Genomic DNA, 239,218 nt, shown 5'->3' with positions numbered 1-239,218 from the left:
TCCTTATATCCTCAGATGGACAGCATACACAACACTCTAACGCGAGCACAATAATTGAGGCGATGAATGTAGAAAGGGCATTTCTTGGTTGCAGTGTCCCAAAATCTTCACTGCCAATTCATATAGTTTAGAGAGGAAACTATTCGGTGAATTTTCTGACATTTTTCGTTTTCAGCATTGTAAAATTATGAAGAAAATTCAGTAAAAGTTTAATCAAAATCTATTCATTTGCATTAATTACTGTGGATGAAGCATTGGCGGAGATTCTGAGACACGGCAATTAAGAAATGCCCTTTCTGCACCTGGCGCTTCAATTGTACCATGCAATTACAATTTGTGCTGCTTGAGTACTATAGTGCTATAGATTTAACTTGAAACTGCATGGGGAAACTTAGGTTAGGAAGAAGTATTTTCGGACCTATTTTTCTGACAAAACTGAGGAAAATTTACATGAACTAAAAAGAAAATAATAATCAGTGTTTTATTACAATGAATTAAATAAAAAGAAAATCATTTAAAAAAATGAAAAATAACTTTAATGGTAACAATAGAGAAAGAAGTTCCTCTTTTACATGAATTAAGAATTTATGCTTATTTTTTACGCTTGAAATGTCTAGTCTTCAACTACATAGACATTATATTTTTGATCATCACAATTTTGGGTTAATCCTGCCATGAGTACTATAATGAAAAATCTTACAAAGGAGGCAGAAAATACAAAATCGAATGCAGCAAATAAGTTTAATTAAATTGAGAACTAGTTAGTTTCACATTACAGAAATTCTGTAAAAATAAATGAATTATAATTATACTTAATTCTTGCTTGCTGATCTACTAGTTACCTTGCTTAAATCAATCATAGAAATCAAGATTGTTTTGAGGAGAGATTGAGGGGGTTATTTTCATAATAAACAAAAACCAGGAGAAAATTAAATTAGCACGGGAAGACTTAAGATCGAAAATCAAATTTATGAATGCTTCCTCACAGGGATGAGTGATCAGCAAGAAATAAATATATGTACTGATGAATGCAAGATTTTATAAAAAAGCATCTTCAGTAAAATAGATCAGTGATAACAATTCCCATCTAGAAGTTATGAGGAAATACAGCCTCTGAAAAAGCTGGTACATGGAAAATGGAATCAATGTTTTTCCCATACATACTTTAATAATTACAGCAAGCGGATATAATTTATGGGTGGACTTGAGTTCTGAAGCAGTTTTTCTTATTCTCTTTGTTGTTGCTCTCTCTGTCTCTGTCTTTTTCAAACACCTGAAACTAATACAGTGTAAATAGAGCTGTACCTCCTTAAATTAAAATTATTCTAATTCTGAGCAGTTTTAGTAATACTCTTGAGTTTTCTAAATACATCATCAGTGGTTCAATTAATTCCTGACAGATACAGCAGATAATGTCGTATTTTTTAAATTTAGTTTTACATGTCAGGGAATAATTAAAACCAACGAAAAATGGTTGAAACCAAGTTTGACTGCTGCAAAGATAATCCTTTGGATATTCATCAACATCTCTGTATATTTTGAGCTGATTCACTTCTAATTACCATCGAGGACTGAAAAAAAAAAGGAAGAAAAAGAAAAACAGAAAAGAATTTACGCTAAATGATTGCATTCATTCTGAAAATGAAATAAAAATGATTCCAAATCTGGAAATTGAATATTGCAATAGGGGCAATGAGAATCTGGAGAATTTAATTTGGGAACCAGAACTTTTTTTTTAAGCATGCTTCCCTGAATATCTTTGGATCGCTGCTGCCGCTTTTTTATTCCACTATTGCATGCAGTGAGGCTCTTTTGATGCCTTTGCAACGACCATTTGAATGGAAAAGTCTGTAAACATTTCTCACACACAAAGGAGGCTGAAGTTGCTTTTGATGGGATTTCACCTGTGGTTTTCAACTTCACTTGCAGTTGTTTCTTGATTTCAAGGTTGCAAGCTAATAGACTCTTTTGATGTCTCAAAAATGACCCTCTGACAGAGAAGCTTTTCAGGCATCGTTCACACTTAAAAGGAAACTCTTCAGAGTTTTTCGGACTGTTAAGGATGAACTGTACTGTTGAAGCGTTTGGCAGTCTGCAAGCTTTCAAATCGACTTCTCTTTTTGAATACCTGGAAAGTACAATTTTGAAATTTTCTGATTCATTCATGTTTTCATCAACTGATGATCTCCAGCCTTTATCTACTCGGTTCACGACTGAATCATTGCTTTCTACAGAGTCACATGCCGAAACATAGCCACTGCTACCTTCTGAATTTTCATTAGTTAATTGATTGTGGTCTCCGTTGCTGTCATTGGCTGTTGAAGAACTGCGATCAGTGCATGATTCCCAGTTGAAGCTTCTTAAAGTTAAATCAGTCTCAGATGTGTCATTAGGCTTTGAACCATTATCATTTGGTTTTAATTCAAAGCTTCTACTACATATAGTGGCCGATGAATGGTTGAACTCAGTTACTAGCAAATTTTTATTACTTTTTGTGTTCAAATCCTTAGATGGGTGATTGATACCGCCTTCGGCTGATGAGGTGCTGCCACTTTCAGTGCTGCATTTTGAATTGCAAGCCGGTGACATTTTACTTTCTTCAGCCACTACACTGGACAGCAAATTCTGTTCCAATGGTATACATGAAGTAGAGATAAAGTCTGAGGAGTTTGAGCAGCCACTAATGCGACAATGCTTTCTGAGAGAAGATAAGTGTCGGAATGTTTGACCACAAATGCATTTGACAGGAAATGAAGAGGCATGATACTTCTTGTGGATCCAGTAGGATCCATGGCTGGAAAATTGACGGTTACATAGCTCACAAGTGTAGGGTTTCTGATTAGAAAGGAGACTCAAGTGTTCATTAAGTTTCAATTTTGAGACAAATCTCAAGCCACAGTGTTCACACAAAAGCCTTTGAGATGGATCATGTATTCTTAAATGATTCTTGAGACTAGTTGGTAGGAATTCTTTGAGGCAAAATTCACACTTCTTTTTACGATGATGTCTGATGTGATTAAGGTACTTCGTATAGACAGAAAATGTTTCATCGCATTCCTGACACTTAAATTTCCTCTCTCTTGTTTTAACGTCTTCGTGACATCGTTTATGTTGTAGAAAGTCATTCTTTGATAAAAAGAATAACCTTGGCTGACAGAATTCACAGGCAAATTCAGTTAACTGAGGTAAAAGAGGTCGTGGGGTCCGTTTCTGCACCTGAGATGTTGGACTATCCTTTCCAACTTGCTGGCAAACGGCAACGTCTTTGCTCTTGAAAAACACATCTAAATTGGTAGCAGAATGATTTTTTTTCAAAATCTGTGAATCTGACTCAGAAATTGATCCTAGCGAGAAGTTTGCATGGGGTGAAAGATGAGAATCATGATCAAAAAATTTTTCCTTCAGAATCGTATTACTATGGAAGGCAGTGGTTTGTGATGATGAATTAGCAAAAGATTTAAGGCTAATTCCCTCTCTAGAGGACTGTAATTCTGAAAATACATTTGCAGCCTCATTTTTTGGAAGGTCTGAAAGATCTGTGTTGAAATTAATTTCATCATTAGGGGAAGTTTCATCGACCAGGGTGGCCAATAGATCCACTATTTTGTGAATGCAGGAATCTCCATTTTCCACATGTTTTACTGTTTCAGACAATGCTGAGCCTTCACACGGTTTGCTCCCGATAAAATGACTACAAATTTCGGTTGAGCTATCATTCTTTCCAGAGGATTCAGCGGTGGAACTTCTGGTTTGGTCGTTGAAGAGACCTTTAGGGAGTTCTGTACCTAACACATCCAGATCTAATAATGAACAGTAATTAGAGGTCTCCTTGAAACAAGAATCTCCAATTAAGTCAAAGATTTCTTGATTTTGATATTCCGCTTCATCAGTACTTACGAATTCGACAGTGTCAGGTCCAATCTTTGTGGTGTCAGATTGTGAGGCAGAGAGAGGACGTTCAGTTCTAAAAATTTCTAGAAGGACATCATTTGTGTGATTTGAGTAGCTGCCCATGTTGACGAGATTTTCGCTTGGAAAATATTCTGCTAATTCATCAAAGGAATTCATGGATCTGTTGCAGAAGTTTCATAAAAAGGGTTGAACTTGCTTTTCTTCAGTGATGACATGAGTGTGTAAATGACGCCGGTAATGATATGTTTTAAGCAGTTGCACGATCACTATGAAACTGTGTCGATTAAATCGGTTTTAAAAATGCATAACTTGGGACTCACGACTGAACACAGGAGGAATTGCAGTTTCTCGGGAAAATTAATTGATAAGAAGTACTTACACGAATTCACTCGTACACAGACGGATCGGCGATTATGAATGAAAACAAACAAATCAACATAACCTCCTCAACTCGGTCAACCCAAAAGCTGCACTAACCAATGAGAGGAGAGTTCGACGCGACGCGGGAGTGGCGGCAGACTTAAAACCTCGCTATTACGACATTAGAACGCGCGATGTTCCAACTAGATCCAACTTCACTAATTAAAGTTATTCTTACAAAGCCCTTTGGCGTGGCAAGCATTAAGAAAAATTTTTAGAAGCCATGGAGAATTTTCATAAGGCTACGACTGGAAGAAAATGAGAGTATAAAGTAAAAAAAATATCATTCGTTCTCATCTACACACGAATTTTGATATTCCAAAAAGAAAAAAACATACTAGCCTTCCTTTCTCCTTCAAAACCAGGGTTTCCGTAATTTCCTATGTCTTGACTCCAAAATTTCCGAATGCCTAAAATTTCTCTGACCTTCGATTAAAACCGTCACTTAGATTTTTGTCCCTTTGAAATACGCTGACTTTTGCTGGACCGAATGTTTTTCAAATAGGTAACTCGCATTCCTACATTGCCATTGACCCACTGACATGAAAGCACTTTGAAGAGGTTCGACTGACCATATTCATGACTATATTTAGCAATCGAATTTAAAATTGAAAACTCAGCCTCCCAACACTTCAGGATATCAATGGTGGCAAAAAGTGCGAGTCTTCATTTTAAAAACCTTTGATTGTGTTTTATTTTCTTCAGGGAAACTACTCAAAATTTTTCCATGTAAATTGTGTGTACTTTTGGAATGAGTAAAGGAAATTCACAGAAAATATCAGCAGATAAATTGACGACTTGTTTATTATAGTGAAATAAAACAGGAGTCAAAAACGAAAAATTACAAACTTACAAAATTGCAATATGAGATGCGCATTTTTCAACTTTAGCAATCAATATTTAGACATATTAAACATTCCAACTGAGAGCAAATATGGCACACTTAGATGATTTATGCATAAATATTTTAATCACACATTTTCATGGTTAATTTTGAACTTTCTTGGAGATATTTTTGACATATTCGAATACACTTTGTTCATTTTTCAGAATTTAAGTGCTTTAGGGTTGAGTAAAAGGTTGAGAAAAAATCACGTATGTGAAAGTATTTTTCTAGGTACATATTGACGGTGAAACTGCAAAAATGCGTATCTTGGTGGCGGCGTTTCGAATTCTCCAATTCTATTTTATTTTTTAAAAGGAATCTGAGGTAACATCATGGCTTGAAATTTTCACAGGACATTCCTCACATGAAAAACAAATTGTGAACGTTTTCTAGAAAAGATGTTCAGTGGTTTGTCAAGCGGAAAATAAAGTATGACAAGAAGTCTGCAATGCCGCAAACCAAGATACGTGTTTCAGCAGTTTCACCATCAATACCTACATAAAACCATGCAGATGCTCAGTTTTTCATTGCAAGAGGATGATTTTTCATTTTATCTTCAAACGAAAGTTATTACTGAACCTGCAGTTCAAAAAATGAAATTTCAAAATGTGTACATTTTTTAAAGTGGGTACAGTGACAGATGGTCCCACCAGCAAATCTACGCAGAGCCGCAATACCTTCCTCTTTATTGTGTGCTGGTACTACATGAGCAGGGTCATTAATTACTCTCAATCTAAGAGACATACAGGGTTATTCAAAAGTTACGCACCACTGGCCATAACTTTAGTTCTAATTATGATATCGATTTGCGGTTTGTGGCGTCCTTCCTCATATCGAGGGGGAAACTTTTTGAGGTACTTTTCAGTTCTTCACCCCCCCAGGGGGAGGGGGGGCGGGGGGCAACTCAAAAATTTCAAATGGCAACCCCCATCATGTGATACATCGTTAGAAAGAGCATGAAAAAAGAAAATTTTTGGCGCAAACCGGAAGTCGATCTGACCCCCCTGTCAAAAGTTAGGGGGGTCCAAAGGTTATTTAGGGGGTCCGTACCTTCATTTTTTAGAGTAGCTTTGGCAGCTCTTGGACATACCGTTTCTCTTTTCAAAGAGTCCTCGAATACTCCAAATCTGATACCGAAGTCTTCATATTGCCCCCGGGCCACCACAGCCCCCCGTAGGGGGGGATGGGCCTGTTACAATGAAACATTGCATTAAAATGCGAAAAGTCACAGAAGAGCTTCAAACTTAGCATCAAATCCGAGTGGAACTTCTTGCCGATGTTAACGCAAACGCAGCCTGCGACTTTAAAGTGAGTTTTCAAAACTCTTAGCCCCCTGCCCCCCTCATTTTTGGTTGCAGAGCGGGTAAAAACCGGGAAATTCACTACAAATAATGCCCGAAACTAATGTCCTACTTGAGGAGGACCCTTGAAACGTTGCGATCAGTCGGAGCATTGGGATACAAGGACTGCCACCCCCTTAAAGTACGGAAACATCCAAAACACCCCCGCTGCCCCCCTCATTTTTCGTTGCGGAGCGGGTAAAAACCGGGAAAATCGCCAGAAATGATGCCCGAAACCACTGCAGAACTTGACGAGAACCCTTGAAACGTTGCGCTCAGTCGGAGAACTGCAACACAGGAACTGCCGCCCACTTTAAGGACGGAAACATCCATAAAACCCACGCTGCCCCCCTCTTTTTTCGTTGCAGAGCTGGTAAGAACCGGTCCATCATTTCTGGCGATTTTCCCGGTTTTTACCCGCTCTGCAACGAAAAATGAGGGGGGCAGCGGGGGTGTTTTGGATGTTTCCGCACTTCAAGGGGGTGGCAGTCCTTGTATTTCAATGCTCCGACTGATCGCAACGTTTCAAGGGTCCTCCTCAAGTTGGACATTAGTTTTGGGCATTATTTGTAGTGAATTTCCCGGTTTTTACCCGCTCTGCAACCAAAAATGAGGGGGGCAGGGGGCTAAGAGTTTTGAAAACTCACTTTAAAGTCGCAGGCTGCGTTTGCGTTAACATCGGCAAGAAGTTCCACTCGGATTTGATGCTAAGTTTGAAGCTCTTCTGTGACTTTTCGCATTTTAATGCAATGTTTCATTGTAACAGGCCCATCCCCCTGACTTCTAAGAGAAAAAGGGGAGGAGAAATTTTTGAGAGAGCCTTAAAATACCTCCTCATTAAAACGAAAAAAGAAGAAAAAAAGGAGAAATATTTTTCAAAGCCGTCCAGTAAAGGGCCTTGCCTAAATTAAACTTACGTAAGCAAACGTCCAAACTACTTCGTAAAATTGGAATGATGCCACTCAGGGGACATTGATTTAATCTTGAACTATTAAAAATGGTTGTGAAAAAATACAGGTTTTGCTTTTGCCCTGAGTCATAAATTTAAAGAGGAATAAGTTGTTCCAAAGCAAAAAAGAGAAAATTCAAGGATTGAAAATTTACAGATAAAGTTTATTATAGTCCGGATGTTATAGGAAATTTACAATGCAAATTATAAAGAGATTTACATGAGAGGTAATGCCTACAGAGTCGGAGCTTTGGCTTACATTCATAAACAGGAAAAAATGAACCCACTGACTCGATTAGGTTTTAAGTAAAATTGATGTTTTCTGTTACATCATACTGATGGTAAAAACAGGAAAGCTAAAGCCTCCATTACTATGTCTCATTAATTCTAATCACACCTTTATTTCTAAAAGTGACTGAGAAACTGATATTATCGCATGCAATATTTTAAGACTGGTTAAAAAGAAAAAAGAAAAAAATCACAGTCAACTTGTAAAACATTTGTGGGTTGCTTTCTTTAGTAAAAATCATTTAAGGCACGAATTTCACTGTCACAAATTGAGATACATAGTTTTCTAGCTTATCCTAGATATGTAAAAAAAATAATCTCACGGAAAAGAACAATGAAATTCCAAAAGTGTTTTCACTCTCTTTTGTAAAAAACACTTTTTTTTTTAAAAAAAAAAAAAAAAAAAAAAAAACAGATGACTGAACAACTAATTGTGACATGGGTGCAAGTTCATTTCAGAGGCAAAATATTGTGAAAGTTTTGATCAAAAGAATAACTTTTATGGACGTGAAAAATTAATTTTACTATTATTCATAATATTAATAGATGTCCGCTTTTTAAAAAATACCTTAGGGGGAAAAACGAATCAATCAAAAGTTGGCGACAGGCTGATTATTGAAATTGATAGACAAAGAAGACGCAGAGAAAATAGAGCAATCTTATCGGTGAAAACGGGAGGTTACAGTGGAAAAAGGAAAATAGAAAAAGACTAACTGGTCCATTATTTTCACCCGTAGTCTATAACAACCATCTGTCTCAACAAATAAGATTGCTCTTCTTTCTCCTTGTCCACTCTGTCTATTACTTGGTCAATCAATTTCAATAGCCAGCCTGCAGGCTGGAGAAGTCACTCAAGAACAGAAAGTCTAAAAAGAAATTCTAAGATCTGTCACAACTTGACTAAACTTCATTTCAAGTTTCATCTTGAAACATTAAAAAATATTTAAAAGTTTAAAAAAAAGGCTTAAATAGTAACAGGTAATTCACTTAATACTTCTTAATTTGAATTTACAGCATATAAATACGAATTTAGTTACACAAATAGAAAGTTTGGATACATTTTGAAATGGGGTAAAAGGACAGAAACGAAAAGTGGCAGCCGAAAGTAATAATGTAAGCAGTGCTATAAAATTGTACAATTGCACTCATTGATCTCAGAAATTTTGCGGCCACTTTCTAAAATTTATAGAATTAATAAAATCTTTGAGTACAAGGGAGAAAGAAAAAGAAGAGAATAAGTGAGAGGGATCCTTGTAGCGAGTAAGAAGATGAAAATTCTGAAAAAGTTTTGTGCAAGTACACTGATTTGGCCTTATTTTCGACTTCGTGTGACGCGCCGGCCTAAAGAGACTCTAACTTTCTTCTCTTCAGAAACTCTTTTGGAAGGCACGGCTGGTTTCTTCCCTCTGGTTTTTCTTTGAGGAGGTGCTGTATTCTCATCGTTTTCTTTATCACAAACTTCTACTTTAGACCTCACCTTTCGCTGCGCAGGTGATGGGGACTGCACATTCTTCAAGGCCTCCCGCTTTGTTCCTTTAGAGGTGGGTTTTTTTGAAGGAGGCATTTCTTGTTTTGCTAACGGCTTGGTATCCGTTTTTCCCTTGGTGTTTTTGACAGGCACAGTTTTTGTGGAAGATTTTTTGGTTGCAGGTTCTATTATGATTAGCTCCAAATTAGGCTCTTCAACTTTTGAAGAGTTTTCCTCTTTTTTGGTGCGAATTCTTTTAGTAGGCAGGGTACCTTCCTCCTGTAACAGTTCAGCTTCACCTAGAGCTGCGGCCTTGGTTTTTCGAGTAGATTTTTGTCCGCTTTCTTGGGCAGCTTTGTTTACTGGTTCCATGAGCTCTACTGCAGCTCTTGTTTGTCTTCTTGGGAGGACGGTAATTCTCTCATCAGACTCTTCGGGTTCTTGTACGACTTTGACCACAGTTCTCCGAGAGTTCTTTCGTTTGATTTCTCCAACAGCCTTATTAGCAGGATTTGAAGATTCTAATGTAGCTCTCGTACGTCTTTTTGGAGGGACTGTAACGCTCTCTTCAGACTCTTCAGGTTCATGTACAACTTTGGCCATAGCTCTCCGAACAGTTTTTGGTTCATTTTCTCCAACAGCCTTGTCTGTAGATTTTGAGGGTTCTGTTGCGGCTCTTGTGCTTCTTTTTGGGCGTACAGTTACTTCCTCTTCAGACACATCAGGTTCAGGTACAACTTGCGCTGTGGTTTTTTTAGTTGACTTTTGTTTATCTTTTCCAGGAGCCTTGATATGAATGGGCTCTGCTGCAGCTCTTGTGCGCCTCCTGGAACCGTCAGATATAGTTTGAGCCTTCTTATTAACTTTTAGCGTTGAACTGGTAGTCTGAGTTTTTCCGGTTTCAAACAAAATAGATCGCGTTTTACGTCTGCTAGTTGCAGGCTCTTCAGCTGGATTTTGTGGTGAGTTTATCGATACTCTTTTGCGATTTTTTACTCTATCGAACATGGAGGGCATCACCACATCACCCTCTTCGTTTTCAACAAGAGGGCTTTGGATTTCAGAAATTATAGACGTTGCCTTCCGCTGACTCACTGATGATCCTTTTTTCAGTGGTTTTGTGGTTACTTTCTTGAGGGGAGAGGGAATTTCGTCTTCAAGCTTCAATTTAGAAGCGGCTACTTTTCCTCTGGTCTTCTTTTGTGGTGCGGAAAGTACTAACTCTTCTGTTTCTTCTCTAGTTTTCCTTCGTTTTCCACCAACGTTTGCTGGAACTTGAGTCTGAGGAGACTTGCGCTTCTTTGCGACAGGTGATGTTTTTTCCTCGTCCACATCAAACGTCACTTTAGATCTTAAGGCTCTACATGACTGTGATTTTGCAACCGTACCTTTCTGCTTTTTGACAGGAGCAGCAGATAAAACTTCAGCCGACTCTAAATCAGAGCTTTTGCTTTTTGACGACTTGTTCGCTACTTTGGAGTTAGACTGAGCTGCTTTAGGGGCCTTTTTGGAGGGTGCAGAAATTTCTCCCTTATGCGTTTTGCCCCTCGTGCTGCGTCTGGCTGAAGCCACTGAATTTGAGTTTCTTGTGCTCCTCACAGACATAGTTACTTCCACCTCATTTGAAACTTGGTTCTCCGATTCAGAATCAGGTGAGCTCAAAACATCTGCATGGAATCTCAGTTTTCGTTTAGGCACTTTAGGAGTTGATACTCTCTTTTTTCGTGCAGTAAAACTACTTCGTTTGGATGAACCACTCTGGCGATTGGTTGCACTTCCAGGGTGTCTGGACAAGCTTCTGATGGACGATCTTGATGAACTGGAGGCTCGATTGAGCTTTTTCTTTTTGGTGCTGCTTCTACCAGAGCCAACAACTTTCAAATTTTCTTCCACATAATTCGCTAGTTCTGATTTTGAGTTGAACATAGTGTTTGATGCACAGTTTTTCAAACTTCCTCTGGCGGATTTAAGATTAGATTCTCCGTCAGAGCTATCGGAGGTCTTATCACTTGCACGCAATGGTGACACGAACATATCTTTTGGGACGTTTGGAGTTTTTACTGCATTGAAGTCGAACATGGTTGTATTAGGGCTCAATACTGTTTCGTTACAAGGTTCACCCGTTTTCCAGTCTAAAACAGCACTCAAATATGAACTAACCGTACCTGATTGTGAGTTTTTAAAGGATGGGGTTTGCAGTTTGCTTCTGGATTCTTCAAAAAGCTTGTCCAGTAACAAGGGACTCTCAGCATTGGATTTTGAAACCTTATCCTTCAGCTTACCGCCACTTGCAGATAGTGCTTCTAATTCTACTCTCAAAGAACTTTCAGGTGTTGAAGGGCAGCAACTTTTTCTGGCACTTCTGGGAGTCTTTTTCAAGGATGAAGGCTTTGTCAGGTGTGATGAGGGGGAGCTTTTGAGTTCGGAGGTGTTGGCTAGATTTCCACAAAAACTTTCCAGCTGAGCTGTATTTACAGGGCTATTGATGGCTGAATTATTTGACAAACATTGAGGGTCAAAATTGCCTTTGCTCAATAAACTTTTGTTTAATGTTAAAGGTGTTTTAGTGATGGAATCATTGAGTGGGTAACAAATGCTAGTTTCAGTCAGTGGAGAACCTGTTGGTTTTACTGCTGAGTTCCGAATGCCTGTCTTAGAGGCAGATTTTGCCAATGGCGTGAGACTAACATTTTCGACAGCATTGGCCGTGTTAAGAGCAGAAGAAAGAAGTTTACCAAATTCGAATCCAGATGTACTAGGGGTTTCAGGCTGATACGGACCATTGCTCATTGGCGTTCTTGAGCCCTGCGCTGAGGCGAATTTTTCAGGTGTAGCAAAAATGTCATAAAGATTTAACTCAATGGTGTTGTCCAAATTTGATGATGTATCTTCTGTGATACTATTCACTTGCTGTGAAAGATTTTGAAACAGTCGCTTTTTGTTGACTGAAAGCGAATTTGACTCTTCGCTAGCTTTTTCAATTTTTTGAGAGCCATTTGGAGTTTTTGTAGCTTTTTCAAGATTGCAGATGGCTAAGGAATTGCGTGTGAATCTAGGAGTGGCAGCTGAGATGCGATTAACCTCTGTGGATGACTGAGTGGACTCAACACAATCTGATATTTTATTTGAGGTTTCAGGTATAGAAGTCATGTCTCTGACTGGATGAGCCTTCTGTTTGTCGTTAACTAATGACATTCTCTCCCTCAGTTTGGCAGGTGTTTTTAGCTCAGAGCCAGAGGATGCAGAAGAGTATTCATAGTTCAGTACACTTTCATCGGGTATTTCTCCAAAATTGGTATTCTCATAAGAGCCCCCAATGGACGTCATAACTGTCTCGGTAGGTTCAAATGACCGTGACTCAGGATGAATCATTTTCAGAGGAGTCTTAGCAGGTGTTAGATTAGTAGCAACAGAGTGGCGAGACACTTTACCAGGTGTTTTGAATGTCTCAGCGAGATCAAGCATGGGCGATTCTGGTTCTCTCGCTTTGAGAGGAGTCTTGGTAGGTGTGCACCTACAAGCCACCGAATGGCGAGTCGCTTTACCAGGTGTTTTGAATGTCTCAGCGAGATCAAGCATGGGCGATTCTGGTTCCCTCGCTTTGAGGGGAGTCTTGGTAGGCGTACACCTATGAGCCACCGAATGGTGAGTCGCTTTACCAGGTGTTTTGAATGTCTCAGCGAGATCAAGCATGGGCGATTCTGGTTCCCTCGCTTTGAGGGGAGTCTTGGTAGGCGTGCACCTATGAGCCACCAAATGGTGAGTCGCTTTACCAGGTGTTTTGAATGTCTCAGCAAGATCAAGCATGGGCGATTCTGGTTCTCTCACTTTGAGGGGAGTCTTGGTAGAAGTATAACTTTTAGCGACAGAAAGGCGAGTCACTTTACCGGGTGTTTTGAATGTCTCAGCAAGATCAAGCAGGGGCGATTCTGGTTCTCTCACTTTGAGGGGAGTCTCGGTAGAAGCGCAACTTTTAGCGACAGAAAGGCGAGTCACTTTACCGGGTGTTTTGAATGTCTCAGCAAGATCAAGCATGGGCGATTCTGGTTCTCTCACAGTCCGAGGAGTCTTGGTGGGTGAGCAGCTGTTGGCAACAAAATGGCGAGTCACTTTACACGGTGTTTTACCTGTTGCTTCAAGTTTTTCAGCAAGATCAAACGATCGAGATTCCGATTCATTCACATTGAGCGGAGTCTTGACAAAAGTTCCATCAAGGATTCTACTGCCATTGGTTGAATCTTGCAACATCTTTGCCGAGTATTGAGATCTCATCATGTCTGCAACAAAATTCTGCTTTTCTGGGGAGTAGGTTTCGTTTAATTTTCTGACAGGGTTTTGATTTGTTGCATCACAGTTTTCTTTGTCTTGAGAGAAGGTTCCATTGGAAATTTTGCCCTCTGTTGCTACTTCAGGTGACATATCATAGTTAGATGTTGATGACACTGACGTATCACTAATGCAAGAGGATGGCAGCATTTTCGAATTTGATTTGAAGGGAGACTTCAGAATGCCTTCGGGCGAAGATGTTGAGGAAACCGATTTTTCAATTATTTCATTTTCTGACCTTTCAGGAGGAGCAACAGAAACAGGAGTTTTAGACTTTCGTAATTTAGAGGCTTTGATGGGAGTCTCATAAACTTCATCATTGATTTTGATTATTGGGACTATCCTTGCTTTCTTAGAGCACACATCTTTGTTTGCTCCTATTAGATTTTCAGGAGTGCTAGAGGGAATATTAACTTTTGAGCCACTAAAGGTGGAGTTACGGGTTACTCTGTTAGGGGTTTCAAAAAGAGAATCAGAAAATCCACTGGATTCAACACTTAACGACAAGACAACTTCGTCCGATCCTGAACTGGTGAGAGCTATAGATGCATTTGTCTTTGAGTTACAAGGCATTCCGAGATTGGAGTATGTGGCTGTTTTACTTTGACTGACTTCTGAAGATAAGTTGGCCCTGTCTATTTCTCCTTCATTAACTGATCTGATATTTGGAGATAGCACTTCAAAAGTTGCATCTGCTTCTAGCGAGGTGGTTGCTTTCTTGTGGCTGCTCTTGAGTGCCAATGTTGAGGGTTCAGCTGATTTTGATAATGTGAGTGTTTCTTCGCAATCCACATCAGGCATTGTGACAGTCGCATCATTGATGAGTGTTGATTTACTAGGGGTCTCAGTTGAAGATTGCTGGGTTACATCTGAGCCAAGGGCTATTGTACTCTGCGTTGATTTTCTAGGAGTCTTTGCAGGAGACTCAAAGACATCACTAATTCCACTGACAGATAGACCTTCTACTATGGAGAAATTAGGAGTACTCTGAGCTGCAGCTTTGACCCTGCTTTTTCTGACAGAGTTCAATGGTGTTTTTGTGTTCGCTCTTTCCTCACTAACCAAATTGTTCTTCTTTGCTGCAGATGCACGCGTGCTTCTTGCTGGTGTCTTCAAAGGTGTTTTTAGAGGTGTCTTAAAAACACTGCTAAGATCGCAAGGTGAAGATTTCAGGGATGATACACCGGGACTTTTTTCAACTAGAGGTGAATTCAGCCTATCATTGACCTCAGTGGGTAAATCCGAAGACTTAGCCTGTGCTTGGGTTTGCAAATGACTTTGACCTTCCGCGATAACATTTAGATTTTCCCCATTGATTGCTGCCCTTGGACAGGCTGAAACTCTCTTCTTACTAGCATTAATAGTATTTGTATCTGCTGGGATGATTACTATTTCTGCCAGAGACGCATTCTGAATAGATTTCCTGCAAAGTTCTGGAGAATTAGTTGCGGGTTCATGAATTCTGTCCATTTCTGGTTTGACAACAACTACTTCAGCGAGAGAGGAGATTCGGGATCTTTTTGAAGGAGTTTCCACTGACAATCCAATGTTCCCCTTAGAAAGAGCTTCAGATTGTGATGGCATTTTGCCAGATTTAGAACTAGATTTACGTATATCACTTGCTTCGCATGGAACAACAACAATATCAGTCAGAGAAGAAAGCCTTCGTGTGCTTTCAGTTTTCGCACTCAACTGTCTGTCATTCTTCAATGGAGTTTCAAATTGCTTTGGACTATGAGAGCTAAGAATTTCTACGGAGTTATCAAGTTCAATCACTTTTGAATCATCTGGATATACATTTGTATCTTTGACAGTCTCCGGAGAAACTTTTCTCTCTGAATCAACATTCACCCTATGAAGGGTTGTGAACTTAAACCTTGGTGCAGGTTGCGATGGTGTTTTGGCTTTAACTTTCGGTGTGCCTTTGCTGTAGTCGATAGCAAAAAATGTTGTGCCCCTGGTTTTACCAATCGGCATCCCCTTCTGGATACTGGACCTGATTGAGCGTGGAATTCCACTTTTCATGTTAGAGCCCTCTCTGGATGTTGATGATTTGAGGGTGGAACTCACTCTGGACGAAGCCCCAATAGCAGGTGTTCGGATACCTGTTGCAGGAGTTCTTGTCCTAAGGTTCAAGCTCCCTTTGGGTGTTGACAATCTGAGATCAGACGAGGACCCAGCCATAGGTGTTTGGATGCTTGCCACAGGAGTTTTTGCTTGAGTTCCAAGCTTACTGCTAACGGGAGTTTTTGCTTGAGTTCCGAGCTTACTGCTAACAGGAGTCTTTACCTCTCGTCTTCCAGGAGTTTTGAACACTTCTGCAAGCTCCAGGAGTGGTGTCTTTGGAGCTGCTTTCTTCTTCAAAGGAATCAATTTTGTTTTCAGAACTGGTGTTTGGTCTTTGACTTTGGGTTTTGGTTTGGCTTGAGCTCTGTCAAATTTAAACTTAGGAGATGCCAATAATTTGGGAGTGTTCGCCTGGCTGGGTGTAGGCCTTGAAGCACTTTTTACCGATAAGGATGGTTTCATCAATGACCCAGCTTTGAAAGGCGTCTGTTTTCTAAGTGATAAGATTTTCTCATTTGACACAGACTTGGTTTCAGCAGGAGTATCAAAAGATATTAATGACTTATCTGCCATCTGCACAGGGGCTGGAGTATCAAATGAGATCAGCGATTTGGCAACTGATTTCAAATGAGAGTTGGGTGTTTCAAAAGAAATTAATGATTTTGAGGCTGATCTTGTGTACGGAGTTGCGGGCTGTCTAGATTTTCCAGAGTTAAATGGACTAAGCATAGTGCTCAATGAGGAGTCACCACAAGTGGCAATGGTTACATCTTCCACCTCAGAGACCTCACTTTTCATGGATTTTGCTGGCGTAGAGAGATACTCGAATATTTCAGAGTCGGCTTGTGACCCGGAGTCGATGTCGGTGCAATTTGTGAGATCAATAATTGATGCTGAGTCGCTATCAGATGACAATGCAGATGCATTGAAAGATGTATTGGCAGGCGTTCGTGGAACTTTCCAAATAGTGTGCTCTGGAGTGCCTTCTATCATTCGACTGAATCTCACTGACTTCCTGGTTCGCGGTGTAGCTGTAGAGCGAAGAATTGACTTGCGGTGGATACTTACTCGTAGACTGCGCCGGGGGGACAAGCTCTGCTTTGGTGACTTCGGTGAAACTTGCATGTTGCCTCTGCGTCGCACAGTTATGTTTTGACTTAAACTTTCTGTCACACCTGGAATTTCTTCCGATGTTTCGGCACCTAAGCTTTTGCTCGATCTGGTCGTACCAGGGGCTAAATTTGGAGCCTGAAAAATAAATGATTAACATGATTTATGTGCAAAGAAAAATAATTCAGTTTAGAGGTCAAGAGCTCCGCACTGTTAGAGTCTTACAGGAAGGCACGTAAGGAACGCAATGAATGCTGTTGAATTGTTGACCATAGTCAGCCCTTACAATCGATCTAGAGGAGATGAAAGAGCCTGGCAATTAAAGCATGAAAGTTGGCGCTACAAGCCCCAAACCAGGAGTCTGATATAATTTGTTAACTTGCTGATCGACTTGCAAGGCGCTGTCCAATGTGCACATGAAGTGCTGTGCCTTAAACCTAGTCGCTTAATTATCTTAGTCTACTTTGCATTATACACTTTAGCAGGAGGAATTGTAAGTTCTAGTGAGAGGAAATGAAGGAGACATTACTGATAGAAATAATCAATGTCACTCAAGAGGATTTGCCAACTGACTCTACCAAGGCTAAATTAAGAACCATCATAAAAAGATGAATTTGTTTTTTAACTATAGAGAGGTACATGACAAATTTCCTAAAAGAGGACCTCAATAACATTTTGAAGAATACATAAAGTAGGCTGATAAGTATTCGTGGCTAATTAAAAATAGGGAGCGGGCAGTTGCGTTCACATTTTTAACTGCCTGATTATAAGTTTTTCCTAGGTGTAGAAAAATTCCATTTATGTTGCAATTGATGTAAATCAAAACAAATGTTTTGCGAGTCTTCAAAAAAGAATAAAGCGTATCATTCAGGTTTGAGCCTTTAAGTTCTCTAGAAAAAATGATGTTTATGGGCCATTTAAAAATTCTTACCTCTATACTGATCCATTCTGATGAAACAAAACTCTTGAGCGGTGTCCTACGTCCCGGCTCAGATTTGCGTACATTGTTCTTCTTTGGTCTGACAGGACTGTTGACACATGTTGCAATCGATTTACGGGATGTTTTGTCCGCCCTGTAGAGGTAAAACAAATAAACACAATACAGTAGCAATAAGAGAGAGCTTACAGATAATCACATGAGACTCTTATCAAATCATTTTAATACTCAATTAACCGACTAACATAAGCTTTAATTTTATATTATCAGTGAATAAATGATACGCATGGCTTTTAAGATAGGTACTTGATGAATGCTGCTAACTGCAAAGAAGGTTGATGATGCTGCCACCTTCATGTTGATCAACCTCTTTCAGAATTTTTAACAAAATCAAAAGGTTCAATTATGGATTATAGCAATCAAAACATTAAAATTAGCACCAGAAAAATATTTTGAGTCTGGCCCATTATTGTTGCACATGTCTGAAATTAAAGCTCTTTTTTCAAGCTTTCCAACGACACCAGAGTAGTTAATTTCGGATGAGCCGTCCCAGAGCTAGACATTGATAAAGTGGTGACATCCATCGAAAGAACAGTGGCGTGCGGTCCGGATAAGCAAGGCAAGCACTGCTTGCCCAAAGATTTCAAAAGAAAGAAGAAAATTACACCTGTTATATGCATGTTTTACATTTTAGCAAATATAATTTATAAAAGGTGTTCAGTATGTAAATTGCATTAAAAACAGAAAGAGAGAGAGACAGAAATACGTATAGTGCCACTAAAGTATATGAAAGCAGCAGATGGAGGTGGCGCAGCGCGGCCTGAACACAGGACGACTCATGCGCTGGAGAATCGCTTGCGATCAGCTGAGCGGAGCGCCACTGCTCGGCGGCGGAATCAAGGCGGGCGGGTAGAGCGGTACGTTCCGAGTCCGAGCCCTTCGCTGCGCGATCGCAGCTCGCTTCTCTTGGCCATCTCTTGGCCCGTCACCGCAGCGCGCTGCTTCTGCCTCCGATGCGCTATCTTGCTCCCTCTTTCCGTCGCGGTTGTAATTGCTCCTTCGGTGCAAATGCCCTTAAATTCTACGAAATTTCCCTCACTTGGTCTGATTAGTGATGAATTAGAAAATTCTCAATCATGTTTAAAACGCAGAAAATTCTAATTTTCTAACTTATTTTTCTAATTTCTAATTTTAAACTCAAAAAATTCTAAATAATGTAGAATAAAGACTACAATACCTCAAATAAGTGGCAAAATTAGGAGTCAAGAGCACGGAGCCGTTCTCTAATGCTCAATGACTTTCAAAACAAGTTGAGTAAACGAAATCATAAGTAAAAGAGAAAGTAATAAAACCACAGTTTTTCAAGACGTTCCATCAGATTTTATCCGAAAAATAGAGCAAATACCGTAAAATTTTAACAATTTTCTAGGGAGGCTCTCTGAGGAGGGGAAAGAGACTACGTTACCCCCCCCCCCCCCCCCCCCCGGATGGCGAACGCTAGAGCTTGCCCTGTCACTAAACCCACCGCACGCCACTGCGAAAGAAGCTAACTTTCGCAAGTCTCAATCAACTCATGTGTTGGATTTTGACTACGCTATGCATGGACACTATGTACTTATGCCAAATTATATCAAATTGACACCAGTTGGCATTCCATGCCAACTGGACTCATGTCATTTCCGGTTAGTAGATCGTAGCACTGACTTTTGTCACTGACTTCAGCAGTACCTATTGATAAGGTACCTTTGTATCCTTACTCCTTTGGTGTTTTGAATGGATTCACCTTCATAATGTGTACCTAGAACTTGTAAAATCCAAAGCCTAGATTATTCAAAAACCTTTCATCGCCCCGAAAAAGAGCGAGCCAAGGGGAGAGGTCAAACATGAAATTTTATGTTAAAACAGCAGATTTTGATGCTTAATTTGTCACACTTTATACTTGCATGGGTGCTTACAAGAAAATCAATTTGAACACTACTGAACCTCTACGTTTCTTATGAACAAAGATAAATGCTTTTCAAGTTTCCACATCATGTCCCATTTTTCTCATTGACTCGATCCGCCAAGCGGCCAGTCAGTTCAGTATTATTTTGACTCATTTGAAAAGTGGAAAAATAATAGTGACTGATGATGAACTTACTTTGAAAAACTACTGTGCCACATGAAAGTTCTGTCAAGGATTGTGATCCTGTCGCCTTCTTGAAGTAGTTCATTCTTCAAAATTGGTTTCTTGTTCACAAGAACTGGGTTTTTGGCAGAAAAATTTCTTAGTAAAGCCTAATAAACAGAAGAATAGAATGATTGAAGGATTAATGCCTGTATTGAAACAAAAAAATTAGAAACGAGGAAATTTCATTTCTGAATAATTTACAGGAATAATTTAGAGTGCCCTAAAACTTCAAATTGACTAACACAGAAGAGCTCCATCTGAAAGCAATGAGGTGAAGTCTCTTTTACGGGCAACATTGGGCGTGGGTAAAATTGTTGAGTCAGAAATAGATGGGACTTCAAGTTCCCCCAAGTAGTACAAAAAAAAAAAAAAAAAAAAAAAACAACAACAGAAGACAGTTTTCTTTGCATTTCAGATAAAAGGACACAGACCGACACATCACACAATATAGAGCTCTCAAAGTGGCACAAATTCTTTAGTTTCTCAGCCAGTTCTCCATGAAATTCCTTTATGATTTCAAGATGTGATCAATGATATGTTTTGAACACATCGGTTACCTTCAAAGATTGTCCGGCCAATGAACTGTCAGAGGCTAACAGTCAAGAATGCCATCGATGAGCTTTTTTGAAGGCTCTACTTTGATTGTGTGATCCGAGCTTTACACATGATTGACTGATCACCAACAGTGCAGGCGACCTGACAAACTAACATTAAGGTGCAGTCCTTGATCATGACCAATACTATATTTCCCAACACAGACCATTCAGCATCGAGTGATTCTGTTTTTAAATGGTCCCGAACAGTTTACTTTGATACTGCATCTGCCTGATATGAATAAAGGGTCGATGTAAGAATTTACAAATAAAATTTGAGGAGTATGAAGATGACTTACAGAGCTATTTGGGTGGACAAGGAGTGTGCAGTGAGTCTCTTCAATGCCTGGAACTTTCAAGCGTACATCACACGACAGAAGTGACCCAAATGTAATTTCATTTTTGGTGACAGGGAATTCCGCACCGGTGGAACCATCCTTCCGAATATTGATGAGTAGTCCATAGCATGCCATTGTTTCAGTTTCCTTATGTACTTACCTATAAAAGATTGAGACAGGTAAAGAAACGGAAGGAAGGGACAATAAAGACAGGAATATTGTATATTCCAGGTAACCATGCAGATCAAAGGCACCCAGAAATATTCAGTTCTTGACTTTTGGTGCACTACTTGTATTGGATAGTTCCTTCCCCAGATGAACTGTCAGAATTTTTCTCCACTGAAAATCCGATTTGTGAGCATGAGAAATCAGCCCAGTCAGAGGAAAAAATTGGTACCATTAATGAATCAAAGATATGGGTAAGACTCAAGATAGATAGAGCTCGCGCATCGTATGTTGAGACAAATGTCAATCTCCGATTAGCTCTGAATTCGTACCACTCAACAGCTTAATACATGTAGTCAGGTGGCACCACCGGTGAATTGTGACATGAACAATACTTTGACATTCGTCTCCGCATACTATGCGCGAGCTCTAGGACAGTCCCAATACACAGGTTTCTGTGCGGATATTGGAGAGTTTTGTCGGAGCTGATGAAATGTTTGTCCCATGTTAAGTCTTGAAACACAGTTAATGACTAAGTCAAATGGTAGTCTTCAATGTTTTGGGAATAATATTTCTACCTAAGTACACTATAATATTATTAAATACTACTTAGAAAAGACAAGTTTTGTCAACTCTACATGCTTGCAAATGGTATTATTTTTTCGATTCAGTGTGAATGTGTCTTTAGTTTTCTGCTTTAATCCGATAAACCTGGCTTTGTAAAGTCCGATTCACACTATCAAACTTTTCATTCAACTCTTAGACGCAACTTGTCGAATATAAGTTGGATAGTGTGATACTGACGAGAGAAAACGGCTATTAGATGAAAAATAGAACGAAAACTCGAATGTAACGTCAACATTTAACTTTCCCCATTCAACATCATAAAAGTTGGAAGGAAATCTTCCAACTGACATGACCCAAAGCTGTATCTTTGCGAACCTCAAGCTGATGACAATATCACACTGTAACGGTAATTGAATCAAATTTGTTTGCGTCAAACTTCCCGTTCAATTAAGTCGGATGAAAAGTTTGATAGTGTGAATTGAGCTTAAAGAAAAGTTCTTGCCTACAATTGCTCTGATGAAACTGAGATCGGTGGACTTACGCATTGAAGTTCTTGGTCATGTTTCACGCCTAGCACATTGTAAGCAGAGAAGGCTTAAGTAACAAAGAAGAAATTGAGATGAAGAGTGAAAGCATTATTCTATGAGCTTTTACCTGTCGAAATGGAGACATACAACTACATGAAAGGGCTGAACAGTAACATGTTTGTGCGAATCATTCAGAGCAAATACAATGATAGAAGACACTGAGAACTTTATCCCATTAGACTAGTCATAACAGGCAACTATGATGGATGGAGCAAGAAATTATTGATTCACAATAGCATATATCAATATATTGATTAAGATTAGATTTGACAGTGATTAAGGAGCGAAATTCTTGGAAAACCAGTGGAAAAATCTTATCTGAAATCTAGTATCTACAATCTGAAACACGCGCTGTATGTAACGAAAGTTCAACGGTATTTTTTGTTTTTGACTTTGAAATTTAAAACGAGGGTACTTAGCCAACAGAAGCAATCCAATTATTCTGTCCTCAGATAATATTGACATCTTGTGACTATGTTATACTGGTCAATTAAATTTTAAGGAGTAAGATTTTGAAGTAAATTAAAGGTTTTTAAAAATATAAACGTTCATTTACTCTGTATATTCTTGATTTTTCTCATAATTGTGACAATCGAAACTATTGGTAATCTAGTTGATTTTCTTAGGGTTGGTAAAAAGGGGTAACAGAGGAATGCGGGAAGATTTGAAAAGTCGTTCAAATTAATTGTCTCGAGATTGATTCGGGACTCTTGCTCTTCTAATTGATATCGGCTTTTAATCTGGTTTTAAAAAGGTGTAATGAAATCGAAATATTTTGAAAATATTAAAAACTCTCACTCGTTTACGCGATAATGACGAATTCAACTTTCCATTATTTAGGAGCTTTTTACCCGCCAACGATAATTTTGGACCAATCAGGGGACAAGGACTTGAACTTGCCTCCGATTGGCCGGCTTTATGCTCTATTTTTTTGAGGTTAGTTTTGTCTAAGTTCTCATGAATTTTTTGTTTACACTTTTATAGACAAGTATTCATTCACAGAAGTTTTAGTTACAGAGTTTCTAATGATATTTCCGATTTTATATATAATTTCTACGCAATCAGCACTGGATATGAAGTGACCATGTAACTTCAAAGTTCACTTTTGTTGCCACTAATTACTGTGTCATGTAAGTCATGCTGTCGTAATAAACTTATTCGTTTCTGTTCCTAAAGCTCCCCAAGAAGTTGGACCTTGCTTATCTCCTCTTTGACACAGAGAACAGGTGTTTCGAAATTATTTCACATGGCAGATAGTTACAGTTTGCTCCTTTTTTCTTATTTATTGCCCAGAGACATTGCCTAAAATAACAAAGTGTTAGGGCGACTGACAAGGGGAGCTTTCCAAGTGTAACCGGAATTTCGAGTTGAAATTTCGCATGAAGATACTAGAGATGATTTTAGGGATGCCGTATTTTTTCGTTTTTTCGAATGGGGTCGGGAAAGCCCTCAAAAAAAGGGCTAAAGATGCGGAAAAAACGCGTGCGCTAGCGGCACAAGGTAAACGTAGGTGATAGAGGCTCGTCTTCCTTATCAGTACCGCTCGGCCAAACGGTAGCGTGCTCGCCTCGCAGACGGGAGGTCGTAGGTTCGGATCCTGACTACAGCCCATAATTTTATTTTACTTTATGCTTGTTTATTTTTCACTTACTTTATTTTGCACCATTCTCTCCGCAAACCGACTTACGAGGTAGAACACGTAGTGACTGAAGATTTCTTACAAATGCTGATAAAAACTCGAAATTTCCTCGGATTGAAACGTTATATATAATTGAATAAACAAACACTCTAAAACTCACCAAATTTCGTCGCCAAGCTGAATTTTCGAAGTATCAGTCGAATCTGTATCTATATCTGACTGATACTCCGGAAATTCAGCTTGGCAACGAAATTTGGTGAGTTTTAGAGTGTTTGTTTATTCAATTATATATAACGTTTCAATCCGAGGAAATTTCGAGTTTTTATCAGCATTTGTAAGAAATCTTCAGTCACTACGTGTTCTACCTCGTAAGTCGGTTTGCGGAGAGAATGGTGCAAAATAAAGTAAGTGAAAAATAAACAAGCATAAAGTAAAATAAAATTATGGGCTGTAGTCAGGATCCGAACCTACGACCTCCCGTCTGCGAGGCGAGCACGCTACCGTTTGGCCGAGCGGTACTGATAAGGAAGACGAGCCTCTATCACCTACGTTTACCTTGTGCCGCTAGCGCACGCGTTTTTTTCGCATCTTTAGCCCTTTTTTTGAGGGCTTTCCCGACCCCATTCGAAAAAACGAAAAAATACGGCATCCCTAAAATCATCTCTAGTATCTTCATGCGAAATTTCAACTCGAAATTCCGGTTACACTTGGGAAGCTCCCCTTGTGAGAGGTATAGTTTAGAGTACCTGTATAACGAGAGTGTAGACAGATTTGAAACTCCAAAAATCCATCAGGCCTTCACCGATGCCTCCGTGAATAAAGTTAGGGCCCAGAAATGCAGCCAACCTATGAATTACAACCATCCAGAGCGATTTACTAATACAATTGTCACAAACCATCGTTTATAAAGCAAGTATTTGACTTAGTTATTACATAAATTTACTCACTTTTGCGGAAGAAAGCTCATTTATGCACATTCTTAGCCATCTTGGTTAGAATTGGAATCTGCAGACTGGCAGTGAAATTTTTTGCCTTAGAAGCTGGTTGGAAGGGTGGTTGCACTTTTGGGCCCTAAGCCCTCCATGAAGCGATCTGTCCATACTCTCGCCATATTGGTACTCTAGTATCAAGGCGGATAAAGAATGGTGGTCGCATTTCGATTTTGGCTGCCATCTTGAAGCGCTGTGATGTCAAGAGGGTACGGTTTTTGCCATGCAATTCGAGGTTGAGCCGGCTCCCCCGGCCTCGGCCGGCCCATGTACCCGATACCGTGTGACGTCCAGAGGGTACGAAATGCGACCACCATTCTTTATCCGCCTTGCTCTAGTATAGTTGAGCCAAGGGCCCAATACAATAATGTCCATTGTCCTGGTCTCTGAATACTTATCAAGAGACATGCAAGGTTATAGATTATTATGAAGGCATCTAAACTAACCAATTCTTGAACTTCAGGGTTTTCCTTTGCAAGCAGAATATCTCGTAAAAGAAGCAGGAATGGAGTGGTGTCAGTTTTCACGAGACACTGGTTAGGCAGCTTTGTCTTTGGTGCCATCGTTGCCACGTTATTTTTCTATGCCGTTTTCCTCAGCTATAACTGTGAGTATATTTTGCATCCCAATTTAGAGTTTTTACTAAAATATTTCTGTTTTGAATAAAATTTGTCGGGATCAACCATCTGTAAGAGGAGGAAGAAAAAATTACCTTTGTTGCTCAACCCCTTCTGGTCGGATGATTATGAAGTAACAAGGTGACCAGGCCACTCATCAACTTGTATCATGAAAAAAGTCCAAGTACTTAATACTACCAAGGGCAGTTTCAACTTGCCAACACAGGCAACTCTCACCAATTTAAACGGAATCAAAGCAAGTATACATGTAGCGTCCATGCCAAATAAGTCACGCTCTTTTAAACTTCTTACATTTACTTCCCTTGCTATAGTAACATCAGACAATCTGCTATCGCAGCGTCAAAGTGTGTACATGTACCTGGCGGGGACTCAGATTGGATGCCATTACTACAGCTGTAGCGCACCAAAATGGAGATGTTGCATGCGTGAGGAATTTGTGATTTGACTGTTGATTCTTTTGTAAAATTTTGCAAGAAACACGATGGTGCCACTGGTTTTCTCTGAAATAATCTCCCAAGCTCAAAAAAAGCTCTCAAGTTGAGGCAAAATTGGAGGGGATATCCCACGCTATCCTGAGAGTCCACCTTTACATCAAGACAAACTCTCTATGCAAAGATAAGGAGAAATAAACATTAGCAGTGATGCCGTTTTTTCAGTTTTAGAGTCCCCAAATAAAGTGGCAGCCCTGTCAATGTATTTGCTCCCTATCTTTGCATGGAGAGTTTGTCTTAATGTAGACATGGACTCTCAGGATAGCGTGGGATATCCCCTCCATTTTTGCCTCAACTTGAGAGCTTTTTTTGGGCTTGGGAGCTCTCTTCGTCGATGCTCAAAAACGCTGTCTCTTATTCAAAAGTTAGTTTTGTTCTCATTCATGTTTAAAGTTGGATCATAGTGCTGCGACCAGTTAATGAGTTATCATTTATGGAATTGAAGTTAGTTTTAAATAACACAAGTCAAACGAGCTCATCTAGAATTTTCATTTTCAGTGGAATGGGCTTCAAATATTGACAGACACAGCAGAGACGCTAGATTGCATGAGTTGGAAGAACAGCTGAAAGCTCTTCAAGAACAACTGGCACTACCAGAGCGCACTGCTTCGCCACTTTCAAATGTTGCTTGTACTGGAAAACCAGTATGTATAACTTTTTTTTGCTGTGATTTGCATTCTGTAAAGGATGTTCATGCATGATGAGCTGCCTTTCTTCTGTTGACAAGATTTTTGTAGTTTTTAAGACCCTGATTCTCTCCTTAATTTTATCTGTACTAGGGTTTATTTACGGTCAAACTGTAATTCAATACACCCTCAGCGATTACGTATGATATCTAGCTTAGGTATTTTAGCAAAAATGAAAAACAAGTAGCAGGTACCAACACACTGTGTTACACGTGCTTGCTCCCATTTTTACAACCATAGAATAAATCTGTAACAAGGGGTGGTAGAACCAGGTAGAAATGAAAAATCCCATGAAAATTTGCATGAAATTTTATTAAATTTGTTTTAAACTTTTGAAGATGTCAGTGAAGAAACAAGGGTACAAATGCCTAAAAACAGTGATACCTCCATTTCGGCATTTGCCGTCTGTTTTTTTCTGTCAGTTATTTATTTCAACCGAGTTGTCACAAGGCAGTGCACTTAGGCTTTTTAACTGTAATATCTACCTCTTAGATACACAGAGAAAGAAAAAAGTATTAAAAAAGGAGAACTCTTACTCATAAATGAATCATGACTTGTAGATGTTTCAGGTGGTTTGAAGGTTAGGACGGGGCTTAATTTCTCGCTTCTATCCCTTATGTGCCCCCCTCCCCTTTGTTCACAGCTCCGCATCAGTGTAGCTTACTGCTGTATCAGTAAAAAAGTCATCTGAAACATTTGAGGTTTACATAAACATGAATCGGTTTTAAAAGTGTTTTGATATACTAGCAAGTGCTATACGACAGTAGCCTGCCTGCCATATGAAAGTAGACAAAAAAATTATGTTATTCAAAGAATTAAAAATAGAATTTGTCTACAACTAAAGAATTGCTCCCTATATCGCAATTCATTTCTATGACCAACTGTATACCTCTTCTGCATACAAATTTTTCCCCCTTCTTTCTATTTTTTCCTCTGTATCTGTTCCTAGGCTTTTTCTTTATTGATACCTACGGTAATTTTCACCTCCAATAGAATGATATTTTCTGTTTTTGCAGGATCCAGAAATTCCCAAGTGTGAAGTAATCCATGTTGCCATAGTATGTGCTGGATACAACTCAAGTAGATCTGTTGTGACTCTCATCAAAAGCATTCTCTTTTATCGTAAAAATCCGCTGAACTTTCACATTATCTCTGATCCAGTCGCTCATTTGATTTTGAATGCTCTTTTTGAGTCATGGAGTGTCCCACAAGGTACTTGTCTCTTTTTTTGTCATCCTCTTATTGTTTTTTTTTTGGGGGGGGGGGGGCAGAAGAGGGTTTATTGTAGAATCTCACATTTGTCAAATTCTCCAATGTAGACTAAAAAAAAAATCCTAATAAGAACTGTGCCCACTGTATATAAGGGGTTCACTAATCAGTAGTGAGTCTTGGGCATAACAAATTTTCAGAAGCAATCAGCCCAATTTTTTTTTTTTTTTTTTTACCACTCCCATCATTTTTAGAGGGTTAAAATCTTGAGCCTGAACGGAATAATGGTACTGTTCATTCAGATTCCACTTGCTGGGGCTTGTTCTCAAAGTTTCAATGGGTATCTATTTGAATTTTTCCTTTTTTTATTGTCTCCAAAAATTGCGGTCATCTGAATAATATTGAGAAAGCTTTTACTTTGAATGGAACCAAATCTCCTGTCCTGAACCTGATGTCCATTATAAGTGATGAAAAAAAGAAAAAGAACCCTGCACAGACCTTATGGGAAATGGTTCTCTCCACAATCTAATGGAACTTGGATATGTTGCTCAGCCAGTCATTCTGATCAAAAGTCCTCATAGGCCGCAAGAGATCCCACAAGCGGTTTTCGAGATATTCGCCGTTTTATTTGTGTAAATTGAGGTTTCGCTGGACGCACTATGGTCCGGCCAGCGACACCTCAGTTTACGCACATAAAACGGCGAATATCTCGAAAACCGCTCGTGGGATCTCTTGCTGCCTATGAGGACTTTTGATCAGAATGACCAGCTGTGCAACAAATCCAAGTTCCACTAGATTGTAGTGAGAGCCATTTCCCATAAGGTCTGTGCAGGGTTCTTTGTGGTATAAAAAAATTGATCATTCTTCAAGGCTTATTTAATGTTGTCTAATGTTGACAAGGCTTAATGTGTATCATTGCTAAATAAAATAATAGTGCAGCTATTTCGCCTTTTAACCACCAATTTTAATATTTCTTTCCCATCAAAAATAGTCGAGATGAACTTCTATCCTGCTGACAGCGTTGTGGGAGATGTATCATGGATCCCTAATAAACACTACTCTGGTGTGTATGGTTTGCTGAAACTAACTCTTCCGAAAATTCTGCCTCGTAGTCTGGAAAAGGTTATTGTCCTGGACACAGATGTTACCTTTGCGACGGACATTGCTGAACTGTGGCGAATGTTTGCCAACCTAAAACATAAGCAGGTATTTTGTTCGGATAATATTTACTTACCATCCATTTAAGGAACCAAGTACATGAGGTATTTTTGATACAAAAAGTATCAAGTTCTTGAGTGGTCTGACTGAGGGGGTTCTGGTAGCTTGTTTTATGCTTTCTGTATTTTCTAAGGAGCTGTAATGAAGCCTCTTCAAGTTTTAGAGAACTTTTCTTTTCTCTTCTTTTTCAATTTAACTTCGCATGGATATCACAGGTTTTAAGTAACCATCTTGCTCCAAATGACAACGAACTAAATGACAAAATATTCCGTCCAAACAGAAGCATGGCAAAAATAGAAATTCTTTATAAAATCTCAGAGATTTGGAATCAGTTGAGTTGTTGGTTGCAGGAAGAGCACTTTTTAGTTACAATGTTAGAGAATCTTCACTGCTAATTTAAATTTTACAGAGGAAATTAATGGGTGATTTTTCTGGAATTAATCAACAAATCATGAAGAATGTTCAGTAAACGGTTCATCAAAATATATGCATTTGCTTTTCTCGTGATGAATGAACTGCTAGCGGAGGCTCTGAGACACTGAAAGTGAAAAGTGCCCTTCGTACACACAGCGCTTTACTTATAAGCAACTTGGTCTTAAAGTTACACCGAGAAAGGATAGCTAGACAAACAAAATTACGAAATTGGATTTTTTAGTATATTACAAAGTAAAATTACAAAAGGTTAATTGAAAAGATGAAGAAAACGAAGTGGAAAAATGACATTTTGACTCCCGAGGTATTTGAGCAAATACAATTCTTAACGCATCATATCTTTAAATTCTTGAAAGCATGCCATATGCAATAGGGCTGTTGAATGATCCTCAAATGGACTTGAAATTCGGTATCTCTGAAGAAAATTTCAGCAAGAAATGCGTTTCTGAGCATTGAGAAGCTCGGAACTGCTCTTTTGGCTGAAAAAGAAGAGACTTGATGTTGAAGTTTCAACAAGAGCGTTATGCATCTGTCTGAAGCTTGTGTCATCATACGAAGCGATCACCCTTAGTTTCAGCCAACTTAAATTCTGTGCAGTATGGCAACCATAAGATTCAAATCCCGAACAAATTATTTTATTTAAAAAAAAAAAACAACAGAATTATTCTCTTTGAGCGACAATAAAATTGCAAGCATGGTCATGATACAAAGCTTCTCATTACAACTGCTACCAAAGAGTGAAAAAATGAGTGCAGGGTAAAAAAAGAATACACAGCCATTAATTCCTCCTGTGATGTCAAGAAATCTGTTGGCGCAATATCTTTTCGTTTGAAGCGGGGTTCGATTTTTGGCTATTTCAAAAGTCTTTTCCTTGGCTAAAATTTGATTAAATGAAAAACAGTAAAATGCAGGCACTCTGATTTTGTATGTACTCTCTGAAAATGAATTTGAAAAAAATTGAGCAACAGTCCCATTTGACCGAGTTTTGGAGCATTTTGAAGTTTCGAGGAATAGCAGGCATGACCAAAAACCTCTCTAGGGGAAAAAAATTATCATACTTTTTTTCTTTTTTCTGGTGGAGGAAAAAAAATTCAGTTTTCTCTCAAGATGTAGAAAAATCTCAAAGTTTTACTTTCCTGTGCCCCTTCCCCTTTGTTTGATTTTCAAATCCCCCATGGTTCTTGATCAAATGTTTTAATGCTTTATACATGTTGCAGGCCTTAGGTCTTGTTGAAAATCAAAGTGACTGGTACTTGGGTAAACTTTGGAAAAAACACCGACCATGGCCAGCATTAAGCAGAGGTTTCAATACAGGAGTCATTCTCCTCCATTTGGATAAACTTCGGTCCTTAAACTGGGCTCAGCTGTGGCGAAGCATTGCAGAAAGAGACCTTATCACGCATTACTTAACTAGTCTAGGTAATTTAAATTTCATGTTTAGACATTCAGTAAAAAAAGGTTAACCCATTCAATCATTATTTAAATGTGTCTTCATTGCAGCTGCCATAATGAGATGATTGTAACATCAACAGCATTATCCTCAGTAAAAAATTTAGTCAAACCAAACATCCAACCCTTTACCTGCCACATTAGGATCACATTTAGCAAAGGGAGCCAACATGATTACAGTGTTTCAAAATCGTGTTACTTCTTTGCTTTTATAAATTATAAATATTTGTGTAATCATGAAATCACTATTATTTTATTCCTTCAAAATTGACAATATTTTGGTAGACTGACAAAAACTATTTGCTATTTTAGACTTTCTTTAAAATTGAGGTGAAGGTACAAGATTTATACAGCTCTGTAATCACGTTGGCTCCCTTTTGCTATATGCAATCCATTTATGTCTCTGTTTTTATGGGTGCTTTTTTACCTCTAACCTCGTTATGGTATTAATTGAACAAGTATCCAGCAACCGCTACCTATGGGTTATTCTATCTTTAGAACAGAGTTGCTGCAGATTTAGAAAACAAAATTCCCTGATGTTCCCACGATTTTGCTGTCATATTCTGTTAAAATTCTTTGACACTTGAGAATATGCCAGATGGTTAAAAAGACATAATTTGAAATCGTTTTCATGCAAGATCTGTCGTTCAAAACGTCAAATGCATTTCTCAAAGCAAGTAAAGGTGACTCAAGACTTTTTCCTTTACACTCTCATCATTTTCCTTCTCATTACCAAGTCTTTCCTGACTTCAGAACATTTTCTGACATTTCCTGGTTATTCCTTTCCTAGTACTTCCTCACTGTGGCAAACCTATTATAAATAACCTCTATGAAAAATTCAAATGAATTCACTGAAAATCAGATGATTGCCGTTCTGCCGCAGTCTAAGAATAGGAGGAATTCATTTATAAATTCATTGTAGAATCCCTTAAAGCAAGAACCTTTCTGGGAAACATGTTTCATTGCTTCATAATTTTGATGCCTTAAGATATTTAATTCGTTTCTTTCCCAACAGCTGATCAGGATATATTCAATGCAATCATAAAGCAGCATCCATATTTAGTTTTTACGCTCCCATGCCAGTGGAACGTTCAACTAAGTGATAACACACGTAGTGAACTGTGCTATACAGAAGTGACACACATCAAGATCATCCACTGGAATTCACCAAAGAAGCTGAAGGTCAAGAACAAGCATATTGAGTTCTTCCGCAACCTCTATTTGACGTTCCTTGAATACGATGGTTTGTGCCTTTACAGTTTCTGAATTTTATACAAGTAATCTAGACGTATTAAGAGTAAAACTGCCAAGAAATCCATTTTAATGTGAGAAATTTTTCAATCTCTTACCTAGAAATTTTAATGAGCTTAATCAATAATATAATCAATTCAAAATTTTCTCGAGGAAAAGGGGTTTAAAATGAGAGGGCCATGTTTTTTCTGCATCTCTGGTCGCTTGTCGACTTATTGTTAGACCAATTCTACTCATGTTTTATCCATCTAATCTACAGTCCATGCAATCCAAATTATTTTCAATTTTAATTTTGTCGACAGCTTGGAAAAATAAGATAGACATGAAAATTTAAGTTTGTGCCTCGTATTCCTATTTCAGGTAACCTGCTTCGTCAAGAATTATTTGGATGTAATCTCACAAAAACAACGCGCAAAGATGAAGAACTGAGCAAACTGAACGAAGAGGATGTTTGTTACGAATTTCGACGTGCATGCATCAACAACTACAGGACTCATTTGTATTTATTGGACTATGATTATGAGCCGACTCCAGATGGTTATGATGTTACTCTAGTTGCGCAGCTATCCATGGACCGACTCCAGATGCTTGAGACTCTCTGCAAGCATTGGGATGGACCAATTAGCCTCACATTCTATATGTCTGATGCTGAAGCGCAGCAGTTTTTGAGCTATGCCCTAAATTCGGAGTTTTTAAACCGCAGAAAAAATATTGGCTACCACATTGTCTATAAAGAGGGTGTAAGTGAATTACATTTTGATGATTATATGTTTAAATCTACTGGACAGTGTCCTTAATCGTACTTGAACAGTACACATAAATTCAAGAATTCTAACTTAGGGCAACCTAGCATAAGGTGTAGATATTTTCCTTTTTCTTTTCTTCTTCTTTTTCTCCGTGACTATTTCCTCTGGAAACTAAAATTTATAAACGATTTATGGGACCAGGAAAATATCTGTATCAATGAAAATGGGTCTTCGGACATGGTACCTACGAATTAAACCACCACGCAGCTTCAGCAGCTTGTTTTCTCCTCCAAATTTCACACGGAAAGCGAATTACTCAGCGGGAAATCTGGAAAGCAACTCCTTAACAAGACATAAGAGTTTATAATTAACATTTGTTAAATGGCAAAAATATAAATGACATCATAATCGTAATCGAACTTTCATTTGATCGGAGTTGAAAACACTGGTTAATATCTTGTTCAGAAGTTGGTTTCCTAAGTTCCTGCATTGAGAATTTTTCTTTGCATAAGATTTTAAAGAGAAAACTTGCGGCAATCTTTTCTAGTTCAGACCTTGTCTAGTGGTCCATTTTATGTTCTATCAGTTAATCTTTAAATTTACTGGTTAAATACCCAACCTAAAAGCAATTATTGGTAAAAACCCTTTTTTTTTTAAACAGAAAAAAATCAGGATTTAAAAAGATTTAAATGGATTAACTACCTTGTTTGTTTCTTTTCTCTCAGAATTTCTATCCTGTGAATTTCTTACGGAACGTTGCTTTACGTCAAGTTAACACTCCTTATGTATTCTTGACGGACATTGATTTCCTGCCTATGTTCAATCTGTACTCATACATCCGAAGATCTCTGCAAGTTTTAGATGTTAATGGAGGCAAAAAGGTAAATATCATCCAGATTTCATGGACAAACACATCAGCTTTTACAAAATTCTATTTTGGAGTGAAAATTTTGCACTGAGGAAATCGTGCCTGAGAATGGGAGGAGAAATCTTTACGCTTCTAACAAATAAAATCTTGCCTATGGATTGTGATTCCAATGAATAATCTATTTTTTACTGACTGAGAACATTTACATTGTAGAACTATTATTTAGCACAGAATTCAAAAATTAAACAAATTAAACCAGAGTCAGCAATTCTTGTTGCCTAATTCCTACCCATGTTTATTTGTACAGTAATACCAGGCAATATATCGTCACCTTCCAGGCAAAGTATCACAAGCGCCATGCGACGTTTAAAAATTTCCGCCGCCATTTTATTTTTTTACTGAGAAATTGTTGGTTGAATCTGTTCGAAAATTTCACTAAATTTTATCGGCAGCACAAAGAAAATTCGGTGTAATTTTCGGACAGGTTCGTTGAACAATTTCTCTGTAAAAAAATATAATGGCGGCGGAAATTTTTAAACGTCGCATGGCGCTTGTGATACTTTGCCTGGAAGGTGACGATATCACCTCGAAACTTTTTGTGAATTTTCCATTGCATGGAGATAATTTATTTACGAAATTCTGAGACAGATCATCAGTCAGGTAAATCTTTCATGAAAAAATAAAAATACGAAGAAATTAGGCAACATCCAATGTAGTCAGATTGATTCTTGTTAATGCTGTTCAATTGTATTTCACACCAAGTTACTGGTAAAGTCATCTCCTAATATCAATGCTCTAATGAATGAAATTCTGTGCAGCTGTTTTTTACTTATCGGAGCAATTCCCTATCCCTGTTTATATCATTAAGTTTTCAACCTCTAAAATCTGTCTCACAGGCTTTAGTTGTTCCTGCGTTTGAAACTCAGAGGTACCGAATCACGTTTCCACAGAGCAAAGCAGAACTTTTGAGCATGCTGGATATGGGATCCCTCTTCACATTCCGTTACCATGTATGGACTAAAGGCCATGCGCCTACAAATTATGCCAAATGGAAAATAGCGACTACACCATACAAGGTAAGTTCTAAGACTAAAGTTGGTATATCTCACTCTCCGCTTCAGTTTTATTTGTGATGTAGCTTTTGCCAACTGCACAAGAAATCACCTAACATTAAGCAAGAGAACTCCTGAATCTTGCAAAGCCCATAACGCAAGAGAGGGCAGTAATTATTTTATAAATTTAAATGCAGAGAATAAAACTGAAGGCAGTGGCCATCTTAGTTCTAACGATCATGCTGTCTGAAGTTAATATTTGTTTTTTTTTAAAAATTGAAATCGTTAGTTTGTGATTTAAAATGCACAGCGTCCATCATGTTGCATTAGATTTGAAGTGGTTTATATCATGGGTCATTCCTTCTCACAACACTGTAAGCTTCAGAAACACGAAAAACAGTTTTTTTACAACTTCAAATTGAAGCCTCTTCAGACATTTGCCTTTTCAGTGAGAAAAGTCATGCAAAAATTTTTTAAGCTTGGAAAGGTATTTCTCTCTAAAATTGAGCCATTGGGTCACAGTAATGAATTTTAACTCCTTCATCCATCCATGACCTATCTGTGATTAAGCAAACTTTTCAAATTACTCCTTCTTCTTTCAGTCTTACATGGTTTGGCATAGCAAGGCTCTTTATGAATATATGTGTAGCTGATATATGTGTGTAAATATTTTTTTCACAAAATAAAAGAAAATGTCGCTGAAAATTTTATTGCAAAATGATGATAACTAACATCAATTAAATTTTTCAGGTACAATGGGAGCCAGATTATGAGCCATACATAGTGGTTCGCAAAGACATTCCAGAATATGACACACGTTTTGTTGGATTTGGCTGGAACAAAGTATCGCACATCATGGAGCTTGAAGCACAAGGATTTGAGTTTATTGTTCTCCCTAATGCATTTATCATTCACATGCCCCATGCACCCAGCTTTGACATCGCCAAGTTCCGAAGCTCAGCTCACTATAGGAACTGTTTAAAAATTCTCAAAAATGAATTTGTGAAAGATCTGGAGAAGCGCTATGCTAAATTTTACCAAACAGTAGTGGTAAGGTGATTAAATTTACCCGAGCCTATTGTTTTTCATCAGGAGTCATCAACATATGAGGCTCTCTTTGCTTTAAAAAAATATTGTACTCAACACCACTTTGGTGTTAAATGTTACATGATATCAGTATTGCGAAGTTGCTCACAATTAGCTCTTAGATGAGAGATTAAGACTGTTAACTTTCATTCTGTCAGAAACTATATTCAGGTAAGATGTATGATCTCTTTCCTACCTCTAAGTCAAAGCATTATTGTAGAGCTCCTCATCTCACTACATTAATAGTAGGGGATGCAATTTTCTGAAAAACAAAGGGAGAAATCATGTCACGAATATTGGCCCTATAGTTTGAAACTGAAACCAAATGAAGAATGAAAGTTTTGAAGTTGTGTCCCCAGAATAATTGAGTCGTATTCATTTTTAGAGCAAGCTTGAAGAGATGCTCACAGGACTGCCAATTGGTAGTTGGTGCCATACACAAGATTTTTATCGTTTTACTCCTATTTTTTTGATTCCTTTGATTTTAGGTAAACTAAGTTAATCTTGCTGACAATTTTATGAAGTTACGTTTATGTAACGCTCTATCTAAGTTTAATTAACACTTAGGTAACAGCTGCTATCAAGAATCCAATTGATTTGTAACGATATTTTAATTTTGGTATCTTGTTGGACCTCAGTACTTAAAAGTAATTATGTAGGTTGTAACTTTGTTAATCAAATTTTTATCTTTGTGCGTACAGAGATGTTACTCTTCTTTTTTGTTTTTAATATTTGTTTTTACTTACATCTGAAAAATAAATGTTTGATGGATGTCAATTTTGAGTTTCTATGTCATTAGTCTTGTGGAGACATTAAGTTGGTAGAAGTTCTATACCTTGCACATCATTTTCACATTTCAAGTTAGAAGGTACAATTTTTATATCGTAAATGTTTGAGAAATTGTGCATTTTGTTGAAGAGACTTGAAAGTGTGCAGTGTGCTTAAATTCAATTTTCTACCAAGAGTATCTGAGAAAAAGTGACGATGTACCAAACACTAGCAGCGGATGGGATGCCAAGAAATTAAACATTGGCAAAACCTTGGTAGTATTTGTTATGATGATTCTTATGACCTCCTGAATATGATGAGGTTTTAAAGTCTCAATTTTTTATGTGTCAATGTTTAAAAATGCTAAACTGAAAAGTCCAGCATTCCTACACGCATGTTCTGATAAGGATGGGGAGCTGTTCTATTTCTGTGTGGACACTATAATCATTTGAAGGAGTTTTATTCCTTCTGTCTCTCTAATCTTCCTGGCCTGCAAGGGAAAAGAACATCTTCTCGATTGCTAATCAAATTTTGCACAGCCTTGACTATAAATGGCATATAAAGATGCAGAAATATTTACTTCTCAACTCCTCTCCTACCAGATTGACAAATAAAGGATTAGATTTTGAAAGCTGATTGTGCTTAGGAGGCCAAGAGGGACATCGTACCAAATAATTTCAAAATTTAGCCTGCGCCGTATTTCTTTGTATTCTGCTTCCAGTCTTTCTCATGTGTACCTGATGACGTCTCTGGATACAAATTCTTAAGACGTGTTTTGGACGACTTTGGAGTGCAAAACAGGTCTTAAGCAAACAAAATGAAACAAACGGAAAGAAGTGAAGTCTTTCAAATTAACTGTAAGTGTTAACCCAATCTTTCCCTGTTTTTAAAGAAGTTCCTGACAAGTCATCAACTTATAATCACTTTGTGCTTTAACTCAACGCTTTTAGTGAGCAGTGATCTTGTTATAAATCAATCCAAGTGGATGCACAAACCCTTTATAATACCTACATATACGCTGCCGCTCTTTTAGTTTTAAAACACTCCAGAACCTTTTTCTAGTTTTTTTTTCTTGATTCGCTGATGCTCCTTTACAATCCAATGGCATTACTGTTCATGCAAATAAATGCTACATTTGAAAATGTTGCACATGCTCCTGATATTTCATGAGAGGGAGGAGATACACAGGCAGGCCTTTCTGTCGAGTAGCTGTTTGCTTTGTCTTCCTTGTCAGCACTTGCAAGGCGTTAACCTCTTCTTTTCTTTTACTCATCTTGGTGATCAGAAAGTGAATGAGGAAAATCAGAAAGCAAGGAAAGAAAAACTAATTTAAAGAACAAAACATGTACAAAAAGTAATGGGATGGTAAAATTTTCATAATTAAAAATCGAATTATTTTAACTTAAAAGCTGTGGGATCACAATTTAACCGACAGGTTTCTTCAGACAAGATAACAATGTCAACAAAAAGATGCTCAATCGTACGTATAGTCAAGAACTGGAATTACTTTGCCCCTACTCATGGCTGAAACAACCAGCTGTAACAAGTTATCATCATGATGGTGAATACATAATTTACAATAAAGGCAAAATAAGGAAATTTAACGGGGGGAGGGTTCCCCTAAAAAAGTTAAACTTTTCTTCGGAAAATAACTTTTCTTTGTCTTTAATATGGAAAATTCGATATTCAGTCAAGCTTAATAGATTGAAGACAGTAAAAATCAGTTTGAGCCAATGTAAGATGACATTTCTTCATTTTCCGTAATGTAAAATGATAATTTTTCACTTTTTCAGTGAGCTGATAATGGAGGGAGGGGGAGAATTTAAAGGATTAAGACCAATCCACACAGGTCAGTCATTCCCGGGGGACAAGTTTTGGGACCCTATTACACAATGCAGCAGAAAGATTAAATGCAATGCACTTTTAATGGATGCAACCACTGAGGGCCAGGCTAGGGAGTGGATTTCAAAAAGATGTGCAGTAGGTAACTGACCTGTCTGGATTGGTCTTAGAAAAAACACCCGAAAGTTGCACTTTCCATGAGGTTTCTGACTCTCAGCGGAATGGCTTGAACTATGACATGCTAAGTACCCGAGTACTTACTGAGCATTCTTACTTCGTAGTTTTTAACACTTAAGTGAGAGAAAACACTTAGAATGGTTAGGGGTTCAACTAATATGAATGACTTTTTAAGAAAGCATGTTCTTTCACATTTTCAAAATACCTTTAGTTGAACTTTTTACATTTAAGAATTTCATCTGAGCAGATAAGCTGTTCGTAATCAGATCAGGCTCTTGGCAAAATTTCAAGATTAGCTGTTCGAGAAAAATGGAAGAACCGCATTCTGACCTGAAGTCATTTTGGAAGCAGTAATATTACTCATAGTCCATTTCTACTCCCGAGAGACAGCGGAAGTTCCAGTTAAAAAGAACAACAGAAAATAAAATTCAGTTACAACTTCACAGAGGAAATTAAACTTCTTCCTTGTTCGCTTTAAATCCAGTGTCTTAGAACCCAAAATTTCTCAAGAAAAGCGTATGCAAAACTGCTCCAGTCTTAGAATCCAATGGTCACTTTAATTCGGTCTCAAGCTGACTGTTTGGCAAGGCTTTTTCTCTTCTTCTTCTTCTCTTTTGGACTGTCGTTATTTGCAGCGGTAAAAGAATTGTTAGCTGCTTCACCATCGGAGGATGGTTCCAACTTGACACTGACTCTTTCAGTCTTAATTTTTTTCTTCTTAGCACTCTCAACTGACCCTATAACAGCACTTGTTTCGCTGACTTCGTTAATTTTACGCTTTTCTGGTCTTTCTGGAGTAGTAATAGCTGCTGCAGGAGAATCACCCGATTTTACATTTTCTTTCTTTGAACCTGTAATGCCGGCTGCTTCTTTCAGTTTCTGTTTCCTCTTCAGGCGTTTTTCCTTCTTCTTTTGCGAAGCAGTTTTTGGAGGTTGACCATTAGCTGGAAGCGGTAGAACTTTCATGTCCTTGATCAGTTTGAACACCTCTTCGATGACAGGAAGGAATTTAATTTTGTATTTGACATCATGCACCAACCAGTACTAGATTTGAGGACAAACAAGGAATATTACTCAACAGGATGCATTCAAGAAAGGCTGCATATGCGATGAAAAGTGGCAAGAAGGAAGCAGAGTCAATGACTCGTTCAGAGAATGATAAAGTGGTTGAAATGTAGATTCATGGGCGTATTCAAATGACCCCGATTCCCTACAGCCTGCCAACTATAAAAAATAGACTAGGCCGTTCACGTGACTCCACACTTTACGCACCACTTCCCAAAACTTGGACTATGGAACATTAATTACCAAGAAGAACCATTTCGCCAAACAAATTCACTCAGTATGCACAATTCTGAAATGCTGGCCATTACACTATCTTTCACAGAGGTTTTAGCATGATCCTGTCTTATATTGGATATTTTATGCAGAATATTTGATGAGAGATTTTTTACCTACCTAGTTCAAGAAAGCTCAGAAAATACTATTTTCCTTAATGAATTTATTGAGAGTTAGAGTGAAGATAGTTTTTCTATTTGTAGATACACTTTTTAAACACATGGCAAAAACAGGGGCATTACTTTCATGCTACAACACAGCAGATAATTTTGAGAAACAAAATGCTGCAGAGAATGAAAAAAGCAAAATACTTACAACAAATCTTTTTCCTCCAAGCGGCAGCCGAGCGGTGCATTTTTCTAACTTTTTCAAAAACATTGGCGATAAATGTTCTTTCACAGCCTCCTCTTTGACCATCTTCCCAAAAACATCATCCTTGGATTTCATCTCATTTCTTTTGCCGTATTTTCCAAATTCTTTTCCTTTATTAATATTCTTTTTCTTTGACGGTGAGGCGCTTCCATCGTTAGCTGACTTGGTCGGAGAGGCAAGGGCGCTCTCTTTACTTTTCTGGGGCTTTACAGCTGATGAAACGGAGTTCTTTTGGAGGCCTTCACCATTGGCAGCTTTTACAACCTTTGGTGTTGAGTCATTTCCCACTAGTTTCAACTTCCTAAAGGACAAGAAAAAACAAGCACACATTTTTAGCTGAAGCCTACTTTTCAAACAAATTAGAACTTACATGAGCTACTTACTTCTCAATAAAACAAGTAATTCTTGTGAATTTTGATTGTTCTAAATTATTAAATTCAGGAAACATACATGGTTCATCCAAAAAAAAAAAAACTGCACTCAATTTAACTAGGTACCAGTGAACAGATGGATCTAATGAGCTACTACTTGTAGTCTCATAGAGTAACTCATTAGCTTTCAAAAAAGCCCTGATTAAGCTTAACTTGTTGGAAATGAAGCAAGTTTTGACAATTTTGAGAGCGTTTTTTGAGAGGCATCTTCATCTACTTCTGGAGACTTTTTCAAGGGGGAAAAACAACTTTAAAATCAAGATTCAAAATGAGCATTACCTTAAGAAATTTTTTTTCATGAAACACTTACTTGTCTTTCTTTTTTGGAGTAGGAGTCATGTCTGCATGATTTTTTTCAACCTTCAACATAACCATTGCACGTCAACTGCAATCATGAAAAAAATAGGAGCTGTTAGTTAAGACAACTGAAGTAAAATTAAGTTGACTAAAATGGAGTGGTGATCTAAGACCATCCACTGTCCATTGTCCTTTAAAATTTTTGGTATTGATCGTTATGCACTTTTACTAGTACCACTTGTGCCTTCATACTCAAATGGATGTGTCGATTGTGTCTCTACTTCACTCACATGAGGCGTATTTTTACATTATTCCTTTATCTGAGGTACTTGAAGAATAAAATGGCAGCTGCTGGACTTACAAGAATCACTCATGCTATACGTTAAAGTGGCAACAACATGGTCATACTGCTGATATCAGTTCTTGGCAAGTAGTCCCCAGGTCTCGTATGCATCAAGACCTAAAACAGCAGCCGCCTCCCGGCTTCAATGCCAGTTGTTACAAACTAGTCTCAGGAGGTCTGTGCAAGAAGACAGCTAAGAAGTGATTTTGATGCCATGCCAGAATTCCTTTGAATATAATGTGTTCTGAGGAGTAATTTTTGCCAACTCACCAACGCAGCCTTAGTAACTTCCGGAGACAGAGCATTTGCGACTATGAGTGAAGATGCACTTCCAATTGATTGAAGGCACCACACAGTAACGCAATAAGCAAAAATGATTGTGTGGCTTTCACTAATGTTAGGTCTTAAAATTTATCATGTATTGGCATCAACAGTCACTACGGAACCACTATGAATTCACTTCATTCCCAGGCTTCGATACTCTCGACTTCATCTAGAAATTCTACATGTCACTGGGCGGAAGTTGAAATATCAGTAAAGTCACCACCTCACAACAACTGGCATTAGAGCTAGACCAAGACAAGAAGCAGATTACAACAAAGCAGACCACTACAAATCAAATTATTGAATGTTAAAATGAATTCTTCGGTTCATTCAAGCCACGACAAAAGTGCAGAGGAGTTCCAAATGACGTCTCTGGTGGCTCCACAGGATAAATTTTAGAGGTTAAAATCTTACACGTATTTTGAGGCGTTCGCCAGTTAAGCAATCAAATCTTCGGCTTGTTTCACAACTGCAGATGCTATGAGGATCATTCCTGCCTTTATTAACCCTTCTTTAAAGACTTGTTGATTATCCACAATGAGATTTCATATAGGCTCATCGTACTCTGCCGTAACCTAGCATTCAGTTTCAAATTCTCTGTTCTCTCTAATGGGGTCTTGGGGCATGAAGAATTTATCGTTAAAATGATGCGGGAGGTTTTGGGTGCCTCTAAAAAACGCTGAAGGAACAGATTCCTTAAAAATGGGGTGTTTATACAGGAACAAGAGGTTCGGACGGTGATGTTTGTGTTGTTCTGCACCATGCGAGTTCCAAGGGAATTAAAGGAATAAATATGATATAACGGATAAAACTTACAAGAAATTGCTGGCTTATGGAAAGGATCCAATTTGGAAATGGAGGAAAGTAGAATCAAATAACACGAATAATTATTCTGAATTTACAGCCGAAAACACGTGGTTTCGATTCCGTGGGACAGTGAATTGTGAAAGAACGGCAACGCCGAGAATTAACAAAACGACAACAATAATAACAATGCGGAAAGTAAGCAGATGTACAGTGTGACGTCATCAACGCAAAAAAAATTATTCCCCTTTGCCTTTCTGCATTGCAACGTTAACCGGAAAAAAGGTAAAAGTTACATTTTACGGCGGAAATGTCTGTAGAATACTTTCTCCCAGCATTTGACCGAGATATTTCCCAAAATTTTCTCAGAAAATCCTTCTTGTTTACTATCTTATCACCCGATTTTCTGTGATAACGCATAGTTAAGATGGCGGAACCAATCAGCGTTAGATCTCGACACTACCGCTCTTCCCAGAGGCTACTCAACCGCGAATGGAGTCAAGATTCGCGTCCTATTGGCGATGGAACTCCAACCAATCATTGAATTAGTGTACCCGTCAAATTATCCAATGTAAGTCCACAAAATTAATTCGTCTCTACCAGTGGTCATCTCTCTATTTTTAACCCGCAAAATTCGATTGATTTTGGAATTTTCGTCCACCGGGATTCTGTGACTTGTGTTTATTTCTCAGAAGACAATTTTAATGCCCTTGACGGCGCTGCTTGGCGTCTAAAGGCAATTTCGTGGAAGCCATTTTTCCGTTGTGTCCGCCGTCTGGAGTAAAGTTGCAGTTGCAAGATTCTCTCGTTCACTGTGCGGAAAACAACGTTGTTATCATTGAATGTGTTGTGATAAAAACCTCTAGAAAATTACAGTTTTCCTCTACTAAGTCTCTCGTAAACTTATAGAGCTAAGTTTGTATTCCCTTCCGCGAACTGCACGGAAGCGTTACGTGGTCAAAGTCAAACACTCTACAGTTCTATACACATTCACCCTACAAGACGAACTTTCAAGATGCCTCTTTATTCGTTCGTTATTCACCCTATCCGCACAAATATATCGCTTCATGATCTCGAATCTCCCCTTGATGATCTGCTGTGAATTCCTTTCATCATCCAGACCAATTGTCAGTCATCACTTCAGGATCGGTAAAATCTGATAACAGATTTCCAGGTAAATAACTTGCTCAATTCGTACTCGAACTTCATTTTCATCATTTTCCGTAATGCATCGCAATGCATCCTAAAGAATGTAGAAAAGAAGTATCCACAAGGTTTCAATACAAAATTGCAAACAGAGAAAGTACCCAAAAAGTTGGAGAAGTACCCAGGCGCAGTATCTCATTTCGGTAACCAATATTGTTTGGTCGAAAAGAGAGAAATACAGCATCAGCGTCTCAGTTGGTATATCATGTTACTCATTCTTAGCCACCAGTAGCCTGAGCTGCGTTGTAGAAGTAAACTGTTGGGGACCGTTGGGCAACGGAATTACCCGATTCCAAACGCTCGGCGTTGTTCGACTCCGTTTGGATTGCCCGATGTCCTCGACTGTTTACCTAACGGAAGTCAACAAGTCATCGGTCTCAGGAGGTAGTTAAGAGCGTTGAGCTAGCCTCTAAATATAATTGTGCATGCAGTGTCACACTCAAAACATAACAGTTTTTAGTCAACAGAGACGACTGACAACGCGTTTCCCAACGGGTAAGTCAAAAGACACGTGATATCCGTTAGCGTTGAGCAGCTGAACGCAAACGGAAAGTTTACTTCGACAACGCACCTATCATTTACTTTGAATTCATCAGATACAGTGGGTCCCTGTTTTAAAGGTTCTTAACATTAAAATTTTAGTTAGTTTTATACTTTCATTTACAATCCGCAACTCTTGATGGATGTTACAGAATGCAGATTTAAGACACATTGCAAAAAGAAATTTTGTGCAATCCCTTGAGTCCTATAAATACTTTTCCTTTTCTAGTAGAATCTGAATTTCTAAGAGTATGCATTCATACAACTCCTGGTTTGAAGGGGATCTCCCAGTCCAAGTTCCAAGGAAATTGCTGCTTGGGAGAGGCAGAGGAGAGTACATTCATATCATATCAGTGTTAGAACTTACGTACTTAAGTGGTGCAAGATGGCAACTGTTCACTTTTGGTTACCAAAAAACAACACTGCCTCCCTACGTTAGTACATGACAAAAGCAGATCTGAAATGGCATTTTTCGAAGATTTGATACATGCTATTTCACATCTGGCACTGTCGCTGAATGGAAGATTTGGAGCCTTTTGTTTTGAACTGAGTTGACGTGCCGCTCCATCTTCCTGGTTGACGATGAGAAAGGAGGAGCTTACCCCTGAATCACCCACTTTTTCCCACTTGGAAATTGCAAGTAAATCTGCTGCATCATGCGTGTCTCTGACGCGGTTTTCTTGTGATTGGCACTCAGGAAGTTCTATTCTGAAAGCTCACTTTACTCAGGAGATTGTAAGAAACATCATATTAAAATATTTTGAAATCAACCCGGATGCACAATTTTTTTTCATTTTCTGTTCTTAGTATTTTATTAAACCTTCGGTAAGTAAGTTAATCGATGATTGGCTCCTAAGTACATTCAAATGATCTGGCACAGACTGCCTGAAAATTTAAATCACCAGTTTTAAAAAGAGACTATGTTCTCAAATTTTTCAGGAAAGTTTGAGAAACTGTAATAAAAGCAATACCTATCTCATTTTGGACACTTTACTCAACTGATGAAGGTTCATTAAGTAATTGATGGCAAAGAGGAAAATCAGAGCCTTCAACAGATGCATACAAATGAATTTTTCTTCTTCACAAACTCTCTATTAATTCTGCTCTTCTAATATTTTTTCAGACTTTAAAAATGACAGATAATCAAATGGTCATGCAGGCAATATCAGCCAATGTGGGACAACAAGTTCAGGTACATTTTTTACTCACATTTTCTTTCACCTCCTACTTTTGCAATTTGAATTCTCAAATAATAACCATATATTCAATCTAATCTTTGCTAGATAGGCACATTTTATCAATGTAAGAAAGAACACCTATGTCTTGAATAAAAACCTCATTCAGTATTCTACAACACAAAAAGTTACGGATGCGAGGTGGAGTTAGCAACTGGCTCATGATACTGTTCAACGGTTGACACAGAGGTGCTGGCACTTTCAAAGAAACGGAGCTCATGGAAGCCAATCTTCTCTTAGACATTATTTAGATCTAGCCGCTCACCTGATACTGCCCCTCAGGAGCCACTTTCCATGTCGTAGACTAGGTATAAGAACATTATTTTGAGTTATTTTTATGTATTTTAAGTATTCACATTATTAATCTATTGATCTTAATGTTTAATTTTTTGATGTAGGTTGTTCAAGGCGGCCAAATAATTCAAGGACCAAATGGTCAGCAATTACTCTTACAGAATATTCCCCAGGCAAATCAAGGTGTGCAGCTTGGCGCACAGCTACAGGTTCTACCTGTCCCAGCCTTGCAGGTATGGAATTTTTTAATTCAGTTAAAAAAATGTATTTAATCAATACCTCATTATACTGTCTTTTTTCATTAAGAAGGAAAAAAGTAATCAGGCCAGGATTCATGTGATAGTGTTTTTTCAAAAAATCAGGGTTGTACTGGAGCCCAAACAGAGAGAGATTGAATAGACAAATTTTGTGCGAATCATGACCATGTCTGTTATGTGGCCAGAGTTACATGCAATGGGTCAGTTTAGTCTTTCTTCTATTAGTTCATTTGAAAGTAGGTAAAGTGGGAAAAAAAATAGGGAGCCAAGTTTTTTAGCAAACTTGGCTCCCTATTTTTTTCCCCGCTTTATTTATTCAAAAAAGTTCACTCGAAAGAGCAAAAAATTAGGGTTGCTGAAAGCGGGGTTTGAACCGTGCGCTGATTGCTTTTGAATTCACGCGTCTTGATCAATACGGCGGTGGAATCCGTTGTGAAGAATACATGGCAGCACCACTGAGTTCTGTTGATCAGCAGCAGGATATCAGCTAGACTTTCCAAAATGGACAAGTTCAGCTGCCAGGTTTCCCCATTCCGGCACTCACCGAGATCCTTTCTTTCAAAATGTGTTAACATTATCTCAACACCACAGAAAAAACCTCTCAACAAGATGTCACAATTCAAATGACAGTTTGGTGGTAGTTTCCAGGGTAGCGCCACTGCCGTCACTTCTAAATTCATGATGCTTAAAAAGGGTAATTTTATGTACAGTTGCTCATCACACCTAAATTCTGATACTCCAATGATGATGAACTGCTCTGTGAGGAGTTTTTAACTCAAGGAATCACTTTGCTCTGTAATTATTGGCCACCAATTGTCCGGTGGTTAATCAGTAGCAATAATTTGTCCTCAATTCAAATTTTTTTCTATTATCAAACTTAAATGCTTAACTTGTAACATTTTTAAAAATGATTCTTTTTACATCATTCATCTATTTTTTCTGTCCCAACAAATTAGCTACGAAAGTTTACAGCAATTCTTGGGAGCGCACCTCATAATTTTTGAAGAAATATTTAAAACTAGCCTATCAAGCATACTCATCTGTATTGAAGGACATTTTTAAATTCTATAATGAAATCTAAAAGTCACTTTAAGATTTTATAAATTCTTTGTTTTCTCGACACAGAGCACTGGTGGTCAAATAGTGATCCAGCAGCCAGCTCAAGCACAGTTAATTCAAACGCCAGATGGCCAAACTTTTATCTACCAGCCAGCAGTTCAAGTGGCAGACAACACCGCCACTGTCCAAAGCCAAGTTCAGCCAACCTGTAAGTTTCAAAATTCTCAAACGTAACATATTTTGACGAACATACACTTAACTGCTTCACTTGGGGGAAGGGGGAGTAATCCATCACATCCAGTCAGTTGAATGGGTCTGTTGCATGAAAGAGATAGAGCTTAGCGAAGAAACTGTAAAGGTAAAATCACATAAAAATCATGATGCACATAAAAAAAGTCCGAGTTTTCTCTCCGTAGTGCGCAAGCTGTGTATTTTGTAACACACTCTCTCAAATCTCCTGCGTCCAGAGGCAGTTTTTCTCTGTTGCTGGCAACTAGATTTGCACAGTCAAAGGAGTAAGAAAGTCTAACCTGAATGAAGAAGAAGTTTCTCCAACTTTAAAGAGGACATGAACTCTTGAATTGTTGAGAATCTGCATCTTATGTTTTATCTTGTTCTCAAAGCAATCATCAATCAATCCTTAAAAATCTTTGGATGGATTCTAATTCATTCTTATCATCATTACTAATTGGTTTTTATTTTTCGTGTAGTATTGAACATAAATGGAAACATTGTTCAAGTTGCTCCTGCAGCAACTGCCACGCAAGCTGCAGCCCCCAGTACGTCGACAGCAACTGCTACAGCAGCCAATGCACAGCAAAATATAGTCATGGTAATACAGTGTAATTTTTTTTCAGCCTACCTTTAAACATGAACCTAAATCCGCAAGATGACAAGAGTGTTGTTGCATAACCCTGACAGTAAAATGCAGTAGATTATTAGTACAAAGCAAGTATCTTTTGGATATTACAAATAAGAACTACTTGTTCTCATGCAAAAGAGCAGATATCTGTTAAGAGACAGTCAAAGGGGAAGTTTATTTTGCACATTTATGCAAGAAAGGATAGAGTATTTTTTTGGTTTCTTTTAATATGTCGTTTTTATAAGGAAAAAAAAATGGAAACCGATATATCAGAAGAAAGCAGTCTTTTGGTGATCAGCAATACTCTCTCTTCTATTGCCCTTTGCGAGTTTAAGATGTTTTATTTTAGGTCCCCGTAGTTTTATTAATACCATGGCCCTACTCAGCCTTTTTTTTAACTCTACTCAAATTTAAATGCTCTTTTTTATAAGGCCGGTTTTCTTAGTAGGGTAGTAGAATTGAACATATCAAAAACTGATCAAGATCAAGGCACTGATCTCTAATTTTTGGGGGGTCCAAACAACCTATTTAATAAATGTCACAAATAAATGTTCTATTATTTCTGTTATTTTTTGTATTTATAAGAAAATAATGTCAGGTATTATTGAAAAATTACGGACAATAGTGGATCACTTCATGTATACGTGCAAGCTGGGGTTCATGCGTCAGAGAATTTTTTGTACCCCTGTGGATGGAAAGACTACAAATGTGTCAATTCATCCTCTTCAACACTACTTGAAGTTAAGATTTAGGTAACATAGGGTACCTATGATGCCTTCAAGGAGTTTTTTAATATGCCCATTATGACCTTTGAAAGTAGGACAACTTTATCCGGGCTTTTTCCTCTTACGAAATTCAAACCTTTCTGTTGAGTTTCTCTCTACTTACGTCAGTGGAAAAAATATTCTCCTTTTTTTTATATTTAATCTATACTTTCTGAATATTCTCATTCTTTTACTCGTGCATTCTCATTTAAAATCTAACTTATTTTATTCAGATGGTAAACCCAAATGCTGCAACCAATGTACCTCAGTTCCAAAGAGTGCCCATGCCGGGCGCAGAATTTTTAGAAGAAGAACCTTTGTATGTCAATGCTAAGCAGTACAAACGAATTTTGAAGAGGAGGCAAGCTCGCGCTAAACTGGAAGCTGAAGGGAAAATCCCTAAAAGTAGACAGGTAAGTTTCCTTAAATGTCCCTTGATTCCTAATGCATACGCAACTCATTTACACTTAACATTAAACCCCTATACCCCGCAATGACTTTTCTCTTTGATTTAGTTTGGATTTTGACAATGGATCTACAGAATGTTGGAATTACTCTCCATACAATACCCTCCATAGTTAAAAAAATCTTTTTTTCAAAACGTATTGTCGAGGCTACTTGCCTCCTTTTACTATGACTCCTGACACGCATGGCTCTGATCATCTTATCTTTTATGAACAACCTTTCCTGTAATAATAAAAATAAAGGTAATGAAAGAAGTAGATCTCTAACCATTATGCTGCCATTTTTGGCACTGGCACTGGTTGCGCTGTAATCATGTATCTACTTGGCTTATTTGTTTGTCTCTTTGTAGTTGGTGTGTTTGCAGATAGTTGTGGTACCTGATTAACTTATTTAGTGTTTAATGTGAACCCTCTGATGATGGCATAAGCTGTAAGGCCTCAGAGATGCAATAAATAAAAAAATGACAACATAATGATTAAAGATCTACTTCTTTTAATTACCTTTATTTTTATTTTTATATTTGCTGCTTTGCCAGGCATGGTTAAGTGTTTCTTCTAACAGGAACATTGAGATAATGTAACTCACAATAACCATTTTGAAGTCCAGTGCGCTGCATAAAAAGGTCAGCGGATCAATTGGGCAAGTCAAATCCAGCTAGAATTCTATAAAAAGTCAGAATCTTGAGGAATATTTCTAAGATGAGACCAAACGTTGAGAAATCTTCTGCAGAAAAATGCTCATTAAAACAAAAACCAAACTGATAAAAAGACCAGCATATTTGTATGATATTATGTAATTGGTTTTGTAATTTTGGTATTTTTCTGTTGGTATTCTATTTTTTTTATCATCTGTAATTACTGATTACGCATACAAATTGGCGTGGCCCCGATACATATGTATAATCTGAAGACTGTAGTAATTGCAAAAGTGTCTGTTCAGTAACTGTTAGAATTTAAACCAATCGATTCTGACCAAGACTGACATATACCTGGTTTCTTGTCTTTAGAAAATTTCAATTTCCACAAAATCCTCCTAAGATGACGAAAAGCAATAAATGACAATTCTTGACTGATACCGTTGGCAGCCTAGTCAAAGAATGAGCAGTTATTTGATAGAGATTCTGAGGATTTTGCTGGGAGGAGTAGGGGGGACAAATTTACCCTACCCTATTGCCCAAAGTCAATTTCTAAGGAATACGAGCTAAGAAAAGCCAAGAATTTTTATCCGGAAAGGAATAAAGTTTCACAAAACCATAAAAAGTTTGGAATTGTCATTTTGATGAAATGTTTGAAATCAATGGTCCAGCGAGAATCTATGTGTCATGACATTTACTAGTCACTTTTAAAAATCGCAACTGCTCCTTTTCAGAAATATCTGCACGAATCCAGGCACAAGCATGCAATGAACAGGATTCGTGGTGAGGGTGGCAGATTTCATTCAGGCTCTGTCAAACGACAAATGCAGCAGCAGCAACAACAACTTCAACAGCAACAAAACCAACAGCAACAGCAGCATCAGCTCAGCATCAGATGAAACCCCTGAAAATCGAACCTCATCCACCTAACCACAATAATCAAAATAATACGGGTGTAGAAGTTAAAGCGGAGTAAGTGAATTGTCACCATTCCTCTCATTAACTTTGCATCAGCAGGCAAGAATTGATGAAGAAATTTATCCTGCCTACCATTTCAAACATCAAAATAGATATAATGATTCATCGCTCCCAAGACCAAAGCATGAAAATCTACAAATTTGCACGGTTGCAAATTTGACTAAAAAATTTAATTTTGACAAGCTTACGCCGGTGATTGCCTGTTAAAGTTTTTTTTATTTTTGCACGTTGTCAGGAAGAAAATCAGCAAAAGACTTAGTTTAAAATAGCCCTCTGTTTCTTAGTAAAAATGTAATTTTCGAGTGGAGATGCTGTATGGTTAGGATGGTGTTATTATGGAGTTCTTTCGTCTGAGAGACAAAATTTTAGGGGTAGAATTCAGTTCAAGACTTCCCTTTTACACTGAAGTATGTGTCAAGAAGGATCTCTTTATCAAAATACAAGATGATTTCAATAATTTTTTGAGAGATGCCATATTTTTTTTCAACTAGGTTCTTAAAGATGTCTTGACCTTTCCTTCTCCTGAGGTCTTTTAGGTGGCTGAGAACCCTGCACAAAGGTGAAAATTCAGTTTAAAAGATACATTGTAGGAGAAGCAGTTATCTCCATTGCTTGTGAGTTATTTTTGAGCAAAGGCAAAATAAAGTGTTTGAAGCTCCTCAAAAATTGCTGAGAGTGTTATTGTTAATCATTTGGAGTTACTCCTGTTGCTTGTTTCATAGATACACTCTGAAATTGGTGCCAGTGCTGAAAGCAACACTTCTTTCCGATTGAAACCCAAATGAAATGTTCCTATTTTATTCCTCTCCGTGGCAACCTTGCACTCTGGCGAGTTAAGAAAAATGATATTAGAATAATTAGAAGTTGCTGAATTTTCTGCGATAAAATATTTTTTAATTTTTGTCGGAAGTTTTGGATATGTCTCCTCAAAATTTTCAAATATTTTTGATCCAATGGCGAATGAAATTCTTTAAAAAATTGTTGGACAATTATTTACAAGTGTCCCAGAATATTTATGTTTTAACAAATGAAATTGGGCCACATTTCGAGCCTCTCCTAGCATTCTTTATTAAACGTATTTTCGTTGATGATCGGTCGAATCAAAATGGGTGGATCAAGCGGTTTCGTATTTTGTTTTGACACTATCATAATTTTTCGGAACGACATCGGGACTCACCAGATAGATAGGAGGTGGAATCCTTGCAAACGTTGGAGCCAAAATATAATCCTACGAAAAGTAGGGTTTAGAAATGACCTGATGAAGATGATGACACCCGACTAGCATCAATTTCGAAAGTCTGTTTACAAATCCGATTATGATCTCGGCGCCATTGTCGCGGCTTTTTGGCTCGACCGATCATCAACGGAAATACGCTCACGATCACAGCAGCATTGTAATGACAACATTGGCTTCATACAGCAAGTTTCCGCTCTTTGCCATGATATCATGATGACCACTATGGTTCCTCGAGATTTCTCAATTTGCTCATGCATTCATTCTATGCTTTCAATATTTTTCAGAAAATTGATGGATAATCACCACCTCCTTCAAGGGATTGCAGTGAGCACATCAGGGATGGAGAATTTTCCCTCATCTCTGATCATTGAAACATCGTCCTCGTTACCTGAAATGATTGCCAAAGCAGCTCAATGACAGTAGCTGGGAGGAACTAACCTCTGGACAAACAAAGAGGCGGTTAATGTTCCTGTTTTTAATTGTTAAGACTATACGGGACCTCCAAAGTTGTCTTACCCTACAAACTAGGGCTTTCCATTGCTTTTGCGTATGCTATGTCACACCATATCTCTTTTATATTAGAATTTTTAACTGTCCATAACCCAATGCCATGCCTCAACCAGCAAGCTTGTCCATAGTAGTCAGTAGTAGGAGCCTGGGCAATTATATAACATGGGCATCAATATAACAGCTCTACTGTTGTGTGCAGAGACAGGAGAAGCTATTAATCTCACTCAGCTTCTCCAAAGTGGTGCCATCAACCAAAAAAAGGTTTTGTGCCATATAGTGTTGTTTGGTAGGACATGTTGGAAGGTTTACTCTGGGATAGACATGCGAAATTCTGTTCTTTTTCTATTATCTCATATTTTCCAACTATTAGACTTTGCAAACTGCAGTTGATTCAATCACTCTTTTTAGATTTTACCAGCAGTTTTTCCCCCTTTTTTTCCCTAAATATTCTACTCATATCCTTTTAGAATGTCATGGGAGTTCGCTAGTTTTGAATCCCAGCATTCTAAGTATTGTAAAGTTGTGGGTTTTGGCAAAACAGAATTGAGGAGGGTTCTGAAAGGAAACCCCATAATGGTCCAAGTGTGATTGTTTCTCCAAGCTGTGGCTGTCAGGACAAACGTCAGTATAACTGATACTATTGCTACCTGCTTGTCCATGTAAGACAGATGGGTGAAATGAACTTGCTCTTGTTTTATGTGCCCTTCTCCAAGAACCCTCCTCAATTTTATCACAGGTAAAAGGTAAAAATGGCGTGGCACTGGGTTAATTTCATTTTGAACTGTTAATTCACAGTTACTTACCTACCTTAAGGAATCTAATGATAATTTTTTTCATCTCCCTGAGCGGTTCTTACGTTAAGTTTATGACCTCAGCAATACCTTAAGTTTTAAGTTGTCATCATCTATCTTTTACGTTCTTGACCTGCTGGCTGATTGTTCAAATGTATAGGTAAACAACAGGTTATAATAGAGCTGAAGAGAAATCTAATAATGTTATCATTAGTTTGGATTAAGTGATTTTCAGCCCAATGGAGTTTTTGCATATGTCAAGGATTTTCGAATTAAGTACTTTCTCTTTTCTAAAATTTTGCAAAAAAACATGATGGTACCACTGCTCATCTTTGAAATGAACTACCGAGCTCAAAAGAAGCTTTAAGCTGAAGCCATAATGGAGGGGCTCTCCAAGCTACTCAGAGAGTCTACCTCCACGTCCAGTCAAACTCTTCATGAACAGATTGGGAGGATTAATATCAGCAGGGTTGCCTTATTGCTCGGGGACAAGGCTGGAACCACAGCAACCCTGCTAATGTAGGTATTTGTTTCCTATCTGTGCATGGAGAGTTTTACCAGACATTGAAGTGTACTCTTAGCGAAGTGTGGGGGACTCCCTGCCACCCCGGTCTCAACTTAGAATGCTTTTATGGAGTTCGTTTTAAAGAAAATCAGTGACACTATTGCTTCTAGCAATATTTCTTACAAGAAATAGTACTTAGTGCCGAAGTCGCGAATCTCTGACTAACGAAGGAGTTCCATTAAGAAGATAATGTGATCCAACCGGTTAATGAAGGAAATGAATCCTAGAAAGAACCCTGCTCACATAATGGGGGCTCAACAGCCCCCAGTACTTTTTGATAAACCTTTAATAAGTTGACGTTAAGTTCATAATTAGCTTAAAGCCAAAAAATTAGGAGATTCAAGAGCAGGAGCCGAGATATTCGCGATTGAACATATTGACTATTTTCTAACATGTCAGGAGACATATGAGTTGGTGTGTTCAATCGCGAATAGCTCAGCTCCTACTCGGTGGAATTGCCTAATTTTTTGGCTTTATGCTAGTGATGAACTTTTTGTCAACCTTGAAACATTTCATCAAAATGTACCGGGAGCCTTTGAGCCCTCATAATGCGTGCAAGGTTCTATTTTTGACTTGTGGATCTGCTAATAAAGAAACATTTTTCTCTGCAACAGTAGTGTAACTGTTGCTCTATAATGAATAATTGAGATCTTCTCTCAATTTAACAGTGATGACTGATTAGTGATCGGAATGATGAGGAGCAATAAGTGATAATGCTGCTTTCGATTTTGATGAAAGAGACAGTTGTCCGCTCAGTAACTTAAGCCTGAAAGATTTTGAATGAGCAATGTTAAATCAGTGACTAGTGGACCAAAGTCAGGTTTTTAAATTAGCTCTTACAATATTTGGGCGATTGAGAAATTTTTTGCTCAAGCTCTAGATATTTTATTTCTCTGTAAACTATTTTTCTGTGTTCCAAAAATATCTTGTCTTTAAATAAATGCTACTTTTATTTACCTTGCGAACACAGATTTTGTGTACGCTGTTCCGTTTCTAAGAACATACATTATTCTTTGTTAGATCTCCTATATACATTGCTGTGCATCAACCAATGGAACCTGTCAATTTCTGTGTTGTTGGATGTAGGAAAACTTTTCCTGCTTTGAAGTTGGAACAGGAAGTTGTTGTTAGACTGAGAACTTTCTCATTACAAATGTACCGCCACAAATCACAAATTATTGACCAGTCATTTTGGGAGACAAAATCTGTGTTTTTATTGGTAAAATTTTCTTTAATAAGGTGGTATTTACCCTTCTATTAGCTATTGATCAATTAATAACTAAAATTAAGTTTCGTTTAGACTAACTCCCAAAAAGAAGAGATATTATCAGTACTCATGAATTTGACATTCTGTTGTGTCTTCTTGTGAAGATTGAGGTTCTTAAACTTTAAGATGTAGGAAAAATGTGCTGGGGAGAATAGTTCATGCTCCATTCGATTCATTGGGGATGGATGCATCTCCCACACATACTTTTCCCCTTATTTTAAGGCTTACTTACGTACTTTTTTATATGAAATCACTGCAGAGTAGGCACTTCACACTGGCATCAACATTTTAATGAAATAACCACAGCAATGTGTTGATCAACACATTAATCAATAGCCAATTCAAGGGCCCCACTGGTAGCAAAAATGTTCTGTAAATAAGTTTCTCTAATTTTCATTGTTGTTTAAAGTTTGAAAAAAAAATTAAATTATTGGAAAGATTTATCTATTGTTCTTTCTTCTTTCCATCTCAGATTTTTGACTGTATATCTTCAAAGCTTAAGTATTTTCAAGAACCTAAAGAAGGTTGGGGAAAAGTTTCAGCACAAACAATGATAAATCATGTAGAAGTTTAAGTCAGGATTTCTCTGCTCCAAAAAATATTCACTGCTACTTTTCCGCTAAAATACTGAAGACTCGAGGCTGTTTAACTAATGTGCACTGAACCATTTTCATTTAGTACATTGGTCTTACATTACAGTATCACAAGTGTGAAGAGTAAAATATCTAATGTATGTAGGATGTAAAAAACAGAAAACCTCTATCAGTTTTTTTCTCAGTAGTTTTTTATTTTCAAAACTAAATTCCAACAAAAAAACATCTTCTAATGAAACAAAATTAAATGAACAAGGTTTTTTTTCTTAATTCACAATGACTTACTAAAATTTAAACATTTTTTTGTTGTTGTTTTTCATGAAATTGCTTGTACATGATGTGGATTTTACGGTGGCCGTGTTGCATTGAATTTAAGGTGGTTGAAACCAAGAGTGGTTTCCTCATACAGGGTTATTCAAAAGTCACGCACCACTGGCCATATTTTAAGTTCTAATTATGATATCGACTTGCAGTTTATGACGTTTTTCCTCATATCAAGGGGGAGACTTTTTTACGTACTTTTCAGTTTTTGATCCCCTCGGGGGAAGGGGGGAAACTCAAAAATTTCAAAAGGCCACCCCCCTCATGGCCAGTGGTGCGTGACTTTTGAATAACCCTGTATAATGTTGCAAGCTTTAGGCAAATAGAAACCTTTCTTTTTACAAATGAAACTTTAAATCTCCACTTTTCAGTCAAAAAAAGCTATTTGAGCTCTTGAAGGCCTTGTCCACACGAGCACATTAGCGGAACTATGGGCGAATTTGTTCCGGAAACTTACTATAATTCAGCCAAAACTTTTTTACTTGAGCTCCCCAGTTCATGGAACTAATTCGTCCAAACTGCGCTCTTGTGGACTGTCTGAAATCCTATACATATGTCTCCAGATCCAGGGAGAGAGAAAGGGCTTAAAAAGCTACCTCAACTGGTAGAAGATTTTCTGGTTCATTCCACAACTTAAGCTGAGAGCAGGTCCATTGAAAGTGAGGTGGAGGAGGTGCATGTATTGTAAGATGTTTTGGTTCTTTTCTAGAAAAATGATATAACGTTACAGACGACAAATGAAGGTGATTCGGAATTAGCAGGCTATCAGTTTCATCAACCTCCAACCTCTTACAAATGTCTTCCGGCAATTTCTGAAATAAGAAAATGGGAAATAGAATTATAAGTGTGACACCATTTTGGACATGATAGTACTTGATCAAAGTACTGAGATAGTAAAACTGCCTTTAAATATCAATATGTAAATACAAAATTATCAATAAATTTTAAGTAAAAGAAACATTGTTTTGGGGCAAAGAATTAGAAATCGTCAGTTTTCTTGACAATGAAAAATCATCTTTGTCTTACGGAAAAATGATCTGAGTAATAGTTGCCACTATTAAATAGATTAATTTTGAGCAGAGTACCACCATGACCTGAAGTATCAAAAAACTGATGACAAAAGAGGAATTGAAAGTTTGGAGACAGAAAATGGTTACTTTAGGATAACATGTTTTGACTTCATGTGACACTGACTTTTCTTCATAGTCAAGTCTCCAGAAAAACCACTTTAAACACACTCCGAAATTAAAATATTGGACTGCAATAATATCATATAAATAACAGTGTGTGGGTGATATTCACTGGTTATAGAGTAAAAAAGGAGGTGTTGGCGATTTCTGATTTTTCTATGGTATCAATATTTCTGCAAAATCTGAAAGTCGAAGTCTGGAAAACGAATTATAACGTCTGTTGTTGAGGCAAGACTCAGTGTAAAATATAATTAAAAACAGTTTATGAAATGTGACTTTCTTTACAAACTATACTATTTTCAAGAAAACCGATGAAAAAAAGTCCATAGTCACTGACATTATCGACCTCTTTCTAAGATACTTTAAATGAAAACATCCCATTTAAATTTCTTTATACCCAAATGCCCACTGGTACCCTGAACTAAACAGAGGTAATTCTGACAGATCTAACACTGATAAATCCGACCTCTCTGAGCAAGTTCTTCGGAGAAGATAAAGGCAAGAACATCACACTTAAAGTTGCATGCTTTTCTAAAACATTTGATATGATAAGTAAATGATCCGTTAGAATTGTTCTCCAAAAAGCTCAGAAGTGCTGCAAATATGTTTTCTCTTTTCTTGAGTTTTGCCTCTATCAGAATTCGAGAAATTTTCAGCAGAACATTCTACTTAAATTATTTAAGAGATACATGCGAGAGTTCTTATTTTGCTTGGTAATGGAAAAGTTTTCAATTTATCTTTGAATGACAGAAATCAGCCAAATATTAAAAACGAAAGTTTGGAAGTATGTTGTTCTTACATTAACAACTCATTTACAACTTAATTTGTGATTAAAATATAGAAAATATTGAATTTTTTACCTGAGGGTTGAACCCAGTGACATTAAACGTAGGTAGGTGAACTGGTTTCCCGAATAAATACTTCACTGAATTCCCATGAATCTGATCGCCTATGACAGGAGTGAGCAGCCTTGTAGCTAAATATAATGGAACATAGTACCATAAAATCCGATTTGTTGATACTTCTACAAGGCTTGCGTTCAGGTCTGGATTTGTATTTAGAACTTTGTATTTATAATAAATCTGTTTCATTTTTTTCGTTTTTATTTTGTTTGCAGATTGATCTGTTGAAAGTTTTACCTGTAATGATGATTAACATGATAAGAGTGACAGAAAAGATACAGCAAAAGTTAAGCTGAAAAAATAACAGAAATGTTATGGTTTAAAACACAGTCACACTAACGGATTTAACTTTTAAAGTTCCTTTTCCTATTCCTCTCCTTCAGGAGCGGTAATCTGCTATTCTCCTAAAATTTTAGGGACCACCTTGGCCCAAAAGCCCAATTTGTAGGATTAAACATTTTTTTGCATACACCATGCTGTTTTGTGCATTGTTTGTATCCTGTTTTGGGGCTGCGTTGCGGCGCTGCAAACGGTCCGTTGAAAGTGCTGCTGCTATTTCGTGACTGCAAATTTGAAAAAATCCACAGGGTGCGTCAACATTTCTATGCACCACCATGGCCTGGCCTCCCAAATTTTTAGGCTCCAAAGCGCGATTTATAGGCTCATAGCGCCTGCAAAAGGCAGAACCCTGTTTAGAATTGATGACAAAATTGACAGGTTGAGAGAGACTAAGTTCTAATGCTTAATGGAGTATCTTCTTTCTACCTCAAATGGCATTTTAATTCCCTTCTTAACAGATCATTGAGAGGGCTCAAAACCAAACTGACGGCACATGGAAAACATCCATTTTTGTGCTCTAGAAAAGTGAAAAAAAAGGATTTGAAACAGGTAGACTATTATTACAACAAAGCAATGAAACCAATATTTTTAATTAGGGCCCAAGCACCAAAATCGAAGTTCTAAGGAAAATGAGGAAAACTATGCCATACAACATATCGACGGTGTAAGTCGGCAATCACATAACTCGGTTTACGGCGTTGCAGACTTCCTGTCATACTTTATTTTTTAAACGGAAAACTACTCAACGGCAATACTTCTGCATAAACTTCAAGGAATGATGTCAATTTTTTCTCCTTTATGTAAATAACAGAGAGGCGGAGATTTTCAGACACCGTAAACGAGATATGTGATTGCTGACTTACACTGTCAATATGCTCAATCTTGTGTGGCCAAAAAATGCATGTGTCAGAAGAATACCTGCCCAAACTTGGCCTCAAAAGAATAAATTTAAACCGGATGGCATACTTTTTCCTGTTTTGTTTGAAATTTGGATTTTGCATGGAGCTTAGGCCCTTTCAAAAATTATTAGGTTAATAGGTCAGTTGCGCTCATCACAGAATCGTGTTTTGATGCTTGATTCTTGTAGATTAGCCAAAAATAATAAGATCTGTCCAAACCGCAACTTTCTACATTAAATATTAACCCAGATATCGCACTTTGAAAAGTCAGGTTTTCACCGCGGCAGTGACACCCTTGGTTTCTTCCTCTTTTGTTCGATCAGTGATGCAAGAGACACAACGCGAAACTTCAATGGCATTGAACATAAACAAACTGGGGTGAACTGATGGACCGCTTAATCTCTTCACGGCGAGGCTGTTGTCTCCTGATAAGAAGATCCTCAAAGCGCAGATCCATCTGTTTCTTGAGTTTGTTTATGTTTAGTTCATTGAGGTTTCGCGTTATGTCTCCTGTATCCATGATTGAACAAAAGAGAAAGAAACCAAGGGTGTCACTGCTAAAGTGGATGATGTCAAAAACCTGACTTTTCAAAGGGCGATTTCTTGGTTAATATTGAACGTAGAAAGTTGCGGTTTGGGCAGATCTTATTATATTTAGCTAATCTACAAGAATCAAGCATCAAAACATGATTTTGTGACCAGCGCACTGGCTCATTGATCTGCTAAACCAAAGGATGACAAAATTTCACAGCATCTTAAAATTTTGTGAATAATTTTACAGAAATGACTAATCTTTCATGCAGCACCCTGTGCCCAACCGATACATGAATAAACAACTTACAGATAGGTCACTTTCATTGGTAGTGAGACCTAATCGTTCACCACTGTTTGAGGAAAGTAGAGGGACACCATGACACACAGCTTGATAGCTGTAAACAGCAGGAGAAGTTGGATGCTTCACTGCTTTACTAATTTTGATTCCAGCTTCATTATCAACATTCAGAAGGGTCAAACCACTGGCAAACCTTATAAAAAAAAACAAAAACATGCAATTAGCAGTGGAGTAATGTTAAAGATGATTCATTTATGAACAAAGGAATACTGTTTTAACTAACAATAAGTATAAAATTACTTGATTTTTGAAAACTCTTTAATTCTTTTACCTTTGTAATTAATTGGACAATTGTGTTGACGGGGTGGTGTGTATCATTCTTAGCAAGCAAGATGCAACTTATTGAGACTTCATACTTAATAACTGAGGTTTAAGCCACCATTCTTAATTGGTTAATTTGATGCAGGAGAAGATGACAAGACTAACAGAGCAAAGGTAAGTACAGGCCAAACTAAATTTACAGAACATTTAAAGATGAAATTAAAATACCTAGCACCTTGATCAGAGCATTCCAGAAACTCCCCCTCTTTTTGCCTTGAAAATTACTTGACAGATTGTGACATGATGCCTTGAAAGACAGAAAAACGGATAGATGCTGCTGATTTTTTTAAAAAAAAGCACTACCCACTTAAACGCCTTTACTGTATTCATCTATTTTTGATAAGTTTGTTATTATATTCACGTACTATGCCAACTGGATTTTGAGTACTAGTTCAGCCAACTTTGGATTAACTTTCGAATGAACAATCTCTGCCGTTAGTAAAACTTGTTCTATCATACCATCATAGTTTGCTGTCTCTATGCAATTAATGCTTAAAGATACCTATTATTTTGGAAGACACTTACTTTTCAGGGCTTCTAGCTACAGTCAAGTTTGGAACATTTAGCATGCTAGCAAGTAAAGGTAAGACTTCTGTGAGGCTAAAGTTGAAACGATTGACAGTCTTAAACTTGGTATCAAGAGGATCATCAAAGCCCGTCCCATTCCTCAGTCCGTATGGTTTGTTTATGGCAATGACACCTGAAAAATATTAGAAGCATATGATGCTATACAGGAAAGAAAAATCATAGAATATTGAGTTTTATAGAGATAACATTGAAAATTTTCAATTTAAAAAATAAATTACGAGGAAGTATTCAGTGTTGCAAACCAAGATAGATATTTCTTCAGTACCGCTGTCATGTTGCTTTATAACTATGCAGACCCAGGTTTAATTTCCAAATTTCCAGACCAAGGTGACTCTGGGTTGATGGATTTGAACACTTGTCGCCATAGTACTGGTAAATAATTAGTGCAGGGTTGAAGTATAAAGACCAATTCACACTATCAACCTTTTCATTTAACTCTTGAAGGAATGCAACTTGTCGCAATGAGAAGCTAGATAGTGTGCAAACAACAATTTGATAAAAAATTGAACGAAAACTTGAATGTGACATCACATACAGCTTTTTGTACAACTTTCTATCCAAATTATTTTTCAATTATATTGGATGAAAAGTTTGATATTGTGAATTGGGCTTTAGATTAGTTTAGAAACTGCATAAAGAACCACTTGAGAAAATTATATATAGGCAATACATATTTCCTTACTCTCAGTCTGACAGGAAGGTCCACTGGTCTCCTTGCCATGGACAAAAAATGGGTTTGTTTTACAGTGAGAGGTTGGAGGCATTGGTCAAATAAGTTGCCTTCAGCCTGATTGTTGAAATTTATGTCGGTATGACAAGAATCGAAAATCGATATATTACACGGTGCATATAGGGCTATGTCTTCTTTTATCTTGCTGACATAGCCAGTTAAAGTTTCAGCAATCAGGGTGCTGATGGAGTCTGCAACAATTAGGTTGACGCACTTTCACACTACGACAGAAGATCTGCCATCTTAAATCTTGCATTTACTTTCCATAAGAAAGTGGCGTCAGACAAGACATAGGTCTGCTGCAGTCTACAAGAGCGTAAACTTGTTTGGCGAGGACTCTATATGGTGTGAAAAGGATTTCTGGTTTAAAATTAATGTACTTAATAAGTAATTGGGGTACTTCATGAATCTTGTATTAGATAAAAGTACTAACCTCCTTCATTGTGCATAACATTTTGGTACAACAGTTCAGCAAGTTCTGTTCTAGTCTGAACTTTCAAAACTGACTGGTAAATATGTTTGGAAATCATTGTACTGATTCAAAATGAGCTTTACCCGGCTGTCCTAAATTTTACTCTGCTGGCAACAAAGCACCTTATGGAGGAATCGCCGATGAATTCATTCAAATTTCAATGCAAGTAAGTTATTTCCTTAACGTTATATGTTATTATTAATTAGTAATAAAAGAAAACGCTAACAAGAGGCTTGTATATAAATCACTGATTAATTTTGGTTAGAAACACTAACTCATTATTATTAGAATAAAATTGAATTGGATTGATCAGATCAGAAAGGATCACATTATCAATAACAGACCGTACGGACAGACCATAACAATGTGGAACGAAAGAAGAAAGATGCCCGGATGCCGTTTGATGGCACCTGCGGCAGCCATAAACTTACGTCATCACATATAACTAACAAAAAGAGAGAGATAGCAATCCTCAGCAACGGTAGAGAGACAAGGATAGGACATACATGAATGATGTCATCAACCTTAAAATTGAAAATGGCTATTCCTTTACTACAAGCACCCCACTTTCAACTGCAGAAATGCACGTGAAATAAGTAAGGTTATAATAATGAAAAAGAGAACCTACTTCATCGTGTTAATGAGGGTCAGAGACGTTATTTTTAATATGAAGTTCGAGCACCATAAAATGCATCCATGTGGGAAGTAGGCTCTGTGTTACGAACGAAAATAAAGACGAGAAAAATGTAATTGTTTCACTTTATGCTGTCCCAGAATTCTCGCTTGTAAAATTTATTCTTTCAAGTTGAAACTGATCAACAGTTTTGGTGGAAAGTTTTCAAAGAAAGGTCTCGTTTGCTCGTGAAAGTGCAACACCACATGAAATAGTTGACTTTTTTGAAAAAAGTTAGCTATCTTGCTTGCTTGTTTGGCATTGCTAAGATTTCGTAAATTTTGCCTTTCTTATACATGCATTCCACAGAAAATCAGCCTCCGGCTACACAATTTTTTTCCCCCATCAAATGTTTCTTGAATTAATTTATCAGGTTTTTTTTTTAACTCATCACATTCCCCTTTTTTGTTCTAAAACGTGCATTGAGAATTTATGAATTGAGTTAGGCAAAAGTTGGAGCAGCCCTGATCCAAATTGGCAATAGAGCACCCAAGAATATATTGTGCCCTTTTCAGTAGGTTCAGGTAGGTAGTTCAAACTACACTTGAGTGAATCTTCAGATCAATTTTTCATGGCAAAACGAGCGAAACAATGGTGACAGTTGCGAAACTTGTTTCTCGATTTGCGGCATGACAGTTTCAGTTACAATTTAATTTTTCTAAAGAAAACTGGCAAACTTTGCTCTTTCGAATTATTACTGATTGTTCTACATCCTGTGCAGGACGTTTTGTGAAAATGTTGGACAGTAACGTTCAGGGGCGATATCTATTAATTTGGGAGTAGGAACTAGGTGCTTGAACATACCTCATCATTTTTTAAATCATCAAAACAAGATTCCATGACCAGCGCAACTAACCCATTGATAGGTGATCTCTTACAAAATGTATGATTCATTGCGTGTATTAATATTCCAACTATCTTGTGGATGTTCGTACTTTTGACAGGGGAATTCAAATAAAAATAGTTCTTTACTTTAAAAATCCTTTGTTTATGCATACTTGAAAAATGCAAACACAAACCGGTACTTAAGAATAATTCAACAATTTTTGTCGCTTAAATGTAACTGACAAACACTGATATAACATTACAGAGGGAAGAGTAAAAAATTAGATCAAAGCAGGCTAACACTTCATACCCTGATTAATGTACAGACTAAACACTATTCGTCTTTTTTTTTACAAGTTTACGATAGATATTCATCAAAAATTCTCTCAATTTCTCAATATAAATAAGTAACAAATTTTCATGATAAGAAACAACTGGTTTGATAGAGAAAAAAGGGAGGGTAAAAAAAATAGATGATTTCGAACAGCTAAGCAGTAAAAAAATAAATGAAATGAGGGAGGTAATGAGCATTAATAAAAATGAGAATACATGATAATGTCCGATTGCAATCTGTTACGAGCTTTTCTGCTCTGCTGCACTGAAAGAGTAAAAATAATAATGTATTTGAAGGGCCAAGCAGAGAAAGAAGTTAACAACAAGTATGGACTATAGAGTTTTGCCACGAAATCCCTTTCCTCAGAAAAGCTGACAATTGTTTAAATATTAAAGTGAGCACAAAGGTTGACGATTTGAGCTCCCTGATGGACTGTTATTCTGAAAAGGCTAAATTTTTTCTGTTGGAACATTGCCAAACATCCATGTTTGACACCTTATAGAAAAAGAAAGCCTGATTTTCATGGGAACAATGGACCATATACTGGCACTGTTTCTTCATTCGTGCATGATTTTAGAGACTGTTTTCAGCCGCAGATTGCAAGTCAGACGAAATTATGACTGGTGAGCTGATACTCTGTGCGCATTCAATTGCAAAATTGAAGAGGAATGTCCAGTAGGCATTAATAAAATTGAAAAGCTTAAGAGATCATGAAAGATTTTGATATTCATTTGAGCCTCAACGTATACACCAATCATTCCTAATTGTTAATTGACCATCTTCTACAACTGACCCTTCAATTAACAACAACTTTTGAAAGTTGGAATTACTTGTCACTTCTTAGTGCAACAAGAAAATAATACATTAACAGTCACTTAAATGAAGTTTTTTTCTATTTATTTACTTAAATGCACCTTGGCCTCATAAATATAACACAGCCTAAATGAAACTTTATAAGTTCATTGATGATAGATGCATCTTAGGTTGAGCAGGATTAAAAAAAATTCAGGATTCAATGATTGGTAGCAAGAGCGATTTTTATGAAAATTAATCCATATCTTTGGCCGTACTAAAAAAATTACTATCAAGTTATTTAAGTAGATCTTAAATAAACCTTTTTGGGGGCTGAGATAAAACTTATGATTAAACAGGAAGTGGAAGGTAAAGCTTGGAGGACAACTTCCTATAAAAGGAAGCTAAAGGTCTTGAAACTGAAATAAATTAAATTTCACGATGATTCCTTACACTATAAAAAACTTATAAAGGCGATTAGAGGATCTTATGATTAAAGAATACACTCATGTAAAAAGTAAATTAGGAAAGAGCAACAGTCCATGCTGTAAGATAAAACTTCAGTGGTTGAAAATCCTCACGCCGATCATTGAGGATGAGAATTGCCAATACCGAAGGGTATTCTTAAAAACTATACAATTTGGTAGATTTTCGATTAATCACATACAGAAAGAATGACACAACTTCATACTCGCAAATTGTAGGGGGCTGAAGGTGACCATAGCCTGAAAATTTTATTTATTTCAATTTTTAGACTTTTCAACAACTGAAAACAATTTGAGATGAAACAGAGATAAAAAAATGAATGATACAGATACAATGATTTAAATGAGATTAGCTTTAAAAAGAGCTGCACGGTTTAATGATGGAAAAAAAGGATTCGATGAGTAACAAAATATTTTGAGAGAACGAAACCCCCCCTCCCCCGAGAAACACCAACGTGTCTTCACGTTTTCAAAAACGAATCAGGATAATGCTGCACGGTCGTCAATGACAACTTGACAGTTCTTCCCATAATTTTGAGAAGTGTGCCCGGAATGGTGGAACAAGCTGGTGATCTTGACTACTTCTTACCCATCCCGAATTCCTCAGCGTCATCTTCAGTGTTGTCTCCATATTCCCAAGACTCTTTGTGAGCTTTTTTAGCCTTGTCTTGAGCTTCAAAATATTCTTTGATCTGCAAACAAATTCAAAAAGCATTTAAGAACTTTGTGGACTAAGAATTTATAAAACAGAAGAAAAAATTCAGAACAAACGATACTACAACATGTTAGGAACTCAAAATAATTGAATAAGTTACGGCAATACTGCTCAAAATACTTAATACATATAAATTAACGTACAAAAAATCCACACGAGGTCAACATGGAAAAAAAAAACAAAAACATAAAGCTGAGCAGAACCTGCTTGGACTTTAGCCGTAGTTCCAGATTTTAGAATTTTCAGCAACAGCTTTTCCATGAGAAAATAAAACTTTGTACAAATACTGAAACAGCACAATTAAGATGCGTTTCTTCGTACAGGAGACAAAGATTTGTACTGGCAAGATGACAAATTCCAATAAAAGTAATGTTGCCACAATTCATTCACGATTCAACATTAGGATAAGTATGTCAGACTTGATTGCCCTGGTTTACTGCTTATGTTTATTAAAAATCTTAAGCAATTCGGTGGGAAAAAATACGATGGGACCCAAACTTTCTGTTCATACTTTATTTTTTGAGAAAAATAATTCTATTTAAAGTTTCAGCTAATTTTCTTCCCTACTTTTAAAAAAAATCATACAAAACTACAAGGAAAATTTTTATTAGACAGCCTTGGAAAAGTAAAACATAATCAGAGATTTATAAACGTTGTGACTGAGATACAGTTTCTGCAGTTAGAAATGGATAACGTAAAGGAATACTGACAATTTCTCATCAGAAAAGCTGTCTAATAATTAAAATTACTAGTAATACATTAACTAATAATTAATATACTTACGATTGGTTCCAGTTTTTTCGAGCGGTTCTTCTTCACACGGAGGAAACCCTCGGATATCAGTGCTTTGATTGGATCCTCCCCTTTTGCATCCTTTATCGTTACAAACGGAACACCATTGTCATAGTATTCAATGTTTATTTGGATTGGACTCTGCGTCAGAGCTTGATTGAATGCACTCAGAGCATCTTCGACATAATCAGCCTAAATTACAGCAAAAAATGATTTCGATCAATTTCATTAAATTGATACACGATATCTTACTTGGAATATATTATTTCAATATGAATGTCACTGTATTGGTCAGTTAATTTCAGCAGTTTAAGTAAAACAGGACCAACAAAAGGAATTTTTGATGGTTGTTGCATAAAAATTCAAACTAAGTTTTGTGAAAAAGCCAAAAAGTTCACTAAAATGTTCAAAAACTGATTTCTATAGGGAGAAAAAGCTTATCAAAATCCAACCAATCAAAAGGTAACAGTGGAGATAACTTAGCAAAGCTATGTTTAAAGTTGAGTTTAATGAATCAGCAAATGCCATTTTCCCACCTGACTATGTCATCACAGCCTACCAAAAATATTGTTTCGAACGAATCCCATTGTAGGCATTTTCAAAACAAGGTTTCTTTGCCATTTTGGGTTTACTTACAAAAAAATCTGAAAAAATTTCGAGAAGCTCAGTTTACTTTGGACTTTCCGTAACATATAGGTTGGTACTCTTAGTGATCTGCTTGTTTAAACTTTATTAAGTTAGATTGCAGTTTCATTTTTTTAAATTTAATTCTTCTTTAAGGAGACACTTAAGAAAAAAAGTAGAGGTTAGATCAGTAATTCTTTGTTTGAAAGCTTTCAGAGAGAAATTTTAAAGTATTAAAAACAAGAAAAAAAGGGAGATTAAGCCTCTTATCTTCATCATGAAAAAGCAATGCATGAAAAAGCATGACTATCAGATTCAACAAATGAAAACAAAATGTCTGCTCTATGGTCAAAAAAACTTACTGGAGGCAAATTTGTAAGGGCAACTCCATAGAGCGTTGCATATGGGTCTTCTTTTGAGTAGGCGCTGGGCAGAGGAGCCAGGGAGGAACGCTCTGTTTGCAGGTTGACTGTGGTCCTGTTTCCGTAATCAATGTAAAATATTTGAGCATTGTTGCCGGAAATTTTTTCAAATTTGGCTCTGTACCAGTCGCCTTTTCGCAGGGGAAAACGGGCTGCTACATATTCACCTGCACAAAGGATAGACGATTACGTTTTGAGGCAAGAACTTTTTAAGATACAGATGGAAAAAGGAGTAGGTATAGTACATCCAACTTCAGTCGAAATGCCTATCTTTTTGCATACATGTAACATGAATACTGCTGCATACAGTGTTCGAAACTCACCCTTGAGTTTTACGAGCCATGTGGCGCATCAAGCCTGATTTATAGGCGCCATTGAAGATTTTTTAGGGGCAAAATTGACTTTTTGCCTATATGTATATTATGGCGCATTAAGTGAAAAGTTAGATACAAGATGTATTCATAACAGAGCTAGTAAGTAGCTGTAACTTGCGGAGGACAAAAGCACCGCCGCGTCGCGGCGAAATTGCGCGCTCAACGTGGCCCAACTGCTCGCTTTTTGCGAGTTCAATCCGGTGCCGTGCGTCGAAATTTTGAATAATCACCTAATATGAAAATTCAGATTTTTAGGGGGCAATTTTTAGGCGCCACGGCCGATTTTTTCGGCGCATTTGGCGCGTTGGCGCTTGTGAGTTTCGAACACTGGCTGCATAGCTACCTTGCTGTTTGCATCTAGAAAGAAGGAGTTCTTAAAGTACTGCGACAATACGCTTTCATGATTTTTTCTCCATGAATAAAAAAACACACTTAGACTTAGGATATGATCAACTGAAAATCTTTGAGATTATGGACAAATTTATATTTTCATAGATACCCACGGTGTAAGTCGGCAATCACATAACTCGGTTTGCGACGTTGCAGACTTCCTGTCATACTTTATTTTTTAAACGGAAAACTACTCAACGGCAATTCTTTAAAACTGCCGTGATTTTTCTTCTCTAAGCGAAGAAAATTCTGCATAAACTTCAAGGAATGATGTCAATTTGTTCTCCTTTAAAAAAAATAAAATAGAGGTGGAGATTTTAAGACACCGCAAACGAGTTATGTGATTGCCGACTTACACTGTCGATATACTTTCTATTATCAGCAACTCTAGAGTGTTATCTTACCCTTTTTCGGTTTATAGCTTTCTGGGACGGAAGCGGAGTTACCCAGGTCTTGGTTCATTTTCTTATTGAAAGCTTCTAATACTGCCTCCTGGTCAGCTTTCAATGCATAGAATTGAAGCTCAGGAGTTGTTTCCACCACGCAGACTGTTTGATAGTCTACTTTCCGCTCAACCTGTACAGTCGGCTCCTCTTTAGGTGTTTCTTCATGATCTTTCTCCACGTAGTTCTCCCATCGCTGAAAAAAAACAGCCATCTTTTCAGCAAAAATTTACTTTTAAAGAGTTGCTTTAGTTTTTCAGGTGCATTTGTTCATTGTGATGATTGATGAAGAGATTGTTTTCCTTAAAACAAATTGTAAGTAAAAGAATTGCAACAGCTAAAGGAAAAAATACAAACTGTATCAGTCTACAGGATATAAAATAAACTTGTGAGTTCAATTAAAAATTGACGGTAGATATATTCCTCCATGTATTGCGCCCAAGCTTTGTGGAAAGCACAGCCATTAGGGTTAATTATTTAAAATTCACAAAAATATTTGCACTGACTTAATCATTATGAATGAGTTCAATGGATCCAAAAAAAAAAAAAAAAAAATTCAAATATATACACATTTTTCAGAGTTTGAGGTTATAGTCCAGTGAATAGCAATATTGAGAAAACTAAAATTGAGATCAATAACAAAGAAAACATAGTAAAAGAAGAAGTTGCTTATTCTAAACTGAGAACAATAATTTTAAGCACTTTAAAGGCTGGAAACCATCAACATCAAAATTTTCCCTTCATCTTGAATATTTTAAAAGTATAGCGCATACAAATTAGAAAACTAGAGTCTATACGGCTTTGCCGCATGACTAAAAGCAAAAAAAACTCATTAACCTTCTCATTCTAAATAAGAACTTTTCCCCATTTTTTATGAACCGTCAAAAATACGGCACCACTGAATAGAATAGGAGCAGAATATATTAAATCTAATGGTCCTTACTCTCAGTTTTTTATCCATAGCAATTTTCTTGGCTGCATCAAGTCTGTGGAAGTATTGAGATTTAAAGGCTGAGTCATGAACATCTGCAAAGCCTTCTTCGACCAAGCTTTCCGCCAGATTTTCTTTGTTGATGAAGACCCATCCAATAATGTTGCCGAATTTATCCACATTTTCTGCTTCAAGCTCAACCTATTGATCAAAAACCAATTACATGATAAAAACCAATTTCCATGGATGAACATACAGACAAACTTAAAATTCTGGTTGGCAGCAGATTAGTAGTGAAGATTTGGGACCTGAGAGAAATGATTTTCATTATTTTTTTTTTTTTTTTTATTGTCCAGTATTCAAATATAATTGAAAGTTAATTCAACTGATTTTTGGAATGAATATGTCATCATTCACTTGGTGTAGTCAATCGCTACTATTTGATGCACATTGGAAAGAGAATCTTTCCGTCGGAGTAACTCTAACTCCTAATACTGATGATTATTGCTTTGCTCTCAGATTGGATAGAACATTTTGGGTATATTTACCTTACGAAAAAAGGAGAAAAAAAAACAAAAAAATCACTAGAGTTGGGCCGAAATGGAATTTTCGCGTCACCGGAACCGGATGCGGATATCGGTTTTTTGTATCCGGCCGGATCCGGATACCGGATAATTCAAAAAAGTATCCAGCCGGATCCGGATAGTACCGGATCCGGATAGTGCTTTTTCGCGCGAAAAATGTCGCGATTTTTGAGGTTAAGTTTACCTTTACTCGACTCACGATCGGTCGTAGCTAACAAAATTCGGGCCTTGAATTTCTTTCCTTATTTCTAGTGTCACAATTGCAATAGTACAAAAATCATGGTTGACAAATAATATGTGTCATAAATATAGCAAGGCAGTTTCTAGCTTTTCGCAGCTGTGCTCATATGTTCGACAGGAGGGTGTTATCAGAAGTCAGAAATGTAAACAAAACAAAAGAGGAAAACAGCGCTGCCAATCTGACACTTTTGAAAGCACCGCCGCCGCATGCCAATCCAAAGTCACAGCAAATCAAAGCCTGTCTTGACGGAAAATTATTCGGTCAATTTCTGTTGATGAGAATCTCTAAATGAACGAGAGAAATGGATGTTTCAACCGATCACAAACTTAATTGGCCTTCGTTTCGATATTACCGAAACAAACAGCGTGCTGCGAGGCTGCGACACTACGATGAATGCGGAGTTTTGCACCGACTAAAAACGGGGAATTATGCATATGTTGGTGGCGTTGTTGTTTGTTATTCTCTTTTCCACCTGCATCTATGAAAGTGAAACACGCGGGTCGCGGACTTAAGGAATTTACGTTGCGATCGCGTCAATTAGCAGAACATGTGCGTTATTCCGGTAATAAAGGTCGAACAATTACCATGACTGAAAGCTGTATTGAAGGAGAAGAAAAAAAAGTCAAAAGTTTCAGGAAAAAATACAGAAAATTGTATTGATAGGAAAGAAAAAAGAAAGAATATCACCAAAAATTTATCGAAATTGTCAGGGCCAAAAAAGCACTATTCGGCGGGTCCAAAAACCGAATAGCGCGATTATCCGGCCGGATCCGGATACTCGCGAAAATCGTATCCGGCCGGATAATCCGGCAATCCGGATAATCGCCGGATACCCGGCCCAACTCTAAAAATTACTGATTTTGTTGGGGAATTAAAAAATTATATGCATCTAACTTTCAAAGGTACAATGTATGGGGTGTCCCAGAGTTCAACTGCCCGACTGTAGAAGCATAGCTCTGACTAGAGGCACTTTCGGACAAACTTTTTAGAGGAAATAAGTCTTATTTTGGTCAAAATAAGACTCATTAAAATAATGTAAACCTTGTGTTCTATGGGTCATAAAACACAGGGGTTTCCAAAATACATATCTTCATTCACCGATTTTCTAACTTTCCTGAAAGTTTTTTTTTGCTTTTCTCCAACTCCACAATATCCAGATATCCTGATTTTCCCTGACTTTCTCTAACCTTCAATCAAAACCTCCTGTTGGATTTTTTTCCTTTTAATTATAGAACTGTTGCAGGACTATGGACAAAATCTTGACTCTTAGCGATTCAAATTAAGGCAAAAGGTACTCCGCAGTTGTTAGCTCTCTCTTAAATGGCCTCAGCTGAGGTTGCCAAGCTGACAAGCGACTCACAAAATTCCCTGACTGCTCCAATATGCAATAAATGATAGGACTTAGCTCTTTATTCTTACCTCCCGTTGCATGATTTTGTCTTTCACAAACTGCAATGCTTCATCTCCAAATGGCTCCCCAGGAGATTCGTTTCCTGGAGCTGTGCTCCTAGCTCTTGGACATGAGACTCCTATGAAAAGCAAAAGCGAGCAGTTAAAAATAGGTACAATTTTGAAATTTCCTCTAAAAATAAAGAATTTTGACTAAACTCTCTTCAAGATTCCCCCCCCCCCCCTCCATCGACATTATTCGGCAAAAAGAAATGATTCTTCACATTCAGACTTTCCTTCAGCAAAATCAATAAGAATAGCCCAAGGTCCGGAGGATTGGCTGCAACATGTTGCAAACATTAGACTAGACTAATTATCAAATTTTAGCTAAATTTTGATAGTTTTGTTTTCATATCTTTGGCCTTTTTTGGTTTATTATTCTCTTTTCTCCTGACAGACATTTACTCTCTTCCTATCTCTTTACTTACCTCTGGTTTTTTCTACTATTCCTCTTATTCCTCAGGAAAAAATAGACGATTTTGAGGGAGTTAAGAATGGAAAGACTGAGCAATACAAAAATTTTTGAATACCAAGCAGGGATTGAGCTTCCCCTGACCTAAAAGTCTCTTAAACGAGGTATAAAATCTCTCAATAAAAGAAAACACTTGAAAAAAGTCTTGTTTGAGGAAAGTAAAAATTAGTTATGAATATTAGAAGAGGAGAGAATTAGTATTGCATACCTGCTAGAACAAAGTTAACAGTTGCAGATTCTTTCGTTAAATAAACGCGGAAGCGTGCACCACTTGAAACAAACATGACTACTCCTTCAACGGTGTTGGTCCTCTGTAAACTTGTAAGCAGGCTCTTTGTTTTTTGGGCATTCTGTAAGACAAAAATAAAAGCTGAGATTAAGAGGAGGGTGCAAGGTTGATTTTTCTCTTGTTGTGAATACTCCTGCTCTTACGGGAATCTATTGAGGAAAATTTTCCATCATTTGAATTCAACCATTTCAAACTCAAACAGGTATAATGGTTATAGCACCTTCAATCTCCTTGCAAAACTGGTGTTGATTTTTTCAAACTTTTAAGGAAATTAATAAGTTCCAGTATGAACATGTAACTCACCCCGCAATAATTACGGGCTGGCCGCAGCCCACTTTTACTGTCCTTGTCCTTTTCTTTATCTTTTGTGGCTTTCATTTCAGCGCGCTTCAGTTCATCGAAGAAGGGAGATCGACTTTCATCATCTTTACTGTATACTACTGAGGCCAGGCCTTTTGAAACTAGAGCTTTTGCGATGTTCCTGTAATAAAAAAAAAAGAAATGATATCAAATGAGATAAATAAGTGAGAGAAATTGGAAAATTATGACCTTCGGGATGCATGTAGATATATAGTGCCCCCTTATGTTAACATATTTATGTACAATCTGCATAGAGTACATTACATTAAATTTGTCACTTTTTCATGTAATATTAAATGAAGATGATTTGCTATCATGTGAATAGGAGAGAGAATAGTAGTGACGAGTAAGTTGAGTTTCATAATGATATGCCAGGGTCTCTATAATTTCTTCATTATCCTACTACCAGACTTTCCGGGACTTCTTTTGCTTTTTGCCAACCTCAAAATTTTTGAATTCCCTGACTTTCTTTGATCTTTTCATCAAAATCTTCATTTTGATTTTTTGTGGTTCAATTAATCGGACTTCCGCTAAACTAAGGAACGAAATCTTCACTGTAAAAGATTGGAAATTAAGAAAATAGGCACTGGGAAGTTGTTTGCGCTCTCTCAAATGGCTGACTTTGCTGAGCCAATGTGCTACTTGCAAATTTACAAGCCGTTTGTACATTAAGCCCGACTTTGGAGGTTTTAGGAGCCGCCGGAAACTCTGATAAAAGCATTTTGTAATTGAGAGATGAGAAGAGGGTGGAGGATAGGTTAACTCTTGTACAGTTTACATTTCTAAGGAAAGCACGATAATGTTATACTTACACTCCACCTGCAATTATTGTGCAGCACTGTCTTTCTGGTCGGCCTTCAAGACCAGGTTGGATGTAGTCGACGGTGCACTGAACTTCTTTCCCAATAAGTTTTCGACGCAAATAATCAAAGATATCGTATCTTGTGTGGTCATCAAGGAAGAAGTCTTGTCTCCTTGCTCCTGGGGCAGCTGGGGTCTTGTTATCAGGCTCCCTGAGAAAATAAAAGAAAATTATGCTAAGTCCAATTTTATGAGGCTCCATCAGAATTTGCGCAGCCGCGTTGGTCGGGTTTTGGTCTTAAAGATCTGATCAGACAAAATTTTATTGAAAGAAAAATGTCAACTTCTCCTTGCTATGAAATTCCAACAAACAAGGTTGGGGATAAATCAAAAAATACATCCAAAATTTTGATAGTTATACCCTTTGTGAGATTCACCGTTAGGAAAAAGAAACGACTCCACCGAACTGGGGTGCATTTTAGCATTGAAATACAAAACAACTACTAAATTTAAACTGTATATACTTAACTAAGTAAGTTTAACTCTAAAAAGTTTTGTCTCTTGAGTATTGACTGACAAATTGTTAGTCTTGCAAGCTGCATAAAAAATCTGACAAATTATTTCACCCTTAAAGATGATAATGTACACTTACGTTCCTCGTTTAAACCGTATGCTTGAAAAGTGGACCTTGCGGTAACTTCCGTCCTTCAACTTGACCATTAGACAATCCCAAGATATTTCGTTGACTATGGCAGTAAATTCTTTATCTTGCTCATTGATCTGTAAAAGACGATCAATACATTTTTGAAAGGTTACTTACTTCTTAAAGGCATCATTCAGTATAGTAAAAGCTTTTAAGGTTATACTGCCCCAAAATAGTGCAGCTTATCCATCTTATTGATTTCAAATTAAGAAATCTGACCCTGGGGGCAGTTTCTGGAAAGGTCTCTTTTTGTAAAATTTGACAGTTAAAGAGAGAACAATATTGATTTCAAGGGTTACCCTCCCGATAATGATATAGAAATAAATTACGCACTGTTTTCTCTAGAAGAATTGGGGGAGTTGGGGGAGGAAAAAGGACCAAATGAAGAGTACAAAATCAAAGAGAAAACAATGTTACCAAAGGGGCAGGTAAGAGGAATTGAACTAGAATAAAACGTCTGCTATGTCAATGAGTATGTGCATAATGAGTGCAATTTTCTCAGTAACCACCCAGAATATTCTTACTCGCTCCGATAGAGTTGGCAACTCTGCTTCAGACAATGTTCCGATTGTCTACGTTTCTCTCTCATTCTTTACTTCCTTCGCAACTTGGCACCTCAAGATAAAAATTTAAAAGATTTTTGTTCCGTCATTCACTTGCAGTGATCTGTTCCAATGATACGCGTTTCGCCTTCCCAGGGGAACTAGATGGCTGGAAAATATTTATATACACAGGACAAATAACTTTAATACGGATTTGGCGCGCACTAATAACATGCTCTTCAAATACAGTGAGACATGGCAACAGTTGGATAGCAACGCATAGATTGGAAAGAAAAAGGAAGACAGCTTTAGTTCGCTGCCAACTGATGATGGAGCTTTGAGCTCAGAAACGCGTCTCATCTAAAAAGATCACCGCAAGAGAGTAACGGAACAAAATTTTTTAAATTTTTACCACAATTTGACTTGTGGCGCCCCCATCCCACGAGGTTTCTACCTCAAGGTCCTGTTTAACTTGGAGAGAGAGAAAACCATAATAAAAATCAATGGGGAATAAAAAATTGTACTATCTCAGCATTTTTTGACTTGTACGATTCCTACTTTAGCAAAAGTTTTTTTAACATAGTTTGATGGGAAAAGGGATGGAGGTAATGCAAACATTTGATCCGTATTGGAATCACGACTTTTGGAGTGCCCAACTCAAAAGGCTTTCACTGTATAAGGTGTAACCTTCGGAGAGAGACTTGCTTGATTATCTCAAATTCCATAAAAGTTTAAAAATCCCCGGTGAATTCATCACTTTTGCAGAGAAGATGACCAAAATGTAATTTAAATATTTGTATATAAAATAAAAAGGAGAAATATATTTACTGACCTGAGGGGCAGATGATTCCCAGTTTTCCCATTTCCGTAACTTGTTTTGCTTGGCCAGCTTTTCTGCAGCACGTAGCCTTACACCTGAGTGAGCATGGATGATTGTCATATCATCACAACTTGCGAGACCTTCTTTCAGAAGCTCTTCAGCAATGTTACCAGCCTATAAGATAAAAAGAAGCACCGGAAATGTAAAAAGTTTACAGAGAACTCAAGAGCAAATCCTAAAGTGAGCGCAAACTCTTCCCAACTAAGTTTCCTGATTTAAAAAACTGGTTATCACCAAATCATGAAAACTAAAGAACCAACTTCAGAGATCTAAACGCTAACTAATTTATCAAACATTATTTTAAATGGTTATGGAATTAGCCCCTGTGGGCTAGTTGAAGGGGGGAAAAAGAAAGAAAAAAAGAAGGCAATTGAGCCATAAAAAAGCAACTTAAACTGCATATTTTCTACAGGTAATCAAAGCACTTGATTAAAGTCTGACCATCTAGATAAAACGTTACGGCACTCGGCTTTTGCGGACACTGTGGACTTCAGATGAACAACCACTGTCAAACAATTCCATGAACCATCCATGTAATACTGGTGACTACCGACCTATTTAGAGATTCTCAGATGGTGGATTTTTGCCTGATTTCCAAGTCTCGCTCTTGGCCAGTCATGCAATGTCGGGATCAGGAGGCTTGCTTTGCTCGCAACTTTATATGAATGACCCTCATTTTTAAAATGCTTGAAAAGTGCATTGTTACTTAATATATGAACTCTATTTATTGTAAATAGTGTAAATAGGTTAGTGGTAGATTAAGGTATTCTGGTTTACCTAGGAGTAGTCACTTTGAATAGGCAAAACACCTGCAGGATATGCTTCTTGCAAGTATCATCTAAACTCATGATCATCGAAAGCTGGCAGAAATCGGCTGATTAGACAACCAGGTAATGTAAGGTTCGCTCTTGCTTTCATTTGAATTTTTCAACTCTAAGTGCTCTGATAATTTGCGGCACATAACAGGAGCGCCATTTCAGCTCATTGCACGACTGGGCAAAAAAGTGAGGTTTTTTTCTTTCTTTCTTCCTTGCTTAGATTCTCCCCTTGAGGACGGCAAATGCCCAGCCTTCCCCCTCCTCAAATGGCGCTCCTGGCACTTAAGTATCGAGGCTGTAGATTTGTCTTATGCTCGTATATTGTGCAGCCTTCTTTCTACTACAGTTTTATTATTTGCTCATAAAAAGGCACCCATATTTGTTAATTGCACTTACGGGATGTTTGATTGATCCGTACAACAGATTATTGTAGGTGTACTCGAAGAATATTTCAATATCTTTCTGGAACAATCTGAACTCCACAAATTGTTTCGCTTCGTTGGCCCACTTTTCACCTTGGCGCATGTTGGGACACTGATTTGGCAGAGAACAAATAAACAAAAAAACTTAAAAATAGGGGAATGCATTTGACATTGTCATATTACAAAGTAAAATGTTAAAAATGACTGACCCTGCTGACTGCCACCCTAGTCCAAAGGGACCAGGATCTACAATTGGTTCATTTGGATCTACAAAATGCTCCACCTACAAGGTTCTAGACTATACTAGAGATTATTGCGACTGTCTCAGTGAGTAGACCACAGTCAAAGTAGTCGGAACAATATTTTTCATGTGCGTTGTTTCAAAAGTAATCAAAGCTGCCACAATTAAAGCTTGAATTCAAAGCAGTCACTAAGTTGAAGAAAAAAAATTACAAAAAAAGGAACACATGGACCACTCCTTCAAAGAAACACACAAAAAAAAAACAAGCATGTGTTTGCCCTCAGCTATCATATCAAAGTCATAAGAGACAAACTGCTTTTCATAATTGGAAGTGAACATTACTAAAATTTTTAATTTTACATCGAGCATCATTGGATGATAAAAATCAACTTTTCCAAATTGATGTCCCTTGAAAAAAATTCAAGATGAAGGGTAAAAGCAGGTACAGCACAAGATATCTGGGTCTTTCTTACAATTGAAAATGGTTTTTTAATTTAAAACTACAGGGCAAAAGTTTCATACCTTTATTCCTGAGATGTAAACAATAGTTGAGTAAAATTCTGGCAGCAATGTCACCTTAATAACTGAGCCACTTTGGACATGCTCAATTACTGCCTTGATGGGTTTGTTTTTGTTATCCTTCAAAAATTTTTCAGGGTTATCGATGATCTTTAGAGGACGGATGTGTTTCTACAAAATCAGAATTAAAATAACGTTAAAACTATGAAAGTACATGAAAAAACATAAATTGTGTTTAATTTAAATCATAAACAAAAATTTGACTCAACGGTAAACATTGTAATGAAATGGTAGAAAATTGAATCCATTCGTTCAAAAATGATCCAACTTCAACTTTTAATGATATGTATTTGCTTTACTACAGGAAAATGATTTTTTGAGTCAGATACAACTAATCCTCCTCACATATCCTTAAGTACCCATTGAAAGTTCCGGCAAAGTTCCAAGAAAGGAAATGCCAGAGGGCCAGAGAGCTGCCGCAAGGCCAAAAAAAAAAACAAAAAAACTGGAAAATCTACTATCTTCTATGACTTTTCACTTCCCAAACAAGGGAAAAGAAGCCTTACATGGAAAACGTGTTCCTGCCTTTGAAAAACCCTCCAATTTTAGTTGTATTTTATTCAACGAAACAACTCAGAACATCTCGTAACAACAGTATTTTGTTCGGATGTTTTTTATGTGAAGGGGCAAGGCCTATTTTTATTTGTTTATTTATTTTGCACAATTTGACAGTTTTTGGAACATTGTTTCGAAACATACGGAACGTCCTCGGAGCTTGTTACGACTGTTGTGTACATTTGTTAACAAGATTTCTAACCTCACTTCTAGCTAAGATTGCTCCCATTGGTTGTAAAAAAGTGACGCAAATAACACAAAATCGATAACAGGAAACAATTGTTGCAGCAAACAAAATACACCTTTTCTGTACCGTTCTTTGAGGTTATGATCTATGGGGTTTTTTGAGGTATGCAACGATACTTTCTATGTTATTTACAGTCCTGCAGCCTGAGCTCGGCCTGACAAGAAGGGAAATAAAAGAGGCAACCACTAGCTTACAAGGGTGTCAAAAAGTTTGTATAAAAGCTCGGGCGAGTAGGAAGTTAAAAATATTCATTGATGTATTTCAGCATCATAGACAGATGACAATGGATTTCTGACTCCTGAAGCTCAGCAATAGGGCATTAGAGAAGTTCCTTCTTTCAATTAACTTGCTTCAGTGCGAATAATAGAATTTTTTTGAACAACTTCAAATGCTTCAATCTATAAGTGAACAATTGAAGAAAAAAATAAAAGCAAAATCACAATTTAATTGGCGAGCAAAAACCAGGGCGTACCACAACAGAGTCGTTGGACCATTTTCCTTTTTTTGCTGCTTTCGCTTCTTCTTGCAACTGGAGAAGTTTTTCATTTTGTGGTTTTGGGCCTCGTACTTCCAGGAGACCTTCAGCCACCATGAGCTCAGTCACACTTTTTTCTGCAATCAAAATCAGAAAAAATCAATCGAAGCAGAATTTTAGGCATGACAAAACAATTAGGTACCCTAGAAAGGATTTCTCGCACTTATAGTTGGAGTTCCATCCCTTTTGGTCCCTAAACCCAAACCTTGTTGGTTTCCAATCGACCATACATCTCTTTTCCATACTTCTACTTTAAGTTGGAAAAATTATAATTATAAATTCAAACTGTACGCAAGTTGAGCTTTTTTTACAGCAGGTTTTAGCCATCATTAGTTTCTCAGCGGTATAAACCATTAATCAGCGAACGAATAACGAAGTTAACATTCTTGTAGTACTTTCGGCCATAAGTAAATTCGCCAACAAGACTGGGACCCTGATCAGCAATCAGCCCAAACAACCGATGTTTGAGACCATCAAACTCACTTTGTCTGGCCGGGAATCGAACGTGGTATTTCCTGATAATAGAGCCAGTGCTACAAGCACTCCGCCTAAGGAAGCTGATAGACGTCTCTATAGATTTAGTGCCTGATACATCAGTCTGATGGTTGAAACTTTACCTGGCTTTGTCGGGAAGAAAAGACAAGACATTTCAATGTCTTGACGTTCTGATACAGATTTCAATAATCAGGCCACTGAAAGTTTATTTACTCTTAAAATGAAGAATGAGCGAGGACATTTCTAACTATGCATACTGATATATAGAAAAAGTTGAGGCTAAGAGAGACTAACGCTGCAGTCTCATCGAAAGTGGTAGCTTTTAGATCCAGCCAATCTCACTTTGCGATGAGCATCCATAAAAATGAAGTCCTACTATTTTGAAGAAAGAAAATAATTATCAATTTTCTTACAGCTATAATTTTACAGCAATGGTACCAAGAATTTCTCTCCTACATCAACCGACGCAATGGTCACAACTTACCTTTATCAGGGTAGTAAATGGTTCCATGCGAATCATCTTTCATAGTGAATGAAACAGGTTTGCGAATTAAAAGTTTCCGCAAATACTCCCTGGCGTCCCATGCGTACGGCTCATCTTTAACCACCTCACCGTCACTGAAACATAGTGAAGAAAATATTCTTCAGAATAATATCAACCCTTGAGCTTTGATTGACAGAGAGTTGGAAAAAATACTTACATGCATTAACCCGAAATAGGTGCTTTAATACTTTCACTTTGATGCAATGATTAAACAGGTGTTTGTTATTTAACTTATATTCTGTCCAAATGTTGAACCAACATTTTTGTTTTCTTTTCATTGTTGGCGAACTCCATTATGATTTGAAAAAGTACTTATGGATTTCTTGGCTTGAGTTCTTCCTCACCAGTAAAACTGGCTCCTTTTTTTGTATGCTTTAGTTTTCTAAAGTTATATCTGCAAAATTTGCATTTTATTTGTTTGTCTACAATCATGTGGGCTCCACTGGTTCATGTAGCACGTAGATGAATCAAGTTTCCTGGCAGATTATCTAATATTTTGAAGTTTGATTGTAGTGATTACATTATCAAGGAGTCTTGGTTATGTGAGTACAGCTGAGATTGATGAAACCGTATGATAATGGAAGAGAAGTTAGAGGATTTGAAAAATAAGAGACATACTTGCTTATCTTCCCCAATCTAGGAGCATTGACATCTTCAAAAACCAGGTTAACAATCAGTTCAGGTGAGTCTTTGGTTCCTGGTCGGTAGATAACTACTGATGACCCGGATCGTACCTGAAAAATAGTTAATGATTAAATTTTGACCAGAAGACATTCTCTACAATTATCCGCATAATTTCGAATGTTAAAATTCCAAGTATTTTGGTGTAGAATAATAAGAGCTTCCTTATGTTCCTATCATAAAAATTATTCATGATTCACAGGAGGAAAACAGGGGGTTGCACGCCTTTACCTAGCAGAAAGTGTGAATCTTATCCCTTTATAGGAAAACTTCAACATGGAGCAGCGAAATCTCATGTGCATTCTTTACACTGCGCAACTGATGCTGTCAAGTACTGTGGCTGCATGAAGCAGATAATTCAGGGAGTGAATAGGAGATGTTAACTTGATATCATTACTTAATAGGCAAATATTTAAGTATCTGCTAGAGGGCTATTATTATGAGAGAGGGTCTCTCCGCCAGCAGTCTTATAAGACGTGCTTATCATGGCAGTGGTGTGCGGTAAAATCTTGTTTCTCACTAGGAAGTCACCAGCTGCCCTGTGCCCTCAGAGCCCAAGAGTGATGATAAGCAACAGCTTGCCAAAGCTGTTTTCATTGCCCCTGTAGTTTCAAGGGGCAGCAAGGTAAGGTGCAAGTGAGAAGTAAGATTTCACCTCATGCCACTGAATCATTGTAGCCTTTGAACTACAAAGGTTACGTACGATCAAGTACTGCCTACAATAATGGAGTTCAGTGATCCTCAATAAACCAGACCAAGATCCAAGTTCCATCAAAATTTGAAAACCAGGGGTCAATGCGGAGAACAAATTTCTCATCAAGTCATACAAAAGATAGAAAACTTGGCAAGGGAGCTCAACAAATTCCTTTATCAAGTTAAAGAACATTGAAGAAGAGACATGTAAGAGTAGAAGAGTGCTGATGCTATGCAACTTATCATAAACTTTTACAAGGATTTTCAAGCCTCTCCTACAGCATCCAAATGGTAGAGTGTTACTAATAACAAATCTCTAATAGTCAAAGTGAGCAAAAGGTGATGCTGGAGCTATCTCTGTTACGTACATTCATGACTCTTTACGGTCAATTGCCACATTGCAGCTTCCAGATTGTACGGCGTGCGAGACTTCAGCTGATTTAGAGCAAGAAAACACAGTATCTGATAGTAAAATGAAAGGTACTGGCTCTGAATAAATCATGAAGAGCCTCACACTAAAGAGTAGTTTCAAAAATAAGGGAGTTTCATGATTGAGTGAGCGAGTTTGGCTTGACCGAGTAAAAGTGGGTTAGGGAGAAAGTTCTGCAAGGCATTGTCTGCTATCATGTCTCAGTCGCACAAGCACTAAAACCTCAAACGCTTAATCCTAACGAGCTAAAATTTGCGCCGGTTGGAATTGAAGTACTTAAGTAACTCTAAAAATTATTGATAGAAGGGGTTCGATGAGATACAGCATGTCAGCTCCGAAAGTTAGGTTAAGAAGGCCGACTACTTCGTTATCACTATTTTAAACCGAAAATGCGGAAGAGAAAGCAAATTACCTCCTTCACGATCCCATTCTTGAAGACTGGAGCTGGCATTTTGAGTATTTTTGACTTTTATCTTGTCATAAGACAAAAATCACCATTACCTGACGGGAATAAATGCCTTCACACTGTGATAGTCGAAATTAAACTGGATGTTGCGGGTTGCAGAGCTTTCAGGAGGAATGTGAGACAACGAGCGCCACGTAGAGCGCCGGAAACGGAAGCTGCGTGATATTTTGGATGTGAAGGAAACTGCTGATATGCGCGCCGACCCCAATTATCTATTTCTTGGTGAAAGTATTGCTCAAAAGTCATATGTATAATTCATATATAGTAAAAAAATAGGAGCAGTTGATAGTGCGAGAAATGGACAAATTAATTTTTGGTTTACTTACGTTATTTTAATTGAAAAAAAGTTTTTCTCTTGAATACATAGGTGCCACATATGGCAGAAAGGAACCAAGCTACATTCGATATTGCCAAATTTAATTTTTTACATGAAAAGGTTGTGCGGATTTCAGTGAATTTTCTGCGTTGAACGAGGCAAATACCTTAAAATTTTCAAAGGAGTCCGCACAAACGTTCTCTTGTAAAAAAAATGAAATTGCTCGGTTTTTGACAATGAATGATGTGGCTCGGTTCTTTCCTGCTAAACGCGGTCCAGTAGGTATATTCTCTCACCACCCTCTAGCAAAAAAATTTAAATATCAGAACCAGAAATTCTCTCATGGTCCAATTACTCTGCAATTTTTCAACTCCTTTAGTTGAACTAAACTTGACAAAAATCGAATTTATTGTATAAAATAGATTCAATTTTATCAGCCTGCAAAAGTATGCAAATCGACAGTGTAAGTTGGCAATCACATAGCTTGTTTGCGGTGTCTGAAAATCTCGTCCTCTATGTTATTTCTTTAAAGGCGGAGAACAAATTTACATCATTCCTTGAAGTTTTTGCAGAATTTTCTTTGCACAGAAAAATTACGGCAGTTTTAAAGAATTGCAGTTGAGTAGTTTTCCGTTTAAAAAATAAAGTATGACAGGAAGTCTGCAACGTCACAAACCGAGTTACGTGATTGCCGATTTACACCGTCGAAATCGATCAAAAGGCTTGCCTTATGAAATTGGTGGAAGCACCGCTTTCAAGAAATCAGGCGTAAGAGGCAGAGAGGACAGTTTTTAATCTGTGCAAGTGGCTCACATTTCAAGGAGAAAAAAACAGATATTTTTAACATCATTGGCACTGAAGACTGAGTTATGAATTTTAAGTTTTGAGGCAGGGTAATGAAGTTCCTATGAATAATTAATTTTGGAGTTTTGACTGGCAAACAGCTTTGTGGGCACTGAAAGCCACAAGCTACGCAAATGGATGTATTCATACTAAAAGAAATTATGTTGCATGCGAAACCTGATGCATACAGTTCCTTTTAGTATAAATACATCCAATAGATGTTATGTATGCTTGTCTTTAGTAGGCACACTAAATAACAATCTCAGATGGTGAGAAAGACAGCAAAATTAAAAAAGAAAAGAAACCTGCCATCAATATATTGCAAAGTTTTCTCATGCAAAAAGCTCCTCTTTCCAGCAATGAAAGAAAATTTCAATAATATTTTTGGCGACAGCAGAGGAACAAGAAGCTAAGAGTGAACCATATGTTGGTTTAAATTATATAAAAATTGAGGCCTTAATTTTTTCATTCTATTTTATTCATACCTTCAAGAACATTTACGGTAGAGTAGAGCTTTGGAGCTATTTTAAATGGCTCCCTATAATTGTCTCATCACAGGATCTATCAAGTTCTCTGCAAGAATGCTGACATGGTCCAGACAGTTTTTTAAAAAGTCCTGGATGAAATATTGAGGATATAGCAGGTGTGAGAGGAGAAAAAAAACATGGGTGGGAGAAACAGCTGTCAGTGAAAAAACTCCATTTATTGGAGACTTAATATATTTACATTCATACACAACATTGATTGTTTATGTTTCAGAGACAACATAGTTCAACAGGATTTATAAAAATTAAAAATCAAATTCTAAAAATATGTCAAATGCCTAGTTCTTTTCTTTCTTTATTTTGGGCTTCACGTCCTCAGTTTCTTCTTCTGCAAATGCTTGGGAATGTTTCCTTTTTTTCTTTTCTGGTATGGTCGAATCGGATGTGCTTGGATATTCCTTAATTTCGCTGAGAACAAAAATAAAGAAAAGAGATAATTTTCAGAAATAACAAAAAAGTTCTTACAACTCTTTTTCTGGAGTAATAAACTGACTGGTGCTTTTATACCACTTTTATCGCACTACACCCTTAGAGACCTTAGCATACAAATTTCAATGTACCTCGGTTGAATTTCTGTAAAAATATTTCATTACTGTTTCTGTTTCTAATTAAAATGAATAGGTCTGTTGCATGCAAGGGATACAGGCAAGAGAATAGACTTCCTTCAGATAAAATTGCACAAAAATAACGATGGGCACATCACAAAAGTCTTTGAACAAAAGTTTCCCTTGGCAGAAAATATCTATAGTTTGTAACACGCTTTTTAAAATTTCCTGTGTCCGCAGGCATTTTTTCTTCATCGCCAACGTCCAGGTTTGCCGAGACAAAGCGGTAGGAGAACCTAACTAGAATGAATATATCATTTCGCCGATTTTTGCTAGGGTATGATTGCAATATTTTCAAGTGTCCCTTCTTCTGTCTACTTTGTAAAAACAAAAACTAAAAATTAATTGAAATCTGACATTAGAAAAGTTTAAAATAGTTCTTGAGATTGTTTATAAACAGTTAGATTTTCTACAGTCTCTCTCTCGGAGAGACTGAGAGCAGCCCACAAAGAAAAACTGTATGGAAATGTGGTAAATTTGAGAGCGTCTTTAAAACCACCCACATTGCTTGCTAAGGAATATGTTCTGGCCTTTTTAATGTGCCTAGCCGGATTATCGTGAGATTTTACCTACAGAAACTCTATTCAATTGGCTGTATCTCTAGCGCCAGACTCATTGAACTAAAGAAAAGTAAAAATTTCTGTATATTGCTCAAGTTGCAACATTCTTTTCTCATTGAGTGGAAAGGAGTGATAAAAGAGAATAGATGCGAACTGATACAGTTAGTATTCACTCATTAATCTGCCTTTTAGCTATCCCAGATTTCTTGACACTTATTTTTGTTTCCAAGTAGCAATATCGGTAGAGAAAAATTAGTTTTTTACCTCTTGACATGGTATTTTTCAAACTTGGTCTTGGCTTTGGCTGAGCCACTGATGCGCCGAAGATTTCCTTCCTCTAATAACCGGAGCCTTGCTTCTAATTTGCTACGATGCTCACCACCAAGATCAACATTGATATCCTCACCCAGGGCATCAACTCTGGTCGCTAGTGCCGCTTTGGCCGCCAACATACGCGCCATCTGAAAAGATACAGAAGGGATGCTTAGTTTTATGCTACTCATCAGCTACTATTCTGATCATCCCTGTATACCAATGAATGTCAGGACTGGTTTATGAGCACAAATTGACATAAGTTAAAAATAGCAGTTATTGATGTGTCTAATGAGCTGCTCCAATTGCCTTATCAGCTAGACCCATTAAATTAAACAATAAAAAAAATAGTTGGTCCGGTTTTGCCTGACTTCCTTTGTGTTCCTGACAACTATCATTATGTTAGTTACAATTGCAGCACACCAAGGGAAACAGTTACAAAGGTAGTTGGAACATCCTTGACTTGAGGGTTAGAGATTAATTGTGCAAGAAATCGATAAAATACTCTCATTTAGCATTATGATTTGCGACGCAACTAGACAATTCAAGTGGCGTGGAATTACAAGAACTGTTGACTGTTTCCGACTAATTGTTAAACTTAAAAATGTACTCACTTTTGAGGTACTACGCGCACACATTCTTGCTGATATTACATCAATGAGCCATTTTTCTGTGCATAGCATCAAAAATGTGAAAAGAAACACAAACAATTTTATCTGGAAATTGGGTATTTTTCATCAGAGGTGTGTGAGAAGCAGATCTAAAAAGAGAAATGACTCCGCAACCATGTTTAAAAACAGACTTATGATAGATTCCTCCATAATCTAGCCTTGTCATTATGGCACCGTCAACAGCACTTTCGTTTTGTCATTAAGACCGTGAACATACTTGTCAAAATATTCACAGTTTCTTTCCTTCGTTTATCTCGAGTACCAAATTCAAAAGCTTACCTTTCCCTTATTCTTGGTGCTGGCTTGACCAATGAGAGTTGCATGGTAGATTAACCCATACTTGGGGGTCTCCCTCTTCATTTTCAAAGCCCTAAAAAGAGCTTTTTCAGCACCGAGAAGTTGGAGTGTTGAAGCTGGATGTTTGGCAAGATTCACAAGGGAACCTGCTTGGGAGATAAGTCTGGCTCCAATCAGTTCACCCATTAAAACTGTAAGGTTTGGGGCGATAGCCATCATACGAGATTGCAAGTACTCGTACAGTTGGTTCCGATAGGAGGAAATTTCAATGATCTAAAGGAAAATACAAGATGAGGATTGGAAATTAAATTATGAAGAATAGTTGATTAAGGTGCAGTGCTGGACACATTAAGCCTGCAGTGCTCATTTTCAATCACTGAGCGTTACCATTTCTTGCCATTTTAAATTACAAAACTGATACATTCTCTGATAAGCAGGGGTAGAGAATCTTCTATGCTTCCACATTTTCACGCACCTGCCAGCGGGCTTTTCGCATTTTTCCCATCAGTTTTCCGCAAAATTTTCCAATAATCTTAAAAAAATGACGTTTTTCTTCCTTTCCTTTTTGACTTTCAACTCTTGGCCCCTTAAAATGTTCCCTCCTTCCACATTTTTGAGGTTTTCTACGCGCCTGGGCAGGCGCACGATCTGGCATTTTCTGCACCCCTGCTGATAGGTGTTCAAAAATTTCAAATTGATGAGAGGGGACAAAGTGATTGCTACTTTTTCCTTGAAATATGGAGATATGTAACTACTCAAAAAAATAATAATTACTCAATAAATGGTCAGTAATTACTTAAATAATCACTCAGTGGTATACAGAATTTAGCATTGATAAAAAAAAAAAAGTATCAAGTTTGGTCTCGCATTCGGAATGAATCAGACACGTTTGACTATGAGTAAGGCAACAAAATCCCAGTTGGGATCCACATTTGATCTTTATTAACTAATCAAATTTGTGTACTCTAATTTTGCCATTTGTTATCGGATGATAAAAACTTCCATATACAAAGAAATTTTAACAATCAATTCCTAATTAATGAATCTGAGAGAGTTTCACAATACATGCCAAAACAATTCTTTGCATGAATTCATGAGTAGATTTTTTCAATTTAATTTTGTTTTTTTGACGCACCTGATCGCATAAATTTTGAATGTTGAGGATATCATCTTCTGAAATTTCTGTACCCATTGAGATTTCAGCAGCTTCTTTCACTTTTTCTTCAACATCCTCAGGTAGAATATCAGAGAGATCAGTGTTTGCTGTGTTTTCTCTAGTTCCTGGAAGGGAAATATAGAACAATAAAAATAAGAAAGCAAATGATAAACGCACAAGAATGACGTATGGTGGCACAGAAGGTTATTTTTGCGTATAATAGTACTTAAATTGAGCTTCAACAAATGTAAGGATGTATCATGTATGTCTTCTTCCAAGTGTGCAAATTACTCCAAGTCAAAAAAAAAATAAATTGTGGCCTACCAGAATATTTTTTATACGCTGCATTCCATCTTCTGAAAAACGGTACAGTGTACTCCTGTACTCTGCTCATGAAAAAATTAGGTACGAATTGAAGCACTAGAGTATCTCAAATTAGGAAATAGAAATTAAAAAGGCGATTAAAAGCTCACAATAATGTAAAAATTATTGATGCAAGCAGAAATTTTTCGGATGAATCTTATAGTTAGTTTCTCTCGCTTTTTATGTTGACTGAAAATGTTGCTGTGTGTACCAATAAATTATCTATACTCAACCTTACTATTCCTTAACAAAAATGGATATGAATGCATTTCTTCTTCTTTATTTCAAAATTTCTTATGTCAATTTGTTGATATTTATTAAGAAGTCCCAATTTACATCACCATTATGCTAAAATTAAGTTGACTACAGTGACTTACCGATTACTTTGATTGCTTTAACAAATGCAATATTATCTGTAATAATTTTTCCAAGCTCAGGGAAGTGCCAGCCATACCATTCTCGACATCTCATTATGTAATTATTTAGCTCCTTGTCCAGATCATCTAAGAGACCAACAGCTTGAACAATCATGGTATCTACTTTGTCTGGACTGAATTTCAACTTGTACCGGGATAAACTGTAAAATACAGAGGAGTAAATTGAGCGGGATGAAAATAAGCATGCAGAAAATGCTCGATCACAAGCCTGTGGGGTGAAAGAACATGTGGAGAGGCTTTAAAAATATGAAAGGAGGGACAACTTTCAAGGGTCAAAAGTCGAAAATCAAAGGGGATAAGGAGGAAAAGGATCTCACTTTTGAAGTCTGAGCGAATTTTTTGAAAGCCGATGAGAAAAATTTGAAAAGCTGGCAGACAGGCACATGAAAATGGATAGCTGCAAAGATTCTACACCCTGATGAAAAATTCAACTAGTAAGAGACAAAAATTTTGCCTGTAACACATTCACTCATGTTTTGGTATACCTTGACCGTATAATGATTGTATTGACAATTTTCAGATTGTGGCTTCCTGCCAATAGGCTCTCTTGAAAATGAGTAACACTTAAAATTAATCTAGCTGAGCAAAAATAAAGAAATAAATAATTCTTTGATTCACTGTAGTGCATTTTCCTCTTTCTTGCGACAAAAATTGACCGTTAATGTTAGAAACAAAAGATCAGAACAATTACCTGTGAGCTAAACCAAGAGCCATGGCTGTGAATTCTTTCTGTGTCAATCCTGATAACAGACTCTCAGTTTGAGATCGGATGCACCTAATCAGTTCCTGCACATTGTTGTTTGATACGCAGCTGATGCTAAACTTGTCTTTGATAGCATTTCCCAATTTTGCATCTGCGACTAATAACTGCTCTTTCAAGTCTGGACACACAACTTTCTTCAGTACCTGCAAGTGATTAAACCAAATATAAAAAATAATTTTCATACCAAGGTTGTTATTAAAAAACAATTACTTAAGAAACTAACATAAACCCACAAGATGCAGAGAGGAAAAATTTCAGGGCTTTATGGGAGGTAAGGATACAAAGATTGCTAGAGTCTGTTTCAGATTACTTTTACTCTTTTGCTGTATGGGCAGGTTATGGAATTTCATACAACTAGAATGGAAAAGTAATCTGAAGCAGGCTCTAAGTAATGAATACAGCAACAAAATAAGAGGTCTTGTTAATATTGATACAAATATTTTTTCAGCTCTGCGTAAAGAAACAACTGCCTTTGATTGATTTAGTAGCTACATAAAAATGAAATAGAGGACAGAATACAAACCTTCTTTAAAGTTTTGCATAATTTGCCTTCAACAGCAGCAGTTGTTGCAGCTAATGCTTCGGCTGTATCAGTGAATTTTCGAAAGTGTTTCAATTTTACTCTGGAAAAATAAAATACAATTCTAAATGAGAGGGCCCAACTGGAGAACTGGATTTGGTAGAAACATAATTTAATAGGATGGTTTTACCATCTGCAGTAGATACAGTTATTCAGGTCAAATTGAGTCATGAAATTGGTTATACAAGGCCTTCCCAAGAATGAAGGTCAGACCAGATTTCTGGAATTTTGGAGAAAGAATGAAAAATCATAATTAGTAACAGTACAATTCCGGAGCCTGGAGAAGTTATTCAGAGTTCCCTCATTATATGTTGAGACTGGAACCCAATCTTGTTTTAATCACTGTTGGTATGATTAGATGTATTAACTAGTTAAATTGAGCTAATTCCAAGCTTATCAAGAGATTTACTTGTATTTACATTAAGTGAGCAGGGGTGACATGATATGAAAGACTCAAGAAAGATCGGAAATTTCAGTAAGCTACGATATTTTTGAAAAATATGATACCTTCATTTTAGATGCAGGATATGCAACCTGCACTAAGTAAACAAAAAATCCTTTATGTCATTACCTGACTCAAAATTGTTTACACTTATTTTTGCATGGAAAGCATTAGTGACATAAACGAGTGGAATAATGCCTCTAAACAATTTTAGCAGCGTTTTGATAATTATTTAGTGTGAGCTGATTATCCTGGATTTAAGGTACATCTGTCAAAGTCATTAATTTATCATTGAAATTTCATTAAATATTTCACATGTTTATTTTTCATAAATTTTGTTACACTGTGGACGAACTCTAGCTTGTGTAAAACGGAAGTGGTACTTTGGTAAATATTATACTTACATGCTACTGGCTTTCTCAGGAGTTTCAAAATCTTCGTACAAATCTTCAGTTTTAGAGAGTTTCTTCTCATTCAGAAGCTGTGAAGAGGAAAAAAATGATGAAACAAATTTGCAGAGAGAAAACAAAGCAAGACTCGAGAAATTTTTTGTTACTTAAAAAAATCTGTAAAATCATGGCTACGCAATCTTGATAATCAGCAGTGCTCCTGTGCTGGCCCTGTACATAAAGTGTACGGCGGTGTCGGCCTCCTATGGTGTAGTGGTTGTAGCACTAGCTCTATGATCGGGAGGTCCCGGGTTCGAATCCCGGCCAGGTGACCCGAGTTGGATGGTCTCAAACAATGGTTGCCTGGGACTGGTTGTTAGCGACGGAGGGGGGACAGGACTGAAGCGCAGGATTAGCCCTTGTGGGCTATATGAAGTAGTAAAAAAAAAAAAGATGCGGATAATGAATAGCGCAGAGATTGCATGTTGAGACAAATATCAAACTCTGATTAGCTCTGAATTAGCACCCACTTAACATGCAGTCAAGTAGCACCACTGATTGGTGACACAAACAATACTTGCTATCAACATGCTATGTCTCCGCTCTTGCTACACTGAATTGAGATTAGTAACAAGATGGAGAATACAGCCATCTAATACCCTCAATTTATTTCCATTCAATTTAATCAGAGGTGGAACCAGTCTAAGGTTTCTTGGAGCAGTAATCAAGTTGGGTATAGGACTGCCAGTAGAATTCAGAGGAGACGCAATCGTTTCAGTTTACTTCCAAGTAAGCCACATACTGCTTCGTTATGCAGCAGCTGTGCAGTTAACTTGGTTTTTGGGTTTGGGAGTAGAACTAATCACTAAATTGGGGATCTGTGACAGTTACCCAAACAGTCAAGGGCCCCGGCAATCCTCAAGGTAGGGCGTGTGATGTACACGTAAAACAAGAAGGACTAGCAATCGTCCCAATAGTAGTGAGCGATGAAATGAAACTTAGATGGGTAAAATATGCCATCCTCAGTTATAATATGGAAGTTTTCGAGGAAATGATACTTCGGCACAATGCGTTCTGGCACGTGTTCCGCATAGGCGTTGGTAAGTAAGGTTAGGGTTCTACATGCTAGTGAAACGGAAAACTCTTACCTTGAAAATGGCGTAGCCGGCTGGGGTTTCAAATAAAACCAACATTTTAAACTATGTGAATAAACTACTTTAGGTTTGACATGTGATTGATATAAGTAAGACTATTGTAAGATTTAAGCTTTCACGAAAATAATGCTCCGGCTGTGTACACACACAAGTCACGAGATCACGAGTCAATGATCACAAACCGAAAGAAGTCAGGGACGTGTAATGAACTTGGCCTGATTGGTTGATAGCAGTGGAAGTGGTTACGTCATTCAACAGATCGTCACTATGATTGGCTCTTAGTTTGTGGTTAACAACTCTCATTGGCTGTTACGATTATAATTTTTAGAAGGCCATGACTTCCACCATCAAAGAATATAAACAAAACAAAACAAATAAAGCACGTTCCGTTGCGTAAACCACGAGGTAAATGTTTTACTTTTAATTTAAATACTTTTGTGTTATGTGTTAATTTTCTAATGCTGAATGTGAATAAAGAACTTCCTGGAGACTAGAAAAATTTGGGAGCCATTCACGGTAAGTGAATTCCTGGAGCAATTTTCTTATTCGGAAAGGGAAGTTGAATGTGGCAGGCAAACAGCCATCACAAGGTGGCATCACAATGTCTAGTATGTCATGAGAACTAAATGACTTTGAAGTTTCAGATCAGAATTCTCATCAAGAATCTTGGGTGAGGTTTTTACCCCATGGGTTTGTCATACTTGCTTAAAAGAGCCGAAGAAACTACTTGTCATGCTTGACTTCGTCTCAGGTTGACGCAACGTCACTGAAATGTAAATTAGAATTTGGACCACGCTGAGATCTTGCCGCTACATATAAAATCCAATCTAACGCAGTGTATACTCAACCAGCCTATCACTTAATGTCAGTTGTAGATTCAGTGTGTACGGCCAAATTTTGCTGTCCCTAGAGTTCGCGTATTGTATGTTGAGACAAACGTCAAAGTATTGTTTATGTCACCATCCACCAGTGGTGCCATCTGATTACATGTATTAACTCGTTGCGTGGTGCGAATTCAGAGCTAATTGGAGATTGACGTTTGTCTCAACATGCGATGCGTGAGCTCTAGAACTTGGGAAAGAAGAGAAGAGACAAAAGTTACATCCTAAAATTGTACCATTCAACAGATATTTACATGTTAACTAATGGGCCAACTGATGATTTATGCATTCAGACTGATGTGACTTATGTATCTTCTCTTCTTTCCCCAGTTCTAGCTTCATTTATTTCAGCGTCTCCGCGTGAATTGGATATGCCTCTTGCCATTTGAATTGAGAGATGCATGTTGAAAACTTTCGTTTGAAAGGTATTGCAATGTTTGTATTCATCTCAATATAATTAGGCAGGATATGATCCTATTCAAGAAGAGTATCTCTCAGTTTGCTTAAAAAAATGATGCTAAAGTGATTAAACCTGGCTTGTAAAAGTTCTTAATAGGTAGAACTTTTCCATGTATTTAGACTTCAAGTTTTGCCTCCAATGGAAGTTTGTGTTTACGTGCTCTTTTTAGATTCAAATTCAACCAGCATTGAAGAGGTATTGGAAGAGTCAGGGCCAGGGTCTTCTTTCTTTTCTCACTGAGTGTTGAGGCCATATTTCGTAACTCTTGTCAGAAGATACGCATTAAAAGTGTACACTAACCACCTAAATGTATTAACTACACTTAGCAAGCAATGATCAATTAGTAAATTTTATTATTAATGATTGTATGAATTGGTTTTGTATAGAACAAATATCAGTTTTTCTATTCTTTAGAGCTCTGAATTAAGTTCACTGTGAAAGCAAAAGCTAGATGAGTAGGTAATCTGAATTCATTACCATGGATCCAAAGGGTGTAGAGTCTGTCTCAGATAACTTGTCCTGTTTTGCTGAACGTGTTATATTGGGACAGGTTATCTGATATGGGCTCTAGCATAGTTAAAAGCCAATATCCAGTTAAATCAGAATGTGACTTGTTGAATAGGTAATGATTTGACTGCTAGGCAATTTGGTTGAATCTTAATCTTGAATGAAAATTTGGCTTATGACTGAGTAGTTTAATCGAGATGAGACTAGTTGCATTGGCATTTGCCCACCTGGACTGTCGTTAATGGATAATTTTATTGTCATAATTCAACGTTACAATTTCAGAACATTGTCAAACACAGCAGCAAGGAAACATAATACAATGTTGGTCAAATCTGAAATCGTTGCAGAAAAGTAAAAGGAATGATACTTTAATAGCCTTACGTTAAAAAACCTGTCAATGCACAGTATTGTTCCACGAGAGTAATGGGAAGTGCGTGCAAAATGGCACAGATGCCTTGGCGAATTTTATTACCTAGAGTGAGACACCAAAGTTAATTATTTTGATCGAAAAAATATGCAGTATAATCATAAAAGTTTTTGATTGGCAACTTTAATTGAGCTTCCGTGCCCTTTTACCCTGGAATTGTAATTAGTACTTAGACCTAAGTGTCGACTGTTGATTCCTGTGATTGAAAAATGAATTACCATAAACTACAATCAAACACTTGTGTTATTTCCTCTTATACTTATTTTGACTGTAGTTTAATACAGTTTTTTGTTTTTCTTTCACAGATGTCAAAAGGATGACCAGGGAGTTCTATCTTTCCTCCTATCAATCTTAATGCAGTAAAGCTTCTCTCCTTTGTCTGGACATCTATCAAGCCACGATGATCAGCTCTAAGTGGACTGTCTCAAAACCATTGGAAATCAAACGGATCCGATTTTTCAGCAGCAATACAGCAATGTATGTGTCGAAAGAGGCTTCTGAAAGTACACTGAAGCCAAAATCAGTGCAAAGAGCAGTTCCCAAGAACTTACTGCAAAATAATGATAAAAGTCGGAAACAAACTGCTCCAGCATGTAATCGCACAAGAAGTGAAGTTGGTTCATTCTCCCTCAAAATCAGCGACTCAAAAAATAGTGATCAAACTCTGGTTGATAAAAATTTCCGTGTTAATGAACTCAATATTCAGATGTTATCGAAACCTCTTTATCAGCAACTATTTGGGTGTGATCCTAAACCTGAACCTACAGTGCCCATTCAAAAGATACTTTCAACGCTCAATAAATTTGGTCTCCCTTCTATGTTGCATTCTGAACAGGATGTAGATTTGAAGTTACCCCCTTTAGAAGGGAAAGACATCGCTGAACACTTCCAGATAATCGGAGAACGACAAAGCGCACCGTACAAATTACTATTGGAACAGCTTATCGTTTCAATACCAGATACCCCTAAAGAGTGGGTTTTGAAGGAAGGATGGATGCGTTACGTGGCAGGCAAAGAACCGGAGCCAGTCCATCATCCTTTAGAAGATGCTTTTGTTTTTGACGTTGAAGTTTGTTGCAAAGAAGGAGAAGCACCAACAATTGCAACTGCAGTCAGTAACAGTGCCTGGTACAGCTGGTGCAGTACACAACTCATCAAGTGCTCAAGTAACCTTAGTCAAGGTTATTCCACTGACGTTTTAATCCCCTTAGAAAGCGCTCCAAAAATGAAAGTGTATGAGTTAAATGAGGCACTTTCCAGACCAAAAATTGTTGTAGGTCACAATGTCAACTACGACCGAGCACGTGTCAAAGAGCAGTACTGGCTGAAAAAGACAGGAATGCGATTCATGGACACCATGTCAATGCATGTCTCTGTCAGTGGAGTGACAAGCTATCAGAAGAATCAGCTAAAGTCTGGCTCATCACAGGATGAAGAGTGGAGTAAATTTAGTTCACTGAACAGTCTGAGTCAAGTTCATAAGCTGTACTGTGGCTCAGAGCTATCGAAAGATGAGAGAAACCTCTTCATCAATGGATCCCTGACTGATGTTAAAGATAATTTCCAATCCCTTATGTCTTACTGTGCCTCAGATGTCAAAGCGACACATAATGTTCTGGTGAAATTGTTACCCTTGTTTTTCTCCCGGTTTCCGCACCCAGTCACGTTGGCTGGTATGTTGGAGTTGGGCTTAGCGTACTTACCTATAAATAGTAACTGGAATAAATACATCAGTGAGTGCAACCAGACATTCGATGATTTGAACATTGAGTCAAAGTTTCTGCTTTCCCGAAGGGCGGACGAGGCGTGTCATTTACTCCATAATGAAGAATACAAAGAAAATTTATGGCTGTGGGATCAAGATTGGGAATGTAAAGATGTTAAATTTAAGAAAGAACCCAAGAAGAAGAAAAGTGAAGAGGAAGGAAGTAAAGAATGCGGTGAAGGTAAACCCACTAGGAAGTCTAAAAAGGCGAAAAAAACTGACGAAGATGCTGACGAAAAAGAGGCAAGTGCACCTGAGCCTGCTTTGATTGATCAGAATCCAAGCTGTATTGAGCCAGACGACGAAATTTATGAACTGGATGGTGAGACTGATTTTATTCTGGAGAGAAGAAAATACCTGTTTGAAAAATTCTCGCCTTTGTATAAAACTAGGGACCGGTTGCCAAAAAAGCTGCCCTATTTAGCAGGATATCCAAACTGGTACCGTAATTTATGTCCGTCGCCTGACACTCCTGATTGGGCGCCTGGGCCAAGATTAATTGGCACCGGCATGCAAGTCGCACCTAAATTGTTATCATTGAAGTGGAAATCATTGCCAATTCATCACATTCGGGGTCAGGGTTGGGGGCAGCTAGTTCCACACAAAACTGAAATAGTTGTACCGGATGAAAATCTCTTTCCGTTGGGAAAACTCGTCAAACTTTGTTCTAGTGCAGCAGATGCTTCATTTTGTAACTGTGCTGAAAAAACTGTGAAAGTCACTGAATCAAAAACGGACATTCATGAAAAAGTTCAAAACAATTTAGTCAGGTATGTGTGCCAAAAAAAGAACAAAAAAACTGAGAAGAAAAACAAGACAAAGGATGAAACTGCTACAGAATGTTTTTGTTGCAAAGATTTAATAGGCACCGGTTGTGGTTTCATTAAGCTTCCTCACAAAAATGGTAATCATTTAAATGTCGGTAATCCTCTCGCAAAAGATTTTATCACCAAATTTTCAGAAAGCGGGTTATCAGGAGAGGGCACAGAAGCTGAACGCATAATTGAAATCAGTAGAATGCTGTCTTATTGGAGAAACAACAGAGATCGAATTGAAGGTCAGTTGGCAGTTTGGCTGAATGACAAAGACATTCCACGCTCTATGCGTTTGCCTAGTGATGAACTTGGTGCCATAATCCCTCAAGTCATCGTATGTGGCACTCTGACCCGCAGAGCTGTTGAGAGAACATGGATGACAGCTTCAAATGTCATGGACGATCGGATTGGCTCTGAATTAAGATCCATGATCCAAGCACCACCTGGTTACCATATTGTGGGGGCGGATGTTGATTCGCAAGAACTATGGATCGCCTCAGCCATTGGAGATGCTTATTTTGCTAAAGAACATGGCTCAACTCCTTTTGGGTGGATGACTCTGAGTGGTCAAAAAGCTGATGCAAGTGACATGCATAGTGTGACCGCAAAAGCAATTGGTATTTCTCGCAGTCATGCGAAAGTAATTAACTACGCCAGGATTTATGGTGCGGGCCAGCCATTTGCAGAGCACCTTCTAAGGCAATTTAACCCTGGCATGACGAAAACTGAGGCAAAAGCCAAAGCCTCTAAGATGTTTTCTCTTACCAAAGGTCGACGTCTTTACCCTCTGAAAACTGATTGTTTGCCTGAATTCAAAACCAGAGAGTTTTCCAAACTAGATGCCCTTAACATATGCAGAGTTTATAATAAAAGTATGAGCGAGCTTTTTGGTCCACCCACTTGGTCAGGTGGCAGTGAATCAGCCATGTTCAACTGCTTAGAAAAGATTGCTTCGCAACCTGAGCCCAAAACACCTTTCCTTGGCTGTCGGCTTAGCCGTGCGCTAGAACCAAAGAATCATGTTGATGACCGATTTCTGCCAACACGAATCAATTGGGTTGTCCAAAGTGGTGCCGTAGACTTCCTTCACTTGATGTTGGTGTGTATGCAATGGCTGGTAGACTCAAATGTAAGGTTTTGCATAAGTTTCCATGATGAAGTTCGTTACATCGTCCCTTCAGAGCAGAGATATCAAACAGCTTTAGCGCTACATGTCACCAATTTGTTAGTGAGAGCATTCTGCGTCCAAAAATTAGGAATGATCGATTTACCACAGTCCGTTGCATTTTTCAGTTCTGTGGAAGTAGACACTGTTTTACGCAAAGAGTCTAACCAAGATTGCATCACACCATCTAATCCATATGGCCTTAGCAAAGGTTACAGTATCCCCCTCGGAGAGTCCTTAAATATTCATGAAACTATCCAAAAAGCCGGTGGCTCTGTAGGTACCTTCAAACCATCCAAAAAAAATCTGAAATGACCGTAGTGTTTTCCTTAAATTTGCTCTAATTAAGAGTTTGTTTTCTAGTCTATACAAAGTCTTTGTATTGCAGATTTTTTAAAGCCCAATCGTCTTTCTACATTGTTCTTTTCATTTTGTGCCCTTATCCATTTATTATGTAGGTTTTAGATTTATTATGCAAGATTAATGCATGACTCGCAGAAGATGTTGTACTATAAGCAGGTAGTTTCCTGAGTTCATTGCTCAACTGATTTTAGAATGATCTGAACGTAATGTGTATTTTTTTGGAGGAAACAGGTACTTGAGCTTCTTCCGCCCAATGCCCGCTAATTTATGTAAACAAGGAAAAAACTAACTGAAGCTAAGGACAGATCATGTAATACGTAACATTAAGTAACATTTTATCAATCGTATTTTGTTTATTAACTTCTACAGAAGTTAACTTTACTAGGCATTGTTTTGGTGCAAATACTTACTTTTGTAAATAGCCACAAGATTAATGACTTGTTTACTCATCAGCAAAGTTGGCGATAGTACATGCAGACTACATGCTTCATTTATTGTCTTCCAAAATTAATGCTCTGTAATCAATTTGTTTTTCGAAGTTAAAGAACATCATTTAAATTTAATTTTTTTCAAATGGTTCCATTGAATTTTTTGTCATAGCACCATCATTATGAACTCCTACATCATCACGTACTTTCATTGCTGGAAGAATTCTAAAAAAAACAATGCGTATTCCTTAGTTTTATTTTTTTCACAAAAAAATTTGTTTGATCCGCTACATGAACTTCTTGAAACTGTCAGATCTCCAAGTGTATGTCCCTGTATCCTTGGTGTTTTTTCTCATTATTCCATTCGTTCTCTCAGCCCAAATTTCTCTCTTTTCAATAACATGAAAAATTTTATTTTTAAGTCACATTCGTCTTCTTTCAAACGATCATGTATCTTCAATTACATACTACATTCTGTTTATTTTGTCAATTTTTTTTGCAAGTGCAGTTGATAAGCACAATATTCTCTCAACTCGAAATACATGATGACTCCTCATGTCCCTTCTTTTTATCCATGTATTGAATTTTGCATGACTCGATGATTTCTCGAGTAGTTTTGTAAAACCTCTTTTGTTCATCATTATTATTTCACTTTTTTCTGCAGACTCAAAATGACATCAGCGACTAAAAAGAAAAATGTGTTTAAGGAAGTCCTCAATTCCGAAATGACCGAGCCGACGGCAGAACAAAAAATTGTTAAAATCCTCAGTGGCAAAGGGAACTACCTACACGAAGCCGAACTCCCTGACAAAACAAAATTCCTGATATCAATGCCTTCAAAGTTTCGGAGGAACGTATGGATAAAAAATGGTGACTTTGTCATTGTTGATCCTATCAAGGAGGGCAACAAAGTCAAAGGTGAAATCAGTAAGGTTTTGACAAAAGATTACATAAAGTATTTACGGACCGCCAACTGTTGGCCTGAAGAATTTGACGAAGTGAAAAATGAAGTCTCAAATAGACCGCCTATCGAGGATTCTTATTCCTCATCTTCCTCCTCAGATTCTGAATGAAACATGTATTCTAATTTTTTGTAGGGTTAATATTCTTGATAAAACAGATGACTTATGTATGTTTTTGATCTCTCCGAAAAATAGTGACCCTGCGTTTCTAGAAAAATTTAAAGATCCAAGTAGGATTTCTCCTCATATTCAATTCTTGACTCTTCAGATTTTTCTTTTCATTTATGTTTGATTTTTCTTTTATTTCTGGTTCCCTCTATTTCAGAACCAAGTCTGAAGGAAACCATACGCTTGTATAGATTTTTTTTGTGTCTATTTTTGTATCATTGTTGATTGTTAGACATACTTTAATAAGATTGAAATTAAAGCTGAGATATTTTTCCTAAAAATCAGTCTTTTTTTTTTATACAAAAAGAAGAAATCCCTCTCAGATTAATACCTATGTCTTTTAGCCAAACAGAATAAGATAAAATAATGATATTAAATCCTAATGTAAATATGATGAAGTCAATCGAATAGCTCGTGAAAGAATGTTCTTTGTTCGCATAATTGTTTGAAAGCTTTAAGTTTTGGTTTTTAAAGTTTCTTTTATGCACTAGTTTTTTGTTCTTATCCTGTAGAACACTTTGACAACATCTCCAGGCTTGCGTATTTCATTTTAGTATGATAGTACCACAGGTTTGTGAGATGCCCCTCTGTTCCGTAAATTTTCTATGGAATCATCTAATTCAGCCATCATTTATTATGGAGGTCCATTTGTATTGTGCTCCTTGTGATCAAGATAGGTAGAACAAAAAATTGTAATGCATCTGAGGGAAAAGGATACTTCAGTTGAAAAAAATTAAATTTGAGATGACTATATTTTTCCATTACAGGGTCAGTTCTAAATCATTTTTCTTCAAAAACACGACAAAATTCTAAAAATTGACTTTTTCCAAGCATTTCAAAATGAGAGAACGAAAAAACGTGATTTCAGAATTTAAGCAGTTGAAGTTTTGAAACAAGTTTACCCTGAGAATTTGGCTATTGTATCGCTTAAAATGAATCCCTGCTCGTAAAATCACCTCAGTTGTGTCTAATGATCTCTACTGTACTTCAATATTCATGTTCATGAATAAAACATAATCTTGCTATCGTCCGATCATTTGATAACAGCCGCTTAGCCAAATTGAGATGGACTCCTCACATCATTGCTGGTTTTGACCCCCTTCACTTTAAATGCTTGCATAATTGTTGAAAGTGTACATTATGACTTAAAATTTTAAATACATGTCCTCGAGACAAGCACAAATTGATCGAAATTAGGGACTAGAAATCAATTATTTTGACCAAAACACGTTTTGTCCTTCTCATGAAAAATTTGGCAACTTAGGTCAAGTCCCCTTTTCCTCAGGTGCATCATAATACATGGAGGTTAAGAAACGATAGTTAAATGATCGACTAAATTGAGTTCTTTTTTTTATTTAAAGAAAAAGAAATTATTCTATGCAGATTGGATAGAAAAAACAATGCATTAGCAAAATTTTCATACTATACCTTTTACAAAAGGCATGTCTGTATACATAAACTATCCATTCCTTAAAGTTCCAAATTTCATAAAACTTATTACAAAGGAAAGAGCTGATTTACTTCCTTCCGAATTTCTCAATCCTTCCACTCATTTCAATGAAACTCCATGGTGTCAGTGGATGGATCATCACATTGATATTCCATCCCTCAGAGTCGAGGCAATTCCAAACAAGTAGCTCTAATCAATCAATCATTGACTACCCTCTCCTTCGTCCACCTGCACATTATTTTAGACGTGAGAGCTCATCATTTAACTTAAAGGATAGTATTTCGCGATATCAAGTATGAAAATTGTAATATATTATAGGCGTTGATGAATAAGTTTTATAGAATACTATTCGTGCAAGCTCAAAAACATGTTTTGATTAGCAATATACCTGGAAAGGTTTCTAATCCACTTCAGGAATTGATAGGAGAAAGAGAAATCTTACTTATCTCCAGAAATTTAAAGGCTATCTTTCATTTTGTCCTCATACTGTGAATGAAAGGGGATCCATCCTTCAATGGACCACTAAAGAAGGTACAAAATTGAGTACTACAACACAAGTTCCCTTATTAAATTTTTTTTTTAGAACATGATATGCACCAAGTATGTTATGACTTCAATCCGCTGAGAACAAAATAAAAGATAGCTGATGTTCTTTGCTCCATCTCTTCTTCGTTCCATCAAAATTACTGGACTGTAAAATTTTTATTAAAAGATCCTGATGTGAAAAAAATCAGAGAGACTGTTAACTTAATTTTACACTCCGAAAGTACGTATGTTTGTGCAGACACATCAAAATTTAATCGTACTGTAAATCATACTACAAATTCAAAATGAAAACTTAACTAAATAAGCTAAGTATAAGCTAACTACGAAAATATGCGCTTTAATACAAAATAGTGGGCATTCCATTCTGAATTCAAATCAGAGTCGCTTTTTTCCTTGTTTTTGAATGATTATTATCTCAGTCAGTAATAGTATTTAATTTTTATCAGTCATGGATAACACAGGAAGAAATGAGAGAAAAAGATAGGTACTTAATCTTCAATATTCAAAATTGATTTGAAATAAATGCATTTGGCGCCAAAAACTAAAAATGGGACTAGAAACAGACTTTACCCACAGATTAACTTAAAATACTATAAAGATTTTTTTGGTACCTAATATCACTGGAAAGTTTCGAATTTAATTGAGTTCAAAATGAAACTGAGAGAACACTGTATCATAAATACTGATGATCTTGGAGTAAACGTGAATAGTTAAAATTATAATTCTATTGACCCATGTGATTTCAAAAAAAGGGAAGAGTTTCCGCAGGATCCATTGAGCCAGATATGAGTGTAAAATTGAGTTGGTTTCATCAATGAGCAATGTAGCGTGTTCAATTCGAGTAACTTTGCATAGTATCTTACGGAAGAAATTGGCTCATAACTCAAATCACATTTGACACATTATTGTACAGCACCTTGACATGACAGGCGTTATACCTATCAAAGTTATTCTCTAGTGTAATACCAAAATTCTACCTTAACTTCAAGGTCTGAGCTTTCTGTCTCGTATATCAGGAGTAGTTCGCGACTCATCACTAACAATAAAGTCAGGCAAAATGGGACTTGAGGTAGAGAGAGAGAGTGAGGTAACTGTGCAGTATCTTAAAGGCGTTAAATCTGCATTATTCGATGCAACAAACAGTTCAAACACTCAGAAACTCTGATTATGGACCCTTTGAAAGCAATTCCAAGTTAGAGAACCATAAATTGTGAATTAAAGGAATATGCTGCTAAACTCCACTGGTACTGTTGCCAGTTTCAAAGATGACTCATTTTAAACACTCATATATAACTCATGATCCACATTATGATAAAAAACCTTGGCCGAATGTTATTGTCAGTATTGAATAACATTCCGCATGAAAAACCAAAAATCTATTCATTTTACCCCACTCAGGTTTTTTCATAAAAATAAAATATTTGATTCCTCCTTTCAAGCCCCATTTTGTCTGATTCTATCATTTTTATGTTTCCCAAAAAGCTTTACAATGTGCATGGCAAAATTTCCTGAACGTCTCACTTCAACAGTGACATTTAAAGTGGATGGCAAAAACTTATTAATTACTTGGTACCTAATACCTAGTGATAACTTTCATAAACCTCTGGAGGGCTGATAATTCTGTGATACAAAAAGTATAAGACAAAACTATAAATACATTAAAGACATACAGCATTGTAAAAACAAGCAATCATAAAAAAGAATGTTGCGAAAAAAAAATAAAACAATAAGAATGGAAAATATCACAAATGTAATCATTCATCCATTAACCCATTCAAATTAAAACAACAAGTTATACAAAACTTAGGTTGTGTTGCTTACTTCATTACTTTGAAGTAGGTAAAAATACTCTCCTCCAGAACAGTTGAAGAGGGCTGAACTACCGATTACAGGAAATATTTGTTGAGTTAAAACTAAGGGCAATAGATTACGGCTTAAGAGGTGACTGACATGAGCTGTATGGCAATGGGCCGATTCTGTTTACTTCAACAATGCACTTATGTAATAGGAGTCTTTATTTTGAGATGGAAATTAATTGCTCGTGTTTCGTGACAAGTTATGTTATTCACAAAAGGAGATCGAGAGCAGACATGTATCAACTGCATAAAAATGACCAAATAGGGGCTTCTATCCTAAAATTAATTTTTTACAATATCAAATGGATCGCATTTTGCAGAAGGGGACCAACAAGATCACAGTGTTTTCAAATAGTGCAACTTCTTCGTTGCTTTGAAGAAATACTAAATACGTATACAAGTGTAAAACATACGATACTTTTACTTCAAAATTAACAGGATTTGGTTGAAAGACAGAAACCAGCATAAATGTATTTGCTGTTCTGGGAATCGCTTCACGTACAGACAAAGAGGCACAATTTTTACGACACTAAAATTAATTGCGTTGGTTCTCTTCAGCAAAATACGATCTAAATGTGACTTAGGTCTGTGAGTCAGAGTCTTTATGGAATACCGAAAACCATAAGATTCTATTCTCTATTATTTGACGGCTATCAAACTTCCTGAACCATCAACAGCATTGTATGATGATTGTAGCCAGAGGAGAATCGGGAAACGGGAATTTACTTCAAGCATCGAAGGCTAAAGCAGCAGAGTTTTATAAGCAGAATTGATAATGAAGATTGTCTATTCTTGATATCCCACATCTTGTTCAACATAGCGTGAAAATGATCAACTCTCTTTGAAGGCTCAAGCAAAGTGTTATTTAATGAGGAGGGATTTATTGAATGTTCACGGTCAAATGATCAAATGTAGCACTGCGATTACAATGTATTTAACCATTTTTGGTGTCTGCATCATCTACAGTGTTCTAACTAATAGTGCAGTGCCTTAGTCAATGAAAAAATTTATGAACTTTCAGAATTTATAAGGGCAGATTATTAAAAAGAGGACTTAGAATAAAGTTAGGAAGTTATGACGTATATATTTCATTAAATAAAAACAATTTGTATTTAATCAGGCTTCCTTATAGTGATTTGGAGATCAGAAGAAAATTGTGTAAAAAGACTGACACAAAATGAGGCTTTTTTGGTACATGGCTACACAGAGAAAAAAAGGTGTTTGCGTTTCGGGCATCTTGGAATTTTTTTAATGACTTACGTCGGTACAGCGACTTTTTTCATCGATTTTCTTGGAAATGGTGTAGTTTATGGGAAAAATGCATTCTACATAAAGTGTTTGAAATTATATCATGAGTTGATTTAAGCAAAAAAATTGGACGTAATGGTCCATTTTTCATACTTCGAATTCCGGATTTTGCTGACCAGGCAAAAACCGGGTCAACCTACGTCACAGGGTACACAATTCTCAGGATGCAAACACCTTCTTTTTTTTTCTATGACATGGCTAAAACATTTGCACTTTCCGAAGCTATTATTCCTTTCTCACTTACTAAATTTTATCCTTTTCAACATTTAATACCATGCACTAGCAGATGTACTAGACAAGATCACCATCATCTTTTTTTTTACTTACGCATTCAAATGAAGGAACAGGCAAGAAATAGAACGGAAAAGTCAAGCAAATTACTAGGATGTGATGGATATTTATCTGAAAATAAGGAAAATGCATGCTCTTTAGAAAAATATACTTATCTCATCAAAAATTTGAAAAAGAAAAGGACTTAAACGATCTACTGAAATCTATATTTCTCTTGTGAAATGCCATAGAAATTGACTCTAGTTTCTGAGAGAAGAGATTGGTTATTTTTATAAAAGATGACCTTTGAAAAATTTTCGGTGAGGAATTTCTGTTACAAATTGACCTGAGAACTTCGAAGGTGTAAGTAAATAGGTACGTGTAAAGATAAAAAAAATATGCTCATGATTGATGCAAGCCTTCATTAATAGAAATACAAAAATCGAACAAAAAACCCAGGTAATTGCAAATTCTCGAGCAAAAAATCCATGGGTGAAAGGAATTCACATTGAATGGATAATTCTTTTTTATATTAAAGCAGTTTATGAATCGTCTAAATGAAAATGTAAGATTAACGATGATGACAAGTGGCTGAGAACTGAAAGAAAATAGCAAGAGCCTTGAAACATTTTAGCTTCAGGCCCACTGAAAGACCAATTTGATCTCAATATGTAAAAACAAGTTGACAAGACAGGGATGTAATTTGAACACAGGAGAACTTTGAATTAGAATTAAATAAAACAAAATTAATTAAAATGAAACTAACAAACAAACAAAGAGGACTAAAAAAATTTGATTTTCTTCGAGAGAAAACTTATTGCACTCCTTCATGAACAACGAATGAAAATTACTCTCCCTAAGCATGTAATAAAATAATCGCAATTCATCATCATGATATAGTTGGGATGTTTGGCTGCGGTATTTCTAACGAAGAGCGGATTTCATCTATCATGATATCGCCTGATATGTAAATCGTGTCAATTAAGCCTAAAACAGCCCGATACTTATATACAGCTAATAAATCATTATTCACAATTATCTCAAAGGCGTCCTTGGCACAAAATATGTTGAGAATGAATTTTTCACCGGGGGAGAAAGGGCAGAAACCAGGAATTTGTTCTTGACCCCATGTTTCGTGAAGCCATGAGTTGAGAACAACGGCATGCTCCATTTTCTCAGAATAGTTGAATCGGGCATTGATATGGAGATTTATAAGAGGACGAGGCCAATATGATTTCCCATTCTGGAAATTTATACTGAACCTGGGGCAAAAGTTAGACAAAACTAAGTATAGAACAAAAAGAGTGAGACAAAATTTCAACAAAGTATTGACCCTAGATACAGTATTTGGAGTCTGCTCAGCAAGCAGATAACAGATGCAGAAAAAAAATATTTATAACCTCCATTGAAAAAACAAGAAATCTGAAATGAGCATTGATCTTTAAAAATTTCAGCTTGCAAAAAATGGAACATTGATGCTCGTGAGTGCTCTCATAGAATATCAATGGAGAAACTACCAGAACACATATCTAGATTGCAGTGTTTAAAAATCCACTCCCATTTTATTTTTTTGAGGGATAAAAAATTAACATCGATCGTTGAAGTTTTTCAGAATTTGCTTCACACAGGGAAGAAAAATCAAAAGTTTTCAAGAACTAACATTGAGTAGTTTTCCACTTAAAAAATAGAGTATGACAGGAAGTTTGTAACGTTGCAAATAGAAATACATCATTTGGAAGTTTCACTGTCGATATGCAACAAGAGCAACATAATAGCCTGATAAGCTAATAGCTGATCCCTCTCGCCTTTGAAAATTAGGCATTTTTTACTGAGAAATTTTTTTGATATCTATTATTGTTCTAAAGACAGGTGTTCAAGGAAAACTGATGTTCTTTATCATTTTTCCAGACAGCGGCTAAGAAGGGCAGAGGACAGGGTGGTATCAGTTTCCTCTTGACAGTTCCTGAATCAGGAAGGTTCACTGGTCATTTTGAAATCAAAATCACATTGCTAACCGGAGACCGTGTATCTCACTGCATTTTTGGGCTAAGCAACCACACTAGGTACCTACTCATTTCCACTTTAAACATGACTCCAATAGAAAGACGCTTCTTAGATTCTTTTTGGTTTTATCAAAAAATAAGGAATGCCATCGACCTAAGTTCATACCGGTGGTAAGGCGTGAATAATCAATTTTTGACGTTTCCCAATTTGAAGCTACGGTGAGGAATCGATTATTAAAGTGTTTGTTATGAACACCTTTTTGTCTATATTTAATAAAACGGTATTTACATTACCACCTCCTCATATTCTGTTTATCGATCCTTTTTCATGGGTTTAAAGGGCAGATCAATCGATATGTCGCAAAGCATGCCACGCCACTGCTTCATGCCTAAGTAATTCTCATACTTACTTCATAAAATGTATTCAGTGATATTTTTCCCTTCTATTTACCTGTCCTGGTAAAAGTGGCTAAAAAGTGTTTGCTTTGATGACACAGAATCGGATGCAAAGGACAACAAACATAGAGGGACTTCGTAGCATTCTTTTCGGTTAAGGAGTCCAGCTGTCTTGATATAGAATGAATTTTACTGCTTGCACTTGAAAGAGAACCAAGATAAATCAGATGTAAGAGGGTTAACTTACCCATGAGGTAATAATTTTACTTTCCCAGATATTCTTAAGGTGTAGCCAGGTCGAAAACTCTCGGTCAGTTCTGCCATGATAGGTGGCTCCTAGGGATCAGAAGAGAAACTCAGCTAGAGAAATAACCATGACAAAAGTGTGAACATCAAAGGGCGCTGTAGCTTAAGAGCCAAATTGACCGAATCCACCATTCCTTTCTTGTGTTAAGTAAAGATCATGAGCAAATCGTGAAATTAGTCCAAAATACGATATTTGCAGGGCTGGAATCCCCCTTATTTGCATACTATGATGCTTTTTTCAGTGAGGTCACACCTACATCATTTGAAAATTCCACCAAATGGACGGGGCTCACCCTCTTAAACTGGCGGAAGTGTTGAGATAAATCTCATTATCCGTCCAAAATGGAGCATCCACGGATCAAGACCTACTTTTTGCTATTTTAAAAAATTTTATTTTTCCAATTCCATTTTGGATCGTAGCCACAGGCTGTTGACGCCATACATTGCCTTGGCTTCATCTAAGATTCTAGATACATAAAATCTACTAAGAGTTAAAAAATTTAAAAAAAGCCATGGCAGTGTTCTGCTAAAATACAATTTTAAAAAAGGAAAACTTACCAAATTTTTCTGATCATTCAAATTGAGGTCAACTGTGGAGACTGGAGTCAATTTGAAAATTTTTAGAAGATAATTTGCAGGAGCAATGTACGGATAACTTTTAGAGCGGACAGTTTCAATACGACTCATTTTAACTCCACCGAAAATTTCCATCCATTTGATGCGTGAAATAGGCTCTCGATAGCGGTATGAACAGAAATGGAAACCATTGACTGCAATCTAACAGAAAAAGTCCACACTAATTTCTTAAAAATAATTAAAAACTGATTGATACTAAAAAGAGAAGAGCCCTAAAATATCTGACGAAACTAAGAGAGAGAGAAAGAAAGAAAGAGAGAGAGAAAATATAAATGCACGACTACAAAAGTCAGAGTTGTGTTTGAATGCTCACTTCAGTCGCACTGACTGTTAATTTGGATTTAGTATAAAAAACGTTAAAAATTGTTGAAATGTTCATTGTATTGGCGGTTCTGGACCTCTGTAAGCCCTCAGTAAGAGGTGGATCCAGGGGTCCTACCCTGGAAAATTTTCAACTTTTCCTTAGTTGAGAACAAGAATTTGATGCATAAAATCGCTTTTACAATGGGCAGCATAACTAGTTGGGAAGTAACATTGGTTTTCAGTCTTCTATGTTCGAAACTTAGTAAAAATCTATGCAAAAACTGACATCTAGTTATCAAACAGTTTATCTGAAACACCTAAAAATGACAAAATTCAGATTGTATGATTCTTTCATGGCAAAGGTAAAAAAAAGCAAAGCTATTTTTTTTTTTGGGGGGGGGGGAGGGGGTCAATATACTATGAAGAAGAAAGGGTAAAAAAATATTGAACAGTGAGGAGTGCAACAAAATATATGCACTTATGCAGTCTTCAGTTTGGTAATGAGACTAAATACGTGAATCAAGATAGCAGATTGTTTGTCTCTGACTCAAAAACAGTGAATATACATGGCATGGATTTTACCAACATTTGACCAGAGCGCAGGCAGTAGACAGGTAATGATTTAAAACTTTTAAACTGAGCTTAGATATGTTTTGTAGATTCTTAAACTACGTTTTGTGGATGAACGTTTAATTCTATAGAATCTAGAATTCTCCCTCTGTATTCTTTCATTTTAGTTCAATCTTTCCAAGATTATACATCCAATATCGAATTTTTCTAGAGAAGTGGTAATCAAAGCAAAATTCTTGAGTGCGTTATTTAGTGAGTGAACGATAAGAGGCGGGTGAGGGTAAGAGGGGGGGGGGGGAATTTTGGAAAAAAAGAAGAGGACTGTTACAGGGAGTGAAAAAAGAATGCTAAGAGCAGAACTTGTTGAGATAAATGAATTAAATAAGGGTTGTGACATCTATGGTATCGACGATGAAACTACCAGAGAACGTAACTCGGTTTGCAACGCTGCAGATTTCCTGCCATACTGTATTTTTTTCATGGAAAACCACTCGACAACAATTCTTGAAAACTTCCATGATTTTTTTCTTGCTGAGTGAATAAAAATCTGTGAAAACTTCAAGGAATAATATTGATTTGTTCTCTTTCACAAAAATAAAATGGGAGCGGAGAATTATAAACACCGCAAGCAAGATACGTGGTCTGGTAGTTTCACCGTTGATATTCTTTCTATAGATGATTGGTGCAATACCTTGTACTGGAGTTTGGAAAACTAATTGAGAACTTTACAAAGTATATAATTGCACGACTTTATACATATTCATAACGATATTCCTTGTTTATAAAGGAATCCTCTTTAGCACTAATTTGACACTTACAAGAAATTCTTTATCTGCAAAGAATACTTCCAGGAAAAAGGTGCCTCCTGGTTGAAAAGGGAAACGCTGGCCAGAGACAGATTCCTCTTCTCCCCAACTTCCATCAATTCTGGTATTGCGTGCAACATAATTTTGACCACATCTTGGGTTAAGGTGGAGGATGATATTGGGTACATTTTTGCACGACGAGTAACAACTAAAATTGATTGTGAAGCTGAAAAAATTGAAAATGATAAGATCAGTCTAAATATATGACTTTTAGGAGTCATCAACAATAGAATACTTCCGATAGTCTGTGGGAGTTGATGTGTTAAAAATGCATTGGAACAACTTTAAGTATTATGGTTCACACAGGTGATAGGAAGACAAAATTCATGGTACTTGCAAACACTATTTTCACAAATTTTCGACTGTAATCGAATCAATAATTTCCAAAAGAGGCCGAATTCCCACAAATTGAGTTTTCCACCACTAGTTTTCAGCTGAGCAATTGATTCATCAAGAAACCTTCTTTGACAAGATACTCCAGAGTCGGAACACTCATAGTCAAAGACAATTTTGTAACATTAAAACTTTACTGCGTCTGTGTGCAATTGTTAGAACAATATGGAATGGCATAACCACGCTTACATATTTAAAAAAACTTACCCAGTAGATGGCTGCAAAACTTGCCCTTCATAGAGGACCGAAAAATTTATCTGAGCAGACATCAGTCGAGCAAACGGGAGATCCTAGGCAGAAGAAGCAATTGGTTTATGATATTTAGTAGTTAAATTACAGTTGGCGCAAGGAGCAACATGACATTTTTTTGAATGTATGAGCTAAAGCACACCTCTATTACATGGAAGTATGGTTTAGATGCATAACCAGTAAGTAATATGGACGTATTTCTGCCAAACAGAACTATGTGCATTAGGTCGATATCTCAATGCACATGGTTCCGTTTGGCAGAAACACGTCCATATGCAATTTCAACTGATTGGGGTCAAGATGAAAGAAGCAATCAACTTAACATCAAGAAACTCTTTTTTACTGCAGTTCGGAGGTAGTTCAGTGGAAAAATCTCCATCTTGTGAAAGACGGTAGTCTATTGTGGAAGTCAAATGTAAGAGTTATGACGTAGAAATTAAAATCGGCTCTCTAAGCCTTAACAAATCTGAGACACTATGTCACTATTGAATAGGTATGAATGGTACATTTAAAACTACTTCAAGCTGTCCTTAGCTGTGAAACAGCTCTCTATTGAGCTGCAGGAGAAAGTATTTTGAATCCGATTAAAGTTTTATGATGAAATGCAGTAAAAGTCATTCTAAAACTACCGATTCTGTACCTCTCAGATGAGCTCTATCCGCAGTTTAATGTTTTTCTAATCAATAAGTTACCTTTCAAGGATATTTGTAAGCTTATAACCTATGAAGCAAAACACTTCTGAAAAAAGATGATAAATCGGCAATCATAAGTAGGTGAGAGTTCGAGTACCATTATGTTGGCTGGAACTATCCGAAGAAATGTTAGTCACAACTTGCCAAACAGAGCTCTGGGCAGATGGATCCAAGAACATGTGCCAGTTTAGCCTATTGAGCTGGTTCTGACTTAATAGTCACTTATTTTATTTTCTTTCTTATTAAGTAAAAACAAAATTTTATGATCAGTTACCTACTTTACAGGGTGGAATATCTCATTTTTTCCCCCAACCTAATGATACCTTGCCTGACTCTGTTATATATTGTTTACTTTCTCTAAAAAAAAAAAAAAATAAAACAAAATTGGATATGTTTAAACGTTGAAGTGGAAATAAAAATTATGAAACTTAGCCATCCACATATATCAGAATAGCTGGAAGAACAATAATACTGACAGGATTCGATATGCTCCACAATAGATCATTCTTGGCACGTATGGCAGCATCTGTGGAATCATTTCCATTTTCTTCATTTTCTATCAGTTCTTGGGCAATCTCTAGGTCCTTCACGCTGGAATCTCTGCTGGAGCAAGAATCCATGAGGCAGAATCTTAAACACATTAGACAGGAGTCTGCAGAGAAAAAGACATACAATTAGATATGAATAACAAAGCATTGCAGAAAAAAAAGGAAAGAAGGCCTAAGATGATTCGTCAATAGCTCTGAAGTGGTTGAACTGGCGTGCCATATATCGCATAGATTAAGTAAAATTTTTAATTTTAAAAAAAATTTTAATTTTACGAAAATTTTTAATTTTATAAAAATTTTTAATTTTATAAAAATTTTCAATTTTATAAAAATTTTCAATTTTACGAAAATTTTCAATTTTACGAAAATTTTCAATTTTACGAAAATTTTCAATTTTACGAAAATTTTCAATTTTACGAAAATTTTCAATTTTACGAAAATTTTCAATTTTACGAAAATTTTCAATTTTACGAAAATTTTTAATTTTACAAAATTTTTAATTTTACAAAAAACTTTAACTTTACAAAAAAACTTTAATTTTATAAAATTTTAATTTATAACCAAAAAAAGGAATGATATTTCCTGCACATGGGAATAAAGAATCACTTTAAACCAAAAAATTGCAAAATTCAGAGAAATGGGTGCAGGATCCTTCTCAGGAAAAAACTTTGCATTCAATACCGTTCTCTAGAAGGATCGAATTGGTCACAAAACGAGCCGTAAATTAAAGCAATAGGTATGCGATGCATTATTTCTTCCAAATTTTACAGAGAATACTAATCTCACAACAGAACATCTGAAAATAAACTTTTAGGCAAGATATGGGTATTCACAATTCTTGAAAAAAGCTTTTGTTGCAATTCTTTATGTTGTGCACAGGCATAGAGAAAAAAAAGGAGGTGCTTGCATCTTGAGGATCATTTATCCCGTGACATCGGTCGGTACAACCTGGCCAGCAAAATCCAGAATTACACAAAAAAATCCAAGATGCAAACATCTCGCCTTTCTTTTCTCTGTGGCGCACAGATATATATCTCATAGATCCTGTCTAATGTGACTTTCTGCTTCTTATGCTGTGTTTACAGCAACAACTTGGAGTGACTGGAGAAAGGAGGACTAATCAGCAATTTGTGGAGGGTGGATTTTAATTCCCAAATCTTGATCCAGATGGTGGGAGAGGGGGGGATTAAGGTGCTGCTGCAGCAGAGAAATAACATGATATGAGATCATTCCATGGGTCTGTTGGCAGCGGTGAAAATCAGTTCTTTAATACAGGAATTGATTGTTTGTGACTGTGTGTTTGCTCGGGGTCAAGATCCATCCATATAGGTCAGTCATTGCGCAGATTTCCCCGCTCGGGGTAAGCCCCTTTCCATTGGCTCGTGACGTCAGCATTACTGCCGCGAAAACCAGAAAAGTCGGAAACAATGCTTTTCTTATGGGAGACAGCAAATTTTTCTTAATGAATCATTTAAATTTCTTACTTTTAAATCCTTTGAAACTTTCTGTGTGTCGAAAAGAACGTTTAGACATTAGCATTCAGGGTTTCGATTTTGCGGAATTTGTGTTCTTTCATTTTTACAGTTTACTCTGCATCAGCCATTTTTACACGCGAATCTATACCACTAGATGGCTTGTTACATCGCTGACTTCAAAAATCATTTAAAAATATAAAAACGCAAATTCAGCTGAATTGAAACCCTTGACGCTAATTTCTAAACGTTCCTTTCGACACTCAGAAAGCTTCAAAGAATTTAAAAGTAAGAAATTTAAATGATTCATTAAGAAAAATTTGTTCTCTCCCATAAGAAAAGCATTGTTTCCGACATTTCTGGTTTTCGCGGCAGTAATGCTGACGTCATGCGCAGAAGATTCTCATTTGGGTTTCGGGAATGACTGACCTATATGGATGGATCTTGCTCGGGGTGCTAGTCAAGTGAAAATCTGCATTGCAGACAGGTGCCATCTTATGTTCTGGCTGGTCCTGACCTACCTCCATGGATGCTTGGATAAGTAAGAGAGTTCTAGAGAAAGTTAAAAAAGCTCTACAGCAACAGCCGCATTGAAGTTTTGTTAAACTGAATGGTAAGGTCCTTACATGCTAGTGAAAAAAAGTAAGTATTAAATGCTGCAGTGAAGAGCAGAGGCGTGTTACATCACCAATATGTAGCATCAAGAGAAACTACTCACCGTAATAACTTTTATGACGTGCGACTAACGGACTCTTGGCCTTAGATAAATTTTCGACACCCTCTATACATTAGCCAATTCATCTTAAAGGATTCAATGTGATGAATTAAAGCAAGGCAATGAAACTGAATTTTCCTGATAAAAACAGGACAAACGGAAGCTAGCTAGATTGATAAGAACAATGTAAATAAACACAATAGAATTTCCAGTGCTCTCATTGGCTGCATATTAAAAATTTGAGATCTCCCATTGGCTGGCGGATATTGCAATAGAGCGACTCTGTAGTGGTGTTATCATTTTATTTTGAGGTTACCCACACATCGATCATTTTCTTAATAAATTGTTGAAATTATTGAAATTTTCAAATTTTCATTTCATCGTGGAGGTACAGCGTGAGTGATGGTCTAGGTGGAGTGATAATATTTCTTCCTCAGCAATTCTTGAACACTTCCTCTCATTTTGCGTTCCTCTAATCAGAATGGTTTCATCGAATGTGCTTCTAGATAGTATTCAAATAGAAATAGGAGGTAACTATAAAATTTCTCAAAGTACAACTTAGATTCAATAAATTGAGGGTACATACAAGGTTTTTTAATCATTGCTTAGGCCTTGTCCACACGCGCAGAGCTCTTGGAACTTCGGTGCAATAAATTACCTATAGCTGAGTCAAAACTTACTTCATCTGCGCACAGGGAAAAGCTATAAAACAATGCAAGGCTGGAAGTTCTGCAAACCGTTTCTGCATGAAACAAAGAATCTTCAGTCCCTGAAACGTACCGAAAGTGTCGTCAATTAAGTTGGCAGTTGTTATCTTTTTGCTTGCAATAAGCGATCATGATGCAATCATCCGAGAGTGATGAAGGATTGGCCGCAACACGACAGTGAGTGTGGTCAATCCTTGATTGCTGTTGGATGCCTGCATTACAGTTGCTTGCAAACGGAATGTGAACAACTGCCAGCTTAGCTGACGACACCTTCATTCTTCGATATACTTATACTGCTCTACTCCTCTCTTGCTGGTGAATTTACTTCTTCCTTGATATTTTATTTTTTAATTATTTTCAGCTTTATTCAAACTATTTTTACAATGTCAAACCCCTTTTATTATGAACTTTTCTCAGTACAACTCGGGTAAATTTTCAAAATTAGAGACCCATCAAGGAGAGGCAGAATTATGGCAGAAGTTTTTTTTTTACCAGAAGACGAAGGTAGACTTCCCTCTCAGTTCTACCATTTGGACAGCAAATTAATGATATCTCTTCTCTCAACATAGTGCTCTATATTATACCACATCTCTAACCTTTCACCCAACCTACATCAGTATTATAAAGTTGCTAATAACGTTTTCTCAAGCCTCATTTGTCGGCCAGAACTATCATCATAAATAAGTAATTTTTACATTCCTATTTTTTAAACTTTCATGTTATTTTGTTACACATAATGTTTTTGAATTGATTTAGGAGACAATGAGTGGCCAAATGATGCCAAGTTATTCCAACCTTATGAGACCGAGCAAATTCTCATGCCTGATTCCGCCAATTGTCTGGCAGTGCAAGCTTTTCTTCAAATGGCAAATCTTAAGTATGAAACCGTATACAAGGCTAATGCAGCGGAAATGTCTCCAACAGGTATCTAAAAATTTCATCCACATGTTTAAGAAAATTCAGTGTTAATGTCTGACAGTGCAGAACTGGTTTTTTTTATTTTCCAGACGTAAACAAGTATATGAGGAATTTTCCTAAATCCACTTGCAACTTGCAAGAATCTGTCAATTCTCTATTGTCATTCAGGAAAGCATTTGCATACGATCAGTGGTATGTCAAAGTTCCAACTTTCAATCTAAATCTTTGTAAAATCTTTCAATATCAATCAAGTTCAAAAACCATGGAGGAATAACTAATCGATGTAATTTATCATTTTAGGTCGTGTGCCGTTCATCAAGGTTGGTCAGTATCTTGTCGCAGAATTGGAACCTATAGTTGCATTTGTCCAAAATAAGGTTTGTATGGCAGCATTTACTCTTATTTTAAGCCTTCAAGTGCGATTTTATATGAAATTTTAGTGTGCTCTTTATTGTCAATCAATATCAAGTAATAATGATACCCAAGCTATTATGGAGTTCAAACACAAAATTATGGCTGGAATATCATCTGTAAGTATTTGGATGGTAGAATAGTGCTGAGTCGCACTATTAAAAGGAGAAAAAGAAGCGGGTAAATATGGAAAATTACAATTAGAAGTTCAACAAAGAACTCCAACTCGTTTTGTTGCAAAACTGAAGGAGGAGATAATTCAGCCCATGCAGGTGCACTGAAAATATCTTGCTCTGGTCCTGCTTATGGACTGGCATTGGTTTGGCTCTTATCAAAGCCCATGAACCGGCCGCAGCAAGCAATGCACTCGCTTGGCCTGAACGCTCTCCCCTCCTGAGTTTTGCTCTGAAACATCAGAATTATTTTTTAACATCCATGTCTAATGGACCACTAGACAAGGTACGAATTTAAGCATTCTGATACATGTTTCCTGATCAGAATTTCATGTAGAACACGATTCGCGTAACAAAAATTACTGAAACCAACTTCTAACGGAGATATTAACATTTTTATAATCCATTGGTTATGAGGAATTTGAACTGCCCGCTCACAATGAAACTCAAAGCTCTATGTGAGTCAAATCGCGCACCACCACGGTTTCAGCAAGCTTCTGAATTGAGCAATCTTCTTTTCCCACCTTGTGTTTTTCAAGCTGTAAGTAATTTGCTATAGCTGAGCCAATGCGTCAAGATTGAGGTTGCCAGATTTTTTTTATTGCAGAGATGTTCCTGATAACGTTTAGCGCGCGATGTGAATCACGTAGAGCATTGAGTTTTCATGAGCGGGTGGTTTCAATTCACGCACCAAAAATCATTTAACATCTTCGGAAGGAGTTAATTTCGGTAATTTTCATTGTGCGCATCGTGTTTTACGTGAAATTTTGGTGAAGAAATATGTATCAGAATGCTGGAATTTGCACCTTGTCTAGTGGTCCATTGTCTATTTGTTTGACTTTGGTTTCCCCTTGAGAGTAGTGTAGACCCAGCAGTATTACATCAATTTGTTACTTACAGTATTCAGGCTGTAATTTTTTGTTTTCTACTCTACATTTTTTCAAAACCTAATCTGTGGTTTTATTAGTTGTAGGGAATTAAGTTTGCCCAGGATAAGACTTAAGAAAACTTAACCTAAATTAACAAACAACCTGATCATCACACATCTTTCTTGTAAGAAAAACAGCTTGATATTAAGTAATCATGTTTACATGATTTCTATTAATTTCAAGCATTTTTTCTTTAAACTCAAAGAAATAAGGAAAAAAATAGACGCTTGAAAAGGATTGAAACTGTATGTGAAGAACAAGTCTTGATTTTTCCCACCTTTTGTTTCCTCCCTAGAATAATGGAGAACCAGCATTATTTCACCATCCTGTTGGTTGCATCGATCGCTGAATGTTTAAATGTAGCTGCCACTACTGAGTTTCTGTCATTCTTAGCGATGTAGTTGAGCTCTGAGTCTGAAAAACTGATCAACAGGTTAATGTTGTGCAGCAGGGAAGTATTTTCTGCGAGGCAGAACAGCTCAACAGTGCTTATATTGTCTAATCATCAACGCCAAGGAAATAGCCCTCTAATAACAAACCAGAAAGGACCGCTTTATTTTATAATTGCTTACTTAGAATCATAAATTGACTGGTGCCTGCCACTGTTCTTGTTTTCAAACTCAGGAAATTGCTCATTATGTAATTACTTAAAGTTTTATTTCATCATTGGGCTCTTTCTGACTTAAACTTTCTCTGGTCCTCTTCCTATGTCTAATGTCCTTTGTCTTGTATGTTGCAGAACATATCTCTCACTAGTAATCTAACTGATGCGGAGAAGTCCGACATGAGAGCCTACATGTCACTCATTAACACAGTTTTTGGAAACGCAGAAGTAGGTACACCATGACATTGGCCTACCACTCTTCTTCAAATTAAGTTGATTTGTGACTTACCAACTGAATAGTGAATTCCATTCTGCAAGTTTTCATGAACTGGATGATTGCCTTAATCATACAGTTAATTTTCAAATGTTTTATCCTGAGAGTTTCTAATGCATGAGCATACCATCTCTTCTAATGAAGTTTCTGCAAGAAAATGAGATAAGTGACGAACTTATCCTGCTGAAACTTCTTCATTCCATGAAACTTGGCAAAACCATTTGTTTTATCTGATATCAACTTTCAAATTCCTCAAAACTTTTGCGAAGCTTCTTTTTTTTTTTGCTATTATTCCATATCTTCTGAATATATCTACAGACTTCTATAAGATATTAAAGTTGAGAGGTAGATTGTTAAATAATGGATAAGTATCTCTACGCTTACTTCTGTCTGAGAACAACTCTCAAAATTCCTCAAAATTTTTTCAAAGTTCCCTTTGCATCTCCAGTAGTTCTCCCTCTTCAAAACCTCCCAAAATTGAGAAGTAGATTTTTAGGTCTTGGATGAGTCTACCTTCGCAGTTAGTCAAATACTCTATATAGATATATGAACTAACTATGACATGAACTATATGATCGGTGTAGCCATGACTCTGAGCTGATAATCATACAATACAAGGAGGAACCCAAAAAAACCCGGACTTTTGCTGTAACTTGGCAATGGTGGAAAATATCCGGGTTCTACCGCTAAAGAGTGTAACTAAAAGCTATGAAGAGTCACCAGGCCCAATTTTAACGTCGTAGCACATTTTCTTTAACTTTGGCGAGACTTGGTTTAAGGGGTTGTCTGGCGAGTTCGTCGTTTTTGAAGATGGGTGATTTTCATGGGCAATGTGCAACTAACTCTGTCAATTTTTGGAGTAAATCTTGCAGGGAACATTTTTCATTCATGAAATAAGTGAATCATGTTTTTCTTTGTTTTAGAATGTGATTTATTGTTTGAACTTCGGCTGGACGCCCAGCGGCAGTCACCGGTTAGAACGCTAAATGGGAGGTCAATTCGGCAACATCGCGTTTTAAGCCCAAATTTTTCACAGCAATGTTTTGAATATTTCTGCATTACATTCAAGTGACATCTGCTAGTAAATTAAATTATCCATAACCAACCTCATTCACAAAAATGCAATTTTTTTATTATTTGCATCGGTTCTATCCAAATGGTGATGGCTGTTTGGAGCCATACAGGGGTTTTGGGCGATACAGCACCTTTTTTAAAGCAAAAAACCGTACTTATACTAAGTTTTTGATGAGGTTTGTCCTCCAGAAGCAGGATTTCAAATGGTTAACAGAGAAAGTTGTGTTTTTATCTAGTAAGTGAGAAAATCTTGAGCGCTAAGTGTTGTTACTGAAATTGACCCATCTTCAAAAACGACGAACTCGCCAAACAACCCCTTAAACTAAGTCTCACCAAAATAAAAGAAAATATGCTACAACGTTGAAATTTGGCCTAGTGACTCTTCATAGCCCCTAGTTACACCTCTTAGCAATGGAACCCGAATATTTTCCATCGTTGCAAAGTTACAGGAAAATTCCGTTTTTTTTGGGTTCCTCCTCGTATATGGTATGATGGCTTTATGTATACATATTTTTCTATATTGACTGGGGATCGTAATGACTGAAGGCTCGTCTGTTTCACTTGCACCAATATCCATGCTTTTCAAAATATGTGATGTCACATTTTTTCTGCATTCATATCATTCCCAGATTTACCCAGCAATGCTGCTTGTCCTACAAGTGATCTCTCGTGACAAACATAGAGAAATTTGACCGACTGAAGGAGAAAAATTAGATTTTATTTAACTATGAAGGTTTTCCCTCAGTACTGTACCTCTATATTATACTATTGAGATTTTCTTAATAAGAAAATCTCTCTTCTAAGAATTTTCTTTTTCTTTCTTTTTTTCTTAATTTTTTTTTTCTAATAGTGAATTGATTTCACCCCAAATGAAATTTTAGTATTATCCCTAATAAAACAGAAAACTATCTGTTTTCATGCAAATAAGTCACAGGTCCGTAATCCTATGAAAAAACACTACAAAATTCCAAAAATGACTTTTCCGGGGAATTCCAAAGTTTGTAAACGAAAACGTATTTTAGAGAAAAACGCATGCAAAGTTTTGAAACAAGTTCACCTCGACAGTTTAGCTTCTTTATCATTAAAATTTAATTCTTACTCGTGTGATGACTTAAATTCTGTAACCTTTATTTTCGACAATTTATAGATTAAAATGTTAAGGTAATGAAATGAAGGCAGTGTGAAATCAACTTTAAAAAGTAACTTATATTGTTGATACCATGATGATAACTGGCTCCTTCTTTTTCAATGAACAGAATTATATTACTTGGTGCGATCCTGAGACTTACTCTAAAGTTACGAAGAAGCGTTTTGGCTCCATTCACCCTTTTCCACTAAATCACATCTTGGTATGGAAGAAGAGGTCTGCAACGATAGAGCGAATGAAGGCACTTGGTGGAAAAACAGAACAAGAAGCTGTAAGTTAAATTTTAATTTAAAAAAATTCAAGGGAATTAAAGTATTAACAGCCAACCCTAGGAATATCTGCTTTAAATTTCGTTTTCCTTAGGCCTTGTCCATACAGTTTTCATGGGATTTGTTGCAGTGTCGAATTGCAGTAAAGAAACTTTGGCGATTTTTTGTAGTTATCATGTCCACAGGGCAGGGCTCCCATATTCCTGTGATAAGTTTGCAAGGGGAAATAAATTTTAAAAAATCGAGCACACAAACGTTATTAAGGTAAAAAATGGAAGACAATCACTGATTAACCAAAAAATCATCGATAAATTTCTCTCTAGTTTTAAGCCACGTAGATAGATACAAGAAACACTTGTAGTAGTTACGATATATTTAAATAAAATTTCTTTTAAAAAAAAAAAAAAAAAAAAAATTTCTCTGCTGTACAACTTCTTAATGCCCGCCCACTATCATTAAAACTGTCTTCTAATATAACCATCCCCGTGCATTTTTGAACAAATTCTACCAAGAGAAAGCATTCCGCTACCTGAATGAGTTCCAAGAGGATAGCTAAATATAAAGATGTCAGGGAATAATTGTTCCTATTGAATCTCTGAATCGCTGCTAGTTGTTTGGTTTGTTTCTTCATGTGCTTAACTAGCACACTTGAAATGAAGTGATTGAAAGCTACCATATTTTTATTTGAATTTTTATTTACAAATGTAACAATTAGTTTTACTATCCATAACCGCATTTGACTCTTACTTTGAGCTAAATTAATAATCTTTATGTACTCAAATTGTAAAAAAAAAAAAAAAAAAAAAAAAAAAAAAAAAAAAATAAATAAAATTTTAAGAAGTTATTTAAATTAAACAATCATGGACAATCAAGTAAGCCACTAAATATCAAACAATTTTCTCTCACTTCCTCTTCGTCTCTCAGGTAGTCTTAGAGCTCTACAAAGACCCTACTTGGCACTGCAATTCGTATTAAGTTAGTCAATGTACGTGGCAACTTTATTAGTATGCATTAGACTGCGACAGAAGATCTACCATCTTAATTCTTGCATTTACTATTCACGCTAAAATGACGTTAGACGATCTTCTGTTGCTGTCTAAAAGTGCTTAACTTGTTTGGCGTCGACTCTACCTTAGTGATTTCTTTCCAGGTGTTGGACGATGTGGACTTATGCTGTCAGTCCTTGTCTGATCGATTAGGTGACCGAGAATTCTTCTTCAAATCTGGGTGAGGTTTAGCCCTATTATCCCATTGATTTGTTTTTATCAACTGAAAAATGTTGAAGTTGTCATTGAATACCCTTAAACAGGTTGAACATGCTTCAGTTTTCAAAATAATTTGAAGTCCATTCTTTTCTGAGAAGAATATACGTTGACGAAAGCATAGGTGAAAAAGTTCCTAAAGGTAAACTGTTCCTTGTAATCTAGCATTTTTGCCTCACGGTCATATTTCAAATGTACCATGCAGAAACATGTTAAATTTCATGGAAAAATGTGTGATTTTTATACTTTTTTGAAATGAAGAGAGAAAATAAGTCATACAAAAAGTTTGTAAATTACCGTATGATCTGAGGTCAACTCACTCTTGGCCCCATCAACAGACCACAAGATGAGGCATCCTTTACATCCCCGGACAGAAATAATAATACAGAAATTTGAATTGTATGACAAAAGTAAGTTACAAGCTTCTGAACATGATAAAAATGGTCATATGGAATATTTATCATGAACAAACAAAATATAGTTATGTTAAGTTCCAGATCTGTGAAAAATATCTAGGCAGAAAAAAATTCCTTGCAAATGAGTTTTTTAGGTACAAAATGAGTGGAAACCCGGCGGCCAACCAGGCTATGTATCAAAATTGAAAGTAATTTGTTTTTCACCATTTTGCGGGCAACTACTCTGAGCTTTTATTAATTAATTGATTTTTTCATTTCAACTTAAGGCGCTGCCTAAATTGAATTGTTTCATTTCTAGTTTTTAAGGCTGGATCTACATGTTTCGAGAGAATGATAGCAAAAATAGTTTAATATTTCCACTAAAAAAAATCGTGAAATAATATTTAGCCTCTCCTTGAACCTCTCCTCTTCTTATTCCAACATATCCTAGCTTTAAGATCCTTATTTTTCTCTCCTCCCTTTCTGAACCTAATCCTCCTCCTTTCCTTTATTTTAGACCCACCGAACTAGACTGTCTGCTCTTTGCACACGTAACAACCGTTCTCTCCTGGCCCCATTTTAAAATCGGAAACCTGCTTGCTCAGACCATCTTAAAATACCCAAAATTGATTCACCATAGTGCTATCGTGGAAAATTGTCTTAGAGTTACCGAAAGTAGTTCATTCAGTATCTTCAGTCCCATTTTGAAAATTTCCAGTAGCTTGTGCTCCTCCCTACTCAAAGAAGCATTTGAGCCAGAAGATGGTCGATCATCCGGCAGTAGCAAAGGTGTCATTGTAGCCATTAGGTGTCCAGATTATCAAAGCTCTGCTAATCCTTGTTTTTCAAGCGAAAACTCAGAATCCGCCAAATTTGAAACTCCCTGCTGGTCAGAGTATAATTCCAAGTTGTCAGACTCAAAATTGAAACCAATCAACCCACGTTTGGAAGAAAATAAAGACTGTAGTAACTTTGAACAAGATTTTTGCAACAGTAAACAGGTTATAAGTCATCATAGAAATGGAAGTCGGTCTTTATATTGCAGCACCATACTAAAAGAGTCTGGAAGAATATACTATGCAACTGAAAGAAGGACTTTTTCTCCGATCGATTCACCCGAATTGCCGAGCCATCCACAATTGTCTGGTACCTATGATTCAGTAATGGATGCCACACATGTGGGCAGCACAACCAATAGAAGCAGTCTTTCCCGTGTTGAAAACGACAACAAAAGTTTACTTACTCACACAAAAACCAAGGAAAACTCCATAAATGTGTCAACTTCCACAGAAACTCTCAATAAGTACGTTGGAAGTTGTAAAAGTTTACCAATTTCCACAGAAACCGCTGGTCAGCTCATTGGAAGCTTTGAAAGTTCGCCAACTGTCACAGGAACTGAAGATGGATCTGTCCGAAGCTGTAAAAGTCTACCAACTAGCACAGAAATTGTTGCCAAGTCTATTGAAAGCTGCTTAAGTTTACCAACTGCAGTGGAAACTGTTACTGTGTTCTCAAAGAGCTCAACAGATTCAACGATTTTCCCGAAAATTGTCACCAGGTCAATTGAGAGTTGTCAATGTTTAACAACTTGCACTGAACAAGTAGATAACTGTGTTGAAAAATGTAAAAATTCATCAGTTGACCGTTGTTCGGATAAAAACGCAATGAAAAGCTTCATAGGCGCAACTATTCCCCCAGGAACAGTTGCCAAGTTCATAAATAACTGTCAAAGTTTCCCAGCATCCCCAGAAACTGTTTCTGACAGGATGGGAAGTCGCAAAAGTTCTGTAACTTTTGGAGAATCTGCCACCAAGTCTCTTGAAAGTTGCGCTGATTTAGTTGAAGAAGACAGCTGCGCTCCTGGAGTTTGTAAAATCCATGGAAAAGTAAGTACGCAATTTTTTACATGTGGACAAATAAAAAGACCTTCAGCCAAAATTCTTCCAGCTCCAAATCATGTAAGGTGTACTGATAATGGCATAATTTTTTCAAACAATTATGATGGTGCTGTGATCAACAAAGAAGTAGAAATAATTCATCCCTTGGAGTGCAAAAGTAATGGAAAATCTGAAACATTAATCAGTGCCAGTTACTATAACAGTGCCTGTGCCAAAAGTTTTAAAAGTATTTGTCACATTCAAACACAAAAACAACTCGATGAAAGTGATGAGCACAAAACAATGAAAAAATATGAACAAAATAACAAGTGTGTTGTTAAAGTTGCAAAAAGGGCCTCTAATTCTGTTGAGATAACAGATGTACAAAATGATCGTGAAAATGATACGCAAAGTGATAAATACGTCACTAGCCCTAGAAACTTATCCTTGATGTCTGCTGACTTAGAGTATGAGAGAAATAGTCCGTTAGAAGTGAAAGCACAAGAAGTAGATTATGGCAAGTTCAAATGGAAACGCGATAAAACATTCTCAATTCCAGATAACCTCAGTCATTTATCCGAAAAATTATATCCTACTGCTCAATTGTGCGAATTTAAATTCAAGACCAGAGTGGCCGGAGCCTCAAAAACTTGCATTCCATCATCTGAGACCAAGCTCATTTCTGGAATGTTCAATAAGACTGACATTGATGAGTTTGAGTTGAGATCAGAAGAAAAGTCAAACTTACATGAGAGAACATGTGTATGTGTCAGTGAAGTTTCAAGTGATTCAGATATTGCAGAGAAAAAAATTTGTAACACTGGGACACCAAGTGATATTAGAAGTGATGACTTTCTCTTTGGTCCAGTGCAAATGAGGAAGGATTCAGACTCATCAAGTACCGCAGGGATTGGCCGAGGTAAACCAAGTTTGCAGATTGTACCAAGAAGAAATGAAGTTGAATATCAAGATGAAGAAGAACCACAACTCACAAACATACAGGGAAATTCAGGTAACGTCTGTTGTCGAGACTTTAGAGGTAGTTCTAACTCGCTCCAAATGAAAGTTTCCTCTGACATAAATGATGCCAGGAAACCCTTTGAAACTAAAATGGACTTCAATTTAAATAGTGTCAGAAGCTCGGATAGTGTTTTCGAAAAAAAGGCGAGGGATGAAGGTTGCAAAGATGTAAAAGCTACCAGAGTAACACACATTCCTGTTTCGATGCATTTGCGGACTTCAAAAGTTTTGTCAAAAATTTACGATAATGATAGATATACCTCTGCAGCCCACCAAAATTGTCCAAAGGCAAAAGAAATGCCTTCGAAAAGTCCCAGAGTTGAAAGCCCAAAAATTTTGCATTCAAAGTTTAGTAACACAAAGCAAGAGAAAAATCGACATTTTTGCCTAACTCCCTCAAGACAAGCTGAAATTGGTAGTCTTTCATTCTCTACATTAAAACCCAAGTCAGACGCAAACTCGAATGTGTTTCAAGGTATTTTACGATCTGTTGTCCAGAATGAAACAAGTGATAAGAGATTTGTTGGAAGCCAAAACAAGGAGCAAATAGCGCTTAAATCTTCACATGATTGCTCCAACTTTATAATTACAGCTCAAGAGAAGGAGCCTGAGAAATCCACAGGATCAAAAAAATCTATACATGACATAGTAAAAGTATGCTCAAAAAATTCGCTTTCAGAAACACTAAGGCGAAATGAAAACCATACCTTTGAGAAAAATTCATGCCAAAATGAGCCTCAACCACAAGCTTCAAAAGATATCATAAAAACCATCAATGAAACTAATTGTTGCAAAATAAAGTCTGAGACTCAATTATTTGCTCAAAGAGAACGAGAAAAAAAAGAAAGTACTGATACGCCTTGTAATTATTTAAAAGAGGAAAGAACATTCGAATGCCACAATGTCTCTAAAAGTCCTAGTTTGAGTTCCATCTTTGTGAGTACGCTGATGAGAGACGAAACAACAGAAGTTGAAGCTCTCTATGACTGTGACTCAGACGCAATTTTCAGTGGAGTATTAAGACTTTTACCGATGAATTCTAGCCATGAATGTGCTTCAGAAGGATTTAATGATGCACATATTCGACCGTCACCAGAATTGTCTGAGAAGATTGTAAGCATGAGAAAATCTTACGTAGAAGAAATGGATTCAAAGTCTAAGCAGGGACTGAATTTGATCAGGTCGAGGAAGAAAATTGTTCAAGGAAAAAGTTCAGATGCAGTATGTTTGAGAGAAAACCCAGTCCCGTTGAATCACTATGCATCAGTTCCTCAAAATTTCAGCAAAAATAGCAACTCTATTTACTCGAAAAACACCGATACATTGATCACCCAAATGGAAAACAAACCCTCTTCTCCTGTCATCCCTTTTTTCAAAAAAGCATCGTCAGAGTCGTCCAAGAAATTTTCAGCAAAAGAAGCAGAATTACAACAAGAAGACAAAAACTGTATTTATGAAGAAGATTCTTGCTTTGACAATCCGCAGCATCGATTTTTGGAAGATGTTCCTAGAACCATTGACAAAACAGATAATCGCAAATCAGAATCCGGAACTTGCGTGATAAATCAAGCAGTGCAAGAAACATGCACTGAGCCCCACACCAATGAGATCGATTCACAAGCCATCCGCGTTGGTAACGAAGAATCTGACTCAACGTATTGCGAGGATGGATCAGTCCTGCTGACCGATACTTCATCAAAAATATCCGTTTGTCACAATCATAGGGAATTCACAGAAAGAAATGAGCTCGCTGAAAATCCTTGTACCAATTATTCTAATGTCAAACTCCCGACCTCTGTCATTTCACCCTCCATAAAAATACCAGTAGAAACTAAAGTAGAAGATGCTAATCTGTACGGTAAATCCACTGAAGACGACAAATCACTAGAAAGGCTCCGTAACGAAGACTTTCTTTGTGTCAAAGAAGAATATGTGAGCAGTTGCTCACCCAAAGTATTCAGTTTTCATGACTTTGATAGGAACAATTGCTTAGTGTTCTCTGAAGATGTGGCAAGGCAAAGTTTAGAGGAAAAATCCTTGGTCTCTGATGTGTCAATCCTGAAAAAGTCATTATCAGGTTCATCGGATTGCAGCAGCAAAATTGAATCAAATTTGATAATTATGGATGAAACCATCAATGAAATGAACCCGTTTTTTGCATGCTCTCTAAATCCAAATGATGCTGCTAACTCAAAGGAAAGTGTAGGTATAGAATGTTGTGATGAAGAAGGATCGACTCCTGTTGTTTCTCGCTCATCAAATACACCTGCCTGCCAAAATGTGATAGAAAGCTCTCCCAATGTTTGCCCTGAAGATTTGGATATGAGATGCCTGCCGAAAACACTTATAATCCCGGGAGCTTGTATTATCAACAAAGCTCCCCTTGAAAATATCACTCTGCATCCTGAAAAGAATGCAAGTAAATCAAATTCAGGCTTAGCAAGCTCTGAAGAAGATTCGATTGCCCTTACAAATGACGCTTCGAAGGGAAGGACTGTGCCTGCGGCGAGAGATCTGAATTCGCCTTTTGTGAATCATGTTGAAGAAACACCCATCTGCCCTGTGATGTCGCTTCACAAGAAATCATCATCTGAAGTTTTAGATCGCTCTAAAGAGGCCAGTAGCAGTGGAGCAGAAAAGTCATCCGTCCTTTGTTCTCCAAGTCTGAATCTATCGTCAAATGGGATTACAGACAGAAAAAATTCTTTGACGTGCTCTCAAGAAGAGCTGATGCGAGTCATTGATGCTGTCTGTCTGAATTTGGATGAGAGCTCTGAAAATGAACCATCTAACAATCCAGATAGGAAGTGTTCTGCGAAGGAATCTTCTATCTCCGTCGACTCAGCCTCCAAAAATCACCAATAAGTTGAAGTAGGAAATTAATTGAAGAAAATTGTTCTACCACTTGAAACCCGAAACTGTGTTTACTTAACTTAATATTTCCAGAATGAATTTGTTCGTTTATATTGAAAATTGGCATATTTTTTTATTTTCTTTTTCTCCTCAATTCATGACCAAGCATTTTGATGAGTATCCAAATCCAAAGAATTAACCTCTACACTGCAATTTCTCACGCCTCTATCCCTAATGGCTTATAAATTAATCCATCAATGCATTCCTAATCCCTGCCTTTCATACTGTAGTAATCAACAGAGATTTAATTTGTCAACTATTTTGGAATGCTTGTGCGTAGGAAGAAGGCTGTATAAGCGTTCAAATGTTGCAGAAGGACCACATAATACCAAGAAGTATGGTGCCGGCTAAATTTTTTCAATATTTTTCATAATATCCCCTATTGCCACTTGATCACGATGAGCTTTTAAAATCAAACTTTCTATGTGCCAATCTTGCAAAAAGTGGTGAAATAATGGCTGAAAGGTGAATTTTTTGGCCTTCTTACAAATATATTTTATATAGATGTGGGGCTGTTGCTGTATGTATAGAGACCGTGTAGCACACGCTAGTATCATTTAGTGGACTTTAATTCATTTCGTCAGTCTTATCTTCCCAGCCTGAGAGGAAGCAAAAGCTCTCTTCAATCACCAATAAGACGTTCCAACATTCTGTCTGCTATTGCGTGTAAAAATGTAAAAAAATTCTCTTTTCAGCCCTGCTTTTCTCAAGATTGTCAAATAGAGAGTTCGATCTCAAAGGCTGATCATGGTCAGGAAGTAGCATGGAAAAACGTATGAAATAGTATTGAAATTTAGCAGGCACCAAATTTCCTGGTATTCTGTGCATAGTCATTTCCCTGTGCGGTATTTATATTTCGAAAAGGTATGAATATTTTCTAATGAAATTTTGCAGTCACACCAATTTAAACTGCAAATCAATTCATCTGAAAAGTTCAAACAAAAATATTCGTAACTTTTCCAGAAATTACAAAATAACAGCAATTTACTAAAGGACATTTGGAAACTTTCGATTCTTCATACAGCATCTTTTCCCATCATGGCTGCACTAACTAGTCGGAAAATAGATTACTTCCCTCATGAAGTTCAAAAATTTCTTTGATCCTCCACTCTTCATTCATCGAATTACGTTTTGTTATATCAGTGTCAGCACTTAAAGTCACAATAAATTGCTTTTTGCATTTTTTTTTCAGCCCCACTGAATTAGATGCACTAGTTTTCGGCCACATCTTCACTATTATCACAACGCCACTTCCAAACAATCAGCTTAATGGAATTGTCCGTGGCTTTCCTAATCTGATCGAGCATTGTAAGAGAATAGACAAGATGTTTTTTAAAACTAATTTTTCCTCGGAGTGGACGTGAATGTTCGAAAACTTGGACTGGATAACGTTGTTAATACCACTTTTACCGATATAATTAGTATCAGCTGTAACAGTTAAAGTACTAGTTTCATGATGTTTTTTAGTAATATCTACTCTCAAAAACTTCCAATTTCCTTTGCAAAATTCTATTTTTTGTGAAATGCAATGCAGGGCAAAGTCTGGTATATATGATGAAACTACAGAAATGCGTATCTCGGGATGCAGAGTCGCTGACTTATTGCCATACTTTATTTCCTTCATGAACTTCTTCTTAAAATCATTTCTAAAAAAACTTATGTGATTTTTCTTTACTTTAAGAAGAATTTTGAAATCGAAAAATTGAGCATAGAAGATGTTAAGCTGGAATGCGTGACTCAAGACATAACTGGGTTAGCAGGTACTTGTGAAAATTTCAAGCCATGATTTTGTTCCGGTCTCCTTCTAAAAAATAAAATAGGAGTGGAGATTTTGAAACACGGCAACTGAGATTTGCATTTTTGTAGTTCCACCGTCAATATGGTAATTAGATATGCCTGAGAATTGTTAAGTTTATGCTGTGTTTATTAATTATGTTAATTTTTTCTGTTTGATGTGATACTCTCTTCAAGTGAACTGTTGTTTATCACAAATTGACAATTAAATTGCAAAATCAGCACTTACGTTTCTTTGAATCAACATTGAGTTCAGGTCACCATTTGTTTAAGTGAAGAAAAACTATCCTCAATTATTTGGTAAAACTATTTTTTTTTGGGGGGGGGGGGGTCTCGTGGAGATAAAAAATCTGCAAACAGATACTAAACTTTGACCAACTAACACCAACCTCATAAAGGTTTCGTATATTTCACAAGAGGTAGTTCGGTCTGATATGAGGGTAGGGCGCTGCCAGTTAACCAATTGGTAAAACTATATGAGGAATGTGGAGAACTACGTGAGAATGTGTGAACTATGTGAGAAATGTGAATTATTATTTCTTGCCATTTGGAGTGTATTCCCCAAAGATTAGGAACACTTCGTCTTCAAATCCGTTTTTAATTCAGTAAGCAATCTAATTTTTAATCATTTTATGAACATGGAGGCACACTACTTTTTGAACAAGCTTTTTGCATTGAATTGTTTGGCGCTCTTAGACCTCTAAAATAAAGAAAAGACACAATAGCCACAACCGTTTACAGTCGATCAAATTAAAAGTATTTTTTGAACTGCACTACAAGCTGTATTTTCGAAACGTGGATTCGAGTCAGGAAATGTTTACAGCAATGGTTCAGTGTCGAGAATTGGTAATCATACTGTCAATTAATGCAATCAAATTCTTAGCTTCTGACTGGATATTAATGTGTTTTTAATCTCATTCAAGTTAATTCCATTGCATATGTTAAAAAAGGTCTCAATTTTTCTTTTGAAATGTTTGCTCAGGGATCAAGTCGTTTAAAAGAACAAAATAATTGAGACCACAGCTTACTAATAGCGTCTTGCAGAAGTGTAATTACAGTTTTTTAAGAATTCATTAAGTGACAGTAGAAAAAAGGCTAACGACATTTGGAGCGATAAAACGAGTTACAACCATCCTGTGTCATATTGGCTTTGTATCACGCCTCAGAGCGAGTGTGAGTTGTCGCAAAGTGTACAAAAGTTACATTTAGATCCTTATGAGATGCTTGCATTATAGTAGAGCAAGTTGAAACCTTTTTCCAGTACTGTCAATGCACTCCTTCGCTTCATGAATTATCTTGGTAGTTGGATTCAAGATGAAAAAAGTAGGAAAAACTGAAAAATATTGACAATCACTTCTTTTAATTTGTACATTGAACATAGAAAATGGACAAAAATGCAACTGATTAGAAAAAATAAATTACATCATCATATGTACATCATCCTTGGAGAGGGACAGGTTTCATTACTTACATTATTGTTTTTCCAAAACACTTCATTGATCTGTTCAATTTTCCCACTTACAAGTTTGACTTTCCACCGTCAGCCCGATGAAACTACTTTAATGGACAAATATTTACAAGAAATAGAACAAATGAGAAAATAGGATTGAGGTCTCAAAAGTAAAAAGCGGTCTTTAAAAGTAAATCGATCTTTGAAGCCTAGAATACCCTCCCGCAACATGCCACAAAAGGTTATTTTCTGATTCTAGAGAAACTGAGGTAGTGAGGTGCAGGTAAAATTACTTTGTAAATATAATCCATCCAATAAAGTTAGCACAAAAAGAACCAGATGATTGGTTCATGTAATATATCCGGCTCAATTTTATTCCATGGAGTTAGGTCTGAGGTAGCATGCAGAAAATTCTGAGCCTCCTCTGAAGTGACAGTGCCTTGGCTCCTTGACAAATGAAACAAATGTGAGAGGGAAATTGTTGGATTTAGTGGAGGCAAGAGTATTTCCCCCATCAGGCTTTGCAATTCTGTTCCATTCAGTTCTCAGATAACCACCTAGTTAGGTTCATTGCCAAAAATTTGGTTTTTTTTTTACCAAATTGTGACAGCAAGCACTGCAATGTAAAATTGTATGAATGTTTTGACTTCCAAATTGTATTGTCTTTGAAGACAATTTATCAAGAAACGCTCTCTACACATATAGCGCCTCTATTAAAAAACTCAATTATTTACGATAATTTGGACTTGGTTAAGACATTTGAGAAAATGAAATCCCAAGGGAAGTACAGTAAAATTAAAAAAAAAACTAAGAGACATAAACTAAATGACTTTTTCCAGGAAAGTAAAACTATTACAAAGGTAACATATTGTCAAAAACTGGTTAAAACTCGATGAGGAACAATGGAGCAAAAAATTTCTCGTATCCATTTCCTTGTTCCTAATTCCTTTTGAGAAAACAAGTCTATCTACAGAAAGAATCCATTAGAGATGGACTAATTTCATATAAATACAACTAAGTATCAAAATTGCAAATTTAATAATGGGAGTGAAATTTGAAGGGGATAGGGGTTGAATTATTGAATCTACGTCGATACGAAAAAAACAATCAAAGTGTGATATATTGAATGCTTAAGATAGAGCTATGTCTTATCTTGGTGTATCAACATAGATCCAATAATCGAGCTTCTGGAGTGTCAGGACAAAAATATATTGTTCAGATTCAGCCAATCTGCACGAACTAGCTTCCTAGCAACCTTTACGCAATCAACATTCACATCAGTATTACTTAAAGATTCAGCTAAGTCACTGCAGTAGAGAAAACCAAAGCTTACAACAATCTTAAAGTAGAGGATAATCGAGAACAGGTTGCAGATTAGATCATAGATTAATTACATTGATACTGCTAAATTTTAAACGTTCTTCTTAGAATCCTCAAGACTTCAGTTATTCTGCAGTATGCTCTGTATTTTTGTACAAAGTTTTATCATGAAATGCTTTAAAGTAACCAAGAAAACACGGGCATAAATGTAACAATTTGAAATAAAGAACACTTTGCATTTTTCATTTTAGCTGTGCTTCTTGAGTTATTTAACAATTATTATATAAAATTATAGACAAATGTTTAAAGTTTCGGGGATCTAAAATTTCAGATATTCTTGATGGAGTACTTGGGAAATGCAAAAGAGTAGATATTTCCAGAGAGGCTGAATTTGAGCACTTTGTTTTTTCCGAACACACAAATTATAAAAATGAAAAAATTTAATTGATGTCATCCATATTTTATTTGTTTTTACTAAAATTGAGTCTTCAAAGCACCAAGCTTTCTGCTAATTCTACTAATTTCCAGAGATACTACGAATTTCGCAAAATGAAGTAGGTATCTCTTAATCTTCCTGCTGTGCTGAATCCTGGTAGAAATTCTACATTCTGATCTCATATCCTCCGTTTGCTTTCACTGGATCTCCGGGTAGTGCTTGGGGTTAAGGAAAACATAGTACACATTTTAGTAAAATTTATTCTTGATTTCACTGCATGAGTAAGATGTCTAAAGCAGTGCACTTAAGAGAGTCATATTTTGATGACTAAATCTCGTAAATAACTTGGAAACAATAAGTTTTCCTTAAATTTTCTGTTCCCAAAATTCTGTACCCACAATGAGAGGAGATCAGACTAATTGCTCTTTAAACGACATACTGAATGTCATAATCCAATGCGGCAACATTGTTTTGTCTACCATGGTTTATCCGTGATGCATACAGAGCAACAAAGGCAAATTTTGTTCATCACTGACTGAAAAGCTCAAGTCAGAATTAACCATGCAACGCATAAAATGGTGAGTGCAAGCAGTGCAACAATGGGTTGACTCATCTATCGTACTGATCAAAGAGCAATATTTTTATTGGTAGTCTTATGAGTCATTCATACACTATGTAACGCTAATTTTGGATCCTCCTTAAAAGCTCTTGTGACATGGGTCCCTATTATGGTCGAAAAAATAAATAAAGAAATAAAATAGCAGAACACTCTTCTTGACCCCTCCTCCCCCTAGAACGTTACTTGTATTAGGAATGGTCCCTAACAGAAAATTCGCCGTTGAGAAAAGCTTACTATTAGTAGAAGACTCAATCAATTGAAGCACATGTCAACAACACACAACTAACTGTTGCAAAAGAACGGCTCTACTGCTTTAAACTTGAAGAAAATCGAATTCTCATCTCATGCACTTTTGATGCCGAGAGCTTTAACTGACGGGCACTTTCCCTCACGGGTCCCGGATTAGCCGAAGCTCTATACAGGGATTGTAATGCACAAGACCACCCTGTGGTCAGTAAAGTACTTTGAACCTTGGCGCTTCTCCTCATTAAACCAACTGTCCCTTAAACATTCATCGGTTGCACACCTCTCAATTAACCTTTCTCAGGGATATCAGATGTTCGAGCACCCGAAACAATGAATATCTTCCAAATTACACTTATTACTGATTTTAAGAGGATAAAAAACTTTGAAGTTTATCGCCACAGTTTCCTCCAAGTTTTCTTGGTCTTCAGTATTAGGATTTTGCTTTTTTGCAGTAGCATGGTTTTTCCTGATTTGGATTCACATCAGTTACTTTCTCTCTTGATTTTTTTGTTCCTTTTCTCCTAGAAAGTATTGTGTACAAATTGGCTTTTGCCTCGGCCTTCGACATTGTCAGTTAATTTGCCAGTATGCAGTCTTTCCTACTCCCATTTTCCTACTTGAATGTATTTATTTAGCAACAATGCAATGACCTGGAAAGTACAAATGCGATACATTGGAGTAAATTGGAGGGAACCTTCTGTTGGTGTAGCCTATAAATTCTGTGCTGGAGTTAAGTTTAGCCAATCAGCAAACGCCGTTTCCCCCATCTGGCTATATCATTAAAGCCGGCCAGAAATATTATTTCAAATGGGTCCTATTGTCGGCAGTTTCAAAATGGGGTTTTTTTTTTACCATTCCGGGTTAAAAAAAATCTAAAAAATTCCTAGTGGACTTGTTTACTGCATTCTTTTAGAAAATGATTTAGAAATTGGATCAGTCCGCGTCGATCTCGCTCTCGAGAAACCTATCCGCTCTCCCTTCATCGGTATTTTATTGGATTAGTGCAACTAATAGCCATAAATGGTGTTAAGTTTGCTTCTATAATAATTATTGGTGGAATCTCCCTTCGGATAACTTTATTTCCCTGGTTTAATTCCCCCCTTTGAGTGTTTTATTAGTGAAGTGTGTCTTGTGACTTGTGCCTTACCGCGTCTCCAAGATGGCGTCGCCTCTTTTAAAGTACTCAGAACTAGATTTTCAATCTTACATAGATCGACAAAAATCATCATCGGCCCTCCATCCGGTTACCGAGATTAACCCGTGTTCCTCGCAAGACTCTCTAGCCTCGGGACACCAAAGTTCAGCTAGCGTCAACTCGACCCAACAATTTTCTCAGATGGACAAGCCTACCACCAATCAATCCTCTCAACAACCATCGCCGGATACTTCGTCGACCCCAGTGAATCATCCTAGTTCCCCGCGTGTGTTGTTTTACAACGACAAGTGCATGCTCCGTTCATCCTTCACATCGCCAAAAATCCCTCAGCGGATCGGATTCCACATATCCACCCTCTCCAGCTTTCCTCCATCCTCCGGAGATCCGAAGTCCAAGGAGTCGAGCATGTTACTAAAGTTAATAGGAGCACTTCACAGGTCTCTTTCAAGACCAGGTACGATGCCAACTGCTTCTTAGCCAATCACAAACTGGACCGCTCCAAATATACTGTTTTCATCCCCAAATACAAGGTTCTGAAGAAAGGTGTCCTCAAGGATATCCCAACCGAGTATACAGAGGATGAAATCAGTGACATGATAGAAACCGACTTTGAAGTTTACGAAATTAAGAGAATGTACAGATACAACAAGTCCGAACACCGAAAAGTCCCGCTACCACTAGTCACCATAACCTTTCTATCAAACACCCTCCCTGAAACGGTGAAGCTAGACTACTACATTGCCCATGTTGACCTCTACATCAATAGAGTTACCCAGTGCTACAACTTTTTCCACTACGGGCACCTCCAAAGGTTCTGCAAAGGTAAAAAAAGGTGCGAACAGTGCGGAAAACCAGCTCACGAATCCGATGAGTGCCCAGAGAAATCCCCTAAGTGCATTAACTGCCAGGGGAGCCACCTACCCACTGACATCAACAGCCCAACTAGAAAACAGTCCCTTAAAGTAAATGGTATCATGGCCGAATCCAACGTCAGCTATAAAGAAGCGCTCAGTATGAGAGATTCGTACAGCGACAATTATAAGTTCGGCATCCGCAGATCTGCAGCTTCAGTCACAAGGAATCTACCTAAGACAGTGACAAGGAATCGATTTACTATCCTTCAGGAGGAGTGCTTTCCCCCCTTGAAGCCCTCAAACCCAGATGCCTCCCCTGCCGCCAACAGGAAAAAGACCAACAATAGCTCCATTTCAACGAAAGCTATGAGAAAAAAGAAACGTAATAATGAAGAATTCCCCACAGAATGGGCGAACCGCCTGAAACTAAAAGACGCAACAACTTCTGCTACTCCCAAAAAGCAAAGTGACGAAGAAGAAGCTAATCTACAACAGATTTCAGTAAATGAGACTCACAATAGTGCGGAAGGCCTTCTATTTGTAGGCTCCCAAGTCGACGCCTCCTTGAACATGATGGACACGGATTCCTCTCCTCCCAGTCCACCACTAGGAAGCCCTACACCCCAGCAATTAAGTAACTCAGACAAACACTGTGAAGATACCTTTAAAGATAACGATTTCAACGTATTAGTTAATGACCAGCATAAATCTGATCAGTGACCCACCAATTTATACACTACCCAAAGGTAACTTTCTAATAATTTAATCCAAACTATCTAATCCTCTACTCTTAATTACTCAACTACCCAAAACTCTGCAAACACTATAATACTTTAACCTTATAAATCCCGCTCCTACAATGACAACAACCCTAAATTTACTGTCATGGAATATTCACAGCCTTCGAGCAAATGGATTTGACCTGAATGATCTACTCCGATCCCTCCAACCTGACAACTTCCTACTCTCAGAGACCTGGCTTAAACCAGCTGATCAAATCAAAACTAAAACATATATTACGTACCAGCAACATAGATCAGATGGCTGGGGAGGCCTTCTTTCAGGGGCCAAGAATTTCTGGGCCTCCGCTGAAGTCCCAGAACTAAGCCATAAGTCCCTTGATGTCACCGACGTTCAAGTCCTCACCATCAAAATAATGGATAAAGTAGACAGGAAGAAGTCCGTTTTCCTTATCAACGTTTATGCCACGACCAAATACAAAGGAAACTTCGATCCTCTCAACGCCATCTTAGACAAGCTTTCAGGCAAAGATGTTATAATCTCTGGAGACTTCAATTCCCAGCATCCTACCTGGGGCTACCCAAACGCCGACAGGAAAGGTGACCATCTCATGAATATATTTAACGACCATGGTTTCTTTGTTTGTAACTCCATCAACCCCACCCCTACCAGAATTACTCCACCCTCTCAAGAACCCAGCTTTACAGATCTGATTGTCGTCAGCAACTCTCTGGCTTCTACATCCAACATGGATGTTCTCAACATCCCTATGGGCAGCGACCACCTCCCAATAAAAGTCACCATTTCACTCAACATCAGCCCTAATCGTTCCAGTGACCCAGTGACACCTTCTCCCATCACTACCATCAACTGGAGAAAATTCACAAAAAGTGTAGATAACCAATTCTCTTCTATCGATGAAACCAGTGACAAGTCGTACTACAAGTGGGCCAATGTCATCAAATCATCATTGGAGTCCGCAAAAACTACTTATCAACCCAAGCCCCACGCTCCGCCTCACCAAATTGCCAAACATGAGCGATGGTGGTCCGTCAAATGCCAAAAAGCTAAAAACATCAGAGATCAATCCCTCAAAAAGTACAAACAGACTGGTCTATATGAAGATCTCATGTTGTACAGAGCCAACTGCAATAAATTTAAACATGCCGTCCGAGAGGCTAAAAGAGAGAGCTGGGCTAAATACTGCTCATCCCTCAATAGCAACACTCCCCTCAACGAACTCTGGGCAAAACTCAAAACTCAACGACTGGCAAAAGATCCAGTAAGAAGTCTGGATGATAACTGGATCCCAGCATTCCAAAATAAACTCACTCCTGTCTATGTTGACGAAGCCCCCCCCATCCTTCGACTGTGAAAACGAGCAACCATTACTTTTTTCCTATCAGTTCTTTAACCACACCCTACAGACTATGGCTAAAAGAACACCTGGCAAAGATAGAATTACAGCCAAACTCCTGAAAACGCTTCCTACCAGTGCAAAGACATACTTGTATGAAGTGTTCCAAAAAGTGATAAATGAAGGCAACCCTCCTGAAGAATGGAACGAAGTGATTATCAAGCCGATAAAAAAACCCAATAAGCCAGAAGGAGAACCAACATCCTACCGCCCGATCGCATTGCTATCCATCGTTAGAAAAACTTATGAGAAAATTCTCAGACACTTTGTCGAAGAGCATGTTGAAAGATATGACCTCCTATCTCCCCATCAGTTTGGGTTTAGGAAGCACCACTCTCTTTTCGACAATCACAACATCCTCAACCGAGAGATCCTGGAGGCTTTAGCCAACAAAGAAGAACTCAAAGTTGTTCTACTGGATGTAGAAGGGGCATATGATGCCGTTCATATCCCAACCCTTATAAAAATAATGAAACGTATGAAATTTAATCAACGCATCATCAATAGTGTCTATCTCCTATTTCGGCGAAAAACGGTGTACGTTCACTTCAATAAAACAGAACACGGACCAAGGATCTCATGTCTAGGCCTTGCCCAAGGTTCAGTCCTTAGCCCCCTTTTGTACCTAATCTACACCAGCAGCCTACATAAGAAACTCCGCCACTCCAAAATCTTAGAATTTGCAGATGACATCCTTGTATACATTAGAAGTAAGAACGATCAGATTTCCTCAGCCCTACTCCAAGAAGATCTCAACTCCCTCCATAGAGGCCTTGAAATCCTAAATCTCCCAGTCTCCACCGCCAAGTCTAAAACAATAACCTTCTCCAGAAGAAGAAATTTGCAGATCACCCCTATCATGATTAATAATTCCATAATCCCACAAGTAAATGAGCTGATCTACCTAGGCCTTGTATATGACAGGAAGTTCACGTGGCATGCCCATGTTACCCATATTTCCTCTAAACTGGCCCGCAACACCAATCTGGTCAAGATGCTTTCAGGGGTCAAATGGGGCACCCACCCGTCTTACTCAAAAATCCTCTTCAACGGCCTCATCTACTCCATTACAGACTTTGGCATCCAATTTTATTATAATAAGAAAACTGCTGAGCGCCTTTCAGTAATTATTAACCAGTGCGTCAGAAGAATCTTCGGCTTCCTACGATCTACCCCTACCAATGCAATGTATGTAGAAAGCGGCATCCCTCCTATTGCATTCCGAGCTGGGTATATAACCGATAAATTTATCCTCAAAAACTTCAACTTCAATCTCCCTTCTAAGAAGCAAACTATGATGAAACTGGAGCAACTGGTTGCGGACAATTCCCCAGTCGTAAGACAAAATACCCCTCTCCTCCTACAAAGACTTAAGACTATCAGCCACTTGACTACTCAAGTTGAGGCAGCAAACAGCCGCTCATATTTCTTTCGTTCTTATTGTCACAACTCAGCCATCAACCTCCAACTCCCCATTGCGAAAAAGGGAGATCTTGACACAGTCCAGCGCTTTAAAGAATTCATCCAAGAAAACAAAAGCATCAGTTTTATCTATACGGATGGCTCTAAAACAAAGGACTACACATCAGCAGGGGTTTATAGCCCAAACCTAAATCTCCAGCGCTCTCTCCTTCTCAACAAACATTTGACCATCCTCAATGCAGAAATCCGAGCACTATTCGACGCCACCGTCTTCCTCAATGAATCTAGGATTCAAGAAGCTGCCATCTGCACTGACTCCATGGGAGCCATCCAAGCAATCTCTAATGTCCGAAAACCTACAGACAATCAGGACTTACTAGACATTAGAAACTTCCTGCTTCTCCACCCAAAGATAATTCTGATTTGGACTCCAGGCCACGAAAACATCTCTGGTAATGAAGAGGCTGATAAACTTACAAAGGACCTAACAAAAGCTACTGACCTCCGTAAAGAGAAAATCCATTACTCCAACTTCCTCCCTGTCATCCACAGAATGATGATGAGTGACTGGCAAACAGAATGGACCAAATCAGCCCAAACTAAGGGCGCACGCTTATACGGAATACAAAACATAGTCTCCACTACCCCCTGGTTCGCAAATATTTGGCTACCTAAAGACGTCACTAACACAATTTCACGAATTCGCCTAGGGCATGGAGTCTTTCCTGCCCACATGAAAAGAATTAACCTTAAGGACTCAGATTTATGCAGGTGTGGCGAAGTAGGAACCCTGGATCATATCCTCCTCCAATGTCAACACTTGAACAACCTTCAAGACTTTTTCAACCAACTCGTTAAATCTAACTACCCTCTGCCTACGAACTCTGCTCTAATTTTGAGCAACACCTCTAAGGAAAACTACATTATGCTCAGCAAGTTCCTCCGCTCCAACAAAATAGTTATCTAAGCGTCTTAATACATCGATTATCAGTGAAGTGAATCAGTGAAGTGATCCCCCTCCTTCTCAAGAACTTTCACTTCCACCAATAATTATTAAAGTGCACCGCACGGATATATAAAACACCTAAATCACTCTAGATCTTCAGCATCCAACTTGTCAGTGGCTGTTTGTGCTAGGCACTAAGGCCAAGCCCTCATACGGGCGAATCTTATAAACAATAGAAATTGGATGCCACTGGCCCATTTAGGAAATATCAATTAAATAATGAGAAGTCAATTCGAATAAGAAAACTGTCAACTTCCAAAAAAATTTTGTTGCAACCAAGGAGATGAAAATACGGTCAGTGCATATAAAAAGGATATTGTTTAGATTTTGAGTCTCGGTCTCTGTCCCGACTTCGATCACTTTCATACTTGTCCTGAAACAATCAAGAAAATTCATAGAATAACTTAAAAAGGTTAAAATTTCTTGCAAAGAGAGATTTTAAATTAGGAATTGACTCATGATTTCCTTCTTTACTAAGCATTAAACATTGCTCTAGTCAACCCTTCAAGTAAGAATATAAGTTGAACTTTTGACATTAAAATAATCTTCCTCAAGAAAATGAATAGACTGTCCTTCATTATTTTGAGTTAATTGCAAAATATAATTTACTTATTGAATTTTATTTATCAGCCAAAAATAATTGCGACCGTGAAGTTTCTATATGAAATATTAATGGAGGTATTGTACTTCAAAAATCACTGCAAATGGCAGCATGGTTTTTCAATCAATGATAAAAACATTCCAACTGGTCATGCAATATACATCACAATTAAAACCAACATGGGAAAAACCATAGAATGCTTTTCTACGTCAGTGACAATCATAGTGTTTATCAAAGGGTGATATATGTATTGCTGTCAATCTTTGGTGTTTGAACCGATCTCATCAATTTTTGCGGATTGGCAAGAGAACACAATTTCGTGACTGGAGCAACTGGGCCATTAGTAACCAATCAGTTAGATAAATTATGATCTCTCTTCCAATAATGACCTTTCACTAGGAGTTGGCAAGCAAAAAAACTGTTAAAATGTACAAATTAAGAGACTTTGATTGGGTTTCTTTCATTTAAAGTTTATGTTTAATTTACTTCCGATCAGTCATAAAAAAAAAAAATTGACACAATTTTTTTTTAATTTTGAAAATGTATAATATGATGCGAGATGCACATTTTACTTCCATGAAGGTAAGTATATCATCATTCCTCTGACGTAAGGGTACAACTCCATCTTCATATAAGCCCTGAGAAGCATGGAGTGATATGATAAAGAAGGCTCATCTGAAAGTCTAGTGATGTCCTTGTGTCGGCAAAATGATGATGTGAGCCTCGGTTACAGAAAATAATTTGGACCCAATTCTATCTAGTGATAAAAGAAAAGGAAAAAAAGGAGAGACAGAAGAAAAAAGTTACTTACATTTACAAAACGTTTATCACCGATAACTTCAATAGGCTCTCCATTCTGATGACTATTCATTTTAGACGACCCTGCTGGAAAAAATACCGATAAAAAGGATTAATTATTTTGCTCATCATTTAGATAGTCAAAGATTAATAATGTATAAATCAAGCTTCAATTTAATTACTCAATTTAAATCCTGCAAAATTACAAACAAAAAAGGGGCCATTCAAGCAGTCAGGAGAGACATATTTGCCGACTTTTTGACCTCCCCCCCCCCCCCCTCCTTCAAAAATATGACCACGAGACAGCCTGAAAAATAACTGAAAAAATTATTTTTGTTGAAAAATAAATATTTATTTACAGTAAGAGGCTCACGTAGAGCTGGGCTTGACCCCCTCCCTCTCGTAAGACTTCAAAGGACAAGCTCCGACCCCTCTTGCTGCAAGTAGTTTACTCGATAAAACAGCCCTATAGTTCTAAGGACAAAAATACTAACTACATTTCTAAATCTTTGGAGTAAGCTACTTCACATGGTCCCTTCATTTAGAAAATCTAACTTAGTAATTATTCCGAACAACGGAGTGTGGTAATAATTAGTATAGAAGAAAAGGAGAGGGACTATCTAAAATCTGTATGCTACTAGCAAGCTCCATTTTCTTAGGACTGGTGAACTGTGTTACAAAATGGCTGTTGTCAACGCTGTTCATCTTTGATGACATTACTAGATTAGCCAATGCTACAAACTGTTAACCTGCAGGTCCGCTGAAGTCCATTCAGCCAAGAAGACTAGAAGACTTAATTTTTACTAATTCTTAAAGAGAGGACTACGCAGAAGATACCGAGAAATTCGGCGCTGGCAAAATTTCGATATTTTTTGATATGATGTTCATTACATAGTCAATTAAGCTTACTAATCTTTTATAATCAAACTTTCTTTGTGTTGATCTCCAAAAGAGCGAGACCCTGAGGTGGCTTTCACAGCTATGTGAGGGTGGACAGTGGACGCTATGCCGCATGCTCTTAGCGTTTGCAGGAATTTGATTATTTTTGTCCATCTTATCTTCCTGGTTTGCGAGGAAAGAAAAGGTCTCTTCAATCACCGATAAGGTGTTGCAAAATATCCTTATTGCAAGTAAAGATTCGGAAAAATTCACATTGAGCCCTCCTTTTGTCGAGACTGACTCATAGAAAGTTCGATTTTAAAAGCTCGTAAGGAACATCATACCTATCAAAAAGTTTCGAAATTTAGTCGGCGCCAAATTTCTCGGTATTCCGTACGCAGTCTTTCCTGCAGAAGGAAAACTGAGAAAAATGTATAAAAATGCAGTGATATACAGTATCATAAAATGTACTTAAAACAAATGATGTCATGCTTCCAGTACAGATTGCATCTTCTCGCTGAAATATGAAACAACAAAAGTAGATTTTTTTACCTTTGGTATCATCTTTTCTCCTCTTTTGCTGATCTGTTAGGACTATGATCTCATCTGCTTGACCCTGAAAGAAGGAACAGAGGCGTTTCAGATTAGAAAACCATTTTCTTCACAATATGCTGAAAAATTCATCTATATTGTAGATATTCTTATCTACTTGCTTTAATCCTCATGCTTCCTATTTAATTTCTGATTAAAGTGGTGATTAAAATTACTTAAGTTGCGTAACTTGCTCGCAGAAACTGTACATTATTGTTGATATTGTAAGAGAGGTTCGGATTTTCCTTTTTTTTTTTTTCTTAAATTGTATAGTTATATATCCGAAAGACAGATTGGAGCAATCGGTGTAGCCTAAGTAAGCCTGGGGAGGAATGCATGGAGAGACATCAGTGGTTACATACTTAATAGTGTTAATTTCACCTTGTTTGATACTTGAGTTCATTACTAGGAGATTTGAGTATGTTCCAATAAAAAACTGATAACCTTATAACAATCACTAATTTACACTTCCTTTAAATCTTTGTTAGGCAAGTTTGGGGTCGTTTATGATCAATATTAAGTTCAGGAAATCCCTGTAGCAGCTTTGACTGAGCAGTTATGAACTGACCTTGGGGATTTACAACTTAATTTTTTTTCTTTCTGATTAACATTCAAATCTTGTGTATTAAAATTTCCCATTGAAGAATTTCTGAACTGATCAACTATTTACTTTGAAAGCTGGAACATAAGCAAGGATAACGACTGCTAAAATGAAGGGTTAACATACCCGTTTTCGAGATTTCCTATCTCGCTTGTCTGGTTTTCTGGCTGAATCACCTCCATCAGAAGACTTGGATGTTTTCTTTGAAGACTTATCCCTCCTTTCTTTTTTTTCGAGGGTTATCAGAGACTCAATATGTTTTGGTTGCTCCTCTACTTTGTAACTCTGCGTAAACGATAATCAAAAGGTACAAATTAGTTAACACAATGAAACGAATGAGCATTCTCAGAACTCATACTTGAATATTCAAGACTGCAACCTGATGCAGAGGGCTGGTTGATGAAAAACTTCTATGTTATGGAAGATTAAAGCCACGAAAGGCAAAATGAAAGTACGGTTGAACTTCTGTCATCTGCGGTAATTGCGATCAGAGGTGCCGTGGATAATGAAAAACCACGGATAGTCCAATCTTATAAAATAGTGGCCGAAACAGTACAGTATAAATCGTCCAAGTTTTTTTTTTAAATTGGTGTTTTTTTTTTTTTTTTTTTTTTTTTTTTTTATTGTTAGTAAAATAGACTTGAAATTGGTGCAGTGATAAGTATATACAGTCAACTTGAGTAATACAATGATCGATCTTACTTTTCCGAATACAATCACTTCATGAAGAAACTTTGAATGTTATTATTCGTATGACCACCTCTTTCATCCTTTTTTATCCGAGGAAACAAAATATTAGGACTCCAGACAGCCATGGATGATTCGAACCGCAGATGACCTTGGTTCTACTGTAAAATATATTGAGATAATGACAATACTACCGACAACGGAGTGGAAAATCAAGTTCTTTCAAAAAAAGAAATACAATACCTACTCTCTCTCTCTCTCTCTCTTTTTCTCTATGATGAATCAGCGGTGGGCAGAAAGATTTCTCGTTAAGGCCAAATTTATGTTATAATGAACAGCGCTCTGTAAAAATATGGAGGCATGCGGACCCGACGATTTCTTCGCTACAGAGAGATTTCTGTCATAGTGAGAGAGAGTACTGTGATAAGTATCTTTTCCTCGTAGTTTTGAAGTTAACAAGAAAAACAGTGCCAAGATTTGTCATCCAATCAAAACTCATTTCAAGTCTTTAGTGGGATGCCGGTATGATAATGCAAGTTGGAATGATTTGGCTTCCAAAAAACTTTACAGACGATTTAATTTTAATCAGGTGAAAACACTCACCGCCTTGGTAAAGTTTTGTTTAAGATAATAAGATGGCTTAGCGGCTTGACGTTCCTTGTTTTGGTCTTCTGATAAAGTCTTTATTTACTGCATGATAAAAAATAATCACTTCAGATTTATTGTCTACTGCTGGAACTGAAGATTTCAGTTTAACAGAAAAAAAATTGGTTCTGAAAAACTTACAGTGGAGTCTAGATTCATTTCTAAAGAGAGGCAATGCTTCATTACCTTTAAATGTGTGAGACAATTAAGTCCATGTTGTAATAATATGAGGGAAGGATAAAATCTGATTTGATAAAGCTGTGAGACAAGGCTCGCGAGGGGATATTTAACAAAGGGTAAGGAAAAAATTTTAGACATAGCTCTTAACCGCCAATTAAATTCACTGTAAGTGACAGCAGACCACGATCCTGATTAATAGTTCCTTTCTAATTTCATAACTCAGGGCTCAGAACTACTTGTGAGTAATAAAATTAAGAAAACAGCTTGGTTTTCTTGAGCAACCTTCGGAGCAACTTGAGATGTAGAGAGATTTGATCTAACTGGTATCTTTAAATCATTTTAGAGGCTTAAAACTTCGTCATGTACAAATGAAATCTTGGTTGACTTACTTACTATCTTTTTCGCCCGATGAATTTAAATTCATCGGGCGAAAAAGAAAGTAAGTAAGTCAATCACGTAGTTCCCGATAAAGAAAACAAAGGATTAGAAATCTTGGTTGTCTAATATTAGTTAGTTGATGCATTTGTAACTTATGGACTATTGATCACGTGATTTTAGGGTTTTTGATTGCCTTAGAAGTTTCATTCGAATTCAAGAGAAGTAGCACTTGAAATCAGGAGCACGTAAGACTGAGCACTTACGGCAAGGCCTCATTCTTTTGCTAGGCATGGAAGGATTAGTTCGGTATAAAAGTTGTGACGTATTAGGTTATAGGAATTAAGTTTCTGTCATGAGAACTTAGCTCCTTGCTTGTCCACGAGTGGCATAAAAGCCACGGTAAAATGATGCTGAATCTAAAATTTTAAGAACTACATGAACGAATAGATTACTGAGTTCTCATAGGCCTGGGAGTGAAGAATGGTCACAATAGAGAGCAACTGGCTGCATTTTTGACCATGAATTCAAAGATAGAGTTGAAATTGATTTATGGATAAGGTACAGTACAGTGGGATTTGAATGAAAAGTTTTCGAACAGATTATTCATTATGCAGTAGGTCATTTAAAATAAAATTTTGCGAAAGTTCTATAACACACTGTTCATCAGAAACAATTATTCCAAGTGTGTGTTCTAGTTTTTTGTGTGAATATTTTCGGTGATAGATTTACTTTCAGAGCTACATGCACACTTCGATCGCCTGATCAAAGAAAGGGTTTTAGTACATATTTTTTGGAGTCTTGATACTAAAATTTGCTTCATTAGATCAAAATAGACCTTACTCAAGTTTCAGCCAAATTGGATCATATCAACCCATGCCTGTACATAGGTAGATGTTTTCACATGTATTCTAAGCTTGAAAGACAAGTCTTTTTCCTTTTAAAAAAATCTGTTATACTAGTAACTAATACGTGACAAAATAAAACAAGACCATCTTTGAATTCAGAGGCAAAAAAAAGGAGGAGCGAGTCTCTTTAAACATCTATTTGAGTACGTTTAACCACTTCTTTTGGCCTTAAAATCACTGATACAGGGATAAATGGGCAGACAAATTCATCCGACCAACATTACTCACAAGAATAGCAAGGAAAAATTCTAAGGCATGCAGGATGAGGCTGTCCATAAATGTTTTGATGACAAGTATCAGAATTGATTGAGAATTAATTTATCCCAATTGTCGAAAAGATTTCAGGCAAATTGAGTTTTCTCAAGAAAACCTGTCTCCATGGATGGAATAGGGGGGGGGGGAGCTTGATTTTCCGGAAAATTCTGCTGTGATCAAGAAAAACTATTAACATCATTGGACTCTGCGCCAAAAAAAAAACGTAAAAGTCAACTATCACTTGTTGAGGATTTGTTGACGCAGACCTGTGTAATTTCATGGTACTTATTCTATTTATTTACCCTTTCTTCTTCCTCCATAAACCCTATCCAGGCACTTTACAGCTAAAGGGAAGAGTAAATTTCTTTTCCAGTGTGGATGGGAGCGTTAGCATACTTTTTTACATCAATTTCTGAAAATGCTTTTGTTTATTTTCCATCACAGATCAGGGGTGCAGAATTATCCAAGTTTCCTGTGCCAATCCGCCTGGTTTCCACAAAATTTCCTTCCCATCTCAATCTTAAAGACTTTTTTCTTCTTGTTTCCTTCGATTTTCGACTCTTGACCTTTAAAAATTGTCCCTACTTACACATTTTTAAAAGCCTCCCGACATTTTCACGCACCTGGGCAGACACATGATTGAGCATTTTTTGCACCTTTAACATAGTCCGATTGAAAATAGCCCCCCCCCCCCCCCCCACGAGAAGCGTTTTTAAAGCAAATGTATGTGAAAAACTGCTAGCTACAATCCAATTTGACTGAAACTTGGTACAGGGTAATTCTAGACTGGATGGATCAAGGATGGTGAGACCAAAGAATGCCTACAGCGCCACAGTTAGCTCATCCTAATGCACACAAGAGTGTGATCTTTTCAAACATTCTTGATTGACTGGACCTTCTTGTTTTTCAAGGACATAAAGTATGTACATCATGACAGTGAACGGTAAATTACACAGCTTTTGCGCTATAATTTTTCATTTTCACTTTATAGAGAAGATAATTAGAATATAGTTTTGATTTGATTTTTAAATCATCTTTTTAATGGTGAGCGGTGTTGGGCTGATTTTTTGTTGAAACAGGGAAAATTTTTACGTTGTTAAAAAACAAAAATGAGGGATATAATTTGCATTTGGGATTCTTCGGATTAAATGGATACATTTTTACAATAATTTTGAACACTTTTTTCTCATTTGAAAGGCAACACATGAAGAAAACGAAAGTTTCCTCAATGTAAACAACCCTAAACCTGACAGAAGTTTTCGTGAATAATTAAGACATTTAGGAAAGAGATATCACAGTAAAGTGAAAAGCTATTCAGCTAAGAAAGAAAGGAAACGACTCATGGGTTCTCTTAGAAAATAGTGGTGTTCCATCAAAGGCTGAGATGATAAACAAAAACTTAAATTATAGCATACAAATTAAGAAACAAAAAAAAACAGGAACAATTGGAGTAAGGTTAAATATTGAACAGGAACTGAACTTAATGAGAGCTAAGTAGGTTATAAATTGACATCTCCAGCATTATAATTGAGAAACACAACTGAAGCATTAATCAGAGCTGATTATAATGTACCTTTAAAATGAATAAGTAAAAAAAAATAACTAAAAATCTTCATGAGAAACTGACTTCGAGATAATCTCAATTAATTTTGACTGCAAATTTACGTTTCTGAGATCAAGAAAAGAACAAGGAAGTTATAGAATATGAAATAGAGGGTGAATGAATTTTTTCAAATTGAAATGAAAAGACTAGTGGTTGGTATTCGGTTGCTCCAACAGTCTGGGCCTACTTCCTGATGTAAGAAAATGACTTCTATCACTTTGAGCTTCACAATTTTATTTTCTTTGAATTTTTTTTTACTATATTGAAAAGAGCAAGAGGCTTTGTAGGATGTAGCGCATTATAGAACAAGCTACATAAGCAGATGTACTTGAATAATTTAAGATGAGGATGGAAACCACGGAATAATCAAGGTGTGGAGCCTAACATAAACTGCAAGGGTCATCTAGGAAATCCTGCGCATTTTGATTTCATTTAAAGAAGACTAAAAAAAAAAAAAATCATCCTTCTCTACATGCACTTTGCAAATCCAACAATTGGTCAAATTTTGAAAAACTTAGGCTTGAATTGAAACAGATACTAAGCCTAATCTGCAGTAAAAAATAGATTTTTTTTTTATAAGTTTAATAATTTTTGAATGAGAGCAAAACACAGAACTTTGTAAATGAACCTCCCAAAATAACATGAGGATCAAGGAGAATAAATAGAAAATCTAAACGAAAACGTCAGACAAAATTTAAGTAAAGCTTGATGATTGTAGGAGCGGCTCTCTCACAGGTATGCCTGTACAGCAAGTTAAATCCCCAGTTCAAAGGCTGGCGTAAAAGTCTGCTAGGTCTGATTAGGACTTGATTCAACTTTTTACCAAGTATAGAGGTAACAAAAAAGAGGATTTTTTAAAAAAAAGAAAAGAAAAAATTATTTAGGGAGACAAACTACGTAAAATTTTGATTCCTCACTTGCATCTCTAAATAAGTTGCCTATTGTCAGGTTCAATTAAAAAATTGTCCACCGTCTAGTCAATATTTTGTGAATGAGAGCAGAAAAAAGCATTAAAATAAATTTTACCATGAAAGGCACAAGAAAATTCAAGAAAAAGTCATCATATGTTTATAGTTACCGTATAACTAGGGAAATTGCTAGTATCCAAAAACAGTGAGAGGCAATATTTTTCTCACACTGGTGTTTAAACAAGAGGTGAATGACATTTGAAATATATTAATAATCAAAAGGTAAATAGACAGTAAGTAGTTATTTGACTCTTTGAGAGTAAGATTAGGAAAAAATTATCATTAGAAAAAGGTACAGTATTAAGTTATGCAGAAACAACTAAAATTCATTACAGAGAGGGGCACAAAATTGTTTGTAGATGAGTTTCACACTATGTCTACGACTGAAAAGGCACTCTAAGTAACTGAGAGAAGTAAAAATAGGTAAAAAGCTTGGTGAAGTGCTCTCGATCTTAGAATTTGACAACACTCTGCAATTAAAGACTTTATTCATTGGCTATCAAAAGCACCTTTTATCTCCATATGAAAACTAATGGCACATACGTTCCCAATTGTAAAAGAAAGTCCAGTTGAAAGAGAAAAGGTAAAGTAGAAGTAAAAAATTAAGAAGTAGAAAAGAACAAAGGCAAGGAAAAAGTAATTTTACTTTCATTTCTACCAGGATGCATATTTTCAAAACATTACCAATGATAATAATATTGTTCTGTTTCAAAAGAAAATAAAAGAGAAAAAGAAAAATCTTGTCTCAAAACGGTTAAAAAGAAAAATAATGAAAAAAACAAATGGAGAATAAATCGACAAACTTAAGTGCTCTCTTAAACTGAGGAAAATAAAAGAGAAAAAGAAGAATCTTGTCTCAAAATGGTTAAAAAGAAAAATAATGAAAAAAACAAAAGGATAATAAATCGACAAACTTAAGTGCTCTCTTAAACTGAGGATATAAAATTCAAAAGAGCTTTTATGAATTGTATATTAATCAGAAATGAAAAATTAGAAGGCAAAAAAATTCTGGGGAACTATGCTTCCTTTGAGAAATAAGACTTTTTTATGGTCAAATTTACAAACAGTCAAATGCATCAATGCACCAAAAATAGAGGGATACATAACTGAATAAGTCAAAATTCATGTTCAAAATTTAGTTCAGAGTGACTCGTAAAAAGCACGATAAGAGAATAGCTCTAACACTTTTCTTCCTACTCTTCAAGTCTGTATGATTTTTGGCTAGATGAGATCTTGTTGAGTCCTCGGCGAACAATCATCACAAGTTAGTTTGCAGGAACTTAATTGGTCTTCTTTTCTTGGTCTCTATTGGTCTTCTGTTGGTCTACTGGGCTTCTATTGATTCACCGTTGAAAAAATTTCTGCTTTCTGACATTTTCAGTTTTTGATTATTTGTTCTTTCAAAAATATGAAATGAGGCTGATGCATCAGGATCGATTAATAGTTTCAAGAGGTAGTGAAAGGTGGTAGTTTGTTCAATTCCTTCATCAGAGCAAAATTTTGGTGACACTTGGTGACTGTTTAAACGTTCAAATATTCCAGTGAAATCTAAAGCTATCGTGAGAGAACCATGATTTTCTTCAGCTGTGAGATTTTGAAAAAATGACTGGTTTTTCATGAGATCACCCGATTGTTGATGATCCTTGTTCAAAGTTGCAGATTAGGAGTTCATTCAAAAACCACAGGATACAGGCTTGCCAGTGACATTTTCAGACCATAATGTAGTACTGAGTGACACAGGGAACTGAGATACAAAACTCCAAAACTAACTAATATAATGATAAACTATGGAGTGAATGATGAATTTTTCTAATATTCACTTTCTTACTTGAGTTCCGCTGGGCAAAAATATGAGGAAATTCCCATGTGAGCACCTACCAGCAAAACTAAAAAAGAAGAGAGGTGAAGGACGCGACGTTGAAGACTGAATTTTATTATCCCTACAGAGGCTCTGCTGAATCATCTAGTAAAGGAGGTGAAAAGAATTAGGTTGACTGCTGGCGTTTTCTTTGGCTCTCTTTGCAGACGTAAGAATGACTAGACAAGGCACGCTTCTTCGAGAAGATGTTAAACCTCATCAAATTAGTGTGAGATGCTAGAAGGCCGGGATTCTTACCTTCGATGAGGAGCTCCCTTCGACTTTTCGCCGCTTCAAATCTGAAACAAAAATTAAATCAAAGTTTAGTGCTAGCCATTATCCATGAAATGATCATAGTTTTTTTAAATGTATTGGCTGCTGTTTTTCAAGTTAAAGCTGAAAAGCCTCATTTGTGTGTGCTTCAATTCGAAAGTACTTTGCATGTACGGATAGGCCTCTATGGAGCACATTAAGGATGCAAAGTTGATCAGTTTTAATTGGAAGCTTGAATTATCTGCTACTGGAGGCCAGGAAACATAATTTTCTGTCATGCAAGCTTGAAGGCCTCAGACAAAATGGGTTCCTCCTTTAAAGAGTCTAGATGGCTAAATATAGTTCTTTAATTTTCCCAATTCCAAAATCATGATGGATGGACATTAAAATCATTTAACTTCCATGGTGATAACTGTAATTGAGGGATACATTGATGCACAATGAGTTAATTTGTTCTGCGTATATTTTATTCGAGACTTCACAATAATGCTGCACCGTTTAAAATAAAAAATTAGGGGCTGTTTATTTGTTGAAAAATTGTGAAGTTAACTCTTCTACTGCTAGGATAGGAATCTATTGCTGTGGCTGCGGCTTGATATCGAAAATGTGACGTGAATATAGTGTCTATTTTTGCTGACAGATAGCATTTGGTACGAGCTAAATTTTATGGAGGGGCATGAAAACTAAAGTGGAAAATTCAAGCGTGATGTAAAATGAGAATTCTCAGATATGGTTAACAGCAATTTCTACTCCCAGCAGTGCTAACAGAAGGGTTAGAGATGAAATTTAGTAAAACTACCAAAATGAAGTGCCTGAGAAATAACGGATGTTTCACAATGTTGAGAGATGTTGAAAAAAAGAAAAAGTATGACACTTACCTCTGTCAGGTTCTGGACTATGCCTATGCAGAGATCCACCACTGGAATTAGAAATACTGCTCAGTTCCCGTTCATCAACAACTTGCGGCTGCGAACTGCTCCCAGTGTAGTAATGATTGCTATCATGGTATTTCCTTGTTATTGATAAATCGTCTTTCGAGAATTGCATTGAGCTCTGACGACTTGATTCCTCCTGCAATTGTTAGTAAATTCAAACTTTTAGTCCAATAGTTGCAAAAATGGAATTAAAGAATAGACAAAAACTTGTCGAAAATTATAAAATACCATAAATGAAAAATTATCTTTACAAATTAATGAAGAACTGAAATAAAATTATACTAAATTTTAGAAACCTTGTTCCAAATACTATGAGGGTAGAGAGCACAAAATTACTGATGAAATGTGATCTTTTACAGAAAAATGCCCTTATATTGGATTTTTTATTGCTGATAAAAGTCCAACTTATGCCATTTAAAATATTTTTCACAGTTCAACAAATATGCTAGTAGTCCTGACATCATCTGAATTTTCAATATTTTACCATGCTTGTAAAAATCAGCGATAGGAATGACAAAAATTGCGTACTACCGTTTCCTCTTGCATTAATTGATGGTTTCTTACAATTAAGTGTCAGTCAAAACGAAAAATTCGTTTGATTACAATCCTAAAAATTCATCGGAGTTTCCTAGGTGAAAAGTTGTCCTTGCATTAGCGATAATGAGCCAAACTATGCAATTCATTTTTATAGCACTATTTTCTCCCACAAAGGAAATTATTAAGCAAAAATTGAGCAGGAGAGTGTCTATTCTTCGCTTGACATTGGCGCCAATCAATTTGAAAAGGTTGATTCAATTTTGTAAAGTTAAAGTAGCTCACCCTATTTGACGATTCCCATGAAGGACTAGATCGCTCATCAGCAGCTTTCTTCTCTCGCACACGTCTCTCCGAGTCTTCTCGCTTTTCCTCCTTCTTCAGCATTTTTTCCGCTTTGATTTCTTTTAGTGCCTCTTCACGAGATCTCTCTTTTGAACCTCTGCCAAAAAAAAAAATCACGATCAGATATTAGACACTACTTACATTCAGAAAATCAAAATTAAATACTTTAGAAGCTTCCTCAGCATCTGATGATTCACGTTTACCCGTTCGTAAGCAAGACAAAGTCCAACATTTCAAAATGCTGCTTCACTTATAGTCAGAATTATCAGACATAGTGCTACTTCTGGCTTTAAACTTAATGAGCTCATTTCCCTTGCCCAATTAGACATGTTTGTGAAGTGGTCCTCTAAATCGACCTCTACACCAGCTTGAAATAATATTGGTGGTGAATTGTTTTGATTCCATTTTTATACACAGCTATGGGTTATTTTTCAAAATGGCCAAAACTAATTCTTAAGGGACCTAACAAGGATTTTTTAATCTAAAAAGGAGGATTAAGAGGGAAAAATTGAGTGCGGCAACAGCCAGCGCGTCAAGAAGAAGAGTTTCATGAGAATCCAGTATTACAGCAACTCCGCCTGAGGGGGAGAGAGGGGGGGGGGGGTATTTATCACTAGCTAGTCCCAGGCCCAGGTAAAGGAGGAGATTTGTGCTTAAGGCTAGTAATCCTACTATGTAAATAAAACCCTTGCTTCAAATCCTCAGACAGAGCCTCGGAAGAATTGAGGGCACCGCACCAAGAACAGCCTACAGGCGTATAGGTCGTTGTTACGCCCATCTGCTTTTCGGATTCTACGTACCCCAGACTATGCTGTGGTAGCGATAGAATATAGATAGGTAACGGCTCGAGGTCGAAAAACCTTTTTTTTCCAAGTTAAGTCAGGCCTCTGGATCGATGGGTGCAAGAACGACCTATACGCGCGGCCTTATCATTCTCGGTTCGCGGGCATCGGCAATTGAATTATATTATTTTTTGATTTCATTTTATAAAGATTTGTTTTTATTTCAGAAAAACGAGCTATTGAAATAATTTATTCTCCTCTCAAACTATCCATTCCTCCAAAAATGTATACTTCGCATATTGCCACCAAAATGACTGTTGGGCGTAATACGGGCCTATAAACTTAAGGGCCTATAAGGTGCTAGTTACCCCTTTCTTTACTCACTATCGATATTCTTTCATTTTGCGTTAATCATGCGTGATTAAAATGATTTATACTTCATATTGCCACCAAAATGACTGTTAGGCGTAATAATGGCCTATAAACCGCTTTTTTAAATTAAATAAGGGTTATTCAAAAGTTACGCACCACTGGCCATAGCTTAAGTTCTAATTATGATATCGATTTGCGGTTTGTGGCGTCCTTCCTCATATCGAGGGGGAAACTTTTTGAGGTACTTCCCACTTCTTCACCCCCCCAGGGGGAGGGGGGGCGGGGGGCAACTCAAAAATTTCAAATGGCAACCCCCATCATGTGATACATCGTTAGAAAGAGCATGAAAAAAGAAAATTTTTGGCGCAAACCCGAAGTCGATCTGACCCCCCTATCAAAAGTTAGGGGGGTCCAAAGGTTATTTAGGGGGTCCGTACCTTCATTTTTTAGAGTAGCTTCGGCGGCTCTTAGACATACCGTTTCTCTTTTCAAAGAGTCCTTGAATACTCCAGGTCTGATACCGAAGTCTTCATATTGCCCCCGGGCCACCACAGCCCCCCCGTAGGGGGGATGGGCCTGTTACAATGAAACATTGCATTAAAATGCGGAAAGTCACAGAAGAGCTTCAAACTTAGCATCAAATCCGAGTGGAACTTCTTGCCAATGTTAACGCAAACGCAGCCTGCGACTTTAAAGTGAGTTTTCAAAACTCTTAGCCCCCTGCCCCCCTCATTTTTGGTTGCAGAGCGGGTAAAAACCGGGAAATTCACTACAAATAAGCCCGAAACTAATGTCCAACTTGAGAAGGACCCTTGAAACGTTGCGATCAGTCGGAGCAATGAAATACAGGGACTGCCGCCCCCTTAAAGTACGGAAACATCCATAAAACCCCCGCTGCCCCCCTCATTTTTTGTTGCAGAGCTGGTAAGAACCGGGAAATTCGCCAGAAATGATGCCCCGGTTCCTATAACAGCCCCGCAATGAAAAATGAGGGGGGCAGCGAAGGGTTTTATGAATGATTCCATCCTTAAAGTGCGCGGCAGTTCCTGTGTTGCAGCTCTCCGACTGGGCGCAACGTTTCAAGGGTCCGCGTCAAGTTGGACAGTAGTTTCGGGCATCATTTCTGGCGAATTTCCCGGTTCTTACCAGCTCTGCAACGAAAAAAGAGGGGGGCAGCGGGGGTTTTATGGATGTTTCCGTCCCTAAAGTGGGCGGCAGTCCCTATATTGCAGTTCTCCGACTGGGCGCAACGTTGCAAGGGTCCGCGTCAAGTTGGACAGTAGTTTCGGGCATCATTTCTGGCGATTTTCCCGGTTTTTACCCGCTCCGCAACAAAAAATGAGGGGGGCAGCGGGGGTTTTATGGATGTTTCCGTACTTTAAGGGGGCGGCAGTCCCTGTATTTCAATGCTCCGACTGATCGCAACGTTTCAAGGGTCCTTCTCAAGTTGGACATTAGTTTCGGGCTTATTTGTAGTGAATTTCCCGGTTTTTACCCGCTCTGCAACCAAAAATGAGGGGGGCAGGGGGCTAAGAGTTTTGAAAACTCACTTTAAAGTCGCAGGCTGCGTTTGCGTTAACATTGGCAAGAAGTTCCACTCGGATTTGATGCTAAGTTTGAAGCTCTTCTGTGACTTTATTAGAGTGGAAACCCAAAATGTATCGCAAAATCTACCCGGCATCCTTCGATAGAAGGGTTAGGTCACCCAAAAACACCAAAACAGGGTACCTGCATAGAAAAGTCTGCGCAGTACATCAAAAACAAAACTTTAAATGCGTTTTTCTCAAAACGCGGTTTCCAGTTATAGGCTGTTCTTGGTGCGGTGTCCTCAATTGGAATTCAACAATAAAGCAACCCCCCCCCCCCCCCAAAAAAAAATGAGTTGAAATAGAGCACGAAGTAACAGAGGATATAATAGCATGGTCACATTGAAAGGATGGCTGGAGTTAAAAAGCCGAAGATAGAATAATAAGGCCAGGCATGGTAGAGGAGACCAAGGCCAACAAGGGGCTGTAGGACTGATTAGTAAGCAAGTATTATAGCACTTTTTTGTCCGCTAAGTAAATAATAACCGATTCAATCAATCAATATATGGGTAACGATATACTAATTTTGAGCAATAAAACAGTTGAGTGAAAGGTTGAGACTTACGATGTATTATTTGAGGACGGCACTGTGAGGATAGGCTGTACATCAGCAGCCCGATTTAGAGTTCTCCGCTCTTTACCAGATGAGGAACTAGATACTATCACAACATCTTTATCTGTTGAGTGAGAAAGAGTAAGATTACATAGTTAAACTCTGATAAATACTGGGAACCAAACAGATTTATTTTTCAGGAGTATCTAAAAGTCGAGGGAAATAGAATATAAAATGTGATCAGCATCAACTTAAAAGACCTGGTTTAAAAATGTTTGATTCCTTTTGCAAGAGCTTCAAAATATAATTTTTGGGGAAAAAATGAGAAAAAAGATACTGACTGATCAACTAAAAGTCAAAATTTTAACTCTGAAAAACTAAGGTTGTCCTACGATATGAACAATTGTTGCCCAAAATTGATTCTAAGAGGTTTTTACGAGGGATGGATATGTGGTTAGGAATTGCTTCTCTGACATTTCCATTTTTGCCAGTATGGGTCAGTTGCGCTTGTCACAGATATATATATTGGCAAAATTCAATAAGATCTATTCAAACGCACAGTTTGGCAAATGTTAACGGAGATATCGCTCATTGAAAAACACCATGTATGACATCATATACTGCAGTAGTGCATACCATGCTTCCTTCCACCTTGGTTTCATCAATCTATGATACGAACATTTGCTTTGCTTGCTGGACGTGTAACACAGAGGAATCCTAGGTGGAAGAAACTATGGTATGCACTACCGCGGTGGATGACGTTGTACACAGTGTTTTCGGTGAGTGATATATCCATTGATATAGAAGTGGAAACTTGGCATTTGAATGATCTTATAATGTTTTACTTATCTGTTTGATAGTACCATAAAAACTCAATTCTAAGATCAGCACAACTGACTCATTTCTTGACCATCTTCAGTACCAAAAAATTCTCAGGCTGTTTCCATGTAATACTGGTTTTTCTGTGTTAATGGCAATTATTTTCGGGCTGAATAGCTAAGTGTGGATTGCCAAACATTAAAAAACAAAAAAAAAAAAAAAAAAAAAAAAACTGATTCTGAATTGATATCCAAGACCCTTTTTTCATGGCTCAACATTTTTACACCAATGCGGCTGGTGAATTTGATTGAGCTCCATGCTATTGGGAATTGAGATATTACTATGATACATGAAAGAAGTTAAAAATGAGTTACCTGAATTAGATTCTCCATTAACTTTAACTGAGGAACTTGGTGCTTGCGAGTTCGATGTTCCGGAGGTTGTGGAATCACCTGGCGCCGTTTCTGCTGGCTCAGTCTTAGCTGGCTGTAAAAAGAGAGTAAGGACATTGATTCCTCCATGAAATTTAAGTTAAGAGAGAAGCAAAGGGCTGGTTAAAAAATAATGTCAAAAATGGCAAGAAAAATTCCAGCCATACATGGAGGTCAAACCAGCTACATATTTTCCAAAGAAACAGGTAGAATAACAACAATAAAATGAAAGTCTACTTGGAGGGTTGACCGAATATTTTCTCTTAAATCTTGCAGTCAATGAGAAAATCGATTTTTACACGAGAAGAACTGTTGTTCTCTCCTTTCTTAGGTCAACTTCAATCTTTTACTTAGACAGTGATGACATTGCATTGACTAAGAGCAGTAGGGTTTTTCTAAAAATACTTAAAGTCAAAAGATGAACCCTGCCATTGGTCTTTCTCATGTTCCTTCAAAGAATGGTGACAAGCAATGATACTGTTAGAGTCAGTATTGTGATACTCAGCACTTTAGGTAAAAATAATTTAAATGTTTCTTTAGGGATGTAGTGTGTAGGAGTGAAACAATCTTCTTTACTAGAAAAAGGAGCGGTTTAGAAAGGCCTGCGTTTTGCTGCTATTGGATTGCCTGAAAGGGATTTCTAAACTTTGTTGACATGTTTTGTTCAGGAATGCTCTTTTCACTGTTACCTCAAAAATGTGGCTTAGTAATTCAAGATAATTTCCAACGATTTTTCACAGTTTCCCCTGGAGTATTAGTGTATTTCTGGAGACACTTCATTATTTCATTAGATGATAAGCATTTAAGTATTAGGGGCCCAGCCAAGCCACTGGCAAGTGTTCTCTAAGGCTTGATGCCCCTAGCAAAGGCCTTCGTAAGCTAAGATTAGGCTTGCTGTCACTACGAATCAAAAAGAAATGTTTTACTTAAGTTGCCCGACTAGTATGACCCAGCTGAACTAGGGTACGACCCTCTATTAGTAAAAAAAGTGAAAACTAGACAACTTGCGTACTATCAGTGTCAAAACACACTTAACGGCTAGATAGAAGGTTAGGTTAATCCATTTTTTTATTTAGATCTAAACTGTAAGAAATTGTTTAAAAGAAGATTAAACTAAAATTGCTGTGAGTTGTGTCCATCAGAGAAAATAATTTAGGAAACGTAACAGAGAAGAAAAAAGAAAAGTTACAAGAAAGAATTCAAAAATTAAGGCAAAAATCTCTTACCTTTACTTCCACAACCTGATGGAAATCACTTTCTTTGATCAATTGTGGTGCTTTTGCTTTCAACTGGCCGCTGTAACTGGTTGCTAGAGTGAATAGATCTTGCCGTCGGCTTTTCTCATCCTCCTTCACTTTCTCAATCCTTTTCTCAAGGAACTGGGATAGTTTGGGTATCACAGGGTAATGAGGTAAAATTTTGATCAGTACTATGAGTGCATTTCGAGTTTGAACATAGTCTTTCGATTCTAAACAAACTAACATTGCCTTGGTGATTTTATAGTGCCACTTGTGACAGACATGCCGGTAATTTTCATAACCAAGATGATCACTTGAATCTGAGAATTGATTACTGACTCTAAATTTGGTGATGAAACCTGGGAAGGTTGCACATTCTTTTTCGAAAATTTCTTGCGCTGAATGCCATCGCATTACTATTTCCAAAATAGCACACAAGAAATTCCCGTAGCGGTTGGCTTCGTTTTCAGTGCATGAAGTTACAGTGTAGGTAATATCACAGAATAATCGATCGAAACACAGTAAAGTGGAGAAATTGTTCGTCCTGAGAATGTGTAGGGTGTGAACAAATTTTGAGCAGTACAGAGCGTCAACCATTGTGAATACACAGCGAGGGAAGAGACATAACTGCAAAAACTGTGTAATAGTTTCATTTTTAGTAGATTTTGGGGACCTTGTAGGAAACCATGAGTCCTTTTCCTCTTTTAATCGTGCCATTACTCTCTCAACATGTTCCTGTTGTTTTTTCCTTTCATCTTGTAATTTTTCTACCAGCACCAGGTGTTTTTCTTGTTCTTTTTTCAATTTGCTAGGAACCAGGTCTTTGGAATTCTCTAGGCTAAGCGAGGTTTGCTTGATTTTGTTGATTTCCCGTTGATAAGCGTTGACTGGAACAAACAAGTCGTACATTGTGAGTGACCAGAACGTCACCAAGAACTGCGGCGAGATGTCTTCCCAGATTTTGGCCATGTGAAGCGGTCGTACTGACTGAGCAATTGGACTCATAACTTCAGTCACAGCCTCACAGTATTTTTGTTGCTTTTGGACGGTAGATAATTTTTTACAATTTGGATCCGCTTTTCTTAGAGAGTCGTACTTCAAATTGATGGCATGGGTAAACATGGGTCTGGCTAGAAAGAATGCAACATCTGTATGAATATGGTACTCAGACAAGAGTGAGTGAATGGATGGCAACCGGGTCACATATTCGTCCATGGATAATGTTGAGCCCAAGAATGTTCCGTATTGAACTAGAGTATCTTGACACTGAAAAAACAAAATGTAAGGATGAATTAGAGATTGTTTGATAGGAAATAAGAAGAGAGTTTGCTGGTTTTGAAACCCCTGTCACTATTCATATTAACACTACTATAGACTCGAACATTTTTAAAACACTTTTATTTCAAAACCTTGAGAGCTTACGAAAAAAGATGACTTTTGCTGACTCTTAGGATTTTTGTTTTCTCATTATTTATTTTTTTATGGGGCAAGGGGAAATTTGTTTGAAGCACATGATGAAACTTACTTGATCATAAAGTTTTCCGACCAACTTCAGGTGACTTTTTTCCGTTTCTTTATAAATGACGCAGTATCTTTGTTGAGCCATCAATAAACACAAGGACACAGCAAGGTTATCTTGAGCTAGAGCCTCCTTTAGGCGCTGAGATGATTTTTTTGTGTTCCTCACTTGGCTAAAGTAACCACCCTGTTACGACAAAAAGCAGAACCCGATAACATGACACATCATGGAAAAAAAAGATTCAAGTTACAAAATAATCAAACACCAATGAAGAGTTTACCTCAGGTTTCAATACTAAAAGAAATTTAGAAGCTACCTTATTGAACTTAAAAGTGCAAAATGTTTGCAATACTTCTTGGAGAACGAAGACGCTCTAACCCTCATAATCTGGGGCATTTTGATACATCCATGGAGGTCTTGGACACTAAGGAGAATTCTCGGGGTGTCTTATGAATTTTAAAGATTTCATTACTGATCTTTACTGATCTCATAATTTATTAATCTGGCCTTTCAATTTGAATTTGCTGTTTCTCATGGGGTTAAAACCTTCAGCCAGGGTTTAACAGAACATAGACTACTCATGGAGCACAGCTAGGTAAAACTAAAGATGACAATCAGAGTATTGACAATTTTATATTTGTAACTAGTCGTGATTAGCTCGCTTTGCGAGCTGACACGTCTAGCCGGGGAGTGCCCCCTGGACCCCAGTTCTACGCTTCGCGACGAACTTGCGACTCGCTCCGCGAGCCGCCACCGCCCCGCACAGTTTTTAACATTGATGAGGAGACAACATCTATGTCTTAATCTTCTTTTTCACCAAGTTTTACAGAAATTGATGTTCTAGGAGTCCGGACCGCGTTTTCGTGCGGGGCCGCCATCTTGGATTTGGAAATGTTGAAAATCTGACCAAAAATGCGAGTTTTCCGTCAAAATACACCTCTTAATGCCGAATTTCACAAAAATCGATGGATCGGAAGCCAAGATAACAACTTAGACCACGATCGCCATTTTTGATTTTTGAATTTTGAAAATCGGACCTAAAATTCTAATTTCCCGTCGAAATACACCTCCTAATACCGAGTTTCACAAAAATCGATCGATATCAGGAAGCTATGTAGCATTTTAGACCACGATCGCCATTTTTGATTATTGAATTTTGAAAATCAGACCTAAAATTCTAATTTCCCGTCGAAATACACCTCCTAATACCGAGTTTCACAAAAATCGATCGATATCAGGAAGCGATGTAGCATTTTAGACCACGGCGGCCATCTTGAATTTTTGAATTTTGAAAATCTGACCAAACATTCTAGTTTCCCGTCGAAATATACCCCCGGATACCGAGTTTCACGAAAATCGATCGAACAGGAGCCGACTTAGCATTTTAGGCCACGTCCGCCATCTTGGATTTTGAGATTTTGAAAATCCGACCAAAAATTCGAGATCCCCGCCGAAAAGTACCCCCAGATACCGAGTTTCACGAAAATCGATCGAACAGGAGCCGACTTAGCATTTTAGGCCACGGCCGCCATCTTGGATTTTGAAATTTTGAAAATCTGACCAAACATTCTAGTTTCCCGTCGAAATATACCCCCGGATACCGAGTTTCACGAAAATCGATCGAACAGGAGCCGACTTAGCATTTTAGGCCACGGCCGCCATCTTGGATTTTGAGATTTTGAAAATCTGAGCAAAAATTCGAGTTTCTCGTCGAAAAGTACCCCCGGATACCGCGTTTCAGGAAAATCGATCGAACAGGAGCCGACTTAGCATTTTAGGCCACGGCCGCCATCTTGGATTTTGAGATTTTGAAAATCCGACCAAAAATTCGAGTTTCCCGTCGAAAAGTACCCCCGGATACCGAGTTTCACGAAAATCGATCGAACAGGAGCCGACTTAGCATTTTAGGCCACGGCCGCCATCTTGGATTTTGAGATTTTGAAAATCCGACCAAAAATTCGAGATCCTCGTCGAAAAATACCCCCGCTAACCAATTTCCACAAAAATCCGTTGAAAAATACCGCCTAAAACCTTGCATTTCGTCTATAAGGTAGTGACGTCACGCAACAGGATTGAACCTGTTCGGCGCGATACGCGTAAACAACCGCGTATCTCCAATGTAATACTATATGGAAAAACAACTTTTCGCTCTTGCGGGCGTCCTAAGCAGCGGATTTGAATGGGAATAATTTTAATCAACTCCTCATTACAATAGCTGAGCGTGTACCGATTTTAAAGGAAATCGCTTCGGCCAATTTTTATCTAGGGGGGGCAGAGTGAGTGGGAACAGCAGCTTTATATAGAGTAATGCTAGAGCTACGCTTTAGGATGATCCATTTGATCACAGGTTGGGGACGAGCATAGAAAGAAAAGGAGGTGGTCGCATTTTGGGAATCTTGGATTTTGTCGATGACAGTTGGTATGGACAGTTTTAATCATTGTTAATCATTGATTATCTTGGAAATGGTGTCGTTTATGAAAAAGTCATTTTACATAAAGTGCTTGGAATTATATTCTGAGTTGACCCTCCCTCCTTCTTTCCAATGAGAGACAGTTGATCGTACATAATTTTCACTAAAAATACTGTCGAACCGTTTCTCAGTTTTTCCCCCATTTTTATGTGGAAAAAAAAATTAGAAAGTATGCAACACAAGGGTAAATACAATAGTAAATAACATATAAAACAAGGCTAATTTATTGAATGAAAGTAAATAGCTTACCTCTCCTTTCAGAAGGTCTCCACCTGCCATTGCTTCAAGCTGTTCATTGGTCATTTCTTCTATTGTTTCGATACCAGCCATTTTCTGAACGATTTCATTCATGATCAGCAAATCCAAACTAAAAGACAGAAACCTTAATTATTTCTGACAAAAAAGAGAAATATTTCATTGAATCAATAAGACTTTGGAAATATTAAGACTCTCCAGAAATATGAGTGAAGAGTCCTACGAGCACCATAGCATTAACTGGTGAGCTTTTTTGCAGAGGTTGGTGATCAAATGGAGTAAACACTCAATCACCTTGCGAGTTAAAATTCAGTTACAAAGAATGAAAGAAAACAAATATTGAAAATACAAGGGTAAGAAAAAAATTGGAGAAGTTTTACTAACTTGTGTGTGTCGAAAGACATCTTCTCGGTACCAAAATGTGTACTACATTTCTAGGTTCTACAGCCTGTTTTCGCTCAGAATTAAAATTGATACTTTCGCTTTCGTCTCTCAATTTGGTTTAGCAACTGCAAGTGGACAATGATTTATTGAAGTTGATAGATTTTTTTAATTGTTCAGTTACCCTTGAGAGCAGTAAATTTGTCGTCTCCTGTACTAAGGAAAATATCTTGTTTGCGATGTTTCAGTATTTCTACAAACTTTCTTATTTATGAGAGAACCATCAAACGAATTGTCTGAAAATTTAAGTGTCTTCTCTTGCAAGTGTAAAGAGAAATCATCAGAAATTTCAGGAAAATTCATGTGACAGTCCTGTAAAAAAAGAAAATGTTAGTGAGAAATACTGAAACAGCGCAATCAAGATACATTCCTTTACACAAAAGACGACCCACAAGACTATAAATATTGTCAGTTTCACTCATTTGGACTTAAAAATAAAAACCTCTTTCTCATATAACTGACATGTCAGATCAGACAATCATAAAAAATTCTCATGTGGGGAAGAACTATTGAAACTCTTAATGCAAAACATTTTGAGAAAAAGATAATCATATCGAACCTTTTTTCCATTTTCAGCTCATTAGCAAGATACTGGAGCAGGCCTGTCAGTTCAATTGTATATTTTTTGAAGATGGCACCGCAGAATGTTGCCAAAGATTGAAGCCAAAGTGAAATGGACATATGGTCATGCTTGAGCCGAGTCCTATCAGCACTTGCTAGTGACTCAATCAAACACTGGCCTAACACATCATACGACATGCTTGACAGGAATTTCAGTGAGTCAACAACTGGCCCGATCAGATTGTCATAAGTCTGAATTAGCCCTAGGACATAGTCGAAGAAATATCCAGGACAATAATGCGTTAGTTTTCCTATTAGCCTTCCAACTTGTTTCACCGTCTCTTTGCTCACTCGTTTCATGATGGTTTTGCTTCTTTTTTGAGCTTCTCCTCGAATACGAATCAGCTTTGCATGATTCAGGAAGGTTTCGTTCTTCCAGCGACTGTACAGAGCATACCTGAAATAAATGAGAGCAAAACTGAGGGTGAAGCTGAATAATAGACCTCTGGACAAGGTATGAATTAAAACACTTCATTTAATGTTTCCTCTTTAAAATTTAATGAGAAAAACACCTTATAAACAAGATATTATTGTTCACCATTAACCTTGGTTAAATGGCAAAGATATGAATGACGTCGTTGGTATAATCTAACTTTCATTTGATCTGTGTTAAAATGATAGTTGATATCTCACTCAGAAGTTGATTATCGTACTTTTTGTTGTGTGCGATATTTACTATGTAAGATTTTGAAGCGGACACATACATCTTTTTCTAGCTTAAATCTTATCTAGCGGCCCATTGAAATTTATTGAATCACCAAAAATTGTGCTGTACTGGTCAGTTTAAAAGTAGATGAGTGTTATATATTATGTCAAGCCTTCATAAAAGCTACTGGCATGAAACTCATTGTCACAAAGTCTTGGGATTTGAATTGTGCAAGCATGTTTTCACCTTGAAATTCTGAGAGGATCTATAGGAAAACAATCCCAGGACTACATAATAGCTTATAATATTGCACTTTTTTGAGACAGTCACTGGTGACTTCTGTAGTACAAAGCTGTAACCTGTGTAAGAATGCAGAGGCAGTGAATGTGTAAAGGTTTGCATGCTTTAATTAAAACAAACCAAACAAGAGGTTGACTGACCTTATTTGGTAGGGATACATTTTAACAATATTCCAGATCTCTTCCGATACACAACAGTTAGCTTCCAAGTACGATAGAGTGGGCAGTACAACAACATCCAATAAAGAGATGGTGTCATAGTACAAAGAGTCTGATGCAGTTGGAGGCTGGTGCTCCTTTACCCCAGCAGCAGCTAACGCTGCTTTGAGTACACGAAGTAGTTTGCAGAGGAGAACAGGATCAAAGTGTAAGGATGGCCCCAATGTAAGGAACATTGGAATGACGTCTGTTCGCAAATCTAAGAACGTTTCCACCGGTTTAGGAGCTAGAGGACTCTCAGGAGGAGGCACGGTTTTGCGGATGAGTTTTGGACCAAGGGTAGTGTGGTTCTTGTACAGGGGCTCTATCAGCGAGTGCAACAATTTACACTGAGCGATTGCTATGGGAGGCTGCTCCATCATACAGAACTTGGGTAGTTTTTCGATCAAGTAAGATGCGCTTGACCAGTTCCCGATTTTTAAAAGAGCTTCACATAAACCAAATTTCTGGTTAGCTTCATACTGGAAGACAAAAATGGAGAATTACTTGTTAGATAATATAAAATCATGAGAGGGGAATCATGCCAATAAAAAAGTTTTGATTGAGCGACTGTGAACGGCCTGCACAGACATATTTCAAACAAGATAAAAATCCATCAGCCCACTGGTCTGTTCTCAGAATTTTTCAGGATAAATTAGAAAGATATTTTGATCATTATTTCCACAAGGTATCCCAAAGGTAAGCATATGAAAAGGACTTTTCTGATTCCCAGGAATTCCCATTTACAATCTATTTTCCCAGGAAACTTTGGGACAGACACACACATGCATAAAAAATCACTCATACTTTGAAGAGCTACTGGCAGGGATGCAAACAGTTCTAGGCTTTCCAATTTTTTAATTGATAATTCCATTTTAAAAACCATTTTTCCCTGAGGAATTTAAAAAGATACCCTTTTTATGGCTCTGTGCAGATGAGCTGATGCTTTAGTTTTCTGAGGTAAAAGAAAAATAAGATTTAGCAAGTTGGGACAAAACTGCATCATGGAAAAATTTTAACGTTAAACAATATCACTAGTTGAAGCACTATCACTGGTATTCAGTTTCAACTCTGCTCGCAAGCCTTTGAACTAACTTTAAGAACAAAGTAAATACTCTGCAGTTCTCAGAAAACCACTTAGTCACAATGATAATTACCTTTGCTTGTTCATCTTCTTTTTCTTCAATTATTTCTTTGCCAGCTTCTTGCAAAGACACGACATTCAGTCTGCGGACATATTCTTTTGCGTCTTTTATTTTTTTCTCCCAATCTTTTTTGATTGAGACATCATCAGGCACAAGCTATAATTTTGAAAAAGAAAAGAAAAATTTAATATATGATAAAAAAAGTTAACAGACAAAATCAAAGGAAAGAATTTGTGTGTATTGCTGGTGAAAGTAGTGACATTTTTACCTAGATTCGCTGCATTGCAGATTTTTTCAGAGCGCGAGATTAAATAAGAATTTTTTAGCCAAATTTTGAGTAGCATTCTTCAGACTAAGATAAAGTGAACTATGGAAAGCATTGACAAGATGGATAACATTAGTAAAGTTTTATTATGACGGGCAGTGATGGAACATTAAAATTTGCAATTGGACAATGGTATTATTTTCTGCTAGTCCATCCAAATCCATCTCTAAAAAAAAGTTTTGTTGCATACAAAAATCAAGTATTTTGGATTTACTAATGTGAGGTGCTCAATTTTAATCGGTTTTATAAGAAGAATTTGACAAAGTTGGAAGAACTAACTTACCCAAGGATAAATATCATCGACTCCAATGATATCATGTTGAAGCATAACAGCAGTTAGGGTGTACAAAGACTTTGGAGTTACTTCAGAGCCGCTTTGAAAAAAATTGAACTTAAAACCTAGAACTTCACTTAGTATTTTCTTATCGGGCATGTAGGCTTTGAGTAGTGGGACAAAGAAGCTTGTTTTATGAGGATGGCACTCGAATGAGTCCAAAATTACGTCCAGGACTCTGTTTGGATCTAAATTAAAACAACCTGTGAACAGAGATAAGATTTTGTGAAAAAATTACTTACAAGGAAGCCTACTCATAAAACAAAGAACATCCTTAAACAAGCACATTTTCGAACTGATGAAATCAATCATACTGGCGTAGGATACAACTCATGGGGTCAAAAGAGGATTACTTTTGCCAAACATCGATTTTTGTTGGTCTTTAGACCTTAATCAAGTTTTGATAAATTCCTTGGCAAACTTGAGTCTGTCGTTACGTCACTTGAAATGAATCTCAAACCAATAACCTCTTCTTTTAGTTTCTCTGTGAATATGGCCACATATCGACGGTGAAACTACCAAAACACGTATCTCGTTTGCGGTGTTTAAAAATCTACGCTCACATTTCATTTTTTTTGAAGTAGACCAAATCAATATCATTCCTCGAAATTTTCACAGAATTTTCTTCGCACGAAGAGAAAAAATCACAGAAGTTTTCTAGACTGGACGTTAAGTAGTTTTTCATTTAAAAAATAAAGTATGACAGGAAGTCTGCGACGTCCCAAACCGAGATACGTGGTTTGGTAGTTTCACCGTCGATATGCTGATTTAGGTAGATTCAATGCCTTAACTTATTCACTGTTGTGTTCTGCCATGCAATGCAAAAACGCCGTAAACGCCATTTTACATTTTTTGGAAACAATGCATTGTAGCAGAAAAACTTATGTACCTTGGGACGTTTTTACAGAATTCTTTTGCAAATATGAGGTCACCTTTATACTGAAACATGTTTGAATTCATGGCCACTGTCATTTAGAGTCAACTCCTGCAGTTTTCAAGGGGGTATGCAATGCCGAGTATACATGTCGCTATTTTGTAGCATGCTGTTGCATAATTTGATGTGGCTATTAATGGAAACATAGTGATTAGTCTGTTCCTGAATTTTCCAAGGAATGATGTTAGGAATATTAAATTCCTACCATTATTGAGACAAGGTTAGATCTGGGATATTTTAAGTTTTCTGTAATATACAGCCTTTTCATCAGTCACCAGCTAACAAAATCCTTGTTAAATCTAATCCAATCTTACTGTGACAATCTTACTTAGAAAAAATCAATAGCATGAGGATTCCGACAGGAGAAGCAAAATTTGTCGTTTTATCAAAAAGTCATTAAATGGAAGGTCGATTCCTTAAGGTTTTACTCTGTCAGTCCACTTGGATCCACTTCAATTCATGACATCAACTTTACGACCAGACAAACAAACTTGGAAACTAATTTACAAACCTATTAATGACTTGATTGTCTCTAAACTATACATTGCGTTGACGCTGGAATCCTCCTGATTGAGCTCTGTTATTAATTTAGCGTAGCCTTCACTTTCTTCGCGGAAGAGGTTGAATTTCCGCTGCTTGTAATAAAGCTTGGTTTTGACTTTGATGAATTTTGTGTAAAAGTTACGATTGTTTAGCACTTTCATCTCCTGGAGCGAATCGATCTCAAGCCGCTCTTTGAGCAACTTGTCGGAGAATAGTTTCTCGCACTCTTTAACAATGTAGGCAAGGTTGTTACGCTCTTCAGTCGCATTCTCTCCACTGGTTGTCTGTGAGTCAAGTAAGTTGATAACATCCAAAATTGTGTTGGGCATATCAGGGTGGTATGTGTGAATTTCAGCCAATGTTGCGACAATCCATTCTTTCTTAAGGAGACCCTTCGCACCACTTGCGATGACATCATAGATGCTCCTGACAACACCTGAAAAAAGGGCACAGGGACTTTAGCTGCTCTAGATACGGAATACTTTCTGAAAATTTACACGAATTATTCTAGAATGGCAGGATTACGTTTCATAGTACATAGTTGCTGTGAGACCAGAGGTTAATTAATTTCTTGCAAACATTACAGATTGCTAGTAACAGCCAATCAAAGAAAAAGGGAAATGCAATATCTATTTGAGAACCTGGCTTTTTTGTACTTGGCTTTGGTAGATTCTCTGGTAGAAACCAACATTTTATAATTGGCTGTTGCCAAATCTGTAAATATTTTCCATAAGAAATCCACTAAGAAAGCTACGGTCAATTTACAAAAATGCAAATACTGATTTACTTTTTTCTTGATCACAAACGGGTCATTGCTTGCCAATTCTACCAACCATGTGGCTTACCATCTCAAATCTTGATGAAATGCTTTTAAAAGATATTTAGACCAAATCAGGCACCTTGACAAAGTGGCAGCTCTCTCTCTCAAAAATTCCCTGTTAAAAACATATAGGGGTGGATTTTAAGTAAGTTTACCCTTTTAATATTTCTATAATTAGAGATATTAGAAAAAGAACCAGACCCGTTTTAGAACGACCATATCTTCAGCTTTCTAACAAGATATTAGTTTCAAAATTTGGTACACTTTGTGCAAAGTAATGACAGATTTTTAACACCCAACTCATGTCCAAATGAGCCCACTTTTGCCATGCTGTTGGGTTTAAGAGAAAGCATAAGTGTACGCCTGTGAAGAAGTAAGAAGTCCAGATTTCTCTTCCCTTATAATCCCTGTATCTGCTTTCCATGACTCAGTCTCTTGGGTTAGGAAGTCACCTTAATAGGCTTTAAGGTGTCAAAATGGTGAAAGCTTAATTCTTCTAACAATTCTGCGAATTCTTTTTTACTCTTCAACTCCCCCTTCTATCTAAATCATACCATGCTCATCTCCAAAACAACCCTTTCATTTCAATTCATCGAAAGTTTGCTGTAGACCCCACAGGAATTAAAGCCATTGAACCAACACGGAAAAAAAGTTAACGTAAAAAAAGTGGGCTTGTTTGGACATAAGGTAGGTGAGGAAAATCTGTCTTTATTTCGTACTACATGCACCAAATTTTAAAACCTATAGCTTGTTAAAAAGCTGATAATATGGTCGTTCTAAAATTAGTCTGGTTTTTTTTTCCAACATAAATAGTTTTGGAGATATTAAATGGGTAAACTTATAAATCCACCCTTGTGCATGGAAAAAAAAATCCCTGAGTCTTCTGGTTTGTTTTTAGCTATGTCACAAGGCTATGCAGCCATAAAATTGGTCAGCCAACCACAGTCCAGGACTTAATGATTTTTTCGAGTGACAATCAATAAATCAGAATGAATAGATACCAAAAACCAAACAGCATTCTCGGTGATAACTTTATGACTGTCAAACCCACCGCTGATAGATCACTCTGAATAGCACTCGGAGCTGACCATAAGATTCTTTGATACATTTCACCAGTGGTGAAAGCTAGCCTTCAAATAAAAAATAATGACAACAAAATGCTGATCTAAGGATACTATATTCTTAAAGTGATTCGACGGTTGCCATTTTTTGTGTCAGAGCGACAGGCGATATATCACATAAATTCATTCCATAATTTTGACTACTTTTTTTTTAAATTTTGAGATCGCACTTTTATTATCATGAGACTAAAGAACTCATGTACCAAATTTGACAAAGAAATTTAACGTATTAAAGACTGTGTTTTTTCAGAGGAAAAATATCGCATTCGAGTGCAGTTTCGATATCAGTATCGAATGCAATATTTTTCCTCTGAAAAAGCCCTGCTTTAAATACATTGAAATTCTTTGTCAAATTTGGAAAATGAATTCTTTAGTCTCATGACAACAGAAGTGCGATCTCAAAATTCGAAAAAAATGACAAGTTGCCAAAATTATGGAATGAATTGATGCAATATATCGCACGTCGCTCTGACACAAAAAATGGCAACCGTCGAATCACCTTAAACGACAACAAATGGAGTACCACTAGTGGATTCCATGATCAATACAAAAAAACCTTTTAGAAATTAGTAATTGTTTTTGATCCCAGGAAAAACTTGAAAACATGACTAATCTTCCCATTCTCTTATTTAAAAGATCCTAAAATTATCGGTGCCATTTGGATTTAACTTTATGTACTTTTTTGCCTCTTTTATGGTGCTCATTGGCCATAGGTATTTCAGAAAAGAAAAGTATACTTACCATTTTCTGAGAAAGTAGGACTAGTGTCATTTACAGATTTCACCAAATGTTTGAACTCTTTGAGACTGCAAAAAAAAGAAAATGTAATGAGAACGACTTATCGAAGCAATTCATGGGAACTTGAACTTTTTTTTTTCAAGGGTTTAGGGGGAACTTGACTGTTGAGTGCGCTACTTAGGGGGAACCAAACTGTCGACCCTGTTACTTTGTATGTCGGGCAAATTTCTGCAAAAAACTTAAAAAGGGGGGAACCTAAATTTATTCTGGGGGAACCCTTGGGAGTTTCTGCACCCCTGCACAGAAGAGCGCCTGATGTAATTTTCCCATGGAAAGAAACTACAAGAAGCATGATGAATGATCTTTGATTGTAGTCTCAAAGTATATTAACTTGGTTGGCACGAACTCTAGTATTGGTATAAAAAGGTAGATACAATTCGCTGGTCATCGTCAACTATCAAAAAAGAAGGCAAAACCTACGATTTCCTACAATTCTGACTTAAAAGGCAACCAAAGAAATTTGAAACATTTAAGTTTAGGTGCCTGTTTGCTACAGGTTCTTTTTTGTCCGTGAAATGCAACACCATAGGTTATTGAAGGGCTTTTTTTTCCCCGTGGAACGCGATAGTAGCGGATCGGGCTGGTTCAACCAGCCTGAACCAACCTTAAACTACCTCGGAAGAGTGGTCCAAGCGTTCCACTGGAACACATGGAACGCGCCACTGGAATGGGATAAAAGAGTGATGCATTCTGTTGTGGTCCGCTGTGGTTTGGATAAAAAAAAAGCCCTTAAGTGGTAGTTCGCTTTAAGGTTAGGATCTCACATGACCGCTAGACAGCCATCTCGATAGTGCAATGCCAAATGTTCCTGAGGTGCGCAGCAGTGGACTGGAAGAAAAAGTGACTCGGCTTATCGAGACCTCTGCGGTTTGAATAAAAAAGCTCTATGAAGGGAATTGTTTTCAAACAAAAAAGTTGTTGCCTGGTTACGTATAGACCTCGGTGCCAAAATAAGTATCACGTGAAATTTTTAAATGGCTGGATTATATACGTAAATACAAAAATTTCTTGCGAAATGCTAATTTTTTCAGTAAATAACAGAGAGAGTATTCCAAGTGTCCGTACTGTAGAACAAATTCAGTAGGTTAGTCCCCTGCCGAGAGGATCTCAGCGGCTGGAACTGGCTGCTCAAGAGACGTGGTTTGAGTGGTAGTCAAGAGTTACATTAATGTCATGCTTGCAGATGTTCCAATTGAGTTTATAAAAATGAATGTGGGTGGTAAAATAAACAACGCAGACAGAATTTCAGGAACAGAGTGAAAAATAGGCTACAGAGGTGAGAGCTGTTGTTGCACAGCTTGAGCAAAACATTCGAATATGCGATGAGTTTACTTACAATTCTGCTTTGCCTTGTTTCTCCCATGTTTTTAACAGCTGAGCAGAAACTAAACTTGACATTTTAAAATTCACAAACAAAATTAAAACATTGAAAATTCTTTGAATTTCCCACTATTTTCGTTATCTCACGGCGCGTCTGTCGGAAAATTGGCTTAAAATTGGTCAAAATATGACATAAAGCATGTTTGATGCAGAAAAGAAAGCCGCCATTTTTGTCTGCCATCAAAAGCGTCATCAACAGCGAAATTGTTACCGCGACTTTTGAAATTGTTGTTTTCCTAAGTGGAAGGAAGCAAAAATTGGCCACTTGAGATAACATTTTATACTTGTAAAATTATCCATCTTATTCTTTGAGGAAAAGTGGATAGAAAAGTTCTTAAAATTTGCGATAATTTTGAAATTGTTCTCACTGATTAATAAATCCCAGTTAGATCCCAGCTGGGTCACATTGTCGTTTGTCGTGGATGATTGCTGGCTGATCATCGATGAATGGTGAACACCACAGCGGCAAAAGATTGTTTACGCTCTTGACATGCGTGAGTGAACTGAGTGATAAGCATCCATTTCCCTAGTAATTTTTGAATAATATAGTACTTATTATCTTTATTTCCCTCAACAGTTTTCTGTATTCAATACAATGAGTGGTGAGTCATTGCTCTTTCTTTTCACCATTAGTTTGTGCCTTCTGATTTATCTTTTTAAACATTACAGTATCTAGGTAGATGCTCGTAACTTAGGGTTGAATTACTTATCCTCTCGCCTTACGAGTATATGTATCTGGGATATGTTATTTGCTTTATCATTAAATCATCAACACAGCCTTGTACCCGTGTTAACTTTGGCATTGCAATTAAAGATCCACGGTTTCAGAGGTTAATTTTGTTTTAATTTATGACATGATGTGCTCTGAAAGATGCTGAACGATGATAGTGATGCTATCAAATTGTTGGAAACTCATTACACCCTCCTATTAAATAATACATTTTTGTATACAAAGCTGATAATTGTGCCTGAAAATTGCTCAGCATGAGCTGACGTAAAATGGTTAACAAGAAGTCAATTATGAGATACTATCCAGGGACTGATCCTTCCAGATGATATTTCTCTTGAACCGAGGACTCACTAGAACGCAAAGGGATTTTTTAATTGTAATTCCCTATTCCCAAATGTCAGAAACTATTTTTAAAGCAAGAGAATAGCAAAGAGTAGCTATGGAGGATGATAATATGATCCTATCATGCAACACTAATTTGTGGAAAACGATATCATGTCTTCATCAGAACACGAAGGAGTGAAGTATGATGAGACAAACGCAGGATCTGGTAAAAGCTTTCCTCAACATGCAGAATGTTCCCTTATTCTCTTAATACTCAGTCAAAATAAATATGTCATTCATCAGAATAGCCACTTACTACAATACCACTCCACTAGACAAAGCATATCCAGGCAATATCGAGGGGTTTAAAGTTATAATTAAATAATGGCAGAATGGAATTATAGAATCATGCCTGAGAAATTGGAAAAAAACCTCAACTAAATCAAAGGAAACCATTGACCATCGATGTTCAGCCTGCTATTGTGCTCTCAATTCTTCAAGAAATGAATCAATGTAGGTAGTTACAGGGAATAGAACACTTTTCTATATTATTCAATTAAGCAACACATGAATATATTTTCTTTTCAGATCCATCCGTATTGAATCTGTCTTGCAAAAGTCTGAAAAAAATTCCACCACCCGAGTCAAGAAAAGCCCAAGTCTTTGTTTTAGACCTCCACAAAAATGAGTTGCCCAGATTAGACAACCTGGAGTATTATGTTGACGTAAGAGAGGTAAGTTTCAATTATCTCGTGAATTAATTTCCGGACATATTAGAATAGTGAGCCCGACGGTCTGTTTGGAAAAAAATACAAAAATTCCCTCAGAAGTTCAATTTCCATTCTCTCTTATTCAGAATTCTCTATCGGTCATTTTGGCATTCCTCGGTTCTAATTCTGTCAAAAGGTACCGAGGTTAAATTTTTTCCCTTCTGTGTGAAGGGATCGCAACAACGAATCTGAAGTTAAATGAAAGATTAGACATATTATAAGCAAGGGTAGGTTAGATTGGAGTATAAGACCACACTTCTCCATTTCCATTATTCCTTGGCTGCCGTATCACATTCAAATTTTAGCAACGTGGTAAAATATTAACTGGAGACCTCACCTACAGGGTGGCTTACTTTCCAGAATTTTAGAATTATTTGCAAAATCTTTATGAATTTTCTTCTCCTAATTTTGGAAGTACGGTTTTTTCCTAATGAATAGGGCAAAATGCTGCAAATGATACCTAAACATATCCCTCTTAAATGTCCCAACATTCAAACAGTTGTACTATAAGGGACTCCTAAATATGCTCCCATCAGAGATGCCCAACTTCCAACTAGCATGCGCAAGAGCTGGGGTCAGTAGAGCAGGGGATTGGCGAGCAATTTTACCGCCCATACGACTAGCACTCTCTGAGAAAAATATTGCCTACAATTTGCCTTTGGTGTTCAACCTACTGCCTGAAGCCTTCAGGCGTAGGTTGATCACCGAGGGCCAGTTGAGTGCACCCAGTCTTCTCAGAGAGTGGCTTAGTAACGTGTCCTAAAACAGCAATCCAAAGTCTCGCTATGCCTTCTTGTTAAATCATTCATTAGGGTCTTAAATTTTAAATTGTTCTTTCTTTTTCTTCTCTTTTGTTTTTTACTTTGTTATATTGTCACTATGTTAATCTAAGTTCTAAGGAGACTGAGCTGAGTAGGCAGTGGTGCCAATCAACTATGATTTCTTTTATTTCTTTTTCAATTAGTTTATGTTTTACTACTTTTGCCACACGAGGCTAGACCTCTTGGCATTTTTTATTTTGTAGTGGCCGTTATTTAATTTGTATTATGTTTTTTCTTGTATTAATAAAATGAATCTGAATCTGATATGTGTGTATGGTCGTTAGAGCAAAAGGCTGCATATTTCCATTCGCTATGATTTTGTAAAAATTATTAATATTTTCTCTATTGAAAAACTTATAAGAGACATTCTTTTATCAAATGTAAAAAAAAAAAAAATTCTGATCACTTCATTTAAATACAATACATGAGTTTACAGCTCTGCCCCATCTACTTAGTCATTATTTTTACAGTAACTTGATATATTGTAAACATAAAGAACCTTGAAACAGTACTTAGTGGAATACATTACTCACTTGTATACTTGATCAGTGTCGAGCAAGAGAAGTTTTGTAGCTCAGCATACTTGCTATAAAAGAGATAGATGCAATAGAGAAAAATGTATTTCTCCAATCTTTTGATTTTCCCTATAGGTACTCCGCATTTAACTCCTCGCATTCAATTTACACTGTTATTACATACCTTTGTTTTTATTTCATTCCAGCTAAATGCATCTCACAATGAGGTTTTAAGAATGTCACCTGTACTGAAACTCAAGAATTTAGTGAAATTAGATCTGTCCCATAACAATATTTTAAACATTGAGGGCTTAAAAGATCTTATCAGGTTGCAGTATCTCAACTTATCTTCCAACCATATAAAGGTAAGTTTTTCTTCATAATTTAACTCATGAACTACTTACCAGAAAGCCGAGCATTTACAACAGACTATTTTGTAATATTATATAGCCATTATAAGCCATCCAAATTGAGCAAATTGTTTCAAAATACAAGTATGATTATATTCGATGCTTTTTTTGTTCAGGTGGATAGGTGTTCGTAAATATGCTCACTACTTAATGTTGTATAACTCTAGGTACATCATGAATTAATCATCATAAATAATTATCATCAATACTATCATTAATAATATAATTTTCTTGATAGCTGAACAATTTGTATCCTGCATTTAGTAAGTTTTGCTGTGTCTTCACTGAGTGGAGCTGGACAGTGAAAATCGGATGGAAAATTCTGGAGTTTTTGCCTCTTGTTGCCATAAGCTCCTCAGAAAAATAATTTTTTCCCAAATTCCCATTAAGAGTACGTTCGAAAGCTAAAGAAGTATAATGCAATTCCTCACAAATCAGGTTTCAATATCTGTAACAGTATCGTCAAAATAGGCAACTCTCAGTTTTTTTTTAGGAGAGTTGTTTTAGTATCAGCATCTAGCTTTCAGGGATTTGATCTGAGTCCTTAGTCTACCCAAATAATTTTCCTTGTTGTTTTACCCAGTAATTTATTTGGTTTCCATAATAGCCGAAGGTTTGTAGACTGCATCAAATACATGTTGCGTGATATGTGAATGACTGTTATTGCCTACGGGTGAAATTAATTTAATGAAGTTAATAACAATTTTTCTCTTGTGGTTTTCTAATTCTCAGGCTATAGAACACTTGCACAATAATCGCCAGCTAGAATACTTGAACCTGTCTGAAAATAATATAGCTCATATTTCAAATATTTCTCATCTGACAAAACTGAAGGTATGTCCGTTCCTTTTGTTCCTGTTTACGCTGTAGATAATTCTTAAAGTATGATAAAGTAGACTTCAGTGTGAGAGGGCACATTACTGTTGGATTACATAAGGCTTTATTCTGTCATCTTTTTTTTTTTGTAAGTGGAAAAGTTGCATTGGAATTGAAAATTGCTGAACATTGATTTACTCCTCATTTTTCATGAATGTACCAAATTCATATTTTGGATTCTTTAATTTTTAAAAAAATCATGATGTGTCTCAATATCTTTGTTTAACTTCAAATTGAAGCTGTTATATGATATAAATTAGACGTGGAAGTTTATTTTATATTTCAAAATCTCCTCTAAAATTTTATTTTATATTTCAAAATCTCTTCTGAAATTTTATTTCAGTTTTCTAATAAGAAAATTGATAATCTTCTAGTTTTTATTTCACGGGCATCAGAGCTACAGCTCAAGGGTAACAGAAATTTTATGACAAAGTCTGTTACCCTGTAATGTATTTTTACCCTGTAGGAGGAGAGAAATCAAAGTTGGCTGAGTTAAAAAAACTCTTAACCTACATCTGTTGTAATTTAAGCGAACAAACCTCACTTTTTAAGGATATTTTACCTAAAATGGGATTTGCTAAATGTAAAAAATTTAAACTCTCCTCACCTATTTCTTTATCAGTGTGTCATCTCGGAGAGTCCGCTACCCTCCCTCTTTAGTGGTGATAGTGTTTTAGTCGCACAGCTACCAGTATATTATTTGTCACCTGTAAAGATGGGAGAGTGGTAGACCTCCCAAAATGATGCATGGATGAATAAATAAATAAGGGAAGATTGAGGGTTTTTTTTAAGTTGAGCAATTACCATTTTAATTAATTGGGTACTTTCCTCGTCTTTCACCTTGTTTATCAATCATATTTTCATTATCTTATCAATCATAATCATATTCATCATTGAATTTCAGGAGCTGCATTTAGAAAAGAATCGTATTACGAATCTCCGCCATTGTGAACTCTACTTGCCGTCCAGCATTACAGCTCTCACCCTTGCACACAACGATATTCTAGACTTGAATGAAGTCTCTCATTTAGCACAGTTAGACCATCTCTCTGCATTCTCTATAGCAGAAAACCCTTGTGTCATGAAGTCACACAACCAAGTGTATCCTTTAATCACTTATCAAAGAACGTTTTCTACCTTCAGATAAAGAATTTTCTTTGCTAATTACAACAATTCTTCTTTTTCTCATTGCAACCTAAGCACCTGAAGATGAAGTTTGACTAAAATTAAACCATGAAAAAACTTGACTAAAACAAAAAATCTGTGGGCTGATTATTGAAATTGATAGACATAGCAATAGGCAATGACATAGGGAGTTTGGAGCAATCCTACTGGTTGAAGTGAGTGCTTGCTATAGACTGAAGGGGGAAATGATAGACTGACTAAAAGTCTCTCCTCCGTTGCCGTTAGTTAGTCTAGTACTTACCACCTTTGTTCGTTGCAACCACCTGTTTCCACCGCTTCTTACATGCAGCCATTAATTGGATTTAGTTAATTTGTAAGGTTAGGAAGGTAAGGTAAAAGGTTTGGAGGTTTTAAGTGTGAGGCCTTGTCCACACGAGCGCAGTTCGCGGAACTTATTCCTCGAACTTGCTCAGTTCCCGGAACTTATTCCTTGAAACGAGGCATGCTGTCCACATGGGTTCGTTCGAACTGGAACCGGAACTTCAATAAAACTATACAATTATTGCAAAATAACAGATTATAATACGGCCGCCAAAGTAACAAAAATAAATGTCAAGACGCATATAAAGGACGTAAAAAACAAAAACAAACAAATTCACATCAAAAGAAACATATGTAGAAGCTCGGAGTACGGGGGAAGTTCCTGGTTTTGGAGGAATAAGTTTTTAGCTGAGCTAAAAACTATTGTTCCAGGAACAAGTTCCTCGAAATAAGTTCCGCGAACCGCCTTCGTGTGGACAAGGCCTCAAGGTTTTAAGAGGTTTAAGTAATTTCTTCTGATAAGTGAAGAAAACTTAATATTTTTTCCTTAACTAAAACTTTTCAGTGATTTTGATTACCGTTCATTTGTCATTAATTGGTGCCTTTCTCTCACAGGGATTGATGGAACACCTGTGAATGATCTTGAAAGGTAATCCATCTGTTTTTCTTTTTTCATTTCAAAGTTTTTCCTCTTCATTTTCATAGTTTTCATAACTCTTTTTGCCTGGGGGTTCTCATTCAACAAAGATGCTTTACAAATTATGCTTGAGTATCGACCTGTGGAAGACAAGAAGTTTAGTGGTTAAATATTACATGCATTTAACTCTTTTGGGACATTCCAAACATTCTCAAATCCTTAGCTCATTTTTTTCTGCCACAGGTTGTTGGTGACTCATTTTGTGCTCGGGTATCGACTGCCAGTTGACAGATCTGTTTTGCTGGTTCCACTCGAGTGTTAAAATGTGTGCACAGGAAAAGTAACTTTGAGATTGAAACATAATTCTAGGATCAGTGGCATCATTTGGGAGGGGGAGAGGGGAACTGCCCCTGCTTCTTGTGTTTCAGAAGGCCTATATCAAAAAACAAGCAAAATTTATCAAATTTGCTGGAAACTAGATTTTTTTAAAACTTTCATTCGTAGGTTTTAAATCATAGTGTAAGAGAAGCTAAATTTTTTTGAAGTATTAGAGGTTAAATTTAGTATCATGTTATTTTGACGAGCAAAAAAAAGAAGAAAAATAAAGTCATTTGCCGCCGCTGTCCTTCCCCCCTCTTTCAAGGTTTTGGTGAAATGACGCCATGTCTAGGATAAAGAGGTCTGTTTAAAGCAATAATTAGTAACATCAGCAACAGTTCAGCTGGGGTGCCAAAAGCTCAAAATGTTTTTTCCTCTCAAGAATAATGTTGAATCTTCCCAATTTTCCAGTTTATTGAAAGAGAGAAAAAAGAATATTACTTGTAAAAATTTCCTCATGTCTACGATTTGTCTCTTATATGCCACAATCCTCGGATCCTGAGATTATAAATTTTTTGCACCCCTTTTCCCCAGTTGACGTACTCCACAGGTATATAATAAAAGATCTTAGATGTATTCTGTGTATACTAATATATTCCACAGTGATTGAATCGTATCTTTCTATTTCATTTAGTTTTTGAATATTAACTTATTTTATCAGGCTCAAAGCAGAGTGGCTTTATTCGCAAGGTCGAGGCCGCCAGTATCACATTGGCGAGCATACAGCACTTGTTCAATACCTTTGTGAAACGTGTCCATCAGCAAGTCAGAAGCTTGTCACGGAGCAGGATCGCAAACTTCGCTTAATCTTACTCAAAGCTCAACAACATCAGCAGCAGCTAAAGCAAGAACAACCTGGTGAGTTTTAACCGTAGGCTAACCGAAAATGTAAAAGCAATCTAGTGTAAAAAAAAACCTTCATTGGTGATACAGTCATTATATTGATGGCTAAAGTGCGAAATGATGTATCTCCATTGCTGTATCTCAAAATTTCCGCTCCTATTTTATTTGTTCGAAGAAAAACATGCCAACTTCCCACCTTGAAAGTTATGCAGAATATTCTGCTTATAGAGCAGAAAAAGCAAGGGAGTTTACAAGAAAGTATGTTGACTAGCTTTTCAAAAGAAAAATGAAGTATGGCGGGGAGTCTGTAATGTCGTAAACGGAGAAAGTTAATTAGTATCCAAGTATGTTAAAGTAGACGCATTTATGTGCCAGTCAACTAAGCCTCAGGTACCTAGAAAAATAAATCACAGTAGTCCTGCAAAATCTTTATTGCTCTTTTGTTTTATTTTTTTCAGCCCCTCGCAACAAGAAGGTGAACAAAAGTCGGCCCCCCTCAACTGATTTTCTAATGACAAGGAGTTTGGATCCCTCGTTGTTAACTAGCTCGACAATGCAAGTCTCTGGATCTGAGGATATACTAGCGTGTTTTAAGGAGGCAGGTGTGTTTTGTCAGAAACTGAGATCTTACTGTTTCCCTCCAAGACCTCTCATAAACTATTATTTGGGATCATTATTTCGGAAAAATTTTGCTACCTGAAAGAGACCATGCACATGTTAATCTATTTTGTTACTCTTGCAAGGATTTTCGAACAAAACTATTATAATAATGAAATCAGAATTTTTGCAACCATTTAAAGTATAGAAAATGTAAAGCCGCAGAGCCACTTACATCTTGTTCTGTTGAAAGTTTTCTTGTATGTGACTACAGAGTCACATACAAGAAAACTTTCAACAATAAGAGAAGGAAACCAAGGAACTTTCAACAACAAGAGAAGGAAACCAAGGAACTCAAACAAGAGAAGGAATCCTAATGCTAATAATCATTACTATTGTGTAAAATGAATGACATAGGAACTTTTCGTCTCAAACTATGCTAAAGAATGCATACCAGTCTGTTATTATAACAGTTTGAAGTTAGCGGTCCAAAAATTGTAGTTCTGAATGTAGTCAACATTCAGCTTTTATCTTTAATATTTGGAGTTCAGAAGTATCAAATTGAATTATAACTTTGTGCCCTCTATTGGCATTAAAATAAATATATCCATCTCGATTTACTATTTAGAATCCTAGAGAGCATTTTTTGTAGGAAAATGAAAATTCCAAAGGCAGTTTCTCAATCCAATTTTCTAAGGATCCCGCCGTTAAAAAAATTTGCCTTTAAGGACAAAGGGCTTTTTCTTGTGAGCGATCCCATGTATTCCGTTGTCTGCCTCAAGAAATCAAGAGCTTTATCTAAGATTTTGTATTTCACATTTTGGATGCAATTTCTATCACAAGAGCTAGTGAGCATTTCAACAGTGCATTTGCAGGAATGCGGATCTCGATTTGCGATGTTGAAAAATTCGTTTCATACTTTACTTTTTGAATGAAGAAACAAACAATTTCATCTCTTGAAAACGTCCCTAATTTTATTCTCGGTGTAACGAATATTCAATGAAATTCAACGAAATTTCAAGTAATTATGTCACTGTGTTTTTCTTGGATAATATAAAATTGGAGCGGAGTTTTTTAAAAATTGCCACCGAGATGCATATTTCTACAGTTCCATTGCTGAGTTAGTCTTAGCATTTAAGTCTTGGGTACTCATGTTGACATAGTCGTTATTTTCTTCAGAGGAGTGATTTACTCATTGGTGAAATATGACTTCTAAAGAAGTCTTCTTCCTGCTTTATATGCCCTTCATGTTTTCAGAACTGCTTTTTTATTTGTTTTTATTCATGCAGAGAACAATCTGTCCAGAAGCATCAACTGTCCAAATACAAGTATGAGTCCGCTGCCGTGTCCCGGTGCACCTACACCAAAAACAGCAGGACCCTTACCAGCTGCAACAACATTATTGCCCGTTCCAGAGTCCCTCAACAGTCCTCTTGTTGCAACGCCTCCAGTGCTTCCGCCGAGTCTACTAAGAGTAAAAAAATTGAGTGAACATAGCAACTCTAATGGTTCAAAAATTGAGCAAGAGAGTGTGGCAGACGAAGCGTCTGAAAAGTGTGATGTTTCAACCACCAGTGACGTAAGCTCTGAGAAGCTCACATCCAGGAGAAGTTCTTGGAGTAAAAGCAACTCTCTAGCAGAGGCAAGTTCAGGAATGAACCACAACAAGCTGTCGCTGATACGTAGTAAGGCGCTGGAAAAGAAGGATAAGAAGCATAACCAAGGTACCAGACTGTTATTAAATTAATATAAATGCGCGAAGAAATCATCATCATAGAGAATAGAACAAAATTAGTGATTCATTATAATCAAAGACTCCCAAATTTCAAAACATTAAAACTGAAATAAATACATCACTTTATAAAGAAAATAATTCGATACTGCTGATTGTTTCAGCCAAAGAGCATTAACAGATTAAAAGAATCGATGTCTCCGAGGCAAGATGGAATCTTGCATCGCAATTTTGAGACAAATCTACCGAAAGTTTTGAATTGGGAGGTCAGCTTTTTGTAAAGGGTGACCCAGACATCTATTGGTCAAAACGTAAAGTAAAAATCTTAGTCGATTCTTGGAGATTTTTAAAGCTCTCTGTCCAAACAGGAATTCCATACTATTTTACTCCATTTTTTCACATCCTATAATTTTCCCGGTGGAGATTAAGTTATGCCCTATTTCTGGTGGGCTGGTAAGTTTGACAAAACCTGGAATTGAAAAGTGTCGAGTATAGATAGTACAAAAGAATTTCAACTTCTGCATATTTCTAGAAACTAATGCAAAATTCATTTATTTCATAACGGACCAAAAGTAATCATTCCTCACTGGTCAGTCAAACATTCATTTCTGCCATTATTTCTTGACAGCCCTTACAAGTAGAATAGCTTTTGGTTAAAATTGTTTTGAACTTGGTACATTCTGTCATCAATTCATAAATAATTTTCATGTCTGCTATTAGATGCTGATTCTGCTGCTACATGTATTCAGAAAATGTGGCGGGGTTATCAAACCAGAATGCTCGACAAGAGAGTGGCAAATGTTTATCAGCAGATTCAGAACATGAGAATGCATCAGTACATCAAGTGAGTTGTAACATTCACTTTTGTTAAAATGATTTTTGTGTTTATGTAGAACATTTTTGTTCACAAACACTTTTCTTTTGAAACCTTTGAATTGTATTTGAGGAAATTCTACCTTTAAATTTTTTTTATCATAAGAATCAAATCACTCAACAATAAGTTTATCACAGAATTATTTAATTAATCCTTTTGTGATGACAAATCTTGAATGCGTATCATTTCGAGTGATTGACTTCCTACATCAACAAGTTTTATGATGCCATAATGAAAAGCATAATGCTCTATGATAGTGAAAATCGGTCTTCAAGACCATTTGAATGATCAGAAGATTTTTGAGGGCAACACTGAAGCGCCACATACACTGCTTGTTAGATGCGCGTCCAGACGCGGAAAGTAGGATCAGATCCTACTTTGAGCAAGTTACGGGCGGCAAGTTGCAACCTAATCGGCTATGAAGATTGCAAAACATGGCCACAGGCCTATTCGCCGCTCAAGATGCTCAAGTTGCTCTAGCTTGCAGGTGTATCTGGCACTTATATCAGCAAGCTGAATACTGTTATCACTCCCAGCAATCAACACCTCTCGTACATAACACTTTATAAAGATCATTTACCGTAACAGAGGGGCCATTCGTTTGGCTGCTTTCAGAATTAGATGTTGCAAGGAACACCAAGTGCATCCTCTGTAATTACAACCTCCATAACTACAAGAATTGAGGCATCGTTTTATTACTATTTACTCTTGATATTTGCCTTACACTCATAGATATCCTGAGAAGGCTGAACTTCAAAAAAAATATTGAATGAAAATGTTTGGTGTGCTGAATGTGATTAACACAATTACAGCAGGCAAGTTAATGTTATGTCAACAATAATAATGTATTGATCCAAAAGCCTAATCCTATATTGTGTCTCAATTCAGTTTACTTTTCTATATATTTTTTTTTTTACTAATCTCTTTAAAAATCTAATAGTGTATTGCTGACTTTAGCCAATAGCCTCTCAGAGATACGGCCTACCGAAAGTGCTCGCTCTTCTAAGGTAAAAACAAAAATTACTGTAATGCTTGCTTTCTGTATTCCAGAAAACTGTCGGATGATATGGAAGCCACTAGGGCAGCTTTGAACAATGAGCATCGTTTACAAGTGCTACAAATGCAGGCAATGAATGCTCTTTGGAAAAAGGTATCTACGTTTTCTTGCTTTTTTTATTAAACTTTTATTTGGAGGTCACTGGCTAGTTATCGTTAAATCCATAGGCTGATTCAGACACTTTGAACAGGAGGGGGGAGGGACAGCGTAAGGGAGGCTCTCTTCAAAAAATTGTCAAAATTTTAAAGCATCTAATATGCAGTTTGAGTCAATTTGGCCATGATTAATTACTAAATCTAAGCATTCTTTTTCCTTTTCTTCGCTCCTACCTTCCGACTTTGTTCGCTTTTTCTATCTCACTTTTTTGGGCGAAGGGGGGGGGGGAAGGAGGTGCACCCCCTACGAGTGTGTGATTGTGAGTGCGATTTTTTTTATTCAAATTTTCATGCCATCTTAGTATATAATTAAACCAGTGAGAACGAAAATATGCCAACTCCAAAAAATGAAAATTTTCAAGAGGCACAAAAAACTGTACAGTTGGTGAAGGAGTTAGCTTGAGAAAAAGCTTTTTGGTGTCAAAGAACGAGTATTTGATGACATTTCTAAGGCTCAAGTTTAAATAGATACGCCGTATTTAATGGCCGAAAATTGGGCATTTTGAAGTTGCCAAATCGATGTGCTTTCATTCTCACTGACTTTCAGGCACTTCTTTTTTGTGTTTTATTTTGAAGTATTTACACTACTTGGCTTGCGAGTCAACATTTTTTGTAGAATTTGGTTGTAGGAAGTTCATATTACAGAAAAATGAAATTCTCAAATTGCATGAGGAGTCGTGTTTTAAAATGACCTAAAATTGATATTTTAATGAAGGTATAGAATATCCCTTTCTTTTTAAAAAAATTTTCAGGCTAATATTTTAGTTAATGGTATTTGTCCTCTAAGAATTGTCTTCTTAGATGACAAAACTTATAATGTCTCATTAGCTGATCCCTACCCCTTGAGAGCGCACGGCGAGTTGGTGTGATTTCATTCTCACTGTCTTTTTCCTGCCCTCTTTTCAGCACTTTTGATCGAAATTTCCTTTTACGTATGAATTGGTCTACCCACTAGCAATACTTAACTGTAATAATTAAAGTAAAAATCGAGAAAATGCCGAGTTGTTATGTTTTTATTCTCACTGATTCAATTGATAGAAGCTTCTGTGAATAGTATGAAACAAGTGAAAAAGTTGTGAATATGGTATCATGCGCCTATGGGCGCATGTGCAGATTTGATCTCTTTCGTGAAATATGATGTTGCTAAATGGTGACTTTAAACCTTATTCTTTCTCTTCATTTGTTCAGATAACAAGTTTAGAACCTGGAACTCAGTTGAAATCTGATGAGCCAACAAGTGCAAAACAGGGCAATGTAGAAGAGCTTGCTGAAACATGCACAAAACTAAATGCGCAAGTATGTATTTATGTCAAGTAGTTGAAATTCCTTATACTAAGTATGCCTTGTTTTTATATATATCGGTTCAACCTGCGGTGTAATTATCATCTCTGGATTATGTTAAACGTAGTTTGTTGTGAAAGGAACTGGGTTTTCCTTATTTCTGAGCGTTATTAAGGACTTTTAGAGAGTGATAAAATGAGTGAAAAGTGGAATAGAGTTTTTATGTGGAACTATTGAATTCATGTTGAATTTCTACAAAGGCATCTGTAAATAAAAAAATCATAAATTTTCTTCATTGGCACTCTACTGGCTTTTCTTTTTTAATTTCCTTAGATTTTGATGTGTGTGATGACGATTTAGAATAAATTATATAATTCAAGTTTTCAGACTGCACTTGCATATTTCTTAAGACTATAACGTTTTAGATTAAGATAAAAAATGAATGAAAATTGCAATTTTTACTTCACTTTTGAAGAAAAGTGCATTTTTCACTGGATCTCAGTCAGAGAAATAATATGGCGCTCTATTTCTTTTTCTTAGAAAGACGGAAACAAAAGATACAAGTATAACACTATGTAAATTTGCTCTTTACCTTTTTTAATACCATCCATTCATGATCTAGTTGGGTGTCCTGGCATGGCATTTAACAGGAGATGAGAAAGCGTGATTTTTTAGAAGAATTTTAGCTCATTAATAAATGTGAACCTGTAGTACTTTGTAACATATTTTACTTTCATGGAAAAACAATCGTGTTCTTTGTGCTACAGGTGCAGCAGCTTCAGGAGGCAATGCAAGAAGTTCTTAGGTGTGTGAGCCCCTCTGTATCATCAAATGCAACATCCACGCAAACTGACATAGTGGCTGTGCACACACCAGCCGAAGAGGCCAAATTTCCGTACCAAAAAGCAGCACCTTCCGTCCGACCCTCAACCCTACCATTGCTGTCCAAGGAACTTAGCTCCTATGCAAATAGTGTTGTTGGCGACGTTTTGAAAAGGACTATTGAACAAGGTACGGAGGCAGGAGAAGAAATCACATCATCATCTCTGGAGAGCAAAAGTATAGGGAATCCCCAAAATGTCCACAGATAAGTTTTATTATTATATTCTCAAAAATTTCACCGTTCTCACTAGAGTTGTGAGCTAAAACTGCATTTGCAATTGAGCCATGAATCTTTGTGCCATTTGTCATTCAGCATTTGCTCTGCAAGCAGGCAATTTTTATTTTTAATGTATGTAATAAGTTCTGAAAAATACGACTTTCTCCTCACCAGACAAAATTTTGATGTAAGGCAGATGGGTAGTTAGGTACAAAACTATAATGTAACTATAATGTAATGTTTGAAGTCAAACCCAGTTTTAATTTGAATTCAGTCTTAATTTTTCAATCTATTATCATTCTTGCTGCTAATAAAAACTCATCAATAATTTACTGCTGCTCAGCATGTTGATATTTTCCATGAAGTAAATTTTACCGGTCACTGAAATTGTGCTGTACTATAGAGATGGAAAAGAAATAGAAATGAAGAAAAATCGATTTGTTCGAATAGCCCGCCTCTTGAGGTGCTAATTGAACTCTAAAACTGAATGAAAGTTTGAAAATAACTTCATGTTGAAATTAGTATTCTTACCCTTTGCAGCCAGTGCTGAGCCAACAAATAGTCTCTAAAGAAGACCAACCTTAAATTGAAATACTCACATTTTTAGAATGAAAATGCGTTTTGAACAGAGGCAGTAAAAACTTTTTATTTTGCTTTGAAAGCCGACAGAAAACCTAGTTATGGCAACGACTGCTTGCATGTGCCAGGAACAAACGGTCAGCCATAGCCCCTGCCAGCCACAGGCAACTATGTATAGGCAACGATAGGATGATCGAAAAGGCAGTCAAAACTAGATTGCAAGTGCGCACGTGCCACCGATACGCAGGACTGTTTAAAACTGTGGTCGTCTATGGAGGGGCAAGCATAAGACACTGAAAGATAGGAAAGGACCCACTGTATGAAATTAAAGTAATGCAACTTGAGTTTAATCTCAATTTTGGTCTGGTGAGGTTGAAGTCAATTTTGTCATTGGTTTAAAATATTGAATGATCTCTCAAGATGCATGTGATTATTTTTGATGATAAGTTCCTGGCGACAAATCCAAAAACAACTGTCAATTTTTTATTTCAATTTCTTTTGTCATGAATGTACCAAGGTAGATTTTGAAGATTTTTATTTTTTTGGGGAACTTGGCTGAACTTATTTAGTCTTGCTATTTTAGGTCAGATGTTCCATATTATCTTAAATAATGCCTCCATTCATTAGTCTTTGGTATTTTGTTATATTCATCTAAACTTTGAAATTTATGGCGATACAACAACAAGAAAGTCATCCTTTTATCCTAGATTGCCTCTCTCTCTAAACCTCATTTCATCTTAATACCTGGGCAGGAATAGGGCACTTCATTCACATGCCATTCATTGTGAAATTGAGTCGTTGGTTCTGTTACTTTTAGTTTTGGATTTTACCAGGGAGATTTATTCTGTGAATTTTGTGTCTTCCATTGTAATTTTAAAAGATGATGGAAGCCAGCAAAAGTTTGGCTGATTTTAAAATGGGTACCTTTTCATGAATAAGAGCCCCTTCTCAAATCGTAAAAGTAGCAAAGAAAAAAAAACAACAAGAAAAAAACAAAACAAACATTCAATAATAAAAAGGGCACATATTCACTCGTCAAGGAGTCAATTTTTAATTTGTATCATAGTAGTCCAAAATAATGATTTCACCATAATTTTAATTTTTTACCAGTGTGCGCAACACCATTTGCGATTCAAAGGCAATTTTGAGTCTCTTGTACTTTGAAGTACATTCCAAAAGCGATTTTATACTTTTTGAAAAATATGTAGGAAGATTTTGATGCCTTAAAACAGCAGAAAAAAATCAAAACACATTTTTTATCCATTTGAATTTATTTGCCTTGCCGCAACTTTGAGTTTCAGCATAACTGGTTTCTCTCCTATTTGAATTTTTTTTTTACTCTGTCACACATTAAGTATGATTTTTTCCAGAAAAAAGGTGATAAAGGCTGAAATTGAGCCTGGAAGAGTTCAGATTCAAGTCTGCACACTTTCTCCATCTTACCAGTTCCAGGAATAATTTTTTTGACGGGCATGCATGTAAGTAAATAGGGTAGAGAGTGAAGGCGCTTCAAAGACCAAGTTAAAAAACTCCAAATTTCCCTCTTATCACATTTGTAACAGTGAAATTGAGCCATTTGGATTTTTGTTGAATCATTTTTGGATCAAAATGAGTGTTTCCATGTATTAAAGTTTTTAGGAGATTGAAGGATTTTTAGGCCTGTTGTGGGGGGGGGGGTGTTTAGCTACAAGTAATTCATACTAGAAAATATTTGTTTGCCAAATCAACTTCATTCTTTTATCGATAGCAATTCAAAATACTTTTTTATGGTTGTCACAATATAAAATATATGAAAAACTAAACCTTTCAATTTGTCTAAAATCAGAATTGGTTCTTTGCATGCCTCTCTTTTTATAAGTTCATCGGTACATTCTTAAGCTTTTGAGACTTTATTCACAGCTTGCTCAATAATTTTATTACAGTACAATTTTTTTACTTTTTATAAATAGCCGCTTTAGTGTTTGATTTATGTCTCTGAGAAATATGTGGTATTTGGAGAATATTTTCTGAGAATCATGTCTTATGATGGTTATTGTTTACCTCTTTCAAACCTTTAAGAAGTAGAGTATTCCTCAAAGAATCTCATCAGAGTCAATTGCTTAGGATTTTAAACTATGTCATCTGTGTTGTTTTGGTTCTAATAACAAAATCTACTGTAGATATCATGACATCAGAATCAAATTATCTAAAAAATCGAAAGTAAATAGTAATACTGTCATTGATCATCGTCAGAAGGTCTGAGGTTGGTAAAATGTGGACTAATTTATGATGATAACGTGCATCGCATATCGTATGATCAGCTCGTTCATCAATATTTGTGTTGTCTGTGCACGTTTGAACGTTCATCTGTGTCATGAATCTTGTAGGTTGCCCACAGTGCACATGGCGGATTTTACGGATCAAGGAGTTTAGAGACATTCTTGTGATTTCAAAAGTGAGTCAAAAGTCGAGCAATTACACGGAAAATTATAACGTACATTAACTGGATACTCAAATATTAAGTTAAATGAGTGAATGGGGAATTTGCACACACAAATTTTATTGCTTCATCTGAGAGTGCCTAATGAGCTGAGTTCGCAGTATTTTTCATAATTTTTTTCTGACATGGGAAATTGGAGAAAAATAGATTTAAAAGTGAGAAAATTTTCCGCCTTGTGACGTCATCTGGCGGCATTTTCCATTTGAACCCATGTACTTTAGCAGGTCAGGTTATTTTGTCATTTTTTCTCCAATAATTGTCCAATTTAGAAACCAAGGATATCCTCCTACTCAGTTTCCCTAGCAGTATCATTTGAAAGATGAAATTCGCGAAATCTAAGACACCTGAAAATTCTCTATTCCGGTATTCCGTTTCCTCACCAAGTATGCCCTCAGATAAGCTTCACTAAAAATGACCAACATCTGAATTTCTTTTGAAAATGTCACTTAATTCTTTCATCAATAGTGCGTCAGCAAAGTTTTGGGAGGGAACTCCTGAAACCTCCACTGGTTTTCCAGGTTTTGCTGTCCCTCATGACTTTACTATGCTTTTTTAGGTATATGTGGCAGACAGCTAGGCTCAGACTACCTGGAGAGATGCTCTGGGTCTTCAGTCTTTCTGCGATGTCAGTTTCCTTTGCGTTGCATTTCCTTGTCGCCAGAGTAATTGTCTTTTTTCCTCTAGTCAATGTTTTAGATTTTAGTCTTTGGAAAAAATGTCTTGTGATTTTAATGCTTCTTATAGGAGGCAAGAATGTACATTAAATTTTAGGATAATGCTTTGTTTAAATTGTTGATTACTTACGTAATACGTATTTCTTATATGTATTGTTATAGAGAATGGAGAACACTCTCATTACTGGTATGAACAAAAGTTGATACACCTGATTTTCAATTTAGCAGGTAGTCAAGCCTCTATTCATTTCCTTTTTTCACTTTTTGAATTTTTTATTTTTTTCATTCCAAGGAGGATTTTGCACCCTACCTTTTCTTGGCCGTAATTGATTTTTCCCCCTCAACTTTGCGAATACACGCACAAAGAAAAAAATTAAACAATAGCCTCTTACATTTGCTTTTCCCTACATCATGTTATTTCCTTCATGTTCTTTGTTTCAGTTTTACAAAAAAAAGAAAATATGTTTAAACTCTTATCTCATCGTTTTCCTTTCTTCTCCCCTTGAAGATTAGATGTAAGTTTTTCATCAGGCCAGAAAAAGAATTTGAACTGAAGAGCTGCATTCAATTTCCTCCTTAAAATTAAACAAAAAAACACTTTAAGCGACAAAAGTTTCATTAACCTCTCGTCAACAAAGAATCTTCAATCTTCAATTAACTCGAATGTTCACTTTTTGTATGAAAATAAGAATTGATGGCACAACTCTTCATCTCGAGTGATGAAGGAACGAATCTCCATTACACTGTTTCAGTATTTATCCCCAACATTTTGTTTTTTTACAGTGGAACTACCGCATGAATTTTCCTTCATTTGTCGTGATTTTCCTTCATTTGTGTATGAAAATATTTTTAAATTTTCATAGAAATTCGTGCGATGGCTCACCCATGAAAAAATAAAATGTTCGTAGGAACACTGAAACAGCACACATAAGATACGTTCCTTTGTTCAGAAGATGACAAACTGATGATAATCGACTGACTCACTGAGTTGCATAATAGTGAGACACTTGTTTTAGAACTAAAATCTGCAATAAACTTTAGTAATTCATACTTGAGAAAAGAGGATTGCAGTGAAGCTGGAAATGTTTTTAATAAATTATAAATGATGAAAAAATTTTAAAAAAAATTTATTAAAAAAGACACTCAGCAGTACAAATAATGAAATGGACGGATAAGAGGATTGCAGAATTGCAGCAAAGCTGTAAATGCTTTAAATAAATTATGAACGATGGTAAAATTTTAAAAAAAAATCATTAAAAAAGGCACTTAGCAGTAAAAATAATGAAATGGATGAATAAAAGAACAGGTGAAATGGACGGATTCCGTAATACTTGAAACAATATTTACAATTTTAAATTGGCTGCTCAAGGTGGAAAAATGTACAAAAGGATGAGCCTTAATCTTATTAATTTCGTAAATTTCGGTGAAAATTGCGTAAAGGGCAAAGTTTCACGCTCTGAATCTTCGCCTCCTTTGGCTGTAGACACAAGCTGGTTGCCTTTCAGACTTGAGTCAACATTTTCTCCCGAATAACTAAAACTGAGGGAATGCAACATAATTTGACTCAAGTATAAGAGATAACCAATTGCTGATGATGAGTCATTTTATGTCTATATGACTAGTGCTCATACACTAAACCTTACAAGAGTACTCAGCTCTCTTAAAGAATTAAGTGGAGTCACAATGATACAAATGAACTAATCACCATCTTATACAAGAGAGAAATTCAATGGGTAGAATTAACAGTCGTTTGATCTTGTGAGTATATACATTCATGCAACAAGTTAAAATTGTATTTGTTTTTTTTTTTTTACTTTACTTATTTTATTATTTTTTTTAGGAATTATAAATTAATGTGGCACATTCTGAAAAAAACCGCCTTACTCTCCCAAAGATGATTTGGATCATTGCTACTGCATTAAGGAGGTGATGGGTCAATTGTGCTAATTAAAAACATAATTGTAATCTGGAGATGGAAACTTAAAGAAACACCAAAAATAGATAGATCTGTTCTAACACTATATTTCTCCATTCAATAATTATGGGCATAGCGCCCTTTAGGAAACCCAGCTATTGACTTCATCCCCAAGCTAATGCGTACAGTTTTTGACAGTGACGTAGCTAGAACAACCGGAGAAAATTTGTGCTTTTACTAATTAATAAACCCAAGTTGAAGGTAACCGTAGAGAGTACTATGGTGTTAGATGGCACATTCACCACAATTTTGTGGGACAAAGTCTCTGTTATTGCTGAATGTAAGAACTCTTGGACAGATCTCAATTTTGGTCGACAGTCAAAATACAATTCAGTATTAGTACTAGTGATCCATTCTACATATAGCTTAAAGAAACTGGGGGTACAAAAGGGATTTGTGTTTGAAACATTAAACGGCCATTTTAAGAGGAGGAACACATTCAGTACTTTGCAACGTTTATCTTTTATTTATTTTCAGCCCTCCTAATTATTTTATGAGTATATATTTAAGGATTACATATTTCAATGTATTTTGGTCATGAAATTGTAAGTGGGAAATTTTTTAAACATTCGCTGAAGTACTTCTTACATTTTGGCTTCAAAAACAACGAAGAAAACATTTAAAGTTCAACTCTCTTTTCTTATTTTCACTGTGCAACAAAGTTCCTCCAAGAGGTGAAGAACGGTTTTTCAGGACATCTCACAAATAAATTACATTATATACAACTACAAATTCAGTCACAAAACAAAGAGCTGAGTTAAAATAAACTTTCAAAGATCAGATAGATTAACGCCTTAGAGCAAACAGTCTCCTACCAAAGGAATTCTTTCTCTTTCACACAAGCACTTCTTTTCCAACTCCATAGAATAGTTCTTTTCATAATAATATTACATTTCTTTTCATTTTGTATGATAATACTTCGTCAGTCATAGTTTTCTACATAGATTGAGATTATGATTACTACTAATTCAGATGAATTGAACTACATTTTGCAATCATGTTAGAAACAACGTATGTGTTGTTAGTTTCCCTATGCAGATGGGTACTTCTATAGATGAGTCAGAAATGATAGCTCCTTATTGCTAAATGTTGTCCGATTTAGAGATGGATCTCAAAAAGTTACATCTGTGCTATTTTGCTCAAAAAATTTTTCTGGTAAAAAATGGATTAGCCAGTTTTGGGATGAAAATGATTTTTGAATAACTGACTGTGAGCAAAGGTTGGATTTTTTTTAAAGCTTAAAATAAATTTGTGCATCTTGTTCGTTTCCCCCACTAATTGTCTCATTTTACAAAAACTTAGTAAATTAATAACTGCTCTTTTAAAAATAAGGGGCTTACCATTGTCTAAAAATAATAAAATTCAGATATATGGACGATTTGCCTTTTATTGTAATGGTATTAGGGAATGTGAAAAGGTAAAATTTCACAACTTTTCAGTTGTTCTGAGGCTGAATCAGAATATCAACCCAAAATTACTCATAAATCCACATCAGAAGCCAACCAACGTCAAGATATCAAACTAATTTTGCAAAATTACTGATTTTACTTTAAATTTTTAGCAAAAAACAGATTGAATACACAACTCTTGAGCTACGTCTTTCCAAAGAATTGATTTCATAAATAAATTGCATTCTATTAGTAGAGTTAAACAGTTGATATCCACGTTTGCACACTTTTAGCTTCAATTTAGGGTTTAAAAAATATATTTTTTAGAAAGAAACAGCTAAATTGCACATCTAGTCATAATGAATCCCCTTTTTGTCAAAAATTTGAGATGAAACCAGTATTTTCACAATATGTGTTTTAGGTTTTTCTTTTGTTTGCTTCTTCCGGCTATAGATTTACCCTAAATAATTTTATGCCACAATAGATCCACCTTAAATAATGGAAGAGGACACTTTCATGGTAAGGCAAACATAGACTGACAGGATATAAAAAGAATATTAACATGGTATGTGGAAGTAAAAAGGTAAAAAAAGAACTTAAATTAACGTTTTAGCATCGATGATTCAAGAGGATCAACTTTAATGAGATTCTTTTGCAGTCTAAGCTTCATGATAGTGTTCTGTCGAAGGGTGACATCAGATCTCTTTGATTTTTATGGGAACAGTGCAGAAAAAATCAAAACATTTATCAGATCCAACTTTTGGATATTTAAAGAACTATTTGCTTCAAGTAAATTAGAAGTAGACACAGTGTCATGAAAGACACCGAGGATACTACAGACGATGATGAATTGCACCAGTGGTCAAAGTAACAAAAACACCATGTTGTTGAGTCATAGTAATCCCTACAGAGAAAACAAAACATCAATTAGTAACCATGATAAATGTACAATCACTGAAATGAACATAGTTTAGGCAGCTTTAATAATGAAAAATTGAGCACTTTCTAAGAATTACTTGTGGAGTTTTTGAGCACTTTTCAGAACCTCTGTTTATGAAGTGAGACTAAGTCCTCTATTTTAACTTCTCTTTGAAGGTAGATCGCGATTGGCTTTAAGATGTCTTTGTGTTAAACAATCTATTAAACATCAAATGCTTCCTATTCCTTGAAAACAAGCATTGATCGTTAACAATTAGTAAAGAGTAAAATTTAAGCACTTTTCAAGAGCCTTTCCAAAACATCAACCACTTTAAAGGCCTTGAAAATAAATTTCAAAATCAAGGACTTTTCAAAAATACCAGAACCTCAAAATGATGTACAGTAGCTTGAGGTAAAATTTCAACTCAATATTCAGGTTACACTTGGGAAGTTCTCTTTGTTAGTCTCATCATATGGCGCAAAAAGGACTGTGCGCACAATACCAAGAAACTTGGCACTAGCTAAAATACAAAATTTTTTTATCTCCTCAGTAAGATGCGCTTTTAATACCTATCCTTCATTCTTTGTGCCAATCTCAAGGTCTGAAAATTGCATTTTTCAGCAGTTTTACAGACTCCGTCATGTGGTAAAATATAGGAGTGAACTCCTTTTTCCTTATCTCTCACCAGCCAGGGGGATGAGATGGTACGTCGACTCAGTTTCAAGGCAAAAGGCTCCGGATCTGTGACGGAGCCACATCTTTGTATGATATCGCGGGTAGAATTGCCGAAAAATGGACTTTTTAGACCCGATTATCTCATCTCGATTTTGAATGCTCATCTTACTTGAAAGATCATAAGGAACATTATGTTAAAAAATCTAGAAATTTAGCAGGCACCAAATTTCTTGGTATTGCGGAAGTCCTTCGCGAGAAAATTTTAACAGATTGAATCTGCAAAAAACTTTGGATGTACTTTTTGATCATCTTTTGTTATAACAAATTAAATAATTTGCAAACTAAAAAACATAAATAAATGCAATAACCTATCTGCTGTTGGCTTCCTCTTGCACTGAAATAGAACAGTGTAAAATTTGCTTAGAAATCAGCCCTCAGCTGGACTACATTTTGCAATTAGGAACTGCTACTTTCGGTTCAGTTTAGAAACAACATATTGATGGCCATGGAGCAAAACCAAATATCGTTGTTTGCAACGTTGCAGACTTCCCATAATACTTTATACTTTCTTGAGGAAAGTGATTTAACATGATTTCTTGAAAACTTCTCTGATTTTTCTTCTCTTGAAATGTGCTAGGATGTTCCTTGAGGAAAGGGGGCCTCCAGCAAGAAAAAGGGGGAAAGGGGTCCCTGGGGAAGACAGGCGATGGTAGGAGAGTATCCCTTGGAAAGGCTGTCAACAGCAAGAGACTAAGGGGGGGGGGGGGGTAGAATCACTAAACTCAATTCAGTTGGACAGACCAATGATAAAATGTTTTTCTGATTAGAGAGCGTCACTCAACCAGGACCTCAACTAGAAAGACAAGGGGGGGGGGGGGAGGCTCAAATGAGCGTTTGTGAGCTCGGCAGATCAGTCATTCTGTGCTTGCAAACAAAACAACCAAAACTAGATTGCTCGGGTAGTTGAAACCAGGGGCCTGGACTAGAATGCGCAAGTGTGCAGCGCACATGCACACTTCACTTCAAAGTCAGCATTTCTTGCCTCGAGTCATAACTCATCCCGACGTTCCCAACTTCCCATAAAAAATGATGGTTTTATCTGGGGATTCGGGTCATTTCCTAACACTCTATTAGCTGAGTATTCTGTGTAAATTTCAAGTTAAAAAGTTACCTTGATTCTCTAAAATAAAAATATTCTAGAAGATAAAATAAGAGCGGAAATTTTGAGACACCGCAAAGGAAATATGTGGTTTCCCACTTTAATCATTAATATATGCCATTAGCATCACTACGCAGATGGGTGCTTTGACAGATGAGTGAGAAATAGTTATTCCTTGATGCAAAATGAAGTCCATTCCATGAGGGAGAGAAATTTAGATATCAAGTTTTGGGTCTACCTTTTGATATCAAGTTCTTTGATGGAGTTATTGACATAATTAGCCAGACGAGGATCAAAAGCTGCAGGCCTGCAACCTTCATAACGGTCAGCGGGTATGTCTGTTCGTAATCCAACCACAGAGCTCAAGCAATCTCTGGTTATTACTTCCGTGACTGAAAACATTGCCCAGACAAGATCAATCAGTGAATAATTTAAACAAATGATTACAAATGGGTCACTGATTGCTTTGTCATAATCTGATAATAGTAGTTGTAATATTTGAGTTACATTCAAGCATGTGTGAATACCCACATTGATTTATGTGATAGAGTAGCCGAGTGAGGAAAAATATAAAATCAACACAAAGAACAAGTTTCGAGAATAATTTGCCAAGTTTTAACTAAACAATTGTACCTAGTTGAATTTAAAATCTGAATTAAAGATTCGAAAGTTCGTAACATTTTAACTAATTCAATTATCCCCTAACTCATGAGTTCTGGGACAGAATGGACCAACAGATAAAATATAAACTGAAGAATGATGTAACTTAAAATTTTTGGAACAGTTACTGAGAGAGCAAAGCACAGAGTAATCAGTTACAAATTCATCACCAATAAAAGCTAGGTTTTTGGACTTTCAGTCCAAACTAATTGAACCAGGAAATAAAGGATAACATCAGCTGTCTTCAGTTTAGCATTGAGTGTAAATGCAGGAATCAAGATGGCAGGTCTTCTGATACATTCTGAGAGAGCATAAACATGTTTAGCATGGATTCTATGATCCAATCATTAATTCAATTTAAGTTTATTGCCTGATTTTAGGACCCTGCCTACTTAGAGCAGCTTGAAAAGCGAGTTGTGCATCAAACGCAAAGCAATTGATCCTGTGGGTCGATGGACAGGAGTCCATTGGCTGGGGGACACACAGCACGCTCAGAATTACTAATTGTACATACTGGTGTCTTTACAAAATTTTAATAGGATGATAAGTTTTTTTTGCTTTGTAACTCAAATGAACATTCATTCTAACATTCAGGAAAAATAGCAATAATAAAAAGTGAATTACCTCCTTTCTTCTCAATAATTTTTACACAAACGTCATTTTCTTCAGGACACGATTTTGATGGGTACCAAACCCATTTGAATGGCGTGCCACAGCCTGGGTGAGTTGACACACATTGGTAGCACAGAAGACTGAGCCCTGCAGCAAATAAATGAAAAATATTACAAATGAGAGATGGAATCAAAGTAGGTATCAAACAAATTTATAGGCTAAAATTGGCTCCAAAAAACACAAATGACCTGTTTGCAGGGGGAACCAAAATCAATGCAAGTTGGCTGTTCAGAATCAGTTTAAATGTTCTGCCAATTACTTGTAATTGTGGTAATTTACAAACCTCATTCTCCTTTTCTTGACCATGAAACTCAAGGAAAAATTAAAACAAAAGAAGGCTTTCAGCACCAAAATTCGGTAATACTTAAAAATAAAATGAAAAATGCAGGAAACCAGTTAAGACTAAATTTAAAAACAAATGTATAAGGGTCATAAATTGCAGTGATGATACTTGCAAATTTATCTGAATGAATATTAATGGCATTTATGACAACTACTGATGAACCATCATTGTGAACTAAGTGATTATTATCCGCTTTACTTACAGTTAGTCAACTTGGTTGTAAGTACCTAATGATAGTGTTAAAATACCCAAGAAAGTAAACTTAGAGGATTTATAAGAAACTGCCCTGTCGATCCTCAAAGATTTCAGTCCTGGATTGAAATATTATTTATTACTGAAATTCAATTGTTGAACTCAGTGTTAAAGTGATTTGTAAACTTCTCTGAAGGCATAAAACTGACATGTGATGTATCACATGCCAATTTGAGTGCGTAAGAGAGCTTGACGAATCACCTTTACAGTCCTCGTTTTTTGGAAAAAAAATCAAGGTTATTAGTTTCTAAGACAAACTAGAATTTTATTAAAATTCAAGGCAGGAGGTTGTGCTGGATCAGTATTCAAAGTTTCAAGCCTAAACTCCATCTTATGCGGTCGCAAGTCAGTTTTCTGTGTCTCCTGAAAAGTTGGCAAAGTGGCGTTTGTCATACTTTGGCCAGAAGGTGATAAATTGTTGATGGTTAAGTGCAATCTTAGCTTCAAGCCACCAAGTTAACGTCAGATAGCAAAACATTTCCTCTTCAAACCCTGTTGCACCACTTCAAACTGTTGATTACCAGGACAATGCAGTTCGTGGATACATAGAGCCCCACTGAAGAGAAAATTGCAAAATAGACCAAGATTCTAGAGCCTGTCTCAGATTACTTTACCACTGTTGTTGTATGAATTTCCCTTTCCTGCACATACAGCAAAAGAGGAAAGGTAATCTGAGACGGGCTCTAGCAACGCAAGACAGATCTTAATTTTCCCTAATAAGGACAGACTCCATTAGACCTCTTTTCAACTATCGGGCAATCTAGAATTTTAGAGCAGAGATGCATTGTCGAGGTATACTGTTGGGGACTGTTTGGAAACGGAATTACCCGTTTCCAAACAGTCAGCATTGTTGGATTCCGTTAAAATTACCCAATGACTTGCTTGTTTACATATGAGGTCTAACGTTTCTACCAAACGCTTAACGATCTCAGGAGGTTGATGGGACCATTGGGTTGCATTTGGAAACGGAAAAACCAAACGGAATCAGACAGGTTTACTTCGACAGCACATTTTAGCTCTGCTCGATGAGAGAAAGAAACAGCAAAGAAATAGGGGGATGATATCATAAATTTTGGTGCAATACCATGCAAATAAAGCTAAAATCCTGAATACCAGACCACACCCCCTAAGAGGTTATGCGACAATTTCGTGCAAAGTATGACTCGAATAAAAGGATTTAATTTTTAGATTATGAATAAAGATACCTTCTGCGATGAGAGATAAAAATATCCCAAGAGAAATGCCTAGATACTTCATAGTTTTAACTTAAAAATTACTGTAGAACTTTTGAAATAACGTTTGTATGGTGTTTATGTTTACATCACAATCGCCTCGGTGGAAGAAGTGAGTGGAGGGGCTGTCCAGCCGTGGACCATCTTGAAAATCTTTCTTGACGTCATCTCGGATCACATCACAGAATTTGGCGGGAATTGTGCAGACGAAAGGTTTTGTGAGGTTACTATACTTTTGATTTGATGACACCTTGATGACATGAATGATAGTGTTATATAAAGTCAAGTATGTTATATGTATCTTTCCCACCTTTTGTTTCCCCTTTTTCCCACTTTGGAGCATAGAGTATGGAGGCTATTATTGTAAGTGATATCTTTCTGTAAGTTTTTAACTACTTCATAATGGCAGAGGATATGCTGCAAGATATCCTCAGATTTGATCTGTTTGATCCAGATGCTGCTTTGAGAGAGGCGATGGCTGCGAAGGAAAATTCCAGGCCGGCAAATTTGGAAGCAAAATTTCTCAAAAACGTCACGAGCCGGCTCCAAACAGATAATCCAATTCCGAATGAAGTTGTTACTGATAATGTCTCTGAAAGTAATTTTAGTTGTCAGTCAGGTCAAATGGAAGCTAATCAGCAGTCTCAACCTACAAGTTTCAACCTGAATCAAGTTAACCGTGATGACAACATGCCAAATGGCAACTTCAGCTGCCAAACCCAGAACTTCAGTCAACCAGAGCCAATTTTCAAACTGCCCCCAAAACCAGTGGATTACCATTACCATCAGAGAAAGAAGAAAGAAGTGCTAATGGAAACACAGAGCGCTTGTCAAGAAATAGAGAAACATATCCCTGTGAGTTACCTTTTATCACTCAGTTTCATTTTAGAGGTGTCACCAGTCAAATTACATTTTTCAAGGGAATGAGAGATTACACGGTATATGGGTGTGATCAATGGCAGCACCTAAATCTGTTTGGGCTTTAAAATAAGGTAGTGAGAGAAATGGAAAGATCCAAGAGGAAAATTGGGGAAACAGAAAATTACTCTCCAGATGTCACAGATGGAAGTAATTTGGATTACAGGGGATGTGCGTTGCCCTTCTCACGGATGATAAGCTGTAAACTGAATGGGATTAGTCCTCGTAAGCTATTTTGTAGAGAAAATGAAGCGAATTTAGCATTTGTCTACTTTTCATTTGCAAGCGACTGCATTGCAATTATCCAATAGAGGTTAAGGGTGAACCATGGCGGCAGTGGTATTGCTCACGGATAAGTTGTGGTCAACCCTCGGTCGCCATTTGATGCCATTGCGGTCACTTGCAAACGGAAAGTGAACATATGACAACTTAGCCGATGATACCTTTAAGCAACGTTATCTATTTTTGTATACTATGTACATTTTAGCCAATTAAGTTCGGTATTTTTTTACACAATTTTTTAAAATTCTCACATTCTTTTAACAAAATAAGATATAGGCACATGATTTGCACAACTAACTTTTAATTTAAGTAAACTTGTGAACGATTGTACTCAACTCCAGCATACCTATCTTAACTCAAAGTTAGAGTCCTTGCCCAAGAAGTTGGCGCAACTTAGTGTGCGAAAGAAGGTCCATGGTTCTTGAATTTACTCGCAATGCCAAACTGAAAGCAACTGATTCTCTTTCCAGTCCTGAAAGTGCGTAAACTTATTTAGTGTAAATTGTAATTTTTAGAGGAGACAAGTATGCATCATATACACTTGTTCAGAAGCTTATTTAATTTGTTAGTGGCGTGTGCTAGGTAACTGCATGTTGTCATCTTGATTTATGAAAAAGTTAGGAGGCAAAGTCCTCCAAAGAGGTTTTCAACTTTGAACCTCTATCCCATCGTTGTTTGAAAATACCAGGAGATGAAGAAATTCCGAAAATAAGAACATTTCCTAGGGCTTAAATGTAGATTTTGCATCAAGATTTTTCTGCTGTGTACATGACCAAGTATTTTTCTGCATTACCTTGAATTAATTACAAGTTCTTACTATCTATTTTATTCAATTTTTATTCCAATAGTTTGTATAAACATGTATTTTTGCAATTGCTGTGTTATTTCTATTCAATTTTTCACTTTTGCCAACCAAGTGTGTTTATTTTTCTATCTTTTTTTTATTTGAAACCTCTCTTTTAGGCAAAAGCTGAAATCTACTACAACTTCATCATGAAGAAGCTTTCAAGTATCCGCCACTTCGTTATGAGTGCCCATGATCCATCAATGAATGAGCTTTTCATGCAAACTGTAAGTGTGTCACTTTTGAATCGTCACTCTTTGCACTTCATCAAATAGACTACATTTTCCTATGAAGATGTACTATTTCTGGTTAATTTTAGAAACAATATATGTGTCGTAAGTTTCCCTGAGCAGATAGGTGTCCTATGGATGAACCAGAAATAGTAGTTCTTTATTGTGAAATTAAGTACAAATAACTTGAATCAAAATGAATAAGATTCATTCACTCATTTCTTCCTTGATGATTCATCAAATGTTTCTAGGTATTATTTCATTTTGGATCATACAATCCGTTTTTCGGTGTTCTACTAACCAATATTGCGCGGTTTGTATTCCACTCAAAAATACTTAGTTTTTGATACTAACGTTTTCTATATTAGATTTTTTTTTTTATATTTTAGAATACATTTGCAGACCTTACACAAGGTTTACATCAAAGAAATTCGATCAATTCAAAAGTAGCACATCGTTAGAATATTGAGTTATGCCCATATTAGTCCAAGAAGGTCTAAATGTTCTCTCCAAAGGGGCAGTTGCACCAGTCACATATTCGGTTTTGATAGTTTAAGTGTACTTATAGATTGGCAAAAATTATGAAATCTATTCAAATGCCAACTTTTATGTCAATTTTTACGGACACATTGCTGATTAAAAATCACAGCGTATGATATCATCCAATGCCGAAGAGCATACAGTGATTTTGTTCACCTTGGTTTCATCTATCAGTAATCCACACATTTGCAATGACTGCTTGACGTAAAACACAGATGAAACCATGGTTGGAGAAACCCATATGATGTCATACCTTATGTGTGATAGACGAGAACTATGTTAATTACGGAAATAGAAATTTGGTGTTCAGACAGATTATGTTTACTCTTGCTGATCCATAAGCTCAAGCCATTTAAACTCAATTCTGTGACTAGCGCAACTGACCCATTGCCAGTTAGAGTCTCTATTGTCTCTATTACATCAAAAACATTCTGAAACCCTTGAAAAACCCTGAATGTAGTCAGTTTTGTTAGTTATTTTGTTTGTTTTTTCTCTTAATTGAGATGTTTTTAAACTCACTGATTCAGCTCATGCGTTGTTAAATTGTTGAGCTCTCTCCTAACTAATTTTTTTTAAATCATTTCTCTCTCTGTTACAGAGCATGATGAATTCCACAATTAATTGTAATTTGTCGGTCAGAGGTAACTTTTTTTCATGCATCTTAGTTTATCAAGTACTTTGAATGGGGCTGTTGCGCAACTTTTTTAAAATTCATTTTCGGAAAATGCATAAAAAATGAGTGTGCTCGCATTTTGCTGTTTTTCATCTTATCTTTCACTTGGAAAATAAAACTCTAGAAGTAGATGAAAAGTCAGTCTTGTTTCTAACAGAAAAAATATCGCGCCAACAGATAACATAATATTACAAGAGGAATTAACCACTGTGTATCCTTTCAACCTTGACTGTTTATTCACTCTCAGATCTTCATTGAAAAGAAAATTTAGGTATCTTGATCAAGCTTGCAGTAAACTCGGGGTTTTAAGTAAATATTTATTTGTTTTTTTTTTCTTTCATTTTGTCTAGAAGAAATTGTTTGTTTGTGATCTGAATCTCTATGGTGGTTATGTTGCATGGGATTCAAGGTAGTTGAAACCATTAGTTAGTTGTCTTTTTATATTAGGTTGCAAGCTTCAAGCCAATAAGAAACATCCTTTTTTATGGCATCAACTTTCAGCTTATGTTTCAGTCCAAGAAGCAATTTTTTATCAGGTTAGGTTAGGTTAGGCTGGAAATGTGCCTCTCATCAAAATTTCCCTTTGTAATACCTATTTTTGTGGCAATTCTTGGATCTTGTAACAGCTCTATTATGTTGTAACATAATATTGCATGTTTTTTAAAAAGCCATTGAAGAATTTCAGTCTAAATTTGACACCTTTCATAATAATGAATAAATAGTTACAAATTCAATATGAATTTTGTAATCAAAGAATCTTCTTGGTTTAAGTCGGTCTGGAATAACTAAATCTTAGTATTCTTTGTCATTGCTCTAAAGGGTAGAGAGTTCTTTTTAAAATATGTGAATCTAGAGGTAAAGACCATATTGGCATATAGGGAAGGGCGAAAGTGATTTGTGTGCTAAGCTATAATTGCTTGCAGTAATTTTTTCACATCAGAAAGGAAAATTACTACATAATCCAAGGGATAGAAGAATCCCAGATTTATGAACCGGTTGGGTCATTTTAATTTTTTCCATTACAATCGGCTCCAAAATATTGCAAAATTGGGCCGCTGATGAGTGGTACTGCTTAACTTTTTTTCGACTAAGTAAAAGCAACTGTTCTTGCGCTGCCCGGGCGATTTTTTCATGAAATTGATTTATGAAAACTAAGCAAGTGTTTATGGAACTTTAATTTTTTTGCTCAGGATCAGACTCTTCGCAAGTTGGAAGGTACTCTCAGTCCATGCAGAATCCTCTTTCAAACGTTGGAGGCATAAGTTTTTGCATGCATTGTAGTTTGTCAAATATTTTGGTGCTTGGTCATCTTAATCAACTACTTAGTTGAAGAATTTTAAAATATGTTAACTCTTTGAGATACACAATGATGTAGAAATAATCAAGGGACGTGGAGAACAAAGTGCATTAGTACAGTTTTTGTTATTTCGAGAAATACGTGTTAGAAGTTGAATGTGCATGGATTCCTACAGTGGAAAGAAAGTTCAAGCTGACTTTTTGATGCTTAAAAATTGCAATTTCGAGTGAATTATAATATGCATTAAGATATTTTACTTGAAATCATTAATATCTCAATTTTATCAAAAACTGCACTCATGCGCCTTGTCCTCCAAGCTCCTCAATTAACCCATTGGTTCATATTTTCATAACACCCAGTAGTCATCAGTGAAAGGGTCACCATTAAAAACTGTCCATCATTTTACTCCAGTAGTGAGTTCAAGTGTGATACCTTCCATGCTCGATTAACTGTTACCCATCAAATATTGATCCATGTTCAAACCTAGTCTTACCACCAGTCAGTTGAGTGTTTTTTTCTAACTTTCTAATTAACTTGTGCCCTGTTTTTTCTTCTAAGACCAATATTTTCACCGTAGGATTTGAATGCAGAGATTGAAGGGTACGGATTTTTACTTAACTCAGTGAGGATATTTTTTGAGAATTTTCCTTTGCCAAAATAAGTAGAAGTGTAACTTAACTTATTACCTTTCAGGATCTCAGAAGGGTGGAGAATTTTCTTTTGCTCGCCCAGCAAACCCAGCCCAATCTCAGCTAAACCCAGTTGTTGATCTCAAAAGATCTTCGGAGCAACCCCCAATTCCTGTTGCAAAATCTTCACCACTGAAGGAGTCTGTCAAAACGTCTCCCATTACGCAGAATCTCACGATGAACAAAATAATGAACAGCACTATGAACAGCACAGTGAATCGGACCACCTCTCAAAAACGCATCTCCGAAGACAACGCCATCACATTGAAAAACTGGACTTTGATCCTAGGAAAGAAAATAGCCTCTGACGAACAAGAATTGCTGATTCGAGGTCTCATCGCCAAGTGAGTCGGCTAATGTAACGCCAGTTTTCTTTCTATTAGAAATTTTTAGTCAGGGTTGGTGAAGTTTGATGTGGCTCTGTATTTTTTTTTTTCAGAGATGAATTTAGTTCTCACACTATTTGTTTGTTATAAAAGTGAGAAAGATAATGTTTGCATTAAGTGTTACCTTTTAAGGTAGATCCATGCACTTTTTTGCGGTTGGTTTGATTTAAGAAAATTTTCATGGTTTACTCAGATCCTATCCATGACATTTGATTTACACTATGGATATACTTGTTTGAAGAAAGAGTAATTTTATGTGAATAATCTTTTTGGAATATTCACTTTGTCCTTTCAGTTTCCTTGTTAGATCCTGAACATTTTATGAGCTTGTACAGACAAATTTCTGGCTGTCCAGAGTATCTGAATGGTTTGGGGTAGTCAAGGAATTAAGGGCAATCTGAAAGAGACAGAGAATTTGTAGGAAAAGTCAAGAGAATTTTGCAAATTGTGCATTGACCTTGCAATTCCAACCAATGATTTTCAAGAGAGTGTGAATAACTTGAAAAAAATTTTCCCGCAGTTTAAATCTCTGTAATTGAAAATATCATCCATAGTCCTGTAAAAGTCATTGCAATCAAAGGAAAAATCCAAGCGGAAGTTTTATTCAAAGTCAGGTAAAGTCAGAGAATTTGGACATTTTTGAGCCTGAAAAATTCAGGATAAGTTAAGGACAAGTCCGGGATTTGAAAAATGAAGAAACCATGGAAACCCCTGTCAGATTTTTCATGCCAATTCCTGCAATGATTCTAATTTTTTCATATAATTTCTCTCCTTCCGATTTTAGTCTTGATGATAAATACATGTCAATCTTGAAACTGCCAAAATGCATATCTTGGTTTGCGACGTTTCAGATTTCATATCATACTTAATTTTCTAAAGAGAAAACTATCAGAAGTTATTTTTTAAAACTTCGGTTATTTTATCTTCTCTATGTTAAGAATATTCTGGGAAATTTCCTATTCATGATAGTGGTTCAATCTCCTTAAAAAAATAAAGTGGGATTGAAGATTTAGAAACACCGCAACTGAAGTACCCATTTTTGCAAATTTCACCATTGATGTATTCAGTAAGCAGCCTATCATTCTGTCCAGCTATTTGTGAAAGTTTTTTTCCTTTTCATTTTTCAGTAAATGTGAATTTGGTAATACTAACAATGAGCACACAACTCAAGCGATTAAGTCGCGTCTTGGAGAGTTCTGTATTAAAACCAAAGATGGTAGAGCATATGAACTACAAGGAACTTTCCAAAATCCTAATAATAGTAAGCACTTTTCCATCATATTTGTGTTGATACAATGTAACCATAGAGTACTTAAGAGTTGCTATGCTGCTGAAGTCAATCCTTAAATGGTGCATTCTTAGCTGTCTGCTCGCCAATAGTGTGAACCATGTGGCATTTTTAAACACGGCGGCTTGTGGAAGAATTGCAGGCGGGGAGTGTTTTTCAGGATTTATGAATTAAAATACACAATTATTCTTGTGAATTTTGACAAAAGTCGTTTTAAAATGGTTAATAATGAGTCTATACATTGATACGCGTTTACCACATTAAGTCCTCAAATATATGTTTAATTTTCATCATTTTAAACCATTTCTTGTGCGTTTTAAGCAGTAATATCATTTGAGTTGATAGCTGTACGGTGACCTCTGTTTCATGGCAGCGTTATCAAGTCAAAACCCTTAATTTCGAGGACATGTAGTGTCACACTTTGGGCATTGATATGTTTTGTGCTTACTTACATTATTTACAAATAATTGTATTGCTCACAACAATTCACCAGATTTTAAATAAATCGTGTATGGTAAAAAATAATAATGTAACTTATTTAGGGCTGTGCTGTGCAGGCATTGAATTTTGGAAAGTGAGCAAAATTATTTGCAAATACATATTTGAGTACTGTAAAATAATTTTGAAAAAGGTAAAAAAATGTACAAATATTATGACAAATGCTAATGATGCAAATATTTTAAATTACTACCATTTGAATTTGTTCTCGGCTGTTTGCATTTGTCACTTGACTTTACATGATGACCTTAATCCGAGGTGATGAGAATACTTCCTTAGCGACAGAACAAATTTTCAGATTAGGAAAGAGTCTGTCCAGGAGTGGATTTTGATTGCAACTTCAAGTTGAAGCATGTATGAACGCAGTATTTTGAGCTGTTATAAAGTGCCAATATGCTGGAAATGAGATCAGAGTGAGACTGTTTGCCGCCTCTGATGCCATAGACATTGATCGTCATAAGACACACATGGCATTTTTTGTTATCGGTGGAGAGAAGATGGCTGACTTCCATCTGAAATGTCGCAATACACTTTCCTCCCAAGTGCAAGGGAATTTTTCATGGCAAAACCAGTCCAGCTCAAATACAGAGTGAATTTGATCTGTTGCAGAAGTCCCTTATAACTCTCAACAAAAATATATCTTTGCATCTGAAAGCAATGTTTTTGCTGCTCAGTGCCAATATGATGTGAATAAAATTTAAATCAGTTTGCCTCTGCTTTCACCTATTAGCACATATTACTATAAAACTCAATTTGTTATGACAAGTATATTTGTCAATATGGTTTAGGTCTGTTTGACAGTTAAGTTGGTTATTTGCAATGTCAATTCATCTTCCCAGCCTTGAACGGTGGGCTTCGTGCTGAAAATTCATTTTTCACGTATTCTTTTCCACACAAAACAATGTCTTGACCATACCATAAGAACAAAGGTGCGCCATTATAGCCTATGTCAATCATAGGAGAGTGTTGGAAGGCTTGCTGTTCTCTCATTTGCTTCAGTCGGTGAATGTATTTATGTACAACAAATTCAAATTCTTATTTTTAGTTATTCCTGTGTGATTTTTCCCCTCCCCTTTTTTTCTCATTTATTTTTCTTTCTGCTTCCAAGGTGTCCCGAGAATGGTCACCAGCCTTTATCTAAAGAGAGGATCTGGAATTCCTGTCCACTGGAGGAAGATGGCCAAATTTTGGGGTTCTATCAGACCTGCAGGAAAAAGACGTAAGCCACAACATAGATTTTTTTATTACCTTTCATTACTCTTGATAATTAAAAAAATGTAGTTCAAATTAATATTCTGATATTCATGTAGGTTGGCTCAAAAGTAGTGCTACTGAAGTTTTTACAAGCAGACAAGTTTGCAAACTATGACTGATACAGCCTTAAAGAATAATTCACTAGCTTTAAAACAAGCCCTTGCAGAACTTCTTGGTACAATATTCTGTAAGTTAGGACTTTGATATCTATGACCCATGGATGTTTCACCAAAATGTTTGTAGGCCTGGCTCACACTTCAAACTTCTCTTGGAAGTTCAAAGAGCCAAAGAAACCTTGGTGATCTCTCATCTTGCATGCAGTCCTTACTGAGCGCTAATTCTTCTAATTCTAATTCCTTTATTTAATTGAAAAATCTAGGAGGTGGGCAATTTGAATAACGGTAAAAACTGGATGTATCTCTAATAAAAGACTTTTTAGATTTAACAATGATAATTGTCATTTTGGTCAAAATTCCCTCATTAACAATGTATTTTTCTTTTGAAATAATGTAGACGCGGCAAATCAAACAAGCTTCTTGTCAGTCGGTGACAGTAACAGACTAGTTCTTGCCAAAAACTTAAGAAATATTCCAGATCTAATCTTGTCACAATGATGTTGGGAGTCGATCGCTGTGCTTTTGCACATAGTAACTAGGGTTCTTAGCCTTTTGCCGTACGGCTGCAGGAATGGACAAATTTTAAACTGCAAGGCGTCACTGAACTGCAGCTGAACAGGTCGAAAACGATGAGGAGATTTCGAACAGAAGGAGACAAACTATCATCCTTTTGGAGTCTCCAGCATGTTTGCTGTACTCATTGATCAAGATAAAACCTTGGTGACAGAAGCAATGCCATTCCGGGGTAAATTAAAGAGAGTGTTAGGCTTAAGTTTGAAAAAACAGTCAGTAGATGCTTGAAGTCACCCAAGAAATAAATTGTATGGTTGATCCAGAAGCCTCTTTAAGAAATGAAAGATTCTCAATGGTCAATGTAGCATTCTGTTCAGTTTTCAAAAATTATTTATGACACAAGTGCTCATTCTTGTTGGTGCCGTTATAATCACTCGTATTTTTACTTTCTTCTGCATGCTGGTTTCACTAGAATTTCGAATGTAATGGGCTGTGCTGTGTGTACCCTTTTTGATTTAAACTTGCCATCTGGAGTTTCGGAGCTATTTTTCGTCATTTTTCTTGAGTTGGCCCTAAGCTCTCTTAATTCGGTTTTTCATTACATACCAGCCTTGCTTGAATTTTGAATAGACTGTGATGTGTGCTTATATTGCCAATCTGATTGAAACTTGCTCCCTTGAATTTATTTTAGTCCACTTAATCAAGTGTGTGTGGATTTGTTTGAGCCTCTTATTAGCTCCGCCTTAGCTATTTCGGTTGGGTGGGATAAAAATACAAGAAAAAGAAGTTTCCAACTTTTTTGCCTCAAATTTCCTTGAAATTCTGGAAAACTTGCTTCAAACTGTGGCAAAATCTGTGAAAATCTTTGAATTTTCAGATGACAGTCAGTGGATAGTGTGCCTAAAATCCTTGATTTTTATTATGATTTGTCCGCACAAACCCTGAATTAGTCTAAAAATCTAATGTAATTTTTTTTCTATTATTTTTTTCGATTTCAGCTGCAAATGAGGAGCGTAGTAAAATGTTGGAAGATGATTCATATAACGCAGGAGAATCAAGAATGAAGAGTGACGCAAAAATTACTAAGCGGGCAAGTCCAGTAAAGAGGCCGACCTCGAAACCATCTCGCCCCTCTGTCTGTAGGCAGTCTGTTACTCTGAAACATACTTTGAGCAGGCCCTCTGTTAAGCCTATCATCAAAATTGCCCGAATTCCAGTGCAAGTCAGCAAACCTTTAAAGCCTGATCCTCACAAAATGCCGAGAAAACACAAGGAGCATCTATATGGTTTGTTTTCTTTCATTTTTTCTTCTCCATTTCACAGGCCAATGTGTCAACCTTATTTGGTGATCATTGCCAACAAAAAGGTCACAAGCAGTGGCTGTCCACAAGTTTCATATTGTGATCTACTCCGTCTCATTCTGACTTATTTACTTGAGACAAACTCCTTAAAAATACTTAAGTGTTACAAAACTTCTTATTATGAATTATTCATTTTGTCGAAAAAAATTTTCATGTAAACTTTTCAACACTTTGGAGTGGATGGCTTATAAAATCTTCCTGAAAATATCATTTTGTGCTCCTGACTACGATGGTGGAAAATAACTCAGGACTATAGTGGCAGAAGATCATTTTTGCTTTGATGAACAATTCAGGTTTCATGTAGATTGTGAAGAAAATTTGAACTTTGGTTCAGTGTTGCTGAGGAAACCAAAGTAGGTTTTAAACTGAATTATACATTATTTTTATTTTTTCATCATTTTTTGTCAATTATGAAAACTTGACTTAGTGGCACTTGAGACTAACTTGCTGCTCGACTCAAAGACTGTATCTGAAGCCTAACAAATTTTTTATCCAGCTGAACAGGTGCAAAGCAGCTCTGCAATAGACTCAAGTGAAAACTCTCCTGTTGAAGCCAGAGGCAAAAAACGTCGCCACCACCATCCGCCAAAACCATCTCCTGGTTATTTGGCAGACCGATCATCAGGCACCTCAACAAGCCACTCAATAGCTGTACCCAGGCCCAAATTGAAGTCTCGCCAGCAACCACAATTAGTTGAAGAATCGAGTCTCAATTCTTCAGTTGAAGTCAGCCAAGCCAAGCGGAAGAGAAAAACATCCCCTAAATATTCAGATGGTAAGTTTGCCTAATTTTGAGAGCAAATTAAGAGGTTGAGTTGCACAAATCATAGAACCCTAACCATAGGACACATAAAACCAAATTAAATGTATATGGAAACAATGAAAAATAAAAAAAAATAGAAAAATAACGCTTAAATGCTTGCTATTAATGTGCCGGATAACTGGACCGCCGCATAAGTGATGAGGGAATAATCAATGCATTACCGCACATGATCCTATTTTGAGAGTGACAGTCTGTGTTTTAGGCATGATAAAACTGTCACTCAATAGTGTGTGGCTCTGTTGTTACAAGTGCAGAAATTAAGTGTAAAAATTTTAGATTCCTGACTGAATATAACTGAAAAATGTTGTTGAGAGATGTTTTTCTCTCGCCAGAAAAATGTTTGGTTACTGCAGATTTTCTTATCTCACTGAAGCATCACCTTTGTTACAGGAGAAAAGTCACACATTGTAAACAAGATACCTGTTCAGCTCTGTCCCCAATTTTCACTGGAAGCCAATATTATTTTTTCCAATTCCTTTTTCTTCTGTGTACTTACGTAACGATCTATTCTTAATGCACTCTGCTCTCTTTTTTGCAGAGAATGATGGCAGTCTTCTTGAAACAGAGAGGAGCAAATCTAATTTCGCAGACAATAGCAATGTCTCTTACCAGGTAAACATGTTGTTTTACTTATCAGTTCTCTATTTCTAACTGATTTTCGATTGATTAATTGAGGAAATAATTCATAGTGACTCAATTATAATTTGACTCATCAATTATTTGTTCGTAGAATGTAGAATCAAATTTCCCTCTGAAATTTTTTCAGATTATTGCAAATGAAAACTCCAAATCAATTTTTTAGAATTTTTTTAGAAAGAGTACAGATTGGTTTTATGAAAGCTACTTAAACTTGAATCTAAAGAGTTTAGCAATCAATGCATGTACAATGCTATGAAATTATTAAATGAAAATGGATCACTTGACATAGTAAGAAATTAAACGCTGCAGCACATGGTTTCTCAAAAAAATCTCATGCAACGCATCTCTCAAAACACGTTAAACATGTCATAAACTTCCAAAATTAGCTAGGTGAGAAATAAACATTTAGGTCTATATTATAAACAGTAAATTCCCATTTCCGGAACATTAAAGAACCGTAATAAACAAAAGTTAAACTGAGCATTGGAATCAGTGGCGTATGTAGGATAAAGTTCTGGGGGGGGGGGGGGGACAAACTTCTCATTAGGGGGTCTGGGGGGCGTCCCCCAGAAAATTTTTAGGATTTTAACCCTGTAAAACCCCACTTTTTTAACAATTTCAGTCATGAAAAATGATAAGAAGTTCTCCACTCTTTTCCCCAAAAACACCATAGAAAAATGGAAAACCGTTTATACAAGACCAAATGGAATGTTTTATTTTCAGTATGAGATGGAAAAAATCCACTAACTTCCTGGAGAAAAAATGAGATAAGTAGACTCTTCAATTCCTTACATTCAAAAATTTTGATCAGATTATTATGGTGCATGAAAAAATATCGTCCTGTTCTCTCACCACCCGATTTTCCTTACTTTCTCTTGATTTCTCTAAAATTTTCCGAAATTACTTGAGAACTCCATTTGGCTTGAGTTGACTCAATTTTTTCTTCAACCAAGAAGTGTAAATTAATGTATACAATAACCATTATTTCCTCACTTTTTGAGTTTGATTTTGAAAGTTCTAATGCATCCATTGTACTGTACGTAAAATTTTAATGAGGAAACAAAAATTTTGGTGCTTAATGTTGTACCGTGTCTAGTGGCTCATTCTGTTCTCTTTAAAGGAAATGATCAGACTTTGAAATTAGTTACTAAATCAATGTATCATTTTTACCTTCAGATTGTATCTCCTGGAAAAACTCTCAATAACATCAAAAAGATGAAAGACTCGAACATTATAAATAGTCAAGTTACACCTCCTACATCGTATTTCCTGAATGTTTTACCAAACAGCGAGAAAAAAAGTGAAGAGATGGAACGAACCAAAAAGCCCGTGAAAAGGTATTTTAATTTAATTTTGTTTTTAAATTTCAAACCAAACTTGATGTTTTATCCTTTGTAAATACCTCAATTTCGTCCTCTTGAAAATCTTTAAAACAATTAATTTTTTTAACAAATTTCAAGTTATTAATTGACGTTCCTCTCATTTTTCACTCAAATCCTGTCATCAGTTTTGCCAGACTGTACCATAACATATTTTGTCACCTTCAAACATCAAGTGGAGAAAGATGATAAGTGCACAATTCGTTGACTCTGGTACAGAGGAACATATTTCGATTCTGCTGTTTCTGTTTTGCTTACTTACATTTTATTTGTTCATAGGAGAATCGTTGCATGAATTAGCCTGAAATTTCTTGTGATTTTTCTTTTCTTTTGTTAGAAAAGACTGCAATTTTTAAAATTGAATTTTTTGCTGGTTGCTGGAAGGTTCTCCCATGAAAACATAAAACACTGAAACAGCATAGACAAGATACATTTCTTCATGCAAAAGATGACCAATTTGTATGTGTAAATTGTACGAATGGAACTTTTTACAAACGGAACTTTTATGAACCTAGAAATGTTCTATACATTATATAATTTTCTTCACTTATCCGAAAATAATGGTACAAAAATGCAAGGAAACATTAGTTTTCCTTGAAGAAAACAAATTATAGTTGGAGATATTTAAATGTTGCAATTGAGATACGTATTTTCGGCATTGAACCATTGGTGCATTTCTTCAGTTATGCTATTTAACAATCTTCAAATTTCAGCATCCTTTTGTCAAGGTTATGATCGTTTTTCAAAGTTGTATCCTCTCTGATTTTTTCGAATTTCCTCTTGTGTGAGAGTGTAAAATTTAACATTACATACTTGCATTCTGAAGAGCATATGTTGCGTTTTAGAAAAAATAACTTATCGTTCGGAGGAAATTTTGCCGAAATAGCGATTGTAGGACTGGAAACCCTCTTTGGTATTTTGAATAGGGTAAATAATTTTGCAATGCTTTAGTATCCTCAAAGATAGCCAATAAATCATCTATATTATACAGCTACAAGCAAAATCTTGGAAGCACTATTTCTGACGAACTGCCGGACCGATAAGGATGATCTTTACATGTATGTCATCTGTAGTAGATGTAGATGTGCAAAAAATTATGAAACCCCGAACTTATAATGTTGTAGAGCTTTTAAAGCTCATGTCACTTAAGTCCCCAATGTTATTAGTGTGAGAGATATGTCGTTTCCGCTAGAAACGTCGAGGTGTGGGATTCTACCTGAGTGACTCGAATAAACAATAAAACAATGGAAAAGCTCGTGAAGGGCTCCTCATTCGAAGAGTTGAGGAACGGTGCATTGCTCAGGGTTCAAGGTTCAAGGTCCAAGGTATAAGGTTTAACTCAATTTTTCCTGTATTCTTCCGGCTTTGATTTGTGGCACTGTTCAACTTACTTGAGTTAAACACTTAATGTAGAATGCATTTTTTCTATAAACTACACCATTTCCAAGAAAATCGATGATAAAAGTCGTCGCACTGACCTACATCATCAAAAAAATTCCAAGATGCCCGAAATGCAAACACCTCCTTTTTTTGCTCTATAAGTTTGATGTAACATTTCATGGCAGATTACCCAGCAGCAACCTTCTTGTATGTAGTGTTACTCTATATTCCGTACTCATTCTAAGTTTTTTTGGCATCAAGGTCCCTCTTCCTACGGAAATTCATTTATGAAAGAGGTAAAATTATTTTGTAAGCATTTTTTTAAATTTCTGAAACCTTGTTTGCAGGCTAAATGAACGCGTCTTGAAGAAAGGTAGAACCTCAGCAAATTCTCAAAATATAGGTCCGAATCTTATGTTGCAAGATCCTAAAGGACTGAAGAAATATATCCAGGAATCTAATGCTCGTTTAACGAAAATTCAATCGTCAAGGTCAATGTCTCAAGATGAAACGTCAGTGTACTCTGATGGGTCAATGGGCGATTTTCTAGATGATTGATCATAAGTTATACCTTTGAGAGTAATCAAAATCTTGAAAGCTTTCCAGGTTAGCAGCTTTTCCTCTCACATCATGGCTACCATTACCAACTTTATGTCCCCGTCATTTTTTTTTCTCATTTTTATTTACTATGCTTTTTTCCCTGAGGGATTAGGAGGCGTTTTTAACAAATCTATCCTTATCAGCCGAATTAATTTTAAACCTTTTCATGTTTTTTGTCTTGTTTCATTCTTAGTTTGACGCAATTTTTAATAACCTTAATATCTCATAATTATCTGTGTATTATTTTAACCAGCCTTCCTGTTTTTAATGGATTTGTTGAATTTCTAGACTCTTCTGGCGAAGCAGTTTTTGGGCAACATTAATATTTGAACCATTTTACCTTAAATTGTAAAATTATGCAGGGTGTCTCACTATAATTTAAGCATTTTACTAACCTGTGTTTATCTAGTTTTGTTTTCCGATCATTTCGACAGTGGAAAAAACTTAAGTTTTGGTACTTTTACAGTACTTTATCTCAACTCTATACGTAGTACTTTTCACATGTAAATGTGATACTTGTGATCAATCTTCATAACTAATTTTAATTTTGTTGAAGTATTTTTTGTGCCTATCAGAAATAAAATAAAAATTGTTCCTCTTGCTTGTTTAAATGTTTGGATTAAATTTTGGAATTGCAAAAAATTGGGAATTTTGCAGAAATCATTCATCTCAAAGAATTTCTGGCTTATTAGTTTCACATTCAGCCGTTCATCATAATGTATAGTCTTAATGGATATTGGATGTAGTTTTATGTATTGATCATTTAGTTCTCTTTGTGCTTTATGTATTTTTTTCTCATCAGAGTCCTAGAAAATTTGCAAGCTTCAAGAGTAAAAAGAAAAAAAAAACACTATGTTTTCAATTTAAGATGAATATTATACTAGGTAGTTGAGATTAGTTTCTTTCCAAAGATTTAATTATGATACTTATAGTTTGAATAGTTGCTCAGGAATAAAATAGAACAGCTTGCGCCGCACAATACCCTTGTATCGTACCTAAGTAATTGATTTGTCATCAGAGGCAAAAGATGCAAGTTGCGTTTGTCTTGTAATCACAAATTTTGATGTAATGATACTCAAATAGGATGTTCAGTTGTGAAAACTTTGTAGGTTTTCCTAGGTCATATATGTCTAACCGCATTTTAAATTTTTTGATATCCATCATAAATTTTTAAAGTTTTTGATATCCATCTTAAATTTTGAAGTTTTTGACAGCATCATTAATTTTATGAACTGTAAAAGCCCCCTTTTTGTTTCCTCAGTGTGAAATTTGTTGTAACATTTTTTGTACCAAATTCTAACATAAATAATGAAGCATTGAAAGCTGTCAGTTTAGTATTTAAGTTATATCTTTTAACAGAATCAATATTTTTTGAAGGGTCGAAGTGCTAAAATCGGAGTCCGAAGAGAAACAGAAAAAGGGTGCTATTTGGCGGACATTCAACCTTTTGAGCTAAGTCTTAGTACGTATCCTTCAGAAATATTTGTTAGTTAAGTTCACAAGATTGAGCAAATGCTAAATGGCTTAGATATGCCCATTTTCCTTGAAACTTGGCGCTGGGGCCCTTAAGAAAATATTGGTTCAATTTTGCAATATGTGATTACTACTCAAAAAACCATGATCATGAGAGATATTATTAATTATCTCAATGATGGGTAATAATCAAACATTTATTGAAATTTTAATGATGGATCTGAATTACTTTACATACAAATTGCACGTTTGATCTGGATCAAGATCTTGTAAATTTCCTTTTGCAAGTTGTCTGCAAACAAAATATGTATTTAAACTTATCTTTATTTGATAATGGACCGTTTCATGTGCACTTACACTAATTTCATATTATAGCAGCATTAATTCATGATTTCAATAAATTGTATTACCACCGGTTATTTTTATCAATGGAACAAGTAAATTTTATCGTAGGATGAAAGGAAGCAAGTTCAAATACAAGGTGCCTTATGTCTGCCTACACTTGAAATTTTGGAATATTTTTTAGTCCCAAAGTAACCATTCTTATCACAGTGAATTAATTACTCATTAAGGTTCTATAAGACTAATGTTAAGCTTGGTGTGAATCAATTTTCTCCATCTTAGTTTTTAATTTATTTGGATCAAGTCTAGATTAATGAGATCCGCTTCAAATTCATTGTGTTGAAGTTCCAAAAATGAAGAAAGACTTTGATTGGCCAAGATTGAGATTTAATTGTGCCGTCATTCAGTTGATTAAATCATTACATCGATTTTTTTTTTTTTTCTAATCAAACTGAGTACAGACAACCAAATTATTTACACATATTTATAGTGTATCAGATCTACATGATATAAATTTGGCAACTTTAAATAGTTTGCATAATTGATTGTTACAATACTCATTCAAAAACTATCATGAGCTGCACGGTCAGAAGTAGAGGTGGTACTTTCCTTCAGTCTGTCTCCTGTTGAAAACTCTCCTGTTGAAGCCAGAGGCAAAAAACGTCGCCACCACCATCCGCCAAAACCATCTCCTGGTTATTTGGCAGACCGATCATCAGGCACCTCAACAAGTCACTCAATAGCTGTACTCAGGCCCAAAGTGAAGTCTCGCCAGCAACCACAATTAGTTGAAGAATCGAGTCTCAATTCTTCAGTTGAAGTCAGCCAAGCCAAGCGGAAGAGAAAAACATCCCCTAAATATTCAGATGGTAAGTTTGCCTAATTTTGAGAGCAAATTAAGAGGTTGAGTTGCACAAATCATAGAACCCTAACCATAGAACACATAAAACCAAATTAAATGTGTATGGAAAAAAATGAAAAAGAAAAAAAAAAATAGAAAAATAACGCTTAAATGCTTGCTATTAATGTACCGAATAACTGGACCGCCGCATAAGTGATGAGGGAATAATCAGTGCATTACCGCACATGATCCTATTTTGAGAGTGACAGTCTGTGTTTTAGGCATGATAAAACTGTCACTCAATAGTGTGTGGCTCTGTTGTTACAAGTGCAGAAATTAAGTGTAAAAATTTTAGATTCCTGACTGAATATAACTGAAAAATGTTGTTGAGAGATGTTTTTCTCTCGCCAGAAAAATGTTTGGTTACTGCAGATTTTCTTATCTCACTGAAGCATCACCTTTGTTACAGGAGAAAAGTCACACATTGTAAACAAGATACCTGTTCAGCTCTGTCCCCAATTTTCACTGGAAGCCAATATTATTTTTTCCAATTCCTTTTTCTTCTGTGTACTTACGTAACGATCTATTCTTAATGCACTCTGCTCTCTTTTTTGCAGAGAATGATGGCAGTCTTCTTGAAACAGAGAGGAGCAAATCTAATTTCGCAGACAATAGCAATGTCTCTTACCAGGTAAACATGTTGTTTTACTTATCAGTTCTCTATTTCTAACTGATTTTCGATTGATTAATTGAGGAAATAATTCATAGTGACTCAATTATAATTTGACTCATCAATTATTTGTTCGTAGAATGTAGAATCAAATTTCCCTCTGAAATTTTTTCAGATTATTGCAAATGAAAACTCCAAATCAATTTTTTAGAATTTTTTTAGAAAGAGTACAGATTGGTTTTATGAAAGCTACTTAAACTTGAATCTAAAGAGTTTAGCAATCAATGCATGTACAATGCTATGAAATTATTAAATGAAAATGGATCACTTGACATAGTAAGAAATTAAACGCTGCAGCACATGGTTTCTCAAAAAAATCTCATGCAACGCATCTCTCAAAACACGTTAAACATGTCATAAACTTCCAAAATTAGCTAGGTGAGAAATAAACATTTAGGTCTATATTATAAACAGTAAATTCCCATTTCCGGAACATTAAAGAACCGTAATAAACAAAAGTTAAACTGAGCATTGGAATCAGTGGCGTATGTAGGATAAAGTTCTGGGGGGGGGGGGGGACAAACTTCTCATTAGGGGGTCTGGGGGCGTCCCCCAGAAAATTTTTAGGATTTTAACCCTGTAAAACCCCACTTTTTTAACAATTTCAGTCATGAAAAATGATAAGAAGTTCTCCACTCTTTTCCCCCAAAAACACCATAGAAAAATGGAAAACCGTTTATACAAGACCAAATGGAATGTTTTATTTTCAGTATGAGATGGAAAAAATCCACTAACTTCCTGGAGAAAAAATGAGATAAGTAGACTCTTCAATTCCTTACATTCAAAAATTTTGATCAGATTATTATGGTGCATGAAAAATATCGTCCTGTTCTCTCACCACCCGATTTTCCTTACTTTCTCTTGATTTCTCTAAAATTTTCCGAAATTACTTGAGAACTCCATTTGGCTTGAGTTGACTCAATTTTTTCTTCAACCAAGAAGTGTAAATTAATGTATACAATAACCATTATTTCCTCACTTTTTGAGTTTGATTTTGAAAGTTCTAATGCATCCATTGTACTGTACGTAAAATTTTAATGAGGAAACAAAAATTTTGGTGCTTAATGTTGTACCGTGTCTAGTGGCTCATTCTGTTCTCTTTAAAGGAAATGATCAGACTTTGAAATTAGTTACTAAATCAATGTATCATTTTTACCTTCAGATTGTATCTCCTGGAAAAACTCTCAATAACATCAAAAAGATGAAAGACTCGAACATTATAAATAGTCAAGTTACACCTCCTACATCGTATTTCCTGAATGTTTTACCAAACAGCGAGAAAAAAAGTGAAGAGATGGAACGAACCAAAAAGCCCGTGAAAAGGTATTTTAATTTAATTTTGTTTTTAAATTTCACAACCAAACTTGATGTTTTATCCTTTGTAAATACCTCAATTTCGTCCTCTTGAAAATCTTTAAAACAATTAATTTTTTTAACAAATTTCAAGTTATTAATTGACGTTCCTCTCATTTTTCACTCAAATCCTGTCATCAGTTTTGCCAGACTGTACCATAACATATTTTGTCACCTTCAAACATCAAGTGGAGAAAGATGATAAGTGCACAATTCGTTGACTCTGGTACAGAGGAACATATTTCGATTCTGCTGTTTCTGTTTTGCTTACTTACATTTTATTTGTTCATAGGAGAATCGTTGCATGAATTAGCCTGAAATTTCTTGTGATTTTTCTTTTCTTTTGTTAGAAAAGACTGCAATTTTTAAAATTGAATTTTTTGCTGGTTGCTGGAAGGTTCTCCCATGAAAACATAAAACACTGAAACAGCATAGACAAGATACATTTCTTCATGCAAAAGATGACCAATTTGTATGTGTAAATTGTACGAATGGAACTTTTTACAAACGGAACTTTTATGAACCTAGAAATGTTCTATACATTATATAATTTTCTTCACTTATCCGAAAATAATGGTACAAAAATGCAAGGAAACATTAGTTTTCCTTGAAGAAAACAAATTATAGTTGGAGATATTTAAATGTTGCAATTGAGATACGTATTTTCGGCATTGAACCATTGGTGCATTTCTTCAGTTATGCTATTTAACAATCTTCAAATTTCAGCATCCTTTTGTCAAGGTTATGATCGTTTTTCAAAGTTGTATCCTCTCTGATTTTTTCGAATTTCCTCTTGTGTGAGAGTGTAAAATTTAACATTACATACTTGCATTCTGAAGAGCATATGTTGCGTTTTAGAAAAAATAACTTATCGTTCGGAGGAAATTTTGCCGAAATAGCGATTGTAGGACTGGAAACCCTCTTTGGTATTTTGAATAGGGTAAATAATTTTGCAATGCTTTAGTATCCTCAAAGATAGCCAATAAATCATCTATATTATACAGCTACAAGCAAAATCTTGGAAGCACTATTTCTGACGAACTGCCGGACCGATAAGGATGATCTTTACATGTATGTCATCTGTAGTAGATGTAGATGTGCAAAAAATTATGAAACCCCGAACTTATAATGTTGTAGAGCTTTTAAAGCTCATGTCACTTAAGTCCCCAATGTTATTAGTGTGAGAGATATGTCGTTTCCGCTAGAAACGTCGAGGTGTGGGATTCTACCTGAGTGACTCGAATAAACAATAAAACAATGGAAAAGCTCGTGAAGGGCTCCTCATTCGAAGAGTTGAGGAACGGTGCATTGCTCAGGGTTCAAGGTTCAAGGTCCAAGGTATAAGGTTTAACTCAATTTTTCCTGTATTCTTCCGGCTTTGATTTGTGGCACTGTTCAACTTACTTGAGTTAAACACTTAATGTAGAATGCATTTTTTCTATAAACTACACCATTTCCAAGAAAATCGATGATAAAAGTCGTCGCACTGACCTACATCATCAAAAAAATTCCAAGATGCCCGAAATGCAAACACCTCCTTTTTTTGCTCTATAAGTTTGATGTAACATTTCATGGCAGATTACCCAGCAGCAACCTTCTTGTATGTAGTGTTACTCTATATTCCGTACTCATTCTAAGTTTTTTTGGCATCAAGGTCCCTCTTCCTACGGAAATTCATTTATGAAAGAGGTAAAATTATTTTGTAAGCATTTTTTTAAATTTCTGAAACCTTGTTTGCAGGCTAAATGAACGCGTCTTGAAGAAAGGTAGAACCTCAGCAAATTCTCAAAATATAGGTCCGAATCTTATGTTGCAAGATCCTAAAGGACTGAAGAAATATATCCAGGAATCTAATGCTCGTTTAACGAAAATTCAATCGTCAAGGTCAATGTCTCAAGATGAAACGTCAGTGTACTCTGATGGGTCAATGGGCGATTTTCTAGATGATTGATCATAAGTTATACCTTTGAGAGTAATCAAAATCTTGAAAGCTTTCCAGGTTAGCAGCTTTTCCTCTCACATCATGGCTACCATTACCAACTTTATGTCCCCGTCATTTTTTTTCTCATTTTTATTTACTATGCTTTTTTCCCTGAGGGATTAGGAGGCGTTTTTAACAAATCTATCCTTATCAGCCGAATTAATTTTAAACCTTTTCATGTTTTTTGTCTTGTTTCATTCTTAGTTTGACGCAATTTTTAATAACCTTAATATCTCATAATTATCTGTGTATTATTTTAACCAGCCTTCCTGTTTTTAATGGATTTGTTGAATTTCTAGACTCTTCTGGCGAAGCAGTTTTTGGGCAACATTAATATTTGAACCATTTTACCTTAAATTGTAAAATTATGCAGGGTGTCTCACTATAATTTAAGCATTTTACTAACCTGTGTTTATCTAGTTTTGTTTTCCGATCATTTCGACAGTGGAAAAAACTTAAGTTTTGGTACTTTTACAGTACTTTATCTCAACTCTATACGTAGTACTTTTCACATGTAAATGTGATACTTGTGATCAATCTTCATAACTAATTTTAATTTTGTTGAAGTATTTTTTGTGCCTATCAGAAATAAAATAAAAATTGTTCCTCTTGCTTGTTTAAATGTTTGGATTAAATTTTGGAATTGCAAAAAATTGGGAATTTTGCAGAAATCATTCATCTCAAAGAATTTCTGGCTTATTAGTTTCACATTCAGCCGTTCATCATAATGTATAGTCTTAATGGATATTGGATGTAGTTTTATGTATTGATCATTTAGTTCTCTTTGTGCTTTATGTATTTTTTTCTCATCAGAGTCCTAGAAAATTTGCAAGCTTCAAGAGTAAAAAGAAAAAAAAAACACTATGTTTTCAATTTAAGATGAATATTATACTAGGTAGTTGAGATTAGTTTCTTTCCAAAGATTTAATTATGATACTTATAGTTTGAATAGTTGCTCAGGAATAAAATAGAACAGCTTGCGCCGCACAATACCCTTGTATCGTACCTAAGTAATTGATTTGTCATCAGAGGCAAAAGATGCAAGTTGCGTTTGTCTTGTAATCACAAATTTTGATGTAATGATACTCAAATAGGATGTTCAGTTGTGAAAACTTTGTAGGTTTTCCTAGGTCATATATGTCTAACCGCATTTTAAATTTTTTGATATCCATCATAAATTTTAAAGTTTTTGATATCCATCTTAAATTTTGAAGTTTTTGACAGCATCATTAATTTTATGAACTGTAAAAGCCCCCTTTTTGTTTCCTCAGTGTGAAATTTGTTGTAACATTTTTTGTACCAAATTCTAACATAAATAATGAAGCATTGAAAGCTGTCAGTTTAGTATTTAAGTTATATCTTTTAACAGAATCAATATTTTTTGAAGGGTCGAAGTGCTAAAATCGGAGTCCGAAGAGAAACAGAAAAAGGGTGCTATTTGGCGGACATTCAACCTTTTGAGCTAAGTCTTAGTACGTATCCTTCAGAAATATTTGTTAGTTAAGTTCACAAGATTGAGCAAATGCTAAATGGCTTAGATATGCCCATTTTCCTTGAAACTTGGCGCTGGGGCCCTAAGAAAATATTGGTTCAATTTTGCAATATGTGATTACTACTCAAAAAACCATGATCATGAGAGATATTATTAATTATCTCAATGATGGGTAATAATCAAACATTTATTGAAATTTTAATGATGGATCTGAATTACTTTACATACAAATTGCACGTTTGATCTGGATCAAGATCTTGTAAATTTCCTTTTGCAAGTTGTCTGCAAACAAAATATGTATTTAAACTTATCTTTATTTGATAATGGACCGTTTCATGTGCACTTACACTAATTTCATATTATAGCAGCATTAATTCATGATTTCAATAAATTGTATTACCACCGGTTATTTTTATCAATGGAACAAGTAAATTTTATCGTAGGATGAAAGGAAGCAAGTTCAAATACAAGGTGCCTTATGTCTGCCTACACTTGAAATTTTGGAATATTTTTTAGTCCCAAAGTAACCATTCTTATCACAGTGAATTAATTACTCATTAAGGTTCTATAAGACTAATGTTAAGCTTGGTGTGAATCAATTTTCTCCATCTTAGTTTTTAATTTATTTGGATCAAGTCTAGATTAATGAGATCCGCTTCAAATTCATTGTGTTGAAGTTCCAAAAATGAAGAAAGACTTTGATTGGCCAAGATTGAGATTTAATTGTGCCGTCATTCAGTTGATTAAATCATTACATCGATTTTTTTTTTTTTTTCTAATCAAACTGAGTACAGACAACCAAATTATTTACACATATTTATAGTGTATCAGATCTACATGATATAAATTTGGCAACTTTAAATAGTTTGCATAATTGATTGTTACAATACTCATTCAAAAACTATCATGAGCTGCACGGTCAGAAGTAGAGGTGGTACTTTCCTTCAGTCTGTCTCCTGTTGAAAACTCTCCTGTTGAAGCCAGAGGCAAAAAAACGTCGCCACCACCATCCGCCAAAACCATCTCCTGGTTATTTGGCAGACCGATCATCAGGCACCTCAACAAGTCACTCAATAGCTGTACTCAGGCCCAAAGTGAAGTCTCGCCAGCAACCACAATTAGTTGAAGAATCGAGTCTCAATTCTTCAGTTGAAGTCAGCCAAGCCAAGCGGAAGAGAAAAACATCCCCTAAATATTCAGATGGTAAGTTTGCCTAATTTTGAGAGCAAATTAAGAGGTTGAGTTGCACAAATCATAGAACCCTAACCATAGAACACATAAAACCAAATTAAATGTGTATGGAAAAAATGAAAAAGAAAAAAAAAATAGAAAAATAACGCTTAAATGCTTGCTATTAATGTACCGAATAACTGGACCGCCGCATAAGTGATGAGGGAATAATCAGTGCATTACCGCACATGATCCTATTTTGAGAGTGACAGTCTGTGTTTTAGGCATGATAAAACTGTCACTCAATAGTGTGTGGCTCTGTTGTTACAAGTGCAGAAATTAAGTGTAAAAATTTTAGATTCCTGACTGAATATAACTGAAAAATGTTGTTGAGAGATGTTTTTCTCTCGCCAGAAAAATGTTTGGTTACTGCAGATTTTCTTATCTCACTGAAGCATCACCTTTGTTACAGGAGAAAAGTCACACATTGTAAACAAGATACCTGTTCAGCTCTGTCCCCAATTTTCACTGGAAGCCAATATTATTTTTTCCAATTCCTTTTTCTTCTGTGTACTTACGTAACGATCTATTCTTAATGCACTCTGCTCTCTTTTTTGCAGAGAATGATGGCAGTCTTCTTGAAACAGAGAGGAGCAAATCTAATTTCGCAGACAATAGCAATGTCTCTTACCAGGTAAACATGTTGTTTTACTTATCAGTTCTCTATTTCTAACTGATTTTCGATTGATTAATTGAGGAAATAATTCATAGTGACTCAATTATAATTTGACTCATCAATTATTTGTTCGTAGAATGTAGAATCAAATTTCCCTCTGAAATTTTTTCAGATTATTGCAAATGAAAACTCCAAATCAATTTTTTAGAATTTTTTTAGAAAGAGTACAGATTGGTTTTATGAAAGCTACTTAAACTTGAATCTAAAGAGTTTAGCAATCAATGCATGTACAATGCTATGAAATTATTAAATGAAAATGGATCACTTGACATAGTAAGAAATTAAACGCTGCAGCACATGGTTTCTCAAAAAAATCTCATGCAACGCATCTCTCAAAACACGTTAAACATGTCATAAACTTCCAAAATTAGCTAGGTGAGAAATAAACATTTAGGTCTATATTATAAACAGTAAATTCCCATTTCCGGAACATTAAAGAACCGTAATAAACAAAAGTTAAACTGAGCATTGGAATCAGTGGCGTATGTAGGATAAAGTTCTGGGGGGGGGGGGGACAAACTTCTCATTAGGGGGTCTGGGGGGCGTCCCCCAGAAAATTTTTAGGATTTTAACCCTGTAAAACCCACTTTTTTAACAATTTCAGTCATGAAAAATGATAAGAAGTTCTCCACTCTTTTCCCCCAAAAACACCATAGAAAAATGGAAAACCGTTTATACAAGACCAAATGGAATGTTTTATTTTCAGTATGAGATGGAAAAAATCCACTAACTTCCTGGAGAAAAAATGAGATAAGTAGACTCTTCAATTCCTTACATTCAAAAATTTTGATCAGATTATTATGGTGCATGAAAAATATCGTCCTGTTCTCTCACCACCCGATTTTCCTTACTTTCTCTTGATTTCTCTAAAATTTTCCGAAATTACTTGAGAACTCCATTTGGCTTGAGTTGACTCAATTTTTTCTTCAACCAAGAAGTGTAAATTAATGTATACAATAACCATTATTTCCTCACTTTTTGAGTTTGATTTTGAAAGTTCTAATGCATCCATTGTACTGTACGTAAAATTTTAATGAGGAAACAAAAATTTTGGTGCTTAATGTTGTACCGTGTCTAGTGGCTCATTCTGTTCTCTTTAAAGGAAATGATCAGACTTTGAAATTAGTTACTAAATCAATGTATCATTTTTACCTTCAGATTGTATCTCCTGGAAAAACTCTCAATAACATCAAAAAGATGAAAGACTCGAACATTATAAATAGTCAAGTTACACCTCCTACATCGTATTTCCTGAATGTTTTACCAAACAGCGAGAAAAAAAGTGAAGAGATGGAACGAACCAAAAAGCCCGTGAAAAGGTATTTTAATTTAATTTTGTTTTTAAATTTCACAACCAAACTTGATGTTTTATCCTTTGTAAATACCTCAATTTCGTCCTCTTGAAAATCTTTAAAACAATTAATTTTTTTAACAAATTTCAAGTTATTAATTGACGTTCCTCTCATTTTTCACTCAAATCCTGTCATCAGTTTTGCCAGACTGTACCATAACATATTTTGTCACCTTCAAACATCAAGTGGAGAAAGATGATAAGTGCACAATTCGTTGACTCTGGTACAGAGGAACATATTTCGATTCTGCTGTTTCTGTTTTGCTTACTTACATTTTATTTGTTCATAGGAGAATCGTTGCATGAATTAGCCTGAAATTTCTTGTGATTTTTCTTTTCTTTTGTTAGAAAAGACTGCAATTTTTAAAATTGAATTTTTTGCTGGTTGCTGGAAGGTTCTCCCATGAAAACATAAAACACTGAAACAGCATAGACAAGATACATTTCTTCATGCAAAAGATGACCAATTTGTATGTGTAAATTGTACGAATGGAACTTTTTACAAACGGAACTTTTATGAACCTAGAAATGTTCTATACATTATATAATTTTCTTCACTTATCCGAAAATAATGGTACAAAAATGCAAGGAAACATTAGTTTTCCTTGAAGAAAACAAATTATAGTTGGAGATATTTAAATGTTGCAATTGAGATACGTATTTTCGGCATTGAACCATTGGTGCATTTCTTCAGTTATGCTATTTAACAATCTTCAAATTTCAGCATCCTTTTGTCAAGGTTATGATCGTTTTTCAAAGTTGTATCCTCTCTGATTTTTTCGAATTTCCTCTTGTGTGAGAGTGTAAAATTTAACATTACATACTTGCATTCTGAAGAGCATATGTTGCGTTTTAGAAAAAATAACTTATCGTTCGGAGGAAATTTTGCCGAAATAGCGATTGTAGGACTGGAAACCCTCTTTGGTATTTTGAATAGGGTAAATAATTTTGCAATGCTTTAGTATCCTCAAAGATAGCCAATAAATCATCTATATTATACAGCTACAAGCAAAATCTTGGAAGCACTATTTCTGACGAACTGCCGGACCGATAAGGATGATCTTTACATGTATGTCATCTGTAGTAGATGTAGATGTGCAAAAAATTATGAAACCCGAACTTATAATGTTGTAGAGCTTTTAAAGCTCATGTCACTTAAGTCCCCAATGTTATTAGTGTGAGAGATATGTCGTTTCCGCTAGAAACGTCGAGGTGTGGGATTCTACCTGAGTGACTCGAATAAACAATAAAACAATGGAAAAGCTCGTGAAGGGCTCCTCATTCGAAGAGTTGAGGAACGGTGCATTGCTCAGGGTTCAAGGTTCAAGGTCCAAGGTATAAGGTTTAACTCAATTTTTCCTGTATTCTTCCGGCTTTGATTTGTGGCACTGTTCAACTTACTTGAGTTAAACACTTAATGTAGAATGCATTTTTTCTATAAACTACACCATTTCCAAGAAAATCGATGATAAAAGTCGCCGCACTGACCTACATCATCAAAAAAATTCCAAGATGCCCGAAATGCAAACACCTCCTTTTTTTGCTCTATAAGTTTGATGTAACATTTCATGGCAGATTACCCAGCAGCAACCTTCTTGTATGTAGTGTTACTCTATATTCCGTACTCATTCTAAGTTTTTTTGGCATCAAGGTCCCTCTTCCTACGGAAATTCATTTATGAAAGAGGTAAAATTATTTTGTAAGCATTTTTTTAAATTTCTGAAACCTTGTTTGCAGGCTAAATGAACGCGTCTTGAAGAAAGGTAGAACCTCAGCAAATTCTCAAAATATAGGTCCGAATCTTATGTTGCAAGATCCTAAAGGACTGAAGAAATATATCCAGGAATCTAATGCTCGTTTAACGAAAATTCAATCGTCAAGGTCAATGTCTCAAGATGAAACGTCAGTGTACTCTGATGGGTCAATGGGCGATTTTCTAGATGATTGATCATAAGTTATACCTTTGAGAGTAATCAAAATCTTGAAAGCTTTCCAGGTTAGCAGCTTTTCCTCTCACATCATGGCTACCATTACCAACTTTATGTCCCCGTCATTTTTTTTCTCATTTTTATTTACTATGCTTTTTTCCCTGAGGGATTAGGAGGCGTTTTTAACAAATCTATCCTTATCAGCCGAATTAATTTTAAACCTTTTCATGTTTTTTGTCTTGTTTCATTCTTAGTTTGACGCAATTTTTAATAACCTTAATATCTCATAATTATCTGTGTATTATTTTAACCAGCCTTCCTGTTTTTAATGGATTTGTTGAATTTCTAGACTCTTCTGGCGAAGCAGTTTTTGGGCAACATTAATATTTGAACCATTTTACCTTAAATTGTAAAATTATGCAGGGTGTCTCACTATAATTTAAGCATTTTACTAACCTGTGTTTATCTAGTTTTGTTTTCCGATCATTTCGACAGTGGAAAAAACTTAAGTTTTGGTACTTTTACAGTACTTTATCTCAACTCTATACGTAGTACTTTTCACATGTAAATGTGATACTTGTGATCAATCTTCATAACTAATTTTAATTTTGTTGAAGTATTTTTTGTGCCTATCAGAAATAAAATAAAAATTGTTCCTCTTGCTTGTTTAAATGTTTGGATTAAATTTTGGAATTGCAAAAAATTGGGAATTTTGCAGAAATCATTCATCTCAAAGAATTTCTGGCTTATTAGTTTCACATTCAGCCGTTCATCATAATGTATAGTCTTAATGGATATTGGATGTAGTTTTATGTATTGATCATTTAGTTCTCTTTGTGCTTTATGTATTTTTTTCTCATCAGAGTCCTAGAAAATTTGCAAGCTTCAAGAGTAAAAAGAAAAAAAAACACTATGTTTTCAATTTAAGATGAATATTATACTAGGTAGTTGAGATTAGTTTCTTTCCAAAGATTTAATTATGATACTTATAGTTTGAATAGTTGCTCAGGAATAAAATAGAACAGCTTGCGCCGCACAATACCCTTGTATCGTACCTAAGTAATTGATTTGTCATCAGAGGCAAAAGATGCAAGTTGCGTTTGTCTTGTAATCACAAATTTTGATGTAATGATACTCAAATAGGATGTTCAGTTGTGAAAACTTTGTAGGTTTTCCTAGGTCATATATGTCTAACCGCATTTTAAATTTTTTGATATCCATCATAAATTTTAAAGTTTTTGATATCCATCTTAAATTTTGAAGTTTTTGACAGCATCATTAATTTTATGAACTGTAAAAGCCCCCTTTTTGTTTCCTCAGTGTGAAATTTGTTGTAACATTTTTTGTACCAAATTCTAACATAAATAATGAAGCATTGAAAGCTGTCAGTTTAGTATTTAAGTTATATCTTTTAACAGAATCAATATTTTTTGAAGGGTCGAAGTGCTAAAATCGGAGTCCGAAGAGAAACAGAAAAAGGGTGCTATTTGGCGGACATTCAACCTTTTGAGCTAAGTCTTAGTACGTATCCTTCAGAAATATTTGTTAGTTAAGTTCACAAGATTGAGCAAATGCTAAATGGCTTAGATATGCCCATTTTCCTTGAAACTTGGCGCTGGGGCCCTTAAGAAAATATTGGTTCAATTTTGCAATATGTGATTACTACTCAAAAAACCATGATCATGAGAGATATTATTAATTATCTCAATGATGGGTAATAATCAAACATTTATTGAAATTTTAATGATGGATCTGAATTACTTTACATACAAATTGCACGTTTGATCTGGATCAAGATCTTGTAAATTTCCTTTTGCAAGTTGTCTGCAAACAAAATATGTATTTAAACTTATCTTTATTTGATAATGGACCGTTTCATGTGCACTTACACTAATTTCATATTATAGCAGCATTAATTCATGATTTCAATAAATTGTATTACCACCGGTTATTTTTATCAATGGAACAAGTAAATTTTATCGTAGGATGAAAGGAAGCAAGTTCAAATACAAGGTGCCTTATGTCTGCCTACACTTGAAATTTTGGAATATTTTTTAGTCCCAAAGTAACCATTCTTATCACAGTGAATTAATTACTCATTAAGGTTCTATAAGACTAATGTTAAGCTTGGTGTGAATCAATTTTCTCCATCTTAGTTTTTAATTTATTTGGATCAAGTCTAGATTAATGAGATCCGCTTCAAATTCATTGTGTTGAAGTTCCAAAAATGAAGAAAGACTTTGATTGGCCAAGATTGAGATTTAATTGTGCCGTCATTCAGTTGATTAAATCATTACATCGATTTTTTTTTTTTTTCTAATCAAACTGAGTACAGACAACCAAATTATTTACACATATTTATAGTGTATCAGATCTACATGATATAAATTTGGCAACTTTAAATAGTTTGCATAATTGATTGTTACAATACTCATTCAAAAACTATCATGAGCTGCACGGTCAGAAGTAGAGGTGGTACTTTCCTTCAGTCTGTCTCAAGAAAAACTCCTTTTTAAATAATAATCATTTATTTTTTCATCAACAATTATTCTTTTTGTTTTGTAGATGTATTTATTTTTTGAAGAATTTTTGAAAAATTATATATTTTAAGCCGAAGCCTGGGTTTATTTTTGTTTTAAAACCTTTACTTTACCCCTTGCTCTTTTAGTACCATAATCACACAGAATGAATTCAGTAAAATGAGGATCAATTGGCTAAATTAAAAAAAATGCTGTATTTGAACATCATTTCTGTTAAAGCACTAAATGCACATTGAAAATTGGCATAGAAAAATCTAGTGAAGTTACATTTAAACTTTTATCGGAAACTTACTTTATGTCATCTTTGCAGAATGTGAAAACAAAAGAGAAAAAAGAAGAAGAAAATTCAGCAGTCAAGAAGCTTGTGCAATTTTCATCTGTCGAGAACAGGAGAAATCATTATAGTAGCGAGTCAACTTTCAGACCTGCCTCTCCTCTCAAAAAAAAGAAAAAGAAAAGAAAAAAAAAAAATTATACCATGTAATGACTTTTAAATTTTGAGCCAGAGTGTCCTCTGATGTAGGAGTAAGTGAGGTGTCCATTATAGCCTTCTATCATCACCCTGCTTGGCTGGTGGGCATGTAAACATTCCTAGTCAGGCAGCAGCACTTGAGATTGTTTTATTCCGATACAATGTTTCATTGCATTGTATTGCCAATGTCTTAGCAATGATACTGCATAAATCCAAAGGCCACAGTGTAGAAGCCATTACTAGAAAGTAATGCAATGACCTCTGGAAGCCTAATCTGGACATTGCGACTATTTTGCATAAAACTATTTTCAAAAACCCACCATGAGTATGTCATGGAAATTCAGCCATGAACGTCCATCCTCTTAGAGAGTGAGTGCCAGCGAGATAGCGGTATTCCGCCGTGCTGAGGAAAAACGCCGTATGAACCTTCAGGCGTTGCCAAATTTCCTTTGATAAGACACCAATTTCCGCGTAAACTTTTGAATATTTTTCTTCCAATTTTTCAGATAATTTTGTTCGAGATTTCGCCTAGAGCTCCTGAAAATTTCAAAGAAAAATATTCATAACATTAATCCTTCAAAGTAAACATTTCATCGAAGGAAATTTGGCAATTCTCGAATGTTCATGCGACGTTCTTCCATTAGCACGGCAGTATTGTAAGCCTCGCTACCACACTCGCTAAAAAGAGCATTGGTCGTGTGTTTTTACGTCTGTGAGGGTGTGCACGTGACCGAAACTTGTCACCGTCTTTTTCTGTCTCTCACACATGACTCTTTTCCATTCTCTTTTCTTCTCTTTTCCTCTTTCCTCTTCTTTCTTTCTTCATGTCTCTTTTTCGGCTATCAAAGGACTCACGCACGTTTGATCGCGAGGCTCGTTCGTTTGCGAGTGTATAGTACTGCCGCGCTAAGGAAGAGCGCCATAAGAACATTCGAGAGTTGCCTTTCCTCGATAAAATGTTCATTTTTTAGGAAAGTTATGAATATTTTTCCTTGAAATTTTCAGGAACTTTAGGTAAAAATGCAAACAATATTATCTGGCAAATTGGAAGAAAAATATTCATAAATTTACCAGAAAATTCGTGTTCCATCAATGGAAATTTGGCAACATCTGAAGGTTCGCACGGCGTTTTTCCTGAGCACGGGGCAGAGTACTACCGTGCTAAGGAAGAACGCCGTATGAACATTCGAGAGTTGCCAAATTTCCCTGGATAAAACATGTATTTTTGACGACATTCGTGCACATTTTTCTTTGAAATTTTCAGATAATTTAGATTAAATTGCGTACAAAATCGTCTGAAAATTTTGGAAAGAAATATTAAAAATTTCCCCAGTAATATAAGTTTTTATCGGAGGAAACTTGGCAACGTCTGAAGGCTCATACGGCGTTCTTCCTTAGCACGGCAGAGTAGTGAACCACATAAATCGCCATCGCTCCCGGGTTGCGACTTTCGGTCACGTCACACGTGGACAAACACAGACGTAAAACCACGTCGGGCCAGTGTTTTTGCGAGTGTAGAAGTGAGCAGCAACTTCTGCTATTTATCTCGCTCACATTTTAGTTCAATATGCTTCGTTTCTTTTTAACCCCCCCCCCCCTCCTCTTCCCCTTTCCCCTCCTGTCAAGACACTCGTCGGACAACCTCTTATTACCCTTTTGAATTACGTAAAACGGGTCTGATTTTTTCAAAACAACGGAGGCAGCTTAGCCCAAAAAATGGCCGAAAATTCTCTTTTCAATCTTACATTTTTTGTCTAAGAGAATACTGGACTTATAACTCCCTCCGCCGCAAAGCACGCTCAGACACCCTCTCCCTCAAAAAGCTCACGTAAATGCTTGAACGGCCCTGTGAGAATTATCAATATTGAACTGGAAAACAATTCACAATCGCACGGATACCCACCCATCACCAACGGTTAATTGTGGCTTACCCACTTGCTCTCAATCTCAATTTGGTGCTTTTTTTAGCCGCTGTAACGGACAATCTTCTAAACGATCATCAACGCGGCTATAAATAGAAAATATAACTACTATGATTTAATCATCCATCATGAACGTAACAGGTATCATTAAATAGTTTCTGAGAAAATTGGGCTGGGTATTCTCTCTCGAAGACGCGTGTGCACAAAATTTCCGTAATAGCGATCACGAAGACTTAATGGAATTGTCCCTGCAATTTTACGTTCATTCTTGGTGTTTGCAATCGATGACCAAAAGTGCGAAACCACGGGCCTCCATTGCAGCGTTTTTTCGGTTTTTTTTTTTTTTTTTGTGAGAATTATATGCCATTTTCATACCTCGAAATTTATGCAGAATGTTCTAAACGCAGCCCACATTTCAGGAGGGATATATGAAATAACTTTGCCGCATTCGTCGTTTTTAGATCAGAGAAGGTAGGGGTTACAGCCCACATTTTAGGACGGCACTGTTGTGATATATTTAAACAATCAAACCATTATCCGGAAAATTGACAATGTCGCGATAAAAAATCAGTAGTAGTTTACTTTATTGGCACAATAGGCAACGCTGGAATTAAGTTACGGTGCGAATGAAACAAACAAATCGCCCAATGCGACGAAATTAGTTTTAACTCCTGGTCGAATGCAACTATTCGGACTCCTTGGATGTCCGCGTTGCATACGCACAGAAGTACAGGCGTTTTGACTGTCCAGGCACTCGCCGCTTCACCCGCGGCGCCAACGGCGAGCTTTGCCGCGAGGATTCAAAATGGCAGAGTGCTTTTGATTTTTTCTGTACACCACACAAATATCTCCCAGGCACGAATGGTCGCATACAGGCGTAAGGTGTGAGTATCTTTCCTATTTCATTTTTGATATCGTGATGTCCTGAGCATGATTTCTCTCGTGTCTAATAGGTATCGTCGAAGTTTAATTGAAGTTCGACACTTCGCTGCTGCCGCTTAATACCGGCTGAAGCCGCTTCGCGGCTTAATGTGAAAAATACGTACTTCAATGGCAATGTATAAAAATCTTTGATTATGATATACTTTCTTCAAGAAAAAACAATCAAAATTTTCACTCGCAATTTTGTGTGATTTTTTTTTTTTTGTGGGATGAGTGAAGAAAATCTAAAAAAATATATAGGAGCTTTTGGATAGGTAGTTGTTCTTTAAAAAAAATAAAATATATTAGCTGAGACCTCCAATGTCGCAATTTTAAATACGAGTGATAATTTTCTTCTATAAGGGTACATATATACTATACGTATTCATTTGGAGCTGAGCTAGTGCAATAGCCACCAGGAAAATGGTCAGGAACTTTCCTCGCGATACATGGGTACAATTTTTCCCCTCTCACGTTTCTAGTGAAGCAAATGATTAGACAGCCGAAATGGATAATTGTATACACACAAATGGCGCACAAAGTTTAATTCTTGTAGAATGATAGATGCACCTTTCAATTTGATACATCCAGAGCGACCCCTTCCCGTTTCACGACACGTTTAAGAGTTCGGATTTTTCCTAATTGTCTAAATTGCCCAGAAAAAATTGGCTCTCATTTTGAAATTGTCGTGGGGAGCCTCGACGCGCCAGTAGTGTTAGCTGAGGTACTGTGAGTTTTGGAGTGTCTCTGTGTCCAGTTAGTGAAACTGTCTAAACTGCATTAACTCTTTCCATCAGTGAAAATCAAGGAATTTGCCAACTAGAATTTCTGCAGCGTCTGGGCGAGGTTGGTTCGCTCCTCTGTAAATATTAAAAAGTATGATACTTAAGAGTGGGGATTCCGAAATACCGCGATCGAAATAAGTGTTTCTCTGATTTAACCATCAGCATGCAATAGTTTTAAGATAATAAATGAATTTGATGATATTTTTACTCTTAAGAGCCTCTGGCAGGATGCGATATCGTGTGACGACCCCTTATTTCTGCATCTTTCCAATTTCAAAGTTCGAATTTAGTGAGAATTTGACCGAGTCCATCAGAAAGGAACCAACCCACATTTTCGAAAAAATTGAGTTAAGAATGTTTTTGAGTTCCTCTAGTTGCATATTTTCTCCTGCCAAAAACTTCAAGTCGAAAAAAAAGATTAGTTTGTAAAAAGATAGATTAAATTTTACATTCTACATATTGAGTCTTATGGAGGAATAAAACTTCAAACCTCTTTTTCTCAGTTTCAACTTGATGTGGGTTGGTTACTTTCTGATGAACTTGGTCCAATTGTTATAGTGGCATGCACTTGTCTTTATGCGGACAGTTCTGACACTGAGGTCAGCGCCAAATAACCCTCGAGCCAGTGTCAAAAAATACTGAGACCAGTGTAAATACGTAAAAACAACCCCGGCGTCAGTCTTAACCAGTGTCAGTTCAATGCTCATGGGCACTGATCTCAAGGCTCATCAGCACTGACCTCGATTTTTAAAAGCACTGATCGGACACTGATCGAGAGTCATGATTCGAGACTGACATCGGTGTCGTTTACACAGGTCCTACAGTCAGTCTCCTTTGACATTGGCTGTAATTATATTTGGCGGTGCCCTCAGTGTATACATCTGTTTCAAAGGAAAATGCTTTTTACCACCTTTATTAAAGAAACCCCATAAATTGATTCGTCATAAAGGTTTATTGGTAGAGGGTCTAAGGTATCGTTTGAGTGTAGCTTTACAGTTTTCATAATGTTTCGGATTTTCGACATTGTTATCGATAGTGAATGTTGAAAATTGCAAATTTCTGGCCGAATTTAATTTTTCTGAAGAGAAACTGTTGAACGTCATTTTGAGGACTGATCGCACATTGGACCAATAGACAAGGTACGAATTTAAGCATTCTAATACATGTTTCTTGACCAGAATTCACGTAGAACACGATGCGCACAACGAAAATTACCGAAATCAACTTGTTATCAAGATATTTAATGATTCTTGATGCGTGAATTCAAACCACCCGCTCATGAAAACTCAATGCTCTACGTGACTACATTGCGCGCTAAACGTTATTATGACAGTCTCTGCAATATAAAAATCTGGCAACCTTAATCTTGACGCTTTAGCTCAGCTATTGCAAGTTGTTTATAGTTTGAACAGCACATGGTGGAAATGAACATAGCTTGATTGAGAATTTGCTGAAACGTTCTAGTGCACGATTTGACTCACGTAAGCTTTGAGTTTCTTGTGAGCGGGCAGTTCAAACTCCTCGTAACCAATGTGAAATATAAACGTTAATATC

At 36.5% G+C, this 239,218-nt stretch overlaps 19 protein-coding genes across 25 annotated transcripts; 11 read left to right on the top strand and 8 right to left on the bottom strand.

Moving 5' to 3' along the window:
- Nucleotides 1–8,786: 8,786 nt before the first annotated feature.
- Nucleotides 8,787–22,501, bottom strand: LOC109031064 (uncharacterized). Its single transcript, XM_019042358.2, has 5 exons — nucleotides 22,191–22,501; nucleotides 20,766–20,964; nucleotides 19,844–19,980; nucleotides 17,698–17,839; nucleotides 8,787–16,904 (listed from the first exon to the last, which is right to left on the bottom strand). Exons 2-5 carry the CDS (start codon nucleotides 20,937–20,939, stop codon nucleotides 9,108–9,110), a joined length of 8,250 nt encoding a protein of 2,749 aa, XP_018897903.2. The 5' UTR covers nucleotides 20,940–20,964; nucleotides 22,191–22,501; the 3' UTR covers nucleotides 8,787–9,107.
- On the top strand, nucleotides 21,220–36,654 carry LOC109031020 (xylosyl- and glucuronyltransferase LARGE2s). Its single transcript, XM_072297574.1, has 11 exons — nucleotides 21,220–21,223; nucleotides 25,215–25,358; nucleotides 26,379–26,524; nucleotides 27,583–27,778; nucleotides 28,767–28,981; nucleotides 30,643–30,844; nucleotides 31,890–32,117; nucleotides 32,486–32,865; nucleotides 33,597–33,752; nucleotides 34,636–34,815; nucleotides 35,542–36,654. The coding sequence occupies exons 1-11, from the start codon at nucleotides 21,220–21,222 to the stop codon at nucleotides 35,848–35,850; spliced, it is 2,160 nt and encodes a 719-aa protein (XP_072153675.1). The 3' UTR covers nucleotides 35,851–36,654.
- Nucleotides 36,655–38,000: 1,346 nt separating this feature from the next.
- LOC109031077 (uncharacterized) lies at nucleotides 38,001–42,734 on the bottom strand. 2 transcript variants are annotated; one of them, XM_072298060.1, is made up of 5 exons: nucleotides 42,586–42,721; nucleotides 41,716–42,014; nucleotides 41,116–41,190; nucleotides 40,318–40,675; nucleotides 38,001–39,708 (listed from the first exon to the last, which is right to left on the bottom strand). In XM_072298060.1, exons 3-5 carry the CDS (start codon nucleotides 41,178–41,180, stop codon nucleotides 39,232–39,234), a joined length of 900 nt encoding a protein of 299 aa, XP_072154161.1. In that variant the 5' UTR covers nucleotides 41,181–41,190; nucleotides 41,716–42,014; nucleotides 42,586–42,721; the 3' UTR covers nucleotides 38,001–39,231. The 2 variants fall into 2 exon arrangements, with proteins under 2 accessions (XP_072154161.1, XP_018897932.2); XM_019042387.2 differs by lacking the exon at nucleotides 41,716–42,014 and having other exon boundaries at nucleotides 42,586–42,734.
- A 160-nt stretch (nucleotides 42,735–42,894) lies between these two features.
- Nf-YA (nuclear factor Y-box A) lies at nucleotides 42,895–55,678 on the top strand. Of its 3 annotated transcripts, none has more exons than XR_011899510.1 (8): nucleotides 42,895–43,144; nucleotides 45,443–45,511; nucleotides 45,953–46,081; nucleotides 47,231–47,372; nucleotides 47,875–47,996; nucleotides 49,024–49,203; nucleotides 50,624–50,861; nucleotides 52,389–52,529. XR_011899510.1 is itself a non-coding variant. In XM_072298061.1 (8 exons), exons 2-8 carry the CDS (start codon nucleotides 45,452–45,454, stop codon nucleotides 52,519–52,521), a joined length of 867 nt encoding a protein of 288 aa, XP_072154162.1. In that variant the 5' UTR covers nucleotides 42,895–43,747; nucleotides 45,443–45,451; the 3' UTR covers nucleotides 52,522–55,678. The 3 variants fall into 3 exon arrangements, 1 of the variants encoding a protein (XP_072154162.1); XR_011899509.1 differs by having other exon boundaries at nucleotides 42,895–43,747; XM_072298061.1 differs by having other exon boundaries at nucleotides 42,895–43,747; nucleotides 50,624–50,749; nucleotides 52,414–55,678.
- Nucleotides 55,679–56,003: 325 nt separating this feature from the next.
- Nucleotides 56,004–62,843, bottom strand: LOC109031075 (mitochondrial mRNA pseudouridine synthase Rpusd3). The gene is made up of 5 exons (XM_019042386.2): nucleotides 62,446–62,843; nucleotides 61,220–61,394; nucleotides 60,323–60,506; nucleotides 58,202–58,480; nucleotides 56,004–56,963 (listed from the first exon to the last, which is right to left on the bottom strand). The coding sequence occupies exons 1-5, from the start codon at nucleotides 62,540–62,542 to the stop codon at nucleotides 56,736–56,738; spliced, it is 963 nt and encodes a 320-aa protein (XP_018897931.1). The 5' UTR covers nucleotides 62,543–62,843; the 3' UTR covers nucleotides 56,004–56,735.
- A 1,278-nt stretch (nucleotides 62,844–64,121) lies between these two features.
- Nucleotides 64,122–83,392, bottom strand: Tudor-SN (Staphylococcal nuclease domain-containing protein 1). The gene is made up of 17 exons (XM_019042472.2): nucleotides 83,258–83,392; nucleotides 81,660–81,775; nucleotides 80,982–81,115; nucleotides 79,940–80,079; nucleotides 78,609–78,776; nucleotides 77,820–77,957; nucleotides 76,558–76,719; nucleotides 75,133–75,260; nucleotides 74,492–74,692; nucleotides 73,623–73,800; nucleotides 73,239–73,380; nucleotides 72,529–72,638; nucleotides 70,297–70,485; nucleotides 69,315–69,549; nucleotides 68,087–68,313; nucleotides 67,092–67,292; nucleotides 64,122–66,285 (listed from the first exon to the last, which is right to left on the bottom strand). The coding sequence occupies exons 1-17, from the start codon at nucleotides 83,294–83,296 to the stop codon at nucleotides 66,172–66,174; spliced, it is 2,622 nt and encodes an 873-aa protein (XP_018898017.2). The 5' UTR covers nucleotides 83,297–83,392; the 3' UTR covers nucleotides 64,122–66,171.
- A 1,760-nt stretch (nucleotides 83,393–85,152) lies between these two features.
- Nucleotides 85,153–92,923, bottom strand: nop5 (nop5 ribonucleoprotein). Its single transcript, XM_019042297.2, has 9 exons — nucleotides 92,739–92,923; nucleotides 91,606–91,682; nucleotides 90,703–90,802; nucleotides 90,108–90,322; nucleotides 89,357–89,556; nucleotides 88,596–88,741; nucleotides 87,443–87,733; nucleotides 86,445–86,641; nucleotides 85,153–85,423 (listed from the first exon to the last, which is right to left on the bottom strand). Exons 1-9 carry the CDS (start codon nucleotides 92,781–92,783, stop codon nucleotides 85,294–85,296), a joined length of 1,401 nt encoding a protein of 466 aa, XP_018897842.1. The 5' UTR covers nucleotides 92,784–92,923; the 3' UTR covers nucleotides 85,153–85,293.
- A 128-nt stretch (nucleotides 92,924–93,051) lies between these two features.
- LOC109031035 (probable RNA-binding protein EIF1AD) lies at nucleotides 93,052–100,966 on the top strand. Of its 2 annotated transcripts, none has more exons than XM_019042305.2 (2): nucleotides 93,052–93,149; nucleotides 100,220–100,966. In XM_019042305.2, exon 2 carries the CDS (start codon nucleotides 100,227–100,229, stop codon nucleotides 100,626–100,628), a length of 402 nt encoding a protein of 133 aa, XP_018897850.1. In that variant the 5' UTR covers nucleotides 93,052–93,149; nucleotides 100,220–100,226; the 3' UTR covers nucleotides 100,629–100,966. The 2 variants fall into 2 exon arrangements, with proteins under 2 accessions (XP_018897850.1, XP_018897849.1); XM_019042304.2 differs by having other exon boundaries at nucleotides 93,119–93,260.
- Nucleotides 93,121–100,098, top strand: PolG1 (DNA polymerase gamma, catalytic subunit tam). The gene is made up of 2 exons (XM_019042292.2): nucleotides 93,121–93,260; nucleotides 95,325–100,098. The coding sequence occupies exon 2, from the start codon at nucleotides 95,420–95,422 to the stop codon at nucleotides 99,077–99,079; it is 3,660 nt and encodes a 1,219-aa protein (XP_018897837.2). The 5' UTR covers nucleotides 93,121–93,260; nucleotides 95,325–95,419; the 3' UTR covers nucleotides 99,080–100,098.
- A 1,056-nt stretch (nucleotides 100,967–102,022) lies between the features above and the next one.
- LOC109031030 (galectin-8) lies at nucleotides 102,023–115,425 on the bottom strand. Its single transcript, XM_019042299.2, has 7 exons — nucleotides 115,268–115,425; nucleotides 113,006–113,181; nucleotides 111,796–111,878; nucleotides 111,148–111,361; nucleotides 109,379–109,597; nucleotides 108,762–108,850; nucleotides 102,023–107,377 (listed from the first exon to the last, which is right to left on the bottom strand). Exons 2-7 carry the CDS (start codon nucleotides 113,168–113,170, stop codon nucleotides 107,005–107,007), a joined length of 1,143 nt encoding a protein of 380 aa, XP_018897844.2. The 5' UTR covers nucleotides 113,171–113,181; nucleotides 115,268–115,425; the 3' UTR covers nucleotides 102,023–107,004.
- A 150-nt stretch (nucleotides 115,426–115,575) lies between these two features.
- On the top strand, nucleotides 115,576–131,255 carry LOC109031031 (metaxin-2). Its single transcript, XM_019042300.2, has 7 exons — nucleotides 115,576–115,794; nucleotides 116,728–116,895; nucleotides 117,190–117,266; nucleotides 119,142–119,234; nucleotides 121,611–121,772; nucleotides 122,921–122,997; nucleotides 130,430–131,255. Exons 1-7 carry the CDS (start codon nucleotides 115,746–115,748, stop codon nucleotides 130,599–130,601), a joined length of 798 nt encoding a protein of 265 aa, XP_018897845.2. The 5' UTR covers nucleotides 115,576–115,745; the 3' UTR covers nucleotides 130,602–131,255.
- A 1,117-nt stretch (nucleotides 131,256–132,372) lies between these two features.
- On the bottom strand, nucleotides 132,373–174,501 carry tho2 (THO complex subunit 2-like protein). 2 transcript variants are annotated; one of them, XM_019042290.2, is made up of 20 exons: nucleotides 174,322–174,501; nucleotides 172,929–172,993; nucleotides 170,215–170,682; nucleotides 168,719–168,972; nucleotides 168,123–168,266; nucleotides 166,909–167,447; nucleotides 165,761–166,219; nucleotides 164,755–164,872; nucleotides 162,041–162,220; nucleotides 160,504–161,781; nucleotides 159,221–159,332; nucleotides 158,040–158,151; nucleotides 154,675–154,831; nucleotides 153,799–153,991; nucleotides 152,906–152,946; nucleotides 145,295–145,453; nucleotides 144,529–144,592; nucleotides 143,111–143,184; nucleotides 142,016–142,071; nucleotides 132,373–134,452 (listed from the first exon to the last, which is right to left on the bottom strand). In XM_019042290.2, the coding sequence occupies exons 1-20, from the start codon at nucleotides 174,381–174,383 to the stop codon at nucleotides 134,416–134,418; spliced, it is 4,572 nt and encodes a 1,523-aa protein (XP_018897835.2). In that variant the 5' UTR covers nucleotides 174,384–174,501; the 3' UTR covers nucleotides 132,373–134,415. The 2 variants fall into 2 exon arrangements, with proteins under 2 accessions (XP_018897835.2, XP_018897836.2); XM_019042291.2 differs by having other exon boundaries at nucleotides 143,111–143,181.
- On the top strand, nucleotides 137,972–141,800 carry LOC109031029 (probable RNA-directed DNA polymerase from transposon X-element). Its single transcript, XM_072297540.1, has 2 exons — nucleotides 137,972–139,135; nucleotides 139,206–141,800. Exons 1-2 carry the CDS (start codon nucleotides 137,972–137,974, stop codon nucleotides 141,657–141,659), a joined length of 3,618 nt encoding a protein of 1,205 aa, XP_072153641.1. The 3' UTR covers nucleotides 141,660–141,800.
- Nucleotides 174,502–174,817: 316 nt separating the features above from the next.
- Nucleotides 174,818–193,118, top strand: Cep97 (centrosomal protein 97kDa). Its single transcript, XM_019042296.2, has 13 exons — nucleotides 174,818–174,967; nucleotides 176,008–176,153; nucleotides 177,732–177,890; nucleotides 178,668–178,769; nucleotides 179,716–179,912; nucleotides 180,823–180,906; nucleotides 181,934–182,130; nucleotides 182,574–182,717; nucleotides 184,002–184,436; nucleotides 185,165–185,288; nucleotides 186,369–186,468; nucleotides 187,719–187,826; nucleotides 188,579–193,118. The coding sequence occupies exons 1-13, from the start codon at nucleotides 174,961–174,963 to the stop codon at nucleotides 188,900–188,902; spliced, it is 2,127 nt and encodes a 708-aa protein (XP_018897841.2). The 5' UTR covers nucleotides 174,818–174,960; the 3' UTR covers nucleotides 188,903–193,118.
- Nucleotides 193,119–193,750: 632 nt separating this feature from the next.
- Nucleotides 193,751–202,049, bottom strand: crim (QVR superfamily protein crim). The gene is made up of 4 exons (XM_019042302.2): nucleotides 201,891–202,049; nucleotides 200,043–200,177; nucleotides 198,997–199,150; nucleotides 193,751–196,909 (listed from the first exon to the last, which is right to left on the bottom strand). The coding sequence occupies exons 1-4, from the start codon at nucleotides 201,940–201,942 to the stop codon at nucleotides 196,774–196,776; spliced, it is 477 nt and encodes a 158-aa protein (XP_018897847.1). The 5' UTR covers nucleotides 201,943–202,049; the 3' UTR covers nucleotides 193,751–196,773.
- A 98-nt stretch (nucleotides 202,050–202,147) lies between these two features.
- Nucleotides 202,148–207,756, top strand: LOC109031025 (uncharacterized). 2 transcript variants are annotated; one of them, XM_072298058.1, is made up of 5 exons: nucleotides 202,149–202,772; nucleotides 204,081–204,188; nucleotides 205,330–205,372; nucleotides 206,595–206,660; nucleotides 207,395–207,756. In XM_072298058.1, exons 1-5 carry the CDS (start codon nucleotides 202,320–202,322, stop codon nucleotides 207,736–207,738), a joined length of 1,014 nt encoding a protein of 337 aa, XP_072154159.1. In that variant the 5' UTR covers nucleotides 202,149–202,319; the 3' UTR covers nucleotides 207,739–207,756. The 2 variants fall into 2 exon arrangements, with proteins under 2 accessions (XP_072154160.1, XP_072154159.1); XM_072298059.1 differs by lacking the exon at nucleotides 206,595–206,660 and having other exon boundaries at nucleotides 202,148–202,772.
- Nucleotides 207,757–208,909: 1,153 nt separating this feature from the next.
- On the top strand, nucleotides 208,910–219,541 carry LOC140224227 (uncharacterized). The gene is made up of 7 exons (XM_072298062.1): nucleotides 208,910–209,037; nucleotides 210,671–210,781; nucleotides 212,444–212,731; nucleotides 213,303–213,581; nucleotides 214,168–214,241; nucleotides 215,445–215,605; nucleotides 217,375–219,541. Exons 2-7 carry the CDS (start codon nucleotides 210,682–210,684, stop codon nucleotides 217,583–217,585), a joined length of 1,113 nt encoding a protein of 370 aa, XP_072154163.1. The 5' UTR covers nucleotides 208,910–209,037; nucleotides 210,671–210,681; the 3' UTR covers nucleotides 217,586–219,541.
- Nucleotides 219,279–226,795, top strand: LOC140224149 (uncharacterized). Its single transcript, XM_072297573.1, has 5 exons — nucleotides 219,279–219,282; nucleotides 220,021–220,311; nucleotides 220,901–220,974; nucleotides 222,176–222,336; nucleotides 224,107–226,795. Exons 1-5 carry the CDS (start codon nucleotides 219,279–219,281, stop codon nucleotides 224,315–224,317), a joined length of 741 nt encoding a protein of 246 aa, XP_072153674.1. The 3' UTR covers nucleotides 224,318–226,795.
- LOC140223793 (uncharacterized) lies at nucleotides 226,008–233,640 on the top strand. Its single transcript, XM_072297572.1, has 5 exons — nucleotides 226,008–226,011; nucleotides 226,788–227,042; nucleotides 227,630–227,703; nucleotides 228,904–229,064; nucleotides 230,834–233,640. Exons 1-5 carry the CDS (start codon nucleotides 226,008–226,010, stop codon nucleotides 231,042–231,044), a joined length of 705 nt encoding a protein of 234 aa, XP_072153673.1. The 3' UTR covers nucleotides 231,045–233,640.
- The last annotated feature ends 5,578 nt before the right edge of the window (nucleotides 233,641–239,218 follow it).

This window comes from Bemisia tabaci, chromosome 3 (assembly GCF_918797505.1).
Source record: "Bemisia tabaci chromosome 3, PGI_BMITA_v3".
NCBI classification, from domain to species: domain Eukaryota; kingdom Metazoa; phylum Arthropoda; class Insecta; order Hemiptera; family Aleyrodidae; genus Bemisia; species Bemisia tabaci.
The sequence above is the reverse complement of the archived record's forward strand: the minus strand, read 5'-3'. Positions and strand labels throughout refer to the sequence as shown.

Bases quoted from the DNA above. Each gene is read 5' to 3' on its own strand.
- LOC109031030 (XM_019042299.2), bottom strand. From the start codon at position 113,170: ATGTGTTTAAGATTCTGCCTCATGGATTCTTGCTCCAGCAGAGATTCC. The intron at 111,879-113,005 runs GTCAGTATTATT...TCTTCTGCCTAG, and splicing joins TGTGGAGCATATCGAATCCT to GATCTCCCGTTTGCTCGACT. The intron at 107,378-108,761 runs GTAAGTTAACCC...CTTTTGCCCCAG, and splicing joins GTAAAATTATTACCTCATGG to GTTCAGTATAAATTTCCAGA.
- tho2 (XM_019042290.2), bottom strand. From the start codon at position 174,383: ATGTCAAGTTTAGTTTCTGCTCAGCTGTTAAAAACATGGGAGAAACAA. The intron at 170,683-172,928 runs GTAAGTATACTT...CCCTTTTTTCAG, and splicing joins TCCTACTTTCTCAGAAAATG to GTGTTGTCAGGAGCATCTAT. The intron at 154,832-158,039 runs GTAAGTCTCAAC...TTTTTTTGGCAG, and splicing joins CCGTCCTCAAATAATACATC to AGGTTCAAAAGAGAGATCTC.
- LOC109031075 (XM_019042386.2), bottom strand. From the start codon at position 62,542: ATGATTTCCAAACATATTTACCAGTCAGTTTTGAAAGTTCAGACTAGA. The intron at 61,395-62,445 runs GTTAGTACTTTT...AATATTTTTCAG, and splicing joins TGTTATGCACAATGAAGGAG to GTGTCATTGCCATAAACAAA. The intron at 58,481-60,322 runs GTAAGTTGTTTA...TCATCATTACAG, and splicing joins CCAATGAAAGTGACCTATCT to GTAAAACTTTCAACAGATCA.
- Tudor-SN (XM_019042472.2), bottom strand. From the start codon at position 83,296: ATGCCAGCTCCAGTCTTCAAGAATGGGATCGTGAAGGAG. The intron at 75,261-76,557 runs GTCAGTAAATAT...CGTCTTTTACAG, and splicing joins GGGAATCATCTGCCCCTCAG to ATCAATGAGCAAGATAAAGA. The intron at 73,801-74,491 runs GTAAGTATAACA...TTTTTATTACAG, and splicing joins ACAATAATTGCAGGTGGAGT to GAACATCGCAAAAGCTCTAG.
- LOC109031025 (XM_072298058.1), top strand. From the start codon at position 202,320: ATGGCAGAGGATATGCTGCAAGATATCCTCAGATTTGATCTGTTTGAT. The intron at 204,189-205,329 runs GTAAGTGTGTCA...TCTCTGTTACAG, and splicing joins ATGAGCTTTTCATGCAAACT to AGCATGATGAATTCCACAAT. The intron at 205,373-206,594 runs GTAACTTTTTTT...TTTTTTGCTCAG, and splicing joins TTGTAATTTGTCGGTCAGAG to GATCAGACTCTTCGCAAGTT.
- LOC140224149 (XM_072297573.1), top strand. The intron at 220,312-220,900 runs GTAAGTTTGCCT...TCTTTTTTGCAG, and splicing joins ATCCCCTAAATATTCAGATG to AGAATGATGGCAGTCTTCTT. The intron at 222,337-224,106 runs GTATTTTAATTT...CCTTGTTTGCAG, and splicing joins ACCAAAAAGCCCGTGAAAAG to GCTAAATGAACGCGTCTTGA.
- crim (XM_019042302.2), bottom strand. From the start codon at position 201,942: ATGAAGTATCTAGGCATTTCTCTTGGGATATTTTTATCTCTCATCGCA. The intron at 199,151-200,042 runs GTAATTCACTTT...CAATGTTTTCAG, and splicing joins AATTATTGAGAAGAAAGGAG to TCACGGAAGTAATAACCAGA. The intron at 196,910-198,996 runs GTAGACCCAAAA...TTTTCTCTGTAG, and splicing joins AAAGAACTTGATATCAAAAG to GGATTACTATGACTCAACAA.
- LOC140223793 (XM_072297572.1), top strand. The intron at 227,043-227,629 runs GTAAGTTTGCCT...TCTTTTTTGCAG, and splicing joins ATCCCCTAAATATTCAGATG to AGAATGATGGCAGTCTTCTT. The intron at 227,704-228,903 runs GTAAACATGTTG...TTTTACCTTCAG, and splicing joins ATAGCAATGTCTCTTACCAG to ATTGTATCTCCTGGAAAAAC.
- LOC109031020 (XM_072297574.1), top strand. The intron at 32,118-32,485 runs GTTTGTGCCTTT...TTCCTATTTCAG, and splicing joins GACGTTCCTTGAATACGATG to GTAACCTGCTTCGTCAAGAA. The intron at 34,816-35,541 runs GTAAGTTCTAAG...TAAATTTTTCAG, and splicing joins TAGCGACTACACCATACAAG to GTACAATGGGAGCCAGATTA.
- LOC140224227 (XM_072298062.1), top strand. From the start codon at position 210,682: ATGGTCACCAGCCTTTATCTAAAGAGAGGATCTGGAATTCCTGTCCAC. The intron at 210,782-212,443 runs GTAAGCCACAAC...TTTCGATTTCAG, and splicing joins CAGACCTGCAGGAAAAAGAC to CTGCAAATGAGGAGCGTAGT. The intron at 214,242-215,444 runs GTAAACATGTTG...TTTTACCTTCAG, and splicing joins ATAGCAATGTCTCTTACCAG to ATTGTATCTCCTGGAAAAAC.
- nop5 (XM_019042297.2), bottom strand. From the start codon at position 92,783: ATGTTGGTTTTATTTGAAACCCCAGCCGGCTACGCCATTTTCAAG. The intron at 89,557-90,107 runs GTAATTGTTCTG...TGTATTTTACAG, and splicing joins GCTCTTGGTTTAGCTCACAG to TTTATCCCGGTACAAGTTGA. The intron at 86,642-87,442 runs GTAAGCTTTTGA...GTATCTTTTCAG, and splicing joins GCACCAAGAATAAGGGAAAG to ATGGCGCGTATGTTGGCGGC.
- LOC109031035 (XM_019042305.2), top strand. From the start codon at position 100,227: ATGACATCAGCGACTAAAAAGAAAAATGTGTTTAAGGAAGTCCTCAAT.
- PolG1 (XM_019042292.2), top strand. From the start codon at position 95,420: ATGATCAGCTCTAAGTGGACTGTCTCAAAACCATTGGAAATCAAACGG.
- LOC109031031 (XM_019042300.2), top strand. From the start codon at position 115,746: ATGGTTTCATCGAATGTGCTTCTAGATAGTATTCAAATAGAAATAGGA. The intron at 119,235-121,610 runs GTAGGTACACCA...TTCAATGAACAG, and splicing joins CAGTTTTTGGAAACGCAGAA to AATTATATTACTTGGTGCGA. The intron at 122,998-130,429 runs GTGAGGTTTAGC...TTTTTTTTTCAG, and splicing joins GAATTCTTCTTCAAATCTGG to CCCCACTGAATTAGATGCAC.
- Cep97 (XM_019042296.2), top strand. The intron at 176,154-177,731 runs GTAAGTTTCAAT...ATTTCATTCCAG, and splicing joins ATTATGTTGACGTAAGAGAG to CTAAATGCATCTCACAATGA. The intron at 178,770-179,715 runs GTATGTCCGTTC...ATTGAATTTCAG, and splicing joins CTCATCTGACAAAACTGAAG to GAGCTGCATTTAGAAAAGAA.
- Nf-YA (XM_072298061.1), top strand. From the start codon at position 45,452: ATGACAGATAATCAAATGGTCATGCAGGCAATATCAGCCAATGTGGGA. The intron at 45,512-45,952 runs GTACATTTTTTA...TTTTTGATGTAG, and splicing joins ATGTGGGACAACAAGTTCAG to GTTGTTCAAGGCGGCCAAAT. The intron at 47,997-49,023 runs GTAATACAGTGT...TATTTTATTCAG, and splicing joins CACAGCAAAATATAGTCATG to ATGGTAAACCCAAATGCTGC.
- LOC109031029 (XM_072297540.1), top strand. From the start codon at position 137,972: ATGACAACAACCCTAAATTTACTGTCATGGAATATTCACAGCCTTCGA. The intron at 139,136-139,205 runs GTAAGAAGTCTG...ATGTTGACGAAG, and splicing joins AACGACTGGCAAAAGATCCA to CCCCCCCCATCCTTCGACTG.
- LOC109031077 (XM_019042387.2), bottom strand. From the start codon at position 41,180: ATGGTTATGTTGAAGGTTGAAAAAAATCATGCAGACATGACTCCTACT. The intron at 40,676-41,115 runs GTAAGTGTTTCA...CTTGTCCTTTAG, and splicing joins ACTCCAAAAAAGAAAGACAA to GAAGTTGAAACTAGTGGGAA. The intron at 39,709-40,317 runs GTAAGTATTTTG...CCTCAAATCTAG, and splicing joins TTGGAGGAAAAAGATTTGTT to TACTGGTTGGTGCATGATGT.
- LOC109031064 (XM_019042358.2), bottom strand. From the start codon at position 20,939: ATGGCATGCTATGGACTACTCATCAATATTCGGAAGGATGGTTCCACC. The intron at 19,981-20,765 runs GTAAGTCATCTT...TCTGTTTATTAG, and splicing joins TTGTCCACCCAAATAGCTCT to GCTTTACTAAGAAATTTTTC. The intron at 17,840-19,843 runs GTAAGTTCATCA...TTACCTCTACAG, and splicing joins TGGCACAGTAGTTTTTCAAA to GGCGGACAAAACATCCCGTA.